Source organism: Hippocampus zosterae, chromosome 10, assembly GCF_025434085.1.
Source record: "Hippocampus zosterae strain Florida chromosome 10, ASM2543408v3, whole genome shotgun sequence".
Taxonomy (NCBI): domain Eukaryota; kingdom Metazoa; phylum Chordata; class Actinopteri; order Syngnathiformes; family Syngnathidae; genus Hippocampus; species Hippocampus zosterae.
In genome coordinates this window covers 11,404,721-11,693,078 of record NC_067460.1, presented here as the reverse complement: position 1 = coordinate 11,693,078, position 288,358 = coordinate 11,404,721, and the positions used below count along the sequence as shown (strand labels likewise).

Sequence of the window (288,358 nt, the reverse complement as noted above, 5' to 3'; positions counted from 1 at the left end):
TCTCCCGAGGATAAAGCGGCTTCAATGATGGTCAGATGGATAAAAAGAAATAAGCTTATGAAGCTGGTTGAGGTGGAAAAAGAGGTGAACGGAGAAGAGGCCGCTGAGGTGGAAGACATTGACCATTGACCACCGAATAACATTGACATTAATCATCTTCTCACCACTGTCCAGCTTTCTAACATTGGCAACCTTCATTTCCATGCAGATTGCCTGTCGTTTATTATCACGACCGCTTGCCTTTTGCTTTTTACCACCATCACCACCACTATCATTAGCCTTTATTTTATCAGCCGTGCTAAATAAAGTTTAGTTGCATGGAAACGTGTAAATTATACAAGGACTTATACGGTCTAATATGCTCACGGAGCGCCAGAACAAATTGGGCGCGCAAGAGAGCGAGACACACACAAGATGGCTGTGTCTAAATGAACAGGCTTACGTCCTCCGAAGGCTGCATTTTCGGACGCATGATGTCACCTCCGACTCGACCGAATGTGGTTATCAAATTCGAGAAAAATATTGCACTTAATATTTCATATCCAAAGAAGCCTTTGGGCAGTGTCGAGCTTTATTATGCAAAGCCATATTAAAAACAGACACTTGCACCTTTGAGGAGAGGCTATTAGGAGAAGCCAGACAACCAGGTAAAACGCAAGACCTCGTTTACAGTTCGCCTGATGTTTTTCTCAGATTTTTGTCAGCCCAAGTCTTGATTATTCAAGCAGATTTAAAATGAATCGCATGTCTCTTCAAACATGCGACCATGAATTGTAAAATCCACTATCTCACATTCACACCTTTTATAAAAACCTCATTTTCAGTGCCCGTGAGAATAAGAGGTCTGAGCCACAGAGGCTGTGATCTCATTCTCGTCAGGACCACTCAAATCGGGTGGTGATGGGGAGCGGATCAGACAGATCCAGGTCTGAAAGGAGAAGCGCTGCCTCAGGACGCAAGCATGATGACATTACACGTTCACGTGACCTGACGAGGCAGCACTGCGGGAGCTCCCTAAACACTGTTTCTTAAGGCTGGGCTCGTGGAGGTGCAGAGTCTGTGCCAAAATGTTTCTTGAGCATCTTTAATTCACACAGTGCTTTGAAAAACCAAGCTAGCATTGTAGTAGCCTGGAACAGTTCTCCAAATCCACCACGGATGCTAAGATGTCAGCTCCAACAGGAAATGAGAACAGTGGGTTCGTGTCAGTCATTAAATTAAAACGAGGCTGGAATGTTGAGCGGCGCATCGCAGTGGACACGTCACATTCGTTTGTCAAAGCTTCAGGCAGTCCGTTGCCTCCGCTTTGTAGGGCTTAAGGAAGAAGACCATCAAAGTTTTTGCCGGAATACGCTTGGCACACTGATTAAGTGCCGGAGTTTAGCTTCAGGCCACCAAAGAGTTTTATCTTTTATTACCAGAACCACGTCTGTTCTCCGGTTCACGCGACCAGCTCTTTCCGATAACACAAAGACCGCTTGGAGTCATTTTCAATGCAAATTTCCCCTCATCGGTTTTGCCAACCATCTCACGTTTCTCATCGCTACCTAATGGCATTCCTTTGTGTCATAACCGACAAAGTGACTGCTAGCTTCACCACTAATGTAAATGTAGCTTTATTTTTGTTTTTGTTTTTTATACAGCTACAACACCGTTTATGTGGTCCAGTATGTGTGTCAGTGCAAAGACGTTGTAAATGTAATTATGGCTTTTTATGAGCAGATGCATGTACAAATATTTAATATGCACTGATACCGATACCAGTATAAGGTTTCAATTAAAGAAATTCTCATATTGTACAGGCCAATACCACCATCCAGGTACGAGCCAATACTAGCCGTGGAAAAAAATGAAATTGGTGATTTAAGTACGTGACCGATTCTACTGCCCCCACAGCTCATCTCACGAATTATGTTCCATTTGCGCAATTTAAGTTGCATTCTTCGAGCGAGTGACAACGCTGGAAACGTCACAGTAATGTTGACATGTCAACTTTGAGAAGCCCTTGCTTTTCAGCCCATATGGTGTTATTGGTGAATATTATCAACTTAAATCCGTCAGTCAATCCAATAAGGGATTCATCGAGTCACACAGGAAAAGTGGAGCTCGAAAAAAATAATTGTTATATTTTTTATATTCTTTATATATTTTTTATATATTTTTATATATTTATATCAATTTTATATTTTTCTCGAAGAGATAGCACACAAAAACATTCATCAGAAAGGCCTTTTTTTTCCCCCACCAGACAAAAAATGAATTTCCTTGGGAACCCATCAGCGCATGGCATTGTTGTAAGGACAATTCATCATTTAGTGACTGTTTTCAGTGCGATCTACCTCGGTTGTCATTGAATCAAAACCTTACATTCATTACCCGGCATTGTTGTCACTTAAATTTTTACTAACAGTAACTCAGCCTTTTAAGTTTACACTCATCTTCATAGAGTGAAGCAAGTGAGCAAGTACCCGTTTTGAACGAGATAGCTCTCGTGTCGGATGCCGTCACAGAGCACTTTTTTTAATGGTGGTTGAGCTCAATTTTTTCCTGCGGGAATGGGAACAAAAATGAATTGTTATGAAGCGGCGATACAAGGGATTATTCAGAGATCTTACTGACTTTCAAATAAGGACTGTTTCTTCAGGCCTTATATGTACTGACAAGCTCTCTACTTTGCACTACTATGTTGCCAACCAAAAAAAAGTAGGGAAAGATTAGACTTTAACCAATTTCAAACTGCCTTGAATGAGGCAGTGATGTTCACGTGTCATGTCACACACTGTCCATGCTGGAGGGTCTCAATTTAAAAGAGATACTGACAAGTCCTCGCAAGTTGAACCTGAAAGCAAGATCACACAATGTGTCTGATTTAAAGGAGAGGAGGGGAGGGGGGGGGGGCAGCCACACTGAAGCGATGCTGGTGGCTAGGATTTATATTTGCACTTCTTTTATTTGGCAGTGCACGTCTTTTAATCCATCCATGCGTATCATGCCACGTTGCTTATTGAACCACTATAGGATGCATCACTGGGCTCAGGGCAGGTTGAATTCTGGGATGCTGTCCCCCAGGGTCTCTTCTTATGTCGTTACCACAGCGTGTTCCGTTGCTTACATCACACTCCTTTATGAACAAACTATTGGATACACCTCTAGCAAAGTCATAACATTATTATTTATTATTATTGAGGGTGGGTGGTAAAATGAACAACTGCCACTTAAAGTTGCGAGAAGACACGCGGTCGTAGTAGGAAGCTGGTCCTTTTAATCTCTAATTAGATCACACTAAGACGACACTATCTCCAGGGGAGCTGTAGACGCTGAAGCCGTTTGTGATCCACTTCAAAATGGTGTCACATATTCTCACGGATGAATTGTTCCGCTGAAAACTTGACCCACTTGACATTTTTACACTTGGAACTTTTGTCCTTTCTAAAGTGTGTCGTTGAGTTTAAGACATTTCCCCTCCATTGAGATTATTCCATATGGAATTCTTTCACAGCCATCCAAGGGCATTGAAGCACCTTAAAAAAATCATTTACCAGCCCACATTTGCAGGAATTAGCCATTTTATGACTTCATAACTTGACATTTGTATTTTAGTATGAATACGATCAAAGCAACTGCTATCTACAGGAACGATAAAAATAGCAACCCAAAAGATGAAATACTTGAGCGCTCGGTCATGAATCGCCATTAGTCACATTTGTCAAAGGATATTTTTGACTGTGCAATTTGAGCTTTCCACATCACCTTGACCTTTACTGCGAGTTTGTTGCTGATTGATCCCGATGAATAATGAATGACACTTGAATGGCCATTACACCGTCAGTGCTGCCTGAACTCGTGGTGGATATATGAAACTCTTTCGGATGCCATCAAAATGAACACCTCCCCGGATTTATTTTACAATTACTCTGCCTTTAAATGCTAACCATCAGCCCTTGACTCTCAATGACACACTCACATTTAAAATATGCCCTCCCTTACACACGACGGGCTCTCATGAGCGGCTGTTGAGAATAATGTACAGGACATTCCCCCGCGGAGAGGGTGATTCATGGAAATCAGTGGTAAGCTCATTGAGAGCTGGCCACAGTGCTCACAAACCCAATGAACTGGACGTGTAGAAGATTTGTTGAGATTAGAGTCCTCCTTTGAGTTAAGAGGTAGTGCTGGGAAATACGGAAAACATCTTCGATCACAAAGCCACATTCAACTCGACTTGTATCATATGATTCATGCATCCAGTAAGTGCTGCGATATAAAATCAAAGGTAAACATAAGCAAATCCGCCGACATATTTTTTTGCACAAATGATATGAATCTCAATAAGGGCCATAAAAGATAAAAATTCTAACTGAAATTGATTGGGTGGTAAAAAAAACTAAGATGAGCTTTACTGTCATGTAATTTGGAAGACATTTATTGAGCAGATCTCAAAATCAAATCTCGGGACTGCATTGTGAAAACAAATCACATTTGTAATACATGCATTAAATACAAACACGATATGTGCATTCATTTTCTGAATAGCTTGTCCTCATTATTAATATATGTTTAATCTTCTAGGCCACTCCTCCTGGATGACTTATGGGATGCCGTAACATTTGCTGTTTGGCTGCGTTTGTGCGCGTGTAGCATTAGTTTGTACTAATGTTCTCTCCAGAGGGAGACACGGTGGTCGACTGCTGAGCGCAGTGCAGAGGTGCGGCTTTTGATTCCGGCGCCTGCCTTCCTGTGTTGAGCTTGCATGTTCTCTCCGAGCCTGCGTGGGTTTTCTTCGGGTACTCCGGTTTTCCCCCACATTGCAAAAACACGCATGGCATTCATTATATTTTATTTCACGCATGTATAGTGGGTGATCAGGAAAATAAAGATCATTTATGACACAGCAGTGATAACAAAAATCTATTATTTAAAAGGTACACAGAGTTTCGGCAGAAAAGGGTGTCGTCATTCGTAATAAACGCGTCGTTAATTACCGAATATTCAATGTCCCGAGCGTTCCTAAATCGGCAGAAAGCCATTTATATTTTTTCCTGTACTTTGTCCATATTAATCAAAAAAGATCAGCTCCTAGTAAATTTGATGAATTCTAATGTATTTTTTACGGCCCTTCGACAATTCATATGCGATGCGCCTCCTTAATTGAATGTGGAAATCTCAAATATAAAATTGCACGGATTAAACCTGCAGACATTGAACACGGTGCTAATCCGGTGGATAAGAGGTCTCTGTTATTCCTGGGCTGTATTGGTGTTGACTACAACATTACAACATTCCGTGTCAAGATGGAGGCTGGTCGCAAGAAGACAAGCTGTGCATCAGGATGAGGAAAGACGTGGGAGGTTACAGTTGTAAGGTATGGAATAAGGACAACACAAAGGATTTGCAGCTCCTTGGAGCGAGTAAACCCTCAAATAAAAATGCCGCTTAGTAGCTGAGGAAAATAACTTCCATAACACACTGGGTCACTCAGTTTCAACTCCACATGATGCATGTCGATTGTATGTTTGCCATCGCTCTCTGGTCTCTCACGCTCCCCTTTAACCATCCCCACACAGTATGAGTCATTGGCCTCCTCTGCCTAGACTTATTGTTGTTGCCAGTGGACGCGGGATGTGCCGGGAACCCCACCGCGCATCTTTTTCGTGAATGCCATAAGCGATAAAAGCAGTTGACAGGCGTCGGAGAAGCAAAGGAAACTCATGCTGATCACAAGCGCCGTGACCGAGTCATTGTGGGGACACTGTACCCGGTACGCCGTGGCAAATTGAACCCTCGTGGAAAAAAAGGGATTAGGTCTAACAGAATTTTATGCACATAAAGTTTTAGGGTTCGTTCATACTTGCAAAAAATAAATAAAGAAAGAAAGGAAGACAGTACATTTTGCATCCACTTAGCATACGCACTGTTGTCATTATCGTCAAACCAGAATCGGTCCATCTGAAGAAAGACAGCGTCTGCGACATACAGTACTGTGTGACAAAAGTCAAACCTACAAATCAATACTGCATATAGTTGCATATGCGCTGAGTTTTATATAGTGCTATTTTTACTCACTTCGGTATCACAAAGAGCTGCCAAAATATGCGTCGCAAGTTCTCTGTCGTGGGCGGCAATGCCACAGATGTGGATATAAGGTGTGCCACAAAACATACAAGTGTCACCAACACCCCCAACTACAAAGTACGAGGCAGCCCAGACAATCAACCTGCACGGTTTCAGAGAGATACTGCAGCGATATTTTTCATTTGTGCCCACGATGAGGCAAAATTCGTGGGAGGATATCTCATCAGCATGACAAAATACCTGCTTCTGATGCCCTTTGCACACCCGAGAGTATCGGTCGGCCGTGAAGAACATGGCTGTGCTGGATGAAAGTCCCTACTCTCCTGATCTAGCTGGCTCCAGCTGAGTTTTTTTCCCTTCTTCCCAAGCTCAAAAGGGTCATCAAGTGGACATTGTGACAAGAGAGCTGCACAAGATCCCGAAAGAATCCTTCCAGGAGTGCATGAGGGCATTGCAGAGAAGGCTGGGAAAGTGGCTTTGAAACATCTTTTGTGAGACCGGTCCCGTAACTTTTCTGACACACCTCATATGTTGACAGCTTTGGCTCCTGTGCCAGTCTTAAATAGTACACTGAAATGTCTATTTATATAAACTATACACTGAAATGAATTGCAATTATTTCATTGTGCCAAACTGCACCGTGTGAACACGCTCGAACGGAGGCTTCAAACCTTTCACTGACATTGGACTAGCATATGCATTACTGTCCTTCATTAAATGAACAAAAGGCGTCTCAATGTGATCAAGGGATGTAAACAGATGTCCGCTCTTAGCAAACCGCAATCATCTACTGTATTCTCAGTGGCGTACTGGGAACTTGTATAACCGCTCCCACTGGAGATTTCCTTCAAAAGACCCACCATTAGGCGAGGCGAGGGGGAATATGACTGTGCAGGGCTAGTGGCTATTTTGTGACAGCACATTGCTGCTTAATCTATCCTCAGAACTCTGGAGACACGTTTTGATGGATCAGGGCCAGGTTGCCTTTTTTGACAAGAGGACAGAAGTCAACCTGCTCGAGAAATTGTGAGAAATCTGTGTGTATTTGTCCTCCTGCACCGTGCTAGAATATATTATCCTAGAATATTGATTTAGCCGGCCCGAGTTGGATAACTAGGGAACTACACGTCTGGTTTTGTTGTATGATTGATTGATAGTGTTGCAATGCACTTTGATATTTTCTTAGATCGTTCCTGACAATTCCCGCTGCCTTTTTTTTTCATTGTTAGGCTATTTTGTAGTATATGGATCTTGTTTTGATCGACAAAAATAATGTCCATCCTTCTTTTGCATTAAAAGCTCTTATAGTTTATTGGTGATGGTCTTCCTTTGTTGCAGATATCCTCGAGAGAGAGTCAAGTCCCAAATTGAGAATTCAAATCTCATGTGGTTGGCCCAATCCCAGTGTCTATTTTTACTGTCCTGCCTCTGATTGGCCACCAATGTGTGTGTGTGTGTGTGTGTGTGTGTGTTTGTGCACACGTGGAACATCGCGTGTCGTAAGGTGCCTATGTGCCATCTGTTGGTCTCCAAGGAGTTGTTGCAAAGACAGTCTAAGCCAAGTACGTCTGTCTCACCGAATGCAAAACACCAACCTTGGAACGAACGAGGAAGAAGTAGCATAAGCATTTGGTCCATATCCCCCCCCCTAAAATAGCAACCAGTCCAGGGTGCATCTTGCCTCTCCCCAAGAGTCAGCTTGGGTAGGCTCCAACTCGCCCGTGACTCGTTTGAACAAGTACATAAAAAAATATGGATGGATTGATCTGAATTTTCATAGCGCACCTCATTCATTACAATTTCATTGTTTGCAAAATGCGCATGAGACACTGTCCATGATCTTTGCACCTGTTTTTAGCCAGTCGTATTCACCATTTGCTATGATGCAATCTGTAAAGATGTAACCCTCTATCCACACAGGTTGTACTTCTATTTGCTTTTATTTTGCTCCATTTTATGCTGCTGTCTGTAGCCAGGTTTGGCATTGCAAATTAGCATCTCATATCGATCGCTTTACCTGGATATATCAATGTTAAATATAGTGTTTGTTTGTTTCTCTCTCTCTCTCTCTCTCTCTCTCTCTATGTTGATACACACACACACACACAGTGGTACCTTGACATAAGAACGGCTCTTCATACAATTTTTTTCAAGTTACGAAACGCCTCAACAGGATAATATTGCATCTTGTTATGAAAGACATTTCAAGATACTAAAGGTAAAAACACAGTATGGGTTGCTAGTATGGGTTGTAAATTTCCCCATTGTGGGACAAATAAAGGATATCTTATCTTACTCATAGCTCAGAGTTTCCTGAATGCAACATATGTATAGCTGCTCTGCCATGGGCTATTACGCGCATCATCCTGGCATCCGATTGGATAAGAGGGACCTCTACACCGTATGTGTCTGTGTGTGTAGATAAACACACAGACAGACAGACAGACACAGACAGATTGATCGATCGATCGATAGATAGATGTGTTTATGCAGTGTCCTCGTCATTCGCCCCTCGGTCCATGAGGTGTTCTGATAGTTTTACTTAAATGTGAATCACTCAGAAAAAGTGTTCACCAGTCGGGCAATCGCTCACTATGCTTAATGCTTGCCTTGGACATTTTTGAAGGATTGTTAAAAGCCGACAAAAGCAAACGCTTTCGGATCAGTTCTCTACAAAACACTAATTTTTCAACGCTTAAAAATCTTGCTATGCATCAAACCTGAAATTTTACGGGCAGTTTTTAAAATGTTTTTTTAAACCAATGTCTCGATATTAATTCCATCTTGCCAAGCTCCTGTTGGAGTCTAAGTGATGGATGGATGAATGAATGAATGAATGAATGAATGAATGAATGAATGGAGGAATGGATGTGTTAGCTAAGACATCTCCTTGACCGAGAGACAGGAGACTGAAGGGGATGTGCTAGTAGACAAGTAAATGAAGCAATGAAACGCATAGGGAAAAATACTGCATGGCCTCGGAGAAGTTCAATGTTTGGAACTCAACTCGAGGATTATCATAAGTATGTACAAGGAAGTGCAATGCCTCAGTCTTCCCGCAAAGGTTTGTGGTGTACTCAACCGGGTCGTTCAGATGTCATCTGGTGACAGCCTCACAATGAACTTCATTCAAGATGAGAATAAGCGTAATGTGTCTAATGAGTCTGCGCTGATGATTATTACCACTTGAGTTTGCCTGTAAAATCATCTTGGGACGCACACCTGAGCAATGCTGGTCGAGTTTTAATCAATTGTTCAGCTAAAATTAAAAGAACTGACCTTAGCACCATGACATCATTAATTTGTGGAATTCAACTTTGGAATTCTCAAGTTTGTTTGGGGGATTTTTTTGGGTGATGATCAAAATTTAATTCAAAAGACTGGTCGCCCCTGGCTCCCCCAAGATCTGAATGGTACAAAGACTCGTCTATTTTGGGGTATTTGTTGTCCCCTGCAGAAGAAATGAATGTTAACATTGAATGTTTGCCCCGTACAGACCAGTCACAGTCCTCGGACAAGGATTTATACAGTATAATTTAGCAAGAGGATAAGGCAAATTAGCATTTTAGCAGAGCAGATTACTCGCGCTGTAGTCAAAGAGATTTATTTTGAAATGGACTGAAAGAGGCCGGGAGATTTATTGCACATCCCTAGCGAATTGATCCAGCAAATGCAGGTGACAGCAACACTGAAGCAATTGCATGGTCTGCTCGGTAAAGATCCTTGGCGTGGAGATTATTTAAAGAGGAGGAATTCCGTATGCGTATGCGCATTAACGCCTCAGTGAACCAGAGGGACAGAATCTCAAGTTGCGGCTGGCTATCAGTCCCATTTTGCGTCCTCTGAAACGTGTACCAACCTCTTCTAATTAGTGTTTTAACGATGCAGGCAGACTGTAAACGGCCGCTTTGGCCTCTGCTTTCTGCCTCTCTCACTGCCGCTCGAAAACATTATTTGCTTCTGTGTATTACCGCAGGTATGCGGGCAGACGAAGCCATAAAAAACACCTTACTCATTTTCAGCGCCGTTATATTGTAACATATTCACTTCAGAGATGGGGAGATAAATGTTTTGATTTAAAACTTGATTATTGATTCCTGCGCCGCGGGCGTGTTAATCCATACATCCGTGAATTCACGTTACCCATGATGATAAAGCGAGGCTTGTTCGTTTGAATTTTGTTTGACCTTTTTGACATCCGGATTTTTGCATTGTCACTATATGTATAACACACAAAGCCCTTAAAGTCATGTCTGGTGGTCTTGCGGTTTTTACCACTATATACTAAAGGTAATTGCCAGGTTTGAATTCTGGGTTTAGTCGATTCGATTTTGCAGTCGGGATTGATGCAACTTCGCTTCAGGCAGTCCAAGCGTCCGTTCGTGTAAGAATTTTGCTTAGCTGCGACAATAATGGACAGATGAAATTTCCCCAGTGTGGGACAAATAAAGGATATCTTAATGAAGTAGAGTTCAGACAAGACTTCTTTAACTCATTCATTCATCTTCCGAACCGCTTGATCCTCACTAGGGTCGCGGGGTGTGCTGGAGCCTATCCCAGCTGTCTCTAGGCAGTAGGCGGGGGACACCCTGAATCGGTTGCCAGCCAATCACAGGGCACACAGAGACGAACAACCATCCACGTTCACACTCACACCTAGGGACAATTTAGAGCGTCCAATCAGCCTGCCATGCATGTTTTTGGAATGTGAGAGGAAACCGGAGCACCCGGAGAAAACCCACGCAGGCCCCGGGAGAACATGCAAACTCCACACAGGGAGGCCAGAGCTGTAATCGAACCCGGTACCTCTGCACTGTGAAGCCGACGTGCTAACCACTGGACTACCGGGGCACCCTAATTCATTCAGTACCAGCCAATTCTGGACGAAGTCTGAAAAGACGGTTAAAAACGTTTTTGGGAGTGAATGAGTTAAACAGTTCATCGGTTCTTGTGTTTCATTTCTCAGTCGAGAGGTCAGGCTCATACGCTGAAGAAGCGATGGCAGCGGGCTTTTGGTTGTCAACATCTAAAATTGCCCTTTTGGTTGTCAAGTTGAGTAATTATCCTTTTGACTGTTGAGGTCAATGATTTCCTGGAAAAGCCTAATTACACTGGCATTTGAAACTTGGCAGGTGTTAATTCCAGACACTATTTGCATTGTAGGGGGGTGGGGGGGGGGCATTCATACACGTTTGACTGATGGAAGGCTTGAAATCCTCCACTGCGACATGGCCGCAAGTCGGGGGGAAGAGATGTCAACAGCGAGCATCCTACGTGGAGAAGTGTTTCTCTCACTACTATTGTTCTCAGCTCGAACCGTGATGGAGACACGCTCAAGACAGACTACATTTTCATGAGCGCTTCTATCCAATTACAGCGCCATCTACCCAAATGTCCACCGTTCTGAGTTGATACGTTGCCGCTCCACAAGTTGCTGGCCATCCCACGCACACGACATAACGAGTCCTCCAGTGATGCTGTGTCTGTCCGCCCTGCTTCTCCGGCGCTTGTCTGGCTCCATCTGAAATGGTGCATTCCCTCTTATTGATCCCCCCGGCCTCTCTTCCTGGTGGAGACGCAGGCAGGCTTATCCGGCTCGCCCCAGCTTGTCTGCTTGATCAATGGACAGAGCGAGAGAGAGAGAGGTGTGCGCCAGGTTTGGGGACGCTGTGTTGTCTGAGTGGTCATTGTTTTGCATTCAGCCTTCCTGGTCTACTCATCCTCCTCCGTGTTTGCCCCCTTTGTTACTCCAGTACTTATTAGTACTATTATCCATTAAATCCTGTTCACTTGGCAAAGTTGTGCTGTGTTTGATCCCACCAAACAATCAGCTGGCATTACCCTTCTAGCAAATAGGGCCGTGTGGGCTTTGCTTTTCATGGCAATGTGTCGTGACTTTCCGAAGCGGGGGAACCACGAGGGATCCATCGTCATGATTAGCCTGGCAGAATTCGCTTTTTACTTTGTTTGTTTGTGTTGTTTCATTGTACTTGTCAAAACGCTAACATTTCAGTCTTTGTACAGGCCACACAGACTCCTTATTCTTCCAGCAGTGAGTCTCCAAGAGAGAGTCTTTACATTTCACCGCTTATACGTGTAATTTTTAAGCTTTTGTGACAGACTGCTCGGCTCGCGCGGACATCGGCAGATTGCATAGTTCATCGGTAGCCCTGGAATTCACGTGAAATCTCTCCCCGTGACTCACCCTCGATTGCACGATGGCATTAGTGCAATGTGCTCACAAGGTTTAGAATGAATTGTGCCGGATGATTTTTCAGTTTCACTTTGGCTTTTAAAAAAATAGGTACAATAGCTTTCATTCCACCTTGCTCTTCCTTTCCCCCCTCATCTTTCCACTGAGTCATTACAGAAGTACACAGCACGATGGGCCACAGACGTGCCGCTTTCCAACTGCCTGGGCTTTTGTTGTGTGATGCGCAGCTGAGGCAGATGCTGAGGGGCACTTACAATAAATTGCCCGAATGAGGGCGAATTCTGCTCTGCAACTGAAGTGAAGTGCACTACTATTTGCAGAGTTGCATCTCTGCCAGAGAGAAAAAGGCATGTTATTCGGGAAGATTTTGTCCTATTAGTAAGAGTTCATTGTAATCATATTTCAGCTTTAGTATTGGTATAGTTTTTTTTAATGCAATGAGACAAGAGATGGGCATAATAATTACTTAATTGCTGTGAATTGTGGGTAGTTAAGGCCAAATGGATGCACTCCTGGGCTGCAACCAGCAGACTCGCAGTGTCAACGAGTTTGCAGTCAGAAGATCAATATTACTTCAGCTATAGGAAGATGAGCTTTATTTCACAAAGCCGAGATCTTTGTGAAATAAAGCTCATCTTCCCACCTCTATTTATTTTTTGAATGAAACCCTTCCTTGCGGAGCACACATGGGAACACATGCTTCACACGGAGCATATTGTATGGACTGACATGGCACACGATACATTTTATATTCCAATTAGAATGACCAAACCCTTTTTGGGGGGCGGGGCAAAAGGAATTTCAATAATTTCAACAGTAGCATCTTAGCTTGTGCTCCTGTTGCCTCTCCGGCACTTTCCTGTTGTGTCAGACTTGAAATTACCCCCACTAGCATTGGCACGGATTAAATGTGAATAGTTTCTCTATTACTTTACTAGACTTGGTTGATTGCTGATCTTAATACCATTGAGGTGAACACGCCAAGCGGCTGGAAATAAATATTATGGTACCTCTACTTACGAACGTCTCTTCATACGAAGTTTTCAAGTGACAAAACGCCTCAACAGGAAAATACTGCCTCTTTTTACGAAAGAAATTTCGAGATACAAAAGGTAAACATACAGTATGGGCTGTTGCTGGCAGCTCTGAGTTTCCCTGAACGCAACATACTTTTAGATGCTCTGCCATTGGCTATTACCGATCATCATCCTGGCGTCCCATTGGCTCAGAGGGACCTCTACCGCATGTGTATACATGTGTAAATAGATAGAATGTGTCTATGCAGCGTCCTCGTCATTCGTCCCTCGGGCCATGAGGCGTACGGATCGTTTTATGGAAATCTAAACCACCCAGAAAGTGTTCACCAGTCGGGCGATCGCTCACTATGCTGATGTTTGCCTTGGACATTTTCAAAGGATTGTTAAAAACTGACAAAAGCAAACGTCCTTAAGATAAGATAAGATATCCTTTATTCGTCCCACACTGGGGACCTTGGATCAGTTCTCGACAAAACGCCAGGCAAAAACTACTTCTGAGGGAAAACATGAACAAAGGAGGGCAAAAAAAAAACCAAGGACATATTTAAAAGTTAAATGACATTCATTTTTATTCTTTCCTCTATTCTTTGTTTTTTTTTTTACATTATGCCCAACTGTCATTTATTACAATACAATACAATACAATACATGCTGATTTATATAGCGCTTTCACAACAGCGGCAGCTGTAACAAAGCGCTTTACAAAACAGTTAACATAAAGTAAAATAATAAACACAACACATAACATGAAACACGGACAGTCGTGCAGTCCTAACCACTTTTCCGTCACACGCTTTGTTGTTTGAAGCGGTTTGAGATGAAAGACGAGAGAATCAAAGTGTCCTTTAACCACTGGATCAGAGACGTCATGCTCAAAATGTGCACATGTCGGCTACAAGCTAAATTTCAAAGTCAACAAGAAGCTGTAGCATCCATTGACGAAAAAAGAGATTGGTTCACTTCTCCTGTCCCATGGAAATCCATTTCAATTCCAAGCGGCGACTCACAGTTCCAAATACGCATCGGCGCTCTTCGCCAACGCGCCTCTCTCCTCATCCTCAACTTCAGCGGCCATCCATCCAGCCGCACCAACGCCAACTTTCCAACAGCGCTGACATAGCCACTGAACAAATCGGGGTTGTGAAAAATGCTGCCCATTACTGGCGCAAAAAACACAAGCGCCCCAGGTCTGTCCAGCACAGACAGTCAGTGGCGCCGACATTCCTCCCAATCAAAATCTGTGCTGGTACAGGCGTGCTGCCGAGAAGGCGCAACCACCAAGCACAGATACTTCTCCTTTGACGAATGTCGTGGCCAAAAAGCGCTGAAAACAGTCCATATCAGGTCCACACAATGAAACAACAAACATGTGACAAAACAAAAGACAAAAACAGCAAAAAAGAACAAAAAAAGCAAGGCTCTTGAAGAGCACTTCCCGAAGGCTGCCTACTCGGGCGCCATCATGGAAAAAAAATAATAATTATTGGACAATGATCTAATTGTAACATGTATTTGTTCCATATTTTAATGCATTTTATGCTTTAGTAAACATTTTTGTCTGAGTTTTGGAGAGCTTGCAACGGATTAGGGTATTTACATTGAAAACGCGTCTCTACTTCCAAAATTTTCTAGTTAAGAAATTTCTTCCAGAACCAATTAATTTCATAAGTAGAGGTGCAACTGTTTGTCAGTGGCTCCGCTCCAGTGGTTCCACTTTTGCAGGGAGAAAGGTTTTAAAAACACACTTTGGGGGGTTTACAGTGAGCGGCATGGAATGGATTTCTCTTGCGGTTAGAAAATAACGCATGCATGAAGCCTGCCAGGTTATTGCCATCATGAGGGCGCCACAAGCAGAGGCTGAAATGAATCGTTGTAATGTTGGCTATTTAAACATAATGAGATTTCACAGTGGAATTTAACCCGTTTGGGTTATGTTGTGGGCAACCTGCGTGGAAGTCGAACTATCACACCACCACGTCGGACCATCAAGGTGGGGGGGGAATAGAGAGAGAGAGAGAAAACATGTTTCCATAGCAACTGGCAGCGAGGGAAAGTAACCGCGGCAGAGAGGCATGAGTAGCAAGCAAATACTGTTTTAATTCCTTGAATTGTGCGAGTGAATGCAACAACTTTGTTGCCTTTTCAATGTTTGTATTCTGGTGGCATTTGAAAGTGAAAACCTATCTAGGTTTTTGGGATAAGGTATTTGAGATGAAATAGTTTGTCAAGAATGTGGTCAATGGTGTAGAAGTGATTGTTGTTTAGTCGTGTTGTGATACTTCAAAGCCACTGCCGATTCAGTCTTTGCTCAACTGTAATCTGATGTGGAACACTTGGAAAACAACAAAACAAAACTAACTGTCATGACATCCGGCCAACAGCCACACAACCCAACTTTTTCTACAAGTATAAATTGCCAAAGCCTTAATCAGTAAATAAGTTAAGATCGGATAAAGACAATACAGATTTGCATCTGTTCGGTGTTATGGTGTATATTTCTTTCTAAGGGAATATCCCTAAAAATCTTGAGTGTGATTTCAATAAGTCTCACATGGCCATGAGGCAGGAAAAGCTCAATATATTGGAAAGTACAAACATTCATTACTAGTCTGCAAAGCGCACATGTACAGATGAATGATTGAAGACTGCATCCAAAAGACTGCCTGCCCTAAATTGAGCATCGTCAGATCATAAGATAAGATAAGATATCCTTTATTTGTCCCACACTGGGGACATTTCTGACAAAATGAAATTTTTAATATTTATTAACGTGGTGCCCTTTAATAGATTGATGAAATTATTCAACCGGATGTCCCTCATGATCCTGAGCTGCAATGGCTAGCATAACAGTCTGAGAGACAGGTTTGATCTTTAGATCAGTGGGTTTTCAAAGTGTGAGACAGTGAGCACACCGTACCCTCAGGGAATACTAAAACATGAAAGAAAAAGGATCTCATTTTGAATATTTCCATATTTTGAATGGCTGTAATCAAGCACCCTAAGAAGGACAATTGTGTCTTAATACTGTATTGTAAAGTAAATGCATGATACATTTTGTCCCATCCCGACCGCTGATTTCTTTTCATATCTACTGTCGTAGCTTAGGCAGCTTCCAAAATGTGTTTTCTCAAGCTGCTGTGCCTCCTATGAAGTCCACCTAAGGGAAGTGCGCCTGCGCCCCACACTACTTTATCTCACTGGTACTTACTTTTTTAACTCTGGCTGTCATCATGTGTCAGGAGCGAGAGGGTGTCATTCTATGTATGTTTGACATCATGCAAATAGATAATGAGGGTGATTGCGATGTGCAGCGAGTAACGGCTCCGATCTCACGACGGCAAAGGTTGCAGCACCCAGGGTGTTGTTCGAAGGTATCTCAAGACGGTGGGGGCCAGGGACCATGCGCTGCATATATTTCCATCTCTCTGTATTGTATCTGTGCGCTTATCAGTCACTTGCAGCGTAACCGTGGAAAAGTCAGTGCACTCCCATATGGAGCCTGAATTCAAATGGTTTATGTCTGACTACAGAGGATGGGTTTTGGCAATGTTTTTATGTATATTTCAGAACCAATTGATCATTAGCGTCGCTCATTTGCATTCATGAAACAACCACCTGCCCATCACATGCGAGCACGAGTGATCTTGATAATAACACGCGCAGACAATGCCTCATAGGCTGGGCTGAGGAAATGGTGAAGAATTAAGTCTCGTAAATTTGAACACCAATGTGACCTGCATATGAAGGAATATATTTACAGGCATTTTGTGACAATTCACCCCCCCCCCCCCAACCCCATTATGGGAAAATAACTGGTAGTCTGCAAGTAATGTGTGTTTACTTTGTGGAGCCCTAAATTTCACAACAAACGCGAAAGCGGTTGATGACCTGGGGAGGCATAAATTATTGACACGGCAAGCTGCCTCTTGCTCTCTCTCCCTCTCTCCCTCTGTCTCTCTCTGTCTCTCTCTCTCTCTGTCGTCACAACTGTGCTGCATACAAATATGACATTGCCCACAGCCACAGAAAATGTTCACAAGTCACAAATGAATTGCAAATGCAAGTTAAAAGTTCATTTTTTGCTCTGTGAGGTCTCGAGCAATAACTACAACCTGAGGCCAACTCGAACTTGTTGCCCCTGTATTTTGTAGTAACTAATTTAGGACCCTGAAGCCGATTCTGCAGACAAAATTCGCAGTGCTCTGAATACAAAGTATTCAATCATGGTGAGAAAGTGTGTTGCTGTCGATCCGGACAAGTGAGCCTAAATGATAGGGGTGTGTATCTCTCCACAAAAGACGATTCAATACGGTTTTCGATACGTATGAAACGATTCAGAGTAAAGTTTGACTTGAAAGTGGAATTATTTCATTTGATTTGACTCAATGCGATTACGATTCGATACGGTACGACTCAATGTGAGAGGGTTTGTCGCAACTTTTGAATGGACTTGTTGGTACCTTAAATGTGCAAGTCAGTATTCATCTTAATATACTGTGGAAGGACTCGTTCGGTTCAAATCAATACACTTGCATCTTTTAAATCCAAAAACAATTCTTCGGTTCAAAACGCTTTTTTTTTATATCCAGTGTTGACAGTAACTGCAGCTAGCATGTGAACACATCTTGAGTTTAGCTTGCACGGCATGAGAAGTTCTCCGAAATTGCACTCGGCTATTTTGCAAGTGTCTGACAGATTGTCCATAATTGCAATGGGACCAAAAATGACAAAAGACACCAAATAAGGGCAGAGGTGGACTGAGTTTACCGGCCACGTTATATGATGTAACCTACAATCCGCATTTCATATTTTATTCGCACTGTGACGCACAAGCCTAAAAATAAGGCGAAGCGACAGAGAATTTGGGAGTTAGTAATGTTCCTTTCTCGGTCATAATCGTTGGACTAAAGACCCCAAACTGAGGCATTTTTAAAATGGAAAGAGAACTTGAACTACAGGACCATTCCATGTTTTGCCAGAATGAGGCCACATTCATCTACTTGAGTTCATTTCGGGTCTCTGAGCAAGGCGAGTCTCCACCGTCCCGGAAAGAGAGAAATAAAATCCTTGACTCAAATTCAGACAGATTGCTCCTGTTTGTAAGGAATTAAAATTCTCTAGTTAGGTTTGCCACTTAAGTGGTACGCAGCACCCGGAAAAGCTCTTGGGGCATGCGTTCCAAGGTGACTCTTACTGAATGAATCATGAACTGTTCATGCTTCAAATGTATGATGTCCTTACCCAACAAGTTTGTGACGTATTAGGGGAATAAAAGGCATTCATTACACGTCGCAAACGATACTATTTTGTGTTTCTAAAACGAACCGAATATGAAATCATCCAGACAAAACTCAGATGTGTCACAAAACCCCTGAGCTATGTGATTATGCTTATGAAAAGAAATCTGGGGCGTGGCGTTTGTGTAGTAACGTTAGCCGAGCCCGTGAAACTTCTGCCTCCCAACAATGTTTAAGACTCGTTGAGGCCACCGTCATCGTGACATTTCAAGTATTAGTTCACAACTTTGCAGGTATTTTCTAATGCCTATAAAGCCAACGGTGCTCGAGTATCAGTGTGGCTTTTTGCCAGGTTTGCCACAAGACTGCATGCGATGTGAATTCGGCTTATGTTCGCGATGTGTCAATGAGTTATTTTGATTCTGTCAGAGTCAAATATGTTCAAAAGCACATTGACATTTTAATTTACGCCGCTCTCATCCTCGGGGCACACTCACTAACCACTGGTGAGAAGTCTCGGGGCGGGGGGGTTCACACTCGGATTCAATTTCCAGTTGCTCGTGTCACTTGCAACCCCGCCCTCTCCGCTTTGACAAGACTGATGCTCCCGCAGCTTTTTAGCCTCGTAAACGTTTGAGACGAGAGAGCTATTAGTGTCTGGTTCATAACTATATGACAGAGAGGAGTCTTGCATCTGCTTCGGATCAAAGTGAACCACTCTGTGTTCGGGCTATCGTTTCATGTCATTGAGAGAGAGTGTGCTGCTCTTCGTAAACAGGAGGACAAAATTGATTATGTCTTCTGACGTGAACAAGGGATGGAGTGTTTGCACTGAATAGAACCTGACATTTACATCTCGGGAAGGTGATCGATGATCCAAAGAAAACAGAAGGATTTCAGCAAGACGTAAAACCCTGTCGGGCAGTTTGCACATCAAATGTGACAAAAGCATTTGCGGGTTGGTGTCACGCGACAAGCATACCACACAGAGGCTCCTGGCGTTAATCACCTTGACTTTGATATCATGCAGGGTGTGACACTCACTCCTGTTTTTGATCAACAATAGTAGCGTGGTGTCATTAATCCATATTTGCCGCATTTTGACAGTCAAACGTCTGCACAAGGGTCCTTCTTTGAGGGTGGGGGATTGCGTTTTAATGGGGTTGTTACAAAACACCAGAGGACAAAATGAAGTTAAATGTAAGCATCCATCCACATTACTGGCTGAGTCAGTTTGCCTTTTCTGTGCAACTTCCTGCCCTTTGTCACTCCCCTCGCTTTCGCCCTAACACCCCGGCGATACAGAGCCGGATTTTGGGCCCATTTAGTTACATTTCTCAACTGCGGGAAACCCTAACCGCTCCTCTTGGGAAACAAGTGAAGCTTTGTTCTAATTAGGAAGCAAAAGGCTTCAATCCAGACCTCACCCTGTGACCAACCCCCCACCAATCCCTCCAAAAAATAAATCAAGTCTTTTCCTTACCCAGACATTGATAAAGTGTAGGCATTTACCCATGTACGCCCACATTGCATCTCTGCTTCCAAGAGTCTTAATTGAAGGACAAAAGAAGCCGCAAAAAAGAAAACAACTGTCTTCACCATCCAAAGTAACTGGTAAACATCATTGAGGTGCCACCTTTAGCAAAATATGTTCCTACTAGCTGGTTCGCCGCCCTCCGGGCAGCTCATCAGCTAGTTCCTGCGGAAGGCTGGTAAGGTGGTGGTTCGCCGCCCTCCGGGCGGCTCATCAGCTAGTTCCTGCGGAAGGCTGGTAAGGTGGGCCTTCGGCCCACAAAAGTGTTGTTGCTTGGTTCAACTTTTTGTTCATCTTCATTGCTTATCGCGAAAATAAAGAGATGTTTAGCTCTACTAAATAACTAACAATTTCATTGCAATGCTTGTGGGTAGACAACATTTTTTCGCTAAGATGCGCGCGCGATCGTAGTGAGCCACTGCCTGAGCGGCGCAGTGGCGGCGCGCAGTGGCGGTGCGCAGTGGCGGCGCGCAGCGGCGCGGTGAAGTAGGTACGTTTTGAAAAGGGACAGACGGAAGGACAGACCGCGTGCGGGACGACACGCAATATATATATAGATTTTCATTAACTGAGAGTTGAGTCTCTTCACATGCAAACTAGACACAGTTGATCGGCGTTATTATTGTCATGTTAAGCAACTCTCAATTGTATTGATCATCCCGGCCAGAGATGTCAGTTGTGAATTGTTAATGAAGATCTTGGAGGCATTTTTTCTTTTTGGAAACATGGATGATTTCTGAATTTAGGGTGTTCCTTTTTTGACAACTGAGGGTCTGCTTATGGTTTCTAGGCGATTGCCAACGTTTGATCATTCCTTCCCTTTCATTTTGGATGTTGTTGTGTCTCCTTCCTTTAGTGTCACTGGATGTGCAGATCACACCCACTCATGGTGAAATCAGTCTCGGGGAGTCCAAATTCTTCATGTGTGAAGGTAAGCTTGACAAGTTGTCCTGACATTGTCATGTTTTTTTTTTTTTTGACAGTACGCACTTGAAGCGTTAACCCAAAAGACGAAAAGGCTGTTATTGTTTTGTGCACACCATTGTTTTAGACACCGAGTGAAACGGATCATCCAAGATAATGGCTACATATCGTACTGTTTGCTCTTGGTGAGAACAAGGTACAATTCACCACAACGTACTGTATTGAGTACGATTACCACCATGTTGAATTGTTATTGTTGTCTGTACGATTATGTAATTATCAGTCAGCCTTTTGTTGCTGAGTCACACGGCCAGCGCTGGTGGAACGTCAGTTGCGAGGCCCATATAGCAAAGGCTTCTGTGCATAAAATAGAAAGTATGGTCAGCACTATTCGGTCCAGGGGAACAGATTGACTTTGCTTTACTACTTTGTACAAACATACATTATAGATAGACTCATTTTATTTTTTTGGCTGCTACCCATCAGTTATGGGTGGGGCTAAGCACATAGACTGGTTCGGGCCGAGCGGCGAAAGGATAGAGCCCAACAGACCGGACATCACGGTGACCCGAAACGACGAGACGTCATCCATCCTCACGTTGTACCGAGCAGTGACGGAGAACGCCGGCACGTACAAGTGCGTCGCCACCAATGGAGATCAGCAGGGAGAGTCTACGGTTAACATCAAAATTTTCCGTGAGTATTTTCCGCTCAATGTCAAAGCAGAAAAAAAACCTCTTTATTAAATGTGTCGTATTTTATTGACTGCTCTAGGGCATCACATTACTCTTTAGCTTTTTTTTTTTCGCCAGACGATAGATTTTTCATCAGTTCGATAAATGGTCGGAAGACCATTAGAAGGCTGCTTAATGATGCTGTCTGTTTTGCAGCTCCTGTGATGAATGTCTTTTATTTTCCATGAATGCTGTGCATCAGCACATGTCCATCAGACGAGTTTTCTTCGCTTGTCAACACTTTCACTGTTTGTTTTAAATGGCACAGAAAGCGGCCAGCCGTGCGTATAACAAATAGGAGAATCTATTTACATAGTTTGATGCTTGGATCTTAAATAAATACATTACTTTTTGAAAAGGAAACCTCTCAGCTGTGTAAAAGGAACGCAAACGTCATCGCTCGACTGCCTCCCACCGCAATGTCGCCCCCATCTTCTCCAACCAATTATTACTTCCACCTGTAGGCACAGGCTGTTACAAAGCGCACTTTTATCTTTTTAATCCACGGGTTGTCACCAGATAAGATTGCAGCTCAATGCCAGTCTGCAACATTTGGCCAGGTCAAGTGTATTCGGTCGACGTAGCGCTTCAGTGCCAGCAGCAAACTCCATCAATCAGATGGTTAGTTTAGAACGGAAGTTCACTGCAGTAAACTTGATTAAATTACAAGGGAGAAGAATGCTGACAAAACTCATTTTGAATGGAGAAAATCCTCCTCAAAGGAGCTGGTAATCACAAAATGAGTTCAACAAATGGCTTGTTTGCCCAAAGCGGATTCTACGAATTGTAAAATGATTAGCAAAACAAGCAAACCTTATGTTCTCTAAATTACCGCATCGTCGTTCTCTGAAAATTAAAAACTCTTTTTACGCCACTGCATGGGCCTTCTTAGTACCACGTAGACATTATTTCTTAAGAGCAGAGCTCATTAGAACTTGGTTGCTACCCAAAACAGCAGCAGCCACAGATGCACATAAAGAGTCTCTGCCAGTTTAATTAAAGTCTGGACGATTACAAGTTCCCTGTGCAATCTGAAAGATTATCTTATGTGGAGACAGTAATGACAATTTGTGGCGATTAACCAAAACGGCAGCCCCTGGTGTGAACAATTGAGTCAACAAATGAACAAATTGAGTGAACAAATGAGTCCTGCGCACAGTGTTTAACATGTGGGGACGGTGTCTTTTAATGTGTTCCAATGGGCTCAATAATCTTGTGCGCATCCTTGCTACATTTCATTTCTCCCTTGTAGCCCTTTTTAATTGGTTTTAAACTGTAGTTTTACGTGACAAAATTTGCTAAATTGCTCAAAAAATATATACTGTTCCCTAAGAACAGTATATAGTACATTAAACAGTGAATAAAATCCTCGTGACTGAAACTCGATGAGTATACTGTAGTTCAGGGGTGTCAAACTCAAACTCAACTTTATTCCATTATTGTTTAAGTTACTGTAATGATGGGTTTGGTAACAATAAAATGCTTACAATATGTCTGTTATTTATTACATATGATCATTTTAAAATTTGGTAGAGATTTTAGCAAGCATCATGGAAGTTGACATGTTTGATTTGCTTTCGCGAGCCACATAAAATGATGTGGTGGGCCAGATCTGGCCCCCGGGCCTTGAGTTTGACACCAGTGCAGTAGTTACGTCGCTGTTTGTTTTCAGAGAGAATTACCTTCACAAATGCGCCGTCACCGCAAGAGTTCACGGAAGGAGACACAGCCGTCATCGTGTGTGACGTCATCAGTTCCCCTCCGCCCACCATCCTTTGGAAGTACAAAGGAGCTAGGATACAAATGGAAAAAGACGGTAAGATGGCAGTCCAATGATCACGAGAATGAAATTGAAATCCAACGACTACATTTTTGAACCACTACTGGTGTGACAATTGGAGTGGCGCACGGATGGAAGCATCTCTGCATTATGCAAAAGTCCATTAACCATTAGCCATTAACTCCTTAAACAGTCACTGACATAGTCACTCTTCTTGCACCACAAAATGGTACTACAAAACTACTGGTATACTCTAAAATGGTTCAATGATTTTCTTGTTTACGATGATACTAGTGCAGCGTGTTATACCGGAGACAAATTCCTTGTGTGTTCTACATACTTGGCCAATAAAGATGATTCTGATTCTGATTCTGATTCTGATGCAAAATGAGGATTTGGTCAAATTTGTTTTTGACCCAACATAGTGTAGATGTCACGCCTAAAATGAAATATAAATTTAAGGTACAATGTGACTGGGAAATAAAGATATTGTGACATGGGAACGAAAAGCAAAGACTGATTTGCATTGTTCTGGTTCACAAATAGCTCTGCATTCATGAACGGGTGGGAAACTACACAGTTTTTTTTTTCAACACCTCCAATATGCAAGCCCTTCTCTTTCATGTAACAATTTCTTTAATGAAACAGCTAATAATATGAGCCCTAAAGTGAAATACAATGAGTAAATTTTAAGTGGCATGATGTTTAAAAAAAAAAAAAAAAAACGACAACCTAGACAAGTAGCGCCTGGTCAAAATAATTGGACTATATTATAATGCAAATGTTCTGGTAATGCCTGCCTGCCTGACGGCGCCTGTTTCACTGTCACTTTTATTTGCAAAGAAAAAAAAAAGGTAAAAATTAATTTGCTTTTGAATAGGAAAGTAGAATTGACTGTTTTATTCACCCAAGACCCAGAGCAATATCACGAAGTGTATTGTGTTGTCGCGGGCACAAACTCGCGCGGCGGTTGTAACAATGTTTTGAATTAACACATGATTGAATTTATTAGGTCAACATTTCATCTCAAACTCCGGTTGTTATCTTCAAGGATATATTTGTGGTAAATGCAGTATGAGGTGTATTAATAATGATTAAGATTCTACGGTGGTGCCTCTGAAGATGGACACCATTGATTTGGTTGACATCCATGTTCTAATTTCCATATCATTTTCATCTATTGGGATTCATGTGAGGGGGTTTTATTAGCTTCACCAACAGAGCAAGCAATGTTTCATTGGGAGCAATATTTTAACACAAAGTAAGAAATTAATGTATCAAGTAACAACATACAACTACAATCAAGTAAAAGTATTCATCTCATGTTTGACAGTTATTGCTAGATTAGGTGTGGTGTAAGAACTGCCTGAGTGATTTTAATTAAGTGGCATGAGCAACAGAGTTTTGTCTGGTGTTATCGATATTTTACTTAGCGGCCAGACCCTCTTAGGTCTAAGAATTAGTTCAAATTCTGGGTTGTATGGCGATTATCACACTTTTCCTCATTTTCGTCACGAGCCCAGTGACATCATAAGCAAATTTTGCTAGAAAATGTGACTACTTTTGGGGCGATTCCCCTTAATATGTATTCCCATCTAGTTGAGCTTGTGCATGAATACCCTTTTTTCCCCTATTTCCCTATTTTTAATCGAGCCGAAGCACGTATATTATATTTGAAAAAAAATCTCACAGCACGCCATCCAAAATATATATTTAAAAGGCATGTATAGAAAACCAAAATAATGATGATCTTGTCTCAATTTACTGACAGATTTACCTGCTTCTGCCTGTTCAGTTCATTCTTTTGGATCAATAGTAGTAGCTGGAGACGCAGGCTAATTGTCCTTTCTTCAATCGAGTGCAAGAACATTTAATCATTATAAATGACAGGCAGAGACAGATGAACATTATAATAGAAAATAATACCAATTAAGTGACACTGGATTACTTTCCGTCACACACCAGATGATCCCTCAAAGCACACAAATGTTCTGCTCCACAGTGGTTGGGAATCACTCACTGCATTCATGGATGAATATCGCAGAAATTTTCAATAGATAAACCTGACTGCTGACAGGTCTAACATGTCAACTATCACTCCAAGCACTCTTGTCTCCGTGGTCCCATTGAGCCACCTAGCAAGTTTTGTATTGGCTGTTTTGCAGGACTTGACAATCCTTCACGATGCTTTTATCTTCCTTTCAAGTTCGCTTCAAGGTGCTGAGCAACAACCACCTTCAAATCCGCGGCATAAAGAAGACCGACGAGGGCCCGTACACCTGCGAGGGACGCTTGATGGCCCGCGGCGAGATTGATTTACGGGTTATCAAGGTCGTCGTAAATGGTTAGCAGAGCTTTTGCCTCTGTATTCTCATCTTCCTGTTTAAAAAAAAAATATTGTTGTTGGGTTTTTTGGGGGGGGGGGCTCGGGGGTATCCATAGAGGCTCTAGGCATGAATGTGAAAATGGTTGCCCACAGAAACTGGGTCGCCAGGAGCACTCATGCTAATGACAGGAGTCTGTTCTTGAGTTCTGACACAAGAGAATGATGTGCGCCTCAAATAAGTGTTCCGTTTGTGATGTTCATTTGGGTTGTGTTTGCCAACCTGCTTCCATGAATGAAGTTATGACATGCATTTCCCTCAACTGTGTCTTGCGTGTGTCAGTGCTCCCAACGATCAGAGTATGGCAGTCAGAGGTGAATGCCACAGCAGATGTGGGCCAATCTGCCATGTTGACCTGTGCGGTCGATGGCTACCCTGAACCCATGGTGACCTGGACAAGGTAAGAAGCATTGTTATCCAGAGTGAAAATAAAATTCTCTTGACATTAATTGTAATATTGTTTCATGTCATTCCCATATTGGTGTCCAAATAGAGGCTTCTCCCCCGAGCAGAAGCCTCCTAATGTTCACCTACGAACACTATCTGGGCTTGTGTGTTCATGTGATAATGGCCATGATACAAATGAGAAGTCACACACACACACATTTTATTTTTATATTATAATATACAGTACACACACACAAGACATTGGTGGCATAACCATTGGGGGCATTACATCTTGTCAGTCATGCAAACAGTGAAACAAGCTTGTGTCACCGAGTGAAGTAAATCTAATTTAATCCTTGCTGTTTTGCCACCGAATGTAATTTCATACTCAAATACATTTGTAGGCTAACTGGTTAATTCATTGCAATAGGATCCTTATTAAAGACAGCGAAACCTGAAGACTGTCGTCCTCAATAGGCACATTGTTGTGTGTGACACTGATAGGGCCCTTGATTTGTCAGACAGGTTGTGTTTATCCCTTTTGCCATGGCACCATTTTCCTTCAATTGTGTGAATTCTCGGACAATGCAGTGAAAATGGCTTTAACATAAATAATTATGGGGATGATTACTTCAAAAAAATGCCTTCAAAGAAAAAATAGATGAGTACACAGTACAATAATTTAATTGTTGTCTTCTGATCATTAACTTCCACAAAAGTAATGAGAATGAATATTTCTCTTTATAGAGACTGTGATAGTAAACACCGACTTTAGTCTTCGGGAAAATAATGTCCCTTTTGTCAAATGCTACTTCACATAAATCTTAATAGGTTTAAGAATCATCAGCATCATAAAATGAGCCATCAAAATTCATGGCTGAGCAGGCGAATTTGCAAAAATCTTTGCAAATTACAATCACATACCTCAGGTCAAAGGTTGCCACTGCTACATCATGTATGAATGGGCACAATTAATTTGGCAATGCTCAGCGCAATTGACTTCGCAAGTGCCTTTTCACTGGGCTCCATTCTTGTCAAATGAAAAATAATGTGAATACGATTCCACTCATGTGGTCTTTGCCGGACTTAAAAGTGGTGCATCGCGTTTACGTTGTTTGAGCAAGAAAAAAGTCGCTAATTTGGTAGCGTTGACTGTGCATTTGGAAAATAGCTCCTCTCTGTTCACAAATATTTTGTTGGTATAAGAAATGCATGTCAGTGGGGACACACCTTGTTGGGGGGAGGAGAAGACAGTTTCACATTTCATTCTCACATCACAGTAACACAAAAGTAACAAGTATTCCATCAGTCAACTGACAAATTAACGCCGGGCTCCATTTTTACAAATAAAGACCTTCCCTCCAATAAATGGCTAGAGCTGCATTTGCTAAAATAAATTGTAAGATTCAAAGTGATATGTGGAGGAATCCGTGACTATACTGTATTTTGTGATGCAAGGGTGCTTGAAATTTCAGGGGTGGATTAATGGAGATTGTTATTTTTTGATACAAGGGTGCTTGAAATTTCAGGGATGGATTAATGGAGATTGTTATTTTTGGCCTTCAGGAACCAAATCACTCTGGAGGCGGCAGAGAAGTACAGTTTCAATGAGGATGGTTCGGAGATGTCCATCATGGATGTCAGCAAGCTCGATGAGGGCGAGTACACCTGCATTGCCAAAAACAAGGCTGGGGAAACGGATCAGGAGCTCAGTCTGAGAGTATTTGGTGAGCGGGGAATATTTATTTACTATGTGTATATTCGAGGCGGAATTTTCTTCGAGAATCTCAAGATGTACGTTTAACATTCGTCTCTTCCCGCGGAATTCCCACAGGATGGGAGTTAACTTTATCTTTAATCACCGTTAATTACCTCACATCACTAAACTTGTGGTATTAAAAGAAAAACGTTCTATCCTTTATCGTGATTCTGGGAAAATACATCATCCGGAAACATTTGTTATTGAGACAGGCGTAGCCAAGTAGGTAAAAAGAAAAAGAGGGAGAGGGGCTGACAATTTGTTCAATAAAGGAGTAAAATGCACGTTTAGTTGTTTTTAATTAAGCTGACCTACAAAAGTGAACATGAGCAGGAGGGGATGAGAGTCGTTTTCATCGGGATGGGACAGGCTTTTTTTTCTGTGGGAGTGGGATACAACACGCTATGTTCAGTATATATGTGACATAGACTATAAAAAGCTCCAAGTGTGTGTGAATGAGGTTTGGACTATGTAGGTGAGGGGTAGGGAAGGGGCGGGGGGGCAGTCTATAGTTTACTATGCCCTTCTCATGTGACAAGGTCTTGTTTTTCCTTCACCTTTTGTCCAGTGAAAAACTGCAGCTAATAATGCAAAGTAGAGCTGGCCATATTGTTTTTAACTTGTTCCCCCCGGCAGCGTCAAAATATCCTCAAATTCAAATACAATTGTTGTCTTCAAAGTGTTACTTCACCAGTGCCAGTCCTCTTTTTATTTTTGTATGTGCTCCTACACTATTTTGTCGCGCACACATGTACTCAGATGCTGTATTAATATTTTAGTCATAAAAAAAGGAGAAAAAAAATCAATGAGTTTTTATATAATGACATCGGTAACAAGGCGGCTGCTCCTTTGGTCACCAAATAATTACCCGTGGCTATTCATGCAATTTTAATAAGGGGTTGCAAATACATCCCTTTGCTGAGTTTTGTACAATCCTCAGTTGTTACAGTGAAGAAATGCTACAATGTGTTCATCCTCCGCAGAGTGTGAGGGGGAAAAAAACAAAACAAAACAAAAAACAAACTTCATGCAATATTTACATCCAGTGCTTTAATTTTCTTTGCTCTGCAAGCATCACCCTCAAACTCCTCCCAAACAGTTTGCTGACATGTAAACATAAATAGAGCCCAAGCCCTCTAAAACTGGCATAATTCCCACATGAATTTACATTTGGATCCTTGCGTGGTTATCATACTTTTGCTGCTGCTGCTGCCGTGAATAGACAGCTTATTATGGTTTAGCCGCGACGCCTCCCCTTCACATGTCAAGCCTCTCATTCTCCCTTTGAAGTCATCCCAAATCCAGCACTCATTTTTTTTTTTTTGCGTCAACTTTGTGTTTCATAGTCAAACCTAAGATCACCTACATTGTGAACCAAAGCACCTCCGAGATGGAGGAGCAGGTCATGCTAACTTGCGAGGCCTCGGGGGATCCGACGCCCACCATCAGCTGGAGCTACGGAAACCGCGTCTTCACCGATGGCGAGCAGGTAAAGCATGAACACAAATAACTTAGCCAAGACTGTCAATTTCACTTCATGGTCTGATTTGCCTTCCTTATGGAATGGATGGCACAATTACAGGTAGGGCTTGCCCCAACCGGGCCAGTAAAAAGCTGTCAGCTGTTTCATTGTTCATCACTCAGCCATGGAAGGTCTTTGTGATGCACATTTTGTGTGCCTTTATAATTAGCCTACAAGTGTATGTGCATATGATGTGATGCCAATACACCGTATGATGCATTTTAAGAAGTTTGAGTTCAGGGGAGAAGGAAACCAAGTTTAAGAAGTTTGGGAAAGACTGTTAAAATATTTGGGAAGTGTGTAATCTTATGTACAGTTAAACCGTTTTTTAAAATGTCCCACAGTCTTACGATGCACAACTAGGGATGAGCATAATAATCCATCTATTTCCAATCCGCTTTATCCTCACAAGGGTCGCAGGGCGTGCCGGAGCCTATCCCAGCCGTCTTCGGGCAGTAGGCCTGAACTGGTTGCCAGCCAATCGCAGGGCACACAGAGACGAAAAACCATCCGCGCTAACAATTACACCTAGGAACTATTTAGAGCAGTGGTCCTCAACTAGAAATGCTGTAGGTCCACTTTTTTTTTTTTTAAATAAGACCAAGGTCCGGTCCCATGCATGGCGGTCATGGGGAGCAGGGCTATATGCCCGTTTAGTATGGTCAAGCCAAGCTTATACAAATCATCACTCCTCACAACCAACCAATAATGGGGTGCATGAAAATAACAATTATTCACTTTGCCAGTACACAGCAAATAATAAGAGGTATTGTTTTTGAGGCAGAGGAACTCTTTTATTTTGTTAAGTTGTGCCTGCTTAATAATAGAAATAGCCCTTTTAGAGAAATAAGACATTTTTAGTTTAACTTTGTTCAACAGTCGTTGTCTTTTTTCCCTTAATTTAACAAAAGCAAAACAAAATACTCATTTGACCAAAATAAATACTAAACATGAAAACAAAAATATTTTTTTCATTTGTACAATTCCCCTTTTCACATCCCCTCTGAAATCACTGAAAAATATATCAGAAGAGGAGTTAAGAACCATTTTAAATACTGACACAAGGGAGCACAGGAATGTGCAGTGCTGTTCTTCCACTAAAGGTGAATGCAATGTCTGAGGCATGCAAATATTATTTGAGGACGCCATTGGGATGTTCATTTACCATGTTGCGGTGTTCTGCTGTTAAACAGCTGCAAAGATCCCCTGGTAGACGGGAACAAAACTGCACACAATCGAAACCTCCCGCGATTCGTCTTGTCTAATTGTCTGTGTGCGGCTCTCCTGTGCTGAAGCTGTGAGCACACTGTGGCGTCGCGCATGGGTCTGTTTCCTGACACAATCACCATTTTAAATGTGTTACGCTTATGTATGGGCACACTTTAAGTTCAGAGGAGCCAATCAGTGCATCGTATATGCTGACGCTTATGTATGAGCACACCTTAAGTTCAGAGGAGCCAATTAGTGCATCGTATATGCTGACGCTTATGTATGAGCACACCTTAAATTCAGAGGAGCCAATCAGCGCATCGTTATCGCCGACATGCCCTGCTCAGCCATTATACACACACAGTCGCGCTGCTGCGTCCTCTGCAATACATCTGTTCGTGCACGCAAATAATAAAACGGATAATTTTAACAAGCGATCGCGGTAATGCGCAGATTATAGTCAAAAAATATAAAATGTATAACGTAAAAATCACTTTATATTATTTTATACAAATTGCCGAGGGTCCGGACAGAGGAGGTCCGGACAGAGGAGGTCGGCGGTCCGGACAGAGGTGGTCGACGGTTCAAGCAATTGAAGCAAAACAGAGTGTGCTACTTGGCTGCAAACAGCAGAAACATTCCGTCACTCTCAGCTATGTCAAGTTACAACTACATTCACATAGGTTACCGACAATTCCTCCAAGTAGTTAATCAACTTATCGCACTAATAACCGGTACAGGGTGTCCCCCGCCTACTGCCCGAAGACAGCTGAGATAGGCTCCAGCACACCTCGCGAACCCTGTGAGGATAAAGCGGTACGGAAAATGGATGGATGGGTAAAAATGGTTCATCGTTAATTTTCAGAATGGATTGGTAAAGAAAAATGATTTCACACTAAATATCCTTTTTTTTAAAATCCAGTGTGTGTTGTTGAGATACAATGATTCATTTGAAGCCAAGCCACATTTTAAGATAAGATAAGCTTTATTTGTCCCACACTGGGGAAATTTGCAGTCTACGGCAGCAAATTTGGGGGTGGGGGGGGGGAACAAAATGTTTAACTTGTATAGAAAATCAGGAGAGATGTCAAGTACTGCGCCTTTAACCTGTATTTCAAGAAGTAAAGTAGTCGACAGGTATTTGCTGGCAAAGCACTCTGTGATGTTTGTGCCCATTAATTCTACCAAATTAAGCATCTCCTTCGCGACGGCCCACTGGATCTCACGCAATTAGCTTGACAATACTGCATTCAACTGTCAACGCGGAAATTAGATTTTATTTATACGTCCCAAATGTCAAGCAAGTCAACCCGAATTCCTCTCTTTCCCAATCCAATTCAATCCAGAGGCCTGTGATGAAACTCGATGTCTGCTTCTTACTGTGTTTGCCACAATGAGCGCTCGAATGAGCACGTGTTCATTTGACATTTTCAATCACATTTTGCTCTGCTCATGCTTGTGATTGAAAGGGTTCTACATTTTACGCTCAATTGTATCCTCTCTATTGTTTCACTTGAGGTGATCTGCACACGTTAGCAATTTGTTTTTGCATCATGACAAGCTCAACCAATATTGTCCCGTAACATTTAGTGGTCAAATGATGAAAAACAATGAACACCTGCCGGTAGTTATTCTCACAAATCTCACGCGGCCCGCTTCCTCAAGGGTCTCACTCTGGCTGCCAAGTAATGATGGGGAAAATGTGGAGAGAATGGTGTACTATGTGGCGGGATTGTGGAGCTGCTCCATTACATGCGCTACATTCTCTCCCTACAGGCACACCTAAACAGGATCTATCAGGTATGAAATCGGCGTGGCTCACAACTGTACTGTGACAAAGTGTGCCGCCTCCAGATTTCAGCTGAAATCCAATTATGCCATTTTAGTGGAAGTTTCTTGAAAGCCCAATCGCCGGCTCGACTGCTGCATGCACTCCAAGCGTAGTTCGTCAAATAGTCCCTCTTGGCGTAGAAGCATGACGTCGCGTTGTTTGTCGTCACGTAACCAAAAAAACAAAAAAAAGTGAAACACCATTTTCTCTGTCTCCCGATCACTCTCAAACATGGTATCATGGTATCATTGTCTCTTTCATGTTCATCTCCATACGGTATTTGTCTAGACCAGCGTTTCCAAAACAAAGTCCACTACCTGCCTTCCAAACAAATTTTAAAGCATCACGTTTAATCATAAACGTTCAAAACACATGACAAATACAAAATAAAAGCAAGCACAAGATAGGCATGCAAAGATGGCTTTCCCTAACTAGTTGCTAACATTTAACCGTTTGGAGAAAACACATCCCAAAAACACAATGTAAATGAATTATTATGTCAGACCACCATTAATAATCAATCATTTTGGGAAGCAGTGATTAAAAACCTTGGCATAAAGTGGCCTTTCCCAGTTTGAAGTCACATGGCACCTTAAACGTTGGGAAAAAGATAGCGAACCCCCCATTCCTCCACACAAAAAGCCTAAATAAAGCCCAAATATGCATCATGTTTAATCATACAAAACATGAGACCACAAAAAAAAATCAAATGCAACATTGGCATGCGCAGCTAGATTGTTGATTTTATCCTACTGCCAGTTATCTAAAATATGTGGCGTGCCAAACACAGCAGCTAAAGTGATTTTGTTTTTCATTCAATTGTTTTGAGTTTTTTTAAATTTCATCACCTAGCACTTTTTAATTTGTGGGTGAAAACATCACAATTGGCTTAATAATAATGTGTATGTGTTATTGACCTCCCATTTATACTTTCTATCGTCAAGTTTGGGAATCTCTGGTCTAGACAGTCATTTTTGGTCAAACCAAATGGACCATGTATGAGTGTCGCTCTTTCCCATCTGTCTTTTGAGAGTCAAACGCTCCTCTTCTCAAAGTGTAACATCAGTGGTGGCCTATGAAAGGGATGGGTTTTTTTTATGGCTTCATTATTGCAGCCGGTGGTTTCAATGCGTGGACAACAGAAGTACAGTGTTTTTACAGCCACCTGCCACATTCACAGGGGCGAGTGTTTGATCATCAAAAATAGATTGCGAGCGGCGCACCGCACTCCAAACGCAAAGAGAACACTGCCGCCATATGACACGCGTCACGATATGCCTGTTCTCTCTCTGCCCACGGTGCAGAGGCGCACTGTCACACTTGAACACTTCACACCTCCCATTCCATCGAGTTAAAGTGGCCGGTGTTTAATATCGAATGTGCTTCCAAGATCTGCATTTTATGGCTTGAAAAACATTTACTGCTACTGCAAAGATAAAATCTGCATTTGGCCACCAAAGGAACGAATTTCACAAAACTGAAGAATGGGCAGAGTGACCAGCTCACTTGAATGTGGCTGTTCAGGCACAATGGTGACAGTGTGTTTTGCACATTTCGAGTACGGCCTCAAAGAAACGATTAGCAGCCCCATGAACGATCCCAATGTATAGTGGATTTTCCCCATTTCTATTTCTAGTTGGGAAGATTTAACGGGAGCAGAAAATGAGAGCAAAAGAAAATGACGTACTGACCAATAGCTGCTAATTGTTTAGTTAACTTCATCTGATGTCCGTCTGCCAAACCATCTGTATTCATCACAACAGCTGTATTTCATCCAGAGTGGCTGCATCCAATGAAAGCGCATCCAGTTTGGCTCATTTTAGAGCGCATGGGTTGATTGTACAACACTGAAAAGCAGGTGCATCTGTACATCTGTACATTGCGTTGAGCAGTGAAGCTAATTAGCTGCTTGTCTGAAGGCGTGTTCAGCCGCTTTGAAATGATCCAAATGAGAAGGAAAATGTGGTAAACCTCAGACGAGTTGAAAGTCCTACCGGTTTGGTTCCGATTCCTGTTTAACATGATGGAATGCAAAGGAAAATGTGGTAAACCTCAGACGAGTTGAAAGTCCTACCGGTTTGGTTCAGATTCCTGATTAACATGATGAAAACCGTCGCTGTCCTTTTGTATGCAAAAAGCAAGGCGTTATGTTATGTTAGCAGTATTAGCATCAATGACACACAAAAATGGCAGAATATTCTTCATGACAAGTGGTTGCGGTCATGGGGCATTGTTTTTGTTGGGGTTTTACCACATCATATTACCGGTAGTTGCTTAAAAAAACGTTTTGAAGGGTTTGACTGTAACCTTCCGCTTTTTCGAAAGATTATTTTCCACTGGATGGTACCAATATGAATGTGACACTTTATTTATTATACACCAGTGTGGCATCTTTCATATCCAAGTGCTTCACTGAATAATCAACGTGGCACCTGCCCCCAGTCTCTGACCCTACATTCTCTCGTCCAACACCAGTCACTCCATGTGCAAAACGCAAACAGTCGAAAAAGATGAGGCAGGAAGAACTCGCTAATGTTGGTTTTCCTTGAGCATAACCACACAATACTAACAACTAGATGTTCGCCACGCTTTTATCAAGCAGATTAGCCATTGGCTCAACAAGTTAAAGTGAGGATACAAGGCAAGAAATGACACACAAAATAGATTTTGTGGTAATGGTAGCTTGCCCAGCTGTGCTTTAACACTGGGTGCTCCAAGCAATATATTCCAGTCTCCACTTTGCTGCACTGCTGTCTTCAAATAAAATTCGAGATGCTGGTTCTTCTCCATTGTTATTTGTTAGTGCATCTCATTCCAAATGATAGGTTCAAAGCCATGTGAGTTTCGCAGTCTCCCGCGATACTGTTCTGAAGCCGACTTGGTACTGTGCAGGGGGAAAGCCGCATTAATATTTAGAAGACAGTTTCCCTGCTTTACTATTTTGATGTGGGAAACCAAACACCTGCACAAACTGAGGAATAGAAATCCAAGTCATAACTGTACAATGAAAATGAGCCATACGATTGAGAAGACCGAGACGTTTCCCGTCGAAGTGGTTTCATAGATACGAGACAGTAGTTAAGTGCCCCGCCCCTTGATTAGTCTGGGTCCTGAGGCTGTTCATCTTGCAACGATATCGATTCTCATGTGATATTTCTCAGACAGACAAATCACAGCATGATGGACGTTTAACATTTGTCTCATCAGCATTAGGGTTCCGATGGAGTTTGCTTCTCACACAGACCCATCAGACTAGCTATAATATACAATGCTCCAGAGGTCATTTTCCTTCTTGTTAACCCAAGTGACATAAAACATGCCTCTATTCATTCATTTATTCTTAACTCATCTGAATGTGGCGAGGAGAGCATTCCCAGTTAGCAGACGGGAAGTCTTCCCCCCCGCACCCGCAGTGGCCCTGGTTTTAATGCCGCTTTTGTTGCAGGACAAAAACTAAAGCAACTCGAGTTACAGATGCTGCGCTCTGACAGATTCATTGTTTTTCTCACTCAAAGACGTCTTTGTCTGGCTTCGCTCGACTCTTCTCACGGCAGACCTTCACTGTACAACTTGGTGCCTAGAAATGCATATGACTAGACTTGTACAACACGGCATTGTCCGCTAACAGATGTGCAAAGCTCACTCCCTATTAGGATTAGGAGGGAGATTACGAGATCACACAATATAAATGCAGTGACTACGTAAATTAAAACTGTGGAGTTAAACCAATATGTCTACATAACCTCAGCAGCAATCATACCATGTCTATGGAATAGCTGTGTTGTGTTTATTTTTTTACACAGCTATTCGCACTTTGTTTTGATGAGTTGAAAACAAATTAAACAGACGCAGTTAGATAACGTTTGGGAGAATTAATTTGTAGCCAGTCAATGGTGGCTTTTCATGATTTTTTTCGAGGACTAAATTCACATTCTGTCTAGCACAAAGTGATGGAACATTTGCATAGTGTTGAACAACTTTTGTCTGTTTCACACATACACATACTGTATTTCTATTTGGGTTCTCCAACATCCAGATAGCTAATTAAATAGTATGTACTTGGGAATAAATTTGTTCATTTGATTGCTCATAAAAGGCGAAAGCCTATTAACGTGACAAGGGTTTTGGAAGGACGTCAGAGACAAGCTACAATTGCGAGATTGTTGTCTCCTCTGGAAACAAAAGTTTCCTTCCAAGCCCGAACACTCAGTAATGCGGAAATGCAAGGTTGTTGCTCCTTAAATGAGAAGCACCCATGATGGTCGATGTCAGTCAGGGGCCTTGAAACACTGTCAGGGTTTTGCACATTGATGAGGATTTGTTCTAATGATGCCGTTTTTCATGTCAAAACAATGTAAAGAAATACAGTATTTGAGTATATGAGTTTTTAGTTTAATGCTGCCAATCGATTTACCCATAGTCTCATAATATCTGACCAATGATATGACCAAGCACATCATAGTAGACTATAGAGATATCAAAAAATATATATATATATATGTATGTATATTGTCATCCATGTAGAGGAGGTGACTGATTGTAGCTCCATTTCTGAGGCGGTATCCATAGCCTGTGTCTTGGTGATTACTTGGCTTAGGGGGTATTTTACTTGGCTTAGGGGGTGGCATACGCGAACTGGCAACAAGGAAAGCGGCTACAGCCAACTACCTCCATCGAGTGAGGCAAGTCCTAAGAAGCCAGCTCAATGGCAAGAATAAACAGCTATGCCCTGCCAGTGATCAGATACCCTGCAGGAATAATAAGGTGGCCAAAGGAAGAGATTCAGACCACGGACGTTAAGACCCGAAGGCTCCTAACCATGCATGGAGGGTTCCATCCCAAATCCAGCACCCTGAGACTGTACGCAAGCCGAAAGGAAGGAGGCCGGGGACTAGTGAGTGTGAGAGCCACTGTCCAGGAGGAAACATCCAAGCTCCATCAATACATCAAGGAGAAGGCTCCAACGGATGACGTACTCGGAGAATGTCTCAGACAATGGGGAACAGAAGATGAGGCGTTGGAAGAGGGACCATCATGGGAAGACAAGCCCCTACACGGGATGTACCGCCAGACGATAACTGAAGTGGCCGATCTCAAGAAGTCCTATCAGTGGCTAGAGAGGGCTGGCCTGAAGGACAGCACAGAGGCACTCATCCTGGCTGCTCAGGAGCGAGCCCTGAACACCAAAGCCATTGAGGCCCATACCACACCAGACAAGACCCAAGGTGTAGGTTGTGCAAAGAGGCAGCTAAGACGATCCAACACATAACTGCAGGGTGTAAGATGCTGGCAGGGAAAGCCTACATGGAACGCCATAACCAGGTGGCTGGCATAGTCTACCGAAATATCTGTGCGGAGTATGGACTGGAAACCCCAAGGTCAAAATGGGAAACACCTCCGAAGGTGGTGGAGAATAACAGAGCGAAGATCCTGTGGGACTTCCAGATCCAGACGGACAAGATGGTAATGGCAAACCAACCAGATATCGTGATCATAGATAAAGGGCAGAGGAAAGCCGTTGTAGTGGATGTAGCGGTCCCAAGTGATGGAAACATCAGAAAGAAGGAACATGAGAAACGCGAGAAATACCAAGGGCTCAGAGAGGAGCTGCAGAGAGCCTGGAAGCTAAAGGTGACAGTCGTGCCTGTGGTGGTTGGAGCACTCGGGGCAGTGACCCCCAAACTAGATGAGTGGTTGCAACAGATCCCGGGAGCAATTCTATTGCAGCTATTAATACGAAGCTGCCAACATGTGGAAAAATTTGTCTTATGGCAACATTTACCTGTTTGCCATTCATTTTGGCGTAAACAGACATGCATCACATATGATAGTGATGAAGTGCTAATGTAGCGCAGAGCCAGTGCCTTGTGCGCAGACAAGGTGCTGATGTTCCACACTATTAGGCTGTCTGGTAGATTAGGGCCATAGCTCTTCTGCAGCGCGGCGTTGACAATGCAGCTAACTGCTGTTTGCGCTAATGTGCAAGAGACAGACTGTGCCTGTTGCCAACAACATTCTCATAGCTCACCAATTCGATTTGGGGTTTAAGCAATGAGATAGCAAGCATAGTTTTTTGACATAACGAGCTGTTCAGTGTTCTATGACACTATGAATGAAACTACGCAGATAAACAACGGAAACATGTACACTGCGTTTTAATTGAGTACATTGGCCACCAGAAATGTCCTTCATATTATCATTGTAGTTAAATTCACAACTCCATCATGGACTTTGTTTTATGCTGAGTAAAAATGCAGAAAAGACAAGAACCAATCGCCATTATTTTGTTTTAATAAATCAAGTTCCCACTACCTTGGATAATGTAATATTCTGAGCAGAGGGGTGCTTGAATAACAGAACAAGCTTGTTCTAATGTTTTTTTTCTTTCTTTCTTTTCACTTTGTGTTTTCTGGAAGAAATTTCTTAGCTACAAATTTTGTAAGTAGAGACGCATTTTCCATGCAAATGTCCCAATCCGTTCCAAGCCCCTCAAAATTCAGTCATCAATGTTTTCTAAAGCATAAAAAACGCATCAAAATATGTAACAAATACATGTTACAATTAGATTATTGCACAATAAATGAGAGTTGTGCATAATATAGAAAAAGAATAAAGAACAAAAATGATGGTCATTTCACTTTTAATTACATCTTCATCGTTTCATGTTCTGCCTCAGAAGTGGTTTTTGCCTGAGGTTTCATCATGAACCGATCCAAGGTCGTTTGCTTTTGTCAGCTTTTAACAATTCTCGAAAATGTCCAAGGCATCAGCATAGTGAGCGATCGCCCGACTGGTGAACACTTTTTCTGGGTGATTCACATTTACGTAAAACTATTGGAACGCTTCATGGTCTGAGGGACCAATGACGAGGATGCTGCATGGACACATATCTATTTATCCATCTCCACACATAGACACATACGGTAGAGGTCCCTCTAACAGAATGATGCTCGGTCGTAGCCAATGGCAGAGCAGCTATAAGAATGTTGCATTCAGAAAACTTGGGGCTGCAGCGCAAACTGTATTGAAATTTCTCTCATAACTAGAGGCAATATTTTCCTGTTGAGGGGTTTCGTAACTTGAACATTTCATATGAAGAGACATTCCTAAGTACAGGTACCACTGTGTTTTTTTCCGCCCTGACAATTATTCCAGGAGATTGTGTTTACTTCAGAAGTTTTCGTGCTTTTCATCTGATGAAAGAGCTGTTTGTCATTCTATTTGTTACACGAGCCATCGCACCTCATTGTCACGCTTTAACATGTTCTCCTTCGAGCATGCCTTCTGTAAAGCTTCTTGTCTTGGTGAGCTGTGTCTGTCACTCCAAATGGAAATCGCATGTTGTCCTGGGTAGCTCGAAAGCCATCCATGTGAGCGGGCTGCAAAGTACAGTGCAATTTGTTCCCTCGTCACTTTCCATAATGTACATACCGTATTTCTGCAAATAGTAGCCATCCCTGAAGTAGACATGTACCGCAATTGCTAGGTTGCCAAATAACCTCCCTCAAATAGGTGGCTCTCATTTCCCATCAGAAAAACAAACAAAAAATAGGAACGACTGCAATGACCTCACTTGGTGAATGCAATTATTCACATGAGTTGAGCCGATTTCAACCATGTTACGAAACAAAGCACTTTGTCAGGTGAAATCAAGTGCAGACTTCTCAGAAGCGCACTTCATGGCATCGACAATTAGCAGTCTAGTCGACTGACAGGTGGTCGCTCCACAATATGTTGTACATCAGTGCTTTTACCGCTTACATTTTCATTGAAACTCTTGGAAATGTCCGCTGTAATAAACTGCCGCCATTGTTTAATATTCAGTGTGTTTCTGTAATCATATACTGTATTTAATTCTTAAATAATAAACACTTGCAAATCCAGATGCCAATCATTTTGGTTTTCAGCATAATGTAGCTAACTAAATTAGCCAGCATGTTCTTGTAATGAAATGTCGACAGAATACATGAATGCATAGCGGGCCAATGAACACCAACATATAATACTCCCGTCGACATAATAGGGAGAGTTAATGTGCGATGTAAACATTGTTCCAATCCTCTTAGAATTCACTGATGTATCCAGCATTCAGACGTTGAATACAATCCATAGCTGCCAGAATTAACTAAAGTAATGGCCAAAATTTACTGGTTTTAGACAAACACAAAATGGGTCCCAAGGGCTTGTTTAAGAAGCCAAAAATGATCAATTCAGCTTTCAGTAGCCTTTTGAAGGAAAATATTGAGCTGCGATTAGTGTAAAAAGTAATTGTAGCGTGTATTACTTTTAGTGCTACCATTGCATCAGATGATGAAAGCCACAAGAAAATGGATGGCGAATCGATCATCTCAATACCACTTTTTTTTAACGCTGCCCCCCACCCCCGAGATAAAGCGAAGACCTTTTTAATCTTATCTTTAAAAGCATTTGGGCTATCATGACGCTTCTTATCATGGATGGGCTTCTTAATGGAGCTTAGATGCAGTGTTGTTCCAAAGAGGACATGCTAGGGATTACTAAAAATATTTAAAATCCGGGCCTTTGCCGTCACACAATAGTCGACATCAAGCATAGAACTGCACTTGATACTGTTTGCGCCAAATCCAACTTTCAAGCTCAGGTATTAAAGATGGGGGAGAAAAAAAAAACCCAAAACAAAACACAGAACTTAATACCTATGTGTCATTTGCAGCACCAACGCTTTTTTTAACCCCCTCACGAGGATTGCCTTCTAAGAATTACTCTGCCTTTTTTTTGTCGTTTGTTGTTCTCTTTGTCCTTTACAGGCATCATGGACTCGTCCTGAGCAGCACAAGGTATTCTAAATGCATACTTTTTTTTTCCCTCCTTTTTTCCTGACACTCATCCATCTCCCATGTCAGGGGAGTCGAATGCGATTATGGATGGATGCAAATGAAAATCCTTCAAGAAGAGTAGGCGCACAATGGGGGCGGTGTAACTTTTCCGCTGTGTATGAGGCCATTTGAGTTTGCGATATATACATTCATTCATTCATTCATTCATTCATTCATCTTCCAAGCCGCTTGATCCTCACTAGGGTCGCGGGGGTGCTGGAGCCTATCCCAGCTGTCTTCGGGCAGTAGGCGGGGGACACCCTGAATCGGTTGCCAGCCAATCGCAGGGCACACAGAGACAAACAACCATTCGCACTCACGCTCACACCTAGGGACAATTTAGAGTGTTCAATCAGCATGCCACGCATGTTTTTGGAATGTGGGAGGAAACCGGAGTACCCGGAGAAAACCCACGCAGGCCCGGGGAGAACATGCAAACTCCACACAGGGAGGCCGGAGCTGGAATCGAACCCGGTACCTCTGCGCTGTGAAGCCGACGTGCTAACCACTGGACTACCGGGCCGCCCTGCGATATATACAGTGGACCCAATTTTTTTGTGAGTGATTAAAAATGCATTTCATGGAGAATAACTATCGTGTGACACGTCAAAAAACAGTGTGAAATAAATATGAATGACTAATAAAGTCAAGACACTGAATGAGCATTTAACATTACTTTTTACCTTGATTGAAGACGTTTGATGGTGCAAGGAGGCATAGAGGGAGGAATATTTTCGTGCTTTGCCATGTGTCTCTTCTTGAATTCTGTAATGTTTCGCGCCTTACTTATCAAATGGCTGCAACTTGGAATGTTACGTTGTGTAAGTGCCACCGTAAATAAAAAATATGCAACAAATCATGTTATCACTACGCAGAACTCTGAAAGGTGAACCCCTCAAAAGTTTCTAGTCAGGGTACACAAAGGAGATATTTTAAAAGACTGATTTGTATGGATGTTTTCCACATTTTTTTTACCCCCAGATAAGCAGCCCCGTTTTATCGCTTCCATGATCTTTTTTTTAGTCTTGAAATTTTTTATCTTGGTTAGCGCAACTACACCTCATTTTTCCTATCAGTGGTGGCGCGCCACTTTTTACAGCATCTTGGAACTGGCCAGTGAGTTTATTTGATTAAGAAAAATCCAACTTTGGCAAACCGTCATCGCTCCCCCAAAGCCGTGCCAATATCTTTTCCAGCGCGTTATGTCTCTGCCTTGATGCATCGCAGCCAGCGACTGTTGGTGAAAGAAATAAAAATGCCAAAAGAATAGTCTGCCAGCAACTTTCTTCGCCTCACGAGTTCTTGCAAGTGCTAAATAGAAGTACAGGCCATATTTATTTATGTGGCAAACACAGAATCAAGCTCTAGTTCTTCACTACGTTGGCTGAATATGATAACATAATTCTCTCATTTTGTTTTAATATCCGGCCAAAGTCGTGATGATGAAGTCACATCAACATCAAATATTGATATTATCGCGAGTCAGACCCGGCCAGAGGCGTAAGCGAAATAAGTGGCTCCCCGGGGCTCCCCTGCTAAGAGCATGTTTTTTTTTTTTTTTTTTCAAATTAACACGTTAAACAAAGATGGTGGTGTGGGGTCACATGAAATGTGTTGGAAAGATTCTCCCTTACTCCTGTTTTTGTGGAATGCCACTTATTTAGTCATGATCATGTGATGTCCAGAGAGTACTTGAATGAGAAATATTTTTTTTGAGACGACAGGTGAGGTGGGAATGTTCGTAGTCAGGTGCGGCTATAATTACAAGGTTTGTGTCCACTTGGCGCACATGCCTGTTGAAGTAACAGATCTATGGGACGTTAGCTGCCTTTCGACTAAGCAGTGCGTTCAAGGTGTGAACTTAACAATCTCAAAATCGACAGGACTGTGATTGGTTTACATAAATGGGTGGGGAAAATGAAAGTCATCAGCTGCAGAACGAGCGGATGTTCTAGAACGCTTGTGCTGTGAGGATGTGTGTGTGCGTGTGTGTTTGTGTGTGTGTGTGTGTGTGTGTGTGTGTGTGTGTGTAGATATCCCATAATAGAAGGCAGGCAGTGGCGAGAAGAGTTATGGGCACGGAACAGTGTTGTGTGCGTGCCGAGCATGTTAGCGCCAAATGCGGCAGACTCGGCGGACAATCTGCAGAGCAGAGCACATTTCCTTCTTACAAACGCCGCGCCAGTTAAGCTTTGGTGACACGTGAAGTTAACATGTCCTGTAGTACAGGGGTCATCAACCCCTAGACCTACCGGTCCGTGGCCGCACAGAATGGAAAAATAACTTCCATTACTTCCATTTTATTTATTTTGGAGTCTGAAAGATTTTTATATTTTGAAAAATGACCGGATTCTCTGTTACATCCGTCTACAATATCACTTTTGACGCAGCTCAAGGCATGCTTCTTGGTCACGTGGTAGCTTACCGTTAAAATGAAACCAGGGGCTAGCAAAATGAGTAAAAAAACAAACGTCTTAGCGAAGGGGAAAAGGCCCAGCCAGGAGACAGAAGAGGAGCCTACGACTTCCAAGAAAAAGAAGCTACATTTAATAGACAGCATTAGAAGTCCTACTTAAAATACGGATTTATCTCAGCGGGAGATTCCCACCCACAAAGCCCACTCTGCATAATATGTGGCAGTGGTGATTCTTATTTTTCATGCACTTTGTATTTGCGGTGTGTCTTATTTTGAAGGCATGTTTAAATGTTACCATAGCGACCAGAGAGTGTTGCGACCAGATAGGACGTTCCTTCTGTCCTGATTGTGTTTATTATTATGCTTGGAAAATACCACAGTTATCATGCTGGTCATATCATATTATTTTGTTGTATTTATCCGTCACACCTTAAAGGCTGGTCCCTGAAAATATTGCCTAAAAAAATGAAACCGGTTCGCGAGGCAAAAAACATTGGGACCTCTGTTTTAGTACACCTCATTTCCGATTTCACGCTCCAACGTTCTACCTGCTGCTCCATAAATGTGCTGTAGCATTTGCTTATTTAATGGCGGGACTAACAGTCTCGATGTTGTTGTAGAGACGAAACCTCAGACAAAATCCTCCTTCACCCACCATGCTCCCCGACTAGTGATGCCACTCGGTGGTTGCAATTGCCTCATAATGGCTTCTGATCCCACCAGCCATGTTTAATGCGACAGAACATACATGGCATCTGTAAAGCTGCATTTTTAATTTTTAATAGATCAATTTACCCATAAAGTGTTTTTATCAATCGTACAGTATTTTAAAATTTGATATACTTATTACTCTCGGAATTTTCTGAACTCCTGTTAGGTTGCCAGTAAGGTATTGAAAAATATCTTGCCGTCCCCAACATTGATTATGAACGCTTCATAAGTTAGCATTGCTGGTGAAAATATATGCATATGAATGAATAAAGGCTGCCCTGTGATTGGCTGAAACCAGTCCAGAGATTGCACTGCCTCTCACCCAAAGTCAGCTAGGATCAACTCCAGCCCCCTAGCACAAGCTTTACCCAAAACAGAAGCCGGTGCCTCTCTGCAGTTAAGTAGATCTGCACCTTCGCACTGTATTAAGACAGACCGTTTGGTTTGTCTTCAGCGGACGTGTCTAGAAGGAAAAAGAAAATGTTGCTGAAAACAAAGACAATTAATATTTATCAAATGAGTGCCAAATTTCGACTTGTACATAGCCGGCGTTGCCAAGCGGCAGAGTCCGACAGAGAATGTTTTCTGCACCGGGGTCAGAATAAAAGGCCATTGTGTTACATAAGCGTTGCTCCAGTCCCTCTACCCGCACTGCATAATAAATGCTGCAAACATGCGAAGCCTATTCAATCGGAATACAAACTAGGAGGGTCTCTCTTTACACTACCTCCCTGGCTGCCTCCCCAAACAGTATCTGTAAAAGCAGCCAGAGCATTGTTTTGCCTGCAGCTTGGCCCTTTGCCATTTGCCCCTGGGGAGGGGGGGAAAAACTGTGGAAAAGAGCTGCTTGAGGTGTTTACTGCCGTCACACCTTGTAAAATAAACAATCCAACAAAAAATAAACATTGAAACTTTGCTTCCCAAATCCATTAATTAAATTCAATATGGAAACAATACAGATTGACGGCTTGAGGTTTGCCAAGTCCGGGCAATCAGATGAATGGCATTGCCTCAAATGGCAATTCATATCATCTGTCATTTGCAGCTGGATAAAATGGAACGCATGCGGGCAAAGTCATAAAAGAATTATCAGGACTGGTGGGAGGCAATTATTTGCCATCTTAACTGCAGCGAAAGAGTTGCTACGGGCATTAGCGTTATCACGAGGCTGGTTGGTATTATTGTCACAAATGGTAGTCCTGTCAGGGTTTGGAAGTGGCAGTTGTTGACTCCTTAAGGTGGGCAAAATGCTTCAAGTCAGGTGTCGAGAAAACCGGTAGCATCTCTTGTGTGTGGGGAGTCATTTGCATAACTCATTCGCCAGCTGCCTGTTGTCATTGACTGGCTCGGAATGCAACGCGTTCTCTCCTTTGCTGAATTTGACACACATTTTGGAAATAATTAGCAGCCACATAAGCGCGGAAGTGATCAGGACAGGCAATCTAGCCATAGATAAATCAAATGGGCCTGAATGAAAGCAACATAAAAGCTGGCTAAAGGTGACTGTCACAAGGTGCTACGCATTGCGAGCTGAAAGCTGTGCATGCTTCCTTCTGTCATGAATTATGGATCAGCTCCCTGCTACGGCCAACTGTGCTCTTGTGTTTCCACATCTGTTGCCTTTTTTTTCGGTAATCAAATGTCTTCTTGCTCCTCAGCGTATTTCTCTCCTCGACTCAACCCTTTGTAATATTCAAACACATGAAATATATTTGTGAGAATATGGTCATGGGCAAATCTTTGAAAAATATTCCTTGAAAAGCTGTTTTTGGATACACATATCGGCAAAAATAATGACCGATAGTGTCCAATTCTGAAATTATCATTCTAATATGAAAGTCTGTGGTTCTCTCTATTCCTTTCGTGGTGAAGCCTAAAATTACTATTCTAATGTAATCTAATTCAATGTCTAAGTCACCTTATTTTGTAAGTCTAGATCAAGGGGGGCTCTCCCTCATGGTTCAACCTAATTCACAAGGGCATAAAACAAAGATGGTGAACTTCGGTGTTTGAATTTTTAGAATTGAAAATCTTCATGCTAATCATTAAGCCATTTGTTGAGCCAATTATCATGACATGGCGCCTATACATCATAAGTGCTCATTTCCACCACACAGTTCTTTTTCTCTTGCATCATGTCCACTGCTCCACATGACATGTGGAATGTAAATAAAACATATGGATTAATGGACTAACTAGGCTACTGTTTGCTTCTGTTCAGAGTGAGGATGGGAACGTGGTGGTGCGGAGTGATGCCCGCGTTTCCTCGCTCACACTTAAGTACGTCAAGTACACCGACGCCGGGCAGTACCTGTGTTCGGCGCGCAGTGCCATTGGGGAAGATGACCAGGGGGCATATCTGGAGGTTCGCTGTAAGTATTCAGTGTGTAGTGAACCCCCTTCGGCAGTGTTTGCCGCAAATAGTAAAAATCGGACAGCAATTGACGCACTCCATAGAAAGGTTTAGAATTGTGTTTAGATGATATAAGAGGGTGATATCATGCTTTTGTCTAAATGAAGTTCCCGATCTCACTTCAACATACGGCCTTGGCGCCAAGCTGCCACAAGATGGTGGGAAAGCAATACTTTTGCCTAAATGAAGCTCCTTATCTCATTTCAACATAGTTCATTGGCACCAAGATAATGGCAAAGAAATACTCTCTTTGCATTGGCCTGAAAAAAAGCAAGCATTCTTAAATTAAAACACAACCAGGACACAAACATTAAACAGTGGGTGATTACTGAATGTGTCTAATGCCATGGCAAACTAGCGCACCCCTTCGTAATCTTGAACCTCATATGTTGAAAGCATTGAAAACCGACTAATAATTTCCCCAGTATGGGACAAATAAAGGATATCTTAGATCTTAGCCCTTATATAAGAAGTGAATGTACCGAACACCGGAAAGTGAAGCAATAATTCCTTCCTTTTGCTCATTTGTAATCCGTCATCATTCAAATGAGATTTTTATTGTTTAAACAGTTTAATTAATGATTAATTATGGTTAACTTCTCTATATGCACATATGGCAGGAATGCTAAAATGTTCGACTTATTTAGAAGATTTTAAAAAACAATAATAAAAAATGGTGATCCAGACCCCAAATGTGTTCCTGCCAATGTCATAAACGTGTGACATCCACAGTCGCCTTGATTCGACCTGAAGTTTTAGGGTGGTAGCTGCAGAACCATTATCCCGTTTTATGTCGGCACATGACACGAATTTGTAAACTCAGCCGCATGCTGTCGAAAACGGTGGAAACCTGGGGCAGAGGCTTGAGACTCGCAACATGTCGCCCAGAGCTCTTCATCTGACAGCTTGCTATGTGGAAACTCCCCGCTTCTATTACTGGCTGACATTTTTCAAGTCGATCATTTCGCTAATGGGATGAAAAAAAAAAATGAAAATGTATTTGCTTAATGACATAAGTGCAAACATCCATGCATTAACGCAAGGACCTTTTGCCTCTGAAAGATGGCATTTTCCAGCCTTTCTCCCATGTTTCTCATCTATGTACGAAGGTTGAACGGACAGTTTTACACCTTCTGACTAGCAGCTGTATTTTGCAAAGCAGTACAATCCGGTATTTATCAGCCTTTGCCTTTCACACAGATCCCAACAAAGCATGAAATTATTGTTTGCACACTTTGCGACAAGTTTTCCCAAAGTCCCACAGTGACGATGAAACAATGAAATAAAATACTTGTCGGACGATCGCTTTTAACAAAAGGGTAGTAAAAGTGAAGTCTCACTTTGCCGTCACAGATCAACGGCACTGGAAAAAGGCGGCTTTAAAAAGGAAGCCGAACAGCGGCACAAATGCCACAAAGGCCAGGCAAATCACAGTCAACATGCGGCTCCAATTGGGTTGAAAGCAATTGTCCATACATTTACATCACATCAAACACTGGCCTCATAATGATCTGATTGTTGTGTGAAAGCACCTTTGCTGAATTCTGCGTAATATGGAGCTTTTGACGCCAAGCAGTTTGAGTTGTCAAAAATGGTGTAAATGCTTCTAAAAACCTTTTCATGGTTATGATTAAAAACAAAAAACACATTTCAAAGTGAATGGCTTTGATGCATCACTCTGATGCAGAGGCATGCTTTGAACACAGGTATCAGCTTCATGATTAGAGGTCCTGCGTTGACAAGTCATGCATTTGGCATCAAAGACAGCTTCAGTTCTAGGCTGTCTTCCATGCATGCGCAATGTAATGTGATGAGCCCATTCGATCAAACCAACCCATTTGGGAACGCAGTCACTGGAAATGTTTGCAATAACTCGAATCATTTTCATCTGATGTTTTTGTCATTATTTCACCATTCCAAGTGTAATATTAGTGTGGCAATACACTGGGATCTACAGGTGTATCGCTACCTTAAAAAAAACACACTGATGCATTTTTCATTTCAAGCATCGTTACATCCTTGAATTTACGAGTGTAACAATCGGACATATTTCTCCCAAGACACCCCGAAAATCCAAGGCGAAGTGGCGGTGTACACCTGGGAGGGCAACGCCGTCAACATTAGCTGTGAGGTGCAGGCGCACCCCAGCCAGGTCACCATCGGCTGGCTGCGGGACGGGCTCACGCTGCCCAACGCCAACACGAGCAACGTTAAGATCTTCAGTACGCCCCTAGCCAGCTACCTCCAAGTAAGATGGACGCGCTCTTTAATGGCGCCTCTTTGCGTCATCAAGATTTTATGAGGTTTTTTTTTTCCAGCTATGTACTGTGAATAAGTCATGGTGGGAAATCCACAGCAGCGAATAAAAATTGAATGAAGTGAACCCCTCTTCATCACAGGAAATAATTCCAGACCCACCCTCTATAGTTTCAGGGTGGGTGGAGGGGGATGCATCGTGCTTTAAATACATTTCAACTTTTTTTCTGTCAAGTGAATTCAAAGATTTGTTTCAAAATGCTCACGTTTGAAGATATTTGCTGGAAATGTGCAAAGACTGAGAAGTGGGAGCACTGAATTACGGAGGGAACGTATTTAAATGCTTTTCATGATTTCAGTTTTCAGATTTTTTTTAGGGGCGAGATTACAACAGCACCGAGTGCCACGTTTGGCGTCCGGCATGAGTCCCCCATCCCTCGCGATATAAAAACCGTCTTGCATGCCGTCATCTGCATTAGCCAAGGCAATTACGAGTTGCCTATAACCGAAAACACGTCTTCCCTTGGTGCCACGATTAACGCAGCAACTCAGTGTTGTTATTTTTAATCCTAAACTAAGGGGTCAGCCCCTCAAGGCTGTTAGCCTAGAAGCAAGCTGGTGGCTAACGCCTCTGGTTGTGCCGTTGGAAAGCCCTGAGACAACCTGGTGGAATATATTTCAGCCACCGGAGGCTTTGAGCGGAACTATTTTCAGAGCTCAAACTTGTAGGATTGTAGAGGCAAAAAATAAAATAAATAAATAAAATAAACACTTGACTGAAGTAAAGTAACGATTGTCATTTGTCTCCCGACAGGTGACGCCGGTGTCTGAGAATGACTTTGGGAGTTACAACTGCACTGCTTCCAATGAGATGGGCACAGAAGCCAAAGAGTTCGTCCTCATTCAAGCCGGTCAGTCTCAGAAAAAGACAAATTCATTTTTCGTGTGTTGTTTATTCATTTATTTTAAATCACCTCACTTCCTGTCCTCCCATTTTACCACAGAGGTGCCCTCATCTCCATTCATCAATGAGGTGTCACCTTTCTCCACTACCGCGCTGGTTCAGTTCGAGGAGCCTGAATCCACCGGAGGTGTCCCCGTGCTCAAGTATAAAGCAACGTGGAGGATGCAAGGCAGAGGCAGCTGGTCGCACAGAATCTATGAGTTCAAAGATGGTAATGATGAATCGGATTTTTCTTCCCCCTCCATTTGGCTACATCTACAAGCAGCAGGTGCTGCTTAATTGCTGCTGTTGTCCTTTGGACTTGCAGTTTGTTCACAATCATCTCTCTGTCTATCTGTGCCATCTTGTCCGAGCCCATCTGGTGGTATTCCAAATAAATGCCAAAATGAAAAAATGTAAACCGGATATATACCAAGCTCACCTGTCATAAAATGTAACCTTGAATCTGAACAATGCAAATTGAAATGCAGCGGGATGGTGGACTTCAAACTCAGGAAGCATCAAAAGGGATTTGGTATTTTCTTTGGCTTTTTTTTATGCCCAATTCAGTGACGGTAAGGGGTCTGTGCACCAGGTCCTAAGAAACAGTCTCTGATACAAATTAGGTATGTGGTTACTTAAAGCAGTTAATGCAGCTTTTATGATAACTTTCACGCTTATTTGAAAATGAGAATGTGTTCATGCTTTGATCTTCCACCATTTTCTGACATCAGTGCCAACCATGATCTCAAAACTACATTTTTCAAGTACAATCTTTCGGCTTTTCTACGCCAACTCCAAAATAATTTTCTTTGCTGAGTATGAACGTTTGATATTGTTAGACTCCATCGGCGAGGTGACCATCACACACCTGAGGCCAGACACCACCTATGAAGTCAAGATGTCTGCCATCAACGGGAAAGGGGAAGGCGAAAGCTGCCCCGTCGAGACCTTCAAGACGAAGCCAGTCCGTAAGTTCCTCACATGACAAACAACACCTTGACTCTTGGTCTCAATTCCTTAGTAATACAGAGTGCACTGTTTGCAATCTGGACCGAGACTGGCACAAACATCAAAACACGGCCGTCAAACAATTCTTAAGTGATGGCAACGTTGCAAAGTAAAGACATTACAGGAACGTGAAACGGGCAAAGCCCAAATCAATCATTCCTTCTCGTGCTTATTTCTAAATGGAATTAACATGCCTTGAAAAAGCGCACCACCTTCATGACAATACATCACACCTAAAGGTCATCATGGTTATTGTTGCTCTGATAAACACTCAACTCCCAGCGGCCCCTTTTCATCACTTCTCTCTAGACCCAACTACACTTCAATTGAATTAACATTTGCATTTCATTAGGCTCACACAATAATTGAGACTTGGCCCAAATCAATTACGACACGACACTGACTAGATGCTATTATTTAGCAATCAGCCCCCTCTGGTGGCAGCAAACAACATTGAAATTGAATCACTGGAATTCTGGATTCTTTTGTTTTGGCATTAGTGCGTTCGAAATGCTTACTAAAGTCAAACTGGCAAGGTTTTTTTTTCTTTTCGACGCAGGCCAACAGTATTTGAGGAACATTGGGTTATATTTCAAGAATTATTCACCATAAGTGCAAATCTCAATCTTAATCACCTCATTAAGTTGAATGGGAAGTGCGTATTTGCAGATGATTAATTACCACTGTGTGTTTTTCTTTGTCTTAAGATGCCGTTTTTGGTTTATTCTCTGGAGACACGGGTTTGTTCTGTTGTCGGGATGATTAGAGTAGAGCTGTGCATATTAGTTTTAATCAAATGTACACATTGGCTTAGTGTGTTAGTTTGTAGGAGGCGTGGTTTTAAAGCCCCCTTTTGCAAGAATAGTATCTTTCCACTTTTTTTTTTTTTTTTTTTAATGTTCTGTATAAATGCTGCTGAGCGATGAAACAAAGCTGACGTTGTCCAATTAACTGGTCGGGGATCCTGTGTTGCTGTGGGAAAGTGCACAGTTGCAACAAAATCCCGCCTGCGGTGGTTTCCGTGTGCAAAGCCAAAGTTGTCAGATTATTTTGTTGCGCCCATTTTGCGGAATCTCTTTGTCATATCCCAAACGTTATCCCAGTAGCCATCATAATGACCATCCAATTAGCAGCGTGTGAATAACTAAACGTCAGAGTGATGAATTAAAGCAAAGTTGCACTTCAAAAGGCAAGCATCACTCCTCTGGTCTTCAGCTTTGTGCCATCGACTGTTTAGATTGTTCCCCTCTGCTCATGACTCATCAGAAGCACCGAAGTGCGTTCGTTTAAGACGTCTGCTGCCCTTTTCACACACACTAGAGAGCCTTCTTACCCTCTGATGCCCTGTTCCGGGGTTTTAGAATGCTAGTCATGTGTTCTCTGCTCTATTCTTCACGCCTGTTCTTATTCCCTTCCCTTTCAACCACTCACACACTGTACATGTACAATTAATGTGACTGTTATTCTGGTTTGCATGGCACCGTGACGGCCTGCCCCCCTTCGCTCTGCAGAAGGTAAACTTGACGTTGAGACTGATTGCTTTAATCGTCAAATGCCGCTATTAAACGCCACATTAATTGCTTCTAAGCGGATGCGCAGCAGAGTTGGAGCCAAATGCCATTAATCAATAGAGTGGGCGTTCGTCTTGGCAGGATTAATGAGAGCCAGAGCCTGTTACCTTGGCGATGTTTATCAGCGTTGCGTGAATTGTTATTGAGAGGTAGCTATCTGTGAGATGCTCCGCTATGAATCTCACCTGTAGACCATCAAAGTCAAACACTATTGCTCGACATCCCCAAATTTTCCAAGAGCAAATCATCACAAGTGAATTCATCAGTTGCACAAAGTTGCCATCTTCAAACCTAAATTTACGGCTCTGCCAACGTTATAAGAACCTATTTATTGATTGTCCAGATATCAAACTCTGATATAGAGGCCCTTTGACAGTGCAGTGATAATACTATTGTATTTGCCCCCTTCCTGATTTCTGTGTTCTTTGCATATTTATCACATACAAAGTTTTCAGTTCATCAAATGAATTTTAGTATCACACAGAGACACAGAAATTAGGGAAGGGGGCAAATATTTTATCACGGCATTGTAAAATGAAAAAGTGACTCCATTCACTCCTTACAGACACATAATGGAGAGGGTCTAATTAATTTGTGTATGTAATTGGATTGTACTGCAAAGCCAAATGCGCTCGCACATCCCAGCATGTTCCATTTGCTTTTATCATGGCTACACTTTCCTTGTTTGTCGTCACAGTCGCTCTTCTGTGCTAATGGCATTCAAATATAGAAAAGAAAGAAAAAGCTGTTTCGTTTACGGCACATTTCATCTAGAAGACAATTCAAAGTGCTTTACATAAAACATTAAAGCATTAAAGAACAAAATAAAATAACGCAAAATTCATCAAATCATCGAAATGATTGACTAAAATGATTACAACCGAGGATCAGTTGTGATAAATTCAAAGACAAGATGCAAGTGGGGATTAAAACAAGAGAAAAACTGATTTTGTACATCCATAGTTGTGTCTAATATTTCCAGAAACAACCACTTTTTGGGGCACACCACCATAATTAATACTCTCCCCCTCTAAAAAAAAACTAAGCTCTCTTTCCGCAATTTGCTCTGGTTCTCAATCAGCAGCTTTTAACATTAATACTGAGAGCTCCGACTAACAAAGTCATCGCCTCACACCGTCAGAATATGTCCAACCGCAATGCACCTTCTTCCGTTTGTTGCCTTTTAACACTGATGATAAATTTTGTGCGTGTCTGGTAGTGCTATGAGTGCTGCATTTAACCTTTGCTATTGAAATCTTGCCACGTGCCGAGGCTGAGCGGCGCAAACATGTTATCCGGTGCTAATTTGTTGTGCTGTAAACATTGCAGTCAATTAGGGGGGAAACAGCCCTGGAGACTATGAGGCGTGGCTTATATCGGTCAATCATCAGATGAGCATGCACCCATTTGTCATATAGTCACGTGTGTGACATCTGGAGGCAAAGTTACAAAGGAAGTGCGCCAATGACCTCATAAGGACCATGGATTAGATTGGATTTGGATTGGATACAACTTTATTGTCAAATGTGCACATACAGCACAGATGAAATTTCTCCCCTCTCAAGACACAACAAGACAACAGGAGCCGCTGCGGGTGTCCGCGCCGCCATCAAAAGAAAGTAAAAAAATGAAAATAAAAGACAAAATAATACAAAACAAGGGCGGCCCGGTAGTCCAGTGGTTAGCACGTTGACTTCACAGTGCAGAGGTACCGGGTTCGATTCCAGCTCCGGCCTCCCTGTGTGGAGTTTGCATGTTCTCCCCGGGTCTGCGTGGGTTTTCTCCGGGTGCTCCGGTTTCCTCCCACATTCCAAAAACATGCGTGGCAGGCTGATTGAACACTCTAAATTGTCCCTAGGTGTGAGTGTGAGCGTGAATGGTTGTTCGTCTCTGTGTGCCCTGCGATTGGCTGGCAACCGAATCAGGGTGTCCCCCGCCTACTGCCCGGAGACAGCTGGGATCGGCTCCAGCACCCCCCGCGACCCGAGTGAGGATCAAGCGGTTCGGAAGATGAATGAATGAATAATACAAAACAACACATGAGACACAGACAATCGTTGCAATCTTAACCACTTTCCTGTAGACACTTTGTTGTCTGAAGCAGTTATCGATGAAAGAGAGCGAATCAAAGTGACCTTTTCACCAGTGGATCAAAGACGTCACGCTGCAATGTGCACACGTCTGCTACAAGCTAAGCTTGAAAGCAACAAGAAGCGAGATTGGCTCTCTTCTCCTGTCCCATGTAAGTCCGCTTCATTTCCAAGCCGCGACTCCCAGTTCCACATAAAGAGAGCCGACGTTTTCTCAAACTTTCCTCCATCTCAATTTCTAAAGACGAAACGATTGCCCTCGCTCAATAACCCATCTCGCTGGTCAGGGAAAATTTCATTCTGTGAAAAGTTGATTATGACGCTGCTGCTCCCCTGCCTATAGGAAATCCAAGTCCTCCCAGGCTTGAAGGAGCGCTTCAGCCAATTGGTAACTCTCTGAAAGTCAGCTGGACCAAGCAAGATGACGGTGGATTGCCCATCCTCCATTACCTTGTCCGCTTCAAACCAGTGAGTATGGTGACATCGGGACGATATCAAGAGACAGATATCAAGAGACAGATATCAAGCTTGGACTGTTGTGTCAGGAAGTGACAACTGAGGAAAATATGAAGTTGCTTTCTGGGAAGACCAACAAGGTGTTACTTGAAACTTGGGCTCCCGAGATTAATTGTCTAGTCACGAGGAAGTCAATGGTGAAAATCGCAGAGCCGCTTATTTATATACATTTATTTATTTATACATCTGGAAGCGCGCCGTGTTCTTCGTTTTGACAGCCCTACTTGAAACCACACCACAGAGTTGAAAGCCTGATTGGAAAAGCAAATAACCATTGCTTGGAACCCTTCACCCCATGTTAAAAAATCGGAATCTGAGAACCTAAAATTGGTTTCAAAGAGGGCTGGGCAATAAGTTAATATCAGTATGGATCACAATGACAATACACGTGATCAATACCAATAGAAAAAATGTTAAACGGAAGAAGAAGATAATCTCGACCCCGGCATTCTGCGCACTGTAAGCAGAGGCAATAGCGTGGAGTTAGATTTGTTACACAATTACAAGGACACAGAAGATTTTGCACACAAAATTGTGCTTTGACCACAGCAGTCGCCGAATGCTTATCTGCCATGTACGGCTCCGAAGAAAAAAAACATCTGAACCAACGAAGAAGTGTATACACACACACACACACACACACACACACACACACACACACACTATACAGTACGTGCGTGTGGAGTATGCGCGGCGTACAAAAGTGGCCACAGTGCAAATCTTGCTATAAGATTACATTGTTCAAAAACTAACCCCGAAAGGTGGCCTCAACCGCAATTGAAAAGCCCAAACTTGTGTGCCTTTAGATTGAGTCTTCACACTGGAAACCCGAAATCCGCATGCCCAGCAACAGTGACTATGTGATCCTAAGCGGGCTGGAGTGGGACACCATTTATGACATCTCCGTGGTGGCCGAGAACCAGAAGGGCAAGTCAGAGCAGGCGAGCATGTCTATCAGGACGTCCGTCCAGCCGGCCGTCATGCCAGGTAGGCTTCTTTCGGTCCTATTAGCCCGCTCGCCCGCTTGCTCGGGCGCTAACACGGCAACTAAACACAAGTGAGGCCGGGAGCATCACTCAAAGCTCACCTTCTATTTTTGCCCTGAAAGGCGAAAATGACAACTCAATAAATCTACGGGGCCGGAAAAAAATAAAAATAGATTTACTCGTACAGCGGCGAGAGGGAAAAAAAAATGCTTTTCCGGCAGAATTTTCCCGACTGGAAGGTTTGACGGGTGTCGCTAAATGAGCTTGAGTTTGCTCCTGCGCAACATTGCCAGGTGACTTGAAACGCCTCCCCCCTGAATAAGTGTCATCTTTCTCAGTCTTAACAGTGGAAAGAGGGCGGATAGTTTGTGCTATGTAACAGTTGACTAACCAGGCAGTCCTAATTAAAACTGGTCAATGCCCCTCACCCCCGACGCCATCTTGTCCATTCATCAGGCGCCATCTTCCCGCTTTGTGCTTTTCACTTCAAATGTGTTGCTGCTTTTTTCCCTTCTTTTCTTTGATATTTTCACCTTTTTTTTTTCAGACGACATATTTTCACTTTCTCTCTTCCTCTGCCCCCCCACCCCCTTCTCTTTTTTTCCTCCCCTCATCCTCCTTTTTTTTCCCCTCCCCCTTCACCTCCAACGTTCCTGATCTCCGAACCGCTTCCGGACATTGTCATCCCAGCCACTCAGGGCTCCTCGTCCGTGACGTGCTGTTTGGTCTCACTCATCCTGTCCGTCATCACCGCATTGCTGCTCTCGTAGTTTGGATGGCGGCTAAATCGCGCGAGACCAGCCCGGCTGTCTCCGCACGCATTTTTCAAAAAACTATGATGGACATGACTGTGTGCGTGTGCGTGTGTTTGTGCGTGGTGGTGGTGGTCTTCACGACACAACCAAACCAAAGCCATTGGAGTCTCCCCCTGGCCCCCCGATGTTGACAGTGAGTCGCGATAAACAACAGAGATGAATGACAGTTGGAAGCAACTAACCAGACCACGGTCCAATACTCAGCAACTCGAATGTTTTTACTTTAAATCCTGAGTGACTGCCGTGTTGCTCACCGAAGTGTGTATATTATGGAAAGACTGACCTTTACCTTTACGCCAACAAAAACAGCTAGCAGGAAAGAGCCTAATTACATTTGAATAGTGTCCACGCTGTATTACGAGTTGTGACATTTGACATTTCTCTCCTGCATGTCCAAGTGTATCAAAATACCGAACCACATTTTCTACAATGATCACTGAAGGGTGCTGCGCCGCCCCCGACTCGCATACACAGAGCTGCACGCCTGTCTTAATAGTGTCATTTATATATAAACACTGTATTTTAAGTGCTTCCCAACATTTCCACTTTTTTTTTTTTTACTGTCGAAAATTCTCACACCACAATATTGTGAAATACCGCAATGATCTCAACCTAATGACTCATATGTGCTTACACAGCGTGTGCACGCAAGCACTTGCTTTGCTGTGTGAAAGATACCAGTTGGTTTTGCAGGTTAATGATGTAGCTTTTGCCATGAAGTGGAAGATAAATGCTCTGCCTGTCACTTTTTGTCGCTGGCATAGCTAGATGAACAAGGATCATTTATGAGTAGTTTATATCTAACTCCAAATAAATACATATGTTGAATACATGTGATTGAGGGCTGTTTTCCATCCCACGTGTATAAAACGCCGCAGCAAGACCAGGTGAGTCGTTTCTTCTTCGAAGCAATTTACAGATGTATTGATTTGTTTATGGACTAACCCATCACGCGCTCGCTACTGTGTTGTCATTACCGTCAGATTTGGACGAAGACGCGGCGTTCCCCATGGGTGTCATGCTGTGGGCGGGCATCCTGGTGGTGGCGTTTGTCCTGCTGCTCCTGGCCGTCGACGTCACGTGCTACTTCGTCAACAAGTGCGGCCTCATCATGTGCCTGTGCGGCAAGTCGACCTCCGGAACGAAAGGCAAAGACCTGGAGGAGGGCAAGGCCGCATTCATGTCAGTAGCCGCACAAATACAATCTCAGTGGTCAAGCATGGTCGAATGAAAACCCGCTTGCCCGGTAGAACTTAATGTCGACCGTGTCGTAAGCGTGTCATTTATGGTCATTACAAATTAACTCAACCTTTTCACAGAGGTCACACCTCAGCATAAAACATTCATCCTTGTTTTATGCTGAGGTGTGACTAAAGCTGGTTCCGGATTTTTCAATTCTTGTTTTAGACTTAGGTAGCCAATGTGTTCTTGTGCTGCCCCCAAGTGGCCCAAAATAACTTAAACATTCTAGGACAGTCAGCACGCATTTGAGAGAGAGAACAAAAGTCTCACAGCACACCACCAACCGAGGATGTAACACAAAGTATAAACACTAAAGAAATTCTGATCTCGTCTCAGTTTTCTCACAAATGGACTCAGTGTGAAATCTTGGCGGGTTCAATTAAACACAAAGCTGACCTAACCACAGAAAGTCACGACTCATTTGGTTATGCGAATGGCAACATTGTTTAATTGAACCCTCTGCCATCTAATAAAAGAGCATTTAACTGCTTGTCACTACATGTCGCTGGCATAAAGAGATGAACCAAAATATACTTTGTATTTGTAATTAAAAAAATATTTTTCTGACAAATTAAGTGAAATTGAATAATTTTCCAAACGTATGACAGATTGTCATATAAGTTAGGTGGAAATTTGTTTAGTTGTTATTATGAACAAAATGCTCCATAGAAATGGGTCCAAGCGATATTTTGGCTGCTTTTTTTTCTAAATCTGTTTTCTGGAGAGGGCAAACTTAAGAAACGTCATTTGCATCTAAATACCGAAAAACCTGTCCAAGGAAGTCACGGTTTTTGCATCTCTGTGACCAAAGCACAACTGCTATTACAGCGCACAATGATTTGTTTTCCAATCGCAATGAAAGTACTTTCCTCAGTCACTCTATTCATGAGGATGATGTCCCGTATCCGTCCACAGGAAAGACGAGTCCAAAGAGCCCATCGTGGAGGTCCGAATGGAGGATGAGTGCACAGCCAATCACAATGCAGCAGGCCCAACGGAACCCAGCGAAACCACGCCCCTCACAGAGCCAGAGTGAGTCAAGCTGGCAGCCGCACAAACGGTTTTGTTGTTGTTGTTGTCGTTTTGTTTTTTTTTTCCTTTTCTTATTTTGCTGCTCTTAAACATTCTTATCAGCTGTTGGAACTTTGAACTCCACTATCAAGAATTCCCTTGTCCACCAAGCAGGACGGAATTTGACCCGCTTTCGTCCACTTCTTTCAGACAAGTTCTGGTCATTCTTGAGTGGAGTCCACTGAGAGTGTGTCGCTTTTCAGGAGTACTTGTCGACTGTGCGGTCATACGAATGTTGAAGCAATACCAGTAGAAGACATGGAAAGAAAGACCTTTGTCCTCTCGAGTCAAGCTTACTTGTCACTGGTACTGTTTAGGCCATTGAGGTGGTTCTGCGTAATAGTTCTGCTGGATTTCCAGCCTCCCCATTCAGTATCTCCCTCGCCCCCGCTCCCATAAATGTCCACTCACAGCATGAGTTTTTTGTTTCTCCTTAATAGTTGTTGTTTTTTTTTTTGTTGCTGTTTGTCATTGTCGACCGTCCTTCTTGATTTCAGTTGCTTGTGTTGTTTGTGAGGCCGACTAATCCTCTCGCATGCCGCTCGAGGCCACCCTTCCTGTGTCACAGTCACCCTGGTGTCTAGTTTTGTGTGTCTCTGTTCTCTCCCTGCTCTCTCAGGCTGGCGGCTTTCACTGCTGCCCTGGCACTGGACACACTCTCCTGCGATACGGCCACAGCCACCATTGACCCCACTCAGGACAGCCCCTCTAGCGAAACCACCACACTCACGTGTAGCCTGTCCACCCCGGCCAACGACCCCTCGCCCACACCCATCCCGGCGCCGGCACCCAGTCCGGAGACGAGCGCGCCGCCGGCGACTCCCCCCGTGTGCAGGGCAGCCATCGAGGCCAAGATCGCGCCGTTAGTCGAGCGGAGGGGAGCCGAGTGGGTGGCGGACAAAGAAGAGAAGACAAAGAGCGACGGTCCACCCGGCACCCCCGAACGGACTCAGAAACCCGGGACGCCGATCCCGCCCAAACGGAGGCACTCTCCTAAACTTGCCGCTCTAAAGGCTAAAGCTAGTCCGCCCGTCTCTCCGTTGGCCACGGACCCTCCTCTTACTCCAGACACCAAGAAACCAGCTCCCAGTCCGCCGCTCACACCCAAAGACCCCGATTCAAAATGCACCTCTGACAAGCTCGCCCAGCCGTCCTACCCTCATAGCTCCCCCCCTAACCCCCCATCTTCAGCCATCCACGGCGCTTCCAAAGTGCCGGATGCTGAAGAATGTTCCCCTCTGGTCCGAGATATCCCAACACCTAAGTCTCCCCCGCCTGCGAGCGACCTCCTCGCATCACCACCTCACATGTACGACTTACTCGCCCACGGCATGGGTCTCAATAACGCCACATTCGACTTGGAGCTGAGTAACGGCACGGAGAGATCCTCGGCCGTCCCCGATGATCTCATTAGCTTAGAGAGCCCGCCCTCTGCCCCTTCTCTGCCCAATGGAGATGGAGCAGATCTCCCCCTCTCAGTGGACGCATCAGAGCCTCTGACCAAGACCGCTCCTCCTGTCAACGATGAGTACGGCTCCCTCTAGAGGTTTATTTGTGTGTGTGCGTGTGTGTATATGTGTGAGTGAGTAACTTGTGCGCTCATTCATTCATTCATTGACGACACATTTAGCAACAAGCCGAATAAGGGTGGTATGAAGTTAACTCAATGGTCTGATGGTGACTGAGGAGTGAGGTTTTGATCATGCGTATCGCTTGTGTCGGGCACAATACTCACATCTCCACAACCGTCACGTTCCAGGAAACCCAAAATACCGTGTGTTTGCTGAACTGTTAACATTTCCCTGTCAGACAGCAGGCCATTTTTTGCACTTAGGGTTGGTCGGTAATTTGAAAAAATAAAAAATCAAAAATCAAATCACAGTCCCAAATGGGGACTGACCAATTGGTTTGAATTGTGAAAAAATATTGACCAAAATTTGGACAAAGGAGGTTTTGGCCCGACGCCAGCTATGCACGAGTTTTGATGAGCACTCAAGAAGCCTCTTTCAGACGTCTCACTTCAGACACTCCTTTTATAATATCACACTTGGGCACGCATGGAAAGATGACGAGTCGAGAGACGGAAAATCGTGATACTCTAACAAACCTGCCACCTAAAAAGTACATTAAATAGATTTTAAAAAAACATAAGTCTAGCTCAAAAGGTAAGCCATTGACCACTGACATTTTCTGGTGACGGTCAACCGACCAGAACGAAGAAAAATTGTGGTTACTACTACTACTGTTAGTTCTGTTCAACTCTGTGGAAAGTGGACCAAACAAGAGGAAGAGACATGACTGGTACGACGACGAAGTCTGAAATAGCTGATCTTCCAAGCTCATTTAGGCCAACGGTATAGAGCATTTTCACGACAAGACCAAGACTCTTTTTCCGTCTCACGTGTCTTTATATTCAGATTTTGTAGAAAAGAGCATTTAATATCGGGCAGACAGATTTCACCCAACAGATTAGGTGAGGTGCAATCAGCGTCCTCTGCGAGTATATCACGGCAAGCAACATGCATCTGACAGGCTTCCATCTCGACGGCATTGCACCTCTAAATACTACATTGGATGCAGGCACAAATTGACCCCTCTTTCCGTATCAGTAGCCTTATACATTTCTGACGGAAAAATAAATAAAATGAAAAAAAAACACCCAACAAAACATCACAATAAAATATAGTGTAGACCTAAAATAATGACGTCCTCTTCTAAAAAAAAATAAAAATAAGAAACTCAAGATGAAATCTGGGCCTGTTTAGTTCAGTACAAAGCAATTATTTTGTTGCATTGTGGAAACATACCGGTAGGTTGATTGTACCATCTGCCATCAAATGCAAGTGGATTGTTCTGCTCGTCACTACAGGTTGTCGGCATCGATAGATGAACCAAGATAACTTGTCACATATGATTATTTTCACATTGATTAATTGGACTTGGATAATTTCTTGAAATCAAATCGCATGAAAGAACAACGGTCCTCGTCTGAAAGGGGCTTTTGGTAAATACGGAATCTGCCTCGACACCCTCAGACTTTGAGAGAAATGCCCTGTCCTCGCTCCAGTGTACAAGAGAGCTTTGTCGTCGTAGCATTTTGTTGATGTGCTTTTGGTTGAGGAAAGCCCATGTGATGCCGGATGACTCTTAAGAAACTTCATGACCCCCCCCCCCCCCCCCGATTGTTGTCAACGGTGGTGTAGGAATATGTAAGCAGACTGTGCAAGCGCCCAGGGTCTTCTTACATATACTGTACGTCGACGACCTCATTTCGAGGTTCAGTGTTCACCGACGTTGCGTTTTGCTTTTAATATTTCTAATTTGGACTCTCCCTCCCCACCCCCAAACCCATTTCAGGATGATTTTTTCGGAAGGGAAGGGCAAACTTCAGGAGGAGCTGTCCAACGCCATGAAGGAGACGCCCGCCGAACACAACAGTGTCATACAGACAAAGACCACGCAAAGCAAAGCATGAAAAACAAAACAAACAAAAAATCCATCTTAAACATTGTGCGGCTGCGGGAATTTTCACTTCCAGTGCGCTAAAGTAAACACATCAACCCCACCCTCCCCCCTCCACACACACACACATTTTCAAGCACACACTTTCACCCCCTGAGGAGTTTATCTTCTAGTCCCCAGATTTTTATTTTTTTAATTTAATTTAACAGGACTATATCGTGACTCACCCAAGCATTCGATTATCATGAGAACTATAAAACAACATTCTTTGCGGTCGTCGTTTTGTCTTTTGTGCGACATTTTTGTTTTCTCTGACCTTTTCATTCGTGCACCCGTCTCGTTAGCTTGTTTGTGCATGTTTGGCCTGCAGATGGTTGCTTAAAAGCTTTATGGTTTCGCCTCTCCAATTCCAGCCCCCAGTACCCTACCCCGACACACATACACACACACGGAGCTCACTGGATGGGGTCTTTTTGGCGATCCCATGTACCGTCACTGCCTCACCGGAGGTTGGAAAACCGACACACTCAAAAAAGAAGTGGGGGCCGAGGGGCGTCACCATCAGGAGTGCTGATATGTTGTGATCTAAATATGTTTCATTTCTTCACCGCACAAAACAAATGAACAAAACTACAACAACAAAAACAAAACCACTTTTTGGGGAGTAGTACTTACAAACTACGAAAATTTCCATCCCTGCCTGCAAGCTTGTGCACTGTGCCTGTGTGCGCGCGCGCGTGTCAGTTGAACGTCCTTGTCACCGGTTTCTATGATAATCTGCTTTGTCGTGAGAGATCTAGCATCTTGTTTTTATATATATATATATATATATATGTATAAATATTATACTGTATATTAAAATGTACTACTGTATTATTGTTAGAAGAAAAAAAGTGTGCTCAATGGACTAATGAGGTCATGATGATAATAACAGGTGTCGTGTTTATTAAAGTGTCTCAAACACACACACATTCACACACACACACAGCGCTCCGTATACAGCGTCAAGTCAGTGGTTCTCGTGAAGGAAGGCATGAAATCATAACTACTAACGACCAGGCACGTTGTTTGGGACCTAAGTCGCTCATTTTCTGTTCACAAGTGTTGCTTTCGCCCCAATGTTTTATTTTCTCCTTCAAGTGTTCTGTAATGTGCTTTCTTTTATCTCCCCCGCCACCCTCCCCCCTTTCAATTCTTGTCTTTTGTACAATCCACCTGTCAGGAAGCAGGGTGGTCACTCGCTCGTTTTCTAAGACAGCAAATGCAAAGTCAACAAAAAGTGGAAGGACCGTATTTCCTCAAAATAATGGCTCCCTCGAAGAAGCGCCTCCCGTTTTGCATTGTGAAAAAGTACAAAATAAAACAGACACTTCTGCTCACACATGAAAGCGTTGAGCCTCTCGAGTGAATTTAAAAGATTGAGACTTACTGAGTTTCCTGTGTGGAGATGACGTTTTTATTGACCATTAGCTTTCTCTTACACTCTAATATGTGATCACTCGTTCACTTGATAAAAATGCATGCCTCCATCAAATAAACATTTCCTTTTTCCGATCATGAAAAAATTTTTATCGTTCACACACACTCAGATTCAACTACGAGCCCATCTGCACTTTGTCGTTCACCAAAACTGCAGCACCTTCATAGATGTCGTCCTTCACACTTTTAAGACCATAAATGCCTACCTGAAATAAACACCTCCCCTTTCATATCAGAAAAAACGATGTAATTGCAATTTATAATAATAATAATACATTATAAGCACCTTTCAAAACACTCAAGGACACTAATTTAGACACAATTGTTCCCACAGATATTTTTAAGTGTTAACTGCGGTGCTCATATGGACTCTGTTGTTCACATAAACAGTGGCACCTATCAAGGCACTGACCACAAAAAAAAAAAAAAAAACCCTCAAACGTCTCACTTTCCTGTCCAAACCTATTTAAATCAGCCATTAACTCTGATTATCTCAGTTCATTGATGTATTGTTCAGACATTAATAAACACAAAAATAAACATGACGTCTTTCCATACATGTAAAATTCCGATTTCACTTAGTGTGAATTGCTGAATGATTTTCGTATTCCAAAAATTAGTACAAATAAAAACCTGGCCCCTCATGAACGCCCGTTACTGATTTGAGGAAATACCGTCCCTTTGAACAGAACTGCTCAGCTGTCATCGTACACCTTACAGACCACCTTGCTTTCTCGTCTCCATCTTACGGGGTGGAAAAATCTCAGTAAATATCTGCTGTGTACAGTCTTGAGTGCTAACCCATTTTCAAAATAAAAACATTGTTTCTCAATCTCACTTGGTGCTGGGTCATTTTGTGCCGCATCCCTTTGAATTAAAAAAAAAAGCGACTATGTAATGGCGCGAGCTGGCCATCAGGCGGTAGCACAGACGCGTGCTAAAAGGCCGCGTGCTGCACGTCATGGATGGACAACTTGGTGTTTATCGCGCGCACTGTGCAAAACAGGTCTTACTGGACGGGAAATTCCGTGATGTACTTGCTCTGGTGGTAAACACCTATTGCATAATGTTTGTTAGTTAAAAAAGTAAATAGCTCCAGAGTTTGATACAACAATCCTCACTTGGACAAATTTGGATGTTTCTTTAATTGTAGGGTCATGGAGCTGCAAAACTGGCGCTTGACAACCTGCAGAGTCGCTCACGCTGTCGTTTGTACCCTCTTTAAACAGCGCAATTATACACGTGTAAAACTTAAAGACAACCAAATCACATTCTTAGTGGCCACTGCTCGTTGTTTCGGGGGTGACAAAGCCGGACACTCACAACGCGAAACAATTGACCAAGTTAGCAGTAGTATGCGGCTGACACACAGGAAGTCGTGTCATCAAACTTCATAGTAAACTCATAGGCACACAGATGAACGGAATGTAGAAAGGTTTTGATAACTAGGCAAAAGAAAAATATAAATTGCATTCCACGTCATATTAACAAAATTGTACAAATATATATGTGGCAAACAGCAAAGCTAAGATACTTTTTCCTGACACACAAAGTGACAAATGAAAAGGTCAAATACACTCACAACCGCACTATTAACAGGAACACTAGATTCATAATTAAATTGATTCACAATGTAATTTTAGAATAGGCATAACCATTTAATCCAAACTTTTAGTAGCTATTCGATACTACACGCAAAACTACTGAAATATTCACTAAAGTGTACCAAAATACTCTTAAATCTATTAAATACTGCACGTGTGAGTAAAAAACTTTAAAAAGCTACCGAAACTCTTTCTAAAAGTTATTTATTTCTCTTACAATCCACAAAATGCTCCCAAAAAAGTTGACAACATTCTTAAAACAATTGAAATACTCCCTAAAAATTACAAAAATATTGTTAAATGGGTTTAAAGTAAACACGACTACTACGAGACTACTTTTTTATTTCTTACCAGAGTCATTTTCAAATCTCCTGAAATACTCCCCAAAATTTACCTCAATACTTTTTGTCAACAAAATACTGTACTCCTTAAATGTTAGGTAAACACTCTTACAATCCATGGCAAACTCCCTAAAAGTTCATGAAATTTTCAAGTATACCCAATATCTCTAAATATTACCTAAATATTCAAATTGACTAAATACTCGTTTGTAGATTTAATACAGTACAATTTCTTTGCATAGCACATGAGGGGCCGGTGGTCATCGTACCACATTATGACTGCTTAATATGTAATCAGTAATAACTCGAGACACCAATGAATATAAGCACTATACAAACACAAAGCATCCAATTTAGTTACAGTATATATTAATCTGAAAAAATAGCACAGCAAAAAAAAACAACCTAAATCGATCGCCACGCAACAAGCAAAGTGACTGCCTTTATTTTGACAGGTCAGAAAGGAAGCGCCCGTTGTGTTTTCCGCGACTTGACTCGCTTACTTGAAAGCGGGAGCGAGTTTTTGGAGTGCCCACTGTGAAATGTGGCAGCATGATGCTGCCTGGATAATCGGCGAACAGCAGCAGCAGCGCAGGCGAACGCGACAGGAGGGGTAAGACGAACACTTTACACCAACTACTTTCCCAACTCGTGCGATTATAGCATTTAAAACGAAATGACAAGCGTTGGTTTGGGGAGAGGGTTTTATAATCCTCCCAGTGGGTTCCAAGTTTGCCTGAACCAGATTTTTGATGGCAACTACAACTGGAGTTCTTTTCTTTTTTGTTTTCCCCTACACCGTGAGGCTCTTGATGTGAATTGCCAGTGTGCACCTGATGCGCTGCGAGGAGTGCGGGCATCCATAGCAAGGTGACACGATCAATACATTTAAAAAAAAAACATATTTATCGTCGCGTCGCGCGCGCACACACACACACACACACACGCACACGCAAATGCACACCCGCACACTCACACAAGGGCGCGCGCGCGCATTGCTCATGCAGGGCGACGCGCGGTTTCTACGCGTTCATCCATCTTAATAGTTTGATAACTTATTGATCGGGCGGCTTAATTGTCTGGGGCGCCTCTAATTACAAACGTGCGCTGCCTTAATGGACTAATCAGCTTTGGTCTACCTGTTGAGGGGCGTCGGCGCGTGCGCGCGTCCATGCTTGATAAATGGTCAGCGCCACTTCGCTCAGCATGCAGACGTTATTACAGCGACGTGGTCGCTTGCAGACTAATCACCTCGCAACAAGCAAACTGTTGCTGCACGCGCGCGTTCAATCGACTTGTTGTCTGCCCTTCGCAGACTTCACAACAATTGCCCCAAAATGGGACAAAACAACTAAAATATTAAGACAAATAGGAGATTGGCTTTGCCATTCTATCCTGCGTGACAATCCTCAAACGGACAGTCGTCAACTCCGAATTGGGGACAAGCCAAGGACCTCAATTGAATCCGACTACTTAGGTTATCACTGAGGGAATTTCAAACGCAAAGGTGCCAAATAAATGGCATCACCGAAAACAGAAGAGCAATTTCTTGTCTTGACTGTTTGTATAACCACCTGAAAACGCAGCTTAGTCACCAGGTGGGCTAACGCTTAGCGCCTTTGTTTTTATGCTGTCCGTCAATCTGGATTCCCTTGCCAGCCTCTCACAGGTTAGTCTTGTTTCGATAGACATTTAAATAGAGACAGAGGCACCCACAACTCAAACCCATAAATCAGTGAAGATACAATTTTGTTTGTATGGCATAATGCGGTGGTCGGCTTGAGAACAGAAACTACGATAAGAGTAGTCAGCCTCAGAAGTTTTTAGTGATATCTCATCTCGCATTTGAATCTGATTTCAAAAAGGGCCATCTTTGTACGCTACTCTACCAATCCTCATCCTGATCCTCTCTCACAACTTGAATCTCTCCCTTAAGTTCACAGCCCCCAAGCTGAAAGAGGGCCAACGCCTGAGGCGCGGCCACAGCAAAAGTCTCAGTGGGTTCTGATGAAACATGGGCGTGCTCCAGCTCCACAACCCGGCTCACCCTGACACTCTGCTGCAGCGGGCCAACCAGATGCGCCTGGCGGGCACCCTGTGCGACGTCATCATCACGGTGGACGGCCACGAGTTCCCGGCGCATCGCACCGTCCTGGCGTGCACCAGCAAGATGTTTGAGATCCTATTCCACCGCAGCAGCCTGCGCTATGCTCTGGACTTCCTTTCTCCCAAGACTTTCCAACAGATCCTGGAGTACGCGTACACAGCATCGCTGCAGGCCACGGCCGAGGACCTGGACGACCTGCTGTACGCCGCCGAGATTCTGGAGATCGAGTTTCTGGAGGAGCAGTGCCTGAAGGTGCTGGAGACGATCCAGGCCGAGGAGAGTGAGGACACGCTGGTGCGTAACCACATCGGCGGAGACCATGGCGACCACGGTCGAGCCAGACACTGGCGGCACCTGATGTCCAAAAATCACTCCATCCCGGACGGACCACCGCGCACCAACGCCGCTGCTTTACACCACCTGGCGTTGTACCACATGACGGAGAGGAGCCCATCGGGGCCTGACCCAAACGACCCTCCAGAACTGAGCCCCAAGCTGGATGTGAACATGGACATTTCCCAGGAGCTGCAGCAGGGCAGTGCCGAGGCCCCGACCCTGGAGCCCATTGAAGGTATCAAGTCGGAGAACATGCAGGTGGGCGAAGCGGACTGTTGCGAGGGCCGCTCGTCCGGAAGCTGCGCGTCTGAACCGAGCCGGGACGAGGGCCCGGGGACCCCGCTGAGAAGCAGCGTGATCACTAGCACCCGAGAGCTGCACGCCGGCCCCGAGGAGGGCATGGTGGGGAGCTCTCTGGACTGTTTCCCCGTGATAGCCGAGAAGCACCTGGCATCCATTTACTCTGTCGCCCCCAATCACGCGGGAGAGGCCATGACTCAGGTGGCCGTGTCGCTGGGCCCTTCTCTGGGCATGCCGCTGGATCCGCGGACCTACGGTGGCCTGTTGCACCAGGGCCTTTTGCACCGGGAGCTGCTGAGCAGGTTGGGCCAGTTTGCGGCGGGAATGAGGCACGAGGGGTCCGTTCAGGGACCGCAGTGTTGTGGCGAGTGCGGGCTGCAGCTACATAACCGGCAGGCCATGGAACAGCACAGGTAACGCCGACGCACGCTTCATTAGCACAAACTCATTTCAAACTCTGTCGAGGCAAGACAGTCGTGTATTGTATTGTCTTTAAAAGACATCATGCACATATTGATAACTTTGAATCATTCCTTCCGTACATATTTTTCTATGATCTTTGTGTCAATGTTCTGTCAACACCCACATACAAAAATAAAAATATACAGCACCCTGTTTAAAAATAAAAACTTTTAATGTCAAATAAATCTTACAATCTGTATAATACTACAGATTCGTTTTTAGTTTGTGTTTGTCCAAAAAATATGTGGGGAAGAGGAGCTTGAAAAAAAAAAACATTTTAAATCGCATTTACAATATTGGGCGGGGTTGTAAAATGGCAATTGGGTTTTCAATTTTCATAATCGTTCAGCCCTCATATAGCCCCTTAGTGATATTCCGAGAAATCCAAGAAAATGTCCAACAACGCCCCCCTTCTTTGTGTGATCATTCGAGTGTATGAAAACACCCTCCTCGATGGAGGAAATAATGCCACCGTCTTTGGCTTCTTTGTAAAAAGAGCAGGTGTGTGCCTGTTCGTCATTTAAATGACGCCCAGAAGTTTCCGCAACATTGCACGCATCTCTTAAATGTTAACATTTTTTTTCTCCAGACATGTTTGTCGGTCGGGGATGGTGGATACCTTCAAGCTGTTCTATTTTGATCGCTGCCGCGGGCTGTTGAGAAGTTTCTCAGCTCCCGTATTATCTTTGTGCACGCAAAGTTATGGTTTAGCGATACACGATGGGCGTACACGACTGTCAAAGCAAGACAACCTGTGAGGTCCTCATCGCTGGCCACTGACATTTCAGCCTTGTCGCACTCTGGCATCCTGCAGGACGTTTAGCGATGTGCCGACTTACTCAATGAGACGGACGTGCGCGTGTCTGCGCGCCGCGGCAAGAGTGGAGTTGCGGTAGGTCCGTAACCAGGTCACTGAGCATGCACCTGGTTCGCCGATTGACATTTGGTAGTGCTTTGCTGACAGAATTCCTCCGGGAGCGCTTTCAAGCGGGAGGAAAATCTCAGGAATTTGGAGATCTCTTTGAAGGTTGCTCCTTGTGGAATGAGGGGATGATGGATTTTGGACCGTGCAGCGGTTTACCAACCAGACATGATAATATTTCAAATGGTTTGTCTCTGCGTGTTAAATGTTAACGATTAAAACTACTCTGGAGCAGTTTAAAAAAAAACTAATACAAAACCCCCATCTCGCTTAAGTTACGTGTATCTTGCTCTGCACCACAAACACAAAACCACTCCAAAATCGTGTTCAATCGCTAATCTAACACCTTACAATTGCTAATTACAAAAAAAGCACAAATGTATTATGCTGTCATTCATTAACACCTTTTGAAAGGCCTGAGAGCCACAGGCGCGAGGCAATCAATCACACAATGAGCAGTTGAATAGGCAAAAATGAATCTGTACGCTAACTTTTGACACTGTAAATTGGTTGTTGATGCGTAAAATTAACCGGTGACGTGGGGGCAGAACACTAAGTATAGCAACCAGTCGTCCGACAGCTAAACGGAGCGCCGCGGTAGTGGGAAACATGATGGTGCTTCGCTGTCATTTCTGACCTGCAGCTGATACTGATTTCGCCCAACATGGCGCTCCTTCGATGTCGATTCATTATCCCGTTTAATTCTCATTCCACCAACGCAATATGAAATATGAGTACTGTGTTTTGATTAGTGCTGGCACAGACATTGTATTCTTGGGGTTTAGTCCCCTTTTAATAATCTATCTCGCAATTTTTGCGTCCGTTAGGTAAGTCTTGGGTTGGGTTTCAGCGTAAAATCCTACAAGGTAGTCATTGGAGAGTAGCACACGTTTTCTCTGTTCTTTTTCCATCCGTAATCATTTCAAATGATCGTTATAATTTACTGTGATGTTGATTTTACCGTTGACAACAAAACATTGTTTGTTTCGTGGGAAGGGAACTTCGAATCAAGCTGATAAACTGTCCCTTCAAATAAACTTGTGATTTTTCACACAGCGCTTGATTCAAATGGATGTTTCAGATATCATAAAAAGGAAAAAGAGGGGACATTTTCAAAAAACAAAGAAAAAGCAACAACAACAGAGCATTTAACTGCCGGGGATTCCAAACTAACAGCTTTTTAATACCATAGCGGATCACTGTGTCACTTTTTGATCTTTTGGACCGCAGGGTACAGTTTCCGCAGTAAAATTAATCAGTCCTATACATGTGTTTTTGTTTGGTGTATTTTTGTCCAGAATTTTACAACAGCCTCTTTTACAGGCCGGGGTGATGTGAGGATGAGAGGACAGATGCCTGGCATGCTCAGATATGTGTGATATTATATGATTGCTTTCGCTGGCGGCTGGGCTTTGGCGGGTCGTCTTTTCTCCCTTTTTCAGCGTGGCTACATGAGGAAATGTGTGCGTGTATATGTGCGTGCGTAGCCAGTGTCTTCCAGCGCCGGCGGATGAAGGCACACGTACGTCTGCGCTGCATTCTGAAAATAGCCAGATATCCCTTTGTCTGTGTTCTCGCGCGTTTTGTGATTTACCAACTCCAAGGGACCTCTTACACTAATGACGCTGCATTCAGACTCTTGCCGAAATTTAAAAAAAAAAGGGGGGGATAAAAATAAAAGATATGGCTCCTCTTATTAGGAAGCACAGTGACATTTGGGAAGATGATGGAAAGACCAAAAAAAAATCTCTTGAACAAAAAACGAATGTGCCGCCGTTGTGAATCTTTGCTTTTTTTGTCTCCCCATCACACAGGAGGCTGCATGACGACGAGAAGGGGCACGGCTGCGAATTCTGTGGCAAACACTTCCAGGACAGCATGCGGCTACGCATGCACATGCTGTGTCACACAGGTAGAGTATCAGCGGAAGAGTTTTTCCAAGTTACGAGTTGTCCCTCGATCAAGTTTTTGCTTGGGAGTCCGCGTGCTTAATGCTAACACATAATGTAAAACAACATACACAGGCTAAGAAAATTTGCATTGATGTAGCTGCAACGGACTACAGTGAACCCCACGTAATTTAGACAAAATGTGTGCTTTGCCACCATCTGGGGGGATTTTGGTGCCATGGGACAATGTTGAAGTGAGCCGAAAAGTCTTATTTAAACTAAATCTGTGCTTTACCACATGAAGTGAGTTGAGGAAGCTCTTCAACTCACTCAATTAGACTGAGCATATGTATGCTTTGGCGAAAGTGAACTCTGGTGCCTCACCCTGTGGCATTTTCTGTGCCATGGGACTGTGTTGAAGTCAGTTGAGGAGCTTCATTTAGACAAGAGTAGAGCTTTGCTGTCATCTTGGTGCTAACAACCTATATAGGACTGTCATGATGATTAACTATATCGACTGATCATTCGATGAGAACAAAATGGACATGATGTTTTCTTGGACTTGATAATTGGACTTGGTCATTAGCATACCTGGTTGTTTACATACGTCATTGTCATTCATTCATGTTGCCCCTTCCCTCTGCTGCTTCTCAACTTGTTAGCCGCAGTGGGAGTAGGTACTTATAAGCGCACACGCCGGCAGCAATCATTATCAGACTCAATTATTATATCCAAGATCCAACAATTGTTGGGCTAACAGCTATCGTTTACGGTGCTCTTTTTACACAAGTGCTTTGCTTGTTTATGCACAATGCTATGAGATCTGAAAACATTCAGTGTGCCCGCCAGAAATGTAAAAAGACTGACGACTGACCCAGCGTATAGCTCCAATGCAAGATCTCTGGTATATCAAGAGATTACAGCTCCCTGAAGTTGAATGTTTATATAAACGCGTCAATCTGTGTACATGACATAAAACGTATTCAATAACTTGAGTGTTAATTCAGTTAAGTATTGAGTAGATAAAACTTTGTTGAGCCAAGGTATCCATTTTACAAGAGAGAAATCTTGTGGGTGATGAGCATACATATAGCTTGTGGCATTCAGGCGCAGTGAAGTGAGATGAGGAGTTTATTTAGACACAACTAGTGCTTTGCCACCATCTTGTGGCATCTTTTGGAAACTAAACCTTCTGGGGCGGCATCAGTTTGTCGAAGATTTTTGCTATTTGCAGCGTGGAATGGCGATTCACTGTCATTCTATTCATTTCAATGTGAAAATGTCTTTGGTTTACTAGCATTTCGGTCTGTGAACCGACAAGGAAATAAATTCAGTTTCACGAACTGCTGTTGGAATTGACTTCGTTAACAGTTACTACTCTACTATTGAGCACGTTTGACACGATCTTGTGGCATTTAGGGTGCTTCAGAAAAGAGAAAAAAAATGAAGAGGTGGGCATTAAATCAATTAGCTAAAGACAAAATAGAGCAAACTCCCACCTATTCACTATTTAGTAACGCAGACAAATTTTTAAGTTAACTACACAAAAAACGTTTTTGTCAACAGTAAAAATGAGAGTGCATTTAAAAATGATAACATTCAACATTTTATATTTATGAAAAAAAAACTATCATTAGAATGAAAATGTCCTGTATTTTCATCTTTGTCAAACAATTTCAAACATGAGCCGTTGAGGTTGATGTTAAATGTAATTGTCGTCGAAACTTAAAGTGACTTTCTTTTTGATTATCTTGCACAACACAAATAGTCCTTTATGAAAATTTAAAAAAACAGATATGTCCTAAAAATGAATTAAAACCAACTGAAATTAAAAAACATAAATCATCACGAAATCATAACTAAGAATGAAAATCTCTCACTACTACTCCGACATTTTTGACGCTGGGTTTTCAGCTGCACCTGTTCCCCATCCACCGCCTTCTACTGACTGGATCACGCCTCCTTTACCTCTCAACTGACCACCCCCTTTCCTCCCAAGCAGAGTCCCTTCCATGTTTTTGGGCCTCTCGCCAGCTCTACCCCCCCCCCCCCCACGCCTTTTTCTCTTGGGGGGGGGGGGATGATGACATCATCAACTCGCTGCCGGCAGGCCTGGTTGTTCTGCCAGTGTTCCGAAGCGTGTGTGATGGCTCGCTCGCAGATGTGTGTCCAGGAACACACTGTACCCAAATGCAGACTTAATCAGACCTGACTGCTCTCCCAGCTACTTTATCCAAAATAGAGAGCTAGGAGCAGTAGGGAGGGATTGGGGATGAAGGGTGGAACTGCACGTTTTATAATCAGGGAGTGAAAATGCAACTCAAATACAAAGCTCAGCTGTGTACAGACGTTTCCGTGCATTGTGACATCCTGCTGAAAGCTGAGTGAGAGAGAGAGAGATCTTTAAACTTTCCCCAACTCGTTCCTTTTATTGTCACATCCACCAAGCACGCACACACACACACACACACACACACACACACACACACACACACACACACACACACATACACGCACACACACACACACACACACACACACACACACACAAACACGCATATGACACGCTTTGTTTGCATCACCTTCAATCTGAGAGTTTTCCGACCCCCGTAACGCCAAACCAAACAAAAAGGATGCGGATCTCATTTCTGTGTCGCCGCGTATTTGGGTAGAGCAGCCTCAGATCCCGCCGGTTGCTAAGGAGCGAGCTCTCCGCCGCTCTAATGGGCTGATTTGGTATGCAGCTCGACGCCGGCTCTTATTTTGGTATGCCAGACAAAGTGTTTTGATGGAGGACGATTGCAGCCGTGTCTGGAGACGGTTTGATGGTTTATGGATGAGAGCACACTCCGTGCCTTTGACGGCACAAGACAATGCACTATGTTTTCTCCTCCCCACCCCAACCGCCTTTTGCCTTTATCACACGAATCGCACACGGCGCAATACAACGCGGCGCGCTGGACGGCATCACGCGACATTAGGATCTAGAAGCCGCTGTAGTGCCGCTGGTGCGGAATAATAGTTGCTCCGTGTGAACTATAAAAGAGAAACAGATTGGTCCTTTTTTTTTGGTGTTTTGTTTCGGCAATGGTGGCACCGTGCTCGTGTGTGCGTGTACAGAGTTGAAAGAGGACCACATCTTGGGTTCCACGTTCCGAGTTCCAAAAGCTTGTGGGTGTTTTAATGAGTCATTTTAACTTCATTTAAAGCCAGCTGAGCAGAAAATAGATCAGTGAATGAGCCCAGGGCCAGTATGGATCTGCAACCGATTTACATCTCTCTGAGAGCCAACCCACATCCAAACAGCTGTGTGCTGAGAAAAGAACCTCTAAAGTGGAACACAATCAGTTCTGTGATGCTGGTTGACTTCGAAGTTGCTCTAATTCCAAATCGAGTGAGGATTCAAAAACATTTGCCACTAAAGAATTTTCCCGTAAATATGTTTAAAGTTGCCACTATTAATAGCTTAAAGTGGGGATTCTTAATTACGCGGGCTCTCTCTAATGGTTTGCAAATAGTCGAACATAAGAGAACAAGGCTTGCATACAACCAGTTTTATTATTATTATTGTTATTAGAAGTCCATTAGAGTACAATTTTTACTTTTCATTAGGGATGGGAAAATACATGGTCAATGTATCGAATAACTGCAAAAGCAGTTGATACCAGATACTTAAGACACCCTCTTGTAGCTATTCTATGGTATATTCACTGCATCCATTGCACTGTTAATTGCGTCTATTGATCATATGCCCAATTCAGATGCATTTTCAATAAGTCTATATACAGTGCCATCCAAATGTTCGGAAACACCTTCAAATTCAAGTGGTCTCAAACACATGAAGAAGTCGAGAAATTCAAGCTATTAACTCCTGATAATGCACAGCTTTGAGCAAAGGGTCATTCCAGGTCAGAAAGCATCCTCCACATCATAAAGTTGTCATACCAAGAAGTGTAGAACTGTTATCTGGCCAAAAGGTGCCTACTTTGAAAAATCTGAAGTACATCTTTTGGTTTGAAAGATATTTGTAACTTATTTAAATTATTCCTTATGTATTGACGTCAATATTAATTAAAAACGTCGGGGGGGGGCATTAGAAATGGAATTTGAGGACGTTTCCAAATTTTTTACTGCTCATACAGACCAAGGTTTACAGTGTCCTCCATAATTATTGATATCGGTGAGTAGAGGACTTGAGGACAGTGCGACGTGCGACATATTTGCTTTCAATCTTTAAGAACGGTTTGTAAACATTTAGAAAGTACAATTTGCATGTACCTAATATGCACAGGATTTGCCAATGTTATTTGAGGATTTACGAACCATATTCCCCTCCACATATTTGGTTGAATTTGTAATTTTGGAGGATGTAACTTGGAGGTTCCATTGCATGCTGCAATGTCTGCGTCTGCGGATGCAATTGGAGTGCGGCAGAAAAGGCCAAGGCGGCCTCGTCTATTTCATTGTCACAGACAAGGGCGTCGCATAGGTGAACTGGCAAGTGTAGTTACAGTGCATGTGATGGGATTTGGGGTGTTGACTTTGAAGTGTCCCCCCCCCCCCCCGTCGTTTGTTTTGCTATCCGATAAAATGGACGTGCCGCAGGCGGTAAGCGTCTGCTGTAGAGAGAGAACACCCAGTTCTTCTGTGGCCTCTCAGGCAGACAGTCTGCTCGTTGTTCAGAAGCTGATAACAGGGCCGTGGTAAATAAAATTCTTGAGCTTGACTCGTTCTGTCGGGAAGAAGGGCCGATGTACCCTGCCTGCTGCTTTTGTTTGTCTGATTCGTGCGTTTCTCTGCTGTGCAAGCACCTAAAAAGCACTATGTGCAGAGGGATAAAAATTAGATGAAGATGTGACTGAGCTAAATCTCACATGCTATTTGTGTTGACCACAATGCCGTCTTTTTCAAAATGTATCCGCAGCTCCCGCCGAGGCGCTGGTGTGCGATCAGTGCGGAGCCACCTTCTCCTCAGAGGAGGCTCTGGATGCTCACCGGCTCACACACACAGGTTAGTCTCTCTCACACACACTCAAGACACTCGAGTTACTCCCATGACTTTGCGACTTGATTTTGCTCGTCACGCTGGCCGGCTTCAAATGTTCCTGTCATAATGCTCCATAATTTAGCGAGAGGAAGGTGGGAGGCCATCTCACATGTCGGCCTCTAATCTCTCTCAGTATCCAGATCCAGCGCGTGCCACTTGCACACAAACCGTACAAATCCCCACCACCACACATACACACGCCATTTCTTCTTATAGCTTTCTATCACAGGCCAACATCATCCACAACTTTTTCATTCTCAGGAAAAATACAAAGTGGGACTTGGGCTGTCATGACACCTTAATTCCTTACCAAAATTCTGACTTCAAGTACTTAATTGCATAGAGCACCTCGAAATCCAATATTGAAACAATCGCACAGGAAAAACCTAAAACAATTTAAAGGGAAGTCAAGTTAATAGATTTTTCAGACAATAGCAAGTGACAAATGTGGCCATGGATAAAACGGCTGGATTTTACTGCTTAATTCATCCTCCACAAACAATGTTAGCGTATTTTTCGGATTATACGTCGCTCCGATTATAAATCGCACCAGCCAAAGAATGCATAATTAAGAAGGAAAAAACAGACATAAGTCGCACTGGAGTATAAGTCACATTTTTGGGGGAAATTTGTTTGATAAAATCCAACACCAAAAACATACACGTCATCTTGAAAGGCAATTTCAAATAAAATCAATATGCTAACGTTACATGTCGCTTGGTAATGACATCGCCCCCTGGCCTCTGTCGGAGTGTCAGCTTAATGCTATTTATCCACTCAATTATTTAATGTCACACCTTGTATCTATTAGTTGCCCACCCAAAAATGGCAGTCTTTTGATTGGAAAGAGTTCCAACATTTCCAACCAGCATTGTTGAATTCTCAGCAGGCTTTCGATGCAGACACAAAACGCAGCACTACTATGATTCTTGTGTATGGTGGCGCCACACATACTGCGGTCAATTCATTCTTTGACAGGGATTGGTCACTTCCATATTAAAAATCACATCTGTCGTGGTGCTATGAGGTAACGCGAGGGAGATGATGTAATTGTACCTGCACACCCTGAAGTAAAAAGACAGATGCACTGTACCGTGGTGACCTAAACTGAACTTTCCGCTTGCTTCAGTCAAGAAGACAAAGATGCTACTCTGAATTCAGTACAGCCGAAAGCTAAGGTTAATTCTCATTTTATGACTCCGGTAATTCCTTCAGTGAATCAAGTGTTTCCCCAAAAATCTACCATAATTACAAGTCACACGAAAGCAACATCATCGAAAGTCAAAGTGTCCTGGAGGTAAATAAACTCTATCAAGGAGGGACAATTTCATTTCTTTCTGTAGTCTTATTCCTTTCGTGTGCCAGTTTGTATGTCTTTCCAACCTACCAGGTCAAGCAGCAAGCAAATCCGGGTGACATAGCCCACTATTAGCGTGCTAGCTAACCCGATACCAGTCAAAACATCACATGAAGTATCTAGAGGCAGCTGAATGTTGTTTGTTTCTGTTCAGGCAACAGTGTGTCATACCGTAATCCTACCCTAAAAATAGAACTTCCTTTTTGGTGGGACACTGGTTTGTAATGAGATCAAAAAATAGACCCCTAGATCTTCTACTTTGGTGGTTTGGGATGCATCTTATGTTAGCACTAGCATCAACACAATTCAGAACTGGGATGAAGTGCTTGAAATTAGGGATGGCCATACCACACTTGATTCTGTGACTATTTGGTATTAATTGTTGCTTTGTCTAGCCGGCACAGGAGTTGATTTGGTCTCAACTAGATTATAACTCTGAAGAAGCTCAAAATGATTTAATAATCCTGTGGCATTTTTTTTATCTCTATGTAACAACACAGATAGACAATGATGATGTTCCGAATGATTCAATTATTTTTTGAACATACACAGCTAATAAACATATTTTTATGATGACGTTATCCCGTGGTGGAAGTTGGTAAATTCAGGGTGTAGATACTTAAAGCTTTAATTTTGATTTTCTAAACTAAAGGCCTTAAATGTCTTGAAAATATGTATATTAATCAAGCTGCCATTTAGCTGCCAGATAAAAAGAAAAAAAAATTGTGCCCACTGGGTTGAATCAGCAACAAGAAAGCAAAAAAAAGAAAATTACGTGGCTCATATTATGTTGTTCGTCAAATTGAGCCATTTTAAAGTTTGAAATAATGTTCAAAAAGTGAATTTTCAGGATTAAAAGTCTGCAAAGTGTTGGGTACACATTGCACTTTGTAATGGTTCATTTCACATATTCGCAAGTTGAGTTGTGGACATAGCGATGTTAAAAAAAAAACACACACACATTGTATAAACAATATTTATTTGGGATTTGATCTGTTATTGACATTTATGGTCAGAGTAAGAACATGTCCTCGGTCAGAATGACCGATCTACTTTATTACCGTTTCTGAGAAATAAATAAACAAACAAAAGGAGGGTAAAGTTGATTTTTATAACTATTTTGTTCCTTTGCGTGCAGATAAGGTTGGGATTGATAAATGCTCCTAACCTGCAAACATTTGTAAAAAAACAAAAAACATTTGTTAGATGTAGAACATTAAAAATAAAACATTTCCTAAAATTGTTGGACAAAGTCTATATCTCTTGTATTTTACATTTAGTGATCAAAGTGGCAAAATATGGGATTTTAAGCTTCCGTTTGGCTCCCTTAAACCTGCTGCTAATCTGACTATACTTATCCAACATGAAATTCATCAAAACTGAAGAGGATACCTTTCAGAGATTTACTATTCTTAAAACCTTTCTTATTTATGCCGAAAATCAAATGAATCTGAATGTGGTCACCTTTCTCAAAACAAGGGTACTCTCAGATTGTCTCGACATACTGTTTGTCCGAACCCAGACATTTTGTTGCCACTGTCAGAGAAAGGTGATCGCCCTCAGAGGCGTCTTAGCATGTAACTGTAACTGCCGGTGGCACACGCCGTGTTGAATACTTAATGCCAACGCAGGGTGTTATTCATGCCCACAAGTTTCTACCCTCACCACCCCCTGACTTGTAAACATCCAGAGATCGTTCTCGAGCTTGGCCCGGTATCAAGAGCAGAGTACAGCAGGGTATTACTCTCTCATTTCGTCATGACCTTACCTCGGCCTGTTGTGACACAGGAGCCTATTCGGGGGTTTGTTTTTAATTAATGTATTTATTTATTTACGTTTATATGTATTTATTTTGAGTGATACTAGGTAGAGATAGTCTAATCAGTGGTGTTCAGTTCTTGTATGTGGGAGAAGGAGGGGTTTCATTGAATAAGTAACACAGTGCCCGGTGTCCTTTTAATTTGCCGAGTGGCCCAAATGAGTTTGGTCTTGGTAGATCAACACTTGTCAGAGTTGAGCAGCTGCTGCCTACCGCCTCTTGGGATTCATATGACTAGAGAGCTCTGCGGGTACCAAGACTAGTTACAGTTTTCACAGGTCTCTCTGGCGTTTTGATATGTCAGAGGTGAACGGCCGAGGGTTGCTGCGATCAAAGAGCAAGGGGGATGGGCGGGGGTGGACTGTGGGAAAGCAACAGGGTTAGAGAAGGGCTATATGAGGACTTTTTAAGGGGTGGGAAGGACTGCTGCTGGTGTGCTTGGTTCCAGCATTGAGAGGGGAAAACAACATCATGTGCTGTTGTTTACTCCTCAACTCGGCACTGTCATAGTCTCCTGACCTACTTGTCAGAGCCCAAAATAAAAGAATGGATCCGTCTCCGAATCGCTCGCACAACAAAGGCGTTTGTTCTGTCACAGCTGGTTTAAAAAAAAAAGGGGGGGGCGCAGGGTTGTCTTGATTTTTGAGACTATCATATCTGTGGCGAAATGGACTGTGTTCAATGCTTGTAAACCCAGGTTGCCCAGTCATGTTGTCACCTTGCCTTCAAGGCTTGGGACATGAGGGATGGCTTTGTGTACTCACAGCAGCTGCACTGTGTCGACGCATTACAGACATAACCTTCTGAATTGCCCCCTGTAATTAAACAGAACTGAAACTCCATTCAAACAGCCTCAGCTTTGTACGGCACAGACCTTTTAGCTCGCCCCAGTGCGTCCGTCATCAGGCTACAGCTTCCCTTCAATAACTACTTGCAATTCCTGCACGCCGTTGACCAGACTGAACTGTGCCCTCCTTGGCCCGCGACGTATTTGCTCTGTGATGATACACAAAGCACCCAGCGGCCCGCTCGATTTCTATTTCGTGAAAATTATTTAGATTGAGAGAGTGGCGTAAACATTCCAGGAACCGCGGCGGAGGTAGGAGAGCAATGAACCGAGTGAACCTCTCCACCAAATGGGTAAAACGGGGTCAAACAAAGCCCGCTGCATTAATTATTGAAACGGGTTGTTCATACGTCGGGTAGATTCGCAGTCGACTGATACGAGCCCAGGGTTGTTTAAGGTACTGTGTGCGTGTGGAGTGGCCTCCTCAGCGGGGAGCTGTGTGCATGAGCACATACAGTAGAGTGACTTGAACGCTCACGGGGTCATGTGAGGTGTGTAGCCTCAACTGAGCCGAGAGGCTTCACGTCGCACACACGCAGAGCACAGCCTGGAGACAGAGCCACTCCCTGGTATATGACGACACTAACTGGTGCGCATGATGTAATATTGTAAACTGTTGAATTCATTTTCCCCTTACAATGGAGTGAGGTGTTAGGATCTAATGTGGAACCCGGTACATTGAACACAATTCAAGTGTAAGGAGAAGTGAACCTTTGAGTGACAAATAGCTGTCCACCGTTTTTATGGAGCTTGTCCTCATTCGGGTCATGAGTCACCAGCCAATACCACGGCACATCCAGACAAGCAACCATTCACACTTAACTTTCACACCTATAAAGAATTTCGTCTTTAACTCTTTCATTGAATAGATGTACTTTTTTTTTTAAATCAGGCCCCGCCTACCAAGTACATACTTGTATGTATAAGTCTTTTTTTTGTGTGTGTCATAGAGAGGAGGAGGGTCTGATGCAATCTGTGAATGAGAATAAGCCGTTTGCATTGTAAATCATGTAAAAAACCGTGGTGCCTCACGTGCTTGAAATGCATGCTTTTACAAAAAGCTCTTTTTCTCAGTTTTTTGCCCAGGAATCGCCATTTTCATATCCATATCCATTTTGTAATGCCGATTGCTGAAGAATGGAAAAAGATAGAAACAACATTTCTTATTCTGCTGAAAGAAGAGAGTCCAAACTTAATGTTGGTAGGCTCCATGTTTGTATTAGAACCATATATTCTGTGGTCCTTGCAAGATCAGTCAAAATCCAGTAAAATACTGTGATTTGAAGGGGTTGCTCCAGTGAAAATGGCTGGGATTGAATGAGTTAATGACCCTACCATGTATGTTTCTGGCATGTGGGAGGAAGGTAGAGGACCTCGAAAAAGTGAAGATGAAACACGACTAGCTGACAGTTTCGGCTGTCACTTCAGCCTTCATTGGAGCTGATTTCATTGTGTATATTTTAAATTAACCAGCTGATTAGTCAGTCAGGACAGCAAGTAAAGGAAAGATGAGATGTGGACCGCAAGCCACAAAACGGAACCGTCCACCGTGCTGCATTATAAAACTAAAATAAAGGCACATCCTTTGTTCAAGTTAGTCATGCTATCAGCCATTTGTATTTGCATCTGTTCGGTAAAATTCATTTGTGTAACCAATAATTATGTGGCTCATTAAATGAAATTTGCTGTTCTATGATTATCACAATTTTCCTCTATGGAATCACTGCTTTCCGGCGGCGGTGGCATAAAAAAAAGCACAGAAGAAGAGTCAATCACACTTTGGGATCCTGTTGATGCACTCTGAGCTGCTGTGGCGTTCAATTTTGGAAGTTACAATGTAATCATAAAAATCATATTCCCGTGATTGAACTAAAGCATGAAAAATACGGTGGTGTGATCTTTGCCTTGTTTCATTCATTTTTTATAAAACACAAACCTCGTAACTGAAAAGATGAGACAAAGACGAGGAAATATAGCGGCCGGGCAGTCAATGAATACAATCTCTTGTTCAATTTGCGGTGGGGTTTACTCCCAGACCCTTGGGGTGGGAAAACTTTTGTTTGCGGTGTGAAAAGAAACAGGCTGCGCTTATTTGTGAATGAAGGGATTAGCTCCAACACTTCACCCCAACACTGAGCATGATCCTATCTGGTTGCCTGGACACGTGGTTTTGTCTCTTTTAGGCAGCGTGAGAGCCCGAGCTCGCTCCCGATTCTCGGAGGCAGATGCATCAAGACAAGACAAAATAGGCCTCCATTTAATCACGTGAGCCTCCGTCGGCATGGCGGAGGATGTGCCAAAATAGCATCTCCACCTCGGCCCATCCTGAATTATTAACCTCCTTGTGCGGTGTAACGCACAGGGTTAAATGTGCACGCTTTGCTGCTGCATTTAAGCTTGCGAGTAAATCATTCCTCAAGATACAATGGTCAGTTAACTGCGGCCCTAAAAGAGTACCGCTGGTTCTATGCTATTGACCCAATTGACAGCCAAGGGCCACGGGGTCATATTGTGCCTTCAAACCCAAATCCCGAGCCCATTGTCTGGTTCAGGGTGAGACCGCAGTGTGCAATGACAGCCAACTGTAAGGCTTATTCTGTGCGAAAACAAGCTCCTGTGCGCTTATTACGCGCTTACGAGAAAAACTCAAATCTTTTTGGGGGAATTTAAGAGCGCAGCTTGACAAAACGCTGCCGCAAACACAAGACAACACACGCGATACACAATGCCTGACTGGGAAAGCTGACTTTGTTGTTAACGTTAGTTATTTTTATTCTCTGCGCGTAGAACAAACTAAAAGCTGCCGACACCAGATTTCAAAAGTGACATCCTTGCGGCAGGATTTCATTTTGCCACACAAAAAATGTCAGACTGTCTGAGCAGATGGCAAACCCCCCCCCCACAAAAAAAATTTTTTAGTCAAACATGTGGGCGGATGATAATTAGAGTGGTTTTGAAGTATTTAAATGTGTGGATTATGTGTTGCTCAACTAGACCAGGGTGACTAGTCTGGAAAACACTGGAACAGAAAGCACGCCCCCTGCTGGATAAAGCAAAGACTAAGAAAGAAACAGAGGTGAACTGCTCAAATCTTCAAACGTCCCCCGGGGCAATGTAGATGGTTCTCTACTCTGGGCTTCGTGAGTCCGGTTAAACGCTGAAAGGGTTTTTTGCACGGTCATCTGATAACGTGTCGGGGGCACCGGAGGGGATACAAGTGTGTGTTCGGGGAATTGAGAGCTGTGAGTCTGTTATCTTCCAACTCAAATATTGTGATATGTGGGTGAGAATGGAGCCTGGTCATTAGGCGACCACATAAAGACTGTGGGTGAGGTTGGGGCGGTGGGAGGTGCACGTGCACCCTATGACTAATGGGCTCGGGTCAATGAAGGCCTGAACCTCATTGTGTGTTCTTTGTGCAGCCCACAGCCCAAAAGCCTCTAACAGGTGCAGCTCAATCCAGCGGATGGCCTCCTGGCAGGAGTGTTAGGACCAGGGAATGCCTTTCATCCCATCCTCTTGCTGTTAATGATTACGGATGATCCACTTCTATTAGTGTTTTAACAGGCCATTTCGAATCAAGAAAAACACACACGAGCTGTCATCTGTCTTCTTCAAAACTGCGCGTCTATTTGTGCGACATCCTTCCAAAAAAACATGACTTTGCGCAAGATGAAGAAAGGAACACACAGCAAATGTTTTGTGGCTTGATTTGTTTCTTTGTCTCTTGTCCGTTAACTTGACTGAACCCAAAAGCGGGCGGCTGACACTCTTCCCCTCTTTAGTATGAGCGCCCTGCATCCCTTTCCCCTGCGTTAATTCCAATTTAATTGCCAGTTGCCTCAAGGCACTTCAATAACAGTAACAAATGATTTGATTTAGTGGACCTCATCAGACTGCATTTTAAATGTGACACAGCAACCCCACTTGAATTCCAATGAAGTGCTGGCACGGTCTCGTGTTTACTAATGATTCTCGACTGGAGATGTCTGATTGAATCTCAGTCGATGGGCGCTGCAAGCACCGGCAGAGGATCTGAAACCTGAGCAGACAAGACAAATAAGGACCCCTTCATAATCTCATAGGAATGCCCGACTGTGTCGAAAGACACATTTTTGTCGATAAAGCAGCAGATTAGCCGGCTCCTCTGCATTTCCACACGCATGATTTTAGTTCAGTGCGAATCGCCAGAGTGGATTTTGGAGTGCCGGCGTCCAGACCTCGTAGATCAAGTGGCACACTGTACGACAGCCAAAGGATGCACGTCTCGTAGCCATTTTGACATCAGCGAGCCGGCCGGCGGCTCCTCCATCTGTATTCCTCGCCACACTCGGCGCAACAGGAAAGCAGCCCCAAAGAGATGCCAGGTCACACACAGGATTAAACCGGATTGTGTGCGTGTGTTTTTTCCTGCAGTCCTGCCTTTAATGGCTTGATATCACTACTTAACATTCTGCACAGGGCGCACGGTGTAGGCATCATTTAGGGCGGAGCCACTATCAGCCGCTCTTTCAGCACACAGGACTTCGCAGGCTGCGGCTGACTCCTGATGGGGAACGAAGAGAATAATTACACATCTAACATACCAGGAAGGAGCCATTGATTGTGTGATTGGCATGCGCTCCGTTGAGTGGGAAATTCTTCAGGAAAACAATGACTTTCATGGTTGAAAATAGAACGTATAACAGGCTCACAGCTTAAAGCGCCTGCGGGCTTCTAGGGGAGTTGGTTTAGGTAGAGACACTTGCTCTTTGAAAGAAGCTTTTCCCTCCGAGGACGCACACAAAGTTGAAGTGACCCAGTTTCCCCACTTAAGGCCCCGTGTCTGCGCGCCGTACTGAAATAACCGCGCGCCTCCGTCTCTCCTTTTGTGCCTTCTCCAGGGACTGACATGGCGGTGTTCTGTCTGCTGTGTGCAAAGCGCTTCCAGACCCAGAAGGCCCTGCAGCAGCACATGGAGGTCCACGCAGGCATGCACAGCTACATCTGCAGCCACTGCGAGCGCCCATTCCCCAGCCACACCACCCTCAAAAGACATTTGCGCTCACACTCGGGTAAGAACAGATGCCCTTTTGCACCTTCACTGCTACCTGCACAGGAAGTGCCAGTCCAAAATATTAAGACACAGCTCAGACAGTGTGACATCCAAAGTCCAACACAATTTGCTCCACGACTCGGAAAAAAGATGAGCCCATTGGAAATATTGTTAAGGGTGCTAGTAATTGTGTTTTCCACTGCGGGCATACTTGGGGTGTAACGAAAGCCCATTTGAATTGGAAAATCGGCTTCGATTTAAAAGATTTGATTAAGCAAGATCAAGCTGAATCATTCCACTATGAAATGCATCGTCCTCCAATCGTATTGCATGTACCGAGATACAGTAGGTATTGAATAATCTTTTTTGGATAATCTCCCCGTGTCTGTGTGGGTTTTCTCTGGGTACTCCGGTTTCCTCCCACATTTCAGACATGCATGGCAGACAAATGGAAAACTCTAAATTGTCCATCGGCGTGATTGTGAACGTGTTTAAGAGTGCCCTACAATTGGCTGGCCAATTCAGGGTGTACTCCGCCAACTGCCCGAAGACAGCTGCGGTAGGCTTCGGCACTCCCGCCACACTTGGGAGGTTAAGCGGATTAGAAACCTGGAGGGGCGGATGGACTGTCTTCCCCATTAATTGGTTGTTTTAGAGTATGTTGGTATAAGACTTACTTGTGCTCCATGTACAGCACTTTGCATAAAGCGGTGGTTGTTTTTAAGGACTTCATAAATACAGTTGAGTTGACAATCATCTTATATTGGAGACGCACACCTTTGTACGTTTACGAGTATTCACTACTACTATTTGGAATGGAATACCAAAGTAAGATGCAAAACAAGATTACAATACTTTGCCAATGATAATATGTTGTAGTGATTATGCCCCAATCCACTGTCATTTTTTCGTGCAGTTCACAAAAATTTTAAAAAATAGAGAAGAAAGAAAAGAAAAACAGTATGTGGTTATCACGAAATGTTTCCACCATGCAGTTACTGGCATCCTTCTGTGGTGCCTTCCAAAGAGTCAGAAAAAGCCCAACAGGGGTTTGAAATGTCAGTTTTGTTGGACTTGTTTGAGGTCTATTACTCCCCAAAATGTTGGGTGAACTTCAAATGTTACCACAGACATTGAAGTACCAACCCCAACAACCTCTCCATCAAAATGACTTTTGTTGAGACAGAATTTACAGCCGTCTGGTCAAAAGTGGATTATGAAACACAGGCAAGCTGCACTTATTCTACGTATATGGTTGAATTTCTTCTGTTAATGGATTAGCACGCATCATCTTTTGGCCTGCTTCTGCGCCAGATGACTCACCTCTGCTGTGACAGCACTGTACCGTTACCGCCGGTGCTTATTTTGGGCAATTTCATCGTGTTTATATTTTTGGGTTCTTAGACAGCCGTCGGGGGCTTGTGCAAATTCACGGCTGTCAGTTCCAGTGCGGTTCACGCAAGGCGATAGAGGGAACCCAAAAAAAAAATATTGAAGGAAAAGCAAATGGAAATGACTTGTCTTGTGTGTTCTAGCCAGGGTGAGTTTTAGTGCCGCAAGAAACGCAGCGATATTTGCCGAGATGTCCCCCTTTCTTCTCTTACCTTAAATAACACTCTGAGCTGTCAGGACGACTTCATGTCTAGACGGGAGAAATACATAATTGATGTGAAGAGACAGAAGTGAGGGGAGTTTTGCCAGTGACAGCGTATCTTGTTTGTATGCCACTCTGCTTGGAAGTAACATTTTGTAAATGTCAGTGTGGGGTAGGTTGGGGGGGATATATTGAGGGAGAATTGGCTTGTAATGAGGAGGGCCATGTATCCTGGGCCTTGGTTGTTGCTGTGGTCACTGAGATAATGAGGCACATAGGTCATTGGAGATGAGTCAAGGCATCAGCCGAGGAGAGAAACAGATTAACTACAGTATAGAGGCGAGAGCAGCACACAACCTGGAGGGCTTTTATTAGCCATTAGCGGACCGCCAAGACGAGTGTTCTCGCATCACAACATTAGCAACGTGCGACGGAACGTGTCTATTCGGACACAGCTCCGTATGCAACCCGGCGTGTCGTGCCAAGGATAAAGCTCGCCTCACGAGATAATGCGCCGCGTCAGTGCAGAGGCCATTGTGTTGACACGACATGAGTTGTGTGTGTGTGTGTGTGCGTGCGCACGCGCGCTGTTTTGATTTTTAGGCGATCACCCATTTGAGTGTGAGTTCTGTGGGAGTTGCTTCCGAGACGATGGCACCCTGAGGGGACACAAACGCATCCACACGGGAGAGAAACCTTACGAATGCAACAGCTGCGGGAAGCGCTTCAGCCTCAAACACCAGCTCGAGACGCACTACCGCGTGCACACAGGTGAGAGCCAAAATGAAGAATGCTTCTGTTAGGGATGTTTTCACCACCCAGTTGCATTAGCACCCCATGGGTGTATTCATCCAGATACTATGAACAACAAACTTGCACCTGTGCTTGACTTGGACAGATGATTAGTGTAGACGTCTACACTTAAGTCAAAACTAGGAATGGGTGAGTACCGATACCAGGATTGTATCGGGCCGATACCGGTCTTATTTTTAGGTATGGGATAATCATCAAGGCTGCTGGTACTATCCACAGATACTTAAGGCAAAGCATAACTAACATTGGGTAAGTCTACGTTAGGTATGTAACGATATCCAAGCATCACAATCCGATATTGGAAAGTTAGCAAAATTTAAAATGCTCAAGACACTGTATAAAAACTTCTGATATTACAAAGAAAAAAAAAGAAAGCACAATACAGTCAAACCTCGGTTTTCGAACTTCTTTGTTCTCGACCAAAAATTTCTATTTTTTTATGCTTCGGATTACGACCGAAAATCGGTTCTCGACCAAATTGAGCGTAATTGAATGCGCCACTTGACTCCTCTCACCTTCCTTAGACGTGGAAGTGACGCTTCCTTGTGTAGCATTCCATTGTAAGCAGACGTGTTCAATAAAGATTTTTTTTTTTTAAAGCGTGGTTTTGGTTTTCGAACAAACCGTTTTTCGAACAGCCTTCTAGAACAGATTATGGTCGAAAACTGAGGTATGACTGTGTTCTGTTTTTGTACATAACAGCAGTGACCAAGAAATAGGATTGGTCAGTCATTTTATTGTCTTGGTCTATGTAGTTCACAATGCTGTTTTTGGCTGAGAACACTAATCACAGTTGAAATTGAGGCACTTCATTGCTAATGCATGCACATTATGAATTGAGTCAATTTTTACAGGACCTCAAACGTGCTACATTCCCCTTCATCTTGCAATTATCGTGGGTGTGAAACGTAGGTGGCCAAAACATACCGAATTCAAATTAATCTGCACTAATAAAGTAACCAACAGAGGGTGCTGCAACTACACAAATGGAAAATTTAACTGATGTGCCGCTTTGAATATTGTGGCATGACGCCGATGAAATTGTGGCAATTTTAATATCGACATATCTTTTTAGTTACATCCCCGCTCGAATTATCCATACTCTAAGAATGAATACTCGTACCGGTGTCGGTCTGAAAAAAAAAAGGCGTCGGAACATCCCTAGTCAATATTATTGTAAAATACGATAATAAAAATTGTTATCTGGTTTAGCATAGGGGTGGCCGATATGACAATGTTTTTTTGGGTTTTTTTTGGATGAGACTTAGCATCGGATGTCATTTTCTTTACACGGTTACACGCACGCGCACACACACAAAGCACATACAGTTCATGCCGGAATTTGGGGGGGGGGGGGGGATCAAATGGATTTTTACTCTTCATGCTGACATTGTCACGTGCCCATACATACTAGACCGAGATTGTGTTCACGTGGCTCACCGTCAACCTTAATGTCACTAAAATGTCTCTTTCCAGGTGAGAAGCCATTTGAGTGTAAGCTGTGTCACCAACGTTCCAGAGACTACTCGGCTATGATCAAGCACCTGCGCACGCACAATGGCGCGTCTCCGTACCAGTGCACCATCTGCCAGGACTTCTGCCCGAGCCTGGCTGCCATGCAGAAGCACATGAAAGGCCACAAACCGGAGGAAGTGCCGGCAGACTGGAGGATAGAAAAGACTTATCTGTATGTCTGTTACGTCTGAGCAGGTCTAGGACCCAGAGGCGGGAGAGTGGGGAGCGGGCGCCGACGCACAATAATAGTTGAAAAAAATTAGTTAATTGTGAGTCTTTCTGGGTCAAATATAAAAATGCAAAGTCGAGAGTTGTCATCCCGGGAGAGCATGCTAGCGCTGAAACAATAACGCAATTTATGAAAATATTTGTGCCATGTCACGATGAAAGTCTTCGGTGGTCACACGCCAAAAATGTGCTAAAACTGTGAAAAAGTTCAAAGACAGAGAAAGTGGACTACATCAGCCAGCCAGTACCGGCAGGCCGACTTGGTTCAATTGCGACCCAAAGAGTCGTTATGAGAGTATTCCATTTCCTCAAGCACACCTCACAGAATTCCACACAAAAGTGGCGAGTGCAGACGCGTTTACACAAGAACAATATCGTAAAAATGGGGGTTTAAATTTATTTACAAAGACATTTTTCAAGATTTCAAGTCACGGTAAAGCAAAGACGTCTGTAGACGCAGTCACTGAGATTATTAGTTATTGGTGTAATCTGTCTTCTGGTCAAAAACCTTGCTGCCATTTTTTGCTCCCGACAATGCTGCGACTGATAATTTCTTTGTTAAAATGGTCCAGTGCACAGAAGTGACAGACTGGCATATTTTTTTCTGGGCCGTTACTGATAACTTATAAAGTAAATGTTAATGTAAAATGTAAAATATTGCCATCATGAATCAAGAAAAAAAAATAAAACAAAAATAACAAATCCAACTCCTTTGCTGAAATACCATGAAACGTGTGTTAAAATAACTTAAAATTTGCCACAGGAAAGGGTTTTCTTTTTGCCGTTTTAAAATTCTAATAAGTGCAGGGAGCTCGCAGCATGTCTGAAGTTAGATGAAAACCTAAACAAGTAAGTAGCTATCTGAAGTTCGAGAGAAAATAAAGTTTAGAATTCAATAAAACCAAAACATTCCATTTTCACTTATTTTATTTAGAAAATAAAAAATTGCAAGGGAGTTCCCAGTGTCAGCAGTATTTCTTAAAAAGTGACATTTTCAAGTAGGTTCTCAAAAGTCAACCCAGTTTTCTCTTTGGATTTCACATTTAAAAAAAAGGCAGATGCTGATAATTGCCAAAATGTCAGCACCGACAACTGGTCTATCCCGACTGAACCTCTAAAAAATTAAGACTAAGGTTGACGTCGCTTGACTCTTAATTTGCCAAATAAGCAAAAGGTACTCTGGGCGGTGTCTGGTTGTTGCATTATTAAAAAGTCACCTTTAATAAGGTACAATAATTATTGACTGTTACTCAATTTGTGAGTAAATATGTCTTGGTTTGTTGACCTATCTGAGTTACTCCCTGGATTGTGCTGTTAAAATCTTTAGAGGAAAAAAAAAAGATTTGTTAATTGGTTGGTGCGCAACCTCCTCCCCAGTCTTTTGTGACTGTGTTTTTCCTTGGCTGTTTTTATGATTATTTTTTATTTTTTTAGTTCCTGTGCATGTTGTACTTGAATGGATGCCAGGTTCTTGGCCTCACAACACACCATCATTTTGATGGTCGAATGGCGTCATGGGTTCCGAGGTAGCAGGCTTCTATTTTATTCAGTGTAATTGTTTTATTGCTATTTATATGTTGTTTGTTACCAAATATGTGCTGATTATCACCATGTTTCAGGTAGAGCAAACTACTTGCCCACCATTTCTCCCCGTTTGTTGGCAAACAGTGTTAATCCGTCTGTGGGTTTCATTTCCGAACGATTACCGTCACACTTTAAATGGTGAAACAGTGCAGGAAAAAAAAATGTAAAGCACCTCAACATGGCTTTGATGCGTGTCTTTTTTTTAATCACTGTCTATAATTAGACATCTTATAAATCACAGAATGGACAAAAATAGAACATTAAAAGCAAACTGCTTTTTTGTTATTTTTAAAGAAAATCCAGACAAGGGGCGATTGGTGTTAGTTGTGGTGTATGTCATGTACAGGCCGTCCTGCTTTGTTGTTCCCTGTGTGAGCCTAACACGGGCGTTATAGAGTTAAAACATGTTGTATTTTTGTATCACAGTAATTTGCTGTCTTGTTTACATTTAGTATCATTTGAGAAGCATCTTTAACGTGTACTTTTTGTATGTCTCCGATGGAAAAAAAAGTCCTCTCCTCTCCCCCTTGTGCCTCTTTTTCTAAGTAGGGCGTTGACATGTTTGAGTACGTGGGTCTGTGCTGTTGGTGGGCTTCTTTTTTTTGTTGTTTCTCATTCCCAAAATTCGACCTGGGATCCACGTCTCGGAAACATTGCAACTGGAAGCAACATACTGTGATTGTGACGCTGGCGCTCTAATGCAAGTTGCCAGCAAGGGGGATGTAAAAAACGCTCATATTGCGTTCCTGTCTAGAGTGAAAGTTAACTGTGGGGAGTTTGGGGTTAGGGGGATATACAGCACATCCTGGCAACTTGATGCCATGACACACATTCACTGTATCTATTCTATCCATGAACATGCACTATAACCAGTTTAGTCAGTGGACCAAAAGAAATAGAGCACTTTTGTTTGAAATGTTTTTTTTTAAATCTTTGTATATTGTGATAATGCAGATGTCCTTTTATTTTGGTGTGTCCTAGAAGGCTGTGATTCGCATCGTTTAGATATGTCGATGTCTGTCTACCTCAGGGCCAGGTCAAAGCTCGAGCTGGTGTCCAATCAGGGTTGTTCTTCTTGCCATGTGTGCAGTAAAATCCCTCCTCATTGCAGCTTTTTAACACCTGTGTGTGAAAGTGTTCTCTCGGTGTGGATTCAGGCACAACTCCGTATGCATCAGTGTTCGATGGCATGGTAAAAAAAAAAAAAGAATTAAAACAATTTACTATTCTATGCATTCCATCTCTTCTGTCTGTTTGATCACCAAACATATTAAAATGTGCGAAAGGATGTTGGACAATAAATAATTTCAAATCTGATAAAAACACAGGGCTGTATTTTCATCAACTGTAAGGTGTGGCGCCACGATCTGCTCTGCGGATGTCACATCTGTAAGGATGAACTTTGCATTTGTGGACCATTCCAACAATAAACGGTGTCAGATGCTAGAATAAAATCTTGAATAATATTCCTGGCCTCTAGCCGAAGCCTACAGTCCACTCTAAAATGATTGCAATCGCATCATACTTCTGGTCACGTCCCATTCCACTGTAAATATATTTGGTGTGCAAAGTGGGGACACAGTCGTGAAAACCAGTCCGCTACTTCAGCTTCAACATTGAGACTTTCACAGCTTTAGTCATGATCCCGGCCTACAACCCTGCTGATCCCCCTCCCCACTCTTAACACTTTTTTAGTTGCTGATATAAAGTTTCCCTGTGGCTTATTTGTGTCATTTGGCCTGTGTGCAAAGAGATAGAGTCACTCGAGGCTCTGTGCTGACCCCTGATGGCACCGTGCTGGAGCCGCAGCTGGCCTGCGTCTTAATCCAGATGTGAAAGGAGCTCAAAATTAGTGTAGCGGGACTCCCAAAGCTCCATGTGCAGCACAGTGAGAGTGGAACAGCTCAGTCAGACCTCTTAATTACAAGTGCTGGCAGCGGTTTCTGAATATTTGTTTCTCCTCAGTCACATGCAGGTTTGCCTAATACTTTTAAGACTGCGCCATGATGTCCTTCAGTCACCTTCTCCATCGCCCCGTGTTCTCATAAAGTTAAGCCATGAAATAAGCGCAAAATCCACTTTCTCCCAAAATGGCAACACAACTTAGGCTGCGGTGTTTAGAGCATTGCTCCCATAATCACCATCCTGTTTTATAATGCATATTTTGCCCAGGGGTAACATTTCAAGATGCATTTTTATGCTAATCCTGACCCTAGGACATTATTGCACAACAGCATTGTGCAAAAGTGTCGGAATAATAGAATATTCCTGTTTACTATGGCAGAGGTGACTGTGACCAGCACTCAAAAATAAAATGTCAAAAATCACTGATGCATTTTTGTCACACAATTAAAATACAATCCAATATTACCGGTACCGGTAATTTTGTTACCAGTTAGTAAGAAATTACACTTCCTCTTATAGTCCACTAGATGGTAGTGACTTCCCACAGAAAGATGGCAATACACATACAGTAAACATTTAAGAATTGCGAAAAGACTAAAGGGAAAATTAACTGTGAAAACGGTTTAATTCAAATGGATTCATCAAAAGAATTGCTGAAAACGTTTTTCTTTGCTCACTTTAACAAAACAGCTAAAACTTCAATCGTCATCTTATTGGGACACCTTTTGTGAGTTTCGAGTTTGGAAGCACTGTTTGGCCAGGTCGGTGGTCGGCAACCCAAAATGTTGAAAGAGCCATAACTGGACCAAAAATACAAAACAAAACAACAACAAAAAAGCCTTAAAATGAGGGCAACACATGCTGTATGTAACAATATTAGCTATATTAGCCTACCGGTACTATAAAAATGACTACCGGTAAGTTGGCTACAAATACACAATGAGCCTACATGATTAAATGTTTGTTTGTTTTTTCCTGCAGTGCATATTGTAGAGCAGGGGTGCCCAACCTTTTTTGACAGAATATCTACTTTTCGATCAATCAACCTCCCGCGATCGTTACCGCACACACTCATGCCATAATGAGCAACAGCCATAATGGCCGCTAAGATAATCGAGTCGTGGGACGAACTTTTGCAGCGTGTTAACTATCGTAGCACACGTATACCGTTTAAAAATGCTCATCTCACCCCTCCAGCTTCCCATTCATTGCCAGTACCCTCGGTGAATTGTACATGCAATGAACCAAAATAAAGTTTTATAATTAAACATTTTTGAAAAAGGCTCCAGGGAGCCACTAGGGCGGCGCTAAAGAGTCGCGGGTTGCCGACCCCTGGGCCAAGTTGTGGGTGGTGGAAATGTATTTTAATTTGAAATTTTTTTTAATTTTTTTAATTTTTTAATTAATTTTCTTGTTCCACCAAACTTCAGTTATTTTTATTGTCATAAGACAGACAGCTGGTGTGACTATGTAACCACTAAGGCACTGAACTCAAGTCAACGTAAGGGCAAAATAAATAAATTGAAAAGTACTTTTGTTGATCCTGAGTTCCAGTGGGCCCTAACAGACCGTATATTCACCACGCTCTGCTCTACAACAGCCGACGTTGCATGCCTTGTCGACAACCAGTGTGAAGTACAGAAAAATATTTGGCTGTGATCGAGAAGCTGATCACCTTTGTCACTTCATTAACCTCCATCACCAGTCCAAGGACATACGCCGGGTGCAGGAGCAGATTGAGTCAGTGCTAACATAATCTCCTCTGTTTAATTAGAGTGAACATGGTGGGCAATAAAAAAACAACAACACACATGCGCACATACACACACACTATACCCGCCATCTGGTGTGGGAGTGGGCCCACTCTGACCGACTTCAGCCATCATTAGACCCATACAAACTCATACATGACAGAAAATTATGCAACCTGCCAGATTCAATACAGACACAGCAGCATATTATTGAGCTGTGTGTCTCACGCTTCGACTTGTCAACACGGTGTTGTAATGGCATCGTCATATGCCCAGAATGCCAATGCCCGCACTAAGGTAGCGCTCAAACAACTACACAGTGAGATGTTCTCTCCCCAGACAGTAATGCTAATCCCCCCCCCCAAAAAAACACACACACACACAAAACAGTCACTATATCGGTCTTTTCTGCAAGGTCACTCACCGCAAAGGGAATGTCCTCAAACATACCACAGGATGGCAGTCTACTCAAAGGATTAACTATAATACTGCCCATCACCACCCTTATTACCTCTACACACACAGGTGCAAGGCATCATGGCACTACAGAGAACAACCTCAGCCGCTCTTCGGCCAATCTGTCAATTTTAGCACCATATGCAGTAAATGTACATACACATAATAGAAGACATCCACATCCCAAAATAAGCCTGTTTAAAGATGGCTATATATCTTGACATCACGGTAGCGCATCCTTCGACATCTTCTTAAACACATGCAGCTGTTATCGATCCAAAGATTTTGACTGTCATAATCAAAAGCGGCGGCCGATGGCCTCCCACCTCCAAACCTTACGTCAAAGCGAAGACCGCATCACTGTGTAACAAATGTAATCCAGAAGACAGGATGGCACGCTTAAAATGTTACCGCCTATAGTCAACATTCAATGTTTCATATAAGGAGTGAGCTTTGCTATTACATGCTTATTGCCTGTCCATATGCCAAAGTAATCTATTGGCAATTGAGGTTTACGATTGCTCTTCATGTTTTGATGACAGTACGGGGATCCAATTAGTGTTCAGAGTGCTGTTGATTTGTGAGGCATTGCTTGTTGATTTATTGTCTCTTCAACATGGAGTGCCGCATGTGCTGCGGCTGATTCCGTCTCATTTCGGAAACATAGCATGAGATTGGCTTTGGGAAGTTGAGCTCCACGATGGTAAAACTCATACAAGAATATTTATGCTGGCAAAAACGAGACTTTGCTTGCATTGAAAACAAGAATACAGAGTACATATTCAAAGAGATTATCACATTCAACTAATGACTAGCAATTAATTGTTAATATTCCACATAGTCGATAAAGGAAAACCTATGGAGGTCGCATTTCTGACATACTGTAAATATAGCACGTTGAAGAGCAAAGACTGATTACTGTAATGCCACTGGAGAGATGATCTTTCCTGAGTTTTCTTTCGGGATAAATAAATTCGCTACCAATTATATGCATTCAACTCTCGAAAAAACGTACTGGCTTAATACATGGGAAATCTAACAACGACAATGGATTGCACCGGACTGGACTGCAGATTGAAGGCCATGCTCTTTCTGAAAGTAATTCTCCATCTCATATTCTCCCATACGCTCATGAAAGCGACCCCAAAATCCGTGGAATATAAGTAGAAATCGATGTCTCAAAACCTTGAAAATGCAAGAGCTTTGTGATCGTCTGTCATCTCCAGCAAAGTAATTTACTCACAATTTGTCTGATAGTATCATGAAAGATAGATACAGGTAAATGAACAAAACTCCACAACCAGCAAGGGATCATGCACATTTCTGTATGCATTTGTGATCAGGTCGACCTTGAACAGTCACCTCGAATAAAAGGGTAACGGTCAACGGCGTCATAAAATACAACACACGGAACAATCAGCAGCTTCTCAGTGGATTTGAACACCAGCAGTCAAGCATATGTCATCCAAGCAGCCTTTTAAAGCAGCTTTCCTATTTCCTGTTGTGTCAGAACCTGTTGTGGGGGATTAACGAGCAGGCACCCAGAGACTGTGACTGATGTTCAAAAGTTTGGATACGGAAAAAGGCACCAACAGTAATGGTTTTTGAGATGAGAGCGCAGCAGATCTCTGCACGCTGAGCAGGGAAAATAGTTCCGTCTGAACGGGGATAGATGTGGCTCCCAATCTGGGACCCAGCCAGCCTCCTCTCTGTTGAAGCCTGAATGAGGTACACAAATAAATGGATGGATTCAGCCCACATTGACACATGACGTGCTGGCTGTTGTTGAGAGGCTTTACTTGTGAAACCAAATCCCATGATGGGAAGATCACAAGGCCAAATGTCTGGTCCTTCTTGACACAGATAGTGTTATGTTCACCTCATAAAATTCTCTGTATGCCGTTAAAGTAGAAGTCAACCCCCAAATTTTCTTGATAGCAATATGCTCTATGTGCCTCCCTTATTCCAAACACTTCATTCTGATTAATAGTGCCTCATAATGTCATTTTCAGTTGACAGAGAGTAGCAAAAAAACCTCCCTCTGAGATGGAAAAAAACTGTTGGATTTTGCTGCTTAAACTCATATTCCACAAACGCCATATTAAGGAGAATGCTGTGTTTGGACTCGTGGAGGCACATGAAGTATTGCCAAGAAAATATTTGGGTTTACGTCCCCTTGAAAAGAAAGAAAAAAAGAAGACTATCGACAGTTGTATTGTTTGATGCCCAGAAGGAATTAAATAAGTAGAATTCCTATTAAATGTTCAATCAACACAGCTAAACCCAAAGATAATGTTCGACACAAAATTCCCAGCACTGGAGGGACTTTGGCAACAATTGAATATATACAGTATTTTTTTTTTAATTCCCGTCTTATATAGGTACCCGGTACTCACTACTGAGGTGGGTGAAAGGCTAATTTTTATATTTGGTGAATCAGCCGATGGGGAGTGAAATGGTCGTGCTTAATATATAGATGACTACACAAACATTAATATTCCAGTTTCAAAACCCTGACCTGTAAAATACAGGAGAATCTAAAATCCCTCCTTGTACCAAAGCTCTAAAATGTTGAGGCGCCATGGTATCTCAAAGAACTCACTGGGCCTTATCAGCCCACTGGAACACTGCATTCTCAGAATTCAGGCCTACTTGTGATTCTCTGAGTGTTCAAAGGCAGAATGGGAGGCAGAGCCTTCAGCTATCGGCCACTTCTGTTGTGAAACCATCTTATTTATTCCACCTGAGGGGGGCAGACAGTCTTTCTGTACATAGGAGAAGACTGTCCAATGTGACAAAGCCCGATTCACGTTGCCCTTGCTTTTCAATGTCACTGGCCTCGACCGACCATACTCGCACTGATCCCGAACCACGACTCGCATTGTTTTCTCACCTTACCTCCCCTTCCCGTCTCTCTCAACCCACCCGATCAAGATGGCAGCTTTGCAGTCATTGCCCTGGAGCATTTCTCTTCCTAAATTGGTTCTTTCTGTTTCTCTACATTCAACTGACGACGGAATGTTCCTTCTGGCGTTGATGCCGGCTACCTGCAAGTCCTGGCTAACCGCGTACAACCTTCAAATCAATCAGTTCTTTATTTCCTACCAATGAAACACCAAGGACTTTTTAGAAAAGCGAAGACAAACTCTGATCTCTCACTTCCTTCCCAAGTGCCGGCGGATGAGAGTCTCCTGCCTCTCATTCGCTAATTATTCTCAACGATCCACTTTTGAAACACTCAGATTTTATGTGAAACAGACCGATGTTAGATGCTTTTTCAAAGAGCAAAGAGATGGAAAAGAAAGTATCATCTGTCACCAGGGATATGGAGGAGCACTCTTCATTTTGTTCGCCAGTGCTGAGAGACGGTTGCTTTGGATCTCAAAACGACTAAACATGGATGTGGGAAGAGAGCTTTTCAATAATTTCCACTCATGACCTCTGCTCATTACCTGCTAACTATCAGATTATTGCAAGTTTTGAGTAAATACTCCTCATGGCAAAGGTAAAACGTGTAACCAAGCAGGCGTCGTCTTGGCAACCCGTGCAGCACCTGACAAAGACCAGGTTTCAGTTCAGTCTCAGAGGCCTCATGACCCACCCCTTCGTTGGACAAACAACAGCCTCATTCACTGCACCTCTGCTGACCTAATTTTCTCTTTGTGAAGGGAAAATCCACAGTTGCATTCTCTTAAATGGTCCGGCACCGGACACCGGCCTGACAGTCGCCTGCAGCTCGCCTGCAGTCTGCAGATGAGCTTGCAAACAAAATGGTAAGAAGAGACTCAGTTGCACTTTTGCTTTGACCTGCATGCATTTACACACGCGGAACGTCGCTTTGTCACATCTAATAGAATTGCACGTATATTCTCGAAAGCTAAACCGTGCATGCTTATTCCAGAGGCCATAGAAACATGTTTCGCGGAGCTTAAGTGATATTTTCACATGGGAGTAGACAATGGTGGAGAATTACTGAGAATGTGTCTTCCCGATAGCTTGCTTGATTGTGTTAGAGTAGCTTTATTGCCGCACTGTCAAGAAGAATGGCGAAGCAGGCCGAAAGGGAAAACACCGCAACCTGAATGCTACTGAGACTATTAGAAAGAGGAACCAGTTAAAGTTGGTCAAGGCGCATGTGATTTGTGATGTGCCTTCTATTATTCTGACAGAGTCCTGATGGAGACACATTATCAGTCATTGAGAACCCGGTAGCCGTCAGTCATCCCTTTCCCGCCGAGAAGGCAGAAGTTTTTGAACAAAGCAGGGGAGAGCGGAACTGCTTGAAAAGATTTCAGAACGCAACGCGTGGTAAGCTACCGTCTTAACACCTGGGCACCAGTGAACAACCTCAAACAGCTCAAACTTAACCGAGCATGTACTTTCAATTTGTAAAGACACGCTAACTGTCCTTCAGCGCTTGCATCAACACTGGGAGTCAACTGAGAAAACAGTGAAGATAACATTGCGCCATTTACAATATTGATGCCTTGAAATATCTGTCTTTGCTTTGATTGGGTTGTCAGAGCACTTCAAATATAGCAAAATAAATCCTGTAGATCTATATCGATCAAAATTGAGTGGGATTTTCACTTGAAAGTTGATCCAGTTTTTATCGGCGCTGATTAGACTGTGCAGGTGTTCTCACGCAAAAGTGAAGCATTCATTAAGAGCGGCAAAATGTAAATACTAACACTGCTTAATTACTTCATTTTGTTTGACATGTTTGTTTAACACGTGTATCTAAATTGCTTGTGATGTTAACGAGGTGAACTTGGTGTTTCCAAGAGTGAAAGAGCACAAAGGTTTCGGAAATGCTAGCCGGTGATGGCATGCAAGCGGAGAGCGCGCTTGTAATTTGTGCCTCGTGAGCATGCATATCGATGGTAGCCAAGATATATCAATTTGTCACTGTAGCTCACAGGCTGATGAGGCTGCTGGCAGCAATGTGTGCACTTGGAATCTTGGGAGGATTGGCTGTCGGCATTTGGATCCTAGGTGAGCAGTGTGTGTGTGTGTGTGTGTGTGTGTGATAAATAAGCACCACCTTATCTTAATCATGTCTATATTTAGCTCAGCCCAGTACAGACCACCTGGCCCGGTTTTCGTGAGGATAATACAAAAACGGTCCTAAATTGATCACCGTACACAAGTCTCTTTATTGTGCCTGATTATTGATTGCAATATAATAGTACACAGTGGTTATTGCTGACAAAGAGCAATAGTATTGCTAAATAAATGTGACAATCCATTTTACTCGCAATATTGACACCAATTTAAAAGCCCCACATTTTTTCCCTTCATGTTACTACACCGTATAAATGGCACAAAATGGGCCGGGGGAATTGAAGCCACCTATGCGATGTTTGCGCATTCCGGGGTAGAATCAGAGCTATAACAGAGGCAGGAATCCAGTTGACCGGATTCTGTGCGAAAGGAGTGGACGTTTAAAATTAGGGCTTTTCAATTCATGCAATTTTGCAGGATCTCTCAATAAAAGTGGCTTTAATGTTGAATGATGCTGTATGGCAGGAATGGGCAATTCAAATGATGGATGGGGCCCCAATTTCTAATCAGTGTGACTAGGGGGGCGGATAACGTCGGACCGCACACAGTTCCTAACCACATATATGACAAAAATGCCATTTTAAATAGGGACAAAATACATGTATGCGTTCAAACTTGTTCTTTATATAGGTCAGTTGTCGTAATAGATCTCTCACTGCATGCATAAAAGTTCCAAACTTTTTTTTTAAAAAAAGGGTTTTTTAAACAATCAAAAATCACCACATAGTGATCCCCCCCCCCCCCATGCAAAGGGCTCTCGTGCATGAAAATTACGATTGAAGGATGGCTGAGCAGCAAACCAACATTAATTGCAATAACTAATTTTATGCATTGTTTCATAAAAATCTACTCAATCGACATGTTAATATTATTGAGGTACAACGTTAGTCCTGCATGTCTTTCGAAATCTGCAAAAAAAATATTAGGCCTGCTCCAATTGTAATATTGCTGGATTAGACCTGGTGCAAGCGCACCTCAGCCATGTCTGCCTTCTAGAGTTGAATGATGATATTACAACCGAACACCACACCGTAGAAGCCTGCTAGTCGCACTGGAGAAGTACCGTGGCAGACCTGCGAATAGAAAAAGCCTGATAATAATTGAAAAGCATTGGGAGAAGAAAAATTGTACAAACGTCGATAAACCTCTCATATACATATTCGATGAAATATGAGTTTGCTCCTCGGCAAAAAAAACAAAGGAAAAGAAATTGAAACGAAATGAATTTACACCTGCAAAATCACAGGGTTGATATGATGCAAGTATTCGGGTCCGCTGTAGTGGAGGAAACATTTTTATCATTTTAATCCTCCAACTCATCCCTAAAAAGTCATTTTTACATCTAAAACTTTGCATGCTGAGTCGGTGCTATTTGTAGGGAGAATTTCACAGACTAAAGCTCTTTAAGATAGCTCTTAAAATGACAGTCTTATTAATTAATTACATCATGTTTTACCACTCAGTCAAATTTCTCCTGAGGCCATCTTCCTCTCACAGTGCAGTGGGACTGGGGGACACTAAAGAGACTTCTTTCTGTAATGTGACAGAGGACATTGCCATCGCCGACCCCAGGAAAGGTCTGTGTCTGCTCCCTTTTTTCCCCACCGCTAATTGGAGGCGAGATTCTACTCCACTGTCACTGACGTAAGAAAGGGATAGTGAAGTTGCTTATTGTTATCTGTTGTCGTGGAAGCCACAGTTCGTCTCTGAAGCAGAAAGTTGCTATTCAAAAGCAGATTCTTTTTTTCTTCTTCTTTTTACTCTCGAGACTTGCCCACTGACTGGCATGACCACATTAGCATCACTTTTTTTTGGTCTCGGTTTTGTTTTGTTTTCCAGTCAGTTGTCACAGGCGGACGGTTAATTAAATGCTGGCCGGGAGCCTGCCGTTGGAGGGATTTTCAATCAATCAGGTTCAGTGTTTTACAGAATCAGCCCAGAGAACTCTCTGCTGGAGATCCAGCTGGGAAGGTTGCCCAACTGGCTGCCGGTGTGCTATGAGAGATGGAACTCATCACTGGGAACACTGGTCTGCAGGCAGCTGGGTTATCTGAGGTTCGTCTGGCTGCAGACATTATGCTCGCATCGCACTACTGCACTCAGTCGTGCACAGATTCAGGAATGTACCGTTCAAACCTGAAACTGCCCGAAAACGTCATCATCTTTCCATTCTTTTTTTTCTGTAGAAGTGGACAATTTGGCCTTCAATTAACCCAAGAAGCCAAAACTGGAGAAAACTGACTTATGTAATTCATAGAATTTTGTAATTACAGATTGACAAAGCACAAAGGCGTGAATCTGACTGATATTGGGCCCAACTACACCGAGGGCTTTCTCCAGATTAGCTCAGAACAACGGGGAACTCTGGAAAATATGTGGCAGTTCAGGTAACGATGAGCGGACATTTTGGCCCATATTGCTGTTGGTTATTTCAAACACGACCAGTTTGATTTCATTTAGGCGTAGCTGCATCACTGACAAGGTCATCGCCCTGCAATGTTTTGGTGAGGCCATCGCACTATGGAAAGAAACTCAGTATCATGTCGGACATTTTCTCAAGTGCTTTGTGTTCCATTTGTGCTTGGCCTTTCAAGAGTGTGGCACACGAGCCAAATTGGCCAGAATAATCGGAGGAGTTGAGGCTACGTTGGGAAGGTGGCCCTGGCAGGTCAGCCTTTACTACAGCAACCGCCACACCTGCGGAGGCTCCATCATCACCAGCCAATGGATCGTCACAGCTGCTCACTGTGTGCACAAGTAAGATCAGGCTGACCTTTGCTGTACTGTCAGTTCAGAGGTTACAACTACTGGGAACAGCTGCGATGCACACAGTCCAAGCGACAGTGTTCCCTTTCATGCTTGGACTCCTCTTTTGTGTTTTCAAAATGTCAGCTACAGGCTGCCGCAGGTGTCCAGCTGGGCGGTCCACACAGGCGTAGTGACGCGCAGCTTGCCGATAACGACGGAGTCCACGGGGCACGCGGTGGAGAAGATAGTCTACAACAAGAACTACAACCACGTGAGCCACGACAGCGACATCGCCCTGATGAAACTGCGGACGCCACTCAACTTTTCAGGTCCACCCGGCAACCAGCATTTTTCGCAAAAATTTAAAGGAGAGACCTTTTTTTCAGCAAGTCACTTGCATGATTTGTTTAGCACAATTTGAATCCCGGATGCCCTATCTGACAAAAGCCATCCATTTCATATTTCCAGCAACAGGTAGAATAGAGACTGACTTGTTTGCTTTCTCACTTGATGGGTGGGCAGGCATTCCAGAGACCCAAATACGCATGTACAACCCATTAAAGTCACTTTTCCACATTATGTCTCCTTTAAAGCTTAAACTAATTCAGAAGGAGAAAATGTTATCCCCACTGGGCAATTAAGGGAGCAACGAGTGGCACAGACAGCTTAGACGAATACATATTTTTTTAATTGTTGAAGTAATAAAACAGTGAAGAGCTTTACTGCTCTCTTTCGGAAATCCATGCACCAGAAGTCACACAAATAGTAGCACACAATGTCAAAAGGACACCAAAATGAGTACAGGTAATTAGTGTTAGGGAGTGTGTCACTGTAAAATAAAGTCAGAAATCCTTTGGCTTTCTGACGTGCATCATTACAATTTTAACCTGAACCCTGTGAAGTGAAAAATTTGACACACCATAGAAAAGTGTTGTTGTCAAATGCGAATGATTTAAAAAACAAAATACAAATTAAGTCTATAAACATAAATTATGGGTTTGATTCAGCAACAGGTGGATTTTTTTTTTATCTGCAATGTCATAGTTATGAATTACGGTGCATGGTAAAAAAAATGTCTTCAATATCGGCGGAAGCGGACCTCTGAGAGCGAACGACGGTTAGTTGGTCCACGATCACACTCAAAGTCCGGTCTCCGCGAGTTTGACATTTTATTGTAACATATGCAAAATACAAGAAAAACACTGGTCCACAATATTTGCATGCCGCACCCCCGGTCCGGCCCTCGGTAGTGATTGGTTATCTGTTTTTCAAACTTGAACCATCAGTACATTGGCGCCTTTTCTGTCTGGTCTACATCGAATTAACATGTTGCAGACTTTGCGGATGGCCAATGTCGCCTGGGCGCGACGGGTGTTCTCAACTCGTCTTTTGTTGCTCAACCGCTGGTCCCGAATTAGAATCATCTTTATTGGCCAAGTATGTAGAACACACAAGGAATTTGTCTCCGGTATAACACGCTGCACTAGTATCATCGTAAACAACAAAATCATTGAACCATTTTAGAGTATACCAGTAGTTTTGTAGTACCATTTTGTGGTGCAAGAAGAGTGACGATGTCAGTGACTGTTTAAGGAGTTAATGGGTAGAGGGAAGAAGCTGTTTAAGTGTCTACTGGATTTGGTGGGCATGGATCTGTAGCGTCTGCCTGAGGGGAGTGGCTGAAAAAGGTGGTGGGCAGGGTGCGGGGGATCCAGGAGGATTTTCCGTGCCCTTGTCTTGATTCTTGCAGTGTGCAAGTCCTCAAGAGTGGGTAGGGTGGTGCCAACGATTTTTTCTGCCGTCCTAACTGTCCATTGAAGTCGGATTTTGTCCTTTTTTGTGGCGGCCCCAAACCAAACCGTGATGGAAGAACACAGGATTGATTCGATTATTCATTCCCCTTTTGTGACCGAGTTTCGCCTTCTCCCCTGTGGTCACCCACCTGTATTGACATGCTAATTGTGGACTTCAACAGCCCTCCGGCCAGATGGCCGGCGCCTTTGTGTGTAGGCATTTGGGGGTGCTGGATATGCACCCAAACGTTTAGATGTGCCCAGATTAAATGAAACTTTAAACATGATACAATTTTGCTCATAGATTCCTCTATCAGATAAAGACATAAACGACAATGCACATCTGGGATATAAAGTTGCGCTTTCCTACTTTTCCCACTCAAACTAGATACAGTTCGCCCTGTGTGTCTGCCTCAGTACGACTATGACCCTCCTGGAGGTACGCAGTGTTGGATCTCTGGCTGGGGATACACACAACCTGATGGCGGTGAGGAAGGCGTCACACTCAAACATCTGCTACACGGGCAGTGCATACAGAGGAGCTGTGGTGTCTGTGTGCGTTTCTCTCAGTTCATTCATCGGACACCCTGAAAGAGGCCCCCGTCCCTATCATAGGCACCAATAAATGCAACAGCTCCTGCATGTACAACGGAGAAATCACACCGCGGATGCTCTGTGCCGGATACACTGATGGAAAAGTGGACGCATGTCAGGTGCACGATTCCCACTGTACCTTGTTGGGATGTTTCCAAGGCGGGATGAGTCGGTCATGGATGATATTTGTATTCAACGCTGTGACTGTCGCAGGGGGATAGTGGTGGGCCTTTGGTATGCCAGGATGACAATGTGTGGCGGCTGATGGGTGTCGTCAGCTGGGGGAATGGCTGCGCTGAGCCCAACCATCCGGGAGTCTACACCAAGGTGGCCAAATTCCTTGGGTGGATCTATGAGATCATGGAGGTAAATCTATTTATTCACAATACATGGCAGTTCACTTTACAGTGTAGAAAAAGCAGTAGTTTATAGTTGGGCTGATCGATTCGATGATTTGTTCAATTCATTTAAATATATTGTCACAATGATCTATTTTTTTAAATCATTTTTTCATCAGCTTAAATGTCCAAACTATTTGTGATAGTGCACCATTATGTGGTCACAGTAATTTGTAGGGGTGTCCGAATGTCTAAGAGAAAAAATGTGGTGCACTCAAAATTACCCACAACACATTTGGAAAACTAGTGAGCATCGATGGTCAGTCAGGTAATATCACACAATGCATTGCTAGCAGAAAAACAACATGGTGCAAGCGGTAATGTCAAAGCGATGCAGTAACTATGCACCATGCAAAAATATTGTTTTATTTAATTGCTAATATATACAATAATGGAGTCTAAAATAAATATTTTGCATTCACAATAAATATTCAGAGATCTTAATGCGTCAGTGCGTCATGACAGATACGGTGGCCTGCTGTACGACGAGGAGCAAGTAGATTTCTGGCTGTCCACCAAGCAGAAGGGACTATGTGCATGTGCGTGTGTGTGTGTGACATTCTGACAGGGCCAATTTAAGTGCCTCCATCTTGTTTACTTGTCTTTACAGACGCACTGAGGAGGGACCCCGACACAAGAACACCAGCAGTAACAGTGGACATTTAAACTATAAATGTTGCTTCTTTAATGTGAACATCTCATCAGTTATGTCAAGGGTGGGCCAAAAATGGGTATACACTTGAATGATCAAATGAATTTGATCAATCAAGTTTTCACTGTGTTTTCACTCTGAGCCTTTCCCATCCATCAAAATTTTGTTTTGCGTTCTTCTTTCTCTGATATATACTTTTCTGATTTCCTTCTTTTGTTCCTACTTTCTTCCTCACTTTTACCTTCTTCCCTAACCTCAATTACCTCCATGCAACCTTACACCCCTCCTGTCACTTGAACCTTTTCTGCCTTTTTTCCTTCCTAACTCCTACCTTTGTTCTTCATCTGTCCTCTAGGCCTATTTTTTATTTTCCTAACTTCATTCCTTCCGTACCTGATTACGACTGCTTTTCGATCCACTTTCTTCGTTCTTCAAATAATCTCTCACAGTTCCCACTACCTGAAAAAAACAGATAACTACTCTTGGCCCACCCTTTATTTCTATCAAGATGTCCTGTTGATTTTTTTGTACCAAATATGAATTATGTCTTATTCCAGCTTGTGTCAAATGGAGTTCATTTAGCTGCAACTCCTCTCTTGGCCACCGGTGTGACCTTTGTGCGACTCTGCTAGTTTCCACAGCAACCAACAACACAGGCAGAATCTACATGAATCGCGCCCACGAGTTAAGATACTTATTAGTAATAAGGGTAGTTAGTGTGCGTGTAATGATATTTAATTAAGAGTCCTGTACTTGTATTAGGGCGAATTAGCAAACAGGGAGTGTTCGTTTCTTGCTTGCCCATCAATTTAATTCTCGTTTTGCGAACAGGATTCGCTTCCAACTTCAGGAGCTGACGCTAGTTGATGACGTAGTGGCTTTGCAACGATTTTACTTTTTTTTTTAACGCGTGTGATAATAGAAAATTGGCCTTTTTAGTGAGTTGACAGTGTTCGTTATTTGTTCCGGGAGACGTACGTTTCGTCCAACTGTCACCCCTTGGGTTTGGAAATGTCGTCCGGCGGCGGCCCGGGAAATGTTGTCCAGCAGGTTAACCAGCTGTGGTCCATGTTGGAAGACCTTTGCCAGAACGACCCAGAAGCTTACCGTAGCTTCATGGAGAAACAGCTGAAGTCCGGCAAGGATTACAACGCCCCACCTAAGCTTGACTCGTGCATACGCACTGACATGATGGTAAGTTGCCGGAAATTTCTGACCCGCACTGACTCCGCAGGTGTAGCTCATTAGCATAGGCCCGTGATCCTTTTAACAATGACGTCACACAAACGCAAAAAACAAAAACAAAAACCATCCAAATGGCACCGCTAGTAAAGATTAAAGAATTACGTAAAACTGCATCTACAGTACGGCAGTTGGTTTACCTTGTCTACCAAATATTGAGCAAATAAATTATACCAACAAACTGTTTTGGAATACTATACAGTATTTTATGAAGAATACAAACAAAACGCTGGATGTTCATTGTGACGCTTACATTCAACTTATTTTCACCCCTTAACTCGTGAATTTATCTTGTGCAAAAAAATCAAACAGTACCCCAAGAAATTTTCAATCATTTTTTCTGTATCAATGAAATGCATTATGGGAAGATGCATTGTGTATTTGTATTATTAAAATGTTCCCTGCCATCTCTCCCAATTAACATGCATAATGGACTTTGGTGGCTATCCGTGGTAATGAATGAGTTTTTGAGGACACTCTAAGATACAGTATTACTAACACCCTTTGCACATTCAAACAGGACCAATGTGTCCATTCACAATGCAGAGCACTACATTGTGGATAGAAGGTGATTATGAATACAGTCCCATATTCAACCTCTTGGTGCTTATAATACATTAAAAGCATGTGCCCAAAATACATTAAACTGTGCCATGTTCTTTCAGTCTCTATTTCGAGATGTGAGGCCCTATTTTAGGTAGGCAGGTGCACATGCGCTCAGTATAAAAATTGGCACATCTTTATTTTCGCGCAGTGGCAAGTCTAGTTTACCATCATCACGGGGAATATAGCAGACCGCACTGCACCTCACTGGATGTTTGAAGGGTGTTTTTTTTAATTATACGCCCACAGCTCACCTGACGGTTTCTTGACAGAAAGTAGCCTCGAATTTATGCCAGCTAAAAGCCGGTTTAACCTTTGTCACAGGTGGTGCAACGTGATTTTGGTTGATTTGATCGATGCAGTGGTAGACAGATCCTGAGCTCCGCGCATGTGTGTGATGGATGTCCTCGTATTTCATTACAAAATATGACAGCAGAGTAGGAAAATTCCTCTGAATTATTGTAGAAATTAATTCATTCAACAAATTATTTCTATCAACACCATTTGAATATTTTTAAGGCACCTGCAGTACAACTACAGGGGAGGTTGTCACACACAGACGCAGGATCGGTATTAGAAGGCGGTAAAATTTACATAATTCGCAAGTGGAGATCTTCTTGCATTTCCTTTGAAATTACAGAAAAGTACTTTGTGCACGCTGATCTCCTGCGTCTTCATGCCATGTAGACTATACTCCCTGTTCTGGACTGAATTTTAGGAAATGAATGGACCGGAGTCAACATTCCCTCCCACAACAGCAGAAACACTCCCGTCTACTAGCGCCGGAAGAAAACTCCCAACCATGCACACAGTTAAACTGTGATTTGTGTTAGACTTTTGCTGGGCACGAAAATAGTGCCGAAGCTTGTTTTGTTTACAGTTCAGAACTGTCTCTGTGCTCCTACCAGGACCCAAATGGAGGCTCACTGTACATTAACATATGCAGCTGGAAGCGTGTACCAGCATCCCAGGATTCCAATAAGCCAATACCTGTGTATGCTGGAAGCCTGGAAACACACAAAGATGAAGGTGAGAGCTCTAAAAATAAAGCTGAAGAAGAAATGACCTCTATGCCTATACCACATACGCACAACCTTAAAATTGTGATAAAATAATGCATAAAGGAAACCTTTTTCACAAGGAAGGCAATATTAGTTTAGACGTTATTCCCAATTTGAATATTGTGCATCTTTAAAGTGTAATGTTTGAAAATGGTAAAATGTTTATATAATAGCATAAACAATCCCCCTTCCTCTTGTAACGTACGGTCAATTCCTTCATTTTTGTTCTATACTTCAGACATTTGGGTTAGTCATCAAAAGATGAATATGAGAAAAGTTCAGAAGATGGTATTTTCATTTAGAGGTGTTAAACAATTCAGAACAGAGTGCATTTTTTGGGGGAGGAGGGTATTTTACAGACATGTTTATAAAAATAAAGTGCAATGTACTATGTTTAAATGTGTTTGTATTGTTTTAAAATTGTGTTTCAAAAATGTTATAAAAACATGCCTAGGGTGTTTTTGAGAAAAAATACAGGTACCGTACTTGTTTCGTAGATTTTCACTTCTCACAGCGGATCTGAACCATGCCCAAAGTGATTGGTTGGGATTCATGGTATAACTAATGTGAGGTTTTGCATTAAAAAAAATGATGCAACATCGAGAATGTATAAATAATCACAAATAGGAAAAGGTCATGATAACAATACAAATTACTGTGACATAGTGAAAAAGACCATGATTGCTATATTCAATTAGTACATACGGTCAGATATGAAGCCAGCTGCAAAAAAATAAAAAGAAAGAAAATGAATAAAGTTTCAAGTGGCAGGAAAAGTGTACGTCAAACCCATTCAGGCAGACAAGTATAGGTGATGCAAAGCCCACCTCCCTCTCTGTCACTTTCCAGGTGCTTACACAGTGCTGGACATAGCATTTAACCCTGAGGTGCTCGAGGACTGTAAAAAAGACGAGGCTGGGATGGACCAGGTCTACATGTTAGCTCTAAGCTTTGCCCAGCAGCAGCATGGACTCATGTTGTCTCAGCAGTATAATGTCGTTAGCCTTTGCCCCAAAAATGGCCCAGAGGACTTGCGCCGCCGCCTCGGCTTCCAACAGCAGCGACTGACGACAGACAAACAGTCAAATGCAGGTAGGGTAATAAGTCAGCGCCCCGACAAGCCGCTGCAGGCCTTTTTTGTGTTCAAGCTCATCTTTCACTTCCCACTGTCATCCATAACAATCAAGACACTTATTTACAGCCAGTCAGAGCCCGGAATCTCTCCTGGAGCAGATCAACTCTCTGCGGCTGGCCAAAGATGACACAGGGCCGCCGGTTGAAATCGTCTGTCAGCCAGCCGTTCGCAAAAAGGGCTTGATTGAGGTAATCTCCTCCACCACGTTCGAGCAGCCCGAGAAGCCCGAGTATCGACTCGAGGTGAAGACCCTTGATGAGGGATTTCCATGCAAGCTGGAGCTGACTGTAGAGCTGCCCAAGATTAGCTCCATGTCGGAGTGGCAGCTTAAGATGTCCAAGGTAAGGCCTGATAAATCTCGCAGGAACAGGGACTGCTTCATGATGAGGCCCAGCATATTAGACTATGCCATGAAAATGTTGGTTTCCTGTGCAGGATGATGCCATGTTAGAGGTGGAGGACATCTACTACCTGCTGGTGGACTTCCCAAGCGCTGTAAATGAAAACAGCGCCGTTGCCATCTTTAACAAGCGGAGGCGGAGACTCACGGTGACGGCGGATATTTTATGACATCTGCGGACTGGGAAAGATTAACGTGAAAGTCAAAATAAAATACTGAAAAATGCGACAGGTCGGTAGAATTGTTCAAGGGGGGAAAAGGCAGGCGGACAGACAGACAGATTGATTTGGGTACAACATCTCTGATTCTGTGGCACATATTGGTATGAGCTAACAGTGCCTCCAATAAGTGACACACCCGATTGCACAAAATTGCAGCGCAGTTCATTTTCACCTTTTAGTACGAAGGAGTATTATGCAAGTAAATTCATTTAGCCTGCACATTGTGATTTATCAGACCTATGCACTTGTTTTTCGGATCTGCGGTCCCAAGTTTGAAAGGCAATGTTACACAGAATAGGCATATGCAGGAGATCTGATTTCCATGCACTCTGGGTGAATTAAATCCAACAAAACGTTGGTAGGCCCCCAAATTACTGGAGCGACAGATTTTTTTGTAATCGTCATGCCCTTTCTGTATAAGACGTTTTAGCTTCTGTACATGCAAAACACGCTAACCACTGGACCACTTTGACATCACAGTGCAGAGGTACCAGGTTCATTTCCAGCTTCGGCCTCCCTGTGTGGAGTTTGCGTGTTCTCTCCGGGTACTCCGGTTTCATCCCTCATTCCAAAAACATGCATGTCAAGCTGATTGAACACTCTAAATTTAGTCCTTAGGTGTGAGTATTAGTGTGGATGGTTGTTCGTCTGCCCGAAGACAGCTGGGATAGGCTCCAGTACCCCCCCGCAACCCTGGTGAGGATAAGGATGGATGGATGGATGGATTGTCCATGCGATAATGTTTATTAAAACACTGAAAGAGACGAGTGGCAAACATCCACGATTTGGCAATGTGGAACTTGTGGAAAATGGCAGTGAAGATCCATTCCGTCTTAATACTGCATTTAATTTAATTAAAAATTTTAGGGACCATTGCTATCAAAATAACTAATTTCATGTCCACATTTAAGAGATGTAAACAGTGTCTAACAAGGATTGCTTGACATGAAATAATTCAATCTTATTTCAGTCCATTGGTCCCAAGTGTTCAGTCAAGTTCTGTGCCAGTGAACACAACTGAGTTTTATTTTATTTATTTTTTTTTTGGGGGGGGCACTTCTACCTCCTCTCCCCATGGTCTTCCTCCACCCATGCTACAATCTTCCCTTCCCAGCCCGGTACCACCGCGCCATCCTGGAATACCTAAAAAAGAAATGTAACTTGTTATTTTCCTCGCAATTTGACAAACAACACAAAATAGTGACCACATGAAGAACAATATTTTAGAAATGGTAGAAAATAAAATCAAAACTAAAAATGGTCACAGCCTTTGCTCAATAATTTTGTCATACATCATCGGCATCTTTAACGGTATTTTAGAATCAGATATCATAATCTTGGTGCGCGTATCTTTGTGGAGTTTCTATCAATACTCTTCTCTGAGCAGCACCGCACAAGCTCATCAGAAATATTTCTGCACCATTCCCTTACCTTGAGACAATCCTGTTAAAACGGTTCGTCCAACTTCATGCTTGGTTTATGTTCTGAGATGTACTAGCAATGATGGGGTCTTATATAAGACAGGTGTGTGCATTTCCAAATCGTCTCCCATCAACTGAATATACCACAGTTGGGCTCCAATGAAGCTGTCAAAACATTTCCACGATGATCAGTGGAACCAGAATGCTCCGTTTGAATCTGTATGGCAAAGGCTGTGACAATGTATGGAGCGACATGTGATTTTGAAAAAATCTACACACATTGTCACTATGGGGAGTTTTGTCAGGGAAAAACAATTTTGGAATGTGACTGCAACACAAAGATGGACAAAAAGTAAAGCACTTTGGATATTTTAATGATGCACTGTATAATCCAGGAAAACAAAGACTGCTTGTTCACTGTTATCAACTTCAACTGGGATGAACCAGGCAACGCTATTATTAGCACATCACGCTCTATTCCTGCCGTGTTTAATTTCCGGGTGGTATAATTTCCCACCTCCTCTTTCACGGTGCCAAACTCCGGGTCGAGCGCTTTGAAGTGATATCTGAAGCTGCCTTGCCGGTCCACAGCGGCCTTGAAGTCTCGCAGCGTCACCTTGCCCAGCCTGTGAGGACACACCGCCAGACACTGAACTCTTCATTCATGAACGCAGCATGTCGAAACGTCTATAGTACTGAATTCCATCCAGCCGTACATATACAGTGTCATGAATAACACTTGAAATGTTTTTACTTATCACCGTTTGGGTATGTTAATGAGGAAAGGGGTGAGGGAGCGATCAGTGTAGTACAGCACTTTAGTGGACACGATGCCATCCAATCCTGGACTGCTGTGAGAGTGTGCCATTTCTGCAAATAAAACAAACAAACAAAAAAAGCATACGACACAAAAAGGCTTTCATAACATCTCACAGCAAATAGTGATGAAACGGAAAACTGATGACAAATGTAATGTGCCTCACTTGAGCTCGGTGGCCATGAGTCTCGGTCTGAAGAGTTGGCTCTGCGACCCGGCGATTTAAATTCCTGGAAGTAAGTCGGTGCCGTTATTCACAAAAAATGCTCACATGTCATTCTTGACCTGAGTCAGTATCACCAATTAGCAAGCTGACTGTACTGTTGAACAAAAATATTTCAAATTTCTGACATTTTAAAAAAAATGTCAACTGACATTTCACCGTGACAAAGTAGAAATTAAGCTTGACAATCTCAAACTACACATGTAATATAATGAATGTCATGAAAATTGTTTTTCAAGTAGCCACTGTTTCAGCCTCCATTGAAGAAAGGCAAATTTGCTAGTTGCAATGCCATTGCGGGTATCCTAAAGGGATGACAGGGTGGACTTATTTTCCTTGTATGCATGCAAATGATTGGTTTAGTTTCATTATTCTGCAACATTTTCATGATGACAGAGTCGTTTTTTGATCAGTACACCAAAGGCACTTTCCAGTGATATTGACCTCCCTGTAAACAAGTCAAGTCAAGTCAACAGTATTTATAGAGCACTTTCAAACAGCCATCGCTGCATACAAAGTGCTGTACATGGAGCGATTTAAACAAGCGTACCCCTCGGTTCTGCCGTCGCTGGGCTTCTGAGTGCAGGCGGTCCATGAGGCTTGACACGCCCTGCTCAAGGGTGTCCAGGGTGTGATGCTGTGGGTCGTGGCCGGAGAAGTTGTCTCTCAAACTACGCAGGGCTTCCCTCACCAGCTGCAACTCCTCACCCTGTGACGACTGCAATTTCTGGCAACATGCTGGGAATGTTATGGGGAAAAGAAACACGTGTACTTACGGGTGCACTGTGCTGGAATACTGGAGGAGAGCTCCTGTAACCACCTTCACTCCTGAATGACTGTCAGACATTTGATAATATGACAATACAATAATACTAGCAGTTGGAATAGCTTCATACTGTATAATGTGGTTCCAAATGCATTTATTCTGGCAACAAATGGGGTAAACGCTGTCTATTTCTTTGTAAAGATACATTTGTCTTGCACTCAATCTCACTGGAGTGCAGAGATCATGCAAATTCTATACAGGGAGAAGACCTGAGCCAAGATTTGAACCTGTGATGCAGTTCTGGTCGCCACTACCTCACTGTTTATATCATCTAAATATCCATGTCATGTGCTTTTTATGGCATTACCCGATTGTGGCTAACATCATGCGCTTTGTGCTGAGCTTCGTCGTGCTTTTGCTGCTGAAGCATCCTGTCCTTCCTCCCGAGTTGCTGCTATGGCAACCAAAGAAATGAAAAGAATGTGTCTGCATACCCATAACACACCTTGAGATTGGATTAGCGCATCCATGTTTGGACACAATACCTCATACTCGCCGAGCAATGTGTTGCGTTCGCTGAGCTTGTTTTTGAGCACCATCTGTAAAGTACATTTTACCATCTTCAGACTGACTGCGGCCCAAAATGATCAAATAATTCAAAAACTCATGGCTGGTCTTACATTTTCCCCTTCCAGTTGATCTTTGGCCATGTTGCTCCTCAGTAGCTCCTGCTTTAGCTGGAGCACAGCATCCTCCTGCAAAGACAGTCGCTGCTGCAGGGCATCCTAATGAGCCAAGGTCACAAGAAGATCAGTAGACAGATACTCAACATCCAAATACATCATATTCAGAGCAGAGCCACCTCAAAAAGATCGTGGGCGTGCCAGAGCCGATCTAAGATGGTTACCAACCAATCACAGTACACACAAAGACAAACTACCGTTCACACTTACAATCCGACCTAGGGACAATTTGATTGCTCAATTACCCTATCATGCACATTTTTGGAATGTGGGAGGAAACTGGAGATAACCCACTTCTGCACGGGGTGAACCTTTTTTCATAACGAACGAGCAACATCTCTCTCTCTCTCTCTCTCTCTCTCTCTCTCTCTCTCTATACGGTATATATATATATATATATATATATATATATATATATATATATATATATATATATATATATATATATATATATATATATACACACACATTATATATATATATATGCATATATATATATATTAGCTTGTACAAATAAGTTCTATTACAATTTAAATTTTTTTGCTTTCAAATCTATTTTAAAACAACGATTCCATTTTATGTATACATGCATACATAATATCATATTTATATGAAAAACGTGGATCCTGTAGCTCAAAAACCTTTACATGATCGAGAAAAGTTTTGGATTATGCACCCAAAAATTAGTTAATAGCTGTCAGACCTAACTGAACAAAAATTGTGTTCCGTAGAGTAAAAAATCATATTCTGTGGGTCTTGATAATCTGTCAAATGTCCACGTGCGATGTGATTCAAGAACCCATTAATTAGTTTGATAATATACATATAACGTACTGATTCATTCACATCATCTTTTCACATCAAAACCAAAATTCTGATCCAAATCAGTATTCAGCTATTGTCGATACTTTTTAATGACTTTTCCAACATTCATTTACCTTGATGGCCTGAATATGGCGCACCTCCTGTTTGTGTCTCAGGAGTTCCCGCTAAGAGTAGGACAAATGAAGAGAGACGTTTAAAAAGGAAAAAATGGGGGCAAAGGCACAAATGTGATTAGATTCACTTTGCATACTTTGAGATCAAGGGCCTCATCCACGCTTTGGTCCAGGCGGCTGCGCGTGAGAACCTTCAGAGGGAAACAGTAAGAGCATCCTAATTAGACAATGTCAGAGCTACCATGAGGGGATGCTGACAGGGTAGCCCGTGAGATCAGTGAGATTAATTTGCCCTCTCCAGACAAGAGCGATGGCGGCATAACACCAACACAACAGAAGGGCTGAGCGTCACACAAAGAGGCTGATACAGGAGGGAAGTGACTAGCTACCAGCTGCTGCTCGCCGTTTGCCCTGTTGTCTCCGAAGCTCACAGATCCACTCGGGTCATCCTCTGGGAGTGAGCCATTGAGGAGCAAAGCCTGTAGAAAAACAAAATAATTGTCATTCATGTCAAATTGTCACTAAGCAGGTGCGAGGAGAAAATGCAAACTCCACACAGGAAGGCCGGACCCGGAATCAAACCCTGCACCTCTGCACTGTGAGGCTGACATGCTAACCATGTTGTCCACCGAGCCACCCGTCGGACTTCATAAAACCTAAAATGGCCCTATTCAGGAAATCTTGCGTATTTACCTGGAGGCGTAACACCATCCTCCTGGCCTCATGCATTTCCTTCTCCAGCTGCTCCTGGTGGATGTCCAGCTGCTCCTCCCAGGACTTCTCTTCCTCTGGCACATCATGCCCAAGGGAGGGGCACAGCCCACAGAAAGACACCTCCTCTGATATCAGAGTGTTTATTTCATATTTATTTGTCTTCCAACTTAGTTGTTATAATTAGCTAACCAAGTATTATTTTGTCACTCAGTTCATAATGTTAGCCAAGCTATGGAAACAGAAATTTCCGCCCAAAGCTAGCTAGCTACAGTACTTCAAAAAACCATATCACTTGAATGCATTTCTTCTTTGAAGCTGTTTAATTTTGTTGTTGTGGCCATTAATAAAAAAGGTTCCACCTCAATGTGCCTCCAATTTGCAAATGTTCAGTTGTTCTGAGTAGCCTATTTAGTATTTTGTTCAAAACCTTAACAAAGCTATGGAAACGTGTTTTTCAACACTAGCTAGCTAGCTCTTCAGAAAATCTGATACAACATTGTTTTCTTCTTTTAAACCATTAAATTCTGTTGTTTTAATAATAAAAAACAACTAATCTGGAAAACCAAAACACAAGAATTGCTTTTTAATTTGTTGTACTGAGCCAATTTAGTATTTTTTGTTAATACTTCATATCAATACCAAAGTTATGGAAACATCTTTTTTTCCAGCCAATGCTAGGTAGCTAGCTCCTAATAAATGACTGATTTGTTTTGATGATTGATGATATGTTGGCTAGCAGAGAAGGCCTTGCTGGCAATGGCAGTGTGACTTCAAGTCCTGTTGTGTATTGCATGGCTTACATTACGAGATGTGGAGCCAACCAACCTGTGAGCTGATTCTTGTCCGTCAGCTCTGATTTGTCATGGCCTAGTCCTGCCTGCTGCTCCTCAGGCTGATGGCGGATGGTTTCCTGTCCGGGCGTGTCGCTGGTGCGGGTGACCGCATATTCCTCTTTGGGGGAGCGCACAGGGCTGGCTGAGCTGAGGCTGAAACAGATGGCAAGCACAGGCAGCACTGTGACAGTTTGCCCCTCCTGCCAGATGAGCAGCCACAAATATTTTGAGTGCCTGTCCTATACAACTATTGGTTTCAGCATTCTTGAGTTGAAGACAAAGGCTTGATTTATCATGATTTTGTAGCCTTAGTTTATCAACTTGGTGACATTTATGAAATCATTTTACCTCCTACAGCAAGGGTTGGAAATCAACCACCGTGATGGAACAGATTATGAACCAGATTTGACAAATTCACTGACACAGGCTGCAACATGATCGCGAAGAAATGCATGCATGCATGACGCAGAAAATTCTTCACATAGTTTGCTACCTTGTGAGCCAAGGGGTTCGCTGAGGTTTGCAGTGGATGGTGGTCATGCGTTTAATGCATGTCCACTATTTTGTGTCTGCTTGGAGCGCATCTGAAGCAGCCTGATGACAGGCGAGGCAGGCAAGCTGTCATCTTTGCTTTCCTTTATTTTGATGGAGATAAGATGAAGTGACTGTAAACTATGAACTTTGGTATTATGTCTAAAGGACAGATTCCTTTTAGCCCCCCTATGTGTGTGGGGGAAAACAACTCTGTGAGAAAGAGAGGACGGAAAAAATTTAAACTGTCGCTACCCAGGCTAAGCGGAGCAAAACTGCAGGCTTAAGTGTAGTGTAGGATAAAACCACAAAACATCTAGAGGCATTGCATTCGTGGCAAAAAATATGTTGGATGATTTAGATTGAAGAGATGTTCTTTTCTTTTTTAGGAGGGGCGGGGGGCTTAGCTAATCGCATTTCCACTCTAAAGTGGGCATCATGCTTTATATGATTTTATCGGCTTGCCAGACATTATGTGCTCTTTGTTACTGCTTTCCAGTTATTCATTTCTTTTTACATAATGATGCCCCATGAAATTGAATAATGATGCTGCACACAAACAAGGCCATACTAAAATGGTGCTATGGTGAAATGCTAATTAAAAAAAAAAAGCGAACTGTTCAGGGAACTATTTTAAATGATTCTATTGGTTCTTTTTAACGCAGCAAAAAGCCTTAGAGACAGCAGTCCTAATACTGTACATGTATTCAAATGTGGTGTAGTCTACAGATATTTTGATGAAATAACAGTGCAAAGGGCACAAAATACTAACATTAGCATACTCATTTTTAATCAGAATGAGAATAATTTATGATTAGTGTGGAATGTTCATCACTTAGGGCAGCAAAGAATGAACACACAATAATGTAAGATACAAACCCCAAGTCAAAAGTGATCCGAAAAATAACGATTGGCTGATTAGCAATGTTGCTAAATACTGAACATTAACTGAACTTATGCCAGAGCAACAATCAAATTATTACTGTGATATTACTGTGATAAAATTTGGTAGGATAAAGATTCAAAATAAGAATGAAAAGTACACTTCATGTTTTAGGTATTTCAGCCAGCTAAATTTCATTTATTCATGACATTGCATAATTTAATTCACAATTTGATTGATGCCATGATTATACACATATCCAACCCGGGGGGGGGGGGGGGGGGGGCATAAAATTGGGGAAGTTTTGCATCGGATGCAGTTTTCCTTTCGATCCAACAATTATTTCACATTTAATACAGAGGACAAAGTGAATATGTGAAATTATTCTACACTTTACTTTTGGTGGAATTCATAGTGTGTTTCTGTGTGAAATAATCTTATAGGCCTATGGGACAGTTATGATTGAGCCCCATGAATTCTGCCTAACAACATGTGGCGTGACCCAGGAAAATAAAGAATTTTAGCGAAGGAGACCTCCAGAGGTTGAATGCATCGCACATTTGAGTCTACTGGACAGGTGGAACACACATACTATGATTGAGAACTCAGATTTGATTCTTAACAAATACCTTTTGTCCGTTAAAGGGCAGCAATAAATAGCAAACTACTCGCACTTTCAACCGACACGATGTGAATTACAAATAAATGTATGTCCATCCAATTTCTATGACACGTGATGTTACAGGTGAACTGGAGTCTATCACAGCTGGCAGGAAACCAATTAAGGGTGTCAATATTGGGACACGTATATTTTTGTTGATAAACAACCATTCACACTCAAATATCAATGTCTGACTTTGGTGGTACTCGACACTGTACCATGTGGAATATTAGATGTTGATATTTCCAGGACGAGCCTGACGATATTTTCCACCATTGTCTTGGAGAAAGGCTCTAGGTCACACCTCTTCTCAGCCCCGAAAAAAAAGCCATTAAGTGAATGAATGTCTTATCAGAAGCTGCAGTGATAAGGCCCAGTGTTTCTTCAAAGGAAATCAGAGCAAGCTTCCCCATCCTAATCTCCTCTGGATCTGATGACACCTTCAAGATACCTTGAATCACCACCTAAAGGTTAGGTCAGAAACAGCCTCCTCCAGTCCTCCACCCACTGGTGGATGCAGACGCTCAATAAACAAATTTGATTTTATACTGGTGGACTGCTTTGTAACAGGGGAGGCGCAACGTGACTGAGGAGAAATTGGGACCCTCAATTTCAGATTAGGATTTACATGAGATTAGCAGCAGCTCAGCATCAACCCACGTGATGGGGTGAAAAGTGTGCCTGCACTCGTTTGTTACTTTGGTATGGAATTGGGTTGGGGGTTTGGCTGATTCCCTACACTACGCAATTAGGCACTCTTAAGATTTGATTATTTTTATTGGGATTGTTCTGAACTCGTGTTTCCATATCAGTGTCCTATGAGAGGAATGAAGAGTTGCCAAGTGTGGGCATAGCTCAAATTCCCATTGTTTTTGTCCTTTAGATCGCAAATTAGTTCAGCATTAGCTGGCAGCAGGGTGGACGAGTGGATAACATACCTGGCTCTTATTTGAGAGGTCTCGGCTCGAACCCCCACCTCATTTTAGGTTCATTAACTACTAAACTGTCCATAGGTGTGAAGTTGAGTGTGAATGGTTGTCTATATTGTTGTATATATCCAGGGTGTGCCCTGCCGCTCACCTAAAGTCATCTGCGATAGGCTGCAGCTCAAGGGCTTGAGAAAAGGGATAGATGGATGGTGTCCCTAAATGAAAAAGCAGAATGGATCAGTCTTGCACGGGGGTCAAAATGTTGAAAGAGCCATATTGGACCAAAACAAAAAAACAAATATGTCTTGAGCCGCAAAATAAATAAATAAATAAATAAACCTTATATGATCCTTATAATAAAGGTAACACATATGGTATGTATCTATATTAGCCATATTAGCCGACTATCACAATGACTAAGTTGGCTACAAATAGACAATGAGCCTTCGTGATGAAAAAAAAAAAATCCCCCGACTGTGCATCTGGAAAGCGGGGGTGCCCAACCTTTTTTGTCCATAGATCTACTTTTCGATCAACCAACCTCCCGCGATTGACCCGTTAACGCACACCGCGCATACGCACACATTAACGGACACATGCCATCAAGAGCAACAGCCATAATGGCCGCTAAAATAAATGAGTTTATGGTATCGTAGTTTACGGTACTGCTTAAAAAAGCTTCTCTCCCATTCTTCGCCAATATACTCGGTGAATTGTACATGAAACGCTGTTTTGTTTTCTGTTTTTTACAACAGCCACCTGCCTGGCATCCCGCCCTGCTAATAGACACGTGTGTCGCAGGTTTATGCAAATCCTCGTTGACAGAAATGCTGAAGTTTTGAAAAAGCTCCAGAGAGCCACTAGGGCGGTGCTAAAGCGCCACATGCGGCTCCAGAGCCGCAGGTTGCCGACTCCTGGTCTAGCATAGCGTTCACCCGCTGAAAGCTGGGCTATCAATAAACATAGCTAACATATTTTGTCACTTCATCAGGTAGTTCTAGCGTTTAGCCAATTCTGGGGGAAAAAAAATTATAATAATGAAATGGTGACAAACAATTTCAATGCTGTATCTCCACAATTCACTAACACAAAGCGGTGATCCTAAAACATGTGTATATTTGGAATAAAATCTATGTACTTACTCTGCAGTACATTGGCTTTCTCATATCCAGCCTTCAGATTCATCACACACAGACACAGTCAAACAATACTGGCAATACTGGTTCCTAACCCAAATGCTGGATCGCTGTGGATTTTCCATTATTCAAGTTTGGGTGAATTGTTTTAACTCAGAGGATTGGGTTCAAGATTGGATTTGGATGGGCTGAGGCGCTGAACCTTGTCACCATTTAGGCGTTCTGAAGTTGAAGTACATTTAATGTAACAGTATTAGAAAAGCATTGGTGGCAGCTGTGTGGCTTAGTGGTTCACAAACTACCTAACTAAATACTGTGAATGCTATCTATCTATTTATTCGCTGAACAACATGTGCTCTCAAAATGGAACGAGGCAAAGGAGAGAGACGTTGCTAGGCGATAGCATCCGGCCTCACTGAGACACACCCACTGCCATTGGCGCTGTAAACAGGCAGACAATAAGTAGCCTACTGAAGATGTCACTGTCGTCTTGTTCCGCGACATGGATGATGTGATTTGTTGTCAGTACATCATTGATGACAAAAGAGGATGCGTGTCTGCTTCCTGTCAGGTACATACTCATGATATTATTATAGTACCATTTAACGCTAATAAATTATTTTTAAGGAGAATAATGATGCTTACCATTTCATCTGTTTGGCCCCCATGACTGAAGTGTGCTTGCTGCGGTCAGCCGGAGCCCCACGTCCGGGTGATGCCCTGATTCTCAGTCAGGACCATAACAGCCACGCAGGGAGGGGAGCGAGGCAAACCGGATGAATCTCCACGTTTCACACGCGCTTTGGAAAAGAACAGTGACGGCTGTGGCGGCGACGTGGTCCAAATCCTCTCATATTCATACAAATCCCAAATCAAAAAGCCCTGGAAAGCCTCCTTCCGTCCTCGCCTGGCTCGATGGGGCCAGGCTGCGGGGGGGTGGGGGGGGGTGGGGGGGGGATCACAGACAGAAGAGAGATTGGTGCTCAGCAGCACCAGTCACAGTGCAATGCCTGAAACAAAACACACACACAATGCATTTGTGTCTGCAACTACTGATGTAGCTCCTCATTTGCATGTATTCGCTTTCACCCTCCTCTCTTTCTGTGGCTTTGTTATTCCTTCTTTCGTCTCAGTGCGAGGACCTTATGAGACATGGCTCTTTCCCGTCTGGGAGTGTTTACCCCCTCCCCTTTCTCATCTACGTTCCTCCTCTTCTTGCTGCAGCTTCTTCGCGTTCGTGACGAAGGGGAGGTCGGAATTTGTAATCCTGCACAGAGTTTCTAAAAAAGATTCATGGAAATCTATGCAGAGAAGGTATTGAGAGACCATCATGCGTGCTGAAGCCAACAGCTGGATGATTAAGGCTATACTGTATTTATGCAGCCTGAGAATAGAATTATAGAGGAAAAGCATCCATTCTTTTATAGAAGCCTGTAATTATATCGCAGGCTTCAAATTATCCAAAGACAAGGACCCCCCCTCATAATCTTAACACCAATTAAACATAACTATCATGTGCATCTCTAATTGCCATGGGAATTTTTAGCTTTTTAAAATATTTCAACCTAAATATTAATGAACTTTTAAATAGAAAGCATCTTGACCACATTTAAATATTGAATATTTATTTTATCCTGAAGCCTTACAAGTGTGCGGGTAGTGCGGGATCTGTTCCCACTCAGTGACAGTGTGAATGTGGGTGTGAATGGTGGTTTGTCTCTACATGTGCCCTGCGACTAACTGGTGACCACTTTAGGGTGTTGTCTGCCTTCTGCCAAAAGTCAGATGGAATAGGCTCGAGGAATTCCACGCGACTCTGTCCAGGAGAAGCGTGTTGAAAATGGATGGCTATTTTATACTGTTTAAGTAAGACGCTGGAAAAAAAATCTTTATGCAAGACTCTCACAGCAGCTAGTTCAGAATAACATCCTGTACGTTCAACAATATAGTTTTCGTAAGAAACACTACACTCAGCATGCTTTGTTGAAACTCCTCACCATTCCTCATCTGCATTTAAGAGGAAGAAAATTGCTCTTGGTGGTTTTTAAGCAAAGGATTTAATACAGTCAACTATACAATTCTAACTTATTGGATGGTATTTCATCAAACAAATCTAGAATTCACTCAGGGATACCCTGGGCATTGATTATGGGCCTTTTATTGCTTTTGACTTACATGAATGACTTGCCAACGTTGTGCAAGTTGAAACAATTTTCTTCCTTTATTTACTGATTAAACTGTTTTTCGAGCTGTTTCTGACGACATTAAATCACTTAATAAATGTGAAAATAGTGAATTACCAAATGTCTTTAATTGGCTTCAGATGAATAAACTATCCCTTCAAAAATGAACTACAAAATATTTTGTGAAGAAATTACAGTACAGAAATTGTACTTATTTTGTCAAAACAGTCAACGACATGAGAAAGTGTCTGTCTGGCATTACGTCCAATACAAGGAAATAAATATAAATTGTGTGCACCTATTATTTGTCACCAAGCAGATTCAAATTATATTTATTTTGCTTCATTGATGTTTTATTACACAGTGATTAACTTATTTGATGATAAAGTTTTCAAGATGGCACTAGAAGAGACAAATTAACTTTTGAATGTGCACACTAAAATTAGTTACTTTAAACTTTGACGTATTTCGCATTCCTTAATTATTAAAATACACTGAGTTTGAATGGAAATTTCTCGCATCATTTAAAATAGGATTGAGAAAATGTTAGTAAAAGAAAATGATAGAACAAAAGCACACAGATGTCGAGCAGATGGTTAACGGGAGTGGTCTGCTTCTTCTTCCATTTTTTGATGCAACTTTTTATGATTATTAGATTTGGCCTGGGGCCAACTTCAAGAAGAAAACATAAGGTGTGAAAATGTGAGACATTATTGTTCCGTGCACAGTAAATGTCTGGATTCTTTTATTGTGTCTATTTGTTCTGTCTTATAATTAAAAAAGAAAAGTTCACTTATTTTTCGGTGACATCCAAACTGTATGGAGGCAGCACTGACTCCATTTTGCTGCCAAACGATTCCATTTTCATTATGTTTAACTCGAGATAAAAAGTACGCATGATAATTCTGGAAGATGCAGATGTATAATCAAAAAAAGTGATTCATGAACGCTAATCTCCCCAAAATATTTAATCCTGGTTAAAACATATGGAACATTCTCATAGTGTCCTGTCCAGTGTCCAATCACGGTTGAGTTGACGTTGAGTGGACACGTTCCCTTTAAACCGCAAGAGGGCATTAAATGGTCGGTTACGCTCCTTTACGCTCATTGGCTCAAATGACGATTGACAGGTTGCACAGCCATTAGGCACCACGCTTTTACTGAAAAATACGTAATGACGTATACGGAAGCCGAAACGAAATTCGCGAGTGCTATAAATTTAATCTCAGCCTTTTTTTCCCTTTCTTTCTTTCTTTGTCATAAAAAGTCCACGTTTAACAGAAGAGACACGTAATTAGTGCCTTTTCAAATATTAGTGTCGCGAATCAAGTGTGAGTATCATAAATTGTCGTTTGTGGTGTGCTTTAGTTAAAACGTACCTTTTGTGCCCGTGTCAGGTTTTTCATCATGTCGAAACAGACTCTGGGGAAGACCCTGCTGCGGAATGTAATCCGCCACACTGATGCTCACAACAAGGTAGGAGACAAAAAGCAGAGAAGGTCGAGTGGTCTTCATAAAACTATCTTGACTTAAACCGTGAAAACCTTTACAAAATGTGCAAGCAAAGTTGTTTTATAGCTTTCGTATGTGTCATACAAAAAAAGTTAAGAGCCGTTTATGAAAACAAAATACTGTACAGTAAAATCACTCACGTGTTGGACACCTAATGCAGAGAGAACATGTGTTTGCAGAGAGTTGCAATCAATCACCCTGTGGTGTTTTGTAAGTATTCTATCATACAAGTGCATCACCCCCGCTCCCACGGTTAATGTGTCGAATACGTACAGTGCTGGAGACACACAGTTGAATTTAATTTTTAAACTTCCACCACTGCCAGTAACGATCTGGACCTTTCTCTGGATTATCTTGAGAAGTTTACCATCCGTTTTACTTTGTCAACAACCCATTGAGGCGACTTACCTTCCTGTCGAACCTCGACCGGAATCTTCCCTCACACTGATGTTCGCTGCTCTCAGTCGTTGGCATACCTGTACTGTACTTTTCCACTAACATGTTAGCTTAGAATCAGCAGTGTTGAGGCCCCATTTTAGGGCATTATAGAAAGAGTAGGAAGAAAAAAAAGACACTTATGGGATATGTGTAAAATTGCTTATAATACTTACTGCAGATCCAGGAAGAGTCAGAGATGTGGAAGTTGCGGGGCTGGGAGGTCCAAATGTCCAACCACAGTCACATGAGCGCCACCAAGACAATCAGGTACAGTACAGGAGCAGCTTCACTGTCAACTACTTGGTCACTAAAACCATGGAATAATGTTCTGACATTTCTCTAGAGGTCAAATGCACTGCGATCGACTATCCTATCCGTCCAGAGTTTCCTCAGAGCATGACGATCGAGAGGCACGATACTGGACACGTAAACTCTATGACTTTGAGGACAACGATCCAGACAGGTAGCCAAAGGGACCCAGCATTTATTTCGTTTGCCGCTGACACAAAAAACAGTGAAAGCAGGATTTCCAAATTCCCTGGGGATACAGATTGGGAGCTCTCCGCTAAAAAAGACTTGTGCAATGACTCGCTAATTGTGCTGAAGCGAATTTGGGAATGAAATCTCTTCCTCGGTTTTGATGGACATTTACCTTGTCTGTACTGCATTTTAATGTTAATTATGATGGTGGTATTTTGAGCTATTTATATATTGGGCTAGTGGCTTTCAGAGTTATCATGACCTGAGTAAAGAGTGCTTTGTGTGCAGGTGGGGACACAGTGGCTTCAAGGAGCTCTACCCTGAAGAATTTGATAGTGACAGGTAAATGTCACGCTTTTGCAATGAATGGACATCGGATAATGTGCAATTCACACCACATTAGAAGGTGGCACTGACTTATCCCCCATCCCCATTATCCCCTCCTGCCTGCTCATGTTTGTTTTATGACTGGAGAGATTGCGCCAGTGGGGATTCTTTTAACAAAATTAATAAAGCTCAGTTTGCTACCAAGATAAGGGGAGCCCTTTTTTGACACGTTAACAACACTCATCAGGCTCTTTATTATCTGATGATGAGCTAATCAATTGAAGTGGCTGTTTATTAGTGTGTTGCGTGCATGTAGAGCTGCACAGCCTCATACTGACAGGTGTTTGAGATTTTATTCATATATCTATTTTCAAATACACTTATCCTGTAAAAAATCTCATTGTACAGTCTTAGTATATTGTATCATTCCTTTTAAATCAGTCATGTTTTAACCATCTAGGCAAATTCAAGGACACTACATTTTTTTTCTTATTTTAGTCTTTAATAAATGGTTATCATCCAGTCATTATGGTTTTATTTTATTTTATTTTGTAATGTATTCATTTCCCTTTTTGTTTTACTTATTCCACAAATTAATGATCATACATTGCAGGATTATTTAATTTTAGTAATGTTTAAAACATATATTTTTGAAGCATTATCATTACATATCATTTACAATGTTAATGTTTCTATTGTTAAATCAGCAGAGTTTTTTTTCTCGTTATGACATTTGAGTTTAAGATTTTTAGATCTACTCATAATCAGGTTTTCCTGAGTTCTTATTTTGTTCACAAAATTGCTTCCAACGGTTTTGTTTGTGCTCTTATTTCCAATGACAAAAGCAGCACCACAAAGGAGGAAGATCACAAAAGTAAAGCGTCCAAATCGAAACGCTCCAAAAAGAAGAAAAAAAAGAAAAAGAAGAAAAAAGAGGAAGAAGCGGAGGGAAAGAGAAAGAAGGCAGCCAGCAGCAACGACAGCAACAGGACGACAAGTCATCATAAAAGTAAAAAAAAGGAAAGGACAGATGAGGACCGACAGAGACGCAAAAGGAAAAATGATTCGCATAAACACTCGGATTCCACAAAGAAGCGCAGGAGAGACTGGAGGGCGGCGGGCAAGGACAGCACCGATGAAAGTTCCGAAGGGTGAAACGGAATCCTGAACTTGATCATGGGGACAAAGATCAACTCTTTAGTATTATTATTTTTTTAAACATGACCATTTCTTATGTTTGGTGACATTCAGTTTTTTTCCCCTAATGTCGCAAGGATCTTATTGACAACAAATGTAATACTGTACTGCATCAATACAAGTGAGTATTCATGCAATACACTCCCACGCAGTGCTGATCTATTTTTTCTTCACATTTAGATTATTCCTGTCCTCAATGTCCAACATGAAATGCTAAACCCAACTACCGGTTGTGGCAGAACAATTCTCAACACACAACAGTTTCACACTCCTTTTAACTGTGTAGCATCTTTTTTAACTTCAAATAACGTTGGATTAATTCAACAAAATGACTTGTGTCACTGAAGTAAAATACACAACAAAATTTTTATTAGGTCAATTTTTCCAATTTTATGTTAAGGGTATGACAATGTTTTTTGTGTGCATTCAGAACGGATATGAAATGTGCAATTTGTGGTTAATCATCACTAAATGGAAATCATGCAATTAAATGATTAAAATTTTTAATAGCCTTGACAGCCATATCTATGTATGTATGGAAGTCTTACATGTATGTGTGCGTGTGTGTGTATGTGATAGGATGTGTGCATTACATCTGTTTTTAACTTGTTTTAAAAACGGAATAAAAATTCAATTACATTTGCTGATACTTGCAGAAACCCTGATTGAGGGGACGGACTTATTTCATTGGCAACAAGTCAACATGATGGCCTAATTAGGATTGGAGTGACGTTGAACGTAAATGCATAGGATGCCATTGTCGATGAGCCTGTTCCGTACCTTCTTTTTCAGTGGCCATCGGTTCTCCCAGCCCCATCAAGAGGAACAAATGTAGAGAACCGCTTGTTCAAGAACATTCACACAGTTGTACTGCTGTACCCTCCACGGCCCGACTGTTCCTGCGATTCACTTTTGCTTAATGTCTCAGAAATTAGACTAAATGATGCCATTATCAGCCGTGAACCTACAAATTGAACATTCGCCACCCTCATAAACGGCGTCATTGAGTGCATATTCTCACGCAATCCGCCATGGGTCACTCCTTGCCTCCCAGAATGCATCACTGTGGTCAGGAGACGTGGGCGAGAGGAGTCTGGCTACTTGAAGTCAATCACTTGCCAGGCTGCTGGAGGGGAGAGAAAAAAGTGTTTAAAGTACAAGAGAAGAAAAGTGAGTGGGCCAAAAGGCTAAAATATTCTCTCCAAACAGATGAGAGTAGGGCTGTGCTGAGTGGAGAAGGTGGAACACAATTCAAATGTGTATTGACAGGCAGGGGCAAGGTTAAAAGGAGGCATTTAACAAAAGCGGAACAAAGTGCGTTGAAGTCTCTTGGAGATAAACAAAAATGGATTGATTTGAGACTTTGCGGAATGTGTTGCGATGAAAGACGAGGATGACCTCCATCAAGGTCAAACAAATCCCAATGTGGATCAGGCTTTACACAAACACTCCTCGGCTGTAAAATGTATTTTTTTCATATTGACAAATCTTGATTTAGTCATTTTTAAGCAAGTCACCAAAAACTAAATACCTATATTATTTTCTCATTTTTGACATAGGTTCCACATCCAAATGATTCATAGAACAACAGAGTATTAATTGCACTTTATGAATGTCTGGTTCACCTCATCTCAGTGTGTTAGATAACCCTAACCAAACAGAACATTAGCTCAAAACCGGAGGTAAACAAACGCGCTTTAATGCATCTTCTCAGCAGCTCAGATTTGACTCATCCGACATTATCACACATTAAAAATTGAACAAACTCCTCAGCAACCTCACTGGTTATAGGCGCATTTTGTGCAACCTCAGAAGCAGGAAAAAGTGCTGACGACTCACAAAGTCGCCTCTTTATTGGGCTGGCTAGCTTTGCCCCGTAAAGCGGCACCCTCCTCCTGGCTAAGCACATTTCTACGCTGCTTTGAATGAATAATGGCCGCAGATAGCGACCGACAGAATTATCTCACCGACATGACAAACAGTCAACGGTGTATTGACGCACACGTGCATGCACAAATGCTCAGCAAACAATATGCTCACTGAACACTTGATTAGGTGCATCAACACACAGGCCACTTGGATCCAATACAAGAGCTGAATCAAGTATTGAGGCTTTCTAAAGAAAAAGATAATCACTCGGAGGATTTATTTTTGTTTTATGATCGTTTATCAGGATTATGCAAGGGGGGCATATGAGTCCGGTAGAACCCATTCAATATGTGGGATTCTTAAAGCCTTGCTGACGTTCCATTTTGATTAGCATTGCAATAGCCGACAATTCCATTCATTTATCTGTTACAAAAACACCAACGATACATTCTACGAGTGCAGTTTGTTGCCAGTCCAGATTAGGATTGTTGGGCTTTCGTGTGGAGGTATCTTGCTCTTTTGATTTAGGATTTCCTTTGAAACAAAATTTTTCTATTGAGGGATTATGAGCATAATAATGAAATGAAAGTAATACAATTATCCATCCATTTTCTAATCCATTTATCCTCACACAGGGCGTGCTGGAGCCTATCCCAGCTATCCTCTGGCAGCAGGCGGGGGACACCCTGAACTCTTGAACTCTCCTGAACAGCCAATCGCGGCGCACACATAGACAAACAACCGTAATAAAATGAATGAAATATAATTATTGAAGGTTTCAGAACCCAGTGAAAAATGAAAATCTGTGACGTAGCACCCACAAATACATTACGTGTGTGTGTATGTTACTGTCTGTCTGTATTTATCTACCTACCGAGCTAGCTAACTAGCTAAGTACGGTATGTATACATACAAGTCAAGTCAAGTCAACAGTATTTATAGAGACACACGCACACACAGCTTTGTCTCCCACTAGAGGTAGCAAACACCCATTGCATCTTGTTAGTCCCATCTGGCTCCTCCAACTACATCCAGTTACGTTCCCTCTCTTCCAAAACCCTCTCTCCTCTTCCTCTTCCTCTTCCTCCTCGTCTGTGTGGTCAACTCTGCAGCTCTTCACACACAAGTGCCACCCTTAGAAATAGATGGCGCTAGATTAAATATTCATACGCTCAATTTGATGCGTGAAAAACACGCACAATAAACAAACAAATAAAACACCTGGTGACAAACACAGATCCGTATTTGAGATCCTTTTGGATTCCTTTGACCCACAAAGCTGTGTTTAACACACTGTCCCATGTTTGAATCACAGATGGACATTTCTGAAATTGGCACATTGGCCCATGTTTGACATAAGGATGCGATTTTTGACACAAATGACCCATGTTTGAACCATGGACCCATTTTTAACGTAGAAACCCACGTTTGAAACAAGGACCCATTTTGGACACACTGGCCCATTGACACACATTTGACACACGAACCAATTGTTTGACCAACACACCTATGCATGACACATGGAAGGAAGCATGTTTGACTCATTGACCCAGGTTTGACACACGAGCCCATGTATAACACATATCGACCATGCTTCATATTTAAGATCTGTGCTGACCAACAGGTGTGGATTTTTTTAACATTTCTACATCAGAAATGCAAGTAAACTTTTTTTTATATTTATTTGGTGCCAATTCAGAATCTGCCCTTTAAAAAAAAATCCAGCCCATTAATTTTAACAACAATAATCATGTCATATCGTAATATATTTAGGGTTAGGTTCAGCTACAGGTGATTTTTTTTCCCCCTTCAAACATCCTAGATATAAATTACAATGCACGGTAAAATCTGTACTGCGGTCAAATAAAAAAACAATAATGAAAATAGCTCAAAAATTGAATGGAATTTTTAAATCAATGTCTCTCATTAAAATTTTATGAGAGATTTTTCACGTTTAACAACTGTTTTGACCAACGAATCCATAGTTGACACAGATTCATGTATGCTCCATGAACCTAAAAAAATAAATAAAAATAAAAAAACGGACACATCGACCCATATTTGACATATAGAGATGTGATGACAGGTTTTTAATGTAAAAACTTGCAGCCAACACCCAAATGCTTTTGTAAAAAGTCATGTGACATTATGACTTCCTTATTTTACATAGTTAGTACACATACATCAAATGTTTGAATATACTTAGATAGGTCATCTTTTGCGGTTTTGTAGTCATCTGTCATCTTTTTCGATCTAGACCAGCCAGATAGTGTTCATAATATCCAGTCACATCTGGAGCTGTTTCACGCCATCCAGTCCCTTGAGAAGCGAGGAGGAATCCCTTCACTGTTAAGAAAGGTGTAAAATACGGCTTTTCTGTTGCTGATCCGTTTAAATTATTACTCCGGTGTTGATACATGTCCTTGTATCTTCGTGTCTTCTGTGCACAAGTCTTTTTTTTTTTTGCTGTTGATTTTAAAGTTGCACTTCTTTCCCCCCTCTTTTTTTGAACAATGAAAGAAGAAACACTTACAAACCTCACACGGACAGTCATAAACGAACAATTTATCAAAGAAATAACGGAGAGGTGTTTTTTTTCCCCCAATGACGCCGAGCAGCATCTTCCATTCATACCTTTTCATCTTTTTTTTTGTTCCGTTTGTGAGAATTAAGGCACTGCTGCATTAAAGAAACAACTTGGTCTGACGATCTGCGTATCCTTCCTTCTTTCTGTTTTCAATTGGCAATTGGAATTCAAAAAGGAAATCGTGACTATTATTTAGTTTTTTTTTTACTGCAATGTTTTCACATTGTCATGATGGTTGGCCACAGTTATTACAGTGAATTAAAAAGTCAGAAGTGAAATAATTATTTGTTGCAGCTCTACATCCGGTACAGTAAGGAAACGAATGCAAACGATACCCTTGCTTATCTTCTGTGAAAAAACGAACAGCTTCAATGACATTAAAAAAAGGGAAGTTCAACAGCTCATACATTGTCTTTTTAGAAAAGACAAACTCAGTGCAGACAAGTGCAACAGTTAGAATTTAAATACTGGCAATTGTTATGCTATGTCATGGCACTTCTTAATTTGGCTCCATCTAGTCAGGGAACAACTGCAAGTTGCACTGCACAAGTTAAAAAACAAAAAACAAAAAGAAAGCTGAGCTGCACTGTTTGTTGATGGAGGAGGCGTGTGGCTCCGGCTTCTTATCCCTGAAACTCACTTGTATTCTTTGGCGTTCGACTCAGCATGACTTAGATTTGTTCTTGATTTTACTGCTTGTTGCTTTCTACCGCCTTTATTACGATTCGTCTTACTGTTTATTGTGTATGTTAAATCGCTCCATGTACAGCACTTTGTATGCAGCGATGGCTGTTTGAAAGTGCTCTATAAATACTGTTGACTTGACTTGACTTGACTGATCCACTCGACTCCCAAATATTTAGGCTCTTCGGCCGAAATGTCGGAAAGAATCTAAAACGTACCCTGACGGGTGGTTTTGCCACCCGTGTGATTGATTAACAAAAAAAAAAAAAAAGAAAAAAAAGAAAAGAAAAAGAAAACAGTTGCGAGTCCCGTTCTCAATTGCCAACTGAAAACAGAAAGAACAAATGATGCACGGGATCACTGACAAACATCTCTGGCGTGTGCGGTTGGGGGTGAAGGGTTGATGTCATGTTTCTTTTCTTTTTTTGTCCGTCTGTTCAGCGGCGTGTCCGCTCACACGGTGCTTTCCAGCATCCACTCAGTGCTGCTGAATGTCACCCGGCGGTTGGCCAGGGGCGACGACGACTCGGCGTCCAGCTGGTTGGTGGAGCGGTGCCACCTCGTCTTGGCCCGTCGCGGGTAACTGTGGCTCTGAAATATGGAGTAGTCTCCTCCGTCGAAGGAGAACCTGTGCCGAGTTCGCGCCAGCTCATTGGGCACCAGGAACCCCGCTTTGGACAAGACGCCCTTCTTGTCCACGAAGCGCGGCACCTCGGCAGAGCTGGCATTAGCGCCCATCAGGCACAGCGACATAGCGGAGCCCGTCAGGGTACTGTCTGTCTGGGTGTCCATCTGCGTGTCCTCCGGCGGCAGGCTGGTCCTTCGCTTGGTTGGCGGAGGCAGTTCCACATTCGGAACGGCAGAGGGCGCCCCAACAGCCACTAAGGCTCCGGTGTCCTCTTTTGTCTCATGGTCCACCTTTAGAACCAGCGCCATGCACTCCTTGGGCCCGTCGCGCTGGTCCTCGTCCGAAGCCTGACCCGAGGCCGAGTGCTGTAGCCGCTGGTGGCTGCCGTTGGCCTGCGAGCGAACGCCGGGGTCCGTCTTGTCCTTGGCATCCTCTGGCCCGACGTAGGCCTTGTAGCGGATCATAAGGATGACGATGAACACCAGGACGGATGCCACGATGATGCCGCCGATGATTATGATCATGGTGCCTCCCAGGAATTGGCTGTGCATGAAGCGGCACTGGCTGACCTCGCTGGCCGTGTGGAATTGGATGCAGCCCACCACGCGCGTGGCCGTCAGCGACGTGACGCCGTCGTCGTACACCGCCAGCACGCACAAGTCGTACTCGCGCCCGGCCGCCAGGTCGTTGATCAGGAAGTCTTTGTTGGTGGGCGGGATCATCCTGCAAGATGGAAAAATACAATGTAATTCCTGGTACATTAAGTCTCCAGTTCCAGTTGATTCGGTACTCGCTTATTAATGTGAAGACGAATAGCGAAAGCAGATTTCAGGTGCAAGTCCGAGCTCGAGTCACTGCTCATCCTAGTTCCTTGGTTCCAAGCTAAGGCAGCAAACAACTGTGGCGACGAAGGAACCACTGCTAAGCAGCAGTGAAAATGAAGAAGAAAAGAACTGAAACAAATCAAAGTCGCACTGTGCCTCTACGCACACAGAAATATGTACATGTCAATTGAAAGGACTTCCCCACTCATGTACCTATGTGAGAAAAGGATCTCTTCACGTGTGTTTGTGTGTGTGTGCTTTCCAAAAAGCAGGCACTGAAGTTTTGGACAAAATGAACATTTTTACTTGTTTCGACGAACAAGCATTCATGCTCATACTCACACTTAGGGACAATTGAGAGTGTTCCATTAACCTGCCACACATGTTTTTGGAACGTGGGCTGTAAACCCGATTCCCTGGATAAAATTCCCACGGGGAGAATATGCAAACTCCACACATGAAGACCGGAGCCCCGCACCTCGGTTCTGTGAGGCGGATGTGCTAACCAGTCGATCAACGTGCCGCTCAGTTATCCTCTTCAAAAAAAAAAAACGTTTCAGATTAATGTTCCTGTTCAAACTGCATAATGTTAGTGTGCCTTGTATTCCGTCTGTCTATTTCAAATTGTAATTATTAATTTTTCTTTTTTTTTTTGAATCGCCTTCAGCCTACGATTAAATGTAGCCTCTTGAGTTTTAGCCGCATGTGTGATTCAATTTGAGACTTCCACGAGCCTAAATTGTGCATAGTGATGAATGCGAGGATAAACTGGTGTTTGTGTCCATGTGCCTTGTGAGTGATTGTTGACCAGTCCAGGTTGTACCCCTCAAAGGCTGGGTTTTAAAGGAACATTCACAGAACAAATAGAAATCTCTCCCTTATGTTGGAGTTACTTTGTAGAGGCTTGTCATGTGATACTCCATAGTCCCTCAAAACAAAACACCAAGGCTTTAAATTGGCTCCGAAAATTATGCGACTCATTATGCCCGATAATAAAGCTCAACGGCAGATGCTTTATTAATGCACCGAATGAATAGATGAACCCTGGAAGAGATGCCAGTATCCTTGATTCTGTTTGTGTGTCACATCGTGAATCAGAGCGCAGCTAACAGTATATTTAAAAGACTAATAAGCCCATCTGCTGTTGCTCTTTTTATGCATCAGTATTTTGCCAATGAAACAAAGTAATAATATAATTATAATATAATGTGTTCTCAATGTAGGCGTTTAATAATACAGCACATAAATGGAAATGTACTGTATGTCCAATATGCAAATGTATGTTAATATATGCACATTCATGTATTCCAGGCATCAGAAAAGCACATTTATCCGAGTTAAATGAACTACCTTATTGGAGTGTTTCCTTTTATTGACTGCTATTTTCATGTTTTCAAAATTCCCTTATTCAGTGAACATGTTAATTATTCATAAGAGACATCATTAGCATTACAAAAGACCCGAAAGGATCCATTACACTTACACATTACATAAACTATGAACAACCCCTAAAAAGACCTGCACCACATTATAATGTTGCTCCACTTTATAATCTGGCGGCTTGCATACACAACAGTGATAATAATCAAATAATCATGATAAAATCTGATTCTAAACTTTAAAAACTTTTAGTAGTAAAGAAGTATTTGCTTATTTGCCCACCCCCAATCAGTGAATGGCATGCCGCTGCAACCAAGCCTTTAATTAGCCGACCGCAAGTAATCACACTTTTAACTTGCAGCAAATTAATGATGGCGATTGCTGTTTGGCTGAGTGCGCATAGTGAAATGTGCTGTTGTTATTTATTGTGGTGTAATGATGCTGGAAGAAGGCCCTTTACTCCTGTTTTGCGGTGCTGCGGGCCAAATGGAGACCTCAAAAGAATACACGTCAGCCAGCTTCTGTCTGGACTTTTTGAAAGGTTGCTTAGAGAAAAAACGCCACTGGAAGTTGTCGCAAGACTTTGGGGGCAATTGGTTAGTTTTGTTCAGTGGTTCAAGGTTGTGAAAGTTGGAGGTGACTGTTTCTCAAGTCAAGTCAAGTCAACAGTATTTATAGAGCACTTTCAAACAGCCACGGCTGCATACAAAGTGCTGTACATGGAGCGATTTAACATACACAATAAACAGTCAGACGAAATGGTAATAAAGGCGGTAGAAAGCACCAAGCAGTAAAATCATGCCGAGTCGAACGCCAAAGAATACAAGTGGGTTTTGAGGAGGGCTTTAAAGATGGGCAGCGAGGAGGCTTGCCGAATGTTTAGTGGGAGATCATTCCGGAGAGAGGGACCAGCAACAGAAAAGGCTCGATCCCCTCTGAGCCTTTCTGTTAAATTCAGCACCATCCAATTCTGGACCAAGTCTGAAGGGCTGTTCACACGGCAAGATTTGGTCCGGTGCTGCATCGGGGCTGCCCCAGTAGAGCGTTCACACGTGCAAATTAGCTCCGGCGTAGCCCTGGAAAAGAGCTTATACCGGACCAGATTTGACCCACCTGGTCAAATATTTGCTCCGCAGCAAAAGCTCGATTTTCTGTTTGGCGCATTAGTGTTTGCTTTTCTGAGTGTCATTGAAGTCATCGTTCATTTACGTTTTCGTGGGCGGTCACTTTCGAGCAGAAGGCACGGAGACCGAGAAGGAGAAGGACGTGCCGGTCCAGTAGTCGCTTGAGTTGTGTATATACAGTACGTTTTAAAAAGAACCAACACGACAGCTCGTTTGTTTTCTGTCGTTTTGCTCCGCTGCAGAAACTGCCGTGTGAACGCAAGTGGGGCAGCCCCGACACTGTACCGGGGCTGCCCCGCTCAGCGGCTTTGTACGTGTGAACGCTCCACACAATTTGCTGCGTTGCAAAATATCCCGCAACAAAATATCTCGGTGCAGCACCGAAGCAAATGTGTGCCGTGTGAACGGCCCTTTTGGGAGTGAATGAGTTAAAGGTCAACTGTAAAGTAAATGTAGAAAATCCCAAACGAAATATTTTTATGTCACAAGTCATGTCATTTCAGTAGACATCTCATTCAAAACGTGTACTTTTGTAAACAAATTGTTTGTCAAGTGATACCTTAGTTCTGTCAAGTGTTGAGTGACCAAATTTTAATCAGCCAAGTACTTGATTCGTTACACCTTTGGACTGTTTAGTGTTATTCAGCGCCGTTACTGTTATAATTTGTGTAGGTTTGTACTTCTTGTTTTTGTCCAATTCTTCGCTCCAAAGGAATCTCAGGCTGATCTTTTTCTGATTTTTTTTTAAATTTTGGTATCATCTGTGATGGGTATGCTGCATGTTCGGCCATCTCTTTGTGCTGTCAGTCAGGAAGTGGCGCTCAGGGAAAGCTGTTGACTGCTATGTTAGCTTTGTGTGCAAGCTTTTCCCTGAGAAGCTGAATGGTTACCTACCATATGCTTGTCACTTTTGACCAAAGGGTATTGGTTGTCTCAGTTTAAGAGAGTTCGGTTCCTAATGCGATGTCATAACCTGAATTTGTACGCACGTCAAAACATGTCATGGTCCAACACTAACCTGGGCTTATGCAGCAGCAATAATTCCATAAATATTTGGAAGTAAAATTAGGCCATGAATATAAAACGATCAAACAAAAATCAGCAAGTACCAGAGTCAGTGAGCATTTCTTCTTCTGCCACGTGACAACATATACTTGAGCCATTGAGCAAAGTAGCTAGTTCCCAGGAGATTGTCACCTCCAAATGTTTCGTGTCCATCGCCTCAATATGCCATTCAGATCATTTAGTTAAGAATGGTTGTTGCCATGATCCCCAACAATCTGAATTCTGGATTGAATTACAATATTCCAAAAATATTCATGACAATGCGGAATGTTGTTTTGAAACCATCGTGATCACCACAGTACACTTAATTATTGGCTCTACTGAGATTTGTCACACAAAACATATCTCGATCGTCCTTCGACTAACCTGTACACCAGTGTGTCGTCAACGGTGGTGTTGTACTGGACCTGGTACATTCTGGTGCCGGGGATGTGACGCTCGGATGGCCATCGGATTACGGCCGACGACGAAGTCACCTCGGTGACCAGCACCCGCCTGCCCTGCTTGTGCTTTGTGTCATTGGCCGACTTGGACGAGGTGGTGATATCAGACAGGCCTGGGTCTTCGCGCATGTGGCCTGTGTTGTTAACGAACAGAGGCAGGGGGATCATGTTGACCTCCACGGCGGCAGTGGCGATGCCCGCCGCGTTGGAGGCCACACAGTTGAACGCGCCGCTGTCCTTCAGGGTGGTGATGAGAATATCAAGGGTGCCGTTTTCATACAGAATGGTGCGGGAGTTGTTGTGCACCAGCTTGCCATCGGGCGAACGCCAGTGGATCTCTGGGTCGGGATCGCCAACCGCCTTGCACTTCAGGGTGAGCCCCTGCCCTTCCATCACGTGGGGCTTGGTGGCAAGGTGTTTGGTAATCAGTGGTGGTTCGCAGATGAACTCTTCCTCTTGTATGGACCAGAAATACTTGTCCATGAGGTGTTCCGGGGAGGCGCAAGTTTCCAAATCATCCTCGCGGGTCAGCCGGCGGAGCCACAGCAGCTCGCAGTTGCAGTGAAGCGGGTTGCCCCCGAAGCTGACGGCCAGAGTGGATGAGCTGGAACCCTTTGCGTCTGACAGCACCTGGGCGTGCTGAAACAGGCTGTCGGGCGGCAGCTTCTGCAGCCGGTTGGATGTCATATCCAGGCGAACCAGCTTGGTGAGCAGGGTAAAGGTGCCCGCTTCGATGTGGTCGATCAGGTTGTGGTCCAGGGTGAGCGTGTTGATGTTTGTCATCCGGGCTATGGCTTCCCAAGGCAGGGTGCGCAGGTTGTTGTTGGACAGATCCAGGTCCTCGATGGTGGAAACAAACTCGTCAAAGGACGTGGCCGCTACTTGGTGGATCTGGTTGTTCCCGAGGATGAGGTGTCGTAGGTTGTTCAGGCCTTTGAAATGGTCGCTTCTGATTGCACTCAGGCGGTTTCCGTCCATGTGCAGCGCGCGCAGCGAGCGGAGGCTGAAGAAGGCCTCGGGAGTAATCTGGCTAATGGTGTTGCGGGACAAGGTGAGGTGCACCAGGCTGGTCATGTTGAAGAAGTCCTTCCTGCGGATGACGGTGATGAAGTTGTCGGTGAGCCGCAGCTCTACTGTCTTGCGGTCGATGGTGGGCGGCACGAAAAGGAGGCCCGTCTTGGCGCAGAGGAGCGTCAGGGTGGGCGACAGGTGCTGGCAGATGCAGCGGCCAGGACAACTGTTGCCCTTCACCAGGGCACCACACAGCAGCACACACAGGATCAGCCTCTCCATTCTCAATCGCGTTCCTGTTCCTGAACACACAGAAAGAGGCGATCAATATGGGATGAATAAACAGCGTGAATACCTTTTATTAGAGCCTGCTGCTGCAAAACCCCAATACCTATCCAAGGTAGAAGCAAGTTATCAATGCGAGATGGAATGGGCTTTTCTGAAATAATGACACTTACTGAGATGAAAGACCGCGGCGATACCATCAGAAACCATATCTGTGGAGACTTTTCAGGCAAATAAGCATGCTTTTGTGCTCAAAGCACATGATTTACAAAATGATCACAAAGCACATGTCCCTCAATCAGCATATACATTTTCTTCATATAACATTTTTTCCCTCTTCAGGCCACAGCAGCGTGAAGAAATAAACGTTGTTAGACAAGAAATCTGTATGACCTTTTCAAACACAAAGGCACTGGAGAAAACCCACAAAATGGGATCGCAATATGACATATATTAGGTGTTGATGTTTAGGGTTTGGACAATCTAGTCAACACAGGGTGCGGATATGAGATTGAGTTAAAACTCTGTGAAATTCTAGTCAACAAATATTTAGGGTGGGGTTGGGATTACGGTGAGAGTTGGGTAACAAAGGTTTTGTGTTTTGGTTAGCAGAATTGTGCAGATCTGGTTAGCCAAGGCAATAGGGTTGGGGTTAGAACAATTGTGCAAATGCGGACATCAAAAAGCCTCGTAATATTTCGGACTGCCTCTGATGGATGCTTTTACTCTCAACTTTTCTTTTCAGGAAGCTGGAGATGCTCCAATTTCTATTTAGAACTATTGATTTTCGTCTCAGAGAGAACCCGCCTGTGGTGACAGGTGGAAAATGTGATCTAAGGCGGGAGCGAAGACAAGAGGCCCCGGTGGCAAACGGATGTTGTTTCCAGCCGCTCTCGGCCAGCCTTGGCATCCGTCATGCCGGCAAACGCCTAAAGCTTCATTGGGAATGAGGAGAGCCTGTTAGCTTCAATCCAATGAAGCAATGAAAAGTGACTTTCCATTTGCGGAACAAGGAGAGGACCGTAGCGTGTTCCCAGCTGCCCTTTTTTCACTACCTGGAAGTGAAAATCGAACATGTCAATTAAAAAGCAAGATGTCAAAAGCCACTGACAATCTGTCATGACTAATTTACCGGCGCACAGGATTAAAAGGCGTAGTGTCAGTCCAGGGGTGCTATTTCTGTATTTAACACATACACAAGTCGCATTGTATTATTTGATGCAGGCATTGTAAAAATATAGTAGCATGCATCCACGCTAGCATGTTTTTGCTAGCATAGGAAAAATACACATTTATTTTTGTGAATGCTAACACTTTGTTTTTCTTCTTTCTACCCCCCCATGTTGCTGCTGTAGACTGTAAATTTCCCCAGTGTGGGACAAATAAAGGATATCTTATCTTATGTTTTTAAAAAGGCAGCAGGAGCAAAACTGAATTTGGTTGTACTTTCGCAAAGTACTCGTTATTTTTTGATGAATACTCATCCTCAATTCCATTGAAGACCTAATCTTCTGTATCTGAAATGAACAGCTGGGCCAGTTCACCATGAAACAAGCCAGGTTCTCTCGCATCATTGTCAGACTCAGTCTCGTTGCCGTGCGACTCCTCAGAATTAACGCCAGCTTTTGGCGAAAGCACGAACAACAGTGCAAGGAGACACTTTAGCCCAAGCATCCACAATCCATTCACAAATTGTGGCGGAACTTGCTCGGCGCTGCCTCCCAGTCTGAGTAAAGCTGTGTTCGCCATCGTTTCCACCCCACTTGCAACTTCACTTTGGCTGTTTTCATCCATTTCCATGGCAACCAAGCACAACAGTTAAAGCCGACTTCACAAGCCCTGTTGTGCGTATCGCTACTGTGCCGGCCCTCTTCTTCTCTTTCATGTGGTTCACCGGGATGTCGAAAGTGAGCGGCACCTCTTCCATGTTGGCAATATGGTTGGGCTGGATGTGTTTGTCTGCAATCTTTTTGTTCACCTGCAAAGTATCCTTGTCCCTCATCGTTTGCGGTAGCTCAAGCGGGTATGTAGGAATATGGGGATTGCTTCAGAGAACAGTCAAGTAATGGAAGCCAAATGAGTCCGGCAGAGCGGCAGAATAAAGGATTACAATCTCCAAGAAAGCATCATTATTTAATGTAACATTTTACTGCAGGTGGAGCGGACGATGGCCAGCTTTTCCTTGTAATCCGCCGGATGTTGGAAAAAATTGAGGATGTAATTTCAATTCCTCATTATTTGGCACTGTTTCCGTTATTTCCATCGGGAAAAAAGGAGGGCGTGATTTCACATGAAGTTTTTACGTGTCGATAATTACAGGGGTTGACTTACACTCTGTCACTCGCGAATGAAGCGTAAGAAGCAAACACAGCAGTCTACATTTCCATTCAGTGCCACATGTTGTAATGTTACAAAAGATGAAATTTTGCCACAAAAAGCGTTGTTCACTATCTGTCAGTGTTGCTTATAGTTATATCAGTCGAGTTGAGTTCACCGCCATCATACAATACTTCTCAAGGTGCTTCTGCAGGATGAAACCAACCAAGATGTAGAAGTGTAAAACACACAAAAGGTAGAGTGATACCTCCCTTTGGTTTGCAGGTAACCACCATATGGCAGTTCAACACAACCTAATGTAACTTTAATCCGTGCTCCTTCTTGTCAGACAGCACAGATGGACTCAAATGCATGGCATCAATCAAAGAAGATCCAAATTATAGTCTTTTGTTTATGAAAAGCTCCTTGATAAACTGGCTGAGAAAACTCCAAAACTCCACATGGTACAACTTTGGGGGAGTTCATACTTTAAGGTGCCGTTGTACAAATAGATTTGCCTTAAGCCACATCCGCACCGTCTGCTGAAAGCATTTTCCAACCAACTTGGCGTGTAAACAAGCTCCAAAATATGCGTGAAAGCCTTAAAGGTGTGCGTGATCTTCTCACAGAAGTGTAAAGATGTGCACCCCAAAGCCAACAAACACGCACACCAAATCCACAGAGCCTCCGCTGACATCTGCTGCTGCTGCTATTTGCTCACAGAAGGTTGGATTACTTAGGGCGACGCCACTTTGAGCCATCGTTACTTTAATGAAGCATGTTTACACGCGACATTATTAGTCCAAGGTGCTCATTTTAGGATTCTGGCTACTACTTTTTTTTTTTTAAGGACTTTGCTATATCATTAATTGCAAAGGAGGAAATTGAGACTTCATTGCGTGATTTGAAGTCAGCTTAAATATGTATTCATTGTGCCAGGGAGATGAGCTATGAGGATGAGGTATGTGCAGTCAGTGACTTATTGTCTGTGACATGTCTAGATAATATCAGTTTTACTTTGCGCAAAACCAGTACAAGTAAGAGTCATTCACTAAAATGGCTTATCTTAGCGGTTGGTGCAGTTATTACTTTTCTGTAATGGCACACCTCTTTACAATGTCTTGCTAATTATTATAGGTGATAATATGAAGACACTTTAAAGACACTTTAAGTCACCAAGCGCATACCAAATGCTAACTGATTGAGTGTTTTCACTTTTTTGTTTTACCTCAACAGTTGTTTCATGGTATGCATGTTCTGTATAAATGGTACATTGCCTCGATTTATGCTGGTGACAGTTTGACAGTAACAGATTTGTTCCATTTCCATTACATCCTATGGTAGTAATTGATTGCACTGCACACTCTAGACGCAGGGGTGTCAAACTCATTTTTGTCGCAGGCCACATTGTAGTTACGGTTTCCCTTGGAGGGCCGTTATGAATTTTGGGAAACCATATAAATGTTTAATCACCTCCACAGATTACATACACAGCATACAACAAATTGATGGATAAGTAGTTTTGAAATCAGAAGTAAAAAATAATGACTGTTATTGTAGATTACATATGACAATTTGACATTTTGGTTGAGCAAACATCATGGAACTTGACGTGCTTGACTTGCTTTCGTGAGCCACATAAAATGATGTGGCGGGACAGATCTGGCCCCCGGGCCTTGACTTTGACACCTGTGCTCTAGAGTGCACTCATTATGCATGAATGCAGCTAGAATGCCTACATGTCTGATCACTCTCCAATGTGGCCACCTACACATGCATGCACATGTAAACATGCCCTTTCATAGGGAGGCACTAAGTGCCCAGAAAGTGGGAATAAAGAAGATAAAATTACTGTACCTGCGTGTGTATATCTGCTGTTTTTATCAACCCGCTTGGCTGAGATGCCGCTAGGAAGTGTTTGTGCTCTTAAAAGACGTTGGCAGCAAACACGCGTTCTGTGTCAGGTAACACACGCCTGGGCGTCTTGTGGTCAGCGTTTTTTGTGATTAACACACACATTAAAAAAGAAAAAAAAACGAGAAGCGAGGAAGAAGATAGAGGCGCGGGTAGCGGACGAGTCATCAATTTGAACAGCACTTCAAAAGCTAGCAGTTCAGAGAATGCCAAAAACGGGAGGACATCAATCAGGGTGTCCAATAAGGCTGACAAGGTTTCCTCTGGAATGTAAAAATAAATAAATAAAAGAATACAACCAAACAGCTGGGCCTAGTTCGGTCACAAATGTGTACTGCTGTATTATGAAATGTATGACACAGGACAAGAGTGGAAATGCATATTCACAATGCCACGGAATCAACAGTGAAACTTTCTCCAAGAAGGTGTTTGCCCAGCTGTGCACATGCATCTAATGCTGCAGATTTCATCTTCAACATCGCATGAGATATCCAATAATGAAGGGATGCAACAGCTTTAAAATATTTCACAGACAGTGGCATCATTTCCACGGCGCAACAACATAAACAACTGAGATACAATATGCGACATGTCATCAAAATCAAAAGTCTAGGGCCTGCACGGGCACATTGTACAACAAATATGAAATAAAATAAAGATAACTCAGGCCCAGCTCATTTAATCAGCCGATATAAGCGCGATTAAAATCCACAAAAGTCAGCCTTGTTTTTTTTTTTTAAATATTCCAACACAAGACAAAGATAATAACATTCAAAACACTCCCCCCTGCACCTCCCCCCAAATCATCTGAATTGTACCCATTTTTCTCTCTGTTATAAAATAGAAACGTATACTAAAGAAGAAGGTATTGAAAAGCAGTCAAATGCCCTGCCTGTAATGCATGTCTTTATTTTTGTAAGTGTTACATGCATCAACCGCTTGATCCTCACTAGGGTCGCGGGGGGTGCTGGAGCCTATTCCAGCTGTCTTCGGGCAGTAGGCGGGGGACACCCTGAACCGGTTGCCAGCCAATCGCAGGGCACACACAGACGAACAACCATCCATGCTCACACTCAGGCCTAAGGACAATTTACAACATTCAATCAGCATGCCACGCATGTTTTTGGAATGTGGGAGGAAACCGGAGGACCTGGAGAAAACCCACGCAAGCACGGGGAGAACACGCAAACTCAACACAGGAAGGCCGCAGCTGGCGCTTGGCCATGTTTCACGCTGTTAATGTTTTTGCTCTTCTCGGCAGTTATTAATGATAACCGCAACCCTGCTCAACGAAAATAGACAAAATCACTCTGTCACGAAGTCGGGAGAATTTCAGTAACTCAGAGTTTAACTGATTCATGGCTGCCTACTATTACGGACTTGGGCAACATGAACATTTTCAATATTGCTGAATACTTCAAGATCACCCACAGTTGGGAAAGTGACATTGAGAACTTTAGAGAGGAATAATATAGCTTCCTGCAGACAAACATAACAGTTAGGATCCTCGCTGGGATGTGACATTGTCAGCATAAACAGCAATTAGACGGCGCGGATATTGAACTGTGCTCCGGCCTGGTGTGACCCCCTGTCAGGATAGAGGCCTAATTATTGACAGCTTCGCTTCGTCCTCTTCAGCGGACCCCCAGGCACGGGAACAATGCCAGCACCGAGTCATTTCTCCTTAAAAGGTGGAGGGGGAGAGATGGGATAACGTAAACTGGGCGGTGCATTTGCATTTTATAATTACACCAATATGAAAGACGCGGCCCTCATTTGCATCGAAATCTATCAATGAGACACTTAAACCTTGGTGACTTTGGTAATTACATCTTTTTTCAGACACAAGGTAGGGAAGTTATTTAATAAACATGCACCTAATTAATTGCCAGCCTGTTCGTTTCAATTTCAATGCCCTACTCTCAGAATTAAGGAACCCAGAGTTGACAGTATTAATCATTTCTATGCAAGAAAGCGGAAAGTAGTGACTCTTATGGGAAAAGGTTGAACAGCAGAATAATATTGAAGCTGCTATGTATGTACAGGTATGTATGTACCGTATTTTCCGCACTATAAGGCACACCTAAAGGCATTCGATTTTCTCAAAAGGTGACAGTTCGCCACATAATGTGATGTGCCTTATATATGGATAAATATTCAGATTTCTTGGAAATAGTATTTTAAATGTTCTGTAAAGCGCTTGGTTACAGCTGTAGTTGTGAAAGCTCTAGATAAATAAAGCTGAAGTGTATTGTATTACCTTTAGCGTAGTTCCCTCTAGTGGATGCGTAACGCAACTGCAGTCACTATTGTAGCTTCTATTCTATGCGTATTATAATCCGGTGCGCCCTTTACAATATATGCAAATAGTTTTCAATTAGGCCATTTATTGAAGGTGCGCCTCATACTCCGAAGTGCCTTATAGTGCGGAAAATACGGTATGTACATGATAGTAACACCCTATCCATCGTGGATTCCAGGTTCGCGTTCCCAGAATTTTATGGAATTTCTTTTGTAAGTTAATAACATTTTTCTTCGAAGTCTCGTTTATATAAGGCACGGGCTATTTACTGCGTTGATGGTTCTTTTCTTTTTGAGGGCACTTCGACGCAGGGCACATCCTGCGGCTTGCAGAGATGAAGACCGTCACAAAATCAATGAGCCGGATCTGTGACGTTCATGACAGGAGGCCAACCGCTTAGTTTCTCTCCTTCTTCGCTGAGTAGAGAGGGGAGGGATAAGCAGTTACACAAACCCCAGACAGACGCGAGGAGAGATATTTAGCCACTGTGCACACTCTAGTATGGATGCCTTTTTGCTGTGTTTATTAATAAGCATTGTCCTAAAACAAATGCAGAAATTAAATGTAGCCTACCAGTTAGAGGATCTTATGACTTACTAAGAACAATTAAAATACAAGTTCGATGTTTCTTCATATAGCACATCTCCTAAATGTTGTTTTTCAATAAAATAGATTGTGCTCAATGGGAAAACGTTTTTGTTTGCCCAAATATTTCCCCAAAAGTAAATTTCTGCGTTGGAAAGTTAATACTGTCACACCGCAATATTTTTGCTTCCATTCCGCCAGTGATTTGTTGTTCAGTGAAATTCCATTGGAGATCACAAGATTGCGGCACACTTTTTAGTTTGAGATGATGTAACCGAAGAATGAAAACATCCTGCATTTCAGGCAGCAAATAATCGTTTTTGCAGAAATCCTTTGTAATCCTGCTTTTTATGTCTACAGAAAGCAACGGCTGCAGGTTCATTTTATAATGTACTCTTTGGGCACAATTATTAATGCATTAATGAGATCATTTAAGTATGTGTGTTTGGAAAAAATGTGATTTGCTGACTGCAAACACAGAGAGAAGACTACGCTGCCGCACTAATATTTTTGGGATACCCTTTCCTCTTGCGCTCTGTTTCAATGTGCTTGTATTGTCTTAAAAGTGCATTTGAATACCTTAAATGCCATAAAACATTCCTACAGAGTATTTAAATAGGGTATTTCTATATTGCAGATTTCAATTATTGCAGGGGGGGGTCTGGAAATGGAGCAAACCTCTCGGCCCAGAGGTTGCACTCAAACTGACTCACAACCCGAATGAGGACAAGGAATAGAGAAAAGGGAAAAAAATGAAGTAGCGACCACAGCTTAAAAGCAGCAAATGGGAAATAAATGAATTAGAATGATCTCAGCTCATTTTCCACAGTTAGATCATTCGAGTAAGTCACCTGTCTACTCAGTCATTTCCGAATATCTCTCTCGGCGGCATAGTGTTCCTCCATAATCAAGCTTGAATAATGTCGATTTGCATGCTGATGAGCTCGTTCTGGCATCTGAACCTGATTTAAAGGAGTCTCATAGCAACAGGCGCAGATACCGATTCTGCTCTCACAGCCCCCGCGAGTCATGAGGACGATACAAGGCGAAATGAATGATTGGATATGGTGTTGTTCCAGACGGGCAGCGTCACTTTTGTGCGCAAATTGCCTTCCCGGCTAAGCCAAAATAGTAATTTAATGAATTGGTAGCCTTTTCCATCATGGCGCAAAGATAACCTGTTGTGCAATGTTGAATTGTTTACAGTGAGAGAGCTTTTCTCATTTAAAGTTGTGCAATAATCATGAATACAGAGACTGTTGTTTACTGTCAAAGGTTAGATAATTCAAATTGACTCAATCTAATATAAATGCATGTACACTACGAACATTTAACATAAAATGGAGTCTTGAAGGTTGATTATTAGCCATGTTTTGGGTTCAATACAATTCAGCCATAGTATATCGTGGCAATAAGAAAAATATTTTCCAGGCTCAAAGTGTCAAGATCACAAAACCTGAACAGGATGTAGTTGGAAATGTAATATTGATCACATTGTTAGATTCATTACACTGATTTAGCCTTTTATGATGTTTTGACATAGGTATTAAGATCCACAAGGCAAGGTGTACAGGTGGGTGGCTGTTTAAAATCGGTATTACAAACAACAAAGATATAAAAAAAAATAAGTAAATTTTGAAAACTGGGACATTTTTAGAATAGGATTATGTGAGTGTATTGACGGAAACAAAATGGAAAATACTGCTCACAAAAAAAGGACATTACAAGTGTAAAGTTTTCAAATCAAAGTAAAAAGCAGCATCATATACTGACATTTCATTCCTGCAATGTGCACAATGCAGCAAAATCTCACTGGCACCTCCAGAGAAATTGCTGAATAATTTCATACTCTTAAAACAAGGTGGGCGTGGGACAGTTTTTAAAAAAAGCAGAGAGAGAGAGATAACAGCAGGAGCTGCTATCAAGGACACAGAGGCATGCTGAATGACACGCGGCTTCGTGCAGTTCCCATCTTTATTTCTGGACAAAAGCAGCGTGGGGAAAAAAATATATATATATTTTTTCAAATCGTGTTCCAATGTGTTTGTCATTTCTGCATATTTCATTGCTGTTTGCTTTCTTTCAAGCTGGCTTGTTAAAGCCTAGCTTTGTCCTTAGTGGCCTCCCACAGCCTTGCTGGCTGCGGATCCTCTCAAGCAGTGCCTGATGCCAGCTTTCCTTCACTTTTCTTGGTATACGTGATTGAGCCAAGGCGAGATGAAAAGGTGCTTCCTTTGGTGCTTTCACACACACACACACACACACGCACACACACACACACACACACACACACACACACACACACACACACACACACACACACACACACACACACACCTTATTTTCCGCACTATAAGGCACACCTAAAAGCATCCAATTTTCTCAAAAGCTGACAGTGCGCCTTGTAATCCGATACGCCTTATATATGGATCGATATTCTGATTTATTGGACGTAGTATTTTAAATGTTCTGTGAAGTGCTTCGTTAAACCTGCAGGGGTTGTGAACGCTCTATATAAATAAAACTGTATTGCATTCCGTTAGCATAGCTCCATTTAGTGGATGCATAGCACAACTGCAGCCACTTTTGTTTGCTTCCATTCTACACGCCTTTTGTATATATATTGTACGCTTATACTGACACGATTGTTAAGAATGCTAACTACAACAATCAAATGAAGTTGAAAGATACATTTAATTTTTGTTGTTGCTGTTTTTACCAACCTCGAAATTTCTGATTCTACGAGAGCCGTCACATGTTTTTGCACATAAGCTGCTAAATGTGCTTACAAGTTGAAAGAAAAACTGTTCTACTTGCATGCTAGTGCGCCATGTTCAATGACGCATAAGGAGACGCTAATGAGCTATTTCTGCTGTGTACATACAAATGACGTTAAATGCGTGCTCACGTCAGGACTCCTTAGTCTGATGCTGACATGGTGTGATAAAGTACTATGGGGAAGGACACTTTCACACTGCTGGTTTGGATAAAGCACTCAGTCGCCTGTTATTTTGACATGCTGCTATATATAGCGCTGATGCTTTTTCATTATTAGGCGTCATCTCTGTGCACTAACCTAATGAGGCTTGTCATTAGCGCATAATGGATTCACACGAGACATGAATGGCCGTTTTATTTCAAATGAAATTAATTTTACATAAAGTTGTTGCATTCTCAACATAAAAAAAATCTGAGGCATGGGGAGAAATAAAAGCGGTCATATAATGACAAAATATATGTCGCGTTATTAAGTAGCGGTAAAGAATAATTGTTTCATTATTTTGTGCTCAAGGGCTTTTTTCGAAAGGCTCAGGAAGAAATAATTGTGCTATAGGATTCACCCCAATGCAACGATGGCAAGTGTTTTTCTTCTTTACTCCCCGGGGGAAATCAACTTCAACAATTCCCCTTTTCAGTATTCATCATACCATTTTAATGAGTAAGTTTCTTAAAAGTAGAGCAGGACTTCCACTCACCCGGGCTTTCCCTTACATGGAATTAACTGTTCGTGGAGTGAAAGTATTAATCCGAGTAAGATATCACTTGTTGTTCTTTTTTCAATTAGATTTTTTTATTTTTATTTTAATCCAATTCAATCATACACTACTGCTATGATATGAAGTTAAACTATTCTTAGAGCTAAGTTTAAAAAAAAAGTTAATTTAATCGATTTGCGTCATTGTTCCCCCAAAAGTGTAATGTAGTTATCACAAAGTAGAAATAAGGAACTTAAAGTTGTTATTATTACGGTCATTGTTGATAAATTTGAGCCAGGACATCCCCTAATTTTGATGAGTAAATTCCTTTTCATGAAGTAGTAAGAGATAATTGGGAACTTTTTTTTTGTTTTGCTCATTGGCTATCACTGCTACTATGCAATTGTTTTTTTTCCTACAACTCCCCCGACTATGATGTGTGAGTTATATTTAAAGTACTGAAGTAATAAGGAATTTGTGATGAACTTTTCAGAAAGTAGAACAAAATAATAAATTCTAGTTTTCTTGGGGGACCCCCCCTTTCTTGGTGCTACATTTCAAAAAGTCGTCGAAAGAGGGAATAGTTTTTACTTTCTTAGGCTGAAGGGCTCCTTAAAGTACGTTTCATAAAGTAGTTGAAAAAATATATATAGAGAGATTTTTTTTCGCTAGTGGGCTAACTCTACTTCGGCATGTTTAGTTGACTTTCATAAAGTAGCTATAAGAAAAGTGTTTTTTGTTGTTGTTTTGTTTTTTCGACATACTCAAGGGATCCCGTGTTATGTAGTTAACATGCCATATAGATATAAAAACAAAACATTTGCTTTTGTCGTCGTTTTTTTCCTCAATTGACTATGTGGATTTTATCTTTCATAAAGTAGAATGAAGCAATGCATTCATTTGTCCATTTGATCTCTCACTACAGTTGCAAGGTCAAACTACAACCGAGTATGGCCAACCCAGACGGGCAGAGTTTAAAATATATTTGCTCAGTAGATCGAGTGAAATGCTAAAGATATGCTAAGTGCTAACAAAACTTCTTATGTATGTACTGCATGTGATAACCCCCACCCATAAAGTTAGCACAGAAGCTAATAGGGCTGGACCTCCATACCAAGGGTGCCCAAACCCAAGGCTGCAGACCAATACCGGTCCGTGGGTCATTTAGTACCGGGCCACCCAGAAAGAATAAATAACTTGCATTACTTCTGAATGATGTTTTATTTAGAAAAATTACCAGATTCTTTGTTCCATACGGATGTAACAGAGACTCCGTTCATTTTTCTTCATTTGACGCAGGTCAAGGCGTGCTTTTCGGTCACGTGATAGGTTACCGTTAAAATGAAACCCGGGAGCTAGCAAAATTAGTAAAAAAAAAACAAAACAAACGACTTTGGAAAGTTTCTATGGGAAGGGGAAAAGGACCAGGCAGGAGACAGAAAAGCAGTTTCAAGAAAAAGAAGGCTACATTCAATAGACAGTATCAGGAGTCCTACTTAAAATACGGATTTATCTCAATGGGAGATTCCCACACACCAAGCCCACTCTGCAAAACATGTGACGATGGTGAATCGTAATTTTTCATGCACTTTGTATTTGCTGTGTATCTTATTTTGAAACACATTCAAATGTTACCATTGCGACAAGAGTGCTGCGGCCAGGGAGGACGTTCCTCGTGTCATGATTCGTGTTTATTATGATATTTTGAAAATGCCACCGTTTTCATGCAGGTCATATCATATTATTTTGTTGTATTTATCCGCCACACCTTAAAGGTCCCTGAAAATATGGTCTGACACTAAATTGGTCCGTGGGGCAAAAAAGGTTGGGGACAGCTACTTTATACAATAAAACACCAGAGTAAGGGTTCAGAGTCACCATGGCGAATGTTGCGTTTGCACACATCAGCCCATTTATTTGGTTGAGGATGAAGCAGAGCGAGTTCATTGAGAAGTTATCATTGCGCTGCTGGCGAGCCTACAAAAGAATTGGATCACAAGCCATTTGAAGGAACCGACATTATCAGAGATTTCTTTTGCATGTCTGTCTCGAGTTAATTAGTGCTTCTGATGAATTGCCAATTAAATCTAAAATGGGGTCCAAAAATGCCACGCAATTAGAACAAATTCTCAACAAAACATTGGCATGTCATATCCAATTCCCTTGGGGTGCCATTTTGTTGCTCCTTCTGAAGACAACATGTTTTGATGGCTCTGTTTTTTGAAATACAAAAATGTGTCACTTTTTTAACATTTACAAATTAGTGACATCATATAACTACAAATGAATTACCCTGCCACATAAACCAGGGGTGCTCAAGCCTTGCGAACCTCCTCCAACACACCTTATTCAAATGTAGCAAAAGTACAATTCTTCTCCTGTCGTGTTCACAGGATGCATTATACGTTCTCCCAGTGGCCAAAGGGGGCACCCTCAAAGGAGCAGCGAAATTTGTTTCCATCCATCCATCCGCAACACTACTTATCCTCGTTGGGGTCAAAGGTGTGGTGAAGCCAGTGCTGGCTGACTTTGAGCAAGAAGTGGAATACACCCTAGACTGGTCACGAATCAATTGCAGGGCAAAAAAAAAAAACAACTAACAAACAAGCATTGACACTCACATTCACACCTATGAACAATTTCCAGTTTGACTAAACTCCACACAGGAGATTTTGAGCCGAGATTCGAACCCAGAGCTGCATAACTGTAAGGTAGACGTGCCCCCCAACTCGCGCAACGTGCTGTCCGAATTTTTTATCTCCAATTTGTTCAAATAGGGTTCTCAATTAGCGGCCAATCTGGACGCTTCTTCCACACAAACGGCCGCAGTAAAATAACCAATTGAAGCAGTTTTCCATTGGAATAAAAGCCTCCCTCCTTAAGTGACAAATTGTAAATTGAGAAGCCAGCCCGGCCCGGCAATTTGATGCTATGCTTTTATTTATTCCGGGTTGCACAGGTGTGCGATCCGTCCGCTCATTACAAAACAAGGAAATGAAGGCCTCCCCGGCCAATTAGTGGACACCATAACTAAGTCTATGAATACTAGATAAGCTTGATTAGTTTTAGGTATTCCCGCTGATCAAATCCAGTCATAAAACATTCAAATTAAATGAGATGAAAGGGAGCGGGAGGGGCCGGGGCGTGTGGCGGCGGCTATTTTTCTATTTTCTGCCGTCGCGCTAGCACGCTGCGCCACGTCCGGCCCGGCGCCATTACGCCGCTTTAAGAGTAACGTTGTCCGTTAATGCTTCATACACGGCAGCTCATGGCGCTGCCAGGAGTGCATTACTCCATCTCCGCTTCACGCCCCCTCCTTGCCGTGTCCCGGTGAGCCAAAGTGAATTACAGCAACAGATTGGGCGCTAGTGTCATCCGAGGCCCGAGTGGACGGGAATACCGTTGCCAAGTCTTTTTCAGATGTGCAACGGAGCAGCAAGATAAAGGATAGTGACAATTTGGGATGAGAGCCAATGCGAGGTGTTAGCTCGGCGCAGGTCGGAGAAGTTTATTCCTTGGAGGAGAAATTGAGAGTGAGACTTTGAAATACAAGCCACACTCCATCGGCGATTGGATTTTAATTCAGCATGCCAAGCAAATCTATCCGACTCCAGAGAAAAAACTGAATGAGGAAGATGGTTTCAGAATGCTTCAGTCAGTCAAATGCTACCACTGGCTTCAGACCCTAATCTGAAACCCTAAACCAGTTTTAAAGCTTTACCTTTAAATCCTGATTTGAAATCATCAAACAAAACTGAAATCTGATATTTAATCCTAATCCAGGCTTCAAACGCACATCTGAAACGAAAACCCAAAATTAAAACAAGTAGGAAACCAAAACAAGTTCTTTGAATCCTAATTGAGGCCTAAAACCCGAATTTGAAACCCTTACCCAGGCTTGCAACCCTGATTGAAAACCCTAAACCTGGCTCAAAACACAACATTAAAACCCAAAGTCAGGCTCGAAATTGTAGTTTGTAACCCTTATCCAAATTTGAGTCCCTGCTTACAAACCCTAACTCTGTCTGGAAAATCAAATTTGAAACCTTAACTCAAATTTAAAACACTGATTTTTGTGTTGACGCCCTAATTTGATACCCTAACATTTATTTGAAACCTTAAGATCATTTGATTGATGAACATTTGACCATGCTTGAAGCCCTATTTTGAAACCGTAAAGCTTTCTTGAAACCCAAAGATCCCATCCAGGATTAAGGTCCAACTTTGAAACCTAATCTTGAAACCCAAATATGAAAACCTCGAACCCCAAATACCAAATGAATCAATCAAGTGGGGGTAGTTTGGGAGGCCATTTTCTGATCTCGCTGGACATAGGAAATTGCTCTGATGAGTTTCGTGCTGAAGAAGGCCACCAAACAGCATTGGGATGAATGCAAAAACATTGAGAACACATGCAGAGAATCCGTCAGTCTTCTTTTCTTTTGACGTCTTCCAGGAAGCTCATATTGTTTTGAAGAGCAGCTCTTCTACAATTGCCCCTTAAGTGAAAGCAACTGTACTTGTTATTGACTGAACGCCAGGCGAGACACCCACATGGGAGACTCTCACGGATTTCTTTTTCTCTGCTCTTTGAGGCTTGTTTGTATTCAGTCAAGAAGGGGAGGCCGGGGAGGGGGGGGGGGGGGTAGACCTGATAATGCTATTTTTGGATAATAATGTAAATGGATTCTTAAAGTCAGCGATAATGAACGAGTGTGGGCATGAAGTGAGCTCGTATGTGTTTGTGTGTGCAATGACGGAACCATTTGATGTCGAAAAAAACCCCCCAGATTGCCCAAGGGGGGCGTTGAAACAAGGCTCGCTTGCTGCCTTAACACCGTCCGCCGCCCCCAAAAACAGTTTGATGTACAAAAGAATCAATAGAGTGTCAAGATGTGTTGAAGTGACTCAGTTCTCCAATGAGAAGAGATTTGAGTGCGCAAGCTCGACCGCCTTGGAGCTGCCTGCACGTACGAGAACATTTCTGTTGACTTATGCTTGTGTGCTGATGCCTTTGATTTTTTCCCCCCCAACATTTACACTACTGTGCAACCGCCCAAGAGAGAAGCGCTGCTCCACATCTAGGTGTCTCTAATTTGAAAAGATGTTAACATTCTTCACTGTCACAAATTGACTCATTTGAAACCCTAACCATACATAACCCTACATCTAGTCGTAAACAATAACACCAAATTAACACCCAAAAGCCCTAAAAGCCAAATTTTACACCTTAAACTAAAGCTTGATTCAGCTTCGGGGCTTCTACTGAAATTTACCATTTCAAACGTATACCGTATACATGAAATGCAAGACGACGACACAAAAAGTGAAATGAAAAGGTCATTTCCCAAACAGCTCCAGAGATGCTACATTTTCTGAGCATGGCAAGGAGTGCTATTAACCTGGAGCGTAAGCACACGGGCAGCTGGCAACAAAAATTACCGTCATTTCCGGACTAGGAGGCGCTACTTTTTTCAACCCTGCGGCTTATTTAATGATGCGGCCTCTTTCAAGATTTTTCCAACGGCTGCCAGGGAGCGCTCGAATAGAAAAGGTAGCAGCGAGACGCTATCATGTGTCACAGTGAAAACAACCGGCCATGAGAGGGCGCACTTCCCCTGTGTTTTGAGCTGGACTGCTTGCATGGGTCTCTGACAGACTTGACTCAACACAAAATAATTTTTAGGAAGGCTTTATTCCCGACTGAACATAGAAAATGTACAGTATTAATAAAATAGAAGACTGAGATATGTCAAATGGGACTAACAAATGACTAACAAATAGAAACATATACAAAACACTGGTGTGCACTTCCTGGCATATGTGACCGAAACACGTGGAAAACTACTCATCTCCCTTGCTTCAAGGCTGTTCACGCGACCCATTGTGCGACAACGTTCGAACTCCCAAACGACGATATTTTACTTTTAGTATCAGACGGGTTGCAGTGCCAATTGCAGATGCTGTCATACCTCTGTCTTTAACCATAATCCGTTCCAGAAGGCTGTTCGAAAAGCGATTTGTACAAAATCTGAAACTATTTTATTAGCCCATGATTAGGGGCTAAACAAAAAAACAGATTTGCGTAAATCACAACAAATAAGTCTGCTCACAGTGAAGGTGACACAAGGAAGCGTCACTTCCTCCTGTAAAGAAGCCGAGAGGAGTCGAGTGGCGTATTCGGGTTTGATCAGTTTGGTAGAAAACCGGTTTTCGCTCGTACCTTTCCTTGTTGCGGGCTACAATGTTTTTGTGCGCGCAGCCGTGAACTAGAGCGGGGAGTTGGGTTGTTGCGCCTCGTGCCTCTTTAGACATGACAAGCTGGATTCAATTATCGGTACGCTTCAAAGAATCTTGAAATAAATAAATAAAAACCAAGGGCATGGACTTGCTATCACAACACAAAAACACACCAGAGTGATAAATGCCTTTTCAGGAGTTAAAGCAACGGCAAATGGAAAAATGTTGTTTGTAATCTATGTTCTATATGAGTCGAAACACGAATTTCTGGCTAATATTGCGTTTTTGAACTTAGAAGCAGCTCGATAATAATAATCAGTTGGAGTTTGAATTGGGCGAATTGAGGTCATGATTATCAAAGCTAGGTAATAAGTGTAAAGTACAAAATTTTCTATACATACATATGTGTATATACACATATATAACAGAGGTTTGGTTTGTCGCTACTGCAACTGTTTAAGGGTGTCTGACTCAAAGGTAAATTACCGGTAAGCAAAATTCATTTTCACCTATTAAACTGCCTTTGAAGAGTAGTCCGCTCGCCGACTGTTGGGAGTCATCCAGACATTCGAGGTTCGATGGAAACGGCCAAGTGGTTGTGCTCCATGGCGGAGCACCATTGGCAGTCGCTCAAATCATTATTGAGCAATCAATTTTACATGAGAAAAATCTTACAGCACCAAACAAAAACAACACCGAAAAGTGTAAAACCCCCCAAAAAACAAAAAATGATGACCTCATTTATTTACTCATACATTGATGGACTCGATGTAAAATCAGGGGCCGAACACATCGCTGATCTACTGGCAGGAAGCCATGACATATTCTCTTGTATGAATGGCAAAAATTGAGAAAAACAAAACAAAACCAGAATCCTTTTCTTTTTGGTTATGCAGGACGAGTGAAGCCACTTGCTGGGGAAAAAAAACATGAAGAGGAACAGCCATAATGTCCAACTCACTAGCGGGCTAATTAACCTGGTCAAGCCATTTCTTTTGAACCAATACAGTGCAAGTGGGGGCCATCAGAGTTCTTTGTTCCTACCACTGAGTAATTTCCTCTTGGCTGCAGACAGCACAGAGGTTATGGTCGCAGCGGGTGAGAGGTAGGCCGACAAGCCATCTCCCACAGGGAGATTGCTATTTTTACTCTCAACAAAAGTGATCTTCTCATGGATGTAGTAGTTGTGTGTCAATCACATGATGAGGGGGAAAAAACAAATTTAAAAAAACCCACCAGAAGACAGATGTTAGGGGGATTACAGGTGCCCACTGCACTTCAGATGGGCACAATTATTCACGCCTGACTGCTCTCTGAAGACACAGCACAGATCATTAACTCCATCCTCTCGTGCGCCAGCGTTTAATGAACACTCGCATGCTAAAAGATGTAAGGCCTGAGCGTTAGGTATGGCTGCGCTTTATGGACCATCTCGACTTCAGAGAGTCCACCAGCAACCATCCTTAACCCACATGGATCACATATTTCATATTAGTAGCAAGTAGTAGGTCATCTGTAGGTTCAAGGAAGTTAAATGTAAGACTTGTTAAAATCTCACACCTCTCATTCAATGTTTTTCATTAAAATAGTTCTTACAAGTGCAGTCCAAACTGTGCGCATGGGTTGGACTTTTCAATATTTTGGCATTATCATAGACAGTCGCAACTACAAAGGGCCGTTTGCGCCATTGTGGGAGTGAACACAGACAACTTGATTCCTGGCAAGTTGAAACGGCTCCACTAATTCCCTTTCAGCGCACAAGAGGCGCACAGTCCACATAGCAGAAGCGTAAAGGAGTAGCCGGAATGTGTGCAGGAGATGGGCTTACAGAAAGGGTGTTGATTAATAACCGCAAGAAGCTCTCCACTTGCGGATTATACTAAATTGGCTGCTGTGAAGTTGGCCCTTCCACTGCTGTGCACCATCCATTGTGCATACATATGTGACCTGGTTTTACTTGGTCTGAAGTCTAGTCTACTTTTTGTCACCAAATTTTCAGGTGTGCCTGTGGCATGTAATCGCAGTCAGGTAAATAGAAGCATGTGTGATGACACCTGTGGCTACAGCCAATCCGTGGCTGAGTTTTTACTATCTGAACCTGAATTTAACACTTCTCTTCTCCATTTACTTAATTCCTGATATTTAAATTGACATATTATTTTCAACCAATATTACCCAATTTCCACAAATTGGAAGGCATTTTTAATGCCCTTTCAGAATAATTCCCAAATAAATGCCTCCTTTTCTAACCCCTCAAAGAAAGTTACATTTTTATCATGAGTGCAGTGTAACTGATGTGTATTCCATCTGCAGCATTTTTTAGCCTTTTGAATGGTATAATGAAGGACAACCCCCCCCCCCCCCCCCCCCCAAAGGATAATTAAGGCCTTCACTTCAGAAATCGGGCCAACCTTTTTAGTACTTGAGTGGATTGCAAGGTAGAGTACTAATTAATCTGTCGAGATGAAAAATACCCCAACGGTGGTGTGTAAGATTAAAGCACGATTTTAGAAAAACGACAGGTCCGAAACCTTCTTATCGCCACACAAGCCTTAGAAAAACTACAACAGTACCTGCAAAGTCACAATTAATTAACTCTATCGAGAAGGCCATTGTGCTCTCATGCTGGAGTAATTCACTTTTAACCCAGGTTGGGGAGGAAAATGAACTTGCATGAGAAACTCCCCAATGTTTTCATTCATTCATCAATTCCCTATCCAGCTAATCCTTCTCAGGAAAGTGGAGCCGATCGCGGCTGACGTTGTGGCAGAAGTGGAACTACACCGTGGAATGGTTGCCACTCAATCAGAGGGCGACTTTTCACACTCTCGCTGACTTGGAATTGAACGCTCACTGCCTAGACCAAGCGGGAACCGTGCCATCATGTGACTCTATGAACAATTTAGAGTCGTCATTTAACCAAACATGCATGCAGGAAGGATTTGAACCTTGAATCTTGACTGTGAGGCAGCTGTGCAAAACAAATGCCCCACTGTGCTGCCTGTAAAATCCAGATTAAGAAATGTTTTGTATTTTTCTGTAAAATGCTAAACTTAATACCTTTGCATTCAATCCAACCATGCGTACATGCACGCATTCCTTTCGAACGCGATTGTGTGTAATCTGTACTCCTAAACCTTATTTTGTTCATCTTACCAAGACATTCTGGACAATTATGTGTTTCCAGTTTTTCGTAAATTCAACAAAAATTCCCAGAGAAATTGTCCGATATCTAGCAGAAAGATTCCCAGGAGAGTGGAAATGAATTGTTCTGCCTTCTAGTTATAACCAGGTCTCAACTGAAAATGCCTATTAAGGCTTGGATGACCAAGCAGGCTTTAAATAAAAAACTAAAACGTAATTCTGACCTAATTCTACTCTCCACCTGCTCTTTCATGGTCTTCCATGTAATAAATGGCCATCTCGGATGTGCATATGCTGCAGGTTGAAAGTGCTGATGCGCCAACTGCTAACGCAACACTTTCCACGAAAGGGCAGCTGGTATGAGTCGTCGAAAATTTACTCACCACAAGTCAAGCGCTGGTGTCCATTGCGAGAATCACATCAGTATCCCGATCAGCTGGATGTGATGTCCACTCACCACCAGAAGGCACTTGTCGTCGCGGTCGGTGGCTGTTTGGAACAGGAAAGAGCCACCTGAGGAGATGAAAAATGCTTTGAGTTGAGTAAGGTAAATGCATAACAATAATCAGGTTGAACTAGAGTATTTATTTCAGCACTTCCGATGGAAGCGATCGCCCTTGAGATTTTTCCTTCTGCATCAATTTGAAAAAAGAGTCAGGGGCTGATTATCGTAAACGTTGAACCTGTTCAGTGTTGACGATGACAAATCCTCATGTGGTCAGGACATTGTTCAGTCCAGCAATGGACACTTGAGATTGTACCATGAAATTAGGAAGCGAGCGAACTTTCACGCTCAAGATCGTCAGTGGAGATATCGTTCTGTGTGCGGTGTGCCGTGTTAATGATCTTGCAAACACCACATCCTCTAATATTGTAGCAGTAAGATCACTCACATTTTAAAAATCATTCAAAACTGGGCAATAATCGAGCATGACATGATTCAGTGGTAGAGTGGTCATCTCCCAACCCAGAAGTTGGGGATTCAATCCCCGGTCCCTGCGACCTTGTCAAAGTCTCCTTGAGGAAGATACTGAACTGCTCCGACGTCTTTGAAATATTATCCTTTATCTTTTGGTGTCCGGAGTGAGAAACAGTCAGACGACTATTATAAATGTAAAACCTGTTTGATATTTATGAGAGCAAATCTTTATATACGCTGTGCTGGTCATCTCGTGTACACCCTACTCAATAAGGGCAGAAAGAAGACCCTTCATCTTCTATCCGGCTAATCCCGTTTTGCGTCGAAGGTGACCTGGAGCCTATCCCGGATGACACGCTTGACCGGTTGCTGTGTGACACTCACAATTACTCTTCAATGGGGGACACATTTATGGCACCAAATAGGAGATTTACTCTCACTACAAAATGGTAAACTCACAATACATGTGATATATCTTTAGATCGGGAAGGATTTTGAACACAGCCCATGTGCATTAGAGGTCGAATTTGAGGGGAAAACACCTGGGGAGCAGCAGCCACCCGTGTGACTGATTCACAGAAAATCTGGTGCACATTTTCTTCATGACAGGAGGCAGAAAAATCAATGATGAACCCATTCTGTAAAACACACAGGTCGTCCGGCATTTTCTTTTGAAGGTGCCCTTATTTATCTGGGATTCAGCACATTTCCAATGGTTGGATTGAGCAAACTCCCCCGAAGGAATTTAAACGATTCCCACCAAATTTTGGACCAGAAATATGATACAGGATGAGTGCTGCAAAGTTGTGACGCTTATGAGTTTTTTTTGGGGGGGGGGTTGTTTTAGTTTTTTTTTTTTCTTTTCATCACAAGATGTGAGTGTGGCGGGAAAGTTTCAAGATTTGCCATGAAAAGCAGACTGAGAAACACACCAAACATTGCGCAAATGTATATCCTTGCAAAATGTATGTATTTTGGCGGTCCTGAATGCAAAATACGACTTAGTCGCAGCCAACAGCAACTTGGGAAATATTTGTACCTGCCACCAGTGGGTTCAATGTTTATCATTACAAAACATACTTCAATCAATCAAGAACCAATTGCGTGAAATGCATTGGTAGTTGGACATTTTGGTTCGAAGATGCCGTTTTTCAGGCATTTTGGTCATTTCCAAGGCTCTTACCTAAACAAATATCTGCTTGGAAATTCACATGAGTGCGACCAAATTTCGACCGGGGACGCCGATTTTGACATGGTGACAAGAAATGGCAAACAATGACAGGTGTTTGGTGATTTCCGGCAGGGGAATATTGGAGAACCCACGGGGTCAAATTTGACCCCGTGAAATTTGAATTCTGTCAAATTTGAATTCTGCTACTCAAATGCTACCCATAAATCCCAAAGGGTCAAATTTGACCCTACTCCTAAATTAGGATTAAAGCATTAAATATTTGAAAAAACATTGTTCAGTGAACATATAGCAGGCATTTAATGTAAAATTCATAATTTTCCAAAGAAGAAAACGCTTCTTGAGTTCTCCAGGGTTAAATCTCTTCAATAGTCAGATAGGATATAGTCGACAGATGGATTATATTAAATTTGTATTTTATTTTTATTTCAATCTGTACATCACTGAGGTCAACCTCTGTTGCGCTTGAAAATAAACCTGAATTGACTGCATCATTTGATGAAAAAAAAAAAAAGCTCTCTCCAAGTGTGATCGCTTTCGCATTTATGAACTAGTCCTAGACAGTATTTGTGGGCGAGACGAGCAACATTCCTAAAGACACAAGGGAAGCAGTCAAACATTCATAATCTCATTGACTGAGCTTGCTCCTTCTTCCACTTGGCAGCTTTGGCTGCAATATGAATGTTGATCTGATTACGAAACAACGGGAAGGAAGCGAAACCAGTGGGAGAGATGACAGAAAAGAAAAAAAATGCTTTGGGGAGACTAAGACTATGAATGTGCGCGTCCTGTCATTAATATTTCACTGCATCGTCGTAGCTAAAGGAGAACAAAGCGAAAACGGAGGGGGCGGGAAGAAAGGATGTGATGAAAAATGCATCGTATTTTGAAAAGGCTTTGGAGAGGATCCGAGCAAAACAAAAGAACAGTGCTACCAAAGGCCAGAAGAAGCTAGAAGAACACGTGGTGTGTAATTTACTTCTCCCCAGCTAAAAACCAGGAATGAGGAGGAACCTGCCAAGGTCACCAAACTATCTCGCACGACACCATGTCACCGCTCAGCACACAATCTTAAAAAGATTTGCCTCAGACAGAGCCATCATGCAAATACAGAATTCCTCCAGCTCGCTTTACTGTATATCAATTCATATTCCGAAAGAAGAATGCTGGGGTATGTTACCTTCCACTCTTCATCCAGCCAAGTGAAGAAATTCCGACACACGGACTTGCTTTCTCGTTTGATTTCTTTATTTTATTAAGTCACCGCCATCCTCGTCACTTCACCTCAGGTCTGAACCCGTCACGATCATGTCAGGAAATCTATTGGGAGGCGCGGGGCAGGAGGTGAACGTGTCGGCACCCTAAATGTCACACTCATTTCACAGTGTGACATGGTACCTCTACTTCTATACAGTCCATGTTTGGTTGGTTGCAGATTCCTCCCAAAGCCACCTGGGCCACGGAAAACTGCAAAGAGCTTGCACAATCACACATTTTAATTTATTTTATTTTCTTAGCATGGGATCTTCATTCATCCACAATGGATGAGCAAGAAATTCCTTTCTATCTCCATTTCCAAGTCTGAAATTGTCACCCGGCTCGGTGTGATAAGTTTGACAGCTCCGGACAAGCCGGTCACTTAATCTCCAACATGGCTAGCATCCGCCGTGGAAAGTGTGATAGGCTACGTCCTTTCTCTCCTCTAATTCCCCCCCTTCACTTGCGCTTATTTTACCTACAGGCAAGGATGTAATGCGAAAAAGCTATAAAAATAGGCTCCGCGCCACACAACTTTTGACACAAGGCTGAGTCATTTGCTAGCACTGTTGGAGAACTGTTCCTGTTGGAGAAGTGTTAAAACTGCCTGATGCAAGTATTGCACTTATTATGTGCACAAGTGCCGCTCACATTAAAGACACGGATTGGATATTTTTGATGAAAAAGATCACAGTAACCTAATCAGCTGCCCTCCATATGATAGGACCTGTTTTCGTCAAGAAAATGTCTACTCAGCCAATTAGTCATGCGGCAGAAACTCAATGTGTTGAAGCACTTGGACAATAAGGGTGGTACAGCTCTCCGGATGCACAATTAGATTGATTTCTTGTCCAACCCCCCTTTTTTTTCAGGAGAATTTCACAAAATCATTTGAGTGGAGACATTGTTTTGGATTGTCTTTCCGCTAAGATGCACAGAGATGCACAGGCAGAACACAACATACAAGCCAATGGTACTAAGTACTGAATTCACCCTACTCATTAGTAGTTTGTAATAGTTTGAGTTGAGTTGAGTTGTTGCCTCTCAATGATTGTTCGACCTTCCATTGATCCTAATCTTTAAAGGTTTGGTTTACCTTTGACAATCGATTTTTTCGAACACTGACCACTGTTAAACCTGGCCTATTAGCTGGTCAATGAGAACGGGCACCTCCAATGATTCTTACTTGGAAAATTTCTGTGGCTTGTGACGGTGGCGGGATGAACCCCAGCGTCAGGGTTGCTAAGGTCTAACGCAGCATGTCCAAAGTCCGGCCCGCAGGCCAAATCCGGCCCGCGGTCGAATTTCATCCGGCCCTCGGCCCCTGTCATAAAATCAGTGCCGTCTGGCCCGCAGGTTGGGCGCAATGGAACACGTGTTGCATTGACTGAGGTCTCGTAGACTGGTGAGTGATGTTTCATGGAGTATTGCTTCCCTCTAGTGGCTAAATGAGTAATAGCATTCACTAAATGAGTAATAGCATTTAGACACTAGAGTGCATCACTCACGAGTTAACAAGACATCACTCCGTGTTTATATTGACTGATATGTCATATTTCAAATGATCCTTGCAGTTGTGGATATGTGTATTGCTTGTTCATTTCCCTGTTGTTCGAGTCAAAGGTTTTGTGACTATTGAAAAGTCATGGTGATACATTTTATGTTTCAAATCAATCAATTTGCACTCAGGAGACTTCTGTTTAAGAAAAAGTCAAGTGAATAAGCAGTTGCATGTGATATACCTGTTTCAAATGAACCAAAAGAAATTCTTAAGAATTTGAAATTAAAATAAAAATGGAAATGTGAAACAGACTTGCTTACTAAAATTTGTTGAACAATATTGTTGTTCAATGTAAAGAATGTCAGCCAAGGTCGGCCCCCCGACATTTTACCACATAAAATCTGGCCCCCTTGGCAAAAAGTTTGGACACCCCTGGTCTAACGGATCGGCACGGCCATGGTGAAGATATTCATCAGTTTATCTTCAATCCCATCATCATAAACTTTGGGTAGTGATGATATGAACAAGATCGAGCATTTGAAATAAGCCTCAGCTGTCTGTTCACACTCTTAAGGAAAAGGTTGAGAAGCTTGGTGATTTGGCAGAGATTCCTCGACATCAAGAGGGGCCAGTAGAGGTGCTGTCGGTTTCAGATGATTTCAAGATGCCTCACTGGTGCGGTGTTGCGGGCATGTGCACCCATGGAGGGGGGCGGGGGGGGGGGGGGGGGATGCCCCAGGGCAAGCCTCAGACCAGCTGAAGAAACGCAATCCGGATGAGCTGATGGATGGTCATGAAATTTGGAGTGGAGCACCAACATAACCAAGAAGGGCAGCAGATGAGCCAGTGAGATAGCTATCCATGTCCTGGTCTTGCTCCGAAATGGAAAAAAAAAAAAGAAAATCAATCCTATACTCGATGATTGTATTTCTTCAACCTTCTGGTCTCCGAATGTTGGAACATAAGTGGCATACATATTGAAAGTGATTCTTAGCTTTCAAAATGAATTCTTATTCATCCATCTGTTTGTCCAGCTGCCCAGTCGTTCATTCCTCAGTTATTCTTCTTTACCTCTGTCTGTGGGCTGTCACTGAAGCAGACTCCAAAAGGTTACCCAGATGTCCTTTAAATCCAGAGGGACCAAAAAGAGTTTTGGAGAGTCAATCATTTATGGATTTGACTGAAAGCATGCGTATTGGAGGAAGTCACCTTTCTTTGCGCTTCATTCCCCAGATATTGACACTTGTAGCAGCAATCTTTCAGCCTCAACCCCGAGCAGACGAAGAAAATGTTAAGCCACAGTGGAGTAGGGGCAGGAAACTGTTCCTGCTAACTTTAGGTGTCGTTTGGTTTTATTTCTAAGCAGCTTGAATTTGCAAATCAGCAGAATTGATTATTTAAATGTGGGTTTTACTGGCCAGCGAGAACATCCTCCCCCTCCTCTCACTCGCTGGACAGCGACAGAGTCACAGATGAGAGGTAAAATGCTCACGCAAGGTCATTTCACAGGCGAGATGACTCGACAGCGCAACAACAGAAACCGCTTGCTCAGGAAACAGCAGAGGAGTCCTCGTCTACAGGGAAGCCAGACTCTATCCTAGCAGTTGCCACAAAAGAAAATGGAAACGGGCCCATTCCTCACCGATTTACGCTCCTTGTTAACACGATCATTCATGACTTGGTTTGCATACTGAATCGCACGCAAAAAACGCATGGCAAGATATTCGTGGATTGGAGCTCTGTCGAAACGACCAAAGCCTGATTGTAGAGCACCTTGCAGAGCAAACACAGAAATGGTGGCCAATATCGAAGATATATCACTCAAAGTAAATCTTGGTGTAGTTAAATGGGATCTTGATAGTTTTGGAGAACGCTTTTATCGCATTTAAAATAGGATCACACTCGAATGCGCAATCATAGCGGACACCGGCAGACCTAAGTTCTGTACTTTAAATGAGACGAGATGGTTCCAGTGAAATCACGCTGCCTTCATTCTCATGACCTTTGGCGCCGGAGGTGCAGAAAAGATTAATGGTTTTTGTGTGCATCTCGGGCCGATCAATACTCATGAATCCTGTATGACTGCGGGGCAGGGTCATCAATGGCAGGCCAGGTCCTTGCAGAACGGTTCACGAGCAAGTAAGCTTGATAGTACTGGGAGATTTAAAATGTGTTCAGGGTCCTCTGGGCTTTGAAAGAGGAAACCTTTCAATGGGATTTCATTCAATCTTTCCGGTAATAGATGTATTTAACTGTTAACTACTTGATAAGTGAAGGAAATTGTCATCCGTTGGTCGGGATGATACTGCAGGATTCTGCAAGATCGTTTAGGAACGGGGTGTCAAGACGGCATTTGAGTCATCCAGGTCGTGGTGATCTGCTAAAGTTGAATGGAGGCAACGGGACTCTTCTTGGTTTTGGAAATGGTCCATTTGACTCAAGTTAACTGATGTCGATGAAATATCGTTTGGAAATGAGACTTCTGTGTTTTTCTCAAGGACTCTGACAGAGTTGCGGAATGGCTCGGCATCAAACGTACCATCTTCAAGTTCAGCCTTTCTATCCGATAGAAAAGGATGTTTTGTAGAAGCAGTTTTACTCCTAACCGCCACAAACAGCACATTTGTTGTTTCTACATCTAGAGAGGAGAGCTATAAAGTTTAATTAGCTATGAAACGTTGCTGGTAAGCTCAACGGTGTTCCAAATACGGAGAATTATTTTTTTTTGACAACCCAGTTGAGACTGACTGACTTTTTGGTCAGAAGTTATTCAACATAAAATGTTATTTTCAATCTTTTTCTGCTTTTTCCAGAGGGCGGGTATTGCTTATTAGTTTTTCAATTCAAAGTCACCAATATAAAGTAATGTTACCTTGCAGCGTGAAAATTGCATTAACATCTATCCATTTTCATATTTCTCCTTCTCTGGCTTGCGGGGAACCGGAATCACCGCTGTCTTTGCGAGCAACGGGGTGCACTCTCAGGTGCCACCCTGGACTGTTGCCAGTCAATCACAGGGGAGCATTTGGACAAAAAAACCACTCACACTCACATTCGCACGGATGGACCAACGTGCGTGGATTTGGGAATACGGTTGGAAAACGGAGCACCTGAAGAGTGTCCACAAAGGAGAGTGTCTTCCAAATGAGATGCCCTCCTGCCTTTTTGACAGATGGTGTAATCGCTACTTCACCATTCTGCCAGGACAGTACACAATCCCAACTTTTTTAAAATTTGCCACTACAAACTGTGATCAGGTTTGTTTGGGAGTTTGTTTTTTTTTTTGCATGAGGAATTCATTCACTGTGATGGAAAGCTAAAGCTAAAAACTGTTGCTAGAAAAACAAGACATTTCATCAAGTTTCCCTTCATTGCTTCCTTAATCTCTGCCCTAAACGTAAAGAAACAAACATAGATGTTTGGATGCATGTCCAGACGGACTGGCGGGAAAAGGGCTCACCGTATGGGGGACCTGTAATCCGAACAACTTCACAGTCACAGCTAAAATGCGATGGTCCTATGACCGGTCGGGAGCTTCGAGTTGTTCCATCCCGTACACTGCCCAACACAGAATGACATAAAATTTTGTGTTGTGAAAATGCTTTAATTGAATGGATTTAAACAGGTATATTTTGCACAGCGTACCCCCTTCGTTACCCGTCTGCAAGACTGATCGACCTCCCATGCTTAGCTGTGCTACTTCAACAAAGATCTGTCTGGATGTTTGTCCTGAACTATTCGATGTATCAACAAAGTCTTGTCAAAATCTGAGCAGGTCAGAGCACTGAAAATATCAAGCATCCAAGCATGTGGTTTTAATCAGAAGCGAATGGCAAGCGATAACTCAGGAAAATATACAACTGAAGTAAGCAAATGTAAACTATAAACCGACTTCCGCTGAGCACTGCGACTTTAACCCGTTCAGGGATGTCACGTTGAGCTCAAAGCGACAGAGTAATCACTTCGTGCGCAATAAACTGGGGATAAGTGGATCATTGAAATAGCAGACACCAATAGTATCTTTGTCACGAAAATAATATTTATTACAACACCCCCCCCCCCTCCCCGTCTAAACGGATAACAAAACGCTGGTCAAAAAGAGAACCAGGAAATAATTATAACGAGGCAATAGAAAACGCTTGCGAAAAAACGGCAAGGAGAAAGTTTAGGCAAAATACTATAATTACACACGAGAGGATGTCTTTAACCGAGAAGGAATAGGCAATAGCAATGGCACGGCGTGGAATACTCCCGCAGTGAGTCGACTGCCGGAGCGCCTAAATACAGCAGGTGCAATCACCTATAAATGGGTGGCAGGTGTTCAGGCGGCAAGCGAGAACACCTGCCCCCTGCTGGATACGGAATACGGAACGTGACAAGGGACAGCGGTTACTATAGTGGACAGCCAATCATTTTATCAGATTATCATTGTTGGTGCTTGAAAGGGTTAATGTAAAAAAAAATGTCCCCCCAATTTACTATTTTCATGTATAGGTTTATGGTTATCTTTTGTATTCATTTTTGGCTTTGCAAGTAGCTTCCTTTTTGTAGTGTATTCACAAGGTCCTCATTTACAACTTTCTCATGACCCCCCAAAAAAAGGCTCGTTAACATTGGAGCTCAGTGAGAGCTTCAACTACCTCCACAACACGAATAGGACTTCTGCTTCCTTATTGTCTTAAAGTTAAGCACAAGCTTACAAACTAAGACAGAACCATCCATCTCCATGGCGACTATGCAAACTCCGTCTGCTGATGGAAAGTGGGTGAAATGGATTAAAGCGCAGAGAGAAAAAAAAGGAAGAAACACAAACAGAAAAAAAAATGGGCAGGATGGTTTTAATCGGGAAAATAGGCAGAAGATTGATGACTTTCAGACTGTGCGGCTGATGAAACACTGCCTCATTTCATTACAGGGAAATGAATGAATCACACAGGAGGATTAGACTTTGCGTTCACCTCATTCTTGAGTAGATTTGCAATATAGCTTTGCTAATTACAAGCGTAATCGCTCCACAGGTTGTCTCTGAGACGTATAAATACATTGTCGACAGGATTTGGCAGTGCCACATGGCGCAATTCATTGAAATCGGAAATGCGGTTATCTGGCAGCAGAACGGTAGAATGATAAGCTGCGCGCAGTACACGTGAGCGGGTGGAAGACAGCCTAACAATACCATAAATCAGGGATGGCCAACGCGCGGGTCGTGAGCCCTATGCGGCTCTTTGACTGGTTGAATGTGGCTACCGGGCTTTTACATAACAAGCGTTGAAAACGCCTCGGCAGTGGCGCTGCCATTCAAACAACGGCGCTTAGTACGGCAGAATTTACGATGCCAGCCTATTATAATTGGTGAAGATTGCACGACTTTCTGTGTCCCATGTGTTGTGTTGTGTTTTTTTTGTTATTTTGACTTCAAAATGGCGCCGCGAGAGTGGCTGCCTTTCCAGCAGCTCCTATATTTTGTTGTTCTACTTCTTCCTTTCATAACTTTGCTGCTGTGAATTGGGAATTTCTCCATTGCGAGACTAATAAAGGGTTTCTTATCTCATCTTATCTTATCGATCCCGTTACTTGACTGTGACATACAGGGCAACAAGTCAGATGACAACTGAATTTTGACCTTTATGTCACCGCTCATGCGCAAACAACTGCGCTACGCTAGTCAGCAAATTACGTCTGATTTTAATGCAGATTGCAGCCATTTAGTTTTGCTGGTCTGCACGCAGCCCTTCAGTTTGGATATGTTTTAGTGATACTCAGATGCTTCAGAGAGTCATTAGAAGGTTGAAAAAGACATACAGGAAGAGTAAACAGAAAGGTACAGAAATGGACATCGTGGGAAATGATCATGGATGAAGCAGTAATTGTAAATGTTGCCATTCAGGTGCTTGTCAGACAGCAAGTACTGAAATGCTCAAAGTCAGACGTGTCAGACAACTAAAGACATCCATTGTCGAGACCTTAGCTGTTTCCAAACGATCTTTGCTTTTTTTCTTGTATTTGTAAAAGACAAGTCTGTTGCTCTCAAAGATTTTACAATGTCCTCCCACTACCCCATTGAGCTTTAACGGGGGACTGCAAATTAGCGTCGTGAACACCTACTGATTCCACAGCTCACCGGCTGCTGCATAAGCCCAAATTCCGCAGCCTGCCACCAAGCACCGTCTCCATTTAGAGATGAGGAGCATGATTACCTTGTAGCATAACCGTACAATACTGTTGTTAGTTAACTCATTCGCCTTACCCTGACTTTATGGCGCATTACAAAAACAACAAAGTCAAGTTACTTGTGGCAACAAAATGCTTCCAGAGAATGTGGGGTTGGGACATTATGCTGAATTCTGGCATCCAGACAAACGTTTAGTCTGACGAGTATTAGCATATTTTGCTACACATAGGCCATTAAAGAGGATTACGGAAGGCTGGAAATTTGCACAATAAACTAAGCAGGCAGAACACACACAAAAAAGGGTGCTTGTGTGGCATAAGCCCCTGGTAGATACGACATCAATGACTATGAGACACTGTGACAACACCTTTTGGAGGAGAGAAAACAGCTTTATCATTTTTTACTGCGCTGTACCCTGCCAAAAAACATTTTAGCAAGCACAGAGCAAAAGCATAATTTGTGAAATGAATGTGACAACTTGTGTAAATCCTCTCCTTTTACTTTAGGATTTTGAATTGCATTAGCATAATGGAAATTCTCTGTTAACCCATTACAGAGATTATCATTCCTGTAAGGCTCGTGTTAATGGTGCAAGCTTTAAATGAGGCGGAGGGAGGGGGCGGGGGGTAGCACTATATGGTGGACAAATCGAGAAATTACCAGAGGTGTCAAATTATCGCGTAAATTGTGAATAATTAATTACAGTCATATTAAGCATTTTATGTTTTTTAATCTCGTTAATCAAAATTTAAATCTCTAACTTTATTGTTTCTGTAGGTGGGTTGCCTTTTTCTAATATCCCTTCTTATGTGTTGGCTTCCTGTGTTCGAGTTGTTGAGGGTGGGGAAACAACTGTCATTATCAAACGAAAATAGGGCTTTTCTCCGCAATTTTTAGATGAAACTATTGATTAATGAGATCAATTAATTACAGATCATAATTAATCTCACCTTTTTATCTCTTGACAGAACTAGAAATTACAAATGAAAATCTTGACGTAATGGAGTGAATTAGTTTAGTTTCAGGTAGTAAATGGCATTTTTTATTGGTTTTCAATGGGAGATTTTTTTTTGTCACCAAGAAAAAAAGAAACGTCAGATTTTAAGCAAAACCAGCTAATTTTTGGAGTAGGTGACAATTCAAAACGTGTTTAAAAAAGATGGGAAAAATCAACCGACAATACGGTATATTCATCAAACTCAGCCAAAATGGCTTCATAGAAAAATAAATTATATATATACATATATATATATATATATATATACACTGAAAATGATGTCTGAGATCACATTCAATGAGCATGTGTACAAAGAGAGCCAATGGCCGTGAATTTGTGCTCATAAATCAAATGTAGACAACCTTGGAATGAAAAAAGGAAATAAAAAGCGGTTACCTGTGCAAGATAAGCCCCTGGCATTGAGAGACACTGCGTCAACACATTTTGTAAACTTGCAGCTTTTATCTTTTTTGGTTTTACTGCCCCCTTTATCCCAATAAAGACAGAAAAAGACAAAAAACAAAACAAGAGATTTGAGGCAGCCCTAAGCACAAACATGATTTGCTAAATGAATGTGACAGGTTTTGTGTAAACAAGAGCTGGTGACCGACGATGAATCACAGCAGCCAGTCAGCCATTTTTCTTTATTTGCGGTCCCTAAATGTTTTCATCCTGGTGCGGCTACTACCACCACACAATAAACAACACTAGAACGCGGGTTAAACAGTAAACACACTTCATTTCTGGTCTGTCATGGAAACATTCAACCCGAACGTGGAAATGTCGTGAAATTTGTTGACGGGTTTGAGAAGGCCATTCTTGGCATATCCAAGGAGGAACACATGCAGATTGCCTGAACAATCGCCTGGGATTGGTGTATTTATTTTGCCTTATTGCCATGTCTTTTTAGTTCAATCAAATATGTGGAAATGTGTTACTTTGCATATCATAAAATATACAGTATATTTGTCACATGTGTGCATAATTTAACAGAACATTTGATTGACATGACTAGAAAGCCCATACATGACATACATTGAAGCCTTGGGATAAGAATTTAATTTGTTGGGTGACCACACATAGCTAGGGCCCATCCAATTAATTGGCTGGTTGGGTATATCTGTCAATATTATCCATCCATCCATTTTCTATTCCGCTTTTCCTGATGAGGGTCAAGGACATGCTGGAACCTCTCCCGGCTGTCTTTGGTCAGTAGGCATGCATTTGGTTTTCTTTTCTAACAATTTCAGGTCAAATGAATGCTATAATCACATGCATACTTTTCCTGTCATGTAATTCATATGCAATCAATGAGCAAAACGGCTGGCTGAGTATGCATATCCACGTCTTTTGAAATAAATATGTGTTTGTGGATCATTTCAATCAACATCCTTCAGCACCCTGCATATATGATATTCATAACATTTTGTCCCATGCACACAAATGCATTTATCACCTCATGTATTATTGATTTACCTTGGTAAATATGGTCACGGCGCAGCTAAATCAAGACCTGTGTATTATTTTGGGGTTCTTGGAGACTCCTCGTGGTGCATTTGACGGCTGTAAACATACGCACACTGCGGACACGACTGCACTTGCTATCTATAATGGATATGGAGTCGTGCGGAGTGGAACAAGACACCTCTTGTGGGATGCTGGGACTCTTTGAGATGTTCACATTCGCTGGCTTCCGCAAATCTAAGATGCCTCTGCAAGGAATGACAAACAGAAAGCAATGTGGGGGAAAAAAAAAAAACATTTCCTCAAATTGCGGCCATGAATAGAAGCCGTGCCCCAAATAGGTACCGGGTGTGTCACCCAATTAAAATAATTCAACTCAAATAGACGCCTCCTTTTCCAGATAAGAACAAAGACTGAGGCGCTATTTTTTCCACACATGGACATTAAAGAATAAAAAGCTGATCTTATTTAAATCTCAGTTGCTAACCAAAACAGCAAGACAAAGCACACCCTCTCATGTGAACAAAGCGGACTAATAGATTCTACCACATGGTCTTGCCATTGAGTGTGCCCATGTTGATTTTTGGACAAAAGTGGCTAGTTCACATCTGGTATTGTGTTTGGTAACCCTGCAAGTTAACTATTTTGGTGGCACTCATCTCTTTATGTGCACTTCCACTGTCAACAACCAGGTGGCAGCACACAATTTTGCAAGGGTGTAAATTTCAAAGAACAAAAACTGGAAGTTTTCAACAAGTCAGTCGATTCCAATTTTTAATCGTAATTAAGCGCATGAATTCCAGAGTTAACAAGGTAATTTTGACAGCCATGTCATCCTCTACAATCCTGCTTTTTAAGCCCATAGAAAGCGATTTTTCATTTATAGTCATAAATGCTATAAGAACACGTTTAGGGAGTATTTAAATAGGGTATTTTGACATCATGGGGGTCTGGACTGTAACACTGCAATGAAGGGCATGATTACCGTGTATGTGTTCCCTTTACAGATCTTTGTTTTTGTTTTGATCTCCAGTTTCACTTGACATCCGTTGTACCAAAATGAAAACAACTCATTCCATCGGCAGATTCAGAGACGCACCGAATGCCACTAGTTGCTTTTCAGGGGATGTTCAACTCGTGATTAAAATAGTCACCCTTCCTTTCATAACTTTGCTGCTGTGAATTGGGAATTTCCCCATTGCGAGACTAATAAAGGGTTTCTTATAAATATCTTTCAATCAACAGCAAGAAATTCAGCAATAAGGTTATGACCGTTTTTCTTAGATCAATGTTTCTTTTGATATGAAGAGACGGTCCACTCAAAATGCCCAATGGAATTTGAGAAAAATAGCATCACATAATTTTTAAAAAATGAAAGCGAACACCTGCCTCTTATTTATTTGACTACACACAAGACTTGTCAGACGATCTGTCAACCTTTGGGTTCCCGAGCGGCACATTTGAATGTCATCAGCAGATGTCAACAAGGAAAATAACAAAAATAAAATAAAAATAAAATAAAAAAAATTTAAAAAAAGAAACATCAGCGAGTGTGACAAACGTATCGCCCGCCTGTTCGCCGCTCACCTCATTGATTGAAGTTAACGGGTGCACCACTTGAGGCTTAAACACTCCAGTTTGCAATTTGTGGCTAATGAAAGGTCAGCTTGCTCCAATTGACTTTCCGGAAGGAATGAGAAGAACAGTGGGAATAAAGCACACAGCTGAATCAGAGTCAAGTGTGTTAAGGTCAGGAGAAATGCCTTATATCTGAATACAGTGATCCCGCGCTACTTCGCGGTTCACTTATCGCGGTTTCAGTGCATCGCGGATTTTTCCAAAGTACTGTATTCAGAAAAAAAGGCTGAATGAATCGGAGGTTTTGTACATGCCTGTACTGTATATGCAGCGGGCACTCATTCAAGGTGCATGATTGGTTCAGACATAGACCAATGACTGCACCGAGTGAGCTGATTGGCTGCGCATCTTCTGAGCCCCGCCCAACACCTTGAGTCTCATCACGCTGGTGACTCTCTGGGGGCAGGTGTGGGCCTGTTCGAAAGCAGCAAGGACGTCTCTCTTTGGATAGCTGGCCAGGAGCTAGCTGTAGGCTAACGGTGGCTACACTGCCACAGAGTGTCAAATGAGGGCCCCCTTCTACGCCACCAGCACCAGTCTCCTCGCTTCTATCAGAAGGCAATGCTGATGAATGTTTAAGTAAATACATGTACCATTATAGTCTTTCTCTCAAATATGTAAAGTATAAATACTGTTTACATAAAGTATTTTAAACATGCTGGTACCCACAAACCCTTACACAAAAATTCCTAGGGGCACGAGGGCAGAGAAAGCTCAGCCGAGACTACGAATCGGCAACGATTTTGACAATCATCAGTGATGGCAAAAAAATCATGGCAGAGATTGAGGCCAACAGATTGAAAGATACACACACACACTTCACTTATTGGTAATTTAAACATGATAGCACACAAGGTAACTGAAAACACATTTGATAAGTCATCGGCGACATTTGTTTATTTGTCATCATTCCATTTAGGTCAGGGGTGGCCCAACCAGTCAGAGACGAAGAGCCAATTTTTTTACTGAGTTACTGCAAAGAGCCACATCATACCCTTCCTCGCATACACACACTCACACTTTTTTGGCCAAAGATTGACTTTTGAAGCGACCAACTTCTCACGAACGACTCGATTGCGCACGTGCAAGCACAACACGATCAACAGTCGGAACGGGCCGAAAATGAATGAAAGCTCAAGATACAAACCTTTTTTCCCCACGCATTTCCTCCTACAACCCCTTGCGGTCGACTTGGGACCAGTTCGCTGGCTCCCGGGGTCAATTCTGATCGACGTATTGGGCACCCCTGCCTTAAAATCAGAGGTAATTCACTGACTAGTTTAGCACTTAGCACCGTTGTTTGCACATTAGCGTTGATGCAGTCATCTGATTGGTTGCCCTCTATGTCAATCAAGTAATGGGATTGATGATAGGCTGACTAGCTTAGCGTTTCGCGCCATTGTTTGCGCATGAGCGGTGATGCAGTCATCTGATTGATTGCTCTCTATGTCAATCAAGTAACAGGATTGATGATCGTTCTGACGTAGTACGTTCCGTGAAGTTGGCGCCTTGTTTGAATGGCATCGCCGCTGCCGAGGCGTTTGACGCTTGTCGTGTGAGAGCCCGGGAGCCGCATTGAACCAGCCAAAGAACCGCATGCGGCTCACGAGCCGCGGGTTGGCCATCCCCGTATTAGGTGGTACTGGGGAATGTCCGGCCCGGGTGCCACATCCCGTCCACCCACTGTCTCTGACCGGCCCTCACAGTGACCATGAAATCAAAATAAAATGTAATATGAGGCGCTTTTGTGTTGAAAGTTATGGTTTTTATGTGCACAAGTGTGGATGCTAGGACAAACAAGGTAACAAGCAAGAGCTACAACTTCTGTCTGCAGTGTTGCCAACTTACCAATGTTTTCAATACACTGTATTTAGTGACTTTTCCAAGCCCTCCAGCTACTCCCCCCCCCCAAAAAAGACTTGCAAAAATGACAAGTGGTCCAAGCAAACAAGCCCCTTTGGAAAATGAATCGCCAGCCCTGGTCTGACCTAACTTGTCAGTTGCATTGTATTGAAGTCCCGTTGATTTCGAATGACAATAGACCCACCCCAAGTTCTTGGAGGTCTTGGACCAGTTGGTTTGATCTGCACCAGTGTTTCATTATTAAAAGGAAACACACCAAGGGAGAAAATTCACTAGAAATCGAATTTTTAAAACAACAACACAGAGCTCTGCCAAGGAGTGTGATTCCTGGCATAGAACTGTTGAAAACAAATATTGTTACTGGATGACTCTTGGGTGCCGCTCTGATGAAATTGCTATCAAAGTCAAATGATGTGAAGGGGATCTGCCATGCCTCAAAGGCATTTGTAAATCAACAAGTTCAAGGTTAACTTTAATGTGTGCTCAATGGAGCATCGATACTTCACCGTACCAACTTTGAGGCGGGGGTGAATAGACATTTAGTGAAAATAAGGATCAGTAAAAGAAGTGTGTCTTCATCTTAAAGCGGCTCAATAAATAATGACATTAATGGTATTTTTAAAAGATGATGTCAAACGGACTAATGAGCCTCCCAACCACACACCAGCCCAACCAACCAACCCAAGAAATCAACAAACAAGTAAATCGGCAACCACTCAAGGAAGTAAAGCAAACATTCCAACCAAGCAACCAACAAACTAAACACCAACCCGATCAACCAATTAAAGAAAAACCCAACCAGCTAACAAGCCAACAACCAACCGACAAAGTAACTACTAATTGAACCACCCAACCAACAAACTGATTGACCGACCAGCCAACAATTAACTACCAACCAACTAAAGGCTAAGCAACCAATGAAACAACTACCGGCAACCAGCAACCAATTAGGCCTTTTTGTATTCGATAGATGGAGGAAATGAAATGAAATGGGTCATCCATGTCAAAGTGGACCAACCGCCACTCAAAAGGACGCGTGGTCCTCAATCCGTTCTCTCGCTGGACTTGAGTGACTCTTAAAAAAAAAGAAACTGTCACATTACGAGTTGGCAGAACTACTTGTGACCTAAAAGATAAGCGAGAATATGCGTGTCCCATGTCACTTGGAAGCCTTTTAGAGAGCAGGCCGCACAAGAGGTTATTCTTGACTCAACCTTTATGGATATAACATGACTGAAAATCTTCATAGACACATTACGATAAATAAACCATAGTCGGTGGATTCACACTTGAACACACACACACACTTTGGATTTGTGGGAAATCATCGAGGCCACTATCCAAGTGAGAAAGTCACTTAAGGGCCTCATTGAGGCATTTATTTCGTCATTTATTTGAGTTGACATCATCTCACTTTCTTATCTACCCCGATGGCCTCTTGCACGCCTTTGGTGATTAAACTAACATTTAAGATGGAAAAAAAAATAGCCATGTAAAGTTCTGTCTACCATAAGCTTTGGCACTATAAATGTCAAGGTTATAGATGATACTCGTGGATACATTTGTTATAAATTACTTTTATGGCTACCGGGGACGTTTAGTTTTTGTTTCATTACTCTCAAGTTTGAAGTTACTTTGAAGTCAAGATGGCGCCCGAGTAGGCAGCCGTCAGCAAGTGCTCTCATGAGCCTTGCTTTTTTTGTTGTTCTTGTGTTTCTTTTGTCACTTTGTGTTTGTTGTTACGTCGTATGGACTTGATGTGGACCTTTTTCAGCATTTTTTTGGCCATGACATTCATCAAGGAGGAGACTCTGTGCTTGGTGGTTGCGCCTTTTCGGCAGCATGGGTATACCAGCACTGTTTTTGACTGGAGGAATGTCGGCGCCATTTGACTGTCGTTGCTAGACAGTCCCGGGGCGCTTGTGTCTTGCGCCTGTGATGGGCAGCATTTTTCACAGCCCCGCTTTGTTCAGCGGAGAGATCGGTGCTGTTGAACGGTCTGCGGCTGGATGGATGGAGGTCTTGAGGAGCCGACGATGAGAAGAAAGGAGCGTTGGCACGGAGTGCCGATGCGGATTTGGAGCTGGGAGTCGCGGCTTGGAGTTTGAAGCGGATTATGTGGGACAGGAGAAGTGAACTAATCTCTTTCCGTCAATGGACGCTACAGCTTCGCGTTTGCTTTCAAAACTTTGCTTGTAGCAGACGTGTGCACATTTTTCAGCATGATGTCTCTGATCCACTGGTGAAAGGACACTTTGATCCTCTCCTCTTTCATCTATAACTGCTTCAGACAACAAAGTGTATGCAGAAAAGTGGTGAAGATTGCACGACTGTCTCTGTCCTATGTGTTGTCTTGTGTTATTTTGACTTCAAAATGGCGCCGCGAGAGTGGCTGCCTTTCCAGCAGCTCCTATTTTTTTGTTGTTCTACTTCTTCCTTTCATAACTTTGCTGCTGTGAATCTGGAATTTCTCCATTGCGAGACTAATAAAGGTTTTCTTATCTTAAGACTATTTGTGTACTGGCGTAATATGTAGGTGCCTACATCCACATTAAGAATGTAAGGATGAGAGAGAGAGAGAGAGAGAGAGAGAGAGAGAGAGAGAGAGAGAGAGAGAGAGAGAGAGAGAGAGAGAGAGAGAGAGAGAGAGAGAGAGAGAGAGAGAGAGAGAGAGAGAGAGAGAGAGAGAGAGAGAGAGAGAGAGAGAGAGAGAGAGAGAGAGAGAGAGAGAGAGAGAGAGAGAGAGAGAGAGAGAGAGAGAGAGAGAGAGAGAGAGAGAGAGAGAGAGAGAGAGAGAGAGAGAGAGAGAGAGAGAGAGAGAGAGAGAGAGAGAGAGAGAGAGAGAGAGAGAGAGAGCGAGAGCGAGAGCGAGAGCGAGAGCGAGAGCGAGAGCGAGAGCGAGAGCGAGAGCGAGAGCGAGAGCGAGAGCGAGAGCGAGAGCGAGAGCGAGAGCGAGAGCGAGAGCGAGAGCGAGAGCGAGAGCGAGAGCGAGAGCGAGAGCGAGAGCGAGAGCGAGAGCGAGAGAGAGAGAGAGAGAGAGAGAGAGAGAGAGAGAGAGAGAGAGAGAGAGAGAGAGAGAGAGAGAGAGAGAGAGAGCGAGAGAGAGAGCGAGAGCGAGAGCGAGAGCGAGAGCGAGAGCGAGAGCGAGAGCGAGAGCGAGAGAGAGAGAGAGAGAGAGAGAGAGAGAGCGAGAGAGAGAGAGAGAGAGAGAGAGACACACATTACACCAAAAATATTGACACCCTGAACCGGTTGCAAGCCAATCGCAGGGCACACAGAGAGGAATAACCAACCATCCACGCTCACACTCACACCTAGGGACAATTTAGAGTGGTCACTCAGCCTGCCATGCGTGTTTTTGGAATGTGGGAGGAAACCGCAGTACCCGGAGAAAACCCACGCAGGCGTGGGGAGAACATGCAAACTCCATACAGGAAGGCTGGAGCTGGAATCGAACACGGTACCTCGGCACTGTGAGGTCCACGCGCAAACCACTCGTTCACTGGACCGCCTGGTCCGTAACTGTCACGTAGCAAGGTGGTGGTGGACCCCAAAAAGCAGGCAGGAGGGAGGAGCGGAGTGTATTTGAAGAATTGTATTTAAAACAAAGAAAACTAAATCCAAAACACACAAAGTCCAAAGTATCAAACAAAAAACATGACTAAATCTAAAACATAATGAACTAAACATGACAGAAAACAAGAGCAAACAGCAACACGCATGACAGTAGCAAGAGCAAACAATGACCCAACACTGAGTGTTTGGGCTGGGAGTCCTTTTAAAGGCCTGATTACCTATGACCAACAGGTGTGCAGCTGCCAGGGGAGCCCCACAGTGCCACCTGTTGGTCCATAAACCGAATCATGACAGTAACATGCCAGATGGATAAATATATAGCCGATATCAATATCTTTTCAGGACTGAATTAAAGCTTAAATTACTGATGAATTTTAAAGTTATCATCATCACATGTATTTACTTAATGGCATTGCTATTTATTTATATTTTTAAATTTGAGAGTTAGCATATTTATTATGGCATTTCTATTGCATTTATGGCATTATTATTACGTGAGATTTCTTTAACGGCCTTTTTGTTTTGTGACAAAAGTCGGACATCAACCCCTTTAGTCCAACTATGGCCAATTACATTTTCTTTTCACAAATCAAATGTATTGGTCTATCCTCCGTTCCTATTTTGCATTCTTAAATTCAAAGAGTTGAAAATGAAAGTCTGCCGGACACGCTAGAGGTCTGACAGTGTCGTAAAACGCCGCATCTTCCACACTCCACAGAAGCTGCGGATCACTGTGTTGCCTCAACATTGAAATTTAGATAAGGGAGAGTTGTTAGGTGAAATGCAAGCCTGTTTTGTTCAACATGGATATGAACCCACCATGTATTGAATTTAGGCCCAAGTGCAAGTCCTTCAAAAGACCACCCGCAAAGTCAGACATAAAATGGCTACCAGAGAGCAGATTCACAGAATGATGGAACATTCAGTGGACATCTATGTAAACAGGCATCGACGCTCGATTGAAACAACTCACATCACATTACATGTGCTCGGCTTCAAAAGAGCAGAAAAGAAAAACAAGTCAGCTGTCCTTCATGCGGTCCCATGCAGCAAATGCTGTCATCATCTATGACCGCTACACATTATTTCAATGCCTGCCGCCTTGGGAAGAAATCACGCTTCACCTTGTTATTTACATATACAGCAATCTTCTGCTGCAGCCTCCCCCTTCACGCTCATTTTAATATCCTACACATTTACGATGAAGGGTTCGGCGGCGTCTTACAGCGAGAGGAATACAGTCAGGTTTAGGCGTGAGAATGCTACTCAGAGGTCATTTTAAAAGGGGGGCACATCCGATGAGAATGCTGCCGAGACATACAGAAGCGAGCGCCTTTAAATGAGCAGCCATCAGGGACTATCTGAATAATTTATAGCTCCTTGTGTTTTGCTGCACAATGAAAGTGGGGAGGCAGGGGTTGTATCAAACAAAAGGGTACATGATGTTTGTCACACATCTGTGCTCATTGCATCTCGACTCCAATTTCCTGAATTCAGTTTCTCTCTCATTAATCAAAGATGTTGACATGCCTTGCGGAAGGTGTGCTGAATGGAGCATGTGTCTCGCTGGGCAATTCTGCGGATAAAATGTGTCCACATGGCCAAAATAAAATCATCTGGATCCAAATATATGACTTTAAATTGGATCTGGAGCCAAATGATTTTATTGCATGCATTACTTGAGAAAATCAAATTGAGTCAAATCAACAAAATTTTAAAAAACGTTTTTCGGTGCAGCTTCTAATGTGCTCGTCTGCAGTTGGGTTGTGCTTAAGATGTACCCCATTCTGGCTAATATTGGGTGAGAGCTGGTGTACAGTCTGGACTGGTCGCCAACCAATCCCAAGGCACATAATTAGAAGTGGGCAAGGATCGATACCATGTATCGGTATTGAGCTGATACCGACCATTTTAATAACCAATACTCATGGAGGCTGCCGATACCAGACCCCAATACATAAGGCAAAAAAATAATAAAACAAAATAAATATAAAATCATTTTGAGTAAGTCATTCTCAAGAGTAGATCATTTTGAGTAAGTCATTCTCAAGAGTAGTAGTGGGCGACGTATCGGTACTCTGTATCGGTGAATACTTGTATTGGTATCAGTCTATAACAAGTGACAAACATCAAACATCTGTCCAATACAATACAATACAATACAATACATTCTGATTTATATAGCGCTTTCACAACAGCGGCAGCTGTAACAAAGCGCTTTACAAAACAGTTAACATAAAGTAAAATAATAAACACAACACACAACATAAAACACAAACAGTCGTGCAGTCCTAACCACTTTTCCGTCACACGCTTTGTTGTTTGAAGCGGTTTGAGATGAAAGAGGAGAGAATCAAAGTGTCCTTTAACCAGTGTTAAACAACACTAATTATTTCACTTATAATTAATTAATTCACTTCTTCATGTTTATTCTGCAGAACCATTTTTTTGCTCACAAACCCACCTATTTCACAAATTCTGAACTGCCCTAAAATATCACGAGTCCCATTTAAAAGGAAAGATGTACATTAGTGTTATTTAAGTTTTAACTATTAATATAGGCAATTCTAAAATCTTTTTAAAACCATTTTTTTCCCGTAGATATTGTGTCGATCAGGGGTCACCACCGGCGGCAATCGAGGGCCCCTATCAAGCATGTTTTTGATGTCTCCCTCCTCCAACCAACCTAATTCACGTGATCAGGATCGTTACCAGGCTTCTGCCACACAGGACGGCCCAAAGCCAGATTCGAAACATTGAACAGACAAACTGTAAGGCAGATAACTATAAACATTGACAATAGCTCTCATCGATTCAATGTATGCATCTATAATCAATTAAAGAATGCTTACAGACAAGTGTGAAGAGAGCAAAGCGTGTGAATAAAAAGATCGTTGACGCGACAACACCTAACAAGCTGAACTGGGAAAAAAAAAAGGTGACGGATGTTCCGATCCGGCATGTGATGAATGTTAACGTCGGCGTACTAACACCATTGTCCCCAACAGGTACGTTAGCACACATGAAACTGTTTCCTGCACGTCACCTCCCGCAGAGTGTGGGTTGCCTGGAGTTATTCGAGATTCTGGTTGTCACGGTAACCCTGTGACATACTTTCGGTGCCATATTTCTCACGTGCACATTATGTCCTTCCGATCCATGCGATTAACGCGGTGCCTCTGCCGTCTGTGCGACTTATATAGCTTTTAGCTTTATGCCATTTGTTTTTTGTTTTTTTTTGTGTTTGTTGTCAATTCACCAATTTTGTTGTGCGGAATGAATGTGGACTGAATTTGCTGGAGTATAATGGAAAAAAAATAGGTTACTAATTGCTACCATGTCTCAACGGTTTTCTAAAAATATATTCTTTGCATTTTGAATATTAGATGATATCACATTGAGATGTTTACTGGAATTTGATTCATTGTTCAACCAGAAGGTGAAAAAAATGTGATCAAAGTGATTGGCTGGCTGACGAGTGAGGATGTACAACCTGCCTCTCACTTACAGTTAGCTGGAATAGGCTACAGATCTCTGGCAACAAGGAGTTTAGCTATTAAAAAAAAAAGAAAGAAATGGTTGGACCGATTTTAAAGTTCTCTTTGTTCCTTAAATTGGCCTCTCATGGCAGAATCACACACAACAAAATACACATTTGTTCCAAACACTCAAACAAAGGTCAGTTTAAAAGTATAATGGTTATTAATCCAACATCAATAGATACGCGTACTGTAAAAAAGTGTCACATTTTGCTGCAGGCTTTGAATAGTAAATGGCAGCATAGAGGGATTCAAAAAGGAAAAAAAAAAAAGCCACTGGCCCAAACTGTGTGGCTTTTCTCCGAGTACTCCAACTTGTACTCCAACTTCCTCCCAATGTTACACAAAGACGCACAATCAGGGGTGGAGGACTGTGCCCACTTTAACAATTGTGACCGCTGTGATTTTTTTCTTCTTTCTTTTGCTTTCATTTGCAATGAGGTACCTGCAATTTTGTCCATGTAAATTCTGGAACAAAATGGACCACGCATTTTCCAGTTTGCGTTGTTTTCTTTTTCATGTAAATCAGTGGTAAAAGGGCTCTGTAAATGAGTCATTATTTAGTTCAAAGAGCCTCATGCCAGAAAAACAATTTGTGATTGTTTTTGTATTGTGTTCGAAACACCAGATAAATGCAACCAATGACCCATGTAACAATGTTTGTGCTCACACTGACCTTTCCTGACAGTATACAGCTGTCAGTTATTGGGCTGAATATTTCTGTCCAGAGAAGCAGTTTTATTAAAAACAAACGTATTGATCAACAACTTCACTCTGTCTCGCTTGACGTCTTTTGAGCGAATAACATATTCATTTCCCATTTTTGTTCGCTGAAACGCTGTGTGTTGTTAACATTAAAAAACAGACATGCAAAGAGTTAATCGATTGATACCGAGGCATCTTATAATACTACCGCCTTGATAGTGTTATTTTTAAAACAAGCAAAACTTCACAGCAGTCTAAAAAAGATCCGAGGGCATTATGACCCGTTTGAAGTTTGTGTTGCGGAGCAGTTAGGAATTGTATTGCGGTGCCAGGTGCCTTGTGTTCCTGTGACAGCTGGTTCTCAACTCCTCATATCTCAAAGATACCTATTTTCCGCCCCCGACCCTCTCGCTGGACTGACATTGCCGTCATATTGTGCGGGGACTTGCTGCGGGTGCAAACCTGTAGCTTGACACCTTGTGAGTGAATAAATGCAATACAGCATCAAATATTTACTGACGCATGGACTGCTGTGCTCAGAATCTTTCATGAGTGATGGATTGCTGACTTCCGATGTGATGTGTGTTTCGTGTCAAATCGGGTATGTGAAATCGTTCAACTGAGATTTTGGGCTGGTAACAAAATAAGCGTGGTTAAAGTACATCCCCCCTCTAAATAATATAAATAGCATTCTTTTGGAAGATGTCACCACACCAACTGTACAACACATTGCTCTGCAATAAAATTAGCGATTGGATGCGGCACAATTCCAGCAGCTTGTTAATGCTGTTGCCCCGTACTATGTAAAGTTTGAAAACTATCACATCTATTTTCATGCCCAGCACAAGCATAGCGTGTCAAGCTATCCAAGACCCTGTGGAGGCGTGTTAAAACCGATTTTTGTAAAGGTACTGTACTTTAAAAATAAGGGCGATCTGCGCCGTTGTGGGCAAGAACGTAGCCGCCAGCTAAATTGACTTATTTTCTTCAAATGTGGTGCGTAAGATGTGCACTTATAGCATCGCAGAAACTGATCGGCTCGTGGTTCGAGAGATTACAAAAACTGTCATTTAAGCATTGAATTATCTTCCACTTTTCAAAGTCAAACAATATCGGAGTGAAAACGTAAATCAGGTACGTTGACTCGAGGTTCAACTGTTGTATTCAATCGCCGTGCAACATACTCAATCTCACGTCATAGTAATCAGATTAATTCGTGCCCCAGTGGGCAATACGAATCTACATTTGAGTCTATGCTCATCATTCAGGGAGTCGTACGTGGATTTGTCGCAGGCAAAGTGGATTCGCGTAGCTAGCAAGTTTACTTTGTCCATTTGCACACAAATGTTGAGCACTCTGCATTTTCTTTTGCGACTGCGCTGATGAAGATGAATCATCCGGATGTACACGTTGCGCATGAGATGTACTCGTTCCTCTGACACTGTGTGTTTTGCAGCAGCGACGAATGGTTCAACCCCCAATCTCCCACTTCAATTATATCATCCTGAGAAATGCGTCCAGTGTGAACAAAAAGCCAAAAAAAAGAGGGTCGTAAAATTTGTTTTGATGTGTGTGATGGTGGAAAGAACAGCTCTGCAATTTCCAAAGACATTTGGCTGTCACATTGTTTGTTCAAAGACTATTTCACACAATAGCGAAATCAGACTGATCAACGCTTTCCGAAAAACACTAATCAATTTGTTCTAAATAATAGCTCGAGTCTTTTGCGTTCCTAGTGTGGCTTTCAGAAAGCGGATGAGCGCTTTGACAGATGAGTTCACAACTCTGATTCTGTAAAAAGAAAGGATGAACACAGACAAAAAAAAAAGAAAAAAACGTTTGATGTTGGCGCTGGGTGAAATGAAACTTCCTGTTTTTCTTTCCAAAGAAACTGAGAAAAGAGCTCTTAATCCATATCGGTAGACCTTATTTTGTTCCCCCCCCCCCCCCCCATATTTACACAGGTGCAAAACTCACAATGGTCACTAAAAGGACTAAAAACTGAGTCTTAAATCATGAATTAAAATTAATTTGGACTGGCCTGGACAACAAAAAAAAACAAATCGTACCCTGCACTTAATATTTTGTTGCACAGCCTTTTGAGGAACTCACGGCAATCCAACAATTTGTCCAACACTCAATCGGGAGTGAAATTCCTTCAAATAACCGATATTCACATGCAAATGCTGTGTGAATACATATAGACAGGTAATACAGAGACAATTAAAGGCATATATTCTTCCTAATCGGAGAAAAAATTGTGATAAAGCTGATTTGTGAGTGCATACTCCATGCATGCACGGCACCACGCTACCCCTAATGAGGCCAAAGTGTGCACAGCAGGAACAGCCAGTTTAAAATTTTATTTCTTGTTTTTTGTATTGCGATTAATTTTGGTATCTTATTTTGTTTTGTTACTAAATCATTGTGTGGTTGTTCTTTTAAATTATACTTAAAGTTGAGCTTTCAAGGATTCAAGGAATTTTTATTTCCAGGCACGAAATACGATACCCGAGGACCAAGGTTAGTCCAGGAGGTCGCAAAACTTCGGAAAATTAGATCACAAAATAAGATGTGGATGTGGAAGGGTGTGGATGTGGTAGATTGACAATGCAAAAGAAAATAAAAAGACAGAGTCACAAAAGAATTAATTGTCCAAGATTTTAACGTGTTTAACGTGCGGTGAGGTTATTGTATGCTATTTTTGAAGGGTTGAGTTTTGGTAGTTAAATTAAAAAATCAATCATCAATCAAATCAATCATAACTAAGCCTCGTCAACATTTCAAGGTGTAGGACACCAAGCAGCACATTTTTGACCAGAATGCTTTGTTGTATCGTGTAACTTCAACAGGACTGAAAGCTATCTGCTGTACAATCACAGTAACATAACGTTGTCTTAACCAGACGAGGATGCCAGTAACCAACGGAATCCAACGATGGCTAAAGACCAGCTTCGATTTTTTTAATTTTTTTTGCAGTCGCTGTGTTTTAAATTAGAGAAAGAAATGAATAAGTCTGCCTTGCGATTGGCTGGCAACCAGTTCAGGGTGTCCGCCGCCTACTGCCCGAAGACAGCTGGGAGAGGCTCCAGCACCCCCGCCACCCTTGTGACGATAAAGTGGATGGATGGAAATGAAAAGGTCTTCACGCTTGGAAAAAATAAAAATAAATTTAAAAAAAGGTTTCAATCTCATTTCCTTCTCTCCATGCTCCAAAATCTCCTTCCAAAAAACAGGGTGGAAGTTAATTCAACAGTCTCTGCGCTTGTGCCAAACTGCGCAATGAGTTGGAACGACGAGAATTTTTTTTTTTCTTCCAAAAGACATTCGACCCTAATTGAAAAACGCTCTGTTGATTTCACTAAGACAATATGTATATGCAGGTGAAAACAACGGCAAGCGCAATGCTTTCTTTATTGCTCGTACTGCGGATCATTAACTTTCTATTTTGAAAAGTTTGTCAGATGAGCTGATGCAGTCCATTTATACTTCTCGCCCACTCCCCGCCCGCGACGAGCAATGCTGCAGGCAGACACTCCCACTACACGTAAAAGCCTCCTGGAGGCCTGTCAACGCAGCCATCAATTCCTCCTCACGGTCTCTCGCCATGTAAACAACAGCACTCCGAAAACAATCCGCTTGGATATCCGCTCCATTTAGCGGCCATGACGTCAAGGCTAGAAGACATTGGCCATGGGTGGCAAGTCTCAATCTAACAACCAGCATTGAAAGTTTGAAATATTTCACGATTATTTGAAGGCAGAAAAGTCCCGAGTTGCGTGAATCTAGTGGTTGCTAGCAAACGTTCTTGGCCGGACAAAGCATTTCAAGTCGATATTCTCAGTTGATTGGTGAATCAAAGCAATTTTTCACCCACGGTAGTGATTCCTCAAGTGTGATACGAGTACGAGTGCTATTCGGGCTCTTTCTTGTGGGATGAGAAAGAATCACTGATTATAGTTGTTATATGCTGTAATGGGCAGCATTTTTCACAGCCCCGCTTTGTTCAGCGGAGAGATCGGTGCTGTTGAACGGTCTGCGGCTGGATGGATGGAGGTCTTGAGGAGCCGACGATGAGAAGAAAGGAGCGTTGGCGCGGAGTGCCGATGCGGATTTGGAGCTGGGAGTCGCGGCTTGGAGTTTGAAGCGGATTACGTGGGACAGGAGAAGTGAACTAATCTCTTTTCGTCAATGGATGCTACAGCTTTGTGTTTGCTTTCAAAACTTAGCTTGTAGCAGACGTGTGCACATTTTCAGCATGACGTCTCTGATCCACTGGAGAAAGGACACTTTGATCCTCTCGTCTTTCATCTAGAACTGCTTCAGACAACAAAGTGTATGCAGAAAATTGGTGAAGATTGAACGACTGTCTGTGTCCTATGTGTTGTCTTGTGTTATTTCTGTTATTTTGACTTCAAAATGGCGCCGCGAGAGTGGCTGCCTTTCCAGCAGCTCCTATATTTTGTTGTTCTACTTCTTACTTTCATAACTTTGCTGCTGCTGCTGTGAATTGGGAATTTCTCCATTGTGAGGCTAATAAAGGTTTTTCTTCTTCTTCTTCTTCTTAGTTCAGTTGTGTTGAACCTTTTTCGTACAATTATCCCAAACTTTTGAAAAAGATTGAATGTTCAAACGGGGCATAATGTTACAGTGACTTACATATAATATTTTCATGAACGCTTAAACCAGGGGTGTCAAACTCATTTCATATTGTGGGCCACATACGGCCTCGGTAGACGTCAATTGGGCCAGACCATTGAAATTATACCATTGTAATGACTTCTATATTCATAATTCACCACCACCAACTGCAAACGTGTGAATTGCAATGTTTTCATATGCTTGTCAGAGAGTTCAAGATCATTTGGTAACGGCGTAGAAATAATTCCAGTCCCTTTAAGGACCGCCATGTTAGTCTATTTGTTTCTATGGAAACCAGATTTAAGCGGGTCTCGTTTTGTGCGGGGAGTTTTTTTGGTGTGCTAATAAAAAAACGACACACTCTCTCGGAGTGCGAATGTGAGAAATTGTCGCTTTCTTCGAGTCTACAATTTCCACACCATACTCTGGTATAAATAACCAAAATAATGTCTTTCCTTTGTTTTGGTCTAAAGAAGCACAAGAACATTAGGAATGTGTTGAAATTTAATGAACATATCTTTTACAAAAATATTTCGTGAGACACTTTAGATTTCCTTCGACAAATATGTCATTAATTTTGATCAGTCACATATATCCATTGCAACTAATCCCAATGATTGTACAGAGGCACACAAGTTTAACAAGTAATTGGTATCGAAAAATATAGTCATGCATTTAAAAATTATAATACTATTATTTATAAAGAATGGAATTTTTAAACCATTTACACATGTGCATATAAAATCTGAATTTAATCCCTCCTTACACTTTACATAATAAAGAGAAAACAGTGTTCCCCTAGCGGATAATCCATGAATTGCATCATATTTAAAATAGTCATTCCGTGTTTTTTATGCATTTTTGAATTAAATGTATTTTAAATTATCCTGCGGGCCTGCCCGAACCTCCTCGGGCCGTATGTTTGACACCCATGTCTTAGACTCACAATAATGCTCTCATTATGGGGTGCTTAGATAATCTTTTTAGGTGGCACTTTGTTGCATTGACGGAAATGTTGAAATGTAAATTTTAGTCTACACATTTTTACAGTATTAGAAAACATTAAGAATGTTTGTGTCATGTTTTTCTTCCTACACAAACTATATTAAAACAAAAATTATATTTCCCTCCCCCATTTTTTTTTCATTTTCATACATTTTTGAAAAAGCTTTGGGGAGCCACTAGGGCGGCACTAATGAGCCGCATTAGGCTCTGAAGCCGCGGGTTGCCGACCCCCTTGTTAGGTTGTCGTTACCTCAATTGCTTCAAGACGCGCTAACTGTAATCAACACTCAGTTCCATTCAATTGACCACATTTTTAACGATCATATCAATCATTATACCCTCCATAGTTTAGTTACCTTGAATAACAACAACATTGGCCATAAATCCAGGTCTCAATATATTCATGACATATGAAGCCTGGATTGTACTTAAAAGAGGACCGTAGTTATCTATATAGATAGAAATATAACATTCACATGACTTAACCAAGATCACCTTCACTTTTAATCCTTGGAGTATTTTGATAAAGATATGTTATTAGATGATGGGAGAATCGTTTCAACTTGTGAAAAAAAAGCTCGTAAAATGTATCCTTGAATCACTGAATAGCGTGACGCTGGTCTTGAAAATGTTTGTACAAAAAAAAGAAAGGGAACATGATGAAACACAGAGTAACCGGCACGCTTTGTGTGTTATTTTCTTACTACAAGAAACATTTTGCTCTCTGAATGTTTGCGTTGTACACATGTGGCACCGCTGCATACCGAATGGCATAAAAGCGCAGCATCGTTTGCACTCGGTTTGATTGCTTCTTTTGCTAGCGCCTCAGCTGTGGATTCATATGAAGTATTCTAAGGGGAGAAAATAGTAATTTCAAAGCCAGCAATCAGGTTTCATCTGCTGACAAGTTCATCAAAAGCATCTCTCATCTGAATCCTCCATCTGTGTTCACAGCACAGCCCTGCCTCCTCAGAGGGAACTTTGCCCTGTTGGGACAAGAAATTAAATCTGCTGCAGCAATAGGAGGATGAGAAAGGAGGGAGGAGGAGGAGGAGAGGATGCTGGCCCGGCTGCCGGGTGGCAAAGCAGCCGCTCTGCAAATGGAGCCCACTCCCACTTGCACAGCCCGCCAGGCCATTTGAGCTGTGCCCATGTGAGCCCAAAGCGATCAGTGTCACACTGAGTGTGTGTGTGTGTGTGTGTGTGTGTGTGTGTGCGTGCGTGCGTGCGTGCATGCGTGTGTCTGAAAGAAAACATGGCGGCTTGGATCAGAATGTGGCTGAGAGGAAGCAAATGCGATGGAGTTTTTGCACCATTCCAGCTACAGTGGAAGTGCAGGACCCACACAAGACGTGACAAAGTGCGGTCCTCATAGACAAAATGAGATGTGTGTGTGTGTGCGTGTGCGTGTGTGTGTGAACATACCAATTTTTGAGCCAACCCTTTTCCATAGGACTTTCTCTTATTAGGGTCATTAGTGAGGTAGAATCTATCCCAGCTGACTTAAGTTAAATTATATACTTACACTCGAAAAAAAGGTATGGATGGAACAAACAAACAAATAAATAAATAAACAAACAAATAAAGGACCGACCGCTACTTGGCTCAATTTGATCCAATTTTGGGGGGGGCTCTTTTAGACAAAAATGAAAAAAATATGATTGTTTGGGTTTCCAAAATAGGGTCAAATTGATCCGAATAGCACTTGGTGCCTTTTTTTTAAAAACACAATATTGAGTTATTTTTTCTACCCAACTGTTTTAGAGTGCCTCGTTGCCAACCAATCGCTGGGTACATGGACTAACAACCATTTATAGTCACCACTGAGCTCCAACAATTCAGTTATCTCAAAACTGTTGGGTAAAAAGTAAAATTGGACAGAGTAATTAACACAGTTCTGGGTCCAAAAGGGAAATAGCCGATGCTTGCTTACATCTACCCAGCGCATGGTTGAGGATTTGACCTAGTCGGGTCAATATTTGATCCAGCCAGGGGTAAAAATGAGTTAAATCTAACAAGAAATATGATGCCAGGTTGTCATTTTAGTGGTGGTTAAAAATTACACAAATTTTACCAACATTTTATTAAAAAAAGAAGCAATTTTTATACTGGATAAGTTTCCTTGACACAATCCACTCATTTTCCTTGGGTGGGTCGTCCACCCTGAGCAGAATTTCAACTCAATCCCTGTGTCTAAGATGAGCAACGTAACCCACTGAGCCATCCAGCTACCACCAACATTGCCTAATATTGTTAAATTGACTTCACCTTCAGAACACAAACCAGCCTTTCCAAATCAAAACTTCAACTCAATCTGCTGGGTCAAAATAATTAACACAACCGTGGGTAAAATTAGCTCAATCTGCAAAGAATCCACGGATAGCCAGGGAGAAGGTTCGGAAAACAACATTTTTGTGTGTGTCTTTTTATTTTGTTGTGTAAATGATGGGCGACACAGTGTGTGTGTGTGTGTGTGTGTGTGTGTGCGTACTTGGTTCTTTAGTCTGTGTATCACTGAGAGGTGAGGATAAGAATGAGATGCAATGTTGCATAGGTTTTCACAAAGACAGCAAGAGCTGTGTGTGTGTCTATCACCATGAAGGTTAAATATGCCTGGAACTGGGAGGTGAGGTAAACAAGATCAAGTATTTTGCTCCCTTTGATGTGCGGGGCCTGCAAAATAAGTACAAATCAGCGGCTTTTTATGCGCACACGTGTGTGCGTGTGCGTGTGCGTGTGCGTGTGCGTGTGTGTGTGTGTGTGTGTGTGTGTGTGTGTGTGTGTGTGTCTGTAGGGGGTGTCAACATTCCACAAAACGCACCAGTGTTTGCAAACGTGGGTATCCTTGTCAATACAGTGCACTCCGCTTAATAGAACACCGGTTAATAGAGTAATCCGCTTAATAGAGCAAAAGGCTCTGGAACAGATTTGCCTAATGCAATTTCCTATAAAGATACTCCGCTTAGTAGAACAGATCTCCGCTTAATAGAACAGGCCGTAAGCAATGAACATTGTAAACTAGTGGTTTTCGAAGTGTAGCTATCGCGATACTGTACCACTATCGCGAGAAAACGCGGTAGTTCTAGCCGTATATAGTAACAGGTAGCACGCGTCACTCCACACATAGACACACGCACGTCACAATGGCTTCAACTTCATTCAAGAGACGAGGGCTATCACCTGCGGATAAGAAGGACATACTCAGACGATACGATGCATTGCCGGATTCTCAGAAGGTACGCCCGCGGTTTCCAGGACTTCCCTCTTATCCAGCGCATTGAGAGGGAAGTCAACCGCAAAATTACGGACTCCTGTTTCCAGACAAAAGTAACGAAATTTTTCTCGTGATTTGAGACGTTTGACTGAAGTTGATTAAAGTTGTTGTTTTGTTGTTTGATTAAAGATATGGACGTTCACAGTCGAAATATCTCTTCTAACTCGTCAGCAGGGTTTTTTCTGCGTGCATAACTTGGTCGTCGACGTGTCTGAAGGTGTACCTAATAAAGTGTCTCCGGTTAATAGAAACTCCGCTTAGTAGAACAGAAGCGCTTCGGCCCAATGGTGTTCTATTAAGCGGAGTGCACTGTATATACTGGGCCGGGGTGTCAAACTTATTTTGGTCGCGGGCCACTTTGGAGTTGTCTTCCCTCAGAGGGCCGTTAAGACAGTGAAACCGAAATAATGTTTAATCATCACATCGCATTATTACTTGTACAAAAATTATGACTCCCTAGTTTTGAAGTCAGTCAAGTATTTGTTCAATTATAGCTTAAGTGAGTGTAAACAGGGCAACTATAAAAATTATTGCAAAATGTCACTGTTAGTTATTACGTGTGACAATTTGAGAGTTCGGAACAGATTTAAGCAAGGATCATAGAAGTTGACACAGATGATTTGCTTTCGCGGGCCACATGAAATGATGTGGGGGGCCGGATCTGACCCCTAGGGCCTTGACTTTGACACCTGTGTTTTAGGGGTACTAAACAACACCCGGCTCAGTAGCGCCCCCTGGTAAGTTTGAAAAAAGTGTACCAGTTTCACCGATCGAAACGAATTTAAGCGGGCGTGTCTATCGTAACAGGACACAAGAAGGAGTCCCATGCCTGAAAAGGGCTCGGTAGTCATCTACATGTACGATGGTTTGAATCAGCTATTATGAACCAATTCTAATCGTCATCCATCCATTTTCTCAACTACTTCTCCTGTACTTTGACAAACTCTGACGAAGGAAATCACCTGAATGACCCCCAATCGGAAACAGGGATCGTAGAAAGCTTAAAAAATACATCCCAGTAAAAGTTTGGAAAAAAAATGCCCCTGACATCAATTATCTTGACAGACATGGAATTTGGTGCATATGTCTACCATAACTCAACTCAACTGTATTTACAGAGCACTTTAGAACAACCATCGCTGTATACAAAGTGATGTACATGGAGCAAATATATACTGGACACAAAAATTTTAAAAATTAATTAATAACGAAGATAGCAAAAAGCACAAAACAGTAAAACTAAGATCAAGTCTGAGTCATGCCGAGTCAAAAGCCAAATAATACAAATAACAGGACAAACTAGAAAATCTCAAGGACCCATTCTCAGAACTGAACAGAAACGCAGAGATTTTGGAACAAACTAGCCATCTTCGTCAAATTCCAGGGCTGGAAACAAACATCACATTCAAACCAAATGAGGCCCAATTGGAAGAAGGTATCGTAAAACAGATGGACGTTTAATTTCCAAGCATGTTTGCCGACGGCAACTACGGAGGGCAGATCTTTACGTCTCCTGAACACCGGTTTTCCCGATCAACGCGGAATTGGGTGGATTGGTGGTGCTTTGCAGTGGAAGTGTCGGGACCAGACAGCAGGTTTCAAAACATGGACTTCACAATGACATAAAGGCGTGTATGTATGTATGAAATCCAAACATGGCACCTGAATAAGCATGCGAGAAAGAGGATGCGATGTTTTTCAATCATTTGACGAGAGAAAATGGATGAGGATTAAAAGGCACCAAGAAAACACGTGCCTGTCATGTCTTAGCCTCTGCTGCTCAGCCATGCTACGACTAATGCGTGAAAGCATTTTATTGAAATGAGATGAAGGTTTTGGGGTCTTTTTTTGTGGTTTCAATTTGAGAACTCACCCGATTATCGCTCCGCTCCGGGTGCCTAGTCACGAGGCTTTACTTGAAAGCAGCCGGCGTCTGAGGGAAGAAAGAGGAGGTCACAGTTTAGCGTACATGGCGCATATACCATCGGCATGAACACTTTTAATAGAGTCACCAATCGTGTAGTTTACAGCAACGTGATGGACCGCGGCTACGGGTTTATATTTATTATTGTGACAGTATAAAATAAAGTAAGGAACAGTCATTATTTTACGTGACGTCCGCTTTTGTAGATGATTCCCAGCTTTATGGTGACGTAGAAAGCAGAGACAACATAGTCATTTATAGCGACCTTCTTAAACGTGAATATTTTTTTTTCTTCGTGTAATAATATGCACTTGAATTATGGACTGACTGGTCGGGTCAACTGGGGGCACTGATTTGATTTGTCCCTTTTTCCGTTTCGACGGTCACAGTGACATGCTGTCATGATCCTGTCTTGTTTGTGTTTCAGCCTCTGGCAGGACTGGAGGGAGTTCCCTCCAGAGTCGAACCTGTAATGAATTGCTTTGTTACCATCTGCAGCATGTTTATTCAGCATTGCTCATAATATAGTATTATACTCGGCTTGTCTTATATGTTGGATTTCCTTGTCTTTTCATGACAAGCGATTTACGATTATATTGGTCCTTGCATTTTGCAAGTGCTTTTGGTTTGTCTCATTTTCCCCTAGTTCTTTGTTAGCAGCCTCTTTTGTTGTATTTTGTGGTTTTATAAATAAACATTTTCTCAACTCTTATCTGCGGAATCCGTGTCCTGACGCATGCAATCACACGGGTCATTAGGTCTAATTGGCATTATCTAGTCTCTGACAATGGAGGTAAAAAACAAAAACAACCCACTACCGCATTTTGGTTATGACTTGCTGTTGGTTGAGTGAACTGTGTCGCTGCTTGATTAAATAAGTTTGACATTTGATCGTTCTGTCGCAACGACACTCAACAGCTAACCTATCTTAGCTGTTGTCGTTTGTTCAAAGCTTCTTTAATATGTGACATGGGTTGCGTCTGCGCTGATTGGTTGAACCACGTGCGTACATGCTCGCGCTCAGGCGCGCACAGCAGGGAGCAGGATTATAGATTGCTGAGGCACGCTTCACTCGAGCGGCGGCATTTCCTTTATTGTAGCTCCATCTAGTGGATGCATTGTCGATTGCGTCTTATGGCGCGGTGCGTCCATATGAAAAAAATTACAAAATAGGCTATTCATATCAAGGTGCGCCTCCAAATCCAGTGCACCTTTTAGTGCTGGAAAAACGGTATATACAGTATAGCAGGTTTCACAGGTCTGTGAAACGGTAACCAGGCTTCCATCCAGACTTTCTTGTCATTCCAATTAAAGATCACACGTTACGTGATGTATTCCGATGTGGCACTACATTTCATCAGAACAGCTGTTTTACAGACATGACACCTGCGGCAAATTCAAAGGGACTCCGGAGGATCCATTTCTACAAGCCAGGAATCAAGTCCTCTGTGTTCACTCTCACAACTGAACTCAACTCAACACAACTGTATTTATAGAGTACTTTCAAACAGCCATCGCTGCATACAAAGTGCTGGACATGGAGCAACTATCATATATACAACAATAAAGCAATAAATCAGAAACAAGGATGGTAGAAAACACCAAACAATAAAACTAAGATCAAGTCTGAGTAATGCTGAGTCAAATGCCAAAGAACACAAGTGAGTTTTGAGGCAAACTACATTCTAACTGCGTCTAGAAAAATTGCAACCAAAAAAAAACAAAAAAAACCCCTACAACCTTGCACACAGGTGTGCTGGACAAAAAACCTCTTCCTTGATCAAACATGCAAGTTTTTGGTATATGTTCGAAAGCTAAGGTAACCAGACCAAACCACATCGTGGGCCTGACAGGAGATTCAAACCCAGAATCTCTTGACATTGAAGCAAGCAGGCTAATGAAAGAGCAACATCACTGTGCTTGCATTGTTCATCTTTTTTTATGATAGTCAAACCTCGGTTTTCGAACGTCTGTGTTCTCGACCAAAAATTTTGAGTTTTTTATGCCTCGGATTACGACCGAAAATCGGTTCTCGACCAAAGTGAGCGTACTTGAATGCGCCACTTGACTCCTCTCGCCTTCCTTAAACGAGGAAGTGACGCTTCCTCGGGTAGGCAACGAAGTGACGCTTCCTCGTGTAGCGTTCCATTGTGAGCAGACGTGTTCAATAAAGATTTTTTGGGAAAAAAGAGTGTGGCTTCGGTTTTGGAACAAATTGGTTTTTGAGCAGCTTTCTGGAACGGATTATGGTCGAAAACCGAGGTATGACTCTATTTGAATGTTTTGCGTACATTATTTGGTTTATTTGAGATTTGTACGTTGCAGAATTTACAGTTTTTTTCCATATACGGAACCGGGTGTGAGGTTAATAGTGCTTCACGAAATTTTGGTGGATCCTGAAAGTCTTTCTCCATTTTGAGACAAATAAAGGTTTTCTTATCTTATCTTAACTTAAACCCCTAATGTCTCAAATAAGATGAAGGATTAAGACAAAGGGGTTCTCTTTGTGTATATTTAGGCCGGTTTGCTGATGCATAAATACAAAAAAAGTTATTTGAGGTCAATTCAATGTGTGGAAATGCAAGGGGGGAGCGGGCCCTAGACAAAACACTATCTGTTATTCTCTGGGGGGACTAAGTCAACTCTGTGGCCTACTTTGCAACACTTTTTGGCGCAAAGAAAAATCAGCAAAGTTGATAGAAGCGGCTCACTTCAGTGATTTGTGCTCATCTACCGGCTGGAGAGCGCATATATTTACTCACGCCGCCTGAATGAGATATTTTAGAGTTATTACACAGCTGTGTCACAATCGTATTAAAGCACGCCATGCATCTTATTTAAGCTTCTCTTCCACTCTCTGTACAGACAAATGTATTCCATTTATAGTCCAAGTATTCTTTTTCATGATGCTCCCTTAAAAGATACACACTGATGTATCATAGTTAAGTTGATGCAGACGACAGGATGAATGCGTATTTTCCTCCTCGCGGAATAAGAAAAGCTGCCATTTTTGTTCTATTGAGTCCAATTGCAAACGTAGCAGCCTTGAGAAATGGCTTCACGGCTCCTTGAAATTCACAGTTTTGTCCAATAAAGAAAGTGAAACTGGGGCTGTAAAGAAGTTTCTCTCTCTCTCTTTCTCCAAGATTAAGTTTAACACCTCCATGCAGCATGCCTCGACATAAGCAACCAATCGCCACCTCCTTCTTCTCCCTCCGACTATAGGTGTGAGCTGAGGATGACAATTTCACGCGTCGATCCTATGTTCTCTGAGGAAAGCCATGCGAAAGGGAATTGATTAAGACACGTGCACATCCACACAGGGAGACTGTGAAGATCACCAGAGCTACTTGGCTGTAATCTTCCAGAGTCTGACTGCATGCTAACTGCTCCCGCGTCTGCTCGCCAAACGCCCACGCGCGCACATCAAACACGGGTCGTCGTGCACACGCGACGACACGTGATTCCGCAAGGGCCTCGGTAGAATGGTGACTCTTCCATTTAATCATCATGCCTTTCTCCCTTGTTTAAGAAAGTACTCATTTGAAGTGCCTTGATCTGCGTGTGCGGTCACAGACAACTCTTTAATACATAAAAGTGCTAATACATTATCCCGAAACTACATCATGTAATATAAGTAATATTACTAATTATAAAACAAACCCCACAATGTATCAATAAGCAATAAAATGTAATGATTGTCACTATGCTCTATTAAGTCATTCAATACCAGCTTCAATCCCAACCTTTTACTGGATTTTGACTGATCTTGCAAGGCCCACAGAATATTTGGTCCTAATGCTATATCAACATGGAGCCTACACCAAACTAAAGTTTGGACGCTCTTCCTTCTTCTTTTTCCATTCTTCAGCAATCAGCATTACAAAATGGCTACGTTTCATCAAAATGCCTACGTTGCATGAAAATGGCGATTCCTGGGCAAAAAAACGAGAAAAAGAGCTTTTTGTAAAAGCATGCATTTCAAGCACGTGAGGCACCACAATGCTTTACATGCTTTACAATGCAAACGGCTTATTCTCATTCACAGATTGCATCAGACCCTCCTCCTCTCTATGACGCAAAAAAAAAAAAAACAGACGTACAAGTACGTCCTGGGTAGGTGGGGCCTAATTTTAAAAAGATGTACAAGTATGTCTTGTGGAATGAAAGAGTTAATAGCAAAAAAAAAATCATGCACTATGATGGACATGACACAATCAGATTCTGTAGTAGTGGATTCGTTTCAGATACAGGTTCAGGTCCGGGTAGACTTAGGTCAGGTATCAAGATTATATTGTCCCAGCCATGGCCTGTCCACCCAACAGAAGACTGATGACATGATTGATGACTCATGAGAACCTCCCCAACTGCGGCTGTCAGGGTAGCTGTTTGCTTTGTGCGCATTGCCGCGCTTCTCATCCGCAGCCTCCATCAAGGACAAACAGCACATTTGTCCGGCGCTTCACAGCAGTGGGCCGGCACTTGGAGGGCCCTGAGCTTTTTCCATGAGGTTTCAAAGCGCGGCGACGAAAGGCAGCGTTCTGCGTGTGAGCATTAAACAGACCGTCTGTAGTTATCATTCAACGCGAGGTCTGGGAGGCCTAAAAACATTGCCACTCCTGAGTGGAAAACACCCTCGAGAAGTGTCAGGCAAAGTGGGAAACAACATTCTGCAGCTAGTTAGTTCAGCAAAGTACACCAAAGGATGAATTATGTGATCTGGGTACAGCCTTTTGCTGAACTGTTGTTCCCGCAATTGATGTAAAAAAAAATAACACACGCACACAAATGTAGCCTGAGTTTGAGCCGACTGACGTGTCGCAGCTAATCGTCTTGTCTCTGAGAGTATTTTGAGGTGTCTTGATGTGTCGTAGCCCACGTACTGGGACATACCTCAACGATTGGTCATGAAGTGACCAAGGTATCAATTCGCAGGAAACGTAAACAGGACCTTTCCATCGCCAGCCCAAAAATAAGCAATTTTGCCTTTCATGTTCAGTTTCTAATTACGATTGGCAAGGCAAACCAAGCGATCCTAAAAGCAAGTCTCTTTGGAAGTAGAACCTTAAGTTTACCAACTCAGAGAATAGAGATCGTACCTCTTCAGCGGGGCTTCCAAAAGAGACCGATGTCCTAAGATCCAAACTTATAAACATACAGGACATTGTTTATGAATCAAATTACCTTTTGCAAAAAATAGCGTGCATACAGATTTACTGGCAACCCAACTGTGCTGTTTTGGTCCTAACTCTTAAATTTGGTAAAGTAAAGTAACAAGGAGGCACTATTTTTCTTCGAGTATATTAAAGCACGACTGTTTGCGGCCACTACCCCCAATGCTATTATAAAGCCCTCAGTAAAAAAAACAAATAAAGCAACACATATTTGATCGCAGGCCGCTGGGATGGAACGTGACTGGTACCAAGAGGCTGTGAAGAACTAAGTGTGCCTCGTGCTTTCCTGCTTGTTTTAATCACTCTGGAGGCGAAGACGGTGGACGGAATACAAAACAAAGCGGCGGTGCAGTCCTGGACAAATACTACATCTGCTCATGTCAAGCTGCCGCCTAGCTGCCAGTTTGACGGTTGCATACATGCTGAGGCCCTTTTGTAAGCTAGCAAAAAATGAAGAGCAGAGCTTTGCGGCAAACCACGCTGAGGGTTGTTTTAACAGACAGCATACGCTTCTCTTAGTCCACCCACGCACTTGGCATTGCGGCCATCACGGGTACCTCCTGGGCAGGCGAAGCAACCCCAACAGATGAGAGCACTCCAGACAAAGGCAGCAACTTGAGGTAAAGTAGAAGCCGGTAACGTGGGCCGCACTGTGCAGAGATGATGGCCCGAGCGGAGGAATAAAAAAAGAACGAGTAGAAATGTGCTTTTTAGTGTGTGTGTGTGTGTGTGTGTGTATATATATATATATGTACCGTATTTTCCGGACTATAAATAGCAGTGTTTTTTCATAGTTTGGGGTGCGATTTATACTCTGGAGCGACTTATGTATGAAATTATTAACACATGATTATGTCATTTCACGTTATTTTCACATAAAACCACAAGAGGGCGCTCTCGGCCTGTGTTGACAAATCAACGATGAGTCTGACGTAAGCGACGTTGTTTAAAAGTGACACAGAGGATGGGGATTTCATTGGATTTAGTGAAACGGAGTGAAACTGAGTTTGGTAAACTTGCGTGTTCTCTGTGCTAGAGTTATTTGAATAACTCTTAATATGTTAAGTCGTTACTGACATTACCAGGCATGTCAGTTACATAACTTTAGTACACTAATTTAGGCCGTTGTTCTCCATTTCATTTTCATTTTAAATTGCCTTTCAAGATGACATGTATGTTTTTGGTTTTGGAATTTGTCAAATACATTTCTCCCAAAAATGTGATTTATACTCCAGGGCGATGTATATATGTTTGTCCTTCTGAATTATGCATTTTTGGCTGGTACGACTTGTAATCGGGAGCGATTTATAATCCGAAAAATACGGTATATACAGTATATATATAAATTTTGTAATATGGCATTTACTGTGTCAATGATGTCAGGACTCCTTTGTTGAGGGCAGAGAGGGCACAAGGCGGCACAGACAGTGACCATGGTGAGCAATAATACAAGTTGCCCGAGAGAATCACATCAAATAACCTCCGCTCTAATAAACACTGTGGTGCAGCCATTTTCAAGTAAGGCTTTGCCAAAACCCCGTCCAACAAATACAAGTCAGTGAACCAGGAGAAGGCCGTAAATAAATAAACCACTTAGTCATATGCGGACGACCAAATCCGGGCACCGAAGGTAATGAAGTTGAGTGAGGCGACATGCGATGACATGTGACATACTGTATGAGAGAGACCATTCCCTCCATCCATGATGAGTCAGACTGTTTTTATCTTCTCCGCCTCATATGATATCTTACCTCCCGACAGAATGAGCTAAAGATTCTGATGATGTCCATGCTACTATTTATACACTGAGCACATTTGCCAGCACCAGATAAGTAGCCACATTGATGGCACACAGAGCACAGACCACCCCGAAGCGGTGGCTTCTGGTGAAGGGAGTGGATCGTGGACTACGTACGAGATGTTTAAAAAGTAAAAAAAAATATTTTTTAAGTCCTGTAGATGATAAAAATTGGCATTCCAAAATGGTGGACAGCTGCCAAACAGTGCGGACCTCTGCCAAGGCCAATCACCAATGTCTTATCGGATGAAGCAGTAGCCGCTCCTCAAAATGGCCCAACATTTATTCGTCTATTTTCTGGCCCGTGTCCCATCACTCCACAAAGATGAATTAAGAAAAGCTTTGGCGCAGGTAATCAATGCGCAAGAACAGTGAGTTGGCTTTAATGTACAAAGTAGCATCCCTAATCATTCTCCAAGCAGCAAGAGACATTTGTTTACCGACAAATGCACTCATATGCTCCATTAAAGGCTACCTTAATGGAATTATCGATTGGACCGGACAATATTGATAAAGGCCTGGGCGAACCTTGAGCCTCGATCTCTAAATTTATTTCTCTTCGCTTTTATTTATTTATTTATGCTCTCACAGGCGTTTTATGACGCAACAAAATATTCTGTGGTGGCAGTAAAGTTCACAAATGGTCAGATGACCTTTTGGGAATCAATATGAGCGGCATTGGCTTGACTCACGATATGAGCTAAGCGCATCACTGAGACAATACTTTTAAAAGGATTTACAAGTCAGCACTTTGACAAATATCAAGCACAGTGGGATCGTCAACTAATTGATGAATAAAAAGGCAGCGGAGATTACTCACTTAATAGTCATGCACCAGGAGGGCAAACGAATAATCCAAAGAAAATTCAACGCCGCAAAGAAATTTTTTTTTTTTCAGTACAGTACAGTGTTGTTGGCCTGTAGACCGCAGAACCAAAATTTAGAGGGGTTTGATTCATCGGAATCAAACAAGATGGTTATTATCTTTCCTTTTATTCTGACTAGGATTCAGATGTTGGTTTGGCAAAAATAGTTTTGCAAAGTCAAAGCTTCAAGTAAAGTATCAAGTACAACTTTATTGTCAAATGTGTACGTGTTACATACAGCACAGATGAAATTTCCTCCCTCTTAAACAAACAACAGTGCCTGCGCCGCCATCACGCACCTTCACGAAGGACTACAGAAATCTGAAAATAGTCAAAATGTCGAGAGGTTGGAATTCGGAAGATTCTTACAATTTGAAGGTATACAAGTTCTCTAAACGATTAATTATAATTAATCATAATTGTCATTTAATTAGACAGTCTATTAGTTGTCTAATCGATTAACTGTTGCATCTTTAACATTTACGTTTCTTGGCCAGACCACTTTCCAGTCAGACCAGGAAAGAAATACGACCTAACACACACGATACCACAGGTTGATCGCTCATGATCATCTTTTAGAGACAGCCGATAATGAGGCCTTTTGCTGACTTGGATTATAAAGGAGGAAAAATGCAATTGATGGCATGTGTGTACCTTGCTTATCATCGTTGATTTCTTCAACACATCCCTTATGGTCACCTTGTGAGACATTGTCTGGAGTGGATATTGCATTTTATGATCCCTAGGCTAGCATAAAAAAAAAAAGAAAAAGAAAGAAAGAAGGTACAAGTCACTTTGCCTCTCACTGGCAGCGTGATGACGATGATGGAAGGGCTTCATTAACACTGTCCGCAATGATTTAAAGTTAATTTGACATTTCACGCAGAAACAAGCGGCGCCTCCCCTCAAATTAATGGCGACACAGGCCTGTGCGTTACGACGACAATAATCGTACTCAAGTGCAGCACCTTGGTTAATTTGTGATGAGAGGGGTGTATCCAAACTTTGTTCCACATGGTGATTTAAATATGCACGGGTCCACTCTGATCACCGGACAGCCATCTAACTTCTGCGGCATTTGTACCCGTGTTAGGGTGAGCTGTATACACGCACGCATGCACGCATCAGGTGTCGCCATAGTGACTGACTCGCATGATTTGTTTGCCGCCGTTTTCACACCAGATGCGCTTTTCTATTGGAGCTATATCGGAGCTTTATGCCCAGAGAGCTTCAATTCATTCCGCGAATAAAAGTCCTGACTTGAATTAAACATGGGCTGTTTTTTTTTCACTTTAAATTCAGATTTAGAAAAGGGCAATTTAGCAGAACCTTTCTTCAATGTTCCATCCTTAACTCATTCAATCTCAGCCATTTTCACTGGAGCAACCTCCTCAATCCCAGCATTTTACTGGATTTTGACTGATCTTGCAAGGCCCACAGAATATTTAATAATTAACTAAAGCTATATAAGCATGGAGCCTACCAAAATAAAGTTTGGACTCTATTCTTTCAACAGAAAAAAAATGTTGTTTCTATCTTTTTCCATTCTTCAGCAATCGGCATTACAAAATGGCTAAATTTCATGAAAATGGTGATTCCTGGGCAAAAAATGAAAAAAAAAGAGCTTTTCGCAAAAGCATGCATTTCAAGCACGTGAGGCACCACTGTCACCTACTGGTCACTTTTTTACATGATTTACATTGCAAAAGGCTTATTCTCATTCACAGATTGCATCAGACTTTCCTCCTCTCTATGATGCAAAAAAAGACTTCGACTTACAAGTACGTCCTTGGTAGGCGAGGCCTAAATTTTAAAAGACGTACAAGTACGTCTTGTGGAATGAAAGACTTAAAAAGATTTAAATCGGTGAAGAGGTCTTAAACTATGGAGGCCTCTTTTTTCCCTGACAATACAACATACTCAACATTTCGCAACAGTTGGAGTCGTAGTGTTCTCCAGCAGCGATGGCACTGAAATGAATTGCGGTCTTGGCTTAGTCACGCTGACAGTGCAGCACTTTAAGGCCTGAAACAAATCTGATATTCTGTTCAGGTCCCATCTGAGCCCTGGTTGTCTTTGTTGAGCCCTCGAGATGAGACATTATTTACTTGCATATTCCACATGCCCCTTAAACACCGCGGCGTTAAGTTGCAAGCAATAAAAGCCGTTCTGGCATCCAACCTTGATCTTTTGTGTGGCCAGATGGCATTTTACGAACAGTTTAAACATGTTTTGTCATCGTTGTGACAGTAGAGGCTTACAAACGCTAACAACAGCTAATAATAACCACCTGTCCATCACCATCCATTCAGATCCACACTGACATCTTTTGAAGGAACCCTCGACTTGGATGCGAGAAGATCTCAGTCAGCCGCGTGCTGAATGCACAATTAGACTCCTTCCCACATAATCCCGTGGTGAAAAAGACTCATGGAGTGTTGGCAATCCCGAGAAAAATTAATTAGCTACGCAGAATTTAATTTTTTATTTAATTTAAAGAATTGGCCACAAGGTGCGGACACACTATTGACTTATACTGTTTAAGTATGAAAGAAGAAGACTGACAGCAGGAAGTCGACCAACAGTATTTCGGGATAAGATTATGATTCAATATTAAATCCTCTGTAATCCTTCCACAGAACGTGGAACCTGTTGATTACTTTTATAATGTACAACGTTAGACATGATTATTTATATTGTGTTTGTTTGGAAGAAAATGAGATGTTTAGGTGTTCACATCTATCTGTGTTTACAGTAAACACTGTGCCATGTGTTTTTCTCATCTACTCCTCTCACATGCTAATGTTTTTAAACACGTTTGTATTATTTTACAAGTGGGTCTAAACACTTTTAAAAAACGAGTGCCATCATTTTGGGGGGGGACTCCCATAAAATAATCTGACAAAAATGTGAAAACAAATTCGTGAATAAGCGAGTTGTGGACTGTGTTCTAATAAGACCAATCACCACGATATATATATATATATATATATATATATATATATATATATATATATATATATATATATATTATATACACAATATATACACACACACACACACACACATACAGTATGTGGTCTGTCACCTGGTGTGGCACAATAAACAAATCAAGCTTCTTCTATTGACCTTGTCACATGCAGTGTCACGTTCCGTGCCTGCCTGCAGGGGGCGGGCTTTCTTTTCCCCAACTTCACACCTGTTGTTAATTTCGGGTAATTCACCTGCCTTTATCAAGCGACTCCGGCAGTCATCTCACTGCCGGAGAATTACACACCGTGCCATATTGCACCCGCGCTCGATTTTGCTATTGTCAATTGACCCGTGCCTTTTTGCCTTACGGCCGTTATTTCGCGTTTAGCTCCTAGTTGTTGTATTGCTCTTATCTCCGCCAAATTCAGGTCCTCCTCGCGTCGTGTTGTTTTTTCCGCGAGCGTTTTCTGTTAGTGAACCCTTATAGTTATTTTCCTGGTCCTTATTTGACCAGCGTTTTGTGTTACCGTTTTTCCCTGTCGGGCTCTTTCTGTTCTTTTGTCATTAAAGACATTTTTTCGTTGACAAGATTTTTTCGTTGTCTGTTTCTCCGGGGATCCAACCTTTATTTCATTTGTTCTGCACGAAGCGATCGCTATCGCTTCGGACAGAACGTGACAGAATTCTCCGGCCACCATGGATCCCGCAGACGTCGAAAAAATATTGTCCGCTCTTGCACGACAAGAGCAACAGATGAGTCAGCATGGCCAAGCCATTTCGGAACTCCGAGGCGCGGTCTCCATGCTGGCTCATCGGCTCGACGATTACGAGCCTCGTCTAACACGGGTGGAGGAACGGAGACCCCATTCCTCCGGGGGCCATCCAGCCACCTCGGAAGCGTTCCCCTCTCATCCCATTATGTCGAGGGAACCGTCGCTTCCACACCCCCCTCGCTATGGGGGTGAGCATGGGCAGTGTGGTCACTTCCTTCACCAGTGCTCACTCGTATTCGACCAACAACCGTCTGCCTACGCTAATGATGCTGCCAAGGTGGCCTATATCATGAGTTTGTTAACAGGTCCGGCGGCGTCATGGGCGATTGCGACCAGCGAATCCAAGCCGAGTCTCCGATCATCGTTCCCTGAATTCGTGACAGCCTTTCGCCGGGTGTTCCACCATCCCGTGCGGGGCCGAGAGGCAGAGGGTCGGCTACTTGCCCTCCACCAGGGAAGACGATCGGTCGCCGACTACTCGATCGAGTTCCGGATTCTGGCAGCACAGAGCGGATACGGTGATCGAGCATTGTGTGGACTGTTTCGACGCGGCCTGAACTCTCAGCTCAAAGACGAACTGGCGACCCGTGACCACAGCACCGACCTGGAGGAGCTGATTGACCTCGCTCTCCTCATGGACAATCGTTTGAGGGAGCGGGGCCGGGAGCGTGGGGGAAACCGTTTCCCGTATCGACACTCTCCCCATCGTGAGGAACATCGGGGAGTATTCCGGGAGACGACACCCGCGGCGGAACCTATGCAGCTGGGTGGCAAGGACGTTGGCGGAGAGCAAGGAAGTCGCCGTGCCAGCCGTCGTACGACCAGAGACAACACCCAAACCTCTCCTCACGCCACAACCAGCCCTCCGGGATCATCTTTTCACGTCTACCCCGAGTACTGTGAGTCACGATCCCGCGCGTTAACCCCCGAGCCTAGACAGGCCGACGCGCGATCGGGACACCCCAACAGACTGGAACTTGAGGGGGAGATATTTGGTGACTCCCGGTCGAGGCGGGTTCGGGCCCTGGTAGACTCAGGAGCAGACGATTGTCTGATGGACACCGAGCTCGCCTCCGAGTTGGGTTGTTTCTTGGAGGAGCTTATTGATAGAAAGCGGGTTCGCGATCTCGATGGGCGTCTCCTGGCGGTCGTTACGCACAGAACAGAGCCATTGAAACTGCAACTTTCGGGTAACCATGTCGAGCATCGGCGTTTTCTGGTAATGAGGTCCCGCAATGCCCCTATTATCCTTGGGTTACCCTGGCTTAGGGTACACAACCCCGTAATTTCCTGGGCGCGCCCAGCAATAGATAGTTGGAGTCCGTACTGTTATCAGCACTGTTTACAGTCAGCCGTCGGGGGGTATAAACGCGTCACACCCTCCGAGGATATCTGCCTTGACGGAGTGCCGGATTGCTATCGGGACCTCAAGGGGGCTTTTAGCGAGGACCGCGCGCGCTCCTTACCTCCACACCGCCCCTATGATTGCGCAATAGACCTGCAGGCGGGCGCTCCGTTGCCGACCTCGAGGCTGTATCAGGTGTCTCGGCCTGAACGCGAGGCGCTAACGGAGTACATAAACAGCTCGCTCGCCGCAGGCCTCATTAGACCTTCGCGTTCACCGTTAGGGGCGGGGGTTTTTTTTGTGGGAAAGAAGGACAAGTCCCTGCGACCCTGCGTCGACTATCGTGGGTTAAACGAGATAACCATAAAGAATAAATACCCACTACCTTTGTTAGATTCCGCCTTCGCCCCATTGCAATCCGCCACCATTTTCTCCAAGTTAGATTTGCGCAGCGCTTATCACTTGGTCCGTATCAGGGAGGGAGATGAATGGAAGACCGCTTTCAAGACCCCTCTAGGCCATTTTGAGTACTTAGTGATGCCTTTCGGTCTCACTAACGCTCCTGCCGTCTTCCAAAACCTCATAAATGACGTGCTAAGAGACATGATCAACATCTTCTGTTTTGTCTACTTGGACGATATATTGATTTTCTCCCGGTCGTTACAGGAGCACAAGCAACACGTTAGGCGGGTGCTACAGCGCCTATTGGAAAACCGGCTCTTCGTCAAGGCAGAGAAGTGTGAATTCCATGTTCCCGTATCTCCTTTCTGGGGTTTATCATTGAGCGGGGTAGGTTACGGGCAGACCCCATCAAGACACAGGCAGTCACGAACTGGCCGGTTCCCACTAATCGTAAAGAACTGCAGCGTTTCCTGGGGTTCGCCAATTTCTATAGACGGTTTATCCGGGCCTATAGCCAGAAGGCGCTCCCCTTGACCCGCCTGACGTCTATTAAGACCCCGTTCAAGTGGGATTCCACCGCGGACGCTGCGTTCACGGACTTAAAGGCGGCGTTTACCAGTCCCCCTGTACTTCAACATCCTGACCCTGATCTTCCCTTTATTGTAGAGGTGGACGCCTCGGATTCAGGGGTGGGGGCGGTGCTGTCTCAACGCTCGCCCATCGACCAGAAGCTGCACCCCTGCGCCTTCTTCTCACGTCGACTCACAGCGGCCGAATCCAACTACGACGTGGGCAACCGCGAACTGTTAGCTGTTGTCTCCGCCTTGCAGGAGTGGCGGCACTGGCTCGAGGGGGCAAAGGAGCCTTTTACCGTTTACACCGACCACAAGAACCTTGCCTACCTCCGTACCGCCAAAAGACTAAACCCCCGTCAGGCCCGGTGGGCCTTGTTTCTCACCAGGTTCGACTTCATTCTCACCTACTCCCCCGGGTCGAAGAACACCAAGCCCGACGCCCTCTCCCGTCTCTACGACCCCACGGGAGGGGACCGGCCCCCGGAGACCATCCTCCCAGCTCAGTGCATCGTGGGGGCCGTCCAGTGGGAGGTTGAGCAGCGGATCCAGACTGCCCTGGAGGGGGTTCAGGTGCCGGCGGGGTGTCCGGCGGGGAGACTGTTCGTGCCTCCGTCCCTGCGCTCGGAGGTCCTGCAGTGGGGGCATGGATCCAAGGTGGCATGCCATCCGGGGGTGAGCCGGACGGTGCAACTCGTCTCCCAGCGGTTCTGGTGGCCGGAGCTCCGGAGCGACGTGACGGAGTTCGTCAGGGCCTGCACCTCCTGCGCATGCGGCAAGTCTTCCCGTCAACCTCCGGCGGGATTGCTCCAACCGTTGCCCGTTCCGCCACGCCCCTGGTCACACATCGCTCTGGACTTCGTCACGGGCCTTCCCCCCTCCCGGGGCCGTACGGTCGTGCTCACGATCGTGGACCGCTTCTCCAAGGCGGCTCATTTTGTGCCCTTGTCCAGGTTACCGTCGGCGCTGGAGACCGCCGACCTCCTGGTCGAACACGTTTTCCGCCTCCACGGCATTCCGACGGACATTGTGTCTGATCGGGGGCCCCAGTTCGTGTCTCGCGTCTGGAAGCGGTTCTGCCGGTCCCTCGGAGCCACTGCCAGCCTGACCTCCGGCTACCACCCCCAGTCTAACGGACAGGCGGAGCGCGCCAACCAGGATCTGGGGGCGGCCCTCCGCTGTGTGTGTCTCCACCGTCCCGCGTCATGGGTCGACCACTTGCCATGGGTGGAGTATGCGCACAACACCCTCGTCTCCTCCGCAACCGGCCGGTCACCGTTCATGTCTGCCTACGGCTACCAGCCGCCGCTGTTCCCGTCACAGGAGGGGCAGGTGGAGGTCCCTTCCGTCCAGCATCATCTCAAGCGGGCCCATCGTGTGTGGAGGGAGGCCCGGGCGGCATTGTCCCGCACGGCGTCCCGGAATCGTCGAATCGCGGATCGTCGTCGGCGCCCGGCCCCCTCCTATCTGGTGGGGCAGAAGGTATGGCTGGCTACTCGGGACCTTCGCCTGGCCGGCTCCTCGGCGAAACTGGGTCCTCGATTCACTGGTCCCTTCGAGGTCGAGGCCGTCATCAACCCGGCTGCTGTCAGGCTCCGTCTACCTCCTACCATGAAGGTCCACCCCGTCTTCCACGTCTCCCTTCTCAAACCCGTCTCTTCCAGTGACTTGGCTCCTCCTCCCACGCCGCCGCCCCCTCCGCGGGTCGTCGACGGTGACCCGGTGTACACGGTTCGTGCCATCCTGGACTCTCGGCGCAGGGGCAAGGGCTTCCAATACCTGGTCGATTGGGAGGGCTACGGGCCTGAGGAGCGGCAGTGGGTGCCTCGCTCCTGGATCCTTGACCCGTCCCTTCTGCGCGACTTCCACACCGCCCACCCTTCCAAACCGGGTGGTCCGCCGGGAGGCGTCCGTTGAGGGGGGGGTACTGTCACGTTCCGTGCCTGCCTGCAGGGGGCGGGCTTTCTTTTCCCCAACTTCACACCTGTTGTTAATTTCGGGTAATTCACCTGCCTTTATCAAGCGACTCCGGCAGTCATCTCACTGCCGGAGAATTACACACCGTGCCATATTGCACCCGCGCTCGATTTTGCTATTGTCAATTGACCCGTGCCTTTTTGCCTTACGGCCGTTATTTCGCGTTTAGCTCCTAGTTGTTGTATTGCTCTTATCTCCGCCAAATTCAGGTCCTCCTCGCGTCGTGTTGTTTTTTCCGCGAGCGTTTTCTGTTAGTGAACCCTTATAGTTATTTTCCTGGTCCTTATTTGACCAGCGTTTTGTGTTACCGTTTTTCCCTGTCGGGCTCTTTCTGTTCTTTTGTCATTAAAGACATTTTTTCGTTGACAAGATTTTTTCGTTGTCTGTTTCTCCGGGGATCCAACCTTTATTTCATTTGTTCTGCACGAAGCGATCGCTATCGCTTCGGACAGAACGTGACATGCAGTTTGCTGCAGATGACAAATGACGATAGACACGACAGTGTAAAAATGACATGATAAACTCATTGTCATCATCATAATCTACCAGAGTTAGACACATTGATCAGTTAATCCCCCTAGTAGCTGGCCGCTGATAACTTAGCTTGGGGCCCACAATCTTCAAATCATGTGCACCGTAGGTTCCGTTTTGATTGGCCTCCGCTCACTTTATTGAAACCTTTTGGGTGTGAGAGTCAATCCAGGCCAACTCAACTCTTTGTCAAACTTAATTTTGGCATTTCTTAATCTTAGGACTTATTTCTCTCAAGTCAATAAATTGGAATCTCCCCAAATATTATTATGAGTTGTGATTTTTGAAGGTTATGAGCACATATCATTCAATTCACTACCTTACAAGTCTTCCATATATGCAAAGCTGGATCCACTTCTGAAATGGAGCCACCATATGGCCAAGTGTCTGTATCAGTTATAAACAACAGACAAAAAAGTAGTTTGCAGAGCATGCACTGCTTTTGACTTGGAAATGCAGTAAGAGGCGTCAAGGCCAAATGGATATTGGAACGCAGTCAACAAGATTTTCTTTTTTAGGGCGGCCGCAGTTGCAGAGGAATAGCAAAATGTAAATTAACATACCTTGAGGACAGAGTGTTTAACAAAATAGAAAAATACTTTTGGAGGTGCACAATGTAACATTTAAATACTTCCATAAATACATAAATAACATACTTGTATGGGCGGGAAGAAAACAGATTTTACTGTTTCAGTTTTTGCAACTAATATACCGGTAAGTGAGGTTTGAAATGTGGAAATAAGAATTATCGGGCTATAAAATTATTGGATTTATTAACTCACTACTCTGTCCGACATTGGCGTAATAAAGCCTGTACGAGACTTTCAAGTACTGTAAGACTGACAATCGATTAAATCATTTTTTTAATCGTGGAGTACATTGGCTGCAACCAGCAGAGGCACTGTTGATTCAGCCACAGTTTTCTATTGAGAGATGCGGAATCAGCTACAAGGCCACACTATCCCACATGTTTTCTTCCGAGTCTGCTCAATGAGACGCTGGCGTGGAAACCGGAGTTCGGAACATTCAGAGAATCTTCCGGTACGAATAACACAGTTTTGTTTAGCACTCTATCCAAAAACCCGAGAGAAAACAATCCGTACCAATGTGTTGCCGTCTAGCCTCAAAAAGCTGCGAGCGGTTGGAAGGCGTCAGAGGCCTGGCTGCTGCCGGCTCTTTTCTGACAAAAATCATCAGCGGCCTTGCGCTAGCCGTCAACACGGACACGATGGGTCATTTCCTATAAAGCAAGCTGGCGGCAGCATGCGTGTTCATGTTGCTGAAAGACGAACTCACGGAAAAAGAAGAAAAAAAACTCCATAAGGCAATGTAATGATAATAGCTAAAGCCTTCCGGCTAATTAACAACCCCCCCCCCCCCCACCACCCTAAAAAAAAAAAAAAAAAAAAGGAACTTTTTTTTTCAAACTCATCCATGAATGACACGGACCATCTGTCCATTTTGTAAATCACACATACTTAAATTTACAAACACGCACACATGCGCAAGCACACACACTTAGACACAGACATATACACACACACACAGAGTGCATATAAGACCATATATAATGGAAGACCTAAGATAACGTTTTCATGTAAATTTTACCAGTTGGCCTATTCATTATGTGAGAATGTGAAGTACAGTTGATTTAACTCAAATGCATACTGTTCTGTTGGAGCCTAATGAGAAGTCCTGCCGGTGTCTGCTTCAACTAATAGCCGCGTCTTAACAACGCATCTGTCTCCAGCTCTCCACTTTGTTGCATTTCGCCGCAGTTAACGCACGTCTCTGCTTGTTAAATGGCAGGACAGGCACTATTAGCATATAGTTTAGCGGACATATAGCACTTTGCTCTTTGAAAGACGCTCTGCCATGTTTTATTTATGCTAGACCACGCCGCAATAAAACACCGACAAGGGCTTGGCGAGGGATTATTATGACATTTAGTGACGCTGTAGGTTATTTTTATCAAATTGTTTACTTGACTTGATCAATGTAACTATTCTCGTTAAGACCGCATGCTAACGTAAGGTAATGTTTTAAAAGCCAGGCAGAGTGCACAATTGCATTTGGATAATTCCACCGAACATTAAATATCAGAACTCCCTGTGACACCAAAGCATCTTTGAGAGTTGTGAAAAGAAAGACCACAAGCATTTTTCAAATAAATGAAGGTCAAGTGCATTTTGCAACAGTTCACCGCATCCCCACGAGTTATCATCAACAGTACCATCACGCTTTGTCGCACATTCAGGGGTTGCGGATTCTGACTGCATTGGACCATTTTGACCACAGAGCATACAAGAGATAACGAATTGAGGAAATGACTGTCAATAAAAAGGTGCCGTTGATTGCTAATGGCTAGGGAATATAAAGAGAAGTGCCGTGAGGAGGCTTACTAAGTGCGGAACATCAAGGTCAACATTCTTTTTATTATCAAAAATGGCCTGGTAATATGATTCCTTGATTGCAGCACTGTAAACATTAATGGTGGCAATGAAATCATCATATGCATTGTGCTTTCATTTCATCCCTACTGAGTAAAATAATGCAGGATTACTGTTGGAATATTGCATCATTCCACTGTTCACTTAACGATATACAGTACCAAGAATGAATGTTCGCATTGCTATCAGTTATTTCTCAAGGTACAGTATTGCTACACCCACATCCATTTTCGCTATTGCAACGTGCCTTATTGTTAGTTCTCACTTTACCGTATTGATTCATCAACATTAAACCTCAATCTAGTCATATTTTATTTATTTCTCTTACCATCTACGACAGATATTTAAACATTAAATATCAATAGCGCAATGTATTGCATCGCTCTCGACACACTGACATCAAATATCGGTCTCATGATGCATTGGTCTGTTAATACCTGTGGACAGAAAAAAAACAAAATATCAACGAACATTACGGCTGTGATTTGGCCCAGGGTAAGCATGCAAGCCCTATTTATTAGTTAACAGGAAAAAAAACGATTGGTCAGTTTATTTAATTGGTTATTTTTATTTAGTTTATTGGGTAGCCATTAGCACGATATCCTAGCGAGCCAAAGCGTCAACTTTGGCTAATGAAATGAAACAAAGGGATCTTGTTGGACTGTTTTACTTTCGAGGAGCAAGTTGGACAATTAGTCCACTAAAAATCAAGTCACATCAAAGGTCTTAGAATAATCCCCCAAAGTGGGGCTATGTTCCTGACCACCCCTGCAACGAATGAAATTTCTGACGGAGAAAAAGCCCATTTAAATATTCTCTGGGCATGTTTTCATAGCATTCACACCACTTGATTGTTTTTTTTTTGTTTTTTTTTAAATATCTTTAAATATATTCAAAATTTTTAAACGCATAATAGTGATAGCCAGCAAGAGGAATGATAGCACAAAAAATATCGTACAAACAGTTGGAAAAGAACAGAGTAAAAACTGTAATAACAACAAACAAATCTGCAATACAACAGGACTGACGACAACAATGTACTATATATACATCATCTAATTATGTCACCCAAATCTTGTTTGATCCCTCATGGGAAGAACCAGGAAGTCTTATCCTCAATTGCTAGATTACAGATTGAGTTAATCCCATTAAAATGAGTAAATGGAAAATCTGAATGTGCGCATCACCAAAATGGGATCACCCAAGTGAACTATGCAGGGCTGAATTTGTTTCATGGATTTAAACAAACACCTGACCTTGACCGGACCCTCTTTATTTATAGGGAACAGCCACAGTAGGAATGTTTGTGTGCTCCGTTTGAATCCACACGCCGCTGCTTCATCTGTGCCAGGACTCGTACAATGCTCCGTTGACTCACAGATGGAAGGATTTGTCATTTGCCATGCATTTGTGCGTGAGCAAGCATGTACACACTAGCTCGGTGCGGCCGCGCTGTCGGCCCGAGGTACCCGCCGCGACAAGGGTGTAAAGCATGCTCGTGTGACACCAGCAGAGAAAAAGATTGAAAATTAATCCAGAGAAAATTAACATGAAAATTAATCCAGAGAAAGTGACAATAAAATTAGTTTAAAAATACAAAATCATCCCCTCACACCGGTTTTACTGGTTGAAATGCAATTTGGAAGACATGTTTATCGTAACACCAAGCGCAAGGAAAGTTCCAAAGGACAGCTGCCTGAAATTAAACATCAAAATTGGTCATCGCCGAACAGCGGGCTGTCTCGATAATCTGAGAATGGAAGATTTCACTCACCACAACACAAGGCTTCACCCTGGCTTCAAAAGCAGGTCAATGTGCACCAGATTGTGTCACTGATCGTGAGACTTTCAATATTGGAAATGACAAGGAGCAACAAAGCTGTTGTTGAAAAAGTTCATTTTCTCATTCAAATGAATCAACTTTTTTTAAGGTGTTATCGTGCCGCCTTATTCAGAAGCAGTTTACACTACAGAGATGATCAACCCTAAATTGCAACGTTTTGGGGCCTGAGCCATCTAAATCGCATCAAAGTTTGATCAGTTTGTCATTTGTGCTTGTTTTCTTTGGTGAGATGGGTGCTCTTTTGTGAGACTCTCTTTCTTGTTTGTTTGTGAAACTAGTTCGCCAAAGAAGAGGCGGCCAAATGAAGTCTTATTTTCCCAATCAGGAATTAACAGATGGACGCTTTGAGTTGTGCAAACACTTTGCATTCGACCGTGACCGCCGATGCTCTTCGGTGAATGAGAATGGCCATATGCTAATGCATGCGGGTGTAAGAAGAATATTTTCTGGTTCGTTGCGGTTTACGCTTGCATTTTGTGCCATGTCATAGCTGAATGTTTGAAGAGCTTTATGAAGTTCAATGTTGAAAAACGGTTTGAGCTAGCAATCAGTTTCCCTCTTACTTAGCTTACATTAAAAAGCAAGACCATGCTTCTCTGAAAATAGAAACGCAAGTGCAATAACGACTGTTGCATAAACTCTAGAGAAAGCCACTTTTTATTGGATCTTTTTCTCATCCATTTCACAATCAATGAAGTGGAAAGGGAAAGCGCCTTCTCCCTGACTTGCAATTCCAGAGACAAAGCATACTGCTTTAATAGCATATGGATAACAGTAGAGATGGTCGAGTATCGATACCAGGTATCGGCATCGGGTAGATAACACGCCTTATTTCACGGTATCGGTACTTTTGACCTTTTTGTGGCTGATATACGATTTGGAATAAATGTCTGACAGATAATTATTAAGATGCAAATTCTGTCACCCGTATGTATAAAAATAGAAATCTATATATTTTTAAAATGTCTTTAATTACATGCAATTTTAAGGGAAAAAAATGCAGCATTGGGATACGTAGGTATTTCTTTCACCATGGAGAACCCACGGTCTGCTACTCAAATGCTACCTTTAAATCCCAAAGGGTCAAATTTATCCCTAATCCTAAATTAGTATTAAAGCATTAAATATTTGAAAATACATATATTTTGGTGTTCAGTGAATATATAGCAGTTATTTAATGTACACAGTAATTCATCATTTTCCAAAGAAGAAAAGGGTTCTTGGGTTCTCCAGGGTTAAAATAGAGTTGAGTATTTATACTGGTCAGAAAAAAAATGGTATCGAAGATCCATGGGTAAAAGTCTAGCTAACCCTTAATTCATGTATATTTGGCCAATGATGTTCTGACTTTTGGTATTTGCATGAATGTTTTAGAATGAAAATGAAAATCATTTTCATTGAACATCATCTTCAGTGGCGGGAACGAGTGCGGATCAAAGCTTCTGCTTGAGCTTAACCACTCTGCATATCCTGCAGATTAGATGATTAGAAGAGATACCTGCACACCATTTCTTCGACACGGTTGAGCAATCTAATCAAATCCAATGCAAGGTTCCTTTTAAAACAGAAAACAATTATACCGCAATGACGAGGAACATGGTTGCGCAATGCACACACCACAGGCAATATTTCTCAAATCAAGCCGCCGCCTCACTTGCATTAAAGCGCCCTGTGAGACGAAAAGAAAATGACAGACACGGTGACGTGATGGATCGCCTCTCCGCGAGCACATTGGGAAGAAAAAAACTTGATGAAACGTAGCAACGAGTGGGGAAAAAGGTTGCACGAGCACACGCCTGCACTAATGCGAAACAAATGTGCTTTGTAGTAAATGGAGCCAAACGTGTAGAAAAGGCAATCTAGCGGGGTTTTTTTTAAACGCTCAGTGTTGAAAAAGGCAATTACAGCATGTGCGTTCGGCGTGTGCGTATCATTAACTACCTGAGCAAGAGCAAGATAATCAACTGAAAGCGGCAATTTACGTGTACTGTATCTTCAGAAGTATTTGTAAAACAAACAAACACACATGTATCAGTGTTGGAAAAACTGTGTTCAACTTAAAAACACATTTGTTTAAAAAATTAGCAAAAACAGAAAGAACAATTTTAAAAAGAAAAAAAACTTCAAAGGCTGTCAACCCTACGACAATTTTAGCCAATTAAATATCGGAAGAAATTTCAGTAAAACAACACTTTGGAGTAAATCAAGATGAAGACAAACTCTCCAGATGGACTCCTGAAAGTTAAACGTTCCATAACAGGGCTCGCTAACCTTTTTGAAGCTGAAAGCTACTTCTTGGGCTCCCGATTAGTGCGAAGGGCTACCGGTTTGACACACACTTCTGAAATGACAAATGCGCTCAAATTAACTTCAAATATTTGTTGTTGTTTATTTCTATTATTATTATTATTACCATTACTCACTTGTATTCTTTGGCATTCGTCTCAGCATGACTTAGATTTGTTCTTGATTTTACTGTTTGGTGCTTTCTATTGCCTTTTATTACCGATTTGTCTTACTGTTTATAGTGCATGTTAAATTGCTCCATGTACAGCACTTTGTATGCAGCGATGGCTGTTTGAAAGTGCTCTATAAATACTGTTGACTTGACTTGACTTGTTGACTTATTCCTATTAGACTAAATTATTCATGATTAGCTAACTCGACTGTTGACCACAAAACGGGTCTACAAAGGTTCTGCGTCCATCAGATTACCCGAGTAATCCTTGGAAGAATTGAGAGGATCCTTAATTCTAAAAAGATTTGTTCGTGACAGCCCTACTTATTAAGAATTGATGAGATTCATTGAATATGTGAATGATTTCTCACAGTAATCAGGAGACAAATGCCAATATGCAGCGCCTTATTTAGGCTCTCTTCCAGTGGTTACTTTTGCAAATGACCTTTTATGCAACATTCTTAGAAACTCACATTGCCCCGTCACCATTTTTGGAACGGGCCCACGGTTTACTCACGTAGTCCGTGGGGGCTACCTCGTGCCTGCGGGCAAGACGTCGGTGACCCCTGTTATATTATCCATGCATCCATCCATCCATTTTCCGATCCGCTTTATCCTCACAAGGGCCGCGGGGGGTGCTGGAGCCAATCCCAGCCGTCTCTGGGCAGTAGGTGGGGAACACCCTGAACCGGTTGCCAGACAAACACAAGGCACACAGAAATGAAAAAAAACATCTGCGCTCACTCTCACACCTAGGGACATTTGAGATGCATGTTTTTGGAATGTGGGATGAAACCGGAGTACCCAGAGATCCGTGCCTGTTATACTATCGTAATTGAATAAATCAACTTCAATAATTCAAAGGATGTTGACCATTGAGCATTTTAGCCAAAAAGAAGCGTGAAGAAAGCACATATCAATAAAGAAAAAGGGAACAACAACTGTAGAAATGGCAGATTTTAACTAGAGTGGCATTGCTCCTGAATATTGAAAGAATCCTTTTCTTTGGTCTGCACACCAAACTGACATCCGGTAGGGGGAAAACTGCCCTTTTACATTCAAGAAAGCAAATGATTACCATGTGTCCTATCTTGACAGACGTGCTTTCTATCCAGAGGGCGAACAGTGTGAGGCGTCTTCCAACATTTTATCAAGCGGTAGGACCCAGCTCACAGCAGGAGGCCGGAATGACTTAATCACGGGCATCACACGACAGTGGCACATGTACATCTCTGCTAATCTCCCCTAACAGGCTCCACTGGGACTATTGAGCGACACTTTTTTTTATCCATAATTACTATTCCTTGTTGCTTGACTGTCAACAAACTGACAATTTTTTCCCCTTGTATAGCAACGCTGTAGCAGTGTGGCATCAGTGGTCACAAATGATGCGTTTGACACCTTCATATATACTTGCATTTGCTAGAGCAGCTCTTTATTTACCCATATAGCACACTAATGCGTAACCTCAATTTAACAGACCCAGAACCAACTGACCCTGGATTCAACGGACAGTAAATGGTCACCGGTCCACTAAAAAGCCACTTCCAAAGTAGCTGGTTAAACCAGATTGCGCTGCTCCATAGTCAGAAACAAAAAGACTTGTAGTAGACTAGAGCAGGCTATAAAATGCTCCATTGTGGTGTCCACATTGGCAGGGGCAGTTTTCCCATCAAAAGCAATGTACGGACATACATCGCGGCCATTTTAGCAGGGGCGAGTGTCCCTTTAAAGATTATGTAAGATAAAGCAAATGGACATGAGTGTAGCATCACCGTACGCACCCACACAGCATCTACCCATTCATATCTACGGCTATTGTTTTTACTAGAGTTTTGTGTACACGTCTCTGGAACATTTCTATTTTGGGTACACTAGACCATTGTTTCATGTCAGGCTCTTATTGAAAATCGTAACGGCGGTGGAAAAAGGAAGCACGAACATCATGGCTCATCGACACAACCAGGTGCACGCCATCAGCGGTTTTTACTTACTTATATTTACTTACAATAATTTTGAATTGTGCTTGGCATTTTTAGAAGAAGAAATTACAAAACACTTTTGGGTGTTTCTACACGACAAAAAAAGTACAGCATTTCCAGTTAGTCCATTAAATCGAGGATCTACTGTACAAACACACACACACACACACACACACACACACACACACACACACACACACACACACACACACACACACACACACACACATCCTTAGTAATCTTAAATAAATTATAATAAAGACTACATGGGTGGTGGAACATACGATGGCAACTCCCTGACCACTGAGATGACCTGGGCAGCGTGTTGTATTATTTAGTTGGCACGTTGCCTTCTGCACGCTCATCATTTCTGCTGCAATCCTTCGTGCAGCAGTACCGAATCAAACCGTCCCTCATTAAAGTGGGGTGGATTTGAGAGTGCTGAAAACATTTTCCTCTAATGTCCTCCAGACATGAGGAGAAAGGGCCGAGGAGAGCGCAGAGTGTGTTTCCTTGGATGACAGCCATACTCAGCTTGAGGGCAAACATCGACCCATGACAACCCCCCCGCTCCTACATAGACAGCCGCAACACAGCTTCTGTGGCTCATGCTTTGAAATAACACGACAGGACACAGACCATAATAAACAAGCCTGAGAATTGAATGCGTCGCTCATAAAAAATTATGTCAATCGTGACAAATGTAGCGAGTTTAACATTAATATTCATCCGGTTTTGCTGTGTAGTTTCAGCCATTATCATTTTGACTAGATGAATGCCTAAATGGGCTGCAAGGCTCACTAAAGCAAAGCAAAGTCTCATGCAGAAGTCTTTGGGAGTACTGCACTTTTCTGCATAATGCAGGAAGTGACGAAAGTGAGCAACGGTGTGAGCTGATTCATTTCACTCCCAACAAATTGTCAGTTTTTGTACCATTGAGAAATATCTTATTAATACTGTACTAAGGAGTTCCACTTAAATGGCACAATAGCAATGTGAAGAGCAGGAAAATTACAAACCATTAAAAAAAAAAAAATTCAAGCAACAAAAATGTCCCCTGTAAGTCAAAACCAATTGGGTTGTGTAAATTAGGTCAAAACTCGCATTTCTGTCTAAATGCAAGAATGATCAAAAGAGTCATCGTCAGGATCACCGGAAAGACTTTTTGAAGACCCGCGTAAATATTGTGCTACCTTATAGACCAACCGATATTTAATTTAGGTCCAAACAGTTTTTTTTTCTTCTAGAGTTTGTGTCATGGCGGTTATGCTGTGTACTCATCTACCTTCAAAGGGTAGAATTACATCACTTCCTACTAGTTTTCTGCCTAAATGGGCTGCTGTGCAATCGAAATAGAAAGAAACCAAAGTCAAGTGCAGGAGTCCCCTTGTATAATTTTACTAGTGCAGAAAAGTCTTTGGAGTAAGATTGCCCAGGTTGAAAAAGTTCAAGTATTTATGTCTGCGTCAATGTGATGAGAGATTGGGATTCTTCTGGATTTATTTTGTTTTGACTTTTTTTTAATTCAGTTAGCTTTAAATTCTTTTTAGGGAGAGTTTTTTCATTTTTTGGAAAATACTTTGTTTTAGTTTGCAGTGGTTTTTATCAGCCTTGGACTTTTATATATGCCGTATTTGTTGAGTGCAAGAGAAAATAAGTATTTACATTTTCTTTTAAACAATTGTTGTGGGAAGGGGGAAAATAATTTTAAATGTGGAAAATAATATTTTTTATGACCAAGAGCAAATCAATTAAGTGTGAATGGTAAATATAGGCGTCATTATTGATTAAGAGGTGTTTCTAAAAAAAAAAAAAACAACAACAAAAAAAAATGTAATTTATTTTGATTAAGTAAATCGTGAAAAAGCCTGTTCCTTCTCGGACCACGGAGAAAAATGCAAATTCTGAAATTAATCCATAGTGCTGATCAAGAGGACTGCGCGGATATTCAGCGTTTCAAAACCCCCATGGGATTGACTTTGAGGCTCACTTTGAACTCAGATTTGCCAGCCAGAAGTGGCCCTGGCGCACAAGCTAACACGAGATGAAAGTTGGCATCTGGCAGCATGGAATTAGGAGTCCTTGCATTGGACTGACGGCGGCGTAAGAAAACAAAACAAAACAAACAAAACACCCAGACAGTGAGGAACAACACCGTCAACACATTTGGACTCTTACTGCATATTTCCACTTCAGCTTCGTCCATAAAAACAGGTGAATGTCTTTGACAGATAGAGAGCAACGTGGGCGCAAGCATTAATGGAAGCCTCTTTTAAAAGATGCGTAGAAGCTACCTGCATTGTTTTAAGACGCCCACAACAACAACAAAAATATGACTTTCACCCCCAAGAATGAACACGGTGTGGTTTAGGATTGCCACCTAAAGTGTCTTTGGCAACTTCTTTGTTGTTGATTTAGAAAAGTGGCGGCATTGTGCCCTAGCGGTTGGCATGGCCGATTCACATTCTTGAGGTTCTGGGTTCAAAATTGAAATTGAAGGGGAAAAAAAAACACATTTGGGAAAAAAGGGAAATAATCAAGAACTTTGAACACTCTACCACTGGGAGTCCAATTAATCACAACATTGAGATATATATATATATATATATATTAATATTATTGATATTTAACAATATATTTTTAATAGATTTGCATCAAATAAAGATATAGGTTAAGTACTGCATTCCTATCGGCCACAAATGCAACCCCCCCACAACTGTACGACATTTTTTCGAGGGGTGGGGGATCAGTTAATTGATGAATGACCCATCGGGTCAGAACCGAAAACAGGTCAAGTAACCTGCATTGCTGTCGGTGAGGCTTGGGTTTATTTTTGACACGTAACGGCTGACAGCATAAAAAGCGGTTGTTGGAGTACAAATAATCAGCATAAAGGCTCGAGAAGGCAGCGTGGACTGCACTCTCATGCTGGCCTCTGATTAATGACAACGCTGCAGTGTCGAGGTGCTTTTGTTTCAGCGTCTTCGTACGGTTCTCTCCCCCCCCCCCCCCACAACCCCCGAGCGCCTCAAAAGGTGCATGACTATCCCCCTTACAAAAATCACTCATTATAAAGCAAAGCAGGGACTTTATCTTGGGGAAATAGCGCATAGCCACAAAATGATTTAATAGATGTTTTTTTTACCCAACGCAGAAGATGTTTAATTGATACGAGAGGCGAAAGAAAAAAAAAGGAGTAGTGGGAGATAGCTGCGTGGCGAGAAAACAAAGCCGATGTCATTCTGCGCACAATGCAACTCAAGCACGGAGACAATGGCTTTTACACAATTTGGGGGAAGGGGTACATTTTTAATCTTCCGTCACAGTTGTCGGTAATTTAATAATCAGCTCGTGTGGATGTTGCTGCCACAGTGATGATATAGAATGGCGCCATTGTGACTCTGGGAACAAAACATAAGCCTCACATTGTCCAAACAGACAAGTATGAATGTCAACGTTACCTTTTTTTGTTGTTGTTTTTTTTTTTTGCATGAGTGTCGTTGACACTTGTCCAAAAATAAAAATGTGATTTAGTTTATTATTGAATGTTGGTTGGGCAACAAGATGAGCTACTGGTAGCGAGCGAGTCTGCTGAAACTTGGTAACAGGCTGCTTCTCTGTTGATGATTTCGAACACACTGGATGTCAAACACCCATCTTCACTTGTGACAGAAAATGTCACAGAAACTTTTGTTTTCAAAGTGGCACATTTGTGTTTGAGAAGCTTGGGGAAATGCAGAGGTGTCCCAAGAAATCGTGAACTGTAAAAATGACATTTAAAGACTTTGGAAACCTCGAATTTCCAGGAAATATGCAGAAAAAACGGTTAAAAGAAAGGCCTTCTTCATTCATCATTAAATCATGATGAACAACCTTTTTTTTAATTGAATATTTTTGTTAAGTTATTCTTAAACTTTTATTGCATTTAAAATCTTCAAACGTGACTGAAAACATTGCTTGGACGCGCAATGATTATTTTAGGTTGGTTTTACTTCAGAAACAGACTAATTGATGCAAATAGGTTGCCACCGAGATGTTAAGCGCCACAACCCAGGCCAGAAAGCAGCAATCACATCGGGGCTAAATGGGAGAAAGTAGATCCCACACTGTGTGGCAGATGGGAAGAGCTAGCCGGCTTGCTAGCCAGCTAGTGAGCTAGAATGGAGGCAGATGGTCGCAGCCAGTGGAGATTTATGGCAGTTACGAGCGCAAAACCAGCCTGCGTTCTTTTACCTTTGGCCAAGGGACAGCAAAGGATCCTAGTTGAAGTACGCCACTTTCAACTAAAATGCTAAAGCTTTTCCCTAAGGAGAAGCTCAAGAGACAGTTTTCAAATAATCACATTTTCATATGTTGGAGTAACAATCCGAATCTGATTCCAAACTGTTTAGTAGAAGTTGTACTTTTCAGTGTGTTGCCAGCAAGCTTTATGTATTTATTGTATTTATTATTGTTTTTAAAAGGTCCCGTTTGGATTACATTTTTGTGTGGATACGCGATTTCCCAGTAAAATTTCAAAAATGCCACCCACATGTTTCCAAATGTCATAGACACTTGTAACATCTGCCTGAACTGTTCCCACTCAACAACAACCAAACTCCTCGGTCCTGTTCTTCTTGTTTTTTCACATTTAAAGCTTCCCCGCTGCTCAGGAATTAAGCAAGCAATGTCACTGGGCACCTCAATGAAGCCACCACGGCACCACAAAACAGCCGAATCATTGACACTCTTTCTGTGACAATAATGACTCCTGGCAAGGGGCAATGAATAGCGCGCACATCAGAGCATTAAACGGTTGAAGGTGGAGTGTGACACAAAAGCGCAGATTGTTTGCTTTAGTGGGAATGTCAACAAAAACAAAGCAAAGTCAACGGGGTGAAATACATATTTGAATAAAATATGCAACAATTGCTGACGCACTTCCAAGTCTGATCTTTAATTCAACTCTCAGCAACGCTAAGACACAAATCGCATTGGAAAATTAAACCCAAACACGGCGAATGTTGACACTGCCACCATTAATCCATTGGCCCAAACACGCTTCCATTAGATAAAACACTTTGTTCACTAGCTAAATGTCTTTAACCTCCTGAGGGGTTTATTTGTGAGATGGCCACTACGACACTAATACGATTGTTGTACTTTATACGTGTAAAATATGCATTTGGATCTAAAATGAATTCTAAATTCTGCCTTAACCTCCCATTTACGATTAGGTTTCTACGTTGAATGTAGACATTTACAACCTCTAGCCTTGGCGGGGGTTGTTGCCCTCTGTGTGCTATGGTTATAACGGTTGGTTAGCAATTTATAAAATGTAAAAAAAACAAAGAAATCAAAATTACATTTCTATGAACCATAATATAAACCTGAATGTTTGCATAAATAGTATTAAGACATTCAAAAAAAATATTTTTTTAAGATTCCACAAGGTCACCTTGTTGTGTTTCCACTCAGTTGTTCCAGAAAAGAATGTGACATGAAAGTTTGCTTACTTCTCATCAGAACTTTGTGTGTGCGGAGGCTTCACTTGTTTGCGTCTCGAGGTAAGGAATTCACAACAGTGTCTTTCTTTCCAGCTGAAAGATTTTGTTTGATGGTGACGGGCGATGCTGCCCCACTTTCAAGCTTTCGGGCCCTTTGGGAACGTTCCCCTCATTCCTTTCCCCTTTCCTCGCCTGGCTGGTCGGGAACACACAGAGATCTCAGGCAGACGCAGTGAAACAACTGCACTCAAATACAGCCCTTGCCTGCAGTTACCATAGAAACTAGCACCGGCGCATCTGCGACTCGTCCCACTGAATTCCATTTTGCACTTGACCCAGAACACCCCCCTGTCCCCCTTTGGAGTTTCATATTTAGTCTTGCGGCCAGTGACAGTGCTGGTGGTGTGAATGTGCTGAATGAAACAAATGGGATTCACACAAGGAATAAGCAAATTCATTCTCTCGTTGCAGTTTTGCAGTTTCTTCTGCATTATCACAATAATTATTGTGTCTGAGCTATGCTCTTTGCTGATGCAACATGCAAATGTCCCCTCACTGGGTAACGCATTATCTTATCATATTTCATGATAAAAGGGACACATTGCATCAAATTAGCAAAAGAAAAAGTGCCATCTTTTTAGAAAGTCTTCTTGGAGAGGGATTTTGTAAAACTTGGAGAAGTTAATTATCACAAGCATCATGCCTTCATTACGTACCCAGTACAATACAAGTCTATGGGCTCCAATAAGGTCTGGTCATTTTCTGATAGTGTACTCTTGGCGCCGCTGGGACTTCATTAAAGTCTTCAAATAGATCGGCGGCATCCCATTATGCCATTTATATTCTGTTCAACAGTGATGGAGCTTCTACCATCTACATCATTATCATGCACCTTGCCCCACACTTCTTACATTTATTTGCTTTGGTACCAGCTAAAGCTCGAAATGTGCACTTTGTAACATAATAGCCCCAATAAGCATTGAGTGGGCAAACGGGGCAAAATGGCAGGTAGTATCACTGCCACGGGACAGACAGTTAGTTAGTTACTTTGTCAGTTAGTTTGCCAGTTAATTAGCCGTCTAGCTAGCATTTTAATTTGCTAATTTTGATGATTATACAGTTTTATTAGTTAGCTAGTTAGTTAATAGGTAACCTGTGGTGGGAGGTCTTTTGTGAACCATTGCATTGTTTTCTTTTTCTTTTTTTCTGAAATAGGAAAGGTTTATAAGGTTTACTTTTAGAAATATAGCAAGACTGAAATTGAGTGATCACTTTTAATCATGGTAGCTATGAGCCAGTCAGTCAGCCAGTCAATGATAAAGCTAGATTGGCAGCCTTTTAATTAGTCGCTAGGCTTTTGACTAGGCCAGCTAGCTACATGGTCACAACTTGGCCTCAGGGGCCACACGACAGCGAAACAGATTGAAGTTGGGAAAAGTACCTAAGGAACATCAACAAGTAAATACAGTTTTGAAACTGCATGTATTATGGAAGAATGATAACATTTTGAACACTTGGTGATCATGAACATGTTTTCTGTTCTGAACATTGTGATTTAATTTATTTAATTTAATTCAAATGGAATTAAACCAGATGCATATCAGATGAAGTGATTGATCCCACCGGGACACATAGTATCACATGCTCGGGGCGCAGCAGTGTTGAATAAATTGAACACCGGTTCCATTTTAAAAAGCCATATACATGATTTACAATCACTATAATGTAATAACGTGTAATATCTGCGCAAACACATAGTGAGGGTGCAGTGGCAGAGTTCCCTGGGCTGATGTTACTGCCATAGTTTTATTCATGTCCCATATAACTGTTTCATCTCATACTGTGAGACTGATTACTTATATTCAATGATTTAAATTTCATACATTTTGTAAATCAGCTGGTCGGCAACCCAAAATGTCAAAAGAGGACCCAAAAAACAAATATGCCTAGAGCCACAAAAAAATTTCAAGCCCTTTAATGAAGGCAACACATGCTGTATGTATCTCTATGAGCTATATTAGCCTACTATCAAAATGACTACGTTGGCTACAAACACACAATGAGCCTTCATGATTCAATGTTTTTTTTCCTTGCAGTCATCCTGTAGAGCAGGGGGGCCCGACCTTCGTTGACCGAAAATCTACTTTTCAATCAACCGACCTCGATGATCGAACTGTTACCGCACACGCGTGCATACACACGCGCTCACTCCCTCATGCCACAGTGAGCAATAGCCACAATGGCCCCAAAGACGGACGAAACAGAAAATGTAAGCAGACACAAGTTTGTGAAAAACACCGCCTACCTTCATCGTGACCTGATTCAGAGGGATGGGAGGCACTTTAGCGGCGTGTTAACTATCGTAGCTCACGTGTACCGTTTTCAAATGCTTCTCTCGGCACTTCAGATTCCCATTCTTTGCCAGTACCCTCGGTGAATTGTACATGAAATGCATTTTTTTTCAAACAACAGCCACGTGCCTGGTATCCCACCCTGCTAGTAGAAATGTGTGTTGCAGGCCATGACGTAAATGTTCGTTGACAGAAATGTTGAAATGTAATATTTATTTAACACATTTTTACAGCATTGGAAAACGTTTAGAATATTTGTGTCATGATTGTCCTCCTACAGAAACCTCATTAAAACAAAAAATATATTTCCCTCCCCCATCTGCTTTTCCATTTTCAAACATTTTTGTAAAAGCTCCAGGGAGTCACTAGGGCAGCGGTAGTAAGTGCATGCGGCTCGAGAGCCGCGGGTTGCCGACCCCCAAGCTAAATTCATGTGCAAAGTCTTTGCTGCTATGACAAAGTAGTCTGCAACTTTACATTTTTTTCCCTCCCAGGTTGGATGTGCACAGCCATTTTCAGATCTCCCCAGGGATGTCCATTCAGATTCAAGTCAGTCTCTGGTAGGGCCACAAGTATGTGCCTTTTCAAATTTTATCTAGTCAAATGAACTTCAATTTAGCATTAGAAACGTTCCAAAGATGGTCAGTGGCAACAGCTCAAAAGCAAAATTCTTCAAAAATGTCGTAATGGGATGTGCTGTGCATACTTTAAGGAAGACGGTGCATAACCTTTCTTGATGCTGTCATGAAAACAAAGACGAGAGCTACAAAAGCTCAATTGGAAACTAAGTGATACATATTCAGCATCAATAGTACCTCTGCCCGCCCCGTTCGACCCCCGAGCCCCAGTTGCGCTGCTCAGCGGCATTTTGTGTGCAGTTGGTGTGGTGTGGGGTGTGACTTTGGTGGTGCTTCACCTCTTTCACCCGCGTGTTAACACACTGTGTGGAAATTAGAGCATGGCAGCGGTCTGGTGCTCTAACCTTTGGCTTCCTTCTACCTTATTATCCCTCAGCTGGGAAAGAAAAGAGAAAAGAATCAGTCCTGAGCAAAACAGAAATGAATTGAGCTCTCTGGCTGGTTTTTTTCCCACCTGCATTTACTGTTGTAATAACAAGCAGGACAAAGAAGGCCACTACTGATTTGGATATCACAACAATTTAGATCTAAGCCTCTCATGCCACTTGGCCGCAGAGTCAGTCCTCTGCACTCAGCATCAGATTACATGACTGGAAACCTATTCAATGAGAGCAGCACGGCCACGAAAACCACATGAAACCTGCATCAGACAGACATCTTGTTAGTGGATCATCATGCAGGCTAAAGTAAACCGCTCCTGCATTCACTCAGGGATGTGAGAAAGCGAGAGCGAGATAACTGCAGCAGAAGGTCTGCCTTCACAATAGATTCTTTCACACAGTCTATTAAAAAAACCCCACAAAAATCCCAATATTTTCACTTATTTTTTCTCTAAATGGCACTCACATGGAATACGGAGGGATGAAGGTACAATCAAGGTCAAAATGTCACCCGTGTCAAAGGTTGAACACATTTGCGGCAATAACAAGGGTTCTGTATAAAAATCAAAGGTGGATAAATTCTGGATCTCCTGTAACAGCGATGATGTAGCAATTTTGCTGGACTTTGCGTACAACAGGCCAATTTTGAAATAATAAAATAAAATAAAATGGTGCATTGCCGCCAAAATTCAGACAATTTGCTGGGAAATTTTCTGTGCTCTGTGTGAAAAGGTGGACAAATTTTAGAGCTCCAGTTTTGCCTCTGATCCAGCAATTTTGCAGGTTTTCTGCATCAACAAGACCAGTTCCAACCAAAGACAACCACAATGCATTCCAGCAGACCTCATATGAGGGTCAAAAACTTGTACTTCTCTGGGTTCTGTATGATAGTCAAGGGCATACAATACTGTAAATATCATTACAGGCAAAATGTCAGTGATGCAATGATTAATCGATTATCAAATTAATCGATAATTAGTTTTGATGATGGATTAATCATCTACATTTAAAAATAATGTTCCCAATTTCTTGGAATTTCAGCTTCGCAAAAGTAAATATCGAATTTCTACAATCCTGCATGAAAGTTTGCCTATTTTCCAACAAGTTACGAATCAGTAATTTTGAATCACATTTAATTTACAGCCGTAATTGAACCCTGCACCTCTGCGGTGGACATGCTAACCAGTTGACCACCATGCCGCTGAATTATAAACATTGTCATTCAAATTAAATAATTTGATTATTGGCACTATAGTTGCACAAAAGAATAAAATTGGTTACTGCTTGTTAACCGCTATTTAGCTACATAAAAAAACTAAAGTACATAATATATAAATACATATAAATATATTTAGTTTAGAAGTCATTGTAAAAAAAATTCTCATTTTTGTGGGGGCAAAAATTTGATAAAACTACTGTATTAGAACTCGTCAGATGTTGCAAGTGTACCTGATGTTGTACATTTTCCTTGGCAAGGTCTGACATTTAGAACATTCGGACCAATACGCAAGTTTGTGTGTGCAATGTTCCAGCCGCCAGCACAAAAGCATCAACACTATGATGAATGTTAATCTCTTTGACACGAAAGAAGTACATGTTGTTATATAAATATGGTACTCGCATTACTTGATGAAAGGACTTCAAAAATCCTTTGTCCAATATGAACCTAGAGGTTAATCCAAATTTCGCAGGGTAGCATCCATGTGGGCAACACGAGGGTACAAATCATTTGGAATCAATGTGGAGGAGTGCCTCCATTATAGTGCGTCAGCAAAAAAAAAAAAAAAAAAAAAGAAGTTGGCAGCTGATGTAATTTTTTTCTTTATATTGAGAAGAGTAACACGATTAAAAAAACAAAGGTGCTGCTGCTGTGAAATAAGATGGCCAAAGTCAAAGAGATCTCCTGAGAGCATCTTAGAACGACTTCACCCGACGACAACTACCCTACAACCTTGCGCGGCAGCTTTAAAGATGACAACGGAGCTCCGATATCAGTACAGTGGGAAGAAGAGGTACTTAATGGAATAGATTTCATGATGATATCACTCTCCGGGCATGAAATGGACTGAGTGGATTCCGCCTTGATGACCTTCACTTCCTTTTGCGGGCCTAAATGCGCTGCTTTGCATGAAAGCCGGAGCGCTGCCGGCCCCTGACGAGCAGCATATGGACTCATTAGCATGCGCGATTAGACGGCCAGGTTAAGTAACTCGCCCTCGAGGACCTGGCCCCGCCATCCTCCTCGCTAAGTTAGATGGTTAGTCGTGGGGGGGGGGGGGCGAATGAGAGTCAACGCCGCTGGGGGAGTAGATCATGTGACAACACAGCGATTGTTGACGCATGGTAAAATTGACTGAAGGTATTCGCTTTCAAGCAAATGCAATGATTAATAAACATAACCCTCGCAAAGTTGGAACAGCTCTCGGTTGTTTTCTTTTTGAACTAAAACCACCTCAATTATAGAAGCACAAATGAACACCATATCTCGTGGCTTGGGACTTTTCTTGGCAGTGGCAATAAAGTCATTGGGATCAGAGACATCGCGGTGAGTGCCGAGTCCTCCAAGAGCTAGCACAGAGGCTATTCCCTCATTCCACTTTGAGAAACAACAGGCACCTCAAACAAATAGCTCCGGTTAGTACACAGCCTTCACTGAAAATGATTTTTTTTTTTAAACATGGTACAAGCAAGATTTTAAACAAATAATAACATTTCTCTCTTCCTACCAATGGAGGAAGGCCAAGTAAAGGACATGTCCCCTCGGCGGAACCATGCATTCAGTGTGATGCATTTACGCTCACCTCCTGACCCCTCTTTTTTTCTCTCTTATCCTCCAAAGGCACGCAAAAGGTTTGTGAGCAAACCCGTGGACAGAGAAAGGTTGCATCACATGATGATAGTTCTTTTTTTTTTTTTTTTTTGGTGCGGTGCCTTGCTGGTTCACTGCTCCTTTTTAAGTGTCGCAAAAGGTGAAGCTCTGCTAGAAAAGGTTGTGTGGGTGTGCTCACAATTGCCAAACTCCCTCATAGGATATTTGTCAGTGTTTGAGCCAGTCATGGCCACCACCATGCCGGAGCTCAAGATGGGCAGTCGCCAGTGCCAATCTGACAGATTTATTTGTAAAAGTAAAGCCCCTGTTCCACTGAACAGCGAACAACAGTGGAGTGTTTTTTGGAAGGCAGCGAATGTTGCTTACAAGGTTCGTTCAATGTCGCAAATGTTTGTAAAACGTTCACCAACGGCTTTAGTGACTTTTTTCGGTTTTCCACCCTATCAGTCAGGAGAGGTTCGTCCCTTCGCGGGATAGGGCTTGAACAATGCCTGATTAACTGATAACCACGACTTTCATGGCTGAATTTGCACTGCTTGGCTCAAGACGCGTCATGCTTGTGGAAAGAAGGAGAAAAATATTTTGGAATCATTAAAAATACAGAACATGTATTTTTCTTTTCCAGCAGCTTCGGGGTGTTTATTTATTCCGTTTTCTCCCAAACAAAAAATTTTAAAGTAATAAACAAGTGTAACCCGAGAGCACCCAATGTACACTTTAGTACCGTATTTTCACGACTATAAGGCGCCATTAAAAGTCTTAAATTTTCTCCAAAATGGACAGGACGCCTTATGGTGCGGAGCGTCCTTTATATGCGCTGAGTTCCAAAGTCTGACTGACAGCCGACACGCCGTTTATATAGAGAAAAGGCGGAAGTGACTGTGAAAGAAGTCGGCCAATCAGGGAAGGGTGGGCGTGCATATATACATATATGGAGAGGGAGAGAGAGAGAGAGAGAGAGAGAGAGAGAGAGAGGGAGAGAGAGGACAGGCAAGCTAGTCCGCCAATGGTGAAGGGTGGGCGTGTAAGTGGACGCCTCAAGCCAGTACCAACACTTGTATAGCGTGTGGCAATGTGCATTGTTGCAAAACAACTCCGGTTTTGGTTTCTAAGAACCCCTGAAAATAAATTAGACAAAAAGACACGCCTACGAAGCTCAGTTCAAACTTAAAGCCACCGGTTATGCTTTTGGCATGCGTGACCATCTCACAGCAGCGGTGAAAAATCAAGTCAAGCAAATGAACTCTGAGCTTGCCGTTATTCCCGGAGGCTTGACTAAAGAACTCCAACCGCTGGACATTGGCATCAACCGGGCGTTCAAAGTAAAGTTGCGAACAGCATGGGAACAATGATCGATGGCAAACACAACTTTACAAAGAGTGAGAGGCAGCGCTGGGCGAGTTACGCCACAATACGCAACAACGAGAGGGAACGCGGCGTTTTTGATGGATTACGGTACTTGCACAATTGTTCAATTCTTTCTACACACACACGCGCTGCCACCATGTTTCGCTCTGTTCTTTACTTTCAAATGTGGGAAAGCTTCACACGAGAGAAATGTTGACTTTGCTGTTGCTACTCCTTCTTTCCGCTCGGCAATGCGTAGCAACTCACACTAGCATGTGATGCATTCAATGACAACTGAGATGTGCAGTCCTCTGCTTCTGATACAGAGGATGAGGACTTTGATGGATTTCTGGGTGATGATTGATCGAAAACGTGAGAACATTGTACGATGGCTAAATAAAATACACCCGAACTCAGTTCTCCTTTCGTTGCCTTTTTAAAAACTTGTTTTTATCTTATCTGTATGTCTTGGCATGCTACCGTATGCTTCAAGCTAACGTGTTAGAGTGCGCGCATGCATGCCGTATGTTTAAGCTGGCGTATGTTTTACCACTGTAAAACTGCGGCTATTCGTACGATGCGTCCTGTGTATGTGTAAAATACAGAAATGTCACGCATTAATGAGACTGCGGCCATTAGTACAATGCGTCGAATAGTCGTGAAAATACGGTACTTAAAATTTGGTCACACACACTCAGAAGTGAGTGTGTGTGTGTGTGTGTCTGTGTGTTGGGCTATGCAAGGACTGTATTTACTCCTATGTACTGTATGTATTCACTGTATACAATGTGCCATTTTTGTCCTGTCATGTTTAGGCAATGGATCAAGTCTGCACTGGTCAAGTCTCCTCTCTACAGATACACTGCAAAGACGCAACCCCGCTCGGAGAACCAGCGGGCACGATAGACACATTAGAGCGTTGCAACACATTAGCTGAATGTCAGTGGTGCGTGGGAGGGGAGGCGTGTGTGTGCGCGCTCACAGGTTCTGCCTCGCAAACGCCCGTTTACCCATATGAAAGAAGACCTTTCGCTCGACTCGAGTCAACGGCGGTCATCATTCAATAACTTCTAGGAGCTTTTTCTGTGTTTCCATGAGAGACTTTCCAGTCGAAATTTATCACAGGAGGCTTCTGCCCTGCAGAAAAGTGATTTTTTGACCGCAATAGGAGTTTCATCATTTTCTAGGGGGAATGTGAACTAATGCTACTTGGCTGTCCAGCAATATCAGCGGCAAAGTATGACCTAATATGTTTGTCACGACTGGCTTTCCTGTTGCACACATGGTATTGAATGATCTCTAACATGATTTCACTACATTTGTTTGAGCTGACAACGGGAAAATGAAGCAATAGTTTGAATGCATCCTCATGGTCTCAATCACAGGCTGCGAATGGCTTAAGCTTCTGTTTTGACGCTAGTGTCGTATTGAGCAGAATAATGCTGTCCAGTTGCAACTAAGTAGGGCACTCAGAAAATTGATCAGCAATGAATTCCCCTTAATCGCCGGAATTTTGATTGATTTTTCCCGCCTAGCTCTAATTTGTACAAGTTCTTTTGTGTTAACGTGCCATGGTGGTTTGAAAGAGTTGACATAAACCTCTTGGAAAAGGCAGATGCATTAAAAACCGTTAGAGGGGATTTGGTGAAAATTTTGTCAGTCAAAGCCATAATCCAGAAGAGTAAGAAAACTTTATTCACTGCATTGAGCCTCTTCAGGGGCTGCCAATGCTGAAAATCTGTTGCCTCTGTCATTTGTAAATGAGGTACACACAAGAATTTTGAATTTCTTAACCCAGGGCTTGGCAAATCAAAATGTTGAAAGAGCCATATTGGACCACAGCAAAAAGCAAAAAAATAAATATGTCTGGATCCGCAAAAAAATGAAAGCCCTTTATAAGCCTAAAAATGAAGGTCAAGTCAAGTCAACAGTATTTATAGAGCACTTTCAAACAGCCATCGCTGCATACAAAGTGCTGTACATGGAGCAATTTAACATGCGCAATAAACAGTAAGACAAATCGGTAATAAAGGCGGTAGAAAGCACCAAACAGTAAAATCAAGAACAAATCTAAGTCATCCATTAAGATCCAAGAAGGTGATACACACTGTATGCATTATATTAGCCAACTATCAAAATCACTACGTCGGCTTCAAATACACAATGAGTCTTCACTATTAGTTTTTCCCCACTAAAGTGCATCGTGCAAGACCAGGGGTGCCCAACCTTCTCCTACTTTTCGATCAAACAACCTCCCCTGATCGACCCTTTACCGCATACGCGCGCTTACACACGCATGCCATCATGAGCAACAGCCACAACGGCCCCTAAGATGAACAAAATGGAAAATAAAGAACACACACTTTAATAAAGAACACTCGTCGAGCCACTTTACTTAGCAGACGAGAACAATGAAGGACCCTGCAATTAAAACAAAGCCAGAAAAAGTGAGATATTTCGTCAACTTTCCGTAATCGCCCCAAAATAGATTTGCGGGGGTCAAGATTCATAGAAGCAATTATTGGACTGGCTGGTTTTGCAGCTCGCTTTTAAAGATGCATGTCTTCATTAGGAGGAGACAAGGCTCATGGTGGAGACTTTTTAATGCGGGGCAAAAACAAGATTAGGTCACTCGATTAGCCAACGTTGTATTTAATGCTGCCAAGTTCTTCAGTCAAGTTAATTGCATTGTGAAGGTAAGGATAAATCCCGCAGCAATACATTTATGTCCAAGTCCCTACGACTGCATTGTTGGCTGAAATTTATGACGTCCGTGTAGAAAGAAAGGTCAGAATTCACTTCCCAGACTTCATTCTGTAGTCAGGTCTGGTAAATGATCGACGCGCTAGCCGCATACTAATTTGCGCAGACGTCGTCCTTGAGCAGCCAGTGATTAATAAAAGATACTGCGTAGCTGTCAGGTACTAGCGAGGCTAAGCCGGAGATCCGCCCTCCCCTCCATCGCCGCAGCTCCACTGTGGAGCGTTCCAATAAAAAGGCAATTCCAGAGGTGGCCAAATGACTCACACGATGTGCAGGAGTACTGCATCTTAAAAGTGGAGTGGACGTCCGATTGTGAGATATGAGCCTTTTCTGGTCAATTTTCCCTCAAAAAGAAGCAAAGTGCTTGCTTCAAGCTGTATATTACCTTTGCAGCTGAAGTTGAAACATCAACGAAAGAGAATTACGTGGTGTGCATTCAATGAAACGAAATCCCACATCTTAATGCAAACACATACAGCTAAAGCTCCGCAGCGTGTCAATGAATAGGAATCTGTAGGTTGGCCGATGCCCACACCTGAGGTCCCCAAACCCCAGGCCGCGGACCGCTACCGTTCCGTGGGTCATTTGGTACCGGGCCGCACAGAAAGAATACATAACTTAGATTACTTCCGTTGTATTCATTTCGGAATCTGAAAGATATTTTATTTTGAAAAATTACCAGATCCTCTGTTACATCCGTCTACAATGTCACTCTTGACGCAGGTGAAGGTGCACTTCTCAGTCACGTGATAGGTTACCGCTAACATGAAACAAAGGAGCTCGAAAAATGAGTCAAAAACAAAGGTCTTTGGAAAGTTTCTTTGGGAAGGGGGAAAGGCTCAGCCAGGAGACACAGGATGAGCCTATGACTTTCAAGAAAAAGAAGGCTACATTTAATAGACAGTGTCAGGAGTCCTACTTAAAATAAGGATTGATCGCAACGGGAGATTCCATCGCACCAAGCCCTGTCTGCATAATATGCGGCGATGGTGAGTTGTATTTTTCATGCACTTTGTATTTGCGGTCTATCTTCTTTTGAAGGCACGTGTAAACATTACCATAGCGACCAGAGTGTTGCGGCCATATAGGACATTCCTTGTGTCGTGATTCTTGTTTATTATTATTTTACATTTTATCATATTATTTTGTTGTGTTTATCCGGCCTTTAAAGGCCGGTCCCTGAAAATATTGCCTGACATTAAATTGGTCCGTGAGGCAAAAAAGGTTGGGGACCCCTCCCCTAGATGATTCGTTTAAATCCGTGGAAGGGGACTTTTTTTGCCGTTTTTGTTCACGCACCCTAATTCATGTTCCTCCTGGTGGCCGCAATCCCTGTTCTTTACATTATGTAAAACCCTTGTAAAAAAGGAACAAGCCCATTTTCACACAGTCGGCATAATGAATTTAAAAAGTATATTAACATATTTGTACTTTGTTACTTGCCATTACTGGATAATTCCCACGGTTCCTACATTTAGCCATGTTTTGCTGATCCTTGCGTGGCTTTAGACCACAAAGTCAATGAAGCAGCTCCAGGCGTCATTCCACCAAATAAAAAAAAAAAAAGACAAACATCACCGGGGACATCCTCCACAAATGAATTACTCTCCCATATGTCGATAATTAACACCATCAAGCACCTGAGTAGCTAGCAGCCTCTCTTTTGCGTCATGCTCTATGACTCATTCCTGTTTTAAATGGTAAAGCGCCGAAGGCTAACTCAAATTGAAAGAGTTTGCTTTGCGGCACTTCATGATGCTGGATGACAGGCGGTTTTATACCGTGATTCATGACCAATTTGCTTAATGTGTCATGAGACATTATGTCTCTTTGTTCATCTATCTTTGCTCCTGACACATAGTGACAGGCAGAACAATTAAATGCTTTTCCGGATGATGACAGAGCACACACTCCACCTGTTGCCACCAGTGAATAATAGGGGTTTTTGCTCAATTCAGTCGTCCCTCATCTGACACTGAAAAAGTACATTTGTCAGTAAATTCAGATGAGATCATTGTTGTGGCTTACACTTGGGAACATTTTTGTTTGGTGGCGTGCCGCGACATTTTTCTGTTGTGAAAATTAGTGCCTCAGACCAGCAAAGGCTAGGAAACATTGGTGTATTCTGTCGTATTTCGGCATTACATGCTGTATATTATTTTTGTGACGTTGGGTCTTGGGGAGGAACCAAATGAGCGAGCCAGTCTGGACAAGTCAAGTAGTGTTAGCAATAGCAGTGATGCTTTTGCTTGCACTGACTTTGTAACTCCTAAAGTGATTAAAAAATGTTTTGTTTTGTTTTCCCCAGACATGACAAGTTCAGTCGGCCTTTACAGGTAAATCTCCCTCAACCGACTAAATTAACAATCATCCAGTACAATTCTCAAGTGATGTTAGCATTAGCATCAGGGCTAACGCCTACTTTGTTTGCAGTGCTTGTATCCACAAATGGTATTAGACTAAGATTATATATATATATTGATTCATGAATCAATCGATTTCTGTTTTTATTTTTTGTTTTGTAAACTGTATATTTTTCTGTGTCGAATGTTCTGATCTTCTGTCCTCCATTCTGAATCGTGCTGGTGTAGGAAAAGCAAAATCCACCATAGATTTGATTGCGGCACTGTCAGTGCTGAACAAAATTGTGATCATCCATTTCAGAGAGGGGAAAGCCTATTTAGGGTAGAACGGTGATCCACTGGTTAGCTTGTCAGATTCACAGCGCAGAGGTGCAGGGTTCGATTCCGGCCTTCCTCTGCGGAGTTTGCATGTTCTCTGTGGTTTTTCTGCGGGTACTCCGGTCTCTTCCCACATTCCAAAAACATGCATGGCAGGTAAATGGAACACTTTAAATTGTCCTTGGGTGTGATTGTGAGCGCGAATGTTCGTTTGTCTAAGTGTTCTCTGCGACTGGTTGGCAATCAATTCAGGTTGTACTCTGCCTATTGTCTGAAGACAACTGGGATAGGCTCTAGCATGTCTGTGACCCGCGTGGGGATAAGCAGATAAGAAGATGGATGGATGTAAAGACTATTTTTGTTGAATTTTCTGAACACCAGGAGTTTTGACAGAGCTTCGGTATTTATCTTCTCATTCGTCAGCAAACTTGTCGAGTGTCCAATTTTTCATAGACATGATAACTGCAACAAATTTGACATTGTCGGCAAACGTCTTAATGACCAGTCCTTTAATGACAAGGCCAATAATGTAATATCCGTGTCCTTCCGCGTATTGAAATAACTTTAGTGACGGAAACCTCCTTTGGTCTGAGTGAGTTCTGACTCAGTCAATGTGCAGTTTCAGCGCTGCTTACCAAATGTTGTATATTGTTTGCACTACGTGGGGAGCAAATAAATTAGCCATCTGCAGGCTCATTAGTTTGAAGCTGTTCCCAAGTCAACAGAGTCAGTGGAATAAGAATGTCCGTAATTACGATAATGGAAACGCTTTTTTTTTTTTTTTTTCGGAAAACAGTAAACATAATCTGGGCTGAGGAAGACTGTGCAGTCATCCTCAGTAACTTTTGTCAGTAACTCACTTCACAAATTCAAGCCATCACCAGGAAACGACAATGCCCGGCCAAGATAACGAGCCCATTTTCAAGCAATTCCACAGTTCCGGATGAACAATCTTCAATGCAAACTCAAATGACTCCCAACCAAAAGCGACTAAAGTACCAAATGGTTGGCAACATTGACAGGATCATTTTAATTTCATGGACGACAAAGGCAACAACTTCATTACGCTGCTTTGTTGGCCCCGCGAACTGAAGATTTGATCCAAAACTAAAATGTGCAGGTTCTCTCAGTTAATGAACTGTGGCTGCTGCATTTTCTGAGGACAGACGGCCAGGTTTGATGGTGCCTGGTCCAGAAACGCGATGTGTTAACTTCAACGATAAAGGGTTGTTGGTTATTTGCGGCTCCTCGACGACACTCTGCGTACACGTACTGTTAAATGTATGAAAATGTGCAATGAGTTAGGGTTCTAACGGTAGTTGTACAGCCATTGCTTGACTTGAGTTTTTTGAGATACAAGCAAGGCTAGATAAATGTTTATTCATTTATTTATTTTTGCTTGCCGTGGTCAGCCAAAACTTAAATTAGGAGCAAGATATGCTCCCACAAGAGGGAAGTGGGAGGGGGGGGGGGGGGGAGATCTGATACATCATCGATGCACTTTCAGCCTTTTTTGGTGCGCCCTATAGTACGGAAAATACGGTATATATAAATCTCAAGGGGAAATGGCGGATGAAGAAATCTCCATGTGAATCACAAAAAAAGGCTAGGTTTACTGGCACTTAGCGGGAAGCTAAAAGCTGCACACTGGGGATGAAACGCACCATTTACTCCAACAACAGTAAAGTGTTAATTCTTCCTTTTCTGGAAATAGAAGTGCTCCCTATTCTTGTCGGGTTTTAATTAGCCTAGCTATCATGCTCAAAGGAAAAAAATCCTTTGTTGTCATTTGATATCTTTGTAACCAGAGCAAAGGCCAGAAAACCCTGCCACCGATGTCTCTGTGCGTTCGTCCTGTGAGTCACTGGCGGCTCAAACAAGATATTTCCCACTTCACTGCCGCTCATCCCTCAAAGTTAATGCCGCGGAAAATCTGGATGTCTTTAAAAGGTAACGGGGCCGTTATACAAATCTTCTCCTTTGCCGCCAAAGCCATCACAGCATCGGCAGGATGACATGAGGGGTCACGAGCTTATTACTTTCTCATAAGCACTATGGCAAAAAGGGAACACTATCATAAAGGTTCCATTTGGTGAATCTGTCCGGCGCGAGCTGTATACGTCGGCGACTTGATTTGAGTGTCATCCCCAAAACCACAATCATTCCCAGCGTTGACAGAACAATGAATTGGATTCTCCTCTGCAGGAGCGCAGTTCATCTATGGTGACCCATTCCAGGTATCGCATTTGCAGGACAGGGAATGACAGTCACGATCTACGAGGCACTCCTGGCTTCCTCTGGCATTTCAAAAACATGCATGTAAGGTACATTTAAGACTCTAAGGGCCTGATTTAATAAAGATTTATACTTGATTGTGCATACAGACAGATGTGGAGGTCCGACTCCTGCCACGGGCAAAAATACGTCACTGGGCCATGCCCAAATTAACCCGGACAATTGAAATAGCAAAAATTAAAAACGCTATGGGCTCTATTTTGGTGACCACTGCAAGTCTGGAGCAAGGCAGGCTCCAAGTCCATTTAGGGGTGGGCTACAATTTTGGGGGATTATTTTTTTGTTGTTGACATATGAAGCTTGGTGCTGAAAATTTAGTTTGAGCACCCCCGTTGAAAGCATTGCTGTGTAGCACGACCCACCTCAGTGCCATCAAGCTCATAAGAGCGCAATTGAAGGTGAAAAGTGACCCGTTTGGCAAACACCCATGTTTGCCGGCGAAGCATGCGGTCAACGGCTGGTCTACATGACTTACCTCACTAAGCTGGCTTATACTTTCGCTCGTAGCGCTCCTAAGCTTCTTAAGGAGTAAGCTCCAACTGAGCTAATTATTCACGGACAGTCTCCATCGAAAGGGGAAAAGCCGAGCGAGAGCAGCTCCATCGTCAAACGCACTCAAACTCTTTAATTAACCATTTCACAAGCCAAGGAGACAAGTCTATCCACGCTTTTCTCGTGCTATAAATGAAGCTGTTCTCTCTAGTATGGTTGTTACTCTGACAGTTTCGTCAGGCGTTTGTGTCATTTTGATTCCGCGTTGCCGCCTTGGCTCACTAAGCTTTGATATCCTGATACTTTTAATTAGAGTGGAAGTCAGCCACTGGCTCTGATTTTGTTTCTGTTCTCTTATTCTAGGCCAGACAGCTTTTGTCTCGCACTCATAAAAGCGGACGTTTTCTGTTAATTGCTGTTCATCTTAAAGTGGCATTCCCATGCGGCTTTTTTGTCGGTTTCCTTTTGCCTCCGAGGCGAAAGCGGTTTTTATTTGTGCAACACCTTTTCCACACAAAAAGGCAATTTGGAAAGCTTTTCACCCAAAAGAAGAGGCATTAAATTGGGATTCGAAAGGGTTTGCTATGAGCGACATCAAATGAATGAATAGTAATGGTCCAAAACAGATAAAACAAGGGAGGAGAAAATTTAGAGTGCAGCCGCAATGAGGACAGAAATCTGAATGGTCTCAAATTGGACTTGGTAGAAAGGCAGAGAGATGCAATTTCAAAAGTTTTAGCCTCGATTTACTCAGTTTGAGCGAGTTTTCTTTCCTTAAAAGTCTTCCCTTCCTGTTATGGAAGAAATACAAGACGCACTATGCTGATTGCTGAGGTATTGGCTCTTGAGAAAACGTGGCAAAGTGGAGTGCAGTATTGCAACCACTTGATTACCGATGTTGATAAAAGCTCATCTCGATTGTAGTTGGAAGGCCTTTTCACACTGCACGTTTTTTGGATTCTTAGCGTTCACCGCGGGCGGGCAGGCCACAGGACGACGGCGCCCAGAAGCAAGCTCACCCATATTTGGAAGTGCTTGCTCAAGCCCTACTAGGAAGTAGCCTGGAGGCTTTTCGCGCTGGATTGGACATTAATTACACCACTCCTGTAGGCAATGCAGATTTACATCAAGCTGGGGAAATCCATCTATCGATGCACCTCCTTAATTACATCTCGGTATGTCATTTCTACTATGTGCCAAAGCTTCGGACATAGCATTTATTACAACTTCCTCCATTTTTTTCCATGCCGTTTTCTGTACAAGTTTGCCGAAAGCCTTTGCTATTAGCACTCTGAAATCACTCCGCCAACCCCTTCCTTATTGGATGCTGTGTCTGACGTCACAGCGAGGCTGCCCAACAAATTTTCAACGTTGCACACTGACAAGTGTGGTGAAGGGAAAAAAAGACGTCAGCAAGAACTCTGGGCACGATCATTGTTTAAAAAAATTGAATTTAGGAGACATAAAGGGAGATTCTCTCACTACAAAGTAGTTCAAGGGTTAAATTCGAGCTAATTCTGCACTTTGGATGCTTACAGCCATAAAACCAAAAAGGTTCCCTACTCCTAAGAGATGAAGCTATGTCTTATTTTGAATAATTATAAAATCAGCAGTGCGGTGCAGTTTGTTAACAACCACCCTATCTTGAATTTATTTCCCATCTGCAGTCCTAAAAAAGCAAAACACCCCCACGCTTCTGCCCGGAGTCACCTGGCCTGTCTTCCACCGTGTTTAGTTGCATGCATATCTTTCTACAATGAAAGCCGTCTTCTTTTACTCAATTTGTTTGCTTGAAGACGCTAATTACGGTCGTAACGATAATTGAGAAATTTAATCATGAACACAAAATGTTACGGTTTGAAGGTAAAACGTGTCCTTGTGTTACCATCATCTGTGTAGTACCATAAACTGGGTGCGAAAAGCCAAAGGACAACTCCCAGAGACAGTTTAGTTTTATTTAGGGTCACTTTAGGAACAGCTTTACTACAAACCTGAAAATGGTCACTTTGTCAGGAAGATACAAGTCAGTTTTATTTGTTCCATGACCTTGCTAACACTTAAAAATCATTTGACCCCATTTAAATGAATGGAATTGCCATTCATCCATTCCACAGCCTCCCAGAAAACATAACAATTGAGATATATTTTTCAGCGGAAGAATGGCACTCAATGATATTGTTCTTGAAAAAAACAAACGGTAATGATACAATTAAATAAAATGTAAATAAACACATGATTTTGACATTGTTTTCATTTGCTGTTGAATTCAATGGACATTGTGCTGCTCCTTGTGGTGTGTCTTGGCCACCTTGTGGGCATTATAATACAGACATGCAGGTATACTGTACATAAAGCCGGTCTCAGCTCCTCAGTAAGCCGCACTAATATTAGTCACTCTTTGCAGAGGATAAATAATATGCCTGTGAGGATTGTTATATCTGGCAAAGTTAATGTGGCTATTTTAAACAGAGAATGTGTAGTTTTCTGCCTTTAGTAAACTTCACCTGGGAGCGCTTGAAACCTCTTTTTCAAAAAATTTATCACCGTCTCCCAAAATTAACGTCTCCTACCTCAAGACACCACTGCGTTAGCAAAACTGTGACACACAATGAAAATACAACTTTCTTCTTCTGATGCTGGTGGTAACACAGCACCCCGTGGGGACGACTAGGAAATTCTGTCCAAATTTACTGGGACTGATATTGTTCAGAATCAACCTTCTAAGCTGAATAGTGTCTCAAAGTTGGAAGACTTTTAGTGCCCAAACCTCAGTGGATGTTCCCAGCATTTATTTGATGCATAAATCCAATGCGGAGGCTATCGCTGGGGGCATTCCTGCGACTGTGCTGCTTTGTTTCTGTCTGCATTGAGTTGCCCACACACTCTTTGTCACATGCAAACTTAATGTACCTGAAGCCAATTCTATTGGAGCTAGTGCCGTGCGCTTGGACCAAAAATGACAGCGCTGTGAGCTACTCTGCCATATGTTGGGCCAGTGATTAGACCAGACCCATGCTGGGAGAAAAGCTATCCCTCAAGTCAAACATCAACGCGGCATCTGCTTGGGATGAGGAATCTTTTACATCATCCCCGGCATCATCTTGGATCTTGGAAGGCTTGGGAAGTTAATTTGGGGGAAAGTAGGGAGAAGAAAGACACGAGTATCACTGCTGGATTAAAATAAATAAATACATAAGAGGATCGCAATTACACACTCGCCACATTCTCCAGCCTAGAGACCACCACGCCACAATTGGGTTCTCGGGCTGTTTTGCTGCCATGGCACCACATCAAATAACAGGGACTTGTAAAAGCCTGCACGGCGAAGACAAGCACACACGCCACAAGACCACACGGATGCTTTTTGGATTTAATTCCATCAGACAGACGGACTCTAACACGATCAGAGCGGAAGGAAAATCCACTCAGCCCACATCCTTCCCTTAAAAGAGCATTTGTTGTTTCTCTGCGATGTCGCTGCGATTCTGTGCACAAGACAGCACAATATATCGTACTCCAGGCTTTTGTGCTAATATGATAGCATCAACAACAGGGAGGGAGTGGGTTTGCTCCACTAAGGCTGGATAGACACTACTTGTTTCAGTACCAAATCCTGATGGCGTACCCGATTTCTTTTCACATTTCAAGCAATCTATACCTAATATCCCAGTGTTTCCACGTGCATAACATCCGATGAGTGAGCAACACACATAGTATAACAATACTCACAGGAATATATTCTTTATCCTCTGCAAAAATGACAAATATCAAAGCATGTTACCAAGTATTTTTAAGTAATAGTAAAAGCAGAAGTACGATTGGACTTCATTTGTCTCTGCATGACTGCCTTCTGGTAGGCAAGGTGGGCACACCAGAAGGATGAATTGGATTGGCAGCATGGGATCATTATGCACAAAACTGTTCACTTGTTTGCAATCTGTTTAAATATGTTGTATAAAAAAATCCTGCAAAGAATTACGAGGGATGTAAGACGAACAAATGTGAATCTGAAAATAATTTTTGATTTCAGTGATTTGAGTGCATCGTATTGAACTGAATTGATTCATTCCATATTAAAATGTAGGGTCTTTGAAGAACTAAACTGAGGCTCAGAGGGGATTGAGCCTTTTCTGTTGCTGGTCCCTCTCTCTGGAATGACCTCCCACTGAACATTCGGCATGCCTCCTCGCTGCCCATCTTCAAAACCCACCTAAAAACTCACCTGTATTCTTTGGCATTCGACTCAGCATGACAGATTTGTTCTTGGTTTTACTGTTTTGTGCTTTCTACCGCCTTTATTACCGATTTGTCTTACTGTTTATTGTGCATGTTAAATTGCTCCATGTACAATACGTTGTATGCAGCGATGGCTGTTTGAAAGTGCTCTATAAATACAGTTGACTTGACTTGACTTGAATCATATCACAACCACTACATAGTTCAAATTGATTTGAAGGAAATTTACATGACTGACAAAGTCTTTCATATTGTAAAATGACAACATGGAATTCATTCCATAATACCCACAAATTGTAATCCCACCGAATCGAATCGTTCCAATTTAACATGAACCATCCTTAAATTGTATCCCACCCAATGCATTGAGTTACACGTCAAATTGTCTTTTGTTCAAATTATTCAACATTTAAACAACTCTGTCTTGCGCAAAAAAATTTGAGCAAAAGCATATTTCTTTTTTTTTGGTAATACTGTCGGGCAAAGACGGTTCATTTCACATCCCTTACTGAAGATTACGGAGCGCTCTCATACAAAGGCAGTGACCCACCTCTGTCAGAGCTCTAGACCGTTTTTCATACCAATAATGAAAGCTGTAACAGAATCCAATGAGGGCGCTGGAACTTTCACACAGTATCTCGCAGAGCAGTCAGAGCAGTTGCTTTCAACACAACCGGATGAGAGAAGTACGTATTTTGAAATTGTTTCCAGCGGCGTTTCGCAGCATACTAGCTGTCAGCAGTGTCATGTCCAGAGGAAACACGACAGAGGGCAGTAATGTGTGAATGTCGACTAAGACGTCGCAGACAAGCGACAGCCAGCTGTCTCTTGCTGTCTCGTGCACCCCCCAAAAAAGTGAGTGACACCACCACAGCTCTGAAGACATTATTCCATCCCATAGTTAAAGTGACAATGGCAACACTCCATATGTCAGACACGCCGCCAAATGACAGGACCGTACACCACCGCCAGCAATGTAACCGGGCCTCACAGCCGGCAATGACAGGGCCGCGCTAAAAATACCCTGATTTTGTTCAAAACGTTATTAACAGCACCGTGTTGTCAAAATACAGTGAAATCAAGACACAACGGAAGACAGCGCTTCGCTGCTGAGCGTCTTATCGCAGTCACTCAATCAGCTTGTCCTCCTCCAGCTGCGGATCAAACGGGGGGAATTCATCTCCTATTAGCACACTAATGCCCCGTGCGCTCTCAGCCGCAAGAGATCTCCGACGTTATCTCCGTTTCATCCCTCTGCCGGGGCTTTAGTTCCTCAGAGGTGCGCTCGCCAAGCGCCACCAAATCGGAACTCATAATGTTGACCTCCATCATTTCAACAATTGGGAGCGATTCTGTACTCTATGTTAATGGTGTCAAAATATGTTTTTACGTCACCATTCATTTGTAAAAAATGTGGATGAATTTGTGTTGCCTTTGGGTGGGAGGATGAATAATTAGACAGTTGAATCTCTGCTGAGGCAGCGCCTTTACCATGTTTTTCCTTCCAACAAGCATTTTTCAGGGCTTAACTTGCAACGACTTGCGCTGATAAATGATCCATCATCAGTGCACAAATCAGTGATGGCTGATACTGTCATGTGCAGTAGCCCAGTTACTCAGCTCACCTCATGCTGCCGCCCGTAAATCATCTATGGCTTTGTGTATGGAAAAGTGCTGCAATTCGGCTCAGCATGGCAAAGACGGGCGGCAGCATGAGGTGATTTGCTACTGACATGATTTCATGGTGTTCTCCTTTTGGTCAGATTGCGGATCGATATTTGCTCGAGGTAGACACACTGTGAGACAATTTAACAAGGATTTTGACACTGCTTGATAACCGTGGCAGGCGAAAGATCTCATCTTTTTCTTTGGTTGTAAGACGGTTAATTATGTCTTTCATCTTTGTTCCAAAGGACTGTTTTTAAGCCATGACGGGACACATTTGAGACGGTCCAAATCAAGTCAAGTCCACTAGAACATTATTGTCAAATGTGCTGCACAGCACAGATTACATTTCTTCCCTCTCAAGACAACATGCAACAAGAGGAGACGCTCTTTACCATTTTTTTTTATCAAACCGCTTATATATATATATGACCCGGGCAATAAACAGCTATGCCCTGCCAGTGATCAGATACCCTGCAGGAATAACAAGGTGGCCAAAGGAAGAGATTCAGACCACGGACGTTAAGACTCAAAAGCTCCTAACCATGCATGGAGGGTTCCATCCCAAATCCTGCACACTGAGACTGTACGCAAGCCGAAAGGAAGGAGCCGGGGACTAGGGAGTGTGAGAGCCACTGTCCAGGATGAAACATCCAAGCTCCATGAATACATCAAGGAGAAGGCTCCAACGGATGACGTACTCGGAGAATGTCTCAGACAATGGGGAACAGAAGATGAGGCGCTGGAAGAGGGACCATCATGGGAGGACAAGCCCCTACACGGGATGTACCACCGGACCATAACTGAAGTGGCTGATCTCAAGAAGTCCTATCAGTGGCTAGAGAGGGCTGGCCTGAAGGACAGCACAGAGGCACTCATCCTGGCTGCTCAGGAACAGGCCTTGAGCACCAGAGCCATCGAGGCCCAGATATACCACACCAGACAAGACCCAAGGTGTAGGTTGTGCAAAGAGGCACCTGAGACGATCCAACACATAACTGCAGGGTGTAAGATGCTGGCAGGGAAAGCCTACATGGAACGCCATAACCAGGTGGCTGGCATAGTCTACCGAAACATCTGTGCGGAGTATGGACTGGAAACCACAAGGACAAAATGGGAAACATCTCCGAAGGTGGTGGAGAATAACAGAGCGAAGATCCTGTGGGACTTCCAGATCCAGACTGACAAAATGGTAATGGCGAACCAACCAGATATCGTGATCGTAGATAAAGGACAGAGGAAAGCCTTTGTGTTGGATGTAGCGGTCCCAAGTGATGGAAACATCAGAAAGAAGGAACACGAGAAATTCGAGAAATACCAAGGGCTCAGAGAGGAGCTGGAGAGAGCCTGGAAGGTAAAGGTGACAGTCGTGCCCGTGGTGGTCGGAGCACTCGGGGCAGTGACCCCCAAACTAGATGAGTGGTTGCAACAGATCCCGGGAAAAACATCGGACATCTCAGTCCAGAAATGTGCAGTGCTGGGAACAGCAAGGATAATGCGCAGAACCCTCAAGCTTCCTGGCCTCTGGTAGAGGACCCGAGCTGAATGAGGGACGGACACCACCCGAGGGGGGACGAGGAATTGTATTTATATATATATAGATAGATATAGATATAGATAGAGATAGAGAGAGAGAGAGAGAGAGATGCATACACACACACACACACACACATATATATATATATATATATATATATATATATATATAGTCTTAATTCGCATCACATTTACTCCGTATTATCCTACATGTTCAAATTTGCATACGCGAAGACTTTTAAAACGCTGGAATGAATAGAAGTCAACATTGTTTTGCAACATTACCTGAAGAACGAGTTAAGTTTCAGCAGTCACATCACAAAATGAGAATTTCAACAACTTTCCATTTGTTGCCTTGCCTTTCATCGTCTACAAGTAACTCGCATCACTTTGATTTTGTCAGGCGGAGAGATGAACATTGCTATGGGGATGTAAAACTGAGAGCAAAGCAATGCTTGGATATTTTTCCAACAGGAGCGAGGCGCGAAATTCCTCCTGGAACACCTACTACACAGCACACTCAGCGTGAAATTCTCCCGAATACATCATTCCACCTCCTACAAACAATCCCCCTCTGCACTGGGAGTGTTCTTATTTAGGTTTCATGCATCCAAATCCTTCACGGTTGATATCTGAAACTGTAGAGTGGAATTTGTTATTTCGTGAGTGCAGCAAGATATCTAGAACTTTAAAACTGTAAATAGAAATAGAAACAAGATTTCTGGAGATCAAACATATACAAATAGATCATCTACTACAGAAGATTATGTTGCAAGAATGAAGGAAAAGGAAGATTGGTTGTAGTGGTTCCGGAGAGGCCGATAGAAACGTTAACCCTTTTATGCATCAGTAATGTTAACCTGTAACCTGATAACATGATAGGTTGTCCACTGTAGTGACCGCTGCCCCCGAAAGGGTTGAAGGAGTTCCAAATATTCCTGGCCGGTCGTGACTCTGCCCTTGAGCAATTATCTCCCCTCGTTTACAAACAGCAAATGACAGAAAAACAGTTTTAAGACAATAGCTCAGTCCATCAAACCAAAAGTCGTGCTCCTGGCTGTTACGAATTTTACAAAAACATCCAAGAAGCTGCAGAGATTTCTGGCGGGTTGTGTCAGGAAGGTCAAACAGTGTAAAAACTGTGCCAAACAAATCATGTGAGTAACTTGCTGTGGAGCTGAGCCGAAAGTCCCAAATTCAACAGCTGGCTGCGTACTGACAAACATCTCTCGCATGCTTCTACGTGTAAATTCGGACAAGAACTCATTACATCAAACCAGAGGTCCTCTGCCAGGCAATGCCGAGGCCCTGAGCTAAAAAACAAAGAAGCTGCAGAGATTTTTGGCATGTGTTGAATGAATGTGACATCAGGGCATCTGGGTAAAACTGTGCCAAACAAATCGTGTGCGTGATGAACGACCATAACCGGAAAAGCCTTTGGTGTGGCTCGGAAGAAGCCAAAAGCAACTTTAAAGGAGCTGCAAAGATTGTTGGCATGTGTCCCGTAAGCGGCAAAAAGTCGACTTTGTTCTTCATACTCTCAATGATTGCTCAATGACACCACAGACAATAAGTTGTTACGGCAAACTAAAAGAACTCGGACCATTTGTGAACAGGCCAATACTATCATTATTTTGCTCACCAAAGAGAACAAAATAACTCCAAACGGAAAAACATTTGGGATTAATTTCAAATGCATCGATTCCGCTATTGATGTCCAGATGTACGGACGTGCGTAAAATCCTGGTAGAAGAGGCATTTGGGAAGTGCATTTCAATTTATTTCACAATAAGTAGAGCAACTTGTTTCCTTGCATCTGACAAATACCTCATGAATTAAAAAAAAAAAAAAAACAAGCTATGCTAAAATGCTAAAGCTAATTTAAACTACAGTATATTTTAAAGAAAATTGTTGAAACTAACCAAATTTGAAAAATAAAAGTCTAACTGAAAGAAAAACACACTGTGATGACAAATCCAAAACCTACACCAACATACAAGAAGCTGCAGGAACTTCTAAAACGTGCTGGCTGGATTTGTACAACATAAGACAACAATCTCCTGGATTCTTCATACACTAGATCAGTGGTTCTTAACCTTCTTAGAGGTACCGAACCCAACTAGTTAATGCCCACATTCAACGAACCTTTCATTAGTAAAAAAAAAAAAAAAAAAAAACTTTTACAAATTCAAAATATATTTAAAAAAACACATTTATTAAAAACAGAAAAAAGTAAATACAATTTCAAGAGATAATTGTACTTATATATATATATATATTGTATGACGTACTATCACGACAGTCACACATTGACGACTACGCAAACTAAATTTCCCACAGCACTGATTGAACATGCAACGTCATGTGATCATCTGCAGCCAGTGATGGCCAAGCGGGCGTGTCCTAATTAATTGATACGCGTCTTGCCCTCCATGGCAGAGGCTCCGTCGAACCCCTGAAACCGATTCACTGAACCCGTAGCGTTCGATCGAACCCAGGTTAAGAACTACTGCTCTAGATTATTAATTGAAAATCACCAGAGAGAGCAAGTTGTGACAATACTCCGAAAGACATCTCCTTGGCTATTAAGAGGCGTACAGCGACATTTAAGGAGCAGGTCGTTACAACAAATCAAATCAAGTGTACTTTTAAGTGTTAAACCCACCATTTTATCCCTGTGTAAATATACTCTAACATAAAGTGAACATCCAGATTACGAAGCAATCACAATTAAACTAATTTACCGCGTGAGCAGTTTATTCCAGTATTCAAGCAGTTCCAATGAAAAGATTGACTTTATATGTTCACAATTACGGTAACAAGACGGCGGTAACAAGACATATGACAACGTGACCGTGAGCTCTCCGAGGCCTTCCGTCACTTTGATGACGTGTCGTAGACCTTCCATAAATACAGCGTCGGGTAACTGTGGGCTGACTGACGCCAATACCGCTGCGACGAATCGTAAAACAGCACTTAGAGTGCGTCTGCAGTAAATAGCACAGCTGGAAGCACATGTAAAGGTTCAGACTTTCGCACCATTACACTCGACGATGAGTAGAATCACTAACTTGATTCACAACGTATGCGCGACTGGTCCAACAGAAGTAAAAGGCAAGTTATATTATCACTGCCTCAATAAATCCCCTTTAAGGAGTACTTGACTTTTTTTCCCTTCCAATACCTAGAAAGCAATTCCTCTTTTCAAAACTATCGGTGCTTAGTGAACGGTGACCTGACTGGCTTTTAATAGAAATTTAATATGCACAATCAGGTCATGCCGGGCTTTCATTGCTGCCAGAGTAGACTTTAACATGTCTGGGGCATGATTTTGTCAAACTACCGAGAGGAGCAAGAATTACGGCGCACCTTTCACCCTTTTTTTTTTTTTGCCTCACTGACAGGGTTTTGTCTCATGCAAATGAGCCACTGCTCATCTGACCCGACTTCTACTGCAGGGCCATGTACAGCTTTCGTTGCCATACCACCGGGTCGTGACAAGGTGACATGACCCTTTTAAGGTGTACGGGCTCAATATTATATCGCTTTTTTAAAATGTTTAACACGTATTTGAATATACCTAACAGGCATGGGCCGATTAGCGGTTTGAAGGTTTACCATGATTTTAAAAACATCAACCTTTCAAGAACCGCGAATACTGCCGGTCACCGGTAATGAGCTCTTCTTTTGTTTTAATTTTTTTAAGCGGGGTGCAATATGATTGGCTGCTCGTAGAGTTGAGTAAACCAATTTGCTTCCAATTAGCTTTTTTTTCCCCTCCTTCTAGCAAACAGTAAGGGGAGGGGTCAGAAGAAAGAGGGAGGGAGCAAGACAAAAGAGACAATTCAAACACAGATGCCTTTTCGCTCTGTAATGTACTCCTATGGCCTAAAATAATGATGATGATGATGACTATAATGGCGCCAGTGTGTACTCATTAGCCCCAAGGACAACATAGCTCTCAGTAGCCCGCGGGCCTGTTTGAGAAATAGCTCACCGGTGATGAGACACTCTAACTTTCAAATTCAAAAAGAAAAGGAAGATTAACATTTATTTATTTCGTAAATTAACCCTTTCATGCACATTCTGTTGCAAAATTTCAAGATTTTGTTTCACTGATTGTGTTCAAATGGCGCCGGGAGGGACACTTTGTTTACTTAATCAAATAATTTTGAGATATAATTTTAATACCGTGATATTTTTTGTGCATGGTTATCACACCAACAGAATTTATTATCAGCCCACGCCAAATATCAAGCTAAATGTACATACCGGTAATTGAAATTAAGTAGGGACTTTTCATGCCATGTCAGCCTGGTCGACACAAATTTGTCTGAATTTAGAAGAGCATATCTAATAATTTCTATGCATAATTAAAGACTGAACTTCCAAAACCCGTTTCAGACTCTTCATGGATAACCGCATTTGACCAAAATGTTTTCTTGACTTTTGGTGAGAGGGCTGCGGTGCATCTTAACAGATTTTCTTATAGGTCAAGGTTTTGTCTCATGCTTACTGAATTTCCACAATAAACAAGGGTTTGGGGAAGATATGTCATCACAGTCAATTTGGGAGGGAGGGGCAGGGGGAGGGGGGTGTTGAAGGCTTTTTGTCTGGCCCATTGAAACCGCAGACATGTGGCCGTCACCCCAGAAACGTTGTGAGTTTGGAGATGTGCTGCTGAATATTTAAGTTGGATGGCTTTCTTAAAACTGTCGAATGAAGCCAACGAATAAAAGTCACTTTCTCGCGAATTTGCACACTTGGCGAAAGAAAAGACCAAAAAGCGCAGGTCCCCCTAAGCCAGTACAGAATAAATCAATAAATTCTCATTAGATTTCAGTAAACAGCCTCTCACCAAAAACATACGAACATTTAAAATGGAGTGGAAAGTTTTGACATTAGATTCTTTATTGAGCGCAGAGAAGCAATGCTTCACTCTGGAATGGAGAAAGTGAGATGGACCATTTTCTTTAAAAAAATAAAGTTATGATAAATTAATAAATAGGTCGAAAAATCTATTGACACAAATAAATAAACAGGTCGAAAAGTCTATAGCGTTCCAGGATTTTTTTTTTTTAAATTGTGACCACATTATAGACAACATAGTAGTTAACATACAGTGGTCGCTTTTAATTGGCACCTGCCACTTAAAGGTCTCCGCATGCCCCTGGTTCCAGTGTCCTCTCTCTGCTTCCAACAAAATGAAAAATTTGCATTTTCATTTTAAGGCTACACGACTGTTTTTGCATTGCCCAACCTATGTTTCCAAAAGCACATATTTTACATTAGAAACGGAATTTCAAGGTATACAGCAAACAAAAACATCACCCAAAAAATGTTGAATACAGTTTTTCGCCATCCAGTGGGGAAAAAAAATTAATTGCTCTGACTGTCAATGTACATCAATGGCTATTATTTCTAGTAAACAAACAATTTACGTGAAATTTTATCATTTCCACTGAGTTCGAACTTCAGTTCCAATAAATCCAATTTCACTTACCATATTATCGGGCGCACCAAAAAGTCTTCCATTCTCTTAAAAGCTCACCGTGCGCCTTAAAATCCAGTGAGCCTTGTGTATGGTAATTACGGTAATTCGTCGACCCCAAGATGGGCTCCTTGCTGGAGACATGCTTACAATGTTGTTAAATGTTACAATTGTTGTAATGTTATACTGTTGGTTCAGTGAACTGTGTCGCTGCTTTATTAAATAGGTTTTTGTTGCAGCTCCGAAAAAAGGAGCTGAAAATTTACTGACATCTGATCGTTCTGTTGCATCTATGGGGCTATAGAATGTATTTTGTGATTTTCTGTTTTGATGAATTACTGTATTTTCAACTTTCATAGTTTCATTGCAGTAATCGTAAATTTATGTTTACAAATGGGGCCGGGAGGGACACGGAAGTCAAACGGAAGAAGAGAAAGCACAGAGACGGACAAAGACATCCCTGTAGCTCCATCTAGTGGATGCATTGTAGATTGCGCCTTATAGTCCAGTGCGTGCAATATATGAAAAAAATTAAAATATAGGCCATTAATTTAAAGTGCGCCTTTCAGTGCAGAAAATGCTGTCAAAAACTGTTATGGACCCTCAATAATGTGTCTTTGTTCAGCTATGCTCATGGTGCGCAGTGACAGGCAGTGTCAAATGCTCTATCAGAGATACATTTCACCCGATGCCACGCATACAATAACTAATTTGTGTGCCCCAATAAGTAAAAATGAGTCACTTAAGAGGAGAGCATTATTATTTCAGCGTGTATATTAATTATTTCGACATTTATTCAGATTCAGAAAACTTTATTTATCCCCATGGGGTCATTGGACTTAACAGGCACGCTCTGCACAAGAAACATGAAAAACAATGACCAACATGGGATACAGTGCGAAGGGCCTGTCGGTACTCGCCGTATGTACAGCGCCCCGAGATCTTAGTTGAGAAAGGTAAACACTCGGGAAGGATAGGTTTCTCTTGTGCCGTGAGAATTTCTCACGTAAAATGAGTGTCTTGGCTCGATCAATGTTGGGGAAATACCTCCCTTGAGGGCACTAATGATGCTGCCTACAAATAAAAGAATTGATGAAAAGTAGGACTCTTCACGCTACATTTCAGCTTCAATGTTCTCCTTGGATTTAAGCATACAAGTTATTTGCCAAGGATGACAGTTCATCCTTCCATCCACACAGAATATCTTTCCCATTTTTTTGTTTGTTTTTTTCAAGCCAGGCGGCATCAGTTCAAACTGAATAAAACGGCCCTGACATTTACTGCTGGCCAATAACTTCGGTAAAACATAAAACGAAGAGATGGAAAGTTCTTTATGAGATCTAAAACTGCTCATCGTGCACCTTTGGCCTTCAGGACTGCTAAATTGCCGCATTTTCAAAGCCAGCCCAACAAACTGTAATGTGAACTGCGACCAGTCAAAGGGGCAGTAAAACCGGAGGGAGAGTTGCGGCATACGATGAACACGGACGCTTGTTGTACGACCCGCCACGGCCGAGTACGATGATAAATGATGCCCGTCGGCGGCGGACCACAGCCCCCCGCCGAACCATCCGACATGCAGGAAGGAGGCCGGCATGCATAACGAATGTCCTTACATGGCTAATCCCTGCCACCGCAAATGAGAGCCGTTCGGTCAATAGACATCGAGCCCGTGGCGGCTCCGCACGACTAACATCCATCAGGTCTCACAACAGAGAAATCAATTCGTCATCGTGATCTAATCATCTCCCCAAAGCTGGTCAAAGGAGTCGATAAACGCAAGTATTGGGACAGCTTCAATTATTGTCTTTGAGACGATAATCACTTTTCAAAGAAGCGGTAAGGAACAGTTGGCAAGATAATTGCTCTTGAAAGCGGCAGTAGGGGTGAACGTTGTTTGGCTCCAGGATTCCTACTGCAGGTTTTGAAGTGTAATCAATACTCAAGTTTTTTCAAATGCAGCGGATGTAGGCAAACAGAGAGAGACTTTGTGACAATAATGACACGAAAATAAATGATGTTCATCAAGAAAAGGTTTGAGATGGCAAAAGTTGGCCCTATTGTTTCATTGTCAGCCTTACAATTATTATTATTATTATTATTGTGAGGATAAGTTTGGCACAGACCTCTCCGGAAGTCGCATCAACTTGAGTAGTGATGGCACATGCCATCAAGAGATACCATTCATATTACAAGTCACCGTTATTAAAAGAGGCAAGAGCATCAAATGTTTTTTTCTTGATTTACCGTTGCTTAAAATATATTCTTCCTTTTGCCCTGCCGGCTTGTCTTGTCAACTTGTCTGCGGTAAAGCATTGTCTAATTATGGTACCCTTGCGGTTCATTCTAACGCAACTCGAAAAGAGTCCGGGCATGTCCACCGAGATCAAACACAAGTCAAGTCAGTCACGTCAACGGAACACCGTCAGCACAGTTCAAAGAAGATACGATAGCATCAAATGTTCGCATCGTGTGCTTATAGCGTAAGAGTATTGCTTTCCCCTGCGAGTTTGTCTTACGTTACAGCAGGGGTGTCAAACTCAGTTCACATTGTGGGCCACATAAGGACTCGGTAGATGTCAAGTGGGCCAAACCATCAACATGATACCATACTGTGCTACGAATCACCAAAATCTCATCTCTTTCCTTTGTTTCGGTCTCAAGAAGCATTGATTGGCGCTTTTGCTGCGTTGGGTCTATCTCGGTGACAGACTGAGACTGCTGTTTTCTTCCCTGATCAAAACAATGTTGTCTTCTACTGTGATCAAAACCGTGTGCCCCCTAGCGGATAATCTATGAAATGAATTTTGTTTCAAATATTCCTTCTGCGTCCTTAAGGCACTTTTAAATGATCCAGCGGGCCGGATCGAACCTACTTGGGGCCGGTTCCAGCCCGCGGGCCGTAAGTTTGACACCACTGCATTACAGCATTGTCAAGTCATTCAACATTGATAAGAACATAAACCAAAGTGGTGTGACCCGGCTGGTCCAAGGTTTACAAAGATCACTAAAGACAAAGGACACCTCGTTCTTAATACAAGCCACCATCTGCAAGATTAAAAGAAGTGGCTATCACACCAAACAATTACATTCCGTTGTTTTTAATCGATTCTTCCCTCGTCTCGCTGCCAAAAAAGTCAAACGCCATGAAACCGCAGCGCTTTCTCATACGTCAAATATACAAAACTGACCTTCAACGAGATACTGCGTCGCTTTGTTTTGGACCAGACAGGCTGGCGCGTTTCCATGTCTCTTGACAGGCAGGTGCACCGAGGACGCGCCGCTGCTGTTCCGTCTTTCAACCGTGAAGTTTGGGATGATGCTGCAAACGTTTCGACTCGGTCACATCTCGTGTCAGTCAATGTCACCCACCTGGCCTGAGCGCGTGGACTCAACTGTGAATGAAGAGCCACAAAGTCATTTAACAAACAAGAAAGCTAAACTGCTCTGGATACCTGAAGCAGCACTTTTGCCGTGGCTTCGGGGAGTGCCTGCAAATGCTAAAAATCTGCACAAATTTGAGGAATTACCCAACAGCATAAAAAGAGCAAGGGTAAACAAGGTGTGCTTGACTGACATGGTACAATTTTTCAAAAAAACTACAGCTCTATCATTTACCTTTACAGCGATGAAAAGCGGAGACACTCACACCTGTACCACACTGACTGTCGATTTATCTCCCGTCTGTTAATTGTCCAGCCCTCGTTATTTATTTCCCCAAGGATCTGTGTCCTGTCACAAATAGTCTGAAAGCTGCATGGCCATCTGAAGCATTGGAAGGGCTTTGGGGAAGGTTATCCCAATCCGATGGACCCCAGTTATGGGTGAGGCACTCGGGTGATCAAAACCAGGCACTTGTGTGCGACAGGAAGCTTTTCCGTAACAGAATGTGCTATGATTTGATGTCCGGGTCTGTCTACATTTTTTTCTACCCAATACACCCAGGTCCAAATACTGAGTGCATAATCCTCCGACCAGTGGGGAGGTCATCCGAGGTGTGCCAAGTTTCTAGTTGAAAAGACCGTTTGGGGCAGGTTGAAGAGTCCCGAGTCTGCAGAGTTCGATTAAAAGTCAGAAGTGAGATTATGTCAGAAGTGGGAGGACAGTTTTGTCATATTTGTTGGAGGAACCCTTGATGCAGGTTATCCATGCCTGATAGAGTGACAGTGATTATACACGTGCGAGAAAGAAGGGATCGAAACTGGATTGTTGTGTGACTGTATGTGGTATGATTTAGTGTCAGAATACTTTTTTTTTTAGACCCGAGTTAAAAATCCTGAGCAGTGTTCTTGATTCAAGTCATGCAGGTGCTGTGCAGTGTTGATTTTAGTGCACAGGATTGATTTTTTATGACTATATTAACCCAGTAAACCCAGCTACAAGTCCGGTTTGAGGGTCCGGTTTCATTAAGTTCCGTAAAAATAATGTGCCAGAAGTTGGAAGATAGCTGAGATGCCATCTGTCAAGTCAAGTCAAGTCAACAGTATTTATAGAGCACTTTCAAACAAACAGCAATCGCTGCATACAAAGTGCTGCACATGGAGCATCTGGGACATACACATGCTGCAGTCGGAAAAAACAAAAAAAACTATTATGACCAAATGTGCTGTCCCTACTGCCGTTATCCCAACTTAGAAGACCGGTTCAAATCCGGGTTGGGGAAACTACTTCCCAAGTTGATGCAACTGCTTCTCCGAGTTGAGTAACTAAGAGTACCAGATGTGGGACGAGAGCATAGAGACCATCTGTGTTGTGCCTACGTTCGAGTTGGAAGGATGCTCACAAGAAATTGGGCAAACGTGTCTGACATGGTCCAGATTTCCATGCGACAGAATGTGCCATCCCCTTCTGTTGAATTTCATGCCAGTGCACTCTGGTTCAAATCTGGGGTGAGAGTACTTCTCTTCACAGTTCTGCAACAACTGTGTCATATGTGGGACGGGAGGTGTGAGGCCGTGTGTCTGCAATAGACCCAAGCATTATATCAGTACTCAGGAGATGGAGGAATGTAGCCAGTATTATAACTAGTCTGGAAAGGATACTCTTAACTCATTCAATACCAGCCATTTTCACTGGAGCAACCAGCGTTTTACTGGATTTTGAATGATCTTGCAAAGCGCACAGACTATTTGGTTCTAATGCTATATAAATATGGAGCCTGCCAAACTAAAGTTTGTACTTTCTTCTTTCAGTCGAAAAAAAATATGTTTCTATCTCTTTTTCCATTCTTCCGCAATCAGCATTACAAAATGGCTAAATGTTTTGAAAATGGCGATTCCTGGGCAAAAAACAGAAAAAAAGAGCTTTTAGTAAAAGCATGCATTTCAAGCACATGAGGCACCACTGCCAGCTACTGGTCGCTTTTTTTACATGATTTACAATACAAAAGGCTTATTATTATTCACAGATTGCATGAGACCCTCCTCCTCTCTATGACGCAAAAAAAAAAAAACTTAGACGTACAAGTTAAAGGTCGTTGGGGAAAGTGACCCTGAAAAGTATAAGTACACATATCGCTGTGCAAGCCAGTGTGCTCTTTCCTCATCGTATTCCTCACTATAACACATCAGATATTATCAGTAGCCCACTAAATTGCCTTTCAGACATTACATTCAGCTTCTGTTTGCAGCAGTGCCACCATCGCAGTGTCACGACTGAAAATGAAATAGTGTTATGTTACTGCGGAGACAACAAAGAAGCATCGTATGGACGAACATAGAGGTGAGCGGTTGTCACAGTGGCCTCAGCTTCGTCCTTGAACAGTCTCATCTCCAATAAAAGCAGACTGATTTGTAATCAACATACGGTCAAACAAAGAGGGTAGTTTGTCGCCGACTCTGAAAGCAGTCGCGCAGGCCTGCCACCCAAATGCAAAAATGTCCTTGATGCACTAATGTTATTTCTAACTGGAAATCCAAATGGTGATGCGACAAATAAAGTGACTAAAATGGCGCACTGCAATGCAGACAAGAAAACGAGACAAATCCATAAAAGCATGCGATTGGTGGTCGTGGTGGTGGGAGGGGGAGCTGTCAAGTAAAATGTCCATAGCAAAGTCTACTAATTCCTCCAAGCGCATCATTTCAACTCATTGGATCCTCACCGAGGCAAAACTTCAGAATTTGAAGTCCATGTAAAGTGAAAATAAAGATGCGGCTTGTTCATTTGACAGAACAGGGAAGAGTGGCGTTAACAACAACTGCCAAAATGTAATGAATGATCAAATTAATAAATATTCTAGTAAATGAAATGAGGCTTCAAAATAGTGAAAAAACAAACCACCCTCATCATTTAGGTGTTGACATCGCTAGCTAGCTAGCTAACTGTGCACTGTAGTGGTATGACAAAGTAATTCAAATTACTGCAGAGTAACTTTCACTTAATGTCAAAGTGCAGTTTTTTTTTAAGCTCTACAATTAAACAACTCACAATTTGCTGGATGGACCAATTATTTCAAAGTTGTATGATGAAACTCTAACCCCTGGAACAGATTGATGACATTCTCATTATTTATTAAAAACTCATTCAGTACCAGCCAATTCTAGACGAGTCTGAAAAGACGTTTAAAAAACGTCTTTGGGAGTGAATGAGTTAAGAAGGATTTCTGTTGCGGGGCAGCACGGTGGGGCAAGGGGTGAACACCTTTGCCTCATACTCTGCAGATTTGGCGTTATGCTAATGACAAAAATGAGCTGTTGACTCCATGCGATACTAGAAAATGCCGTGCCTTGCTGTCAACTGAGTCAGTGGACAAATTTCACAGGCAGGGAACGGGTAGCGACAATCAGCCACAGTGTTTAAAACTCAAACAAAAATCAAGCATGGAAATGTCCAATCGATGTTGATCTGACAGATGGATTTCGTGAGCAGCGGTTCACACACTGTCAGCAAGAAGCCAACCTGCCCAAGTGTCCAGCTTGGGGAAATGTAGAGCATTGTGCTGAACAACCGTTTATTCTGTCAACCTCAAGAAAAGTGCCGCTGCAGTAAAAGCGTACACACGCAAACTTCATTCAGTCGGTTGGCACGTCTCTCTCGCTCTATCTCATCGTTTCAAAGAACTGGTAAAAACAGGAGAGCATGGTGTGCTAGTGGTTTGCCGCAAAGCCAAGAGGTTCTGAGTTCTCAGTTCAAGCCTCCCTGTGTGTGCTTTGCATGTTCTCGCCATGTTGTTCAGGTACTTTGGCTTCCTCCAATTCCATCCATCCATTTTCCGATCCGCTTCTCCTGACAAGGTTTCGCGGGCGGTGCTGGAGCCTATCCCAGGCGTCTTCAGGCTGTGTACACCCTGAACTGGTTGCCAGCCAATCGCAGGGCACACACAGATGAACAACCACTGCGCTCCCATTCGCACCTCGGGACAATTGAGAGTGTTCAACCAGCCTGCCAACCATGTTTTTGGAATGTGGGAGGAAAGCGGGAGTACCCGGAGAAAACCCACGCAGGCACGGGGAGAACATGCAAACTCCACACAGGGAGGCCAGGCTGGAATTGAACCCGTTACCTCTGCACTGTGAGGTCAACGCGTTAACAACTGGACCACTCGGCTGCCCAATTCCAAAATTATTTGTTTTTGTTTTATTGTAGGCTAAATTATTCAGACAGCATGTCTGGGTGTAAATTGTTGTCTATATGTGGCTTGCGGGGTGAACCCTGGCAGCAACTTGCTGCCAGGGTTCACCCCGCCTCTCACCCAAGGTCAGCAGCAGATGTTACATACGTGCCCTTAACGCACATCATGAACAACAGTCATCAAGCATTGATCTTCAACAAGGACAACAAAACCAAATTTTGCCTACTTCCGATCTAAGCAGGAATAAATCTATGAATAATATGAAGTGGGATTACCCGGATTCTTTGTCTCAAAGGCATGTTCCTTTGTCCAGCAGGCAAACTAGTCCTGGACAAACCCAAAGCCTATTTTTTTTTCAAGTAAAGGTACCCTGAGGGTTGTACCATGTTTGGGCAAGGCACTTGGCTATACCACTGTTATTTTTTCACAGCTACTTTGATTGAACATCATTTGTGAAAATACATGAGTGTTACAAATGATTGTTGTTGTTTGTTTGGATCATTGGGTTTTTGAGTGACTGTTGACATGTTTGATGGCATTGCTCTCCGCTATACCAGATGACCGGGAGAAGCTACCATATTTAGGCCGAAAAGAGTCGAACGGTACCACGTAAATCCGAGGTTGCAACAAAAAGTGGAGATTCAGAAAAGAATCATATTCAGCTTTCCACAAACTGGGTCGAGTCCAACGTCTCTGCTGATCAGTGACTCAGATGTGTTTGCAATTAACAGTGTGAGTGTCAGGAACCACACTGAGCTTCATCTTTTCAATTTGGACCACCTCCGTCTGTGTCAGCCACAGGTCTGATTTCAACCATGGCGACTGCTGCATCTTTTCGGAAATAGTGTCACTTATGTGACTCCGGGTGGGCGTTTCTCACAACTGCACACCATTCGGCGTCCCCAAACTGAATGTGTCTGTTTGGGTCGAAATGGAAGAGGCCGGCACACATGTAATCCCAACATCTTCATTCCCACTGGCCCTGCTTTTCACACACTCATGCATTCATGACTTTTGTCGGCTTTCCTGTTTTTTTTTTTTTTTGGCTTGGTTAAAGAGACTCGTTACAGGCTTATGAAATAGTGGACGCAATTGATCAATATGGCTTAGAGCAACGCAATCGGCCCACAGCAATAGCAGGTGAATATCAAAAGCGTTGCATCACTTAATTGGCAAGCAGCCAGAGGCTTTTTTGCAAGGTCGGAAAAAAAACGAACTGAACGTGAGGATTGTGAATTGTTGCTCGGTCAAGGTGATCTTCCATCACGGCTTCCTGGGGTGGAAATAGAAAAATATTTCTATTGAACCAAAACCCTGTGATGTGGATCTCGATTTTTATGTTTTATACAACTTATTCTATTGATTGAATGTTTGAGGGAGGGCACGTGCATAGTGATCTTCGTGGTCAGCGCATTCGCCGGACTGCTATGAGATTCTGGGTTCTGATATCAGCTTTGGTCTTCCTTTGGGAATTTTGCATGTTTTCCCCGTGCTTGCTTGAATTTTCTCCAGCTACACCGGTTTCCTCCCATGTTCCACAAACATGCATGGCAATTAGGTTGACTGAGGTAGGACTGATTTTTTTTTTTTAATCTCATTGCGTTTTTTCTTCCACAATATTGTGATTTACTTATTTTGTCAAGGCCCGCTTCCCATGTATTTTTTTAACACATACGAGCAAGAAATTAATCATCAAAATTTAAAGTATCAGATTTATCATGGATAAATACTTTGGTTTTATCGGTGAGGTAAACAAGACTTGCTCCCGGAACAAAAATGAAGATGCGCCCATTTTTGCGTCGAGCGAACTGGCACCCGTCGACAAAAACATGGATGGCCCTTTGATTTGCAGCTTTTCAAGTGCTCACAATGACAACAGCCACCCCTTGTGCTGATGTTTGATTACTGTATATTGTCGTAGTTTGACGAGCTGAAGCAGTTTGTGAGCCCTCTCTGTGAGAAGTGCTCTATCAATGATTTTTTTTAACTGTTTGACTTTTACTTCAGTCACATTACAACAATAATGACAACGGATTTATCGTCAGAATTTTTTACGTTTTGAGCAACAATAATACGTAAATGTAAATAGGAAGTAGCTATGGTTTAACAAGCAACAAGCGCAGAAAGCGGCACAAACACAAAATCAAGAGGAACTGGCATTTGTTGATATTGAACTAAGAATTATTTGGACAAGTTACTAGGCTACACTATAACAGCAAACAGCAAAGCGCAGTTTAAAAGGAATCACTCAAGCACATGATCCACGCTCCTCGTGGGACGTCGATGCTGCTGCCAACTGCTAACATGCTAAACCAGGGGTCGGCAAGCCAAAATGTTGAAAGAGCTATATTGGACCAAAACAACGAAAAACAAAGATGTCTGGAGCCGCAAAAAAATAAAAATAAAAGCCTTATGGAAGCCTTATAATGAAGACAACACTTGATGTATCTATATTAGCCATATTAGCCTACTATCAAAATAACTAAGTTGGCTACAAATACACAATTAGCCTTCATGAGTAAAAGTTTTTTTTCCCCCTGCGTTACATCTGAAGAGCAGGCTTGCCCACCCTTTTTTGACCGAGGATCTACTTTTCGATCAAACAACCTCCCGCGATCAACCCGTTACCGCACACGCATGCGTACGCACCACGCACCCACTTACAAACACATTCCATAAAAATGTTAAAAATGCTCGTGCCATATTTATCCTCTTCCAGAACACATGTTGAAACAAAATATATATTTCCCTCCCCCTTTTTTTCCGTTTTCAAACATTTTTGAAAAGGCCCCAGGGAGCCACTAGGGCGGCGCTAAAGAGCCACATACGACCACCACGCTAACCCAAAGATACTCTCCAACGATGAACTTTGTAGAAGCTAAAAATAAAGTCCATAGTGAGACTTTACGGTCGCTCCCTCAAGTTTGCGAGGTGGTGCTACATTATGCATGCGTCTGCATTAACGCGGAGGACTTTGAAGCAAACAGAGAAAGTTGACGCTCGCCGCTCTTCACTTCGCCGGAATAGTTAAGTGCTTCTGCTGTCTGACAGCCTCTTAATAGGCCGCAGAGTTCAACATCTCCAGTGAGAACCAGAGTGTCTGATGAGGAGCACATACGCTCATTTTGGAAAATAAATCAATGCGTGAGGGGGGGCCCATTGAAAGCTCATCACGGTGGGCATATGAAGTCAAGTGAATTCACAAAGGCATTATCTCCTTCCTAATGCTACTCCACTCGGATGACGAGTGCATTAATCGCTCCACATTTGTCCACTGGCTCTGAGATGAGTACAATAGAACTGGTCAGACCTGTACAAGCGCTATACAGTCATATTTATTGTCCTTATGCATTATTTAATGGCGCTGCTTGCATTTCAAATTCTTATGGAGAGCTTCATTGGTTTTCTCAAGAGAGCCAAACGGAAATGCTTCTCGGGTCAGGAGATAGTGATCAGAAAGATCAGATACGGCTCCAGAAAGGTTGATTTAAATCAATGTCGCCTTCAGATCAATGGTGAAAGGCCCGTAAACTTCACTAAAGACAAAGATCAAAGTGTGGGTTGCAGATTGTAGTTTACTTTATTACACAATACTGAGTGACTTGAAAAACACGCCATAGTAGTCAAAACTAAAATTAATACATAAACCAAAAAAAAAAGACAAATTAAAATGAAGCACAAGCTCATAAAAACTAACCATGTTTAAAAAATAAGTAAAAATAACTGAATTTAAAAAAAACAAAAGTCCCCCCATAAATAAATACATAGAAAATCCCAAACTATTATAACCCCAGCTTCCATTTTAAATGCCATCAATCTGTACTGTCTTGGTACAGACAAGTACTCTTCTTGGTACTCCGTGATTCATTCATGACAGCAACCGTACCAGAGGAAAATTCGACATTTCATCGAGAAAATGTAGTGCCGTCAAAGTGAAGGTTGCCATAAATGTACAGTAAATAATGACACTGTATGGAAAAATGAAAATTCTCAGTCTGAGTCCATATCCCGCTATTTGGGAAGCCCTGGCGTAAATGATAGCCTATTGGACTTATCCATATGCTTTGCAGCATGTATCCTCTAAATTGAATATTTGTGTCAGGCCTCGAGCGGCAGTGGGCAGCTTTAATGATGTATGTTTGGATTAGGATGGCCGCTCGCTGAGCACAGCTTGGTGCTCAGTGTCATCCCTCAAAGCATTCGGCCCAATCGCCTCCTTACTCAATTTAATGCCAATCTGCATCCCTCCGACAGCTTGCATCTTCCTGCACGTTTTTCAGAATCAACCCCCGCCTCCCACCCCGCGCACACACACACACACACACATAAACGCCCTCTTTCTTCTCCAATTCCGATCACACCCTCGTGGCTCCGTTTGACATGCGACACCTATCACGCGCAGCAAAGTGTCTCACTTTCGAAACAGCGCCTTCACTGCGGCCGCTCACCTTGTTCATCAGTCATTGGCCGAATCGGCACATGGTCGCTGCTCTGTGTGGCACTAAATGACTCTTTAATTCAAACAGCCCCACCCTCCACCCCCGAATCCAGCAAATATATCTGGAGTACTCGTGGAGAGGCGTTACGCTTCTCTCCCATTAAGCTTCGTTTAATCGACTAACCACGTGCATTTGCTTCCCCCTTGTGCTTGATCAATTGATTTTAACGACACCTCCAGTTACGCAAGATAAATACTGCGCTTCATTTAGAACGCCGCCTGACTTGTTCAGAGCACAAACGGGTTGGCGGATAGCCCTTTTTCCTGACAGCTTTAAATGTGAAGGCCGGTGGAAAATTAATGAACCAGCATCCTCACAAGGCTGGTTCGGATGGACACATTTTGGGGTTGTTTGCCAAAGAAACTGGCTAAGTAGGTACAGTGAAACTCCTCTACAACGAATACCCAATCGTGTGAAAATATCTTCATGCATTAACACCATTCCCACTCTCCTGCCCCCATACAATGAAAAAAACAAACCCTCTTGCGTTATACGAAATCTTTTTCTCTTCTCTTGCCTCGAGACGAGATTCACTACAACAAAGTCTAATCCAACAGCGACCTCTAACTGATTCGTTCGGAAACGGCAACAGCAACCACCACACTGGTTTACACATGCGCAGTTGTCAAGGAAGTATTTGTTATTGTTAGTTTCAGACGAAGCAAGAACGTTCCATTGCTAAAATGGCTGCCTAACGGACCTTTGGAGGTCAAGCAGCTAAGACAAGAAGAGCTCTGACACAGGAAGAGAGGGTAAAAGTGATCAAAATGAAAGATGGAGGAAGCAAAATATTATATATATATATATATATTATCCAAGAAATTGATGTAAGTGAAAGTGAATGCTGATCATAAATTTTGCAATTTCTTTCCCTTGTTTTCCTTTCTACACTGACTATATGAAGTGTCAAACAAGTGTATGCTCATACGTATGCACTATTGGAATAAAAATCAAGAGTACACATATGTTTGCATGTGCATGTACACATATGTGTGTGTGTGTTTACATCTGAGATCAAATTTGCTACAGTGAAATGTTGTGAAAAATGTCTTGCTGAAAACATGATTTCGTTGGAGAGGCGTATCACTGTAACACGTGGTAAAAAGTTCGAAGATTACAGGTTTGAGTCTGGGCTATGAGCTTCCTGTGTGGAGTTTGGATGATCTGCCTGCGCTACTGTGGATTTTCTTCGGGTGATCAGTTGATGCAACAAGGTTTGGCGAGGACCAGCTTGAGTTGCCTGAAAAGGCAATGACTTCAGCTCCAAGTCCAAACCACAAATAGTGTCATTCTTTCGGAGATCTAAGACAACCAGAACAGTCCAGTTGCGATCAAAAGCTACATTTTATGAAATGTTTTAATGCCATTTGATAGGACGTATAAATTAAATTTCAGACCAACTTCACAATGTCGTCACGTTGTCCAAAGTTGCGACAGATGCATAAACAACATGCATCTGTTGTTAAACACGCTCATTTTGTTGGTTCCACTTTTGTGATTATGTTATGTTCCCCCGACACTCATTTGGTAAATTATTTGTGGAAGAAAGTTATTTTGAGATTTACAATCATCTTGTGACCATTTTTAAGACTTGTTTGATTTGACATTTTAATGCCAACTAAGGCCTTGTTTTTACATTCATGGCTTCAGTTCCTTTTAGGGTTTTTTTAAGGATCTGTGGGAATGGTGATAAAAATAGTTTAATAGTAAATCGGAAAAAACTCTCTCTGCAGTAATTCACTTCGGGCCAATTTAGTCTCTACTTGATCAAAGAAACATGTTTTTTGGGGTGTGGAGGACATAAGACAAAACTGAGAACATCCTCATCATCATTTCTTGAATGTCGCAGGGTATCAGTGAGCTGACAACCTTGAATTTTGTGAAACTGATTGCTGATTAATCGTGTCCCAAACAACAGAGACAAAATGGAGTGCGTTACTTGAGGGACTGTTGATTCAAGTCTCAACTTGCTTGTTGTCAATAGAAGGACAACATGACCATTTAGCGCGAGATTTCTCCAGTTAAAGGTGCAACTGAGAAAAAAAAAGTCAATCCATGCTGTCAAAAGGTCAAGCCAACGTAATAATATCACTTATGTGACAGGGTAAGAGCTGAAATATTTGCAATGACCATTTTATGCTTTTTCACATTCCAGCAGCTCACGTATGTATGTACAGGCAATGAGTCTTTAAAAGCCTTCCAAGCAAATGACCGTTGCAAATTTCGCCAGTGTTGTTTAACAGTGGTAACCTCTCAGTCAGATCCTCTTTTTTTTCCCCCTCTTAAATTTTATACCACTCGCTTTGAGTCCTAAATTCAATTCACCTTATGCCACCTTTTTAGTCACTTTAAAAGGCTTTATTATGGGGATGCTTTTGTTGATTTGTCACAGAAATTTCTTTGGAGGGTTAATTCTTTTGGTCTTGGGACTGATTGTAATTAGAACTTTCCTGCAGCTTATTTTTTCATGCAATTGGAGCTCTGCCTACAGGGTGGGGGACCAACTATTTGAGCCCCCTTGCCCCCACACACACACACACATCCCCCCTGCCGGCATCCTCCAAGACCGTCGTAGCGTAACATTCACTAATCCACCATTGTTTATCTGCACTTGAATTCAAAACAAGTTTTAAATAGCCGGGGAGACGATTTCAAGTTAATTTCTGTATCAGAACAAAGCCAATGACCTCCTTCAAATTGTTTTTGTGCTGGTGCCTGCACACAGGTACAAAACCTTCCCACAATTCAGTTACCATGTTTCGCTCCTTGAGATTGCAAAGTAGTTGCGCCAGAGTCACGGCTCCTGACGAGGTTTTCCACTTTCAAGCGGACCAAACAAATCCAAAACAGAGAAAGACTAACTACGACGTGGTCACAGGATGTTAAGCGTGCTATAATTTGCCCTCCTTTGTGTATTTTGACTCAAGATAGCCAAAAGTGAACAATCAAAATAACCCATAACTATTATTGATGAACATTATTATGCTCATCTCTTGTCCTGACCAAGGGGATTATAGTTAACGAAGACTAACCCTAACTAAAATTTGAAAAAAAAATAAAAATATGTGCGCCAAATAAACTGCATCTTTGGCTTTGATTAATTTCAGCATTTCTCCCACAAAATAGAAACAACTTGCTGTATAAACTATTTCAAATCAACTGAATTTAATTTTTTAAAAAAACAGTCAAAACAAAATAAAAAATGAGTGATGGTGCAACGTCCAAAACTATTGTAAATCTGGTCCAGACTACGACATGCGTAAACGTGTGATCACAAGCCTCAATTTCAAGAATGCATATAAATGCATATAAATGAAATAAAGAAATTTGCCCCCCCCATATTGGTTTTGTTTTTCAAAATGCCGCATTTTCCACACTAAAAGGAGCATTGGATCATGAGGCGCACCTTCAATGAATTGCCTATTTTATAATTGTTCATACATTTAACGCACAGCATTATAAGATACAATCTACAATGCGTCCACTAGATGGAGCTACGCTCAAGGAAACACCAACAGAACGATCAGATGTCAGGAAAACTTGTTTGATAAAGCAGCGATACACTTCACTTAACCACCAGCAAGTTATAACATTGACTCGTTAACGTTGAACTCTCTTGCCGCTGCTCTACTTCCGTGTTCAGCTGCGTAACCGATCGACTTCAGTTTGAACTCTGCGTTGGAAGCATGTCTCTAGCAAGGAGCCATTTTGAGGCCGACATATTACCGTAATGACCATACACAAGGCACATCGGATTTAAAGGCGTGCTGTGAGCTTTTAAAAAAAGTAGAAAGCTTTAAGGAGCGGAGTGCCTTTTAGTCCGGAAAATACGGTATATATTTTTTTAAAAACTTGAGATCTCACTCTGCCGTCGACAGTTCAGTCAAACCCGCCTCTCGACCCAGGTTCTCGTTGGCCTTCGTGAGAACCAGTCTCAAGGAAATGGATGGATGAAATATGACTTTTGAGTGGAGCGAGTGAAGGCGTTTTCTTTGGTTGCGTGAAATTGCAGAGATCAGCGATGACTACGCTAGCAGTATTGCAATGTTCACAACATATCTTGCAACGTACGGTATATAGACAGGATATTTGTACAAAAGTCGTGAAGAACAATGGGGAATGTCGATAGCGCACTCGACTGAATGCAAAATCCTTCATGACCGTACAGCCCCACTGTGTTCATTCAAATCTGCCGGGAGATTAAATCTCCCCCAAAACAATGTTTTCAGTGAGGAAACGAACGTGCGCGGGTGAAGCGGCATCAAAAGTCCACGGCTGCACAATGAGCACAATGGCACACCGCTACATTGTCTTGCGAAGTCTTTCTCAACTGGCAAATCAATAGCAGGTGCCGGCTGCTGCACTCTCATTCCTGCAGTGTCTGATAACACTCATCAAGTCTGCCGATTTCATAAGGCCAACACATGACACCCGCGCCACGGGCAGCTGCTGAAACACAATGCAACAGAACGGCGAGCGAGAAACGCCGTTAATTCCGCACTGGAGGCCATTGGAAAGACTCTCCAAAGTGGCAACTTCTCTGCAGAGATTCACTCAGAACAATGCTGAGATGTTTTTGAAAATAAAAAATACAATTTAAAAAAAGGGGATTAGCTATAACGCATGGAAATGATAACCAGAGTCCTGCCCGACTGCATTAGGCCGACGAATGACAGGAAGTGTGGGAGCATCTGCTGTAACATCACGCAACACACCGAGTGGGCGTCGTCAGCCACAAGGATGTCTCTGGCGTTTGCTAATGCATCAAGGCTCAGCGACAACTAACTTCCATTTGCCCCCAAGTGGTAAGCAGCAGGAACAAGAGTTAGTTTTATTTATTTATTCATTTGTTTTCAATTGCTATTGATATTTAGAAGATTCTTATTGTCCTTTGCTGGGTATTTATTTTGCGGTCATGGTGTTGCTTTCGAGTGATATAAAGTTGAGTTTTCAAGGATTCAAGGTATTTTTCTTGTCATAAGGGCATGAATTCCCGCAAAATTGTTACTCGTGGTCGAAGTTTAGCCCAGTAAGTTTCAAGACTTGTGAAAATAAAAATACAATAAAATAAGATCAAATCAATCCAAAAAAGAGGTAAGGGAGAAACTTATTCACAGTTTGAATGTGTGCAAAGATGTAACGTGGCAAAAGTGTGACACAGCAGAAAAAAAATGCAAGAGGAATCCGGTTATATGCATGCACTTCCGGTGATTTTATTTATTTGTTTTTTCCAGAATCATCATTTTTGGCTTGAACTGTTAAAATAGGCACAGAGAAACATTTTTTGGTGGATGACAATTACATGTGGTTGTTCACCATTTAATTAGGGCTAAACAAGCAAACACTGAGATTTTTTTTTTTTATTTAATGTAGATTCCAATTGTTTTTTTTCTGAAATGAAATGCATTTTTCAGTCACTCAACATGAACAAACGCTCACCAAATATTGCACAGACATCGGGCCGGGTGAAAAAAAAACATTTAAGTGCGTGATAACCGATGAATCTTTGCACACATATCAGCCTCGGGCTAAATTCAATATTGTTGTGGGTTATTGGGCTTTTTTTTTTTTAATCCTACCCTATTTTCATAACCATACTGCACAGTTACGGATGCTAATTCTGTATTTAACACATACACAAGACGGATTGTATTATTGGACGCAAGCATGGTGATACTTATGCTAGCTTAAAAAAATACGGTAGCTTGCAAGCACGCAAGTGTATGTTTTTAAAAAGGCGGCGGGAGCAAAACTGAATTTGGGTGTATTTTATTGAAATATTTAAGAATGAGCATAGATAAAAAAAAAACGCGAGTACATTGTCAAATCCATCAAAGTCCTGATATTCTGTATCCGAAATGAACATCTGGGCAGGTTCACGATCAAACACGCCAGGTTCCTTCGCCTCATTGTCAGACTCAGTCTTGTTGCCGTTCGGCTCCTCATAAATGATGCCGGCTTTTTGCGAAAGCTCGAACAACAGTGCAAGCAGACACGTTAGCCAAAGCTTCCACAATCCATTCACAAATTGTGGCGTAGCTCGCCCCCGCCGCTTCTTCTCTACAGTGTGGTTCACCAAGATGTCAAAAGTGAGCGGCACCTCGTCCAAGTTTGTGATGTGCTCGAGCTGGATGTGTTAGTCGACAATCTTTTTGTTGCATTTCAAAATGCAAAGTATGCTTTAAGTAAGTAAGTATTACTTTCCGTAGCCCAAGCGGGTAGGTCGGAATGTGGAGATTGGTCAAGAGAATAATCGATAATGAAAGCCAAGTGAGACTGGCACAGCGGCAGAATAAAACACCAAGCACCGTGGATTAGTCCAGTGGTGTCAAACATACGCCCCACGGGCTGGAACCGGCCCCCAAGGAGGTTCGATCTGGCCAACGGGATAATGTAAAAGTGAAAAAAAAATAATTGAAGACACATAATGAATATTTTAAATAAAATGCAATTCCTGGATTATCCGCTATGCGGCACACTGTTTTGATCACAGTAGAAGACAACATTGTTTTGATCGGGGAAGAAAACCCAACACAGCAAATGATATGAAAGCGCCAATCAATGCTTCTAGAGACCAAAACAAAGGAAAGAGAAGAGATTTTGGTGATTCGTAGCACAGTATGGTATCATGTTCATGGTTCGGCCCACTTGACATCTACCAAGTCCGTATATGGCCCATCCATCCATCCATCCATCATCTACCGCTTATCCGGGGCCGGGTCGCGGGGGCAACAGCTTTAGCAGGCTCCCGAGACGTTCCCTGGCCAGCTGGGTGACATAGTCTCTCCAGCGTGTCCTGGGTCTTCCTTGGGGTCTCCTCCCGGTGGGACATGCCTCACCAGACAGGCGCTCAGGAGGCATCCGAATCAGATGCCCAAGCCACCTCATCTGGCTCCTCTCGATGTGGAGGAGAAGCGGCTCGACTCTGAGCCCCTCCCGGATGACCGAGCTTCTCACCTTATCTCTAAGGGACAGCCCGGACACCCTGCGGAGAAAACTCATTTCGGCCGCTTGTATCCGGGATCTCGTTCTTTCGGTATATGGCCCACAATGTGAAATGAGTTTGACACCCTTGGATTGGATTCGATTCCCATGGTCCTCTGCGTAACTGACTGTTTGCGGCGTCAACGGGGCTTCGTAAGCGTCTCTCTTCATCAGTGTAATTTTCGAGATGTTGTTTTGCACAATGCACGTGCTAGATATACCTACTAGGGGCGTGCCTATAGCGTCCTCTTTCACGCCCAGCCTTCCCACGTTAATGTCCGCACACTGTCCTCGGTTACGTGCGCCTTCCCTCGATATAAGCGGTGTGTCGGGCCGACACACCGCTTATATCGACACTGTTGGCGCAACATGACTCAGTCAAGCGGACCCCTCATCGAAGCCACACAACAACATGACAGCCCGCATGATTAGCCGCCCCGTCCATTTTGGTGGAAACGTAAGACTTTTAAATGTACCGTTTGGTCATGAAAATGCGGTCGGTTTTCAAAATTTGGGTGGCGAATGCAACAGGCAGCCCAAGACCGCCGAAAAGTCTCATAGAGCTTTATGCGAAACCGAACTGGAAGTCCACCATATTTATTTGTTTTTCAAATTTTGCCACATTTTTGGCCTTTTATAGAGGTCATATTTTCAGATGTACTTCATTTTCAAAGAATTCATGTGCCAGTACCTTAACGTGCCAAAGGTCCTTCATAGTTGCTCGCAGCTCAAGTTTTGTTTTGTAATGATTTTGTTTTGTAATGATTTTGACTAGTCAGCGAATCCATTATGTGAGAGGAGGCTCGAACCCAAACCTCAGACCTGTGAGGCATACATGCTAAACGCTATTTCACCGTCACTAACATGAATGTCATGCAAAGTTCAACTCATTTGCAAGCTGTCAAAATCTGTTAAAACCTTTACGCAAGTACGACGTTCCGTTTGTCTTTAAGTCTCGACCTTTGCCTATTGTTGACGTCCAATGTATGTTTTACAGCTAGCGGGCAAAGGAGGCATGTGTCAAAGCATCGAGCCGTGCCAAGACCCCGTGACAACTTTCATTTTTCACCTTCCTGCGTAATTCTAGGCGACAACTGGCAGGCTTCGGGCCGCCATATAAACATGCCGTCCTTTAGAACAATGTTTTCTCCATCTGGCGCTGCTGTGCGTGTGTTCTCCCTTTTTTTTTACTGAAGCTGCAGTACACCTGATGGTGCGAACGCAGCCAGCCGGTGCCTCGAGCCACATCCTCCTACCCCCCGGGATGGTCTCTTATACGGCTGAATCGCTGCCACACGAAAGCCGGTGAAAACGACAACGGCGGCGGCGCTCGCTCGCCTTTGAGCGTGAGCTTATTGACATCTAACCCTCGCCTGGCTCTTACTGTTTTGCAACCTCACCGCCGCTGCTTCCACCACACAGGCGTCTGTTGATGCTGGGATGATGGAGAGGTATTTACCCAGACCGGCTGCTGAACACTTTTTCCCCTAAGATGCCGAAATTGGACGGGATCAAACTTCTCAAAAGAATTCCCATAACACAGTTTATAGATTTGTGATTATACCTATGAATGAACAATCTACCCATCTCGTATACAAAATAGCACAGCCCCCTGAGCCTTATTATGTGACTACACCATCAGCCAGTGCACCACCAGAGAGGATTTCTAAGATTCCGCTCATTTAAGGAACAGTCGGTTTCTGTGCGCGGTGCTGATGCAGACACGCCCGGGGAAAACCTTCATTCCTCGGGACATCGTGTGCATCGCATGGGTTCTTTTAGTATATATTCAACACCCCGACTAGTGATGCAGACGGACCGGTCGGGGCCCAGCGGACCTTGGCTAACTGAGCGGAACCAACACCATCAATAGAAGCTTTTATGCCTTGCGATGGCTTCATAGCACAAGCCATCGAGCTGCATTGGGGAAGTCGTCCAACACGCTCGCATGCATCACATACTGAGAATTTCGCGTGCACAATCTATGCGTCACATAACAGATGAGCTCCCTCCGCGATCCGCACGCGCGTGTGTGTGTTTGCTCCCACTTACCAAAACTAATGAAGAGTTGCACCTGATTCCCTCCCGGGCTGCCTCCACTTTTTTTTTTGAAAGGGTGGTGGGGGCGAATCGCGTCGGGTAAACGGGGGGGAGTTAATGTATTCCAAATCGACGCCTGGTTGTGGAGGGATGGAAGCTGATGAAAAGATCCCAAAAGACGCGTCGGGGATTGTCACAGTTAAATCTGTCCAAAAACGGGAGGTGGGGGGAAACAAGCATTCAAATCCAACCCCTGGAGGATTAGCGACACGAAAAAGCTCCCCCAGAGTCCTTTCGAGGATCCTGAGCGCCCGAGGTGCATTCAAGGACCAATGCGCATCACGTTTGCTCCGCCACGCACGCTGGTTGCTTTCACTGCCTTCCGATAAATCCCACGCGTTTAAAAGAGTGTATCGAGAAAAAAAAAAACAAGAACAACAAGGGGAAAAAGAGGGATCTGGAAACGGTAAAACAAAAATCAGCTTCGATGGGAAAAAAAACCCGCAAATGAGAAAACTGAAGCAGCAAAGGCGCAGTCAGTGTTCGAGTCTAACTTCTCCTTTGCGCAACCATGATGGAATCCCGCCCAGGGTTTTAGTGGCACAGTGTTCTCTCTCTCTATCTCTCTCTCTCTCTATTTCTCTCTCTCTTCTCTCCCCTGATAGCTCGCGTCGCAGCGCGCGCAGCTAGTTTTTGCACACACACACAAAAAAAAACCACCCAACCAGTGTGCTTCGTGCACCGGGACGATCAATAGGACGAAGGAAAAGTAGGAGGAGAAAAGGGAAGATCTCGGGGTAGTACGCGACTTCCTCGGCGAATCTTTCCGCACGCACTAAAATACGCTTTGCGTGTTCACCTGCGACAACGAGGAGCAGCTGTCACGCCATCATGTCTGGGGGGAGAAGAAGAAGACGAGGAGGAGGATGTGGAGGAGGAAGAGGGGAGATGAAGAGGCAGAGTGTGGGAAGAAAGTTGCTGGTGGATGGTCGTTGGTGTCTTGAAGCACACTGCAGCAGTTAAAACATTGCAAATTGGGTAGAGTGGAAGATCTCCACAATTAAACAGTAATGATGCCTCAAAGTCCAACGGTTACCGTCATCAATGCTTTATCAACAGTATGGTACGTCCATTTTTTTAAAGTATGGGCATTTTAACAACTGTGATTACGCACAAAACGAACGCCTACCCAAATTCAGTCCAACGTTTGGAGTTCATCGTCACGTTGTGTTCCTACTGATTACCGCCCACAATACTGGTTCTCAAACTTTTTATACCGAGTACCACCGTAATGAATCAAGGACAGTCACATAGTAGGCCCATGTGTTCATTCAAAACAAGGCAATCGTATTTGCTGTAATAAGTTTTTTTTAAACGTGATTAAAACATATTGCAAACGCATTTTAAAAAATGTGTACCTAAATATTGTAAAACAGTTCTTTTGAATTAAATAAAAATGTATTGTACTTAAGTTACATACACACGAAATGTTCCTAAAAAGCACTGTGCAGAAAAGTTTTGTTTTTAAAAAAACAGTACAGTAGCCTACTGGATTTTAAAAAGGGAAGCCAAGACAAACGTTTTTGTTAAAATGTATTCTATGTGCCCCAACTAGTCTAAACATTGCATGTGATGAATACATTTGTGGAATTTGATTTAAGCAGCAAAATTTACCCGTTTTTAGTGGGCGGCCATTTTGCCACTAGCTGGTAGCAGAAAAGGACATTAGAGTGCCTCATGGCTCAGATAACCAACCTCACCGCTCACCTCGTATTCTGGGTTTGGTCATGTCACTTTTGCAAGATGACCTCTGACGCACCGTGATGTCATTTTCAGTCGGCGGAACATAACAGAATGCAGTATAAGATATCCTTTATTTGTCCCACACTTTCCATAGAGCATTGTAAAAAGAAATTCTGCTTTAAAAAGGTTTATACAGGTACCACACATAGCTACAAGCGTCATTCTCCTGTTTGATTTGTCAGATTATTTGTATTTAATTCATTTCAGTTAAAAAAATTCTCATTCGTAAGCAACTTGCTGGGGGTGGGGGGGTTGTTCCTGATGCCCACTGGGATGTGCAATGCTGAGCTAAAAGGCCGAACCAGGGATTTGAGAGGAAGCGAGGGAGGGGGGATCAAGAGGATTGTTGCTTGTAATGGCTCCTCATGTTATTGCATCGAAAAAGAGGCTGGCCACCCACATCTTTTTCACGCATCGCCTCGTGCGTCACTTCGCTTTGGGGCCAAGCTCTCATACTCCTCTTGGCCCTGATCAATGGAAAGACGATATTCAGTGTGCCGGATAAAAGACATGAATGCCCACCCACTGGAAGGGGAGAAAAGGAAAAATAACAGCAACCAAACAAGCGTGCATAATCTTCTCTTAGATTTGGAAAAACACACACACACACAAAATAAATAAATGACAGATGCTCTGTATCCATGCTGCTGTTCAAATAAGGAAAATGACACGTTTCAATAAATAAATAAATAAATAAAGAACCCCTTCCATAAAATGGCATGCAGACTTGCAAGTTTTCTTCATTTCTAAAATCAGGAATAACATTTTAGTTGTTTACTGAATTGGAACCACTGCTGGTTTACAGCCATCGACAAAGGTATCATCTCAGGATACTTTTCTTCAAATAAAAAAGAAAAAACGATCATTGAGACTATTTGGAAACTCGGGTTTCAGCAAAATCAAGTCACTTGGACTCGGACGTAAAAATGTGATCGAGACCAGTGGCGGATGCTGGTCAAGGAGGGGAAGCTCAATTTTGGTCTACATCATAAAATATGTCCGATTATTTATACGTGAATTCTACTCTCCGTTCCTTTTCAAGAAAATGATCTGTGACCCCGTCATACCAACAAGGCGTCTTTTCCAAAGACTTAACTAGTGTCCTACAACTACAGCAACTACAACAAAACCCCACCAGAAATAAAAGATTAATTTGTCGCTAGTCGTTTTCAACAAAGAGCGTCGCTAAAATGATTAGAAGAAGTCTCCAGTTCAACTCAGAACAGAATGAGAATTGAAAAATGCTCCCGCGGATGCCTCCACCAAAAGATCAGTGATTGGCTCATTTCGCTGTCAATGAAAAAGAGATTCCGCCTCAGACAGATCATCCAATAATCATGCAGAGAAGCTGAGCGTCCGATGGGCGGGACAAAACCAGCATTTATCCAATGACTCGTCTCATTTCGATGCATTGCGACAACCTACCCTGAACACTCTCGACGCCCAGCGTCCGCGCTGTAGACGCTCAGCGTCCACACAGTTTAAAGCAGGGGTCCCCAACCGCCGGTCCGCGGACCGATTCCGGTCCGCAGGGCATTTGGCACTGGGGCGCACAGAAAGAACCAAAAAGAGCCTTCATTCCGTTTCATTTATTTCGGAATACGAAAGATGTTTTATTTTGAAAAATTACCGGATTCTCTGTCACATCCTTCTGCGTCATGTGACCGATTACGCTAATAACACAATGAGTGAAAAAACTGCCGGAGATCGCAAATGACGGCGACCTTAAAAGTACGTTCGAGCCAACTGGATTAAAGTTATGGCTGAATATTCTGAGATCGCCAACAGAGATAGCACTGTTGCTATTTCAGACATGCTACATGTGTGAGGCCTGGTTTTCTGCAGCAGTGGCGACTAAAACAAAATTCCGAAGTAGACTGGACATAAAACACACACTTGAGGTGTCATTGTCTCCTATTACCTCGAGATGGGACCGTCTGGTTGGAGAAAATCAAGCTCGGGGCCGTGGTGAGTAGTAATTTTCACGCACTTTGAATTTGCATTGTATCGTATTTTGAAAGTATTAAACATGACCATCGCGAAATGAGTGTTGCGGCCAGATTAGACGCTCCTGGTGTTTATTATTATATTTCGAAAACATCACCGTTTTCATGCAGCTCATACCATATTATTTTGTCGTATTATTTCCGCCTCACCTTAAATGCCGGTCCCTGAAAATATTGTCTGACATAAACCGGTCTGTGGGGCAAAAAAGGTTGGAGACCCCTGCTTTAAAGCACAGTGAAGCTGTGGGAATGAATGAGAAGAGATTCCCGTCGTAACCAGTAATAAGAAGCTGATATGGAAAAACGTAGCGCATATTTAGTCAATGACATGTACACACAATTGTATGTACACACTTTTATTTGATCACTTCTTTTTGGACATTTTAGGGGAAGCTGAGCTTCCCTTGCAGTCTTAGAGCAATCGCCTCTGATCGAGACATCCATGCTTCACTCTACGGAAATACTCCCTGAAATACTCAAAGTTTGAAAATACTCATAATGTTACCCAGCTGCTCTTTAAGTCTTCAAAATAGGCCTCAAAACTTACCAAAACACTATTAAATCTATCCGAGTTTGTCGATTGAATCCCGCAATTTCTTTGCGTACCACACTTTGAGAATCACGATTAGATATAAGTCAGGTGTGAATATGAACACATGCAGTTCCCGCTCAATGATGGCGACAAATTAATTGGTGAGAAAAGAATGGCTACGCAGGTGCGACTGCAATGAAATTACGATGCACAACAGATCCCAAATGTAAACCTCCAATAAAACGGAAACGCCGGCAAATAAAAGCGCGAGAAATGACGGCGTCAGCGCTCGTTACGGCTCCGCAGGCGCGCTTTACATGCTTAAAACGGGACAAAGTGTAGACGCAGTAAACGTTTTATAGGAATGTCTTTTTTTTCCCTTCAAGCCTTGTTTGTATTCGCAGTAAATTCCATGCCGACTGCCATCTTGCCCTCGGTGCGCCGTGGCAACTGTCAGTGTTATCTGATGTGCAAGTCTGCGTTCGGCCCCTTGTAATTAAAGGGCGATCTTTAATGGGCCAAGCACCTCCTGGGTATTTATGCTCGGACGTTAACATCCAATTTTCGGGTGGGGTGCGGCGGGTGCAAAACACAGATGCTGCTCACCATCACCTCATTCCATTCTCAATGACAATGTTTCTCATCAGACAACACGTCATCCCTACTCTCGATTGTACTTTGTTGTTGTTATTACACGACTCCAACATCCACTCATTGTATAACTGTGACTTGCTGCTGCTGTCACACCCCTGAGAGATTCTCAAAGTGCTGCGCAAGAATCACAAAATTAAACATGCAAAAGTTACAGTAACTTGCTTCCCCAGTACCGTGCATGTGTTCGGTACAGTACAGTTGTATTTAACTGAGTGTACAAAAAGTGATATAGTACACATGCACAGTTGACACCAAAGTGGAAGGGGGTGCGGAGGGGGGGGGGGGTGATCAAAAAGCGCTTTTTCTCCCGCCACAATTAGAATTTAGAAATGTCTGTTTTGGTTTTGAACTTTCAAATATGAACCGCAATCAAATATTAGAATGGAGCTTGTGGCTATCCATGCAGACTGTTTTAACTGAAAAATACAGTTCATATTCCTATTCATAGAATCCCTTTTTTAATTGTTATTTATTTTATTTTATTATCATTTTTTGCATAGGGTTCATTTTTTGTGGAACCAGCACCTTTTTTCATTCATTCATTCATTCATTCATCTTTCGAGCCGCTTGATCCTCACTAGCGTCGCGGGGGTTGCTGGAGCCTATCCCAGCTGTCTCCGGGCAGTAGGCGGGGGACACCCTGAATCGGTTGCCAGCCAATCGCAGGGCACACAGAAACGAACAACCATTCGCACTCACACTCACACCTAGGGACAATTTAGATTGTTCAATCAGCCTGCCACGCATGTTTTTGGAATGTGGGAGGAAACCGGAGCACCCGGAGAAAACCCACGCAGGCACGGGAGAACATGCAAACTCCACACAGGGAGGCCAGAGCTGGAATTGAACCCAGTACCTCTGCACTGTGAAGCCGACGTGCTAACCACTGGACTACTGGGCCGCACCTTTTTTTCATGAAAAATATATTAACTGTCTATAAGGGTTGGGGTTGGGGTCACAGCAGACGTGACGTAGGAAGCTAAAACGCATAGTGGGACAAACAAAGCCGTGTGTGGATATTTTAATATCATTGTTATTTGTTTTGTGAGAACATATGGGGGTGGGGGGGGGGGGGGGGGGTGAATGCAATATAAACAAACGGACTGACCCCGAATGAATGAATGCCTTTCTCCAGTAGACCAGGTACCGTTGTCTATGTAAAAAAAAAAAGCCTTTCGATGTTTACAACGTGTGTTAATGTGCTTTGTAGCAGTTGTGTAGCCCATATGAAAATCTAGGCCTCCTCTGTGATAAATGTATTTCCTCAAATAGACGCCTGGCACTCTGTCATATACACAAAATTCTGGAATATGAAAAATAACTCTTGAACAACAGTAGCCAACATATATAAATATAGTACTCCTCCATCAAAAAAAAAACAACAAAAAATGCTTTGTATGCTCAAGTACCCATGGCAGCTATCTGAGATCTTTTTAAAAATCCAAACTTGTAGTGAACAAATTTAGGCCTCCTTCGAATTAACACTTAACCCCGAATAGACGCCTGCTTCTCTCTATATAGACCACTATATGCAGAAATACAGAAAAAAATTATTTGTGTCAAACCAGGCTTCTCTGTTGTTAAACGCCTTACCCCTAATAGTCATACACGCACTTACCTACCTACCTACCCATCTATCGGTCCAGGTAATGTCGATGTAGAGCATCCTGATGTAGTTCATCAGGATTTGATACCGTTATCCTGAAGGGTTTCAATTTACAAGTTTGTGCACGTATTGGGGTGCGCGTGCCGCATGCGATGAATAAGGATTGCGGCGGAAGTAGATGCAGCATGAAAGCTATTTATATCAGCGTGCACTCTTGCAGTACTGCACTGGAAAAAAAGTGATTGATAACAACCAGATTGGGTGATTGCACATCTTGACTGGCTGCAGCTCCCTAAAGTGATGAAATTATGATTCACGCCAGTCGCAGAAAGCAAACGTACTTCCTGAACCTACTGCGAGTCCCACGCACACACGCAAACACACTCACACACACACAGCAGTTCACACATTCAGAATGTGTGACATCCCCTCACCGTCACCCGGACATGGTTATTTCCAAATATGATTATGGATAAAATAAGATCCTCACAGGCATGCACACACATGTAGGTGAGAGAGAAATCTCTGAACAAAATTGTATCATGTTTAAAGTTTCGGTTAATTTAGGCATGTTTGGACATACTCAGCGCAGAGGTGTCGGCCGTTTGGGCGAAGGGCCTTTTCTTGAGTAATCACATCAAAGCAAAGGGGGCGAACAGATGGAAGAAGGCTAGATTCAAACACAGAGTGGGAATAAACAAATTGGGAACAAAGAGTTGTTGAATACCAAAAGACAGTTTGGGAACAGCTGTCGCGCCCAGGTGGACATTTGTGATCAGTAAAGTCTGTGACTTTTGTATACGGGTAGATCAGATCACTACGGAGGGGCCGGACTGGGGGGCGCGGTATGCAAATCTCGGGGGCAGTATTTTGCAATAAAAGTTCGAACCGTCGGAGAGGGAGCCGAATGTGATCGCGGAGCAACTAAACCGTTGTTCGCCGTCAGAGATCAGCTCCCGCCGATATTGAAGACTTTTCCTGTGTGCCGAGTCATTTCTTTAACTTTGTCCGTGAAAATCTCTGATAGTGGGAGAAACCAAAGTGGGCTTGAGCACGTGCCCTTGTATTTCTTTGTTTATTAAATTAATTTCTCTCTTGACTAAACACACAGAAATGATCTGTGTGGCCAGATTTGTTTTTGGGGGGAGTTATTTGATGAGTATTCAGCAATTATGAGAGTACATTGAAATTTTTAAAAAATGATTTAATGAACAAAATAAAGTACATCAGAGATGTCCTAATGGTCATTTATGGATGAATTACGCAAAGGACACGTATCTTGTACTCGAAAAGCCATTAACGGATTAGGTCAGTGAGATCTATCCACTGTAATGAGGAAACTGGCCTGATCACACCCCCCTAAGTAAGAAGAGTCCTGCCCTACGACCTACAATCCATACACACCGACGCAGCCCACTAAAGCTCTCAGTGGGGGGCATGATTCATGACCCGGAACGTATTACACAGGCGAGTTGCTCAACTGAAGCGCAGTAATACACGGACGTAGGTGTCTATCTGTCCCCAGATGCTTTTTTTTTTTCCGGGGACACAACACAGTTGCCCTTGTCACACTTTTAACAAATTGCACAAATCAATTTCCATTAGGGAGAATGAAATTCCTCAATTTCTCCTATTCGGGCCGAGCCCAGCGGAGCGATAATGCGATGTTCCATCAGTTCAGCGTGTCAGTGAATGGTCTCGAGTGGATTCCGGGGGAGAATTAGTGCGCGGATTAGTAGAATGGGGTCGCCTCGTGGCACAGATCAACACGGACTTTACAACTTGTACGCAGGTTGCAGAACCTTGCAATTTATTTATTATTATTATTATTATTATTTTTTGGTCAAGCATAAGATAAAACACTCGAAGAAACCATAAAGAACTCAAATGGCAGTTGAGTGCATGGCAATTACACGGTCAATTTTGTAGTGTACGTTTTACTCTTAAAAGATAAGATCTGGTCCCCGTTTCAACAGAGTAAAATTTGAGAGCTGTCAAAATAAAACGGCTTGCAGATCATTTGATATCGAACAAAATTGCAGCACAAGTGCACATGAGGCAAAGACTGTCCGTAACTTCAACTAACAACCCAGGCTGAATTTAGCTCCGCTTACTTACTTTTCTACTTGATACCAGTGACTACTTTCCTATAAGCCAGAGCTTGGACATCATTGTAGGGTGTTGCAGCAAAATTACAAAAAGCGGCAAATGCTCTTCAGCAAACAGTTGATAACGTCCACAGGGGAAAAAAAAGATGCAAACAGGTGTACATCAAAGACGAGAATAATTTATTATAGCGTATAATTGCTTCACATTCAACGCAAAATGCTAATTGGAGAGCAAAGACAATATTTTGTTAGTGCCGTTTTCCTTTGTATTTTATTTCCTGAAAATTATTGTTTAAAACATGTTTTTTTTAGTCTTCATTACTCTAATAACCTTGACACTCACATACACACTTACAAACGATTTAGAGCCTTCAATTAACCTAACCCGAGGGTCAAACTGAAAAAGTCATGATAACAACATTAAAGATGTTACACTGTGCTGCCAATATGATAACACAATGTAATTTTTGTCCTGCGACAATGTCAATTTATTTTTTTTTACAAATAAAATCGCATTATCATCAAAGCAAGCAAGATTTTCTTGTTGCCGGCCCCTCAACCTCTGTCACACAATAAGAAATTCCCCTAGAGGCATCCCAGAGGCAATGGACCGGAGGTGGGCAAATTAGTGGTGGAGGAAAAAAACGCCTCTGGCCCTTATTTACACTTGGGAATTTACAGTCTTATTCAATTTTTTTTTATCCTGGACTTAAATTATCCTCGGAAGAGGATTGTTCGAGCGCGTTTATTTTTCCCTCTCCCTACCCAGCGTTTTTCCTTTCTGAAGTCTGATTGTAATTTCCCCATTGCAGCACAAATAAAGGATATCTTAATACTACACCCTCTTGCATTTTAGCCTCCATGCAGCTGCCTATATACAGCTGAGAAATGACGCAAAGCTAGCGTCAGCATCTTGAACAGGGTTTGTGAGCACTCGATGTCTCTCGAAATTCTAAATGTATGCATGTATGGGCAGCAAGCCCCATAACTCACTGTCACGCTATTGGTGATGAAAACATTTTGTATTGTTGCACTCCTGTTGTTAAGGTGTACTTTTTGGCTTGTATACCACATTGTTGCTCTGGGGAGGCGGTGGGGGGACAACAGATCAACTAAGGTGATCTTTAATAACCATCCCAGTTGACTTCAAACTTGCAATCAGTCACTCGGCCTAGTTACAGGGTGACAAGTACTGACTGTGCTGTTCGGTGAAATGGTGTGTACTACACCTGAAATGGACCAGAGGAAGCATCGTTTTCTCCAGGTACTGCAGCTTCAATCTCGATTAAAAAAAAAACAAACTAAGATAAACGACACGAGAAATTTGGTTTGACTACAGTTTTGAAAATTCAGCCCATGAAGCCCGTTTCACCTCATAGCTGGATATTTTACAGGTTTTTCTGTCATGAAGAGATCTCCCCAAAAATCTCATGAACCCTTGCATGAAAAGATGCAGGATTTGAGCTGCGTTTGTTTACAAATGACTATTTTAGTGGCATTTTGGCAATATCCGAGACTACTTTAAAAATTGACTCAGTCTATTATTTTTGTCCGATTGCTACCAAATTGTGACCAAATTTGAACCAAGATGCAAGTTTGCCATTTTGGTTTCAAGGTGGGTTGTCAGAGGCATTTATTAGATGTCTATATTGTACTTCACTCCTCCTCCTGGTGTTGCCATGTTAACCAACTGGAGCAGTGCAGACTGATATACTGTTCATCGAGGTGTCTGAATCCCACTCAATCTCGATATTAGAGCAGGGCTTGTTCTGCCAAGAATGCAAGTGGATTTCCTTTCTCAGATACTAAACTCATCAGTGCAGCACGAATGCTAGTCATAACACACAAAGGACAAAGTTCATGACTGAGTATTTTTATAGGGTCTACATCACAGGTGTCAAACTCAAGGCCCGGGGGACAGATCTGGCCCACCACATCATTTTATGTGGCCCGCGAAAGCAAATCATTCAAACATGTCAACTTCCATGATGCTAGTTAAAAAACATTTTAAATTATCATATGTAATGAACAAGAGACATATTGTAAGTATTTTTTGTAACCAAACCACTCACTACAGTAACTTAAACAATAGTTGAATAAAACCGTTTTTATTTGGTTTCAGTCATAATGGCCCTCCAAGGGAAACTAATTAAAATGTGGCCCACGACAAATATGAGTTTGACACCCCCAGTCTACATGTTGCTGAAACATTTGTGTTCAGTCTGTTGCTAAACTGGTTAAAAGGCAAAAATAAACTAAAGATATAGTGGACAAGCTAAGCTACAAGATAATTTCGATCCTAAGAATAGCTTTTACTTCATACATAAAAGAGTAGCCTACTTAGAGTTTGATGTCAGTGCAAGTTGGCCTTTAAAAATCATAAAAGTAACGGTGACTGGCACTAAATGGGGGGGGGGGGGGTCCTTTCATTGTCACTGGCTAAGATGACGATCCCAGGTCGCTCTGTGGTATTTGTAATGAAAGTTAAATCGCTTCCTGTAGGACTAAAAGGCACATTTTCAGATGGAATAAAAGATGCCCACATAAAATCTGGGCCGCTTTCAAGTGGATGCGGACAATATGTTCGCGGGTGTCTGCAGTGATTTCATTTAGGGAACTATGATATTATCCATCATTACCCATTGTTTTTCGCTGAGTGAA

General features: G+C 42.7%; 7 protein-coding genes across 20 annotated transcripts in view; 5 read left to right on the top strand and 2 right to left on the bottom strand.

Moving 5' to 3' along the window:
• ncam1b (neural cell adhesion molecule 1b) overlaps positions 1-65,298 on the top strand; it is a 67,800-nt gene extending 2,502 nt beyond the window's left edge. Inside the window, exons 2-21 of one of the 8 annotated variants that reach the window (XM_052077451.1) lie at positions 20,951-21,025; positions 21,505-21,714; positions 23,425-23,568; positions 25,739-25,876; positions 26,199-26,316; positions 27,870-28,030; positions 29,409-29,551; positions 32,570-32,593; positions 41,411-41,440; positions 46,828-46,978; positions 49,080-49,267; positions 50,090-50,186; positions 50,280-50,450; positions 51,061-51,189; positions 55,234-55,358; positions 56,213-56,393; positions 58,191-58,389; positions 59,365-59,481; positions 60,140-61,048; positions 62,878-65,298. In XM_052077451.1, the coding sequence (XP_051933411.1) occupies positions 20,951-21,025; positions 21,505-21,714; positions 23,425-23,568; positions 25,739-25,876; positions 26,199-26,316; positions 27,870-28,030; positions 29,409-29,551; positions 32,570-32,593; positions 41,411-41,440; positions 46,828-46,978; positions 49,080-49,267; positions 50,090-50,186; positions 50,280-50,450; positions 51,061-51,189; positions 55,234-55,358; positions 56,213-56,393; positions 58,191-58,389; positions 59,365-59,481; positions 60,140-61,048; positions 62,878-62,995 (3,428 nt within the window). In that variant the 3' untranslated portion in view covers positions 62,996-65,298. Of the gene's footprint in view, positions 1-20,950; positions 21,026-21,504; positions 21,715-23,424; positions 23,569-25,738; positions 25,877-26,198; positions 26,317-27,869; positions 28,031-29,408; positions 29,552-32,569; positions 32,594-41,410; positions 41,441-46,827; positions 46,979-49,079; positions 49,268-50,089; positions 50,187-50,279; positions 50,451-51,060; positions 51,190-55,233; positions 55,359-56,212; positions 56,394-57,082; positions 58,040-58,190; positions 58,390-59,364; positions 59,482-60,139; positions 61,067-62,877 lie in introns of those variants that run through there. The other 7 variants (XM_052077455.1, XM_052077452.1, XM_052077453.1 and 4 more) reach the window with 7 other exon arrangements.
• Positions 65,299-66,882: 1,584 nt separating this feature from the next.
• On the top strand, positions 66,883-93,550 carry zbtb16b (zinc finger and BTB domain containing 16b). 2 transcript variants are annotated; one of them, XM_052077498.1, is made up of 7 exons: positions 66,883-67,019; positions 68,343-69,562; positions 72,348-72,445; positions 77,347-77,433; positions 86,376-86,546; positions 88,725-88,892; positions 90,411-93,550. In XM_052077498.1, exons 2-7 carry the CDS (start codon positions 68,421-68,423, stop codon positions 90,638-90,640), a joined length of 1,896 nt encoding a protein of 631 aa, XP_051933458.1. In that variant the 5' UTR covers positions 66,883-67,019; positions 68,343-68,420; the 3' UTR covers positions 90,641-93,550. The 2 variants fall into 2 exon arrangements, with proteins under 2 accessions (XP_051933458.1, XP_051933459.1); XM_052077499.1 differs by lacking the exon at positions 66,883-67,019 and adding an exon at positions 67,069-67,276.
• A 6,137-nt stretch (positions 93,551-99,687) lies between these two features.
• tmprss5 (transmembrane serine protease 5) lies at positions 99,688-108,630 on the top strand. The gene is made up of 13 exons (XM_052077513.1): positions 99,688-100,146; positions 100,543-100,681; positions 101,288-101,368; positions 102,901-103,014; positions 103,357-103,492; positions 103,711-103,824; positions 103,898-103,941; positions 104,032-104,194; positions 104,330-104,514; positions 106,367-106,465; positions 106,549-106,691; positions 106,786-106,938; positions 107,581-108,630. Exons 1-13 carry the CDS (start codon positions 100,144-100,146, stop codon positions 107,587-107,589), a joined length of 1,383 nt encoding a protein of 460 aa, XP_051933473.1. The 5' UTR covers positions 99,688-100,143; the 3' UTR covers positions 107,590-108,630.
• Positions 108,631-108,825: 195 nt separating this feature from the next.
• pih1d2 (PIH1 domain containing 2) lies at positions 108,826-112,841 on the top strand. The gene is made up of 4 exons (XM_052077564.1): positions 108,826-110,496; positions 111,378-111,620; positions 111,730-112,004; positions 112,099-112,841. The coding sequence occupies exons 2-4, from the start codon at positions 111,449-111,451 to the stop codon at positions 112,231-112,233; spliced, it is 582 nt and encodes a 193-aa protein (XP_051933524.1). The 5' UTR covers positions 108,826-110,496; positions 111,378-111,448; the 3' UTR covers positions 112,234-112,841.
• Positions 112,842-113,009: 168 nt separating this feature from the next.
• Positions 113,010-126,458, bottom strand: dixdc1a (DIX domain containing 1a). 3 transcript variants are annotated; one of them, XM_052077518.1, is made up of 16 exons: positions 126,442-126,458; positions 123,525-123,805; positions 118,732-118,892; positions 117,886-118,031; positions 117,582-117,671; positions 117,330-117,383; positions 117,193-117,243; positions 116,192-116,296; positions 116,057-116,110; positions 115,879-115,965; positions 115,522-115,581; positions 115,296-115,454; positions 114,689-114,752; positions 114,467-114,575; positions 114,223-114,331; positions 113,010-113,427 (listed from the first exon to the last, which is right to left on the bottom strand). In XM_052077518.1, exons 2-16 carry the CDS (start codon positions 123,545-123,547, stop codon positions 113,344-113,346), a joined length of 1,356 nt encoding a protein of 451 aa, XP_051933478.1. In that variant the 5' UTR covers positions 123,548-123,805; positions 126,442-126,458; the 3' UTR covers positions 113,010-113,343. The 3 variants fall into 3 exon arrangements, with proteins under 3 accessions (XP_051933478.1, XP_051933479.1, XP_051933477.1); XM_052077519.1 differs by lacking the exon at positions 126,442-126,458 and having other exon boundaries at positions 115,879-115,962; positions 123,525-124,148; XM_052077517.1 differs by lacking the exon at positions 126,442-126,458 and having other exon boundaries at positions 123,525-124,147.
• nkapd1 (NKAP domain containing 1) lies at positions 126,218-129,532 on the top strand. Of its 2 annotated transcripts, none has more exons than XM_052077561.1 (6): positions 126,218-126,393; positions 126,460-126,538; positions 127,191-127,279; positions 127,356-127,475; positions 127,781-127,834; positions 128,668-129,532. In XM_052077561.1, exons 2-6 carry the CDS (start codon positions 126,470-126,472, stop codon positions 128,972-128,974), a joined length of 639 nt encoding a protein of 212 aa, XP_051933521.1. In that variant the 5' UTR covers positions 126,218-126,393; positions 126,460-126,469; the 3' UTR covers positions 128,975-129,532. The 2 variants fall into 2 exon arrangements, with proteins under 2 accessions (XP_051933521.1, XP_051933520.1); XM_052077560.1 differs by having other exon boundaries at positions 128,665-129,532.
• Positions 129,533-132,790: 3,258 nt separating this feature from the next.
• Positions 132,791-278,289, bottom strand: lrfn1 (leucine rich repeat and fibronectin type III domain containing 1). 3 transcript variants are annotated; one of them, XM_052077485.1, is made up of 5 exons: positions 277,001-278,289; positions 196,507-196,566; positions 161,277-161,406; positions 139,544-140,933; positions 132,791-135,507 (listed from the first exon to the last, which is right to left on the bottom strand). In XM_052077485.1, the coding sequence occupies exons 4-5, from the start codon at positions 140,911-140,913 to the stop codon at positions 134,610-134,612; spliced, it is 2,268 nt and encodes a 755-aa protein (XP_051933445.1). In that variant the 5' UTR covers positions 140,914-140,933; positions 161,277-161,406; positions 196,507-196,566; positions 277,001-278,289; the 3' UTR covers positions 132,791-134,609. The 3 variants fall into 3 exon arrangements, with proteins under 3 accessions (XP_051933445.1, XP_051933444.1, XP_051933446.1); XM_052077484.1 differs by lacking the exon at positions 277,001-278,289 and adding an exon at positions 219,533-219,602; XM_052077486.1 differs by lacking the exons at positions 196,507-196,566; positions 277,001-278,289 and adding an exon at positions 174,574-174,661.
• Between the last annotated feature and the right edge of the window lie 10,069 nt (positions 278,290-288,358).

Bases quoted from the DNA above. Each gene is read 5' to 3' on its own strand.
- zbtb16b (XM_052077498.1), top strand. From the start codon at position 68,421: ATGGGCGTGCTCCAGCTCCACAACCCGGCTCACCCTGACACTCTGCTG. The intron at 86,547-88,724 runs GTAAGAACAGAT...TTTGATTTTTAG, and splicing joins ACATTTGCGCTCACACTCGG to GCGATCACCCATTTGAGTGT. The intron at 88,893-90,410 runs GTGAGAGCCAAA...GTCTCTTTCCAG, and splicing joins GCACTACCGCGTGCACACAG to GTGAGAAGCCATTTGAGTGT.
- tmprss5 (XM_052077513.1), top strand. The intron at 103,493-103,710 runs GTTCGTCTGGCT...TTGTAATTACAG, and splicing joins AGGCAGCTGGGTTATCTGAG to ATTGACAAAGCACAAAGGCG. The intron at 104,515-106,366 runs GTCCACCCGGCA...CACTCAAACTAG, and splicing joins GACGCCACTCAACTTTTCAG to ATACAGTTCGCCCTGTGTGT.
- lrfn1 (XM_052077485.1), bottom strand. From the start codon at position 140,913: ATGGAGAGGCTGATCCTGTGTGTGCTGCTGTGTGGTGCCCTGGTGAAG. The intron at 135,508-139,543 runs GTTAGTCGAAGG...TCCATCTTGCAG, and splicing joins GACGACACACTGGTGTACAG to GATGATCCCGCCCACCAACA.
- dixdc1a (XM_052077518.1), bottom strand. From the start codon at position 123,547: ATGGGGGCCAAACAGATGAAATG. The intron at 116,111-116,191 runs GTAAGACCAGCC...TGTACTTTACAG, and splicing joins ATCAACTGGAAGGGGAAAAT to ATGGTGCTCAAAAACAAGCT. The intron at 115,582-115,878 runs GTAATGCCATAA...AATGTCTGACAG, and splicing joins ATGATGTTAGCCACAATCGG to TCATTCAGGAGTGAAGGTGG.
- pih1d2 (XM_052077564.1), top strand. From the start codon at position 111,449: ATGGACCAGGTCTACATGTTAGCTCTAAGCTTTGCCCAGCAGCAGCAT. The intron at 111,621-111,729 runs GTAGGGTAATAA...ACTTATTTACAG, and splicing joins AGACAAACAGTCAAATGCAG to CCAGTCAGAGCCCGGAATCT. The intron at 112,005-112,098 runs GTAAGGCCTGAT...TTTCCTGTGCAG, and splicing joins GGCAGCTTAAGATGTCCAAG to GATGATGCCATGTTAGAGGT.
- nkapd1 (XM_052077560.1), top strand. From the start codon at position 126,470: ATGTCGAAACAGACTCTGGGGAAGACCCTGCTGCGGAATGTAATCCGC. The intron at 126,539-127,190 runs GTAGGAGACAAA...TACTTACTGCAG, and splicing joins ACACTGATGCTCACAACAAG to ATCCAGGAAGAGTCAGAGAT. The intron at 127,476-127,780 runs GTAGCCAAAGGG...CTTTGTGTGCAG, and splicing joins GAGGACAACGATCCAGACAG to GTGGGGACACAGTGGCTTCA.